Source organism: Archocentrus centrarchus, chromosome 9 (assembly GCF_007364275.1).
Source record: "Archocentrus centrarchus isolate MPI-CPG fArcCen1 chromosome 9, fArcCen1, whole genome shotgun sequence".
In the NCBI taxonomy this organism is placed as follows: Eukaryota; Metazoa; Chordata; class Actinopteri; order Cichliformes; family Cichlidae; genus Archocentrus; species Archocentrus centrarchus.
In genome coordinates this window covers 18,524,890-18,763,386 of record NC_044354.1, presented here as the reverse complement: position 1 = coordinate 18,763,386, position 238,497 = coordinate 18,524,890, and the positions used below count along the sequence as shown (strand labels likewise).

At 40.0% G+C, this 238,497-nt stretch overlaps 5 protein-coding genes and 1 long non-coding RNA gene across 6 annotated transcripts; 3 read left to right on the top strand and 3 right to left on the bottom strand.

Moving 5' to 3' along the window:
- The first annotated feature begins 50,162 nt into the window (after positions 1–50,162).
- Positions 50,163–180,205, top strand: trpm3 (transient receptor potential cation channel, subfamily M, member 3). Its single transcript, XM_030737189.1, has 26 exons — positions 50,163–50,252; positions 102,225–102,304; positions 104,012–104,213; positions 107,611–107,824; positions 109,497–109,621; positions 111,181–111,352; positions 124,721–124,895; positions 125,269–125,392; positions 136,902–136,974; positions 146,805–146,905; positions 147,210–147,344; positions 147,439–147,489; positions 152,175–152,315; positions 154,898–154,927; positions 159,546–159,838; positions 163,064–163,292; positions 165,836–166,039; positions 168,266–168,406; positions 169,514–169,642; positions 170,238–170,489; positions 171,723–171,897; positions 172,339–172,467; positions 174,110–174,260; positions 174,953–175,146; positions 175,285–175,417; positions 175,819–180,205. The coding sequence occupies exons 1-26, from the start codon at positions 50,163–50,165 to the stop codon at positions 177,437–177,439; spliced, it is 5,364 nt and encodes a 1,787-aa protein (XP_030593049.1). The 3' UTR covers positions 177,440–180,205.
- Positions 180,206–194,164: 13,959 nt separating this feature from the next.
- On the top strand, positions 194,165–198,374 carry LOC115785506 (Krueppel-like factor 9). The gene is made up of 2 exons (XM_030737206.1): positions 194,165–194,975; positions 196,366–198,374. Exons 1-2 carry the CDS (start codon positions 194,579–194,581, stop codon positions 196,644–196,646), a joined length of 678 nt encoding a protein of 225 aa, XP_030593066.1. The 5' UTR covers positions 194,165–194,578; the 3' UTR covers positions 196,647–198,374.
- Positions 198,375–200,440: 2,066 nt separating this feature from the next.
- On the bottom strand, positions 200,441–205,755 carry fam219ab (family with sequence similarity 219 member Ab). The gene is made up of 6 exons (XM_030737208.1): positions 205,514–205,755; positions 204,206–204,305; positions 202,547–202,652; positions 201,808–201,888; positions 201,657–201,711; positions 200,441–200,631 (listed from the first exon to the last, which is right to left on the bottom strand). Exons 1-6 carry the CDS (start codon positions 205,589–205,591, stop codon positions 200,473–200,475), a joined length of 579 nt encoding a protein of 192 aa, XP_030593068.1. The 5' UTR covers positions 205,592–205,755; the 3' UTR covers positions 200,441–200,472.
- A 4,021-nt stretch (positions 205,756–209,776) lies between these two features.
- Positions 209,777–216,612, bottom strand: LOC115785512 (uncharacterized). The gene is made up of 3 exons (XR_004020367.1): positions 216,310–216,612; positions 212,569–213,224; positions 209,777–209,989 (listed from the first exon to the last, which is right to left on the bottom strand). It is a non-coding gene; the product is annotated as an uncharacterized LOC115785512 (long non-coding RNA).
- A 2,297-nt stretch (positions 216,613–218,909) lies between these two features.
- Positions 218,910–222,068, bottom strand: LOC115785510 (chymotrypsin-like elastase family member 2A). Its single transcript, XM_030737210.1, has 8 exons — positions 221,939–222,068; positions 221,656–221,744; positions 221,345–221,442; positions 221,020–221,148; positions 220,359–220,495; positions 219,919–220,064; positions 219,528–219,680; positions 218,910–219,418 (listed from the first exon to the last, which is right to left on the bottom strand). Exons 1-8 carry the CDS (start codon positions 221,976–221,978, stop codon positions 219,401–219,403), a joined length of 810 nt encoding a protein of 269 aa, XP_030593070.1. The 5' UTR covers positions 221,979–222,068; the 3' UTR covers positions 218,910–219,400.
- A 3,547-nt stretch (positions 222,069–225,615) lies between these two features.
- On the top strand, positions 225,616–238,255 carry LOC115785505 (beta,beta-carotene 9',10'-oxygenase-like). The gene is made up of 12 exons (XM_030737205.1): positions 225,616–225,660; positions 227,394–227,571; positions 227,815–228,026; positions 229,740–229,855; positions 229,956–230,058; positions 231,898–232,038; positions 234,557–234,717; positions 235,172–235,342; positions 235,821–235,958; positions 236,636–236,818; positions 236,999–237,109; positions 237,756–238,255. Exons 1-12 carry the CDS (start codon positions 225,627–225,629, stop codon positions 237,870–237,872), a joined length of 1,665 nt encoding a protein of 554 aa, XP_030593065.1. The 5' UTR covers positions 225,616–225,626; the 3' UTR covers positions 237,873–238,255.
- Positions 238,256–238,497: the final 242 nt, after the last annotated feature.

Genomic DNA, 238,497 nt, shown 5'->3' with positions numbered 1-238,497 from the left:
AGGATTCTCACCTTGGGGGGGGGGGGGATCAAGAATTCCCACATTTTTCACATCTAGTATGCTGAAAATAAGTTGGTATTTGCAAACTCTGTTCTTCAGGAATAATCTTTTAAATGATTTTCCAAATACTGTAGCTTTTAGTATGCTTAAAAAGAATCTCCATCCAACTGTAGCCTGAAAGTAACCACATCAGAGGAGTACTGTTGACTTTTAATGAGCCTCAGGAGATCACTAACATGAAAAACTGTTAGATGTGCAGTGAAGGCATACAGAATGATACTGTACATTATGAATTGGACATCCACAAGAAGTAACTTGCTGCAGGTGGAGCTGGCGAGAGAAGACAACCCGTGTAACTGTTCACGGATTCAGTGCTCTTGCAGTGATTGTTTCTGTGTGCGCTCGTAATGACAAAAACATTTGAAAACTTAACAGCCTAAAGAAATATGGTTCGGTCCCAACAGAGCGCAGCCCACCATATGGCGGGAATTTGCTTGTCCATAAAATGGTCTGTGACCGTGATGCGCTCCCACACATTTCACACCCTTTTGGAAATGAGCGAGGACAGAGTGGCACAGTTTGCAGGCAAACTGATGCACACTAGGCCAGCAGCTCTCTTTAACACCCAGGCATCTGCCATAAGGAGGAAGAAAAAAAAAAAAAAATCACTGGTGGAATTAAAGCTGCATCTTTCTCATTGTTTCTCACGAGCTATCTCTGCTTTAGGTCAATTCATTCAAACTTTCACACTGATTGTAAGTGCATTTCAAATCAAATCTGCCTTTGTCTCAGCATATTTCAAAAGCTTTGCTTGAGGTGATATTTGTGCTTTTTCTTTTTGTGTTTCTCTGATTATGTTCCAATATCGCAAGGATGGTTCCTTACAGCTGAGTTTTAATTATGTAATAGTGAAGCATTTGAACTGTGCAAAAGCATTTAGAGAAAATGTCAAGGCTAAAAATACAACACTAAAGACTTGTGTGTGCTGGGGTGTGGGTGGTAGCCTTTAGTATTATACTGTATATTGTTTGCATGAGAATGGTTTATCCATGGCAACACATACTGTACATTGTGACATATTAGGTGCTGCTGTTTAAAAAAAAAAAAAAAAAGTTTTCAAATACAAGAAAATGACTACACCTGTATTTTTCGTGCTATACTCTAAAGGTAAAATAATAAAACACACACAAAATGTGAATATAGGAGCAACAGAAACAAACCTGCTTTATTAGGTAAAGAGCGCAGATTCAGTAATGCTGAAACTGTGTGGATGTGTTGAAATTCCTTATTAGTATGCCTTTTTATTTTACAGCTATGACATTTCTTTGCTTTGAGAAACTCTTTGGTTGCTCTTGTTTGCTTTGGCCCGTTATCCATTTGCACAGTGAAGCTCTGTCTGATCAGTTTTGTAGCGTTTGGCTGAACCTGAGCAGAGTTTATAGCCCTTTACACTTCAGGATCCATCCTTCTACTTCTATCAGCAGTCGCATCATCAGTAAACACTAGTGACCCAGTTCCACTGGCAGCCATACATGGCCATGCCATAACATTGCCTCCACCATATGCTTTAGTTCATAAGCTGTTTCTCTCCTTCCCTATGTCTTGTTTCTTCTCATTATTCTGCTACATGTTCATCTTCAACCTTTTCAGCACTTTTCACACTTCCAAATGTATAAGAGGACCGTTATCTCTCAGTGCCCAGCAATTTCACGGCCATGGCATCAAGGCACCATTACCGAAAGGCACTTCTTTGTCTCTGTGACATCAGTGGAAGCTGACAGGATGTCAGTATTTGACATCCTGGGATGAGAACACATTGAAATAAATGTTATTTTATAGGAAACTATATTTATGGCACTCTTTAGACTCCACAAGGCTACATGTACAGTAAGGTACTGTGAAATGTCTCCGCTGGAGTGTAAACTAACACGACTCCTCATTTGAGAAAGAACTGCTACCTCTGAGAACACGTTTGCATGAAAACAATTTGTGTGCGCAGAGACCTCTGCACACGAAGGCTCCCTGAGTCTACACAGGAGCCTTCGTGTATTCAAGGTAAGTTTATTTGGATTCCCCAACTACCACACAGCATCATTTTTTTTTTAGTCTCCCCATTCAGTAGCTTCAGCGGTTCCAGTTGATTCCCTGCTGATGCACAGTGATGGCGGTCCTGAATAATTAAACAATTCTGACATCCATGCAGGGGTCCGTTTCCATGACAACCCCTCTCCCGTTGTCCTCGTAGCCCTGAGGAGTAATGTAAATCTCCTGTCTGCTTAATGTCACAGTAATACCAGCAAACGCAGGTTGGGATCAATGGGAGCTTTTGATTATATGTTTGGCTTCAGTTTCCACTCTTCTTAGTGTTTTTACCCAGGAAAGTCCTGGTGGACAACTTGTGATGACACGAGGTCTGTCACAGAAATAATGGTGGTTTTCAGGTGACACAAGCTGAAGCGTAATGACAGACCACACAGGCACTGAACAAAGATATGTCCGCGTGTAGTAATCCAGGCAGTATAGAAACTTCTGTACATACTGATTAATCCATGCAGAGGTGGGAAGCATCGCTTTAAGGTCACAGAGTGAATATTTTAATGATGCCTGTAATCTTCTCTGACAGTATGTTGACACATCCACACTTCTGAGGGTGGTACACTCTATATCTGCACACAAAGTCTCCTGGTTTCCCCACACACACATTTCTACTCAGACATAGGCAATTACCCTTTAACATCAAATGGTTCATCAGTTCCCAGGACCATTAGACAGTGAATTAACCTTATCTATCTGTAGATGAAGAGGTATGGGTATGACAGTTATAGCCTTGTCCCAGTCTGAGCTATTACTAGAAAATATGCCATGTATTTTCCACGCAGCACGACACTGGCTAATCACGCACTGAGAAATGCAATAAAAAAAGGATTATGATGCAGTTATTCATTGTCAAGAGTGCTTATTCTGTATTTTAATCATTCACTCAGTTAATATGTGGCTCTTTGTTGGGGATACAAATGGTGCCATGAGATGACTAAATGCTAGAACTCAGCATGGGGTTTTTAAAGCCAAACTTCCTAATGCTGACTCTTTGCTGTGTGTTACCTCAGAAAATGAAAGCGCTCCATGTGTGTAACAAAGATTAGAAGATGTTTTTATTTGATTAAATGTATCTGCCCTTCTGTTTAGCTGTAAAAGGAAATTGTGGAAACTGTAAAAGCTCAAACAAATCAGTTCTGTGCCGTTGCTGAGAGCAGCTGACGCTCACTGACAAAATATGATGCCAAAAGTGTTTGGCGTATAATCGCAGTGATGATGATAACAGTGAAAAGGATGATCATGGCTTTAGAAGTTGGTCACTAATTCTTCCTGTGCAACTGGCCTGTTGGGACTATTCAAGCTAAGAGACAAAGGCGAGTTACCAAGCCAAGATAATCACTATTCCTGGTAGCCTCCAGGTTTTGGTATGTTTTGACTGCCCAAACATTAAGTCTCTTGCTCCAGGCTCACACAAATAGATCTGATCCTTTTACCACGCTACTAAAAACCAACTTAAGAGTCAAGGTTTGACTATGAAAATTATGGGTAAAGCTTAATTTATAGTATTGTGTTAAATATCTGTAGAGGCTATGTGTAGATTCTCTGTCATCCAGGTCATGGTGGTCTAAAGTGCTTGAGTTGAAGGCAACTTTTTTTAGGTTCCTGAAGACATTCACCTCTCATTTGAAAGATTTCTTCTTCTTTTGCAGATTCAGATGTTCACTTTTGCACAGAGAAGACAAACGGCTTGTGAGAGGAATAAAGGAGGTCATTTATGTCTAACTAGAACTACCAAAGTTGAACAGACATGGTGGCCTACAACTCCAATTATTAGACACCTATAACATAGTCCTGACATCCCTTCCCAGGCAAGTAAATCAGTGGTGTGACTTTAACAACTCTAATAATGGTAGGGTGTGGCAACAGCCTACAAACATGTCAGCCAGAATGCCTCCTTAAGTCGGATTTCCCACTTGGAAAGTTGGAGAAGCTACACCAACCCTGACTTCTCAATCCAAGGTGGCAACAGTGTGCATAAACAGCAGTGACACTGTAGAACGTTGCGTGTCTCTGACGTGCTAAATGAGCCACAGAGGCTCTATCTATGGATGAATGCTTTACCTTGATAGGGAGCGAAAAAAAAAAGGCCTGCTTTTCAGTGCTTTTCACTTGTCACTCCAAGCTCTGACATCCAAAGGAATAGGAATGCAGCATTAATACCTGGGACTCAGCTTTAAGAAATGAAAAAAAAAACAAAACAAACCCCTTTTTATAGGAGGTGAAACTTCAAGAATCTAAAAGAAGTTGAGTTGCCTTCGGCTCAAGCACTTTAGTCTGTAAAGTGCAACAGCTTAGTTGCGGTTAGTCAAGTGAAACTAAGCTCTTCATGTTGGTCTTGGAGCTAACAAAATCTTTCAGTAATTACATTTACTGAAATGTAGGAAGGAGAGAAGACTGTAGAACCTATAGAGTGCAAATATATTGCCAGAGTTATGAAAAAGAGAGCAACTTCTGTCTGCAGAAGGCTTGCTACTGAATGGTGAGCAAGATGCATGAGGATAAAACCTCACTGAGTTATCATTCTTATGCTAATCAGTATACTGTGTTTGCATAATATAAAACTCCCAAACTCTAATTTTATGTCTTCACACTACTGCACTGGATTTTAAATCAAACAGTTAACATTGAAGCGCAGACTTTCAGCTTTAATTCTTGGGCACTAAAAATCCTGAACAATTACTGCAGTACTTTTGTTACTTCAATCACACGTCAATCTTTATTGTTTGGTTTAAAGTCCACTGTGTCTTTGTCCAAATACTTATGGACCTGACTCCAGCTTAAAAAAAAAGTACCTGATAACCTTTTCATCTGAGCAGCTCAATACGTGACATAACTGAATGCACAGATTGGATTTTGGATTGTGTGACTTTTTCCTTTGTGCCAGCAGAGTCGTGCCCCCAGCCAGGCTCAAAAATATCAACACGCTTAATGATTAGAAATAGATTTTGTGTGTCCTTGGTTGAGACTATTTTCTGCTTTTCAATGTTGCTAGTTGATTGGCTGCAGTGTCCTTGCTCAGTCGCATATGAAACCCCACACAGTATTATTTTTGATTAAAGTCATACTGATATAGAACACATATTGTCTATTTTGTCCATTTTCTTGCTTTGTATCAGTTTTTATTAATAAGAAAGTAATTAAAATAATATGAATAAATCTTTCGTTGAGGATGCAGTGATATTGTTCCCAATAAAGTTAGATCAACATCAAACCGTCAGCTGATGTAAAACACTCTTTAGTATCACAAGTAAAGGTCACAGTGATGAACAGCTTTAAATGTCTGCTTTATTCCCTCACTTTCTTCTCTGACAGTCTTCACTGTTCATCACCCTCCTCCACAAACTCCTCCTCATCGCCCATCTCCTTTTCTACAATTACTGTCTCTTCTTATTTGTGCATTACATGGAGAATTTGTGATAACAAGCTCGTAGGGTAGAACCACCCACTCACTGTTACTCACCGTCAGGTAATTGATTACAAATTGTACGCTGTTATCAGGACCTATTGTCTAAAATGCTACGCCTCTCTTAATTGTTTTATGCACTTGCTTATGCACTCTTTCTTGGATCTGTCTCTTTTTGTCATTTGTTAAAGTGCAAAGCCCAAAGAGGTGATTAGGGAAGTTTGTATGCAGTAGGTGTGCGTGGATGCATGATAAAAACAGTGTAGGAAATGAATGAGGCTCAGATCAGCACCAGTTTGTACCTGATGTGACAGACCACAATTGGATAAGCCATTTTACAATCTCACCGCTGCATTGTTGCAGACAGGCCATGATGGGGAGATGGAATAAAGTAAAGGGATGAGGAGAGATCGGGGACAGCATGAGGATGAGCTCAGAGGAGCAGATCACAGATAATAAAAGTGCAATTAAAGGGGGCGGGGGGGGGGACAAATGAAGAAAAAAGGTGAAGTTTGAAATAAAGAGAGCAAAGTAGGTTAATTAAGCATGGATACCAAGTTATGGGTTATGTCATGCTCATGTTTCCAGACAACAGAGAGCCATCTCAGGGCCCTAAAATGAATAGCTTCTTGACAAGGGCCCCTCGGTCTCGCAAGACAACTCCTCCCCTCTGTTGCTTTGGCATCCAAGTGATCTCTTTATTAATTCATAGAAGAGAGCAGAGCTAAATTAGCACTTGTTAGCCACCTGCTGTTTACTTTTCTTTATTTGCTATCATTAACCCTCCTTCCTTTAAACTGTGCAGTTTGTGTGGCGTGTGTGTGTGTGTGCGCGCGTGTATATGAGGGATGTGAGGTGGGCATCATACCATCCTCACCAGGCAACCTGCCCCTGTGAGATGCTCAAAGGGTCTGAATCACTGGGGGTGACACGCACACACACACACACACACACACACACTGGGTGTCCCACCCTCCAGCCCCTCAGAGTAACTGTGACTCAGGTGCTGTTGTTGATGACGTTCCATCTGCCAGATGCTCATCAGGCCCAGACAGCAGCCAGATCTGCAGGAACAGGTCTTCATTGACACTCCGATTTTAATTATCTTCCAACTTATCACAGGAAGCAAGGGCGCAGACTGATAAGCCAATGAGAAGGAGCAAAGGAGACGTGCCACATCGTTAGAGGAAAAGGGGGATGTCTTTGCCTCATCTTCATCACCTTGAACATTAATTTAATCTTCATGGCTGCCAGATGAGAGCTCTTTTACAGAGAGGTGTTGTACAAGAAGATGACTTTTTTTCCTTCATCTACATCTTCTTTTTGACTTTTCAGACTCAAACACAGGTATGGCTTGCAATAACAGACATTAAAACTGATTGTTACAGTAACAATAACAACAGGAGGACAGGTTTTGGCATTGAGGGTGCCAAACCTGTCCCGATGATTATAGGACATCGCAATCCTTGGACTAGCACTCTTTGTGGACTAGTAGATGTGTTTTAATAGAGACTGACAGTGTCACATACTTATACACACATGCACATGTGGATGAGCTGCGTCATGCCCCATCCTCCAGTACGCCTCCACTAGCAGAGGGATGTCTTGCCCACCTGTGGCTTCTGACTCCAAGAGCCAACCATCCTATCACAGCCACCATTATCTCTCTCCTTGCATTCACCTGGCTTTTCCACTCATCTGCCTGCGCTTTGCACCTTTCTGTTGAAAATTTTTTTTTCTTTAAGACAACAAAAAAAGGACTTTTGCCTCAGAAGAGAATTCAGAAGTTCACGTGAACTAAGGCCAAGAGGAAAACGATTCCCAAAGGAGCTTCAGGGACTTTCAGAGTGGTAAGAAATCAGCCATTTTGAATATGAAAGCTCTCTTGGAGATGATGCTAAGGGTATGAAAATGTAACAAAGAGGCCAATAATAAGATGGAAAGTTTGATGAAATGATGATGGGGGGGGGGTAGTGGAATGAGGACGCAGTGATTTGGCTGTGAATTAGAATCACTGTTGTGTGGGGTGTATTTGTGTGAATATCTATTTATTTATTTTTTTTAGGGTGATGATAAAAATTGCATTGTGTACGCTGCAGTAACAGATCAAGTGCTTGGCTGCTGGTGTGCTAAATAAATGATAGTCTTGTCCCCATATTCCCCCTTTTTCTTGCTTTGCCCCTCCATCTGTTGGCCATTGGACAGTTAAGCAACCATATGCTCTTTATGTATAAATCATCTACATGTTAGTGAAACATGGATTTAGCACATTTCTTCAAAACCAGCCTTTGAGGTATCCTCTGTCCCCTAAAAAAAAAATAGATCACTGTCCTTCACTACTTCTGCCTTAAATCTTTATATTTTATTTATTTGTGTTAGACTAAGAATGCATAATGTAATAATCTGTCCTATATGATGTTTAATTTCTTTCTTCACACATCCAAAGCCTCCTTAGTCTTCCCCTTTTTACTGAGTTTTATCTCTTGGATTTAAAATGACTCAAGATTTGGTCATAACTTGGATGAACATTAAATTTTCTATAAAGTCCAAATTTGTGTATGTGTGTGTTTATGTAAGTGTTAACACACTATGGTATCTTGTCATAGATTCAGTGATTGGCTTATTTGTCTTTAGACAAAGATGAGCCTCATTAGTGTGTGTGTGTGTGTGTGTGTGTGTGTGTGTGTGTGTGTGTGTGTGTGTGTGTGTGTGTGTGTGTGTGTGTGTGTGTGTGTGTGTGCGTGTGTGTGTGTGTGTGCGTGTGGTTTAGATCGGAAGCCAGCCTTGGTAAGAGAGTCAAAGCTACATATACATAGAAACACAAACAAAAATTGCAAATGCATAATTTTGCGAGCATATTGAGGGTATCATGGGTTTGCTGGCTGTCATGTAGACTGTCATCAAACAGCCTGGGAGATGTGTAGGAGTTTCAGCAGCAGTTTGGACAGTTTGGGTGACACTTCTCTCCAGGAGGCTGCGTTTGCTTTTGGCTCATCTATTACAGCTTGACAGCTTGTTGAGTCTTTCCCAACTGAATAACAGACAGCAACAGAAGGGCCGAAACAACAGAAGAACAAATCTGGTTCATGTGTTTTCTTTGGTTTACTGATTTTATTTTTTTGTCTTGTAGTAACACCTGTGTTTCAGTATGGTCACAAATGATAACTCTCTCTCTCTCTCTCTAATAGTCCACCAAAGTTTTATCTGTAAACATGCACCTGGTGAATAAAGCTGAGGTACTTGACAGAAATTCAAAAATTCTGGCTAAGAAAAACACACATATCGTGTGTGAATATTGTGCGTGAATTATTAATGGCATCGGCCTGCTTAAAAATGCATCCCCAACCTTTCTGTTGCACAGAGAGAGGAAAGAGTAATTAGTGTGATGTTATGAGAGGAGACACTGGCTAATTATCAGTGGGGTAAACACAGCCGCCTCCATATTCTTTTTGGAATAAGAGTTTTATTTACAACAGACTGTACAGTTCTGTGGATATACAACAAAACAAACAAACAAAAAACAGCTATGCCAGATTGTTATTTGTTGTCCATAATTTTGAGCACATGAGAATGAGGATCCTGTATTCATTACGCTAGTATTCTCTATTGATTTGCTCAAGTTTGTGGGGCATCCTGCACTCACAGCTGATTAAAGAAAATAAACTATGAAGGATGATGGGGGATGTTGAAGCACACAAAGTTAATGTCTGAATGTTATGAAGACAAATGGAGTCCCCTCCGATGGATCATTTGTTACATACAGTCATGTGAACACTTTCTTTTTCACATGAGGAGAGGAAAAAATCACCTTCAAGCATGAAGATAATTATTATTATTACAGTATTTATTTATTTTTAAGTATTTGGATCTTTGTGAGTCATTTTACTAGTAAATCCACATTCTGCAGTTTGCAGAATGTGTACTCCTGTACATCTAGTACTCTGTGCAAATTAACAAAACATGTAAACAGACTGCATGAACAAAATTCCATCCTTCAGTCAGACAGTAAATCCATAGACATGCGCTGACGTATGCCAGCAACGGGCCCACCCGCTCAATGCGGCGTCTGCAAGCACACGAAACAGACCCACTTCCGCTATTAAGGTCACGTGACATACGGTACAAACCAATTTCTCCTATCTAGTTGTGGTATGGCCCGGGACTCTTGGGGGTCCAGGCGATGCAGACATGCAGTTAGTGGGGTTAGGTTAATTGGTGATTCTAAATTGCCCATAGGTGTGAATGTGAATGTGAATGGTTGTCTGTCTCTCTGTGTTAGCCCTGCGACAGGGTGGCAAACCTGTACAGGGTGTACCCTGCCTCTCGCCCTATGGCAGCTGGGATAGGCTCCAGGAGTGTGCACACTCACTTCAACTTGCTTAGAGTATAAAAAGTGCAGCTCCAACAGATCCGATTAAAAGAGTAAGTCAGTTTTACAAAGAAACCATTTCTGTGACAAAAAGAAGAAAAAACACAAATGTATCATTTTACTTTTTTTTCTTTAGAAAATATTAGGTTTGAAGTCTCCAAAATGGTGGCAAATTATGAGTTCAAAACGAAAAATATTTTAAAAACAGTAAAGTAGAGATAAAATAGTTTGCTTCCTGACAGGGTTTTGGAGCAAATTAATTTCTCCTTATCGAAAGAACAACAAATATCTCACTTTGTTCTTTTTCCACCCAGGAGAAAATGACGAGGAAATCTCACACCAGAAGAGTTCTGACCCCACTGTGCACAGAAATTAAGGTAGGAAAGATACTTCCATTTATCCTGGAATATTTCAAAATTCACAAAGACCCCCCCCCCCCCCCCCCCCCCTCAAAAAAAAAAAAAAAAAAAAAAAAAACCTTGACTACATTATCTGTATACACTTATAGTCAAAAATTACGGCTCACTAAGAAAACTAAGAAATATAAAATTAAACCGATTCAAAATGTTGTGCCATTATTGATCTGTAGAATCATGAATGATTGATGATTCTTAATGGAATATCTACATAGGTATATAGAGGATCATGTTCAGCACTTCAGTGCTCCAGTGGCACACTGCGTTCCCTAATGCAACCTAATCACAATAAAAGTCTAATTAATAATGTTAATGCAGTGCTGTGCTGATTAAAGAAGGGACATAGTTTGCTAGTGAAGGGACTGAAGTGTTTTTATTTCTCTGTTTCTGTTTCTCAGACAACAGACTCTTATCCAGTTGCTCATCAGCAAAAATCAACACAAGAACATAATGACATAACGCCTTGTTAAGAAAGTCTGACCACCAGTAGTTGTTTAGGATGTTACAAACTAAGAGCAATTTTTCTCAGCTAATGGCAACTCCTTCAACCGGCATCTCCCACTTCTCTTTGTGCTCTGCCTGTTTGCACTGTTACATGAATAAAGTAGTACACAGCACTTCATCTCTTAGAACCCTACAGACACTCAAAGCCGTGTTCACACAGTGTTTTCTGCTGTGCTAACACTGTCACTTAGACTTTTAACATTATAAACTTGCATTAGATAACACAATGTGCCATTAAAACACAGGGTTGATAGCTGTTGAACACTGGCCTCTGAATACCTTTATAGATATTCCCAATTCATTATTGTCTTTTAAAATATTAATCAATTTAATATTGTCTCAGAATTTTTATTTTATTTTATTTTTAACAGCTTTAATTTGAAGCCGGTGTGGCTCACAGTTTTGTCTACACACTGGGGTACCAGCATCTTCTAACTTTGCTATTCAATTGTGTATTTTACAATTGCCAGAAAAGTGACTTTTTTCATGGGGACAAACACTGTCGAGAACATTTTGTGCAAACTGATTTCAAATTTTCAGATCTGAAAAAGAGTAAATGGGAGATAATTTGACAGTGAGCAGCAGAGGAATCATTTGTTCTTCAAGCTTAAGTGTTTCAAAGCTAGAACATTTCCTTTAACATGGTCATTACTTCAGCAGCTCTGCCACTATTGCTTAGACACTTTTAATAATTGTATTGATGTCTATGGGAACAGTTATTCTATCATTAACAAAACAAATACGAGAAAGTAAATGTCTTTTTCAAACTCTGGCAATTAGCAGTTGTTTAGGAGATGAGAAACTATCAGCAAAGTGTTCCTTCACACCCTCAGCTAATGGTAGCCCCTCGCAGGGGCACGCTTTGCTCTTTTCTTTATATAACTCGTTAGAGTCTCAGCCTGACACTTAACGCAACCCCGTTAAAAAAGTATTCTGCCACTTTAAGACTTAAAAAGCCTTTCCAACATTTTGCTTGTTTAATGAGGTGACCTCGAACTCACGGGTACATTTCGATAAGGCAAACAACTCTGTTAATTACTTGGTTTTGGGAAATTTTCACATCAGTCTGACACGAGTTGAACTGAACAAGACATCTTGTCCTCTGCATATCTTACTTTTTTGTCACACTTAGTACACTACTTATTTTTGATGTCAAATCTTTTTCATACTGTGTGAGATGATGTGATCACCTTCCACATATGAAAAATGATGTCTTTGTGACTTTGATCAGTAAAGGATTCCTGTACCAGAACCAAGAGAACATACAGAATTTTCCAAGCGACTGGTGTGTAGGAATGTGTTTAAGTGGATGTAATTGTGTACACAGGTGCAGGCACCTATTCGTGGGAAGAATGATTATGTGGTACAGTTACATCAGTACTGCCATGATAGTAACCTTGGCAACGACATGGCAATTTCTAGGTGGATCGCGACGTTAAAAGGAACCCTGACAATGGAGACATACTGCATATACTGAAATTTCCAGTCATTCACATTTCTTCAAGCGGTTTTCAGTTTTTAGTTGTCCCTCCTGGTGAGAGAAAGTTGTAGTCACATAGTTTGGTTTTAGTTGGCGCTTCTAACGAGCAGCACACATGAGGCTCTTTAATCAACCGTATGCATCAAAGGAGTGCCGAAAAACACAGCCGCGAGTCTTCTGGAAAATATCTTTGTCCACAAGCACTTTCCCACACCTTTCGCCTCTTTTTAGGTAGTAAAAATAAACACACATATCACTTGTTTCTTTTGCACTGGAAATGACAACCAAAAACAGTGTGCTGTGCTGTTTCTTTTAATACTTTGTATATTCTGGGTCTTAGCAATAGTGATTTGTAACAATTGAGTGCAAATAAGTCAGGATGTCAGGATACACAATGGTCATAATCAGTGTTGGGGTTTTTACTCAAAAGAAGGTAATGTTGTACACATTACAGCTTACTTTTGAAAAAAGTAACTGTTAATTTCAATGCAAAAAGCAATTTGTTGCAGTGATCCCTGACAAGTCTTGAAATGCACTGCCTTTTAATTACTAGTTAGAAATACAAACATTAGGCTACAGTCTCACACAACAACACAAATCCTTATCTTCATGAGGATCCACAGATCTTTATAATAATTTTAGTGTGAGCAGAAAGCTGATGAAAAGTTGAAAACCAGCTCTACCGGTAGTAGAAATGAACTCTGACTTCTCATCAGTGCTTTTGTTACTAGTGAAGATGGTTACCAGGCTCTGCCTGCTTGTCTGGGGTCAGCACACACTCCGGTTGTACTTCACGCTGGGTTATTCACAAACTTTGTGTTAGCATGCTCTTTGTGCACATCCTTACAAAGACCCAAAGACACTAGAATAAAAATATGATATAAGTAGTTGTGGCAGCCAACTGGTCGCCCAGAGGTTTAGTGTTCAACACCCTCAGTCTAATGGTCAACCACGTTTGATCACAAGGTGACTGCACAGGTCACCTGGCAGGAGGCAACCTGTCTTTAAACAATCTCAGACTAACTCAGACTCACTGAAATCAATCTAAGACAGATTGAAGAACATTTTTAAGTAATTGCTGTCTAATTTATAAATGCTGACCGATTGCCAACACAGGACTTGACCCTGCTAGTTGCCAATTGGTTATATTCTGGTTATATTCTTATCTAAAAACTAGGTTGCTATGTGCCTATGGCATTTTGCAGCTGAATCACCATCACTGCTCCACCTTTTTCCTCATGCCTGAACAGGAACTAAAATCAGTTGATTGTAACAAAAGTGTGCAGGAAAAAGAAGGCATGTTTGATGAACTGCCAATAACTGAAGAACCTTTGTAGTGCAAGTAATGCCATACTTATAACTCTGCGATTACATTATGTTACTTTGCAACTACACTCAACATTAATATGTATTAAGCATAAAAACAAAAACTGACACTTTTTCATTTCATTCTGGCTGCAGACTTAAGGAGGAAGGGCCATCTAGCATAGTTTAAAGAGGGTGATGGATGGGAAGGAGGCTGATGTAAGCTAGGATATACAGACTAGTACAAAATGTACATATATTGTGCCAGGTTTCCTCATACTGTAAAAGGTGAAATCCACAAGTCTCATTTTCAGTTGAATCCAGTATGCTTTACAAATTAGACTTTGGCATGTTTACCTTTCTTTCTTTCTTTTTTTCTTTCTTTCTTTCTTTCTTAAATAGCATTTTAAAAAGTATGTGTGTGCTTTACCTGAGTTTTACATCTTTTCCAGCCATCTTCTTTTCATACATCCTAATAAAACAGGCATTTTCATATCATACAGGACATTTTGCAAAACCTGGAATAGCATTTCCATAAATCAGCAACAAAATGGCCAGCATACATTATGCAGTATGTTTACATTAGCATCTTTTTTTTTTCTTTTTGCCAGAGGTTGCATTCATTGTAAACCACTATGATACAGACAAATCTCAGGTACAAGCTACAGAGAGTCAGAAAGACCATGTAGCACCCTAGAATAGATGTTTAAGTTGTTGGAGTTCAAGGGAGACCAGAGCAGTGATAGATAAATACTGGACTTTGGACTGATCATGACCAAAATGCAGATCAGTTTTGGCTCAGAGATTAAATTATGTGTTAATAAATAAATAAATAAATAAATCAGTTACAAAGCTCCTATCTCACAGAGAAGCAGCTAGCAAAGCAGGCTGGCCCTCGTTTGGTCCATGCACTTCAAATAAGAGTGAGGTAAGAAAAAGACAACAAAGAGCAAATTTTTATACATTCTACTACTTTTATTAAGCAGGGTACTCATTTTTAATTATAAGCCATATGTGTTACCAGCTAGCTACCTAGCTAAGATACTTCTACCAACAGCTGTCTGTGATGGGATTTCATTCTTTCGAAATGATGTGGAAACTGGCGTTAACTGGCTCAATGAAAGTGAATTTTATTTCAGGCATCATGGTTTGCTTTGCAAATAATATTGAACGCTATTAAAAATTCAGCTCCCTTTTTTTTGTAATACTTTATTTACAACTTTTTATTTAACAAAATATAACTTCTCAATGAGTGCAATGAAAAAAGAAATATAACACATTAAGTTTAAAAGACAGAAAAAAAACAACTTACAAACAAGACAAACAGGAAAAACAAACAAACAAAAAAACAAAACAAAAAAACTGTCAGCACATGTAATCAAATGATAAATCATTCCCATAGGACTGAAAAACATACGACATCAGTAGCAGGAACTGCTATAGATTTGAGCCCCTACGTGTTGCTGATTATGCCACATTGTATCAGAAAATGTCTCCAAGTTTTATCAAATCTCCCAGATGTGTTATTATAATCCATTCGCAGCTTTTCCATTTGTGGAATGGACACCATCTCCTTAAGCCAGGATGTGAAGCAGGGTGCATTAGCAGACTTCCAGTTTAAGAGGATGAGTTTTTTAGCAACCACCATTCCTAGTTGTATAGCTCTCTGGGTGTCAAAACAAAGTTTCAAAGTCTCTTTGCAACATCCAAAAATTGCCACATGAGGACTGGGTTTAATTTCACTAGAAAAAGCTTTCGACAGCCATTCGAAAATTGCACTCCAGAAATTATGCAGTTTCGGACCGGACCAAAAAAGATGTGCAAGGGAACCTTCAGCAGAGTCGCATTTGACACTGAAGGAAACATACAGTGCAGTCTTGTTGTAGAGTAATGCAACCTATGTATTACTTTAAACTGGATAAGTCTCAGATGGGAGTTAACCGAGCAGCAATGGATCCAAGACATGGCTTTCTACCATATTTCCGGAGTGATCTCAGAGTTCAAGTCTTTAGCCCAGGCTTCACGTGCAGAGGTTGATGGAACGAATGTTGTTAAATACTCAACAAACTTTGACACCAAGTGTCTGGAGTCTGGAGAGAGAGAGAGAGACAAGCTCATAAAAAGAATGAGTAACTGGTAATGATTGGGAAACAATCCCTTGACATAGTGCCTGACTTGGAGATATCAGAAAAAATGGTCATTTGTAAGGTTAAATTTTGAGCATAACTGAGTGAATGATGCAAATTGATCATTAATATATAAATCCACAAGTGTCCTAATGCCTCTCTCTCTCCAAACAGCAAACCCTGCATCCAACAAACCAGGCTTAAATGAGTGGTTTTTATATATGGGGGCATAAATGCAGACATTGGGAATTTTGTAAGCTATTTTTATCTGGGACAGTATTTTCAAAGAGCTCTGTATGATAAAATTTTGTTTAATTTCTTTGTCTGGTGATAATGGGCCAGAAAACAACAAGGCAGAGAGTGAAGTGCAGAGGCTTCCAAGAGTGGCCACATGGGGCTGTTTTTGTTATTAATGTTCATGGAGTCTTCCTGCTTCCAGTAAGTGAGAGCTCTTAAATTCGCTGCCCAATAATAATGCTTTAAAACTGGGAGACCTCCTTCTCAGATTTATGTAGGTGAGCCTTTGATATCCTATGAGTTTTGTATGCCCACACAAAAGGTAATATTAAAGAGTCAAGCTTCTTAAAAAAGGATGATTTAATATATGTGGGCAAGTTTTGAAAGATATAGAAACCTCGGCAGACTTACCATTCTAATAGCATTAACTCGTCCAATCATTGACAATGGTAATGTTCACCAGAACTCAAGATCTGATTTTAGTTTTTCTACCAATTCCACAGAATTAAGATTAAAGAACTGATTTGGATTCTTGGTCAATTTCAGGCCCAAATATGTGAAAAACTCATTGACTACTTTAAAGGGTAAGTTTTTAAGGAATTCCTCAGGTAGGTAGGTTGTCTGTTAAGGCCATAAATTCGCTTTTTCCCAATTTATAGTATATCCGGAGATATTACTAAACAGATTGACACACTCTAGGAGGCTTGGAACTTTGGAAATTCAGTTCACTTTTGAACTGAAAAGCTTAATTGAATAAAGTGTGTATAAGTTTACAAAGAATGATCAAGGCGTAGTTGAAGTCCAGAGTCTAATATTAAAACAAGTGACTTGTTGCTCTTAATTTTCAGCTAAATATTGTTTCATATTTTTCTTTTGATCTGAAAACAACACATTAGTGTTTCATGCACAGCTTTCAAAAATGATAATTATTGTTGAGGGCATAGTGAGGGTATAGAGATCAATAATATGATTCTATATTAATAATGTTATCTATAAAATGTCAGCTAATAAGTAAAAAATATCTCAGAAAACAAGAGAATATTTTGAAATCTGTTCCTGTTTGTTTGTTTGTTTAAAGCCACCTAAAAGAGAAATTGTTTTCTTGCAACCTTAAAATTGATTGACACATTGTTTAGGCTTTAGATTCGCAGTGACTTTTTGTTGTTTGATAAGACTGAATCAGTGGTATGCTCTAACAAACTATCATGTGCACATTCACATTTCCTTTTTGCTTTTCTGATCAAATATGTCATAACTGGCCAAATATACATCATGTGGCTTTCAATTGATCAAAAATAATAGCGAGGGCTGGCTTTAATGTCCTTTTGGCGTCATTATTTGTTTGACCAGAATGGGTGATGGTGTTTTTTTTTTTTGCTCAAATTATCTCTAGGTCTTCCTCCTGTTTCTGCTCTCCCACTTACTTGTCCCCTCTACCTCCTCTCATCCTTCGGGGGATCTCTGCCTTGCTTTTCAGTTGCTCACTTTCTCAGTACGAGTCTCTATCTCTCGCTCACACACACGTAAATGCTGGTGCGTCCTCCCAGGTGGTGAGTGGTTGCTGAGAGCGACTGTAACAATGTCCCCGGTGTTCAGACACTGTCACCTCCTTTTACTCTTTCTCCCCCGTTTACATCCCTTTATCGCACTTAATCCCTCTCTGCCTGTCTCTCGCAATATATCTATCATTTTATTTCTTGTCCCAGAAAAATTTTGTGTTCTTCTTCTTTTGCCATAATACAGTTAGTGGTATTTTAGACTTGCTATCATGCTGTTTCCCCACTACTGCACCTGAAAAATTGACTCCAATTCTTACCGTCTGTCAGCTCCACAGCATGGCATGTCTTTTAGCACATCTGAAGCCTTTGAGTGAGAAGTGTGAGAGCGGAGGAGGAGGAGGATTATGAAGAAGAAGAAGAAGACCATGAAAGACTTTTTGTTTTATTTGTTGACACTTTTTTACTCTTCTGGTGCAACAAAGATCAGGTAGCAAAACTCATGAACTGTAAGCCATGTGCATAAAGTACACAGAGAGATAGAAGAAGAAGACGAAGAAGAAGAAACTAAAGGGGGACACATACATGCACCTCACACAGTGGTGGAGGAGAGAGTGACATGCTGAATGAAAGATGGGGGAAGCAAGCCGAGCAGGATAGGGAGGGAATGGAGGGTTTTAGTAGCTGTGGGTATTCAAAGCACAGTGTTCACAGTGAGAGAGTGACTTACTGAACAGGGTGTCTGTTTCTGTGCCTCTCAGTCAGCTTTAAACAGCTCTGCACAATGCTCAACAGGAACCCTGCACTCCTGAGACTCTTGCTTGTCTCTTCGTTTTCTTTGTCTGGTAGCCTTTTTTTTTAACCTCTCTCCACCTTCCTTGCTGCCATCTCCTCTTTTCCCCCTTTCTTCCTCTCTCCACTTCTCCTCCTTGTTGTTATTTCATTTCTTTCACCCAGATCTGAATATTATACTCCCTGACCCACTCCTCCTCCCTCCCTCTCTCTCTCCCTCCCTCCCCCCTCTCTTTTCATTGCCTTGTTTCCCTATTTCTCTCTCTCTCTCTCCCTGCGAGGAGAGAAAACAGCATCAACGGCTGAGCCACAGTAACAGCACATGCAACAGGGTGCAGGCAGCACCTTCTGCTTCACCAGCTTCCTCTCTGACTCTCGTTCCCTCCCAGAGGAAAGCCACAGAGAAGAAAAAGAAGAGCACAGGAGTGAAGCCGTGCAGGTGACGATCTGTTGCACAACAGATCAGAAGAATAGAAAAAGTAATATTAACAGGGAGAAAGGAGTCAGAAATTGCATTTGCCCAGTCTTAAGACTTAAGGAAAGGAGGGAGGGAGACAGAGGCTGTTCAGTAGCTAGTTGAGAATGAAGTGGAGATGCCACCTGTGGCACTAGTTTGATGCAAGAACAGCCTCCTCTACTCAGCGTGGCTGCCCTAATTTCCACATCTGTTGACTAAATTTTTAAACACTAATGGCTTCCAAGAAGAAGTGGGCAGAGCGGAGGGAGTTAAGAAGGGAGCGGCCGTTCTCCACCCGGGATGATTCATCTGTTGCATCCGGTACATCTGGGCCAGGGCGTCCCACCACCAGGGGGCGTTTCTCAGAGTCGTGGAAGAGGCTCAGTTCCAGAGGGGGGTCCACCAAGAGGGGGGTGCTCAACTCTCAGCAGCCACCGGTAAGATGTTTCGAGGCCCCCACTACTGGTTCCCCCAAAGATTAATCGATGACCTGGGTGCTGGGAGGGAAATGGGACAGGAAAGGCTGCTGTTAAGTCGTTGGGAGTTAAGCACCTGTGAGGGCTCAGGAGGTAAATGGGGTAAAGGAATTTGGAAGACTAATTCAACCAACAAATTTACCAGTTTATTAGTAGGGACTTGAGAATCAGCATCTTCACTATATTCTTGAGTGATAAAAATAATTTAGTGTGTAAGTAAGACGCTGTTTTTGCCACTGTGTAGTTTTTTTTTTAGCTTTATACTCTTCCATTACCTGTTACCTTGGAAACCAGATGCAGCAGTCAGAATAGCATTATCATATTCATATTTGGTTTGTTGTATACATATACTCTAAACGACACAATCATATAGGATCATTTACTAGTTATGGCTCAAAGCCGCTAGATTTCCTTTTCTAACTTTGATGCCAGTCTCCTGTAGGAGCACCACATTGTAATGTCTACCAAAGACTAATGTGATTAAGGTGCTTGTGTTTCCTGCACATAATTAGCAAAATTTCCAAAGGACCAGTCTGCAAAAATGCATCCAGTGGATATTTAATAGGGACCTACACTAGTGATTCAAACAAATGAAACAACCTACCTCATGTATTGGAACAAACATGCGACCGGCCTGAGGAGAGTACCATTTGCAAGTCTGACATTTTTTGATGCGCAGCTACCAGCTTTATGACTATTAATATGGATATTTCCGTCTTGGTAACGCTTTATAATAACCATCAGTAACTGATGTCAGCAAATATTTATTTTGCAGTGAAATGATAATTAGTTAATATTTATGTGGAAAATCATTTTCCACTATTTTCTTGATGCAATTTGCAGGTGATGTGCATAAATTTGTAAATGGTTTCTAAATACTGGATAGTGAATCTATAAACATTAGTGGGTTTGAAAAAACAGCAGCATTTAGTAATGACAGTGGACTCAGTGATTAAACCTTTTGATACAGAATTTAAATTACATTTGGAAGAATCATTTTTGTCATTTCACTGTTTCTTCACAGGAAACTGTTTAATAAAGCTTAATTATCCATTAACAATTTATTCACAATGGCTACTATAAAGTGTAATCTCCATCTTTAGAGCCACTTTGGAATCTGGCCTATGTGTAATACAATATGGATTAATATGCCCTCATAAGCAGTGGTAACAAAGTGAAATAAACTGGGAGCATTATATTCATAGTAGTAGCATCATATTCATAGTAGTACTGCTGTGTTGTTGTAGTGTGAGGACAACCAATAGATTATTTTACAATCTGTGAATAAACCAGGAGACAGAACTAAACTATTAGCATTTAGGAGATAGTGGAAGTTAAGGGAATGGTCAGAGATGAATCGTTGACTGAATCGTTGGCTCTGTCTTGCTGTTTTCAATCCTCTTCATTTCTTATTTCTGTTTTTCTGCTTGTCTTCTTGCTCCACTTCAAAGTGCCAGGATGCTTGATTACTCTGTCTTATGGCAGCACCTGTCAAGCTGGTGGGAAAAAATTTCTCCATAGTCACTGCAGCAATGATGAAACTTCTGAGTAACATGATTCTGAGAGATGCAGCGTCTCGTCCATGCTCTTATAGATCTTCATTGATGTCTATGGATTTAGATGAGAGTAACTGAATCGATTAGCCCAGCTATCACACTCAGCCAATCTGTGGTGTGATTTGGCAGCAGTACCTGCAGTTGGAGATGTGCAGGATACAGAGATATGCACAGATGGAGATACTAGATCTATTTCCAGTTTTCAGTTGTGCTCCAGTACCCAGTGATATATTGTATTGCACACATCTTTTGATTAAAAAAAAAACTCAAAAGAAATTTCACTTTTTTCAAAATCTTTTTAAGCAATATGGACTTAAAGATAGTGGGCAACAAGACAGATTTGTTACACATGGTCTAGAGATCATCTGAATGTAAAAAATATGTTTTTTAAAAAATTTTTTATTATATAATAGTAACATATTTTGTAACAGCACAGCAATTATCTATTCTCCTGATTGTGCCCCTTATGTATACAACATCAGCTTCTCTTGGTCCTTTGGGATTTGAGTTGCTTGGATATGAACCACTGTCTCATACTATACTGCAACACCACTGCTAGTGTCACATCATTAGTCATCCATAATGGCCAGGTGTGTGTGTGTGTGTATGTTTTTTACTGAGGGGGTGCGCGATCATGTGTGACTAACTAAATGAGTGGGACAGGCAGTGAAGAATAGAAATAGTAAGAGAAAGTCAATGACAGATGGAGAATTACTCACCTGACAGTCCAGTACTTTGCAAATATGCTGAATGTGGGAAAGATTGGAAAATTAGAGGCCGAGGTAGACAAGGGGTGAGAGGTTAAAGAATTTTGAAACCATTTTCAATACTGTTATGGATTTAAGTGTTGCCACTTTGAATCTACAGTAAAAATCTGCGTACAGTAAGTGAAAAGAAAAAAGTCAAGTATAGAAAACAGAAAAAGGCAAACAAGGCAAACCGCTACAAAGGCTTTTTCAAACTAGGGGATGACAACTTCTATCAACTTATGCTAAGAACTTCAGCCAAAGTGCTTTCATAAGCCTGACAAATTTAATGTTCCTACTCAGGTCTTTCAATGTGTTTAAGTTAAAATGACTTATGTTCTTAAGTTATAAACATGTAATAACACATCTTATTCCATATCTTATTAGTAACTAACCAAGTGTTTGGACTGTTACTTTTATCCTTTTATCTTTTTTTTGTATTACCTCTTTTATTTCCTCCCTGTAAAAGTCAATTTGCTATATTTCTCATTACATTACATTTGTGTTTCTTATTACTATGTTATGTATTTCATTATTACCACAAAGCTGACAGGCCAAAGACCACAGTACAGCATTCTTCTTTATGATACTACAAGCTGGATCAGACTCCTTTTTGTTGCCTGCTGTAAATCAAACTTTGGCTGCCTGGTTTAGCATCACGCTGGGTGCAGGGATCGTTTGTGTAGAAATAAGAAGTTAGTACGTGTTGCCTTTGCAGGTGCAGGTGAGAGATTAGATGTTGTGTTTTTAGCAGTAGATATACTGTATGTTTCTGGCATGGGCACAGTTGGTCACATTGTTGTTCTTTTTGCACAACTCTTTTTTAGAATCGTCAAACATTTTTGTCCCATTTTTTGTACAAATGGGACAAATATCCTTTAATAACATCCATCTATCCATTTTTTCCCTCCACTTATCCAGTTCAGGGGCTGGAGGTTATCCCAGCTGTCATAGGGCAAAAGGCAGGGTACACTAACACAGAGAGCCAGACACCCATTCCTGCTCACACTCAAACCTACGGCCAATTTAGAATCACCAATTAACCTAACGAGGAAGTTAGGGAGCCCATGCAAACACAGGAGAACATGGAAACTCCACATAGAAAGACCCCAGCCTGTCAGTGGATTCAAATCCATAAAAATGGCTTACAAAAAATTTGGTTTTCAGTTACTTTATGGGTGGGAATGTAAGGTTGGTATTTAGTAGTTGCAAGACTAACAAACTTACTTTTTTAAATTTGCTGGATTTGTGAATGGCAATAGCTTGATTTAGCTTTCACTTCTGGCAGTGACAAGAAATTGCTGTGTCAATAGAAGTGTAAGGGACCTGTTAGTTGTAATCTATACTCAAGGACTCAAACTCATTATAGATCATGCTCCTCACAAAAAGAAGTATACTCTGAAAAAGTTGACATGTATCCATTTGATAGCAGACAATCACAAGCCTGAAATGTCTTATCAACCTTATGTCTCAGTTTTTCTGCATTTGTCAGTCTGCTGTTATTACAAAGACTGTCATAACACAAAGAAACACTCATAACCATCGTACTTCGACCTAGTATGGAAGGCCATGGGTAATGCCTTGGTCAGTAATAGGGCTATAAAAGTGAAGATGATTCAGCCTCATGCTCGTGTGTAAATGCCTGTCTGAGCAATCACTTTTGTGATGTGATCTTAACCATTTGCAACACAGTGTCAACTGATGTGCAAAATACAGTGAGCCAAAGTCCAAAAATCATGCTACCTTTCCTGATTTTCTTTCTTCTGGGTCTTTACGTATGCTTGTTAGTGGGCCATAAATGCTTATGTTAAATGTATGCCTAAAAAAATCGGTGTGCAGCAGGTTATGTTGTCTGTTCATAGCAGGACCTAACAACAGCTTTTGCTTAGCTGTATAAATTCTCATTATATAATCCCAGAAATCCAGCAGGCACACTACCAGAACCCAGAAACTGCATTAATTAAAGTGCGGTTGCTAATTAATATTATTGATTACACCTGTGCAGTTGCAGCACTGAAACATGTCTGAGCAGTTTCCACCGATGCCTTCCTAAATATAAAGCTGCATATTGAGTATTTATATTTCAGTACCACTGTCATCAACATAGTAATGATAACATATTGCTGTCTGAGAGAAGGAAGGTCCTGGAAGAAGTTGCTGATGTTACTGTTGCTTTTGGTTGCCCTTGGTTGAGCCTCGCCCTTGGTTATGCTGACACCTTAAAGACTGCTACTCCTACTTTTTAATGCATATGTTTGGTGGTTCCACTGGCATAGGCTATATGTGTTCATGTTGGATTTGTTGCGAATGGTTCAAAGTGAGTTCCTTATGTAACTCGCTCATCTCTTCTCTCCTCTTTCACAGACAAAGACTTGGTACAGTTAGAGTTGTTACTTCGTATCTAGTCGAGCTTTTCACAGCCGCTCTGGACAAATTTCACACCAAATTAGGTTTGGAGCAACTGCTTAAATTTTTCTATGCACAAATCTGTAGAGATTAAATGTGTGATAAAGTGTTTGTCTCCATTTGGGTCTTTCTTTACTGCCATGTGAATGCCCTCCAGTTCATGGAGCCATCTGTGGATCATAGAGACCGTCTGCTCAGTAAAGCTGGAGAAGTGCCACATCTCTTTTAAAGGTCCAGGGGGATTTTTTTTTTTTTCAGGTTTCAGTTATGTGTGTGATGTCTGTTGGAATGTAGGTTCTGTGTATTTTAATATGTGAACTATATGAGAATAAGTGAGGAGTCTCCTTTTGAGGATATGGCAATTTGCGATGGGATGGTAGTGTCACAGCCTTGCAGCTTATACCATCTCTGTCATGCTTTGGTTGTAATGAGCCTCATCTCACGCCACAGTGGGACCACACTGTCTGTAAAACAGACATTTTCCCCTCTCTTGATCACTCCTGGCCCTGGAGTATGACATCAAAAGCTCCCATAGCCCATTTGTCTCTTTTAGCTGTTCTGTTAAGACACATTGCTGCCTTTACTATGTGTTTCTTCAGATTTCATTTATGTTAAGAAATTAAAAGAAAAACATTGAAAGTTACATCAAATAGCTTTTTTTAAATGGAAACCTGGCAACTTTGGCCACAGCAGGGAGCCTTTTTAGTGAAAAAGCCCACGAGTCAGCCTTTATTCTGTATGTACTCTGTATATAACCCAGCTTCTAGCAAAGAGAGGAATAATTTTATCACACCGAATTGCTACATAATGTTATTGAGGTTGTAAGTTAAAATTTCCTTTCCTATTTTTTTTTATAACAGAATTTTGAGTGTTGATGAAAAAGAACCAAAAGGATGATCACAGGGCAGTCGTGCTGTTGCCATCAGTGCAACCTAATTTAAAGTACAACTAATTTACATCACTGTAAAAACCTCCTGCTGAGAGATCAACTTCTATTGCGGTTACATTTTTTGTGGTCATTCCTTTAAACCTGCCTTTGACATTTATGCCAATAAATGAATAAAAACAAGTGTTTTTTTTTTTTTTTTTTTTTTTACCTGTTTGTAAGAGAAACAGATGCATTTGACATTCCCATCTCCATCATACTAGTTGACTATTTCAAAAATGGTCTATAAAAAGTTGTATCTGGTAATTTTCTGCTGCAATTCATACTGATATTTCCCTCCAGGCATTTTTGATTATGTTGCTGCAGGCCTCTCTGGGTCTGCCTGTGCTCAACACCGTTTTTGCATAAAAATCCCCCAACAAATAACTTGCATGATGATCTGCTGGGTAAGCTATGTGATCACGACTTGCCCCGGCATCCAGGCCTCCTGGCCTCCAGGCAGAATTCTGATTGCTGGGGGAGGCGACGTGTGCGAGGAATCTGAATTGTGGCAGGAGGTGTGTGCTAGGCAATTAAAGAAAATCCTCCATTCTCTCCATTCATGGACTATGTGTCCTTCACCATGATTGCTAAGAATTTAGAATTAAGAGGCTGTATGAATCTCTATAATTGCCGCACAAAACTGAAAGAGTGGGGCTAGCTGCTTAGCATTAGATGCCTTTACAACAGAAAAGTTTTAAGTGCAACAAATGATATCTGATCACTGGGGGAGGAATCTGAAATAATGCTACTGATTTCTTCAAGTATTAATGACAGAGTTGGAAATTCTACTTTGTTTACTCACTTGCCCCCAAGGTGATAAACAGGTTCTTTTTATATGTTTGTATTTTTTTTATTTTATAAAATATTTTTATAAGAAGTTTAACCATACAATTTTCTAGACCACTGTTTGTATCTGCTTCACTGCTTCATTATATTCTTTTTGGAAAAGAATAAATATTCATCAAACAGCTCCCAGATAACAGTTGTATTTGCTGCAAGGCTAATACAACTGTTAATTAAGTGCAAGGCTTTTTATTTTTCAACATTTCTGCTTCTGCTTGTGTTGGATTCACATTACAAATTGAGTCAAGTATAATAATGCTTCTGAGGCCGAGGTCATAAAGGAGGGAAAAGTTTCCCAGTTCCTATAGAAACAGTGCATTTTTTTTAGAGGAATGGTTCAGAACAAAAGTCTGTGGCTCACAAGCTTGTTTGTTCTTTCTGCTCTGTTGCACAAGCAGTCAAAATGTTAAAAATAATTATAGATGTCAGATGAGTGTTGTTTGCCTCTTCTAGCTATTTTTGCAGTTAAAGACAGACACCTAACAGTGTCTGAGAGAATAGTGCCGTACGGATGATCACCAGTTAAGGAGAACAAAATGCAAATCGCCATCATTTTTTGTGTTTTGTTTTTTTGAAATACTATTTCTCAGTGTAAATATTCAGCAAGTGCATGTGATGAATAAAATGTGAAAGCCATGCAAAAGCTATTTTTTATGACCTTGCAATTTCTTTTGCTGCTGTGGGGATATTAGAGCCCCCTTGTGGCTCCTGCAGAGACAGAAAGAGATTAAGAGACCACTCAGCAGGCAATTATTTGACAGATATTTGCCTGACATTACTTTGAAATTGTGTGAGACCTCAGCTTTATTTGATTGGGAGGCTAACGATAGCTAATTTACTGACATGCGTGGGTAATGTGATGGGTTACTACTTCAAGGTAGTGCTAAGACCAAGTGTGAAGAAGGATGATTTGTACAGATGGTCTGCTAATGGGAATTGCATTTGCATACTATTATTGTCTCAGCACCACTTTATGCTGTTTCTGATCTCTTAACAAGCTTCTTGTTTTTCTAACTTGTGACCTTTCAATATTCAATGCTAACCCGAGCTAGCAGTATTCTTTTTGCAGTATTCTGTTTTTAATAAAAAAAATAGTATTCATATTATATATAGTACTGGGCTCTATGTATCAAGGGGCCAGAAACTTTTGTGGTGTATATTTTTCAAATGCACATTATTTTCATAGTGTCCTTCATTGACGTATAGTAAGCTGAGACCCATGACCTCTTGTAATCCACTGGCCTTTTGTAGTACAACTCATGTTAGTTAAGTCTTTGGAGCTTGAAAAAAGGCGACTGGACTTGTTTTTGCTTCTTGAAGACGTTTCACCTCTCATCCGAAAGGCTTCTTCAGTTCTCAACCAAATGGTGGAGAGACCCAGGTATTTAAACCCCTGTGGGCGTAGTCCCCCTGTGTGCACACATGAACAATAGAGGGTCATAACCACCTCCAGGGGAATACGCCCACAGGGGTTTAAATACCTGGGTCTCTCCACCATTTGGTTGAGAACTGAAGAAGCCTTTCGGATGAGAGGTGAAACGTCTTCAAGAAACAAAAAGAAGTCCAGTCGCCTTTTTTCACGCTCCAGAGACTACTATGACCTGGATGACTGAGAATCTACACAGTCATGTCAGTTAAGAAATTACACTGCAAACGGAAGAAGGAAATGAGGCAGACCATCTGGAGCAAGGCTAGTGGGTGGCAGATGGATAGAGACAGATGTGGGAAATGTGAACACATCAATCCCCACACCGCTCTTAAACTGGGATAGTCTGACAACAAGTAGCTGACTGGGAATTAGCTGTCAAACATCCCCAATTTGGTATAAAAAATTCAAACGCAAAATGTTCATTTGTTGATCAAAGAATTAAAAAAAGAAAAAACAAACAAACAAACCAAAAAACAATCTATTCTTGTAATGCAACAATAGATTTAAATTGAGTAGTCCATCCTGGTCATACTGAATCTGTGCTGTTCCCACTTCCTCCGATAGTCCGATAATCATGTGCACCTGTTTTTTTTTTTGTTTTTTGTTTTTTTAGATTTTTAGAAGTATTTAACAAATGTATGTTAATGCTGCCCTGCAAGAAGTTGGTAATCTGTCCCACCTGTTGCCATATGGTGTACAGTAAGGTTGGCTTTAAAATTGTTTATGACCCATGGGCAATAATCTAAAGAAGAGTTGATCAGTAGTCTAAAAGAAATGTTTCAAATTTATAAAAGTCAATGGCCAGTTTTTTCCAAACGCAAATGCTTCTTCAAACCTTCGTGAGACTCTAACTGAGGGTAACTTAAACATTTTAACCTTTTTAAAAATAATTTAAGTAGTTCACCTAGGATGGCATGTAAACACGATGAATGTCCTGCTCACGCTTCATTCCTGCCCTCGTCATCACCTGCCCAAATAAATAAGCTCTTTGAACACAGATCTTGTGTACTTTTAGTTGTGACGGCATCCTGTGGTGACATTGCACCAGCTGTGTCGCTGCACGTGCAGACGGCACCATAAGATGACATTATGAAGATCTACATAGGCCATATAATGCCAGAGTTGGAGGGGAGAAAGCTCCTGACAGGACCAGGAAAATTGCCAAAAAATGTATTTCTTTTATTTTAGAGTTTCTCTGAATTCAAAGTTTGGAACAACTGAGTAGTTGGTCTATCTCGATAAGTGTCATGCCGTGTCTAAGACCTTCGTTTCACTTTCTTTTAGCACCAGTCATGAGTCATAACAATCCCGAGGCTGGGCTGCTGGCATGCCAACGCAGCTAAGTCCTCAATGTTTTAATCTGCTTAACACACGTTTCAGTGGCAGACCAGTAGTACAAATAAGCTGGTTATTTGATGGCAGGGAAGGTGTGTGTGTGTGTGTGTGTGTGTGTGTGTGGAGGGTGTTGACTGACATCCATAGCAACAGTAGCATGGAAACAGCCTGAAGTATCATGTAGAGTTTGTTTAAGAAGTGAACACTGTGGGAGGTGTCAGATAGTGGGAGAACGTGCTGCGGAGACAAAGCATCTTTTGGGAGGATAAAAGCGGTTATTTGTACGTGATTGTGTTTGTGTGTGTATGTGAGACAGAGGAGGAGAGGGAGTTTGTGACACAGATGGAGCTTTAAGTGCCAGAGGATTGAGTAGGCATAGTAAATTTGAAACATCTCAAAGTGTTTGGTGTTACAAATAAAAGCTAAACATTTAACCACTTTTTAAAATTTTTTTATTATTACTGCCTCTGTGCCTCTGACAGCTGTGGCAGTGTTTTCAGGTTGTCTGTTGTGAATATGTTACATCCGAAATTGCTTGAGTAAATTTCTTCAAGTTCATGTGGACTCAAGGGTTAACTAATTAGGTTTTGGTGGTCAGTGATTGCTATTAACTGACGTGCATCCCATTCTGGGGACACATGGAGCTTCTTCAGGGTCCTTTTAGCAGCAAGCTTCACCACTCATCAGGCATCTTTGTAAGGCATCTGGGCAGTTATTTGGGTCAAGTCCCTATCGAAATGAATAGGGAGAGAACCATAACTTTAATTTCAGTGTTGACTGGGACATAAAATCTCATTTAAAAAAAGTTTCTTGACTTTTAATATGAATGTGTAGAATTATTTATGCCTCAATCTTGACTGTGGAGACAGTCAGTGTCACTGACTCATCCCACCAGAACTCACTTTATGAGTACAGTGAGCCAGTACCTACATATTCACTGCAATAACAAGTCAGGGTTGGTTTATGTTTCTCAGAGGTGGGACAACTGCTGTCATTGACTCAGCATTGATTTGTGTTGCAGACTTCTTCAGTGTAACTTTTTCTCTATAAAAGATGGATGTAGCTTCTGGGTCTGAAAAATGAAGCCAAATGCAAAAGGACCTTAAACACGCAGTCTTTCTAACTGCCAACAGGGGGCGAATACTTGTAAAAAGGAGTCTAGGTGTGCAGAAGTCCATGAAAAACAGACTGGATCTTTTTCTCAGTGTCTTCAAGAAGCATTTTCCTGAGTTTAAGGCCTCGATCATATATTTCAAGTCTTTTTGAACACAACATTGTTCAATTTGAAAATTATGGTGTCCGTTACAGTCAAAAAGAGAGTTAAGTAGGATAGATTTGAGGGCAGGCTTAGCTTGTGATTGACATGTCAGAAGTAAGCATGTAGTGTCCTTCAATTTTTTTTTCCAAAATATTTCTATTGTAAACTTTTACTTTGTAAACACAATCGTGTACAGTCTGAACAAGCTTCTGTAATAATTACATGTTGTGAACATAGAACTATAAGCCCATTTAGGACTAAAAAGAATCCAAATCGGAGATTGGAAACCAAAGTAACAAAATGAATAAGCCAAAATTAGAGCAAAAACTAAAAGCAAAAAACAAAAACGAAACAAAAAACACGACACTGCTTCTCAAAACAACAGAGGTAATTGAGCATTATCAAACAAATTAGATACAAATGTACATGTCTATTCAGCATAACATACTGCAGGTTCCAGCTAATCAAGAGTCCAACAAGCCCTCTGACAAGTCTAAGTTCTTAATAAAATTTATGAAAGGACCCCAAATCTTTTCAAATAGAAATTGTTTAGATTTCCTAATAAATACTGTTCTTTCCAGTGGCAAATTGGACGACATCTGCTTTAACCACTGGATGGCGCTGGGCCTGTTGACATTTTTCCAAGCCAAAGCTATACATTTTTTTTGCAGATAACAGACTTATATCTATAAAGGTACATTCTGTTTTATTAAATTTGTGCTTCTCAGTATATATAGATAGTAGAAAAAATTTAGGATCCAGTGTAATTTGCTTTGACAGAATTTTTTCAATTATATCTCTCACCTCCTTCCAAAATATATTGATTTGACTACATTCCCACATGCAGTGTATTAGAGTCCCTTTAGAACTGCACTTTACACAAAGATCTGGGATGTTATTGTTGTACTTATTTAAATTTACAGGTGCAACATACACGTGCATTAGCCATTTATATTGTAGTATTCTAAGACGGCTATTTAAAGACATTGTGTGGATTGTAGCACAGGCCCTTTCCCATTCCTGTTTACTGATAGCTGATGACAAGTCCGCATTCAAGTTCATGAGTTTATTACTTGAATTCTCTGGTGAGTTAAAGATCAGCACTTTATAAAAGTCAGAAATAATGTCCTTTCTTGATTTGTTCCTATTAATTTTTCTAGTGGTATAAGGGAAGCCTTGTTAAGATTGCTGTGATTTGCTTTGACAAAGCTTCTCAGTTGAAGAAATTTAAAATAATGCTTTTTGTTAAGCCTAAACTTAGATTGTAACTCTCCAAAAGACAATAATATATCAGAATTTGATGGGTAAAGGACACCAATCCTTTTTAATCCTAACAATGCCCATATGTTGAAAGTGCCATCTGCCCTACCTGGAGTAAACGACTGATTGCCCCATATTGGACTAAATTGTGACAAGCTGTTTGGCTCCATGAGGTAGTTTCTAACATCATGCCAGACTTTAATTATTTTAACCCCCTCTGTCGAATGGTAGCTAAAGTAGGGAGAGGCGTAGCCTAGGTCGTCCATTGTTCCACATAAAGCCCAAAATGTTTTTTTTTTTTTTAAGCCAAATAAATATTTTAGGAGGAGGTGGCAGGGGGATACGTTGAAAGAGGTATAGTAACTTTGGTAGTATACTCATTTTCAGGACATTAGTTCTTCCCAATATGGATATAGGCTGTCCAGTTGTTGATTGAAGCAGTTATTGTTTTCATTAAGTGCTCGTAGTTAGATTGGACAACCTGTTCCAGTTCTGGGAAAATCTTAACACCTAGATAGTCAAAATTTGCCACTACCGTATTTTCCGGAGTATAAGTCGCACTTTTTTTCATAGTTTGGCTGGGGGTGCGACCTATACTCCGGAGCGACGTATATGTGACATTTATAACACATGAACCAAAATACTCCAGCCACTTGACATCTCCGTGAACCGGAGCTTTAAGGCAGTCTTGCGTAACCTGTGGGCGCAGTGGATGATGGATGGAGAGCACAGCTTAACGGCAACTGGGAGAATGCGCCACCCAACTTTCCTGGAAGTCATTGGATGGATCAAGAAAACATGGGCTTCAGTGACAACCACACCATCCTGTTGGGATTCAGAAAGGCTGGAATAATTGGAACTGCAGCTGACGACGAGTCTGACTAACGCGACACAGAAGAGGAAGCGGTGCTTCGTCTACGGAGTGTACGGAATTGTTTAGAAGTGACACCGAGGATGAAGAATTCAATGGATTGATGGTTTGGTTAACTTGTTAGTATGTTCTTTATGCTATGGTTATCTGAATAACTTAATGTTACGTTAACATACCGAACATGTGTTCGTTGTGCGTCATGTAGCTGAATGTGTTACGTTAGCATAACGTAGGCGTAACCGTGTTCGTCCTGTTCTTTAATCCATTATTATTTTAAATTGCCGTTCAAGATGGAATTTGTGCTCTGGGTCTCGGATTCTATCAACCCCCCCCCCCCCCCCCAAAAAAGTGCGACTTATAGTCCAGTGCGACCTATATATGTTTTTTTCTTCTTTATTATGCATTTTTTGGCTGGTGCGACCTATACTCCGGAGCGACGTATAGTCCGAAAAATACGGTACTTTAAATTGGATAACCTCCCTGATGGGGTTGGTCCTTTCATCTATTCAATAACAAAATAGAAGATTTGCTATTATTTACTTTGTAGCCTGAGACTCTCCTAAACTCTTGGATCACTTCCATTACTGCCGGGACTGACTCCTTTAAATCTGACAAAAACAAGATGACATCATCCGCAAATAGAGAGCTTTTGTGTTCAGTGGGTCCCACTGCGATCCCTGTAATTTGTGGATAAAGACGAATGGCTGTTGCCAGCGGCTCGATTGCTAATGTGAATAATAAGGGAGAGAGTGGGCATCCCTGGCGACAACCTTTTTTGATTTTAATTGGCTTTGAAAGTATTTTGTTTGATATAATTTCTGCTGTTGGATTATTATATAATATTTAACCCATTTAATAAAGTTACTTCCACAACCCATCCTGTCCAGAATGTTGAAAAGATAAGGCCATTCTACCCTATCAAAAGCCTTTTCCGCGTCCAATGAGAGAAGAGCTGTGTCATTCATTATTTTTTGGACCAAATAATATTCAGAACCCTTCTAATATTGCAGTATCCTTGCCTCTCCCTGATAAACCCATTCTGATCCTTATTTATTATGTATGGCAGTATTTTTTGCAACCATTTTGCCAATAGTTTGCAGATGATTTTGAGATCGGATTTGAGTAAACTAATAGGTCTCAGGTTTTCACACTTATTAGGGGGTTTACCCGGCTTTGGCAGCAGAGTAATTAGAGCCTGATTCATGGAAGGGGGCAGGATACCTTTTTTAAATGATTCTATAAACATGTCTACTAGAGGTGTCAATAATTTGTCCTTAAATTTTTTATAAAGGTCGATGGGGATACCATCAGGTCCTGCTTGCTTACCTGAGCTCATTCCATCAATAGCCCTGTGCTATTTCCTCTTTATTTATTCCTGCATTTAAATCATCCCTACTATCATCTGAAATAACTGGGATATGTAGCCCATTCAAAAACTTGTCTAATTCCATTTGGTTGAAATTTTGTTGGGTGTCATATAATTTCTGATAGTAATCTTTAAAAGTGTTATTAATTTCCCGAGTCCTTCAATTTTGCAGTCAGACTCGTCTCCCTTCACTCTTCATTCCTCTTGTACTATTTCTAAACAGCATCATGGTGATGTCAGAAACTCCCAGCTCAAGGCATCATGACAGAACCTTGCTAACAAACAGATAACCCCATGGTGTCCATTTTTTATATACAGTTTATGGTCATATCATCATGTTCTGCAACAACACTTTTAATACCATTATTCAACTCTGAGGAACAGAATGATAATTTTCTGTATACTACAAGGAGGCAACTGCAAGGCTGTAATTTTGTTGCTGTCACTTTCCTTTTTGGAGGTGTGGTTTTTGTTGGAGCATGTCTCAGGAGGCCTTCTCCCTGGAAACCATTCAGAAGGATGATGTGAATGGTGAACCTTTCGGGCTGGGGAATTGAAAGGGCAAAAATGAACTGTTGCCATGAAAAGGAAAAGGGAGGGAAAAGAATAGCCGGATGACAGGGTTTGATAAGGTTGCATGGCATATTATTGTTGCTGTGGCTGTGATTCCTCCACTCTCCTTGATGAGAAAATGACCACTTTGAACATGATTTGACATTATCTGCATATTTGGAGTGATCATATGTGTGGAAGCTGGCTGATTGAAGGCATATCTCGACCTTAAAAACTCTCATTTCGATTGCAGCAGTTTGACTTGAGTTAAGTCTTTGTGATACAGCCCGCCAAGTTCCTCTGAACTTTAAGTGAGTTTGCCTGCACTGTCTGCTTTTGTCTAGATAAATTGCTATAAATAGAAAACAGGAGCTGACAGATTTTTGTAGATGAAATACCACATCATACACCACCAAGAGCTTCTCATTTTCTTGCAGTCTTCTAAATGCCAAGCAGACAAGAACACATGCATGGGTGACAAAGAAAATATGTGATCAGACCTCATCAAAATTGTAGCTTTAATTGGGCTTTTATTTGTCACTTATTCTTCCTCTCAGATCCCACTGATCTACACATCAATTCATTACCTCCTTTTCTCTGCATTTGATTTCACAGAGACGTGGAGGTGTTATGGCAGTTCAGTAATACTTTCTGCAAAGCTTTTGGATCATCGTTGACATTTACTCTGAAAGAACACTGTGAATTAGACTGAGAAGACCTTTTTCAGTTTCCTTTGTCTATACTTTGTTCACTTTGCCTTTCAGGCTTGTGCAGCAGAGTGGCAGAAGTGAAATAATAGAGAATGCACAGCTTCATGCCAAAGGAGAGAGAAATGAAGCAAAAGAAGCATTCAAATAACAATCTCTAACTGGAACGTGATGCTAAAAATGAGGGTTTCTTACCTACTTCACAAAATGTTAAAAACCTAAAAAAGATGTATGACCTCAATATTACTGAAATAATTAATCAGATGCACTTGTGATTGTTATTAGAGCAGGATAGAGTAAAACACAAGGCATTGTGACTTGCTAAAGCAATATATAGCCTCTTAAAAAAAGAACATGCTTTGAGTCGCTCCTCTTATGGATTTGTCAGATTACTGGCATGGGTCCTGATCAAAGCTTTTTTAAACCCGCCTCTAAGCAGCCTCGCTCTGAATTCCTTCCGCTAATTTATCCTCACTGAGACAGAAGAAGAGAGGAACATAAGTGGAGCGAGAGAGGCAGACAGAAGTGTTGCAGAGATGCTCAGTCATGCCTCGGCAAAAACAGCTTCCATTAGCTCCCAGCTCATATTAGATTATAGTTTTGTTGAATTCTGAAAGAAATTCTAAGTCTTAATTTTTCATTTCCCTTTCTCCTTTCAGAGAAATCATTAGTGTTTTTTTTTTCACTGATGATGGGGCCATGTATTGATTTATTGATTTGATGAACAGGGACAGACATTTGAAATCTCTGCTGGCCTCTCAGTCTATGCAGTGCTGGGAAAAAGTATTTGCCCCCCCCTCCCTCCTGATTTCTTTTTAAAAATTTGTCACACTTACATATTACCATCAAACTACTTTTAACAGCAGACAAAGTTAACCAGAGTAATTACAAGATGCAGTTTTTTAGATGATTTCATTCATTAAGAAAAAAAAAAAAAGCTATCCAAACCCTGTGTGGAAAATTACTGCTAGACCTGCTGAATCAAGAAATCACTTAAATAGAACTTGTCTGACAAAGTAAAGCAGGCTAAAAGATCTCAACAAGAAGCACATTATGCCACAATCTAAAGAAAAAGCTGAGAAACAAAGTCATTGACATCAGTCTGGAAATGGTTACAAAGACATTTCTAAGGCTTTGGGTGAGAGCCGTTATTGACAAATGGAGAAAACCTGGAACAGTGGTGAACCTTCCCAGGATTGGTTAGGAGGTCACAGAAAAACCCAGAAAAACATCTAAAGATTCCTCAGTTAAGGCCCGTGCTCATGATTCAACAATAAGAAAGAGACTGGGCAAAAATGGCATCCATGGGAGAGTTCCAAGGAGAAAACCACTGCTGACCAAAAGGAACACAAAGGCTTGACTCACATTTGCCACAAAACATCTTGATGATACCCAAGACTTGTGGGAAAATATTCTGTGGACTGCCGAAACAAAATATGAAGGTTTTGAAGCATCTTAGACAAAGTTAAACAGGCAATTCACACTTGAAAATCCTTCAGTGTGGCTGAAGTAACACAGTTCAGCAAAGAAGAATGAGCCAAAGTTCCTCGACGCTGATGGGAAAAACTCCAGTAATCACAAATGCTTGATTGCAGTTTGTGGTGCCAAGGGTGGCACAACCACTTATTAGGTTTATTGGGCAATTACTTTTTCACACAGAGCCAGGCAGGTTTGAATTTCTTTTTTCTTCTAATAAATGAAATCATCATTTAAAAACTGCATTTTGTATTTACCCAAATTATCTTTTTTCTAATATTAAACTTAGTTTGATTTTAGTTTGATATTCAGGGTTTCTTCTGGAGTTTGGAGACATTAAAGTGATACCCCTCCTGCAAATGCATAAATGCAAACAAAGCACTTTGATAGAGGTTCAGCTGGTAAATGCAACCTTTAAATCAACTTCAGATATTTTAGGGTAAAATGTGAGTGTAGGTGGTGATTATCAGACCAACTTGAGCCTGGACACTGAGCAGCATCGCAGCTTTGAGTTTGAGTGTGGCAGTTAGAGCTGCTTTATTCCACTTTGTTCTTTTCCCGGACATTTAAAAGTGTTTCTCTGGTTTATTACTACCAAGTAAATGTACAGCACGATCAATCAGTCATCACTGCCCGCTGTGTGTTACACAGTTCATCTTGTTATCAGTGCAGAAGCTAACCATTTAAACATTTACCCAATTTGGACTTTGCTGTGTGATGTGCGCCTCTCCTGATTATCCCTGATGCTTAGCATTATATTTAATAGAAGTGTAATAATTTCCAGTGACATATGCTGGAATACTACCTCCATAATATGCTGCAGGAAGCGTCAGAGTTTAATTGGTTTGATGACATCAGTGAAGTTGAATGGAAAGTATTCAGGGTTCACAAAGCATCCATAAAATGGTTGCCAAATCTAGAATTAGGCAAAACATATAATAGGGAGCTCTGTCTTTTTTATGCAAATGTGGATTATTTTTTATGTAAATTTTGTCATCTTTGATTTAGGATCTGTTGATCTGAAACCCGTGTTGCACCCTCCCTTTGAACTGTGGCTTTGAAGCTATTCCGACTGATGCCGTGAGTCCGGGCTTTGAGGCTGAGTGTATCCTCCAGCGTATCTCCTGGTTTAGCGGTGCTTGTGGCAGTAATGATTGCCATAAAAGCCATTACCAGGGGCCCCGGGCCCACTGGGCTGTGGGTCTAGCTTTATTACTCTGACCCACAGGATGGTAATTACACTATGTCTGTGTTGCTACGGCAACCTGGAGGTTCTCAACAGCTAATGCAAAATCTATGTCAGGGGAGTGTGGCATTTTGTTTTATACACATTGTTGCAGGCAAGTGCTGAGTATTTGTGTGTACATGTGTGTCACCTCTGAGAGTCAAAATGGAGGAAGTTGACCCATTATTTGTAGTGTCCATTATCACTGGTTCCATCCATACAGTTAATGCGTGATTTAAGGACTCGCTGGAAACATTTCAAACAACAAACTACACCAGACGCTCTCAGATTCCTGAACTAAACTCATCCAAACACCCAGAGTGAAAATCTGCTTATATTACAGCTTGTTTTGAATTAGTTTAGTAAACTAAGCCTTCTGCAATATACTGAATAAAATTAAAATATCTGTTACATACAGCCCTGAAAATCTTTCAGGCTGTGAAAGTTTCACCAAAAGTTTCTCAACTTGATTCTAGATTGAGTTAATGAATCAAAAGTCTAGTAAAGCCACAGAGAGTGCTGCAGAATGAGGCTTCAGGTTTAAGACGGCAGTCTATTCCGCAGTATTGGGGTGCAATGAGTGACTGTTCATTATACTGGCTTCTGACACTGAGCCGTGTCTGCATTGCTCTGTTGACTCAGAAGATTAGATCGGCAAGCACTAAGGCTAATCTGGCAGTTATAGATTTCTCTGTGCCTGTATTTGTGTGTGTGTGTGTGTGTGTGTGTGTGTGTGTGTGTGTATGAATGCACTAGTTCTCCTTTGAGCACTGAGCTGACAGATGGGCACTGCACTGATCTGTTGTCTTGAGAGAGTGTGTCACTTTAAAGAGGGAGCGGGACCACCAGATCACCTATGATATGAAAAGATTTTGCAAATGGATCCTTCTCCCTTAGGCTCTCACATGAAGGCAGCTTCCATTTTCCTTCTTATTGCTTTCTGTTCATGAAGTGCGGCAAAAAGAAGGGAGACTTTATGTTTTTGGGCTATCTGTAAATCCCATTCTTGTGACTGATATCTGTGAGGGAATTTCTTCAAATTTGGTGCAAATGTTCCCTCTGGGCTCAAGGATGAACTGATTACATGACATTTCTGACATTCATTCATTTACCAATACTTTTAATTTAGAGCAGCTGTGGCTTAAAAATTACATCAAGTGGTGGTCTAATAAATTTGTTAAGCACTGTAAATGTATAACTAAATAAGGACGTGATGGCATTTTATGAATCAAAGCCTGAAAAAGATTTACTTGGTGTTGTCACAGAATTAGGTGGTGTAATTCCCCCCCCCCCAAAAAAAATATATATATATTTTTTTAAATTAGACAATTAGATAAAGAGTTTATGATTCTTTATAGATAAAATAGTCCAGCAGAAGGCCAGCATTTGACCACAGGTTTCCAATAGTTTTCTTTCTTGTTGGTGATGATGCAATGTCCTTTAAATTGGCCACGATGACTCCACCATAGCCCAGATGACCTCTGAAGTGCAGCAGGTCTTGTTTTTACTCTGAGACATGTCACATGTTGACATTGCATATCTTTCATTCTAAATCTTCCAACATGTCCCTCCAATTCCAGCAACTTTAAATTTATTTAAGTTTAAATACTGTGGTTTGTACTGTCCTGGATGAGAAAAAAAAACTGTGATACAGCTGCAGTTTGCAGTTTTTCTACATTCAACAAGCAGTTGCAAGACCTGTCAGTTTAATCTAGTAGTGACAATTTGCTGAGCCATTATTTAAAAAAAAAGCCTCAAAAATTCCTTTCACTTATACTGTACAAAGTAGATAGTTACACAATATTTCCACCCATCATTGCTAGTACTTTTCTATTTTATTATAATATGCCTTTATGCCCCTAAAAGAGTGAAAGACAGGCACAAGAAAAAGGGGTCGTTAAACACAAATAAAAGCACAAGTAATAACTTTCCCAGCCTATTTTAACGGATTGAAATGGAAAATTTATGATGATAGTTTGAATCCCTTCAGCAGTTTTTATGCATCCATATTATGCAAAAAAGCACAATATATGTGGAATAAGTGTCTCTCTGCCATGCCATCTGTGTTTTCTGTCCATTACCCGTTTTATTCACTCTTTGCCTTTATACTTTCCTCTCTAATTTTGCCTCACAGGGGCTGCAGAAATGTTCTTTGTCACACTTGTCTGCTTCATCGAACACGAAAATCTCCCCCAAATGTACTTTTTGAGAAACTTGAAGCTTACCGCTAGACATTTTAGATCTGGGCTGGAATTCTATGTTTTTCATTGATTTATTGTGGAGTTTTACTGTAACAGTTCTTTGCCATATATTTGGTCTTTGTATACTCACAGCCCTCTGTACACAAATCTGACAGCTTGAACTGCCCAAAAACCTCAAACCAGAACGGCACAAACAAAAGCTGACTTACTTTTATATTGAACTAGTGTTGAAATCAAGACATTATATTGTTCATAGCCCATACTTAATCTAGCTGCTCTGATTTTGGTCAAATTAAAGCCGTGGTGCATAATGAAAACATGGAGGATTTCAGATCAGTCAGATGACGATGATGCCACTGTCCCCAGGGCTAATATAACATTTATTGCTAGGCTGATGCTTTCGATAAACCAAGCATTGAAGAGAGGGTGAAAGCAACACAGAGGTGATCTGTTCTGCATGTGAATGCCCCATACATGTAATTCATCGGTGATACAATATTGTCTTGGACAAAACAAAACATACCTCTGGTATTAAGACTACTAGAGTAAGTAATTTTAAATACTTGGATTTTTGAGTACTTTGTAAAAAAATAAGTGTCATTAATTGGATGTGTATTACACTGTAGTCGGTCAATTAAGAATCGTTAATCAGCATTCAAAACCTCTGACACCTCATAGATGCTTTTTTATATCATCAACATACTGAACATACATCAAGGACAATGCAGTGCTTCCAGCCTAACACATGATCTATAACCAGTAACATTTATAGTAAATTGTTAGCAGCTTTTTTTTTAAAATAAAAGCTATGCATAATAGTCACTTGCAAGGTGGCATGTTGAAGTATTACAAACTGATTCCTACAAACTACAAACCACAGCAGTCTTTGTACATAATTTATCACAAATTATAGGGACAGACTATTCATAATTTGCCATTTTGAGAGCTCTCTGTCGCTTCCTCAGTTCTGTGGCTGTTAGAAAATTTTGCTACAGCTGGAGATACACATATGCACAAATACAATTCCTGATGCACACATACAAATGAAGGCTTTCATGCAATTTGCATACACCTTCACTCTGAACATGCTGCTCACTTTAATTTAATTGCTATATCTCTTGAGAACTCTATTTTAACCTTTACACACATGAAATGACTGCTATGCAAGAAAAAAATCACCTTAGTTGTGTCCGTTTGGTGTATCATGCATTTAAAAGGCTTCTGGGAAGATGGTGTCGCCTTCTTCCTCAGCTTCTTTTTGGTGCTTGTACTGATCATTTAATGGAAGCTTGGTATTGTCTTTTCAGGCGCTTGAGATTATAGACCATTTTTGCTCATGTGTATTTAAAAGTAGTTAAAAGAAAATGTAAAAACTACACATTTAGGTGTTTCTTTTTTTAACTGCAATTTTCCCACTGAAAATATACGCAGTTAGTATATAATTAGATAATACCTTATTTGTATTATTATACATTTATTTGCTTTAGCAATTTGAGCAAACTTTCATAACAATAAAATGATTGTCTTTATTCAATTCAATTCAGTTTTATTCATATAGTGTCAAATCAAACAAAACAAACAGTTGCCTCAAGGTGCTTTATATTGTAAGGTAAAGCCCCTACAATAATACAGAGAAAACCCCAACGATCAGAGGACCTCCTATGAGCAGGCACTTGGCAAGAGTGGGAAGTAAGAAACTTCCTTTTAACAGGAATAAATGTCAGGCTCAGGGAGGGGCAGGCATCTGCCATAACCTGTTGGGGGTGAGGGGAGGGAAACAGGACAAAAGACACACTGTGTGGAAGAGAGCCATTCAACAATAATTAATGATTAAATGCAGAGTGGTGTTTAAACACATAGAGAGTGAAAAGAGGTGGGTAAAGAAGAAACACCAAGGCTGAGTACAGTAATCTCAGTTTTATCTGTAGAAGCAGGAACTTAGAGGTCATCCAGGCCTTCATGGCTTCAAGACATTCCTGCAGTTTAATTAATTGTTGTTTGTCATCTGGCTTCATGGATAGATAAAGCTGGTTGTCATCTGCATAGCAGTGAAAATGTTATTCCTTCTAATAATACTGCCTGAGGCAGTGGTTCTTAAACTTTTTCCGTCATGCCCCTATACTGTGATGAATTCTGAATCTTGACTGAAACTCTTCAGATTAACCATTTCTTTGCAGATGGTCAGTTAGCTGTTTTACAACTACTCTTTCAAGAATTTTTCAGATAAAAGAAAGGTTAGAGATTGGTCTGTAATAACTAAGACAGCTGGGTCAAGTGATGGCTTTTTAAGTAATGGTTTAATTACTGCCAACTTAGGTATTAAGTAACCCATTAATAGAGACAAAATGATCATATTTAAGATTGAAGCATTAATTAATTGTAGGGTATCTTTGAGCGTATGGTAGGAATCGGTTCTAATAGATATGTTAATGGTTTGGAAGAAGTAACTATTGAAGATAACTCGGAAAGATCAACCAGAGAGAGTCTAAATGAATATCAGCAGTACTGAAAGTAGCTATATGTAATGATATATCTGTGAGATGGTAATTGATTATTTTTTCTCTATTGGTTAAAATTTTATTTGTGAAGAAATTCATGAAGTCATTACTAGTTAAGTCAATACTTGGCTCGGGGCAGCACGGTGGCGTGGTGGTTACCATGTAGCGTGGGTTTCCTCTGGGTACTCCAGTTTCCTCCCACAGTCCAACAGTCCAACAGTCCAGTAACTGCAGTCCAAAGACATGCAGTTACTGGGGTTAAGTTAATCAGTCACTCTAAATTGCCCATGGGTGTGATAAATTTGGCAAGTTTTCTGCTCCATCCAAAGTGAGATGGATCCCATCTCTCCTAATAAGACCAGGTTTTCGCCAGAAAGTTTCCCTATTATCTATAAAGCCCATGTCGTTTTTCTGGACACCACTCAGACAGCCAGCAGTTTAAGGAGAACTTGCGGCTAAACATGTCACTCCTGGTCCAATTGGTGAGAGGACCAGAGAAAATGACAGATTCCAACATTGTTCTGGCAAAGTTACACAGTGATTCAGTATTAACTTTAGTGACCTCAGATTGACATAACAGGGTGTCATTGCTGCCGATGTGAATCATTATTTCACGAAATCTACGTTATCCTTAACTACGAATGTTTCACAGTGATAACTGTTTGTAAAAGTTCACCTTCTGAGCTGTCTTTGTGAAAGTTTATATGACAAGATAAATACAGTACAGACACAGTGATGTATATTAAACAATGCATTTAATGTACCGAATGTACTGTAAGATGCAATATCTCAACCATAAACTTAATGATGCTTGTCCCTATTCTGCAATTATGTAGTTGTGAGAGATTTTGTCATTTTACTACATTCTATTATGGGTAATGTCAAATACCACATAAATTATTTCTACTGCAGAGAAAAGAGGATTGGCTCTTGCTGTTCCTCTTTTACTAACTCACAGCATGCAATAATGCGTGCTAAACTATAAGGCTGAATTTATCTTGTGCAAGGACTAAGTTCTTTTGCTCCCGACAGCTCCATTATTAAATGCTCTAGTCCATCTTTTCCCCTCTTCCAAGTCTTCTATTAGCTGCTTTATTCCCATCCAGTTTTGGGTAACCCATTTTGTATTGTATCCCTGGCTGTTGTATCTATTTTATCCCTTCATTCTTACCTTCATTGAAATATTTCTTTTTACCTCTCCTGCTTTCACAACTGTTTTGTTTTTTGCATTTTTGGCCACAGCGGCTTTTATCATCAGTGGAGAGAGACAGGAAATGGGGGAAAGATACAGGGGAAGACACGCAGGCAAATTGGCGACGGGCCGGGACGCGAACCCGCGCCGCCCACACCGCAACGTGGCATATGTATGTGGTCGCCTGCTTCACCACTAAGCCACCCAGGCACCCACAACTGTTACATTAGTGTTAGATGTGTATCTTCTACCAGACATTTAACTCTGAGCCTCAGCTCCAACGCTTACTTGTTACAAGTAAAGCAAAGGCTTCTAGTTTGAGATTCTTTAAATGGTGCTCATAATTCCACAGTGAAACACTTTCTTACAGATCTTACGTAATATAAACTCACTTGCCACTCCTGCCTTCCTTCCATCTTCTCCTACTTATCCAGTTTAGGGTTGCATAATGCAAGCATCTAATCAGTCAGTCACATGGCAGAAACTTAGTGTGGATCCATCCTGTGGTGGTTTAATGGTTTGCAGGATATTTATTTGGTACATTTTGGGCCCATTAGTACCAATTTAGCATCGTTTAAACACCACAGCCACAGATGTTCACATCATGGATGTGCAACTGACAAATCTGCAGCAACTGTGTGATGCTCTCATGTCAATATGGATCAAAATCTCTGAGGAATGTTTCCAGCAGCCTGTTGAACTTATGCCACAAAGAATTAAAGCAGTTCTGAAGGCAAAAGTGGGTCCAACATGATACTAACATGGTGTAACTAATGAAGCAATGTGCTGGACGCCATCCTCTAAATCCTGCAAGTTGCAAGGTGGCGTTTCCATGAACTGGACAACAGACTTGATATAAAATGCGGGTCAGGTATCCAGGTCTACACAGTGAAGCTCGTGCAGAATTACTTTAAAACTGGGTTAGGGTTTTAATGGTCAGCAGGGTGCATCTCCTGTGTATATTCAATAGAAGTTTATAAGAAAATGACTCTACTTCTCACAGGGTGTCCTGGGTTTGTGAGTCACATCCAACCCTTGCTGGACAGTGTTCAGTTGTGCTAAAAGACGCGACAAGGAGTTGCTGTTCCAGTTTCTCCAGTAAGTAAATTTTTATTCAGTAGCCAGAATTAGCATCCTATTTAACATCACATTGAATTTTGGATGCACCTTGCTAATCAAGCAAGTGTTAGCTGTGTTAATAAGTGTTAATATGTGCCTGCTCATAATTTAGCTCACTGTTATGTAAGCTGTGACAAATTTGACTTATTGCTGTGATAAAAGGAATTTAAAGTTTGATGAGTCATTTTAAGAACAAAATGCTAAGCTGCTATTGACATCTAACATTTTACATTACACTTCCAAAGACTCCCCTCATTTTCAGGTAAATTTAATTTGGCAGGTGCTGTCCACAGGCTGACGGATCTAAATAATAAACTGGATCTTTGCTGACCTGAAATAACATTATGCGAAGCTGTGATAAGGCGGTTGCTACATGAACAGCCCCTGCAGGTCATTATTTTTAATCAGTGCCATCTTCTCACTCTGTTACCTCTGGCTTATCAGATAATGTTTATCAACAACCATTAGGACCTGCCAATAACATTTAGCAGTGTTGCTTGAGGCCTAAATGCCAGAGATGAAATATGCTGTGCTGATTTTAGGGATGTGAACACAGATATGTAACACATTTTGAGTGGGCAAATTTCAGTTTAGAAGGGTAATAGCTTATTACTTGTTTTAGAAAGCAAAACCATAGTGGAGTATGAATATTTAAGCAACTGACTGCCCAGAAAACTCAAAGGCTCATGAGTGATGGTGAGTGGAGAGTGGAAAATTTCCCCAAAATGTGGAGAAAAGAGCACATTTTGAGAGCAGTGGTGTGTATGTGAGTGCATGCGTACGTGTGGTTCCATCCCACAGGCTAATAATCATTGCTTCTCTCCAGATGGAGGAGTGTACCCAACTCAGCAGAAGTCTTCCTGCCTCTTCGGGGCAAAGACAGTGGGGGGTAGTAGTGTGTGTGTCTCTGTGTATATTTGTGCACGAGTGTGTGTGTGTGTGTGTGTGTGTGTGTGCATAGGGGTGTCTGACTGTATATAATGTGAAATAGTGAACTGTCACTTATTGAAAATCCTCCAGGGCATGAGCATCACACAGGGAAGAGGGATGGGAAGCCAAATTAGAAGGTTTTAATGCATACCTTCAGTTAATAGTGCCATAGTGTGTGTATATCTTATTTGTGAGTGCAGCAGTACACAACAGTATGCAGTACCATATATAATTTTTTGTGATTATTGACCCAGAACTGAATTGTATTCTTGCATAAACATCATTACTGTTATCAAATGTTGCTTTGAGCTTTGCTCCTTCCCAGCATTGTAGTTTGTAGCTGTATTGCATTTCCAGTTCTAAATAACCAGCCTTGTAAGTAACACTGACACAACGCCTCAGGAAAAAAATGGTGAATTTCCTTAATTTATTCAAGCCGTGCCAGCCCACATGCTAACCTTTTACCTTTCTGTTCCGATTTGGCACAAGTGGGAATTGACAGGATTGATGCTTAACTAAATCGTTCAAGTAATTTAAATAGAAACCTTCTGTGAAAGTTGAAAAAAAAAAAAAGATTTTTGTACAGAATAAAGTCCAATTGTAGACTTTATTCTGTACACTGTTGTATAGTCTACAGGTTTGTCCGAACTTGATTATGGTGGTTTATATGCACACCTCTTCATCCACCTTGAAGCCTCTTGATTCTGTGTATCACCGTGCATTGATTCTAACATTGGGTGTTACCTCTTATTCACAGTGAGCCTGAAAAAAAAATGGATTTAAATACTTTGCTACCTATAAATTTAATGAACTGCAAAAACAAACTATGAAGCTACATTTTTAAAGGTTGTAATTATCTGCTATTGCTCCTTGCACATGCCTTTCTTAGGTTTTGTGTGTCCACCTCTCATGGATTGTTGTATGTATATGGTTTTGTACACGGATCCCTCTTTTTAAAAAAAGTGATCTTGATCTCAGTGAGACAGCTTTTGTAAAGATTTAAAAATAATTATGTTGATAATAACATACAGGAGCTCAAGTGTATTGCCAGTTACATAATGTTTTATAGAAAAAAGTACTACTATAACCATTTTGCAAAGCTATCTCATCCATCTCATTCACTGAGCAAGATTCATTGATATTCATGTCTTTTAAAAACACTTTTTTTACACAATACCAGCAGAGAGGATTTGGGTTTTCAGTGAGTGAGCAGCTCCGGGCTTTGGCTGAATGACAGGTGGAAATGGGCTTCTTTCTCACTCCTGTCACAGCGCAGTCTGACGATGTCAAAAGGGCTACCTGGAGCAGAGATGTCCCTGAGAATAAATGGGTTACAGAACACCCACTCAGTGCTATTACTACCACTGCTTGTGGGTTGTGATGAAATTATTCAATCAGCAGTGTACTCGCATTTACCCGTGCTTGCATATACATAACACCACCTAAATTTACGTACTAAAGCATAGTGATTTAGGCTGGCACATTAATCATACTGTGTTTACAGAGCAGTATCTGATAAAATCGACACTATATTCTGTTATTTCTATATATTAAAAAAAAGCACTGGCATCAGTCTCAACTTGCCTTGAGATAAGTTACCACAGAAAACTCCTCTATCCCACTAAACCTGAAAACGCGAGTGATATTTATTGTTTGCCTTCACAATCTGATACAAGCACTCATTGCTGAAGCACTTAAGTGATTCACAGTAAATTGCTGCCTTTGTCTTGCCAAGTTAAGTTCCCACTGGGAGAAATGAATCACTGTGAGAGAATTAAATCTCGTCTGGTCTTCTCCTGTGCCAGAGCTATAATACCTTTTTTACATTATGATAATTAGTGTAGCCATGCAGAATTAGAGGATGAAACAAACAAGACGCTCTCTGTTGTGTGTGTTGAACAGCTGCCCTCTTTTGGTAGAAGTGTGCACGCTGCCGTTTTCTTAAGAAAGATAAAGCAGATTCAGCTTCCTCCATCCTTAGATGTTTACTAATAAAAAAAAGGCAAGTAGGCTTGCTCTGTTGTAGTAAAGTATCTGATATATTGATAGTGGTTCAGTTGAGTTTGTGGAGTCTATGTGTATATGTTTGAATGCTGGGTTTGAAATAGGTATTGTGCATTAGAAGGTTGCCATCTAGAGGCGGGATGCAGACAGTGCATGGTTCTGCACTGAGCTGTTGTATTCGCTGAACCATTTCGTGAGATGAGATGAAGAAGTGTGTGAAGTGAGAGGGTTAGAGGGGAAAAGACACACTGTGCCTTTCCTCACTACAGCCGCCCTACTCTCTTCCAAACACAAACACACACAAGCGTAAGTACACGCTGACAAATACACACACGTATGGTTGATAGACAGATACCTCAGAGGGCTCAGCAGTCCTTAGGGCAGCCAGTGGTCAGTGACGGTGATACACTTAATGTCAGTGCGTAACTGTCAGGATGAAACACCTACTAACCTTGAGCTGGTGACTCAAGAGAGTCGATAGTCATAACTAAATTTGAAAGCACAAGACATTCTCTACTGCCAGTGATGTATTTCAATCATGTCAGCAACATGCAGTTTAAAAGGAATCGTGACAATGCATAATTCATGTTTTCCCATATCATTTGACCTTTAATTTAGGAGAAGAAATGAAAACCCGTGAGTTCATACTCTGTTTTTCTTTCGTGGTACCTGTAACAGCATTTCCTGCTTTGCTGAGTGCTTTACATTTATGTGAGCTTCATTTTACCCCACGGTTTCCCTTTTTTCAAAAACTTGAATGCGAGGTAGACTGCTCCCTCGCCTTATATAGTCTGTGTCCACATTACAAGATGGAGCTTACTGATTTACCTGCATGTTTGTGCAGAGATTTAAAAGTCTGCTCATCCGAGTTGCACAAGTACTTTCAGAAATTTTGACGCTGATGCAGGTGCATTCATTAATTTGAGGCATTTTTAAACAATGGCAATGTGCAGCACATCGAAGAGGAGGCGTGATGCTTTGTCATCAACACCTCTGAAGCTTTTATTTATTTTTTTTTCACACTTATTCAACCAGTCCAAACCTGTCAATTCTGTTGCAAAGAGAACTGTTAATTTTAGTCACATCTTTAGTTTTGACAAGCTTTTAGGTGTTTTGATTCGTGTACATCAGCAATTAGCGGGAGACAAACAGTCCCAATTGTCTAGAAATAGAAATACAGACCAGCAAAGATGAGGCAAAAATAGATGGCTCATTTTATTTATTTATTTATCTTTGTCAGCGTGCTTCACAAAAGCTGCACTTCCCTGATAAGGTTTGCCATCGTCAATCTGCTTTAGATTGCTGCAGCTCTGTAGACTGGCGATGTGAACCAGTAGCTCTGATACAGTGCAGCTCTTCCTCTGCCCCGAGACAGTGAGAATTATCAATTAGCCTTTAATCAAAGCTGATAAGGTTGTTGTAGTAATAGGAAATATCATACACGTCGTGTAAAATATCTGCAGACATTTATTCCTAAGATGCTGAATTAAAAAACATTAAGCTCTTACAGTTGGGCCTTTTGGTGCAAAGGGCATGATTCACTGTTGTGCATTTGTGGTAACAGAATGTGTAAAATCCAGATATCACATAGTAAGTTTCAAACTTGTTCATACATATTGGACGCATCAGTTGAGAAGTCTCTGGTGCACTAATGCTAGGGATCAATACCTGGTAATGAATTATTTAATGATCCTTTTGAAGATTTTGTTTGTAAGGTTACATTTTTGTAATATCATTAAAAAAAAACATACTTTCTGAAAATGAATAAATTAAATAAACTGCCCTTACAATTAGTATGGAATATAGTATAGTATAGTATAGCTGCAGCACAAGATTCATGCTAATACATCAAAACAAAATGAAATGCATCAAACCCAGAGGGAGGTGTGGTGGGTGTAGGGATGCTGCGAGGCATTTAAAATGAGTTCATGCAATAAGACAGTCACATCAACGGGCCTCTCTTTAGCATTGTTTTAAAACCACTTTAGGGATTTTTGTGCATAAATATAACACATGACATGCAAATTCATAAGTAGGTCGTACTCCTCTCCGCATCCACAGTGCCAAGTTGTTTAGTGTGCTTCCATCTTCAAGCTCCGTCTGAATTCACTCTACAAGGCACAGCTTTGACTTCGCTTCATCCTTTTCCCCTTTGACCACCATACAGTTCCCTCTCTTCCCATTTTCTCCATCTTGCCTTCTCCCTGTGTCTCTCCATCCTTTCTCCCTTTTTTTCCCATGCACAGGACCAGTCTTTTTCTCTTGCATGGCACCCCCTCCTATCTCCATAGTTTCAATTTCATCTTGTTCATCAGTTTTATTGGATCTTCTTTGGTTTTTCTCTTTGTCTCTCTCCCTCTCTCCGTCTCCCTCCTTCTCTCTGACACTCTCTCTCTTCCATTCTCTCTGTTTTCATCTTGGAGACAGTAGTGTGCATGCAGCCTCAAATCTAAGTCACTGCCTGTCAGGCTGCTCCGTTTATGCGCTCTGCGACTCTCTTTTCCTCTCCTCTTTCCTCAGTGCTGTGCTGCACTGCATTCCTCGTCTCTCCTCTGCCCACATCTCCATCTCTCCACATTCTCGTTCTCTTTTTCCTCTTTCTCTACCTGCATCTTTCTCACCCTATGCGCTCTTACCCCTGTTGTGCATTGCCGCGCTCTGCTCCGTTGTTTGGGAAAATACTCTACAGTCTGATTTTTTTCGCGCCAGAGCTGAGTGCACTTCAGCTACTGGTGGAAGAGGAATTAGATGCTCATGGTGCTCCAGGTTTGACTTACCTTGGATTTTTTGGATCTGTGTGAGCTGGAGAGGAGGAGAGGGCAGGAAGGGGGGAGAAAAGGGGCAGAAAGCTGCTCAGGTGAGAGCTTCATGTGCTTGTGGAAGTAAAGGCTTCAAGGTGGTGGTGGTGGTGGTGGTGGTGGTTACGGTGGTTGGGGTTAGTGGCTGATGGTTGTCAAGGGTCATGCCCTGGGACTTGCGTGCTTTTCGGCAGTTGGAGTTGGAGACCCTCTCCCATTTTTGTCCCCCTAGTGGGGCAACATTGATCCTGGTGCCGGGAGAAACTGCCGGGCACCAGTGGCTGAACCGTGAAGAGTGGACACCATGAACCAGCTGGATGCACCACGGCCACTGAACTGGACCATCAGAAAACTGTGCCATGCAGCCTTCCTGCCATCTGTACGCCTGCTAAAGGTAAAAGAACACAAGAGAGAGAGGAGACTGGAAATAAAATTTGAAAAATAGATGCCTAGGGAGATTTTGTTAAATATGTCAAGTAGCCCTCCTGCTATCCTGATGCTTTCCAAAAGAACATAAGTAGAACAAGGTGTGAGGATTCAAAATGAATGCTGGAGAAGCTGCTGTGCTTTCTTTGGTGCATAAATCAGTGGATTGCAATGCAGTCATTAAGAAGTAATAGAGGGGATAATGTTGTTAAAAATGAGAAGTGTGGCAAAGCTGCCAGCGTAACACTCTCACAGGGAAGCTTAAAGGTTTTGGAAGTAGATGGATGTGCAAAGTGGATGCGCAAAGAGTGGAGGATAAAAATGGAGATGGGGGGGAAGCGAGAGCATGATGCTACAGAGGCACACATAGAGAGTGCGATAGAGAAATGGAAGAAGTGTGATGAAAAGAAAATAATAATATTTAATTATTATAAAAAAACATTTAAAAAAAGAGAGAAAGGAAAGACATCAGAGAGGGATCCAGTCTTAAAATAGCAAGAGGGTTACACAGAGGGTGATGGTGGAAGCATGAAATGTCGACATAAAGTGAGTGAGAAAAGGGGATGTGAGAAAGGAAAAGAAAAGGCAGATGACAAACTGAGGAGTTAAGAGAGGATTTGTAGGAATGGGTGAGCGGGAATGTAAAATTGGAGGTGGCAGACGGAAAGAAGTGACAACAGAATACAGTTGCTAAAATGAATTCTGCCATGCACCTTAATGTAAAGAAGTTAGAATTAGCCAGGTTTCTTTGCTTTATTTGTGAATAAGTGTAAATTCATGTGCATCTGAGCATGTGTGTGGTTGCATTTGTGTATGTGTGATTTATAGCCTCTGCAAATCTTCAGTACAGTCTTTATAAAGGTTGCTTACAGACATTTGTAAACCCTATTTTTATGCATTTATGTGCTTTCATAAGCCAGTTACAGGCACTCTGTAAGAAGATCTATTGTTAGAGGTCTTGAATGCCTCTTCTTCGATGTCCTTTGATCTAGCTTTATCAAAGTGTCTCACAGAACAGAATTGCTGTGATGTTGAACCACACAGCCAGTGTCTGGGCTCACATAGGAATTTGCATTTGTATAGCCTAGTTCAATGAGTACCAGCCCTTGATTGAATGTGCATTAGGACTGTTTGTGTGTCGTGTGTGTGTGTTAACATGTGTTGTGGAACTTTACATGAGAGTTTTTTTAGGCAATTTTATTTCAAGAGTGAAACATGAGACTTAAGAAAAAAAAAATGCTCCAAACACGCACAAAGGTTTCAGTGAATTTATACAAATTAGTTCGGTAGAAGAATGTGCTACAGTTCAGTGGTTAACACTTGCAAAAGAGATTTTTAATCTCAAGAGTTTCACCTCTGGATTAGAAAAAAATTATACTTTTTTCCCTTTAGGCTTCATCTGACTGTAATAGAGGATAGTAAATGAGACGTTTTGAATTTTGGGTAATGAATAAGTGATTCCATCTGCTTTCCAGCAATTAATCAAGACATATTTTCATCTTTACAAATATAGACTGTATGTAAAAGATTCAAGTAGCCACCAGGTCTAAAAAGAGAGGCCTATGCAAAAGTCTTTTAAACCTGCATTCTTTCTAATGACCAGCAGGGGCACTATTCTGGCTACAAGAAGAAGTCTGATTGTATAGAAATCTCTGAGGAAATGATTCTACTTCTTACTTGATTTGTGACCTCAGTTAACATTTTCCAGATAAGTTTATGGTCTCAACTGTGAGTTTCAAATCTTTTTGAATACAGCACGATGCTCATTTTGCAAATTCTTGTCCCATTTAGCGTAAAATAATAATAATGCCTTAGTCTTATGTAGTGCTTTTCAAGGTACCCAAAGACTCTTTACAATTTCAAGCACCATTCATTCACACCTCAATCATACTTGGTGGTGATAAGCTTTGTGGTGATGTAGCCACAGCTGCCCTGGGGCAGTCTGACAGAAGCGTGGCTGCCAATTCGCACCTACAGCCCCTCCGACCACCACCAAACAGCAACCACACTCACATTTAGGCAATGTGGGTTAAGTGTCTTGCCGAGGGTAACAATGACAGCATGCGCTCAGACAGGGACTCAAACCAGCGACCCTCCAGTGGTGAGCACCTACCCACTGCGCCACTGCCACCCACAAATAGACGATAAACCTTGGAGTCCTCGGGTTCCCCATCATATTCAGCCGTAAGATCTAATTTCAAACTAAAGATGATGACAGCCAAAATGCCAAACTCAAGGCTTGATATCTGTAATTCATGAACCGATAGTTGATGTCATGGCGACAATGGCTATCTTTAATACAAAGAAGCTCCAATTTTGACAGCATCATTGCCAAAGTGTTTATGTTCACTCAAGAATTACTTCTTAAATATTTTTAAAAATATCTTTCACATTGGATGGATCTTTGCTTCAGGATGACTCCGATAAATAGCGCTGCTTTTTATATGCATTTTTGAGGTTACATTTACAGGCATCGACAGACACAGCTGATCCTTTTGCCTAACCTGTACTTGCACCATGGATGAAGCTATGCTACAGAGGATTATGGTTCTGTCAACTTCTGAAACAGTTTATGTGAATCCTCCTAGGGAGACATCACACTTTCAGTCTGAAATTAACCTCATAACCTGTCATTATTGCTGGAAATTTCTGCTTGACAAGCACTTTCCTTCCAGGCCTCTCTAACTGACCTGCCCCCTGCTGCTAAACGCATACTTAAATGCATGTGTGTGTGACAACAATTTTTATAGACTGTCTCCAAGATGTAATAGACAGATGTGTGGGCATGTTGGTGTTTAATCATAGGTGTGTACTTGCATTTTAGCACATGCTCTTTAAATACATGCACATATTGACATTACAGCAAACAGGTACTAGTGCTGGTATGTGAGTGTATGATGGAACTGCGTGAACTATGTGGTTTGTTCAGAGGGGGATTGACCACAGTGAAGGATTTGCTCTGTGAGGGCCCTTTGGATCTTTTAATATGAAGCTTGCCTCGCATCACATGCAGTTGTGCTCTTTCACTGTGTGACTGTATAAAACCAGAAGTTTTTAAAACAATCAAAACTAATGTTTTCTTGAGGTGTTTAAGTTTAATTTTACAAACACGACTCCCAAAACAAGTCTACATCACATAAGAACTATCACCATACGTGTCTCCTCGAAGCTATCCAGTGATGCAATGTCATGTAATTTCTGCAAACACATACAACAAACCTAACCTGCTGACACACCTCTAGCTTGTGTTTCTTTTATGGTCTGATGTGGAAACGGAGTCAAAACAAAACATGTTGCCCTATGAAAGTTCCTCTTTTATGTGGACTGATATGGAAGCGCTTTATGCCGGATATGGTTTGCAATACAGATTTAATAATATGTTTGTCTCTGTCAGAGCTTTTTGTTTCCCTCTTGAAGCAGTCACGTTTTTGCAACACTGGAAGTGTAAGCCTGGGATTTTGTGTGGACTTGGTAGGATAAAGTGTGAAAAAGGAAAATAATATTAGACAGAATTGGAACTGGGAAATCTTGTTGTGTGTTCTGTGCGGCTTTAATACTCAGTTTGTTTCACACATTTATTCTTTTGCTTTTTATCATAACAGCCTTTCTTATCAGCCACATTTTGATTGTTTGTTTTGACAATATATAAAAAGCTTTTCCCTCTTAGCGTTAAGATAAATTTGTGTCAGATTTCCTCACCCTCGTAGGTTATCAGACAGTGTGTAAGATGTAAAGAAACTGCAGCATACATTAAATAGTGCTCAATTTCTGAGGTTGTCATTTTTTCAGTGGTGATCTCACCCTCGCCTAAATTTTCTGTAGTGTCTTTTTTTCCCGCTTACTTTCATCATCTCTTCTTTTTTTTCTCCCTCTTCCTTTTTTATTCCATTGCTTCCCATAATCATAAAGCATAGATAACACTCCCATCTTATGCAAAATAAATGGAGGGTGGAATGTGCTGCTAAAAAAATAAATATATCCCTCTATTGCTAAAAATAAATCTATTACATAAAAAGGTACAGTGTTGCAGTGCATCTAGTTTGGCTGTGAGAGAGTGACTATGTTAGGGAGTTTGTCTTTTAAACAGTAAAAATAGTATTTAGAATCAAAACAACCTGTTCTTAATGTGCATTTGACACCTACAGCATAGAGTATATATTTAGCCAAGGAAAGAGTACATTCTGTCACCCATAGGTGGCACCACCAATTTTTGTATCTACAGTAAATACATTAAGGGAGATACAATAACTCTAAGCACAAAGATTATTGTGGAACTAACTAATCGTTATCCCTTTTAAATAATCTATATATAAAGCACCCTCTCACTCACACATGCACCCTTTTAGTATAGATGTCTGTATTAAAGAGGTGTGTGTGTGTGTGTGTGTGTGTGTGTGTGTGTGTGTGTGTGTGTGTGTGTGTGTGTGTGTGTGTGTGTGTGTGTGTGTGTGTGTGTGTGTCGGGGGGATATTTTAAAAATCAAATTCCTCTCTTAACTGTGAGACGTTAGAGCCTCTGAAGTGTTTAAACTGAATTTTTACTGACTGATCTGAGTGTTTGCATCAGACTCCCTCAGTATAACACACGTTCTGCCTCATTTACATATCCTGATAAATCATACAGATTGGGACAGCAGGGATTCTTCCAGTTACCAAGCTCTGATTATCTGATTAAAATTTTCATAGTTAATGACAACCGTAATACGTGCAGTATACATCAGGATCTTTGTGTGCATTTCATTGTTACCAGGTTTATGTAAACTGATAAAGTGTGCATAACATGGATTTAAAAGAAAGACAAATTATAATTTACTCTTTATCTTTGTCTCAGTCTGTGCAGATAAACATAAAACCTTTTTTTTTTCCCCATAGATAAAAACTTCATCACAAATCAACAAAAGTTATAAGTGTAGTCAAATTAGTTGACTAAACTAAATATAAAAACGCAAGTATTTCAAGGCTCCCTGTGTGGTGTATACTTCCATTTTTCAGAGCATTGAAGGCCAGATTTTTTCCCAAATTCACCTATTTTTTTCCTCATACTTCCACACATACTGACAGTTCCCAGTGTGTTGAACAAATGCTGCTTGAGTGTTGAATAAAACTGGAGGAAACAGCATGTTGTCACACATGCCTAAGGGAGGGTCCTTTCCCCTTTTTTCTCACTTTTGTTCTTCTGGTGTAAACAGGCCTCAGAGTTGAAGGATGTCTCAAGGCTTGCGCTTGTTTATGTCTCAATTAGTCAGTCAAATGCAGCAGTTGTATGATTTCAATTAAAACATTATCGTCTTAATGAGCCAAAACGAGAACATAAGCTGCCAATTAACACCTCATTCCTTTTATTCAGGCGCACAAAGGCTATATTTCCCATTTGGCATGCTTCCACACAGCATCATAGGAAGTTAAACAAGCTGTTGGTATATTTGTATTTTTAAGCTTTCTAAAATATTTGGATCTTTAAACAAGAAACCAGCTCAAGGAAACAATGTGTTGTCATGCTTTTTTTTTTTTTTTTTTTTTAGATAAATGCATTTGTCCTGAATAAATACAACAGATAGTACACAAGTCTACCTACCAGTCAGCTGCTGAATAATGTATGAGATTTGATGCTAAAAGGACCTGCAGTTTCAGAATAAATGTATAATTTGGCAAACCACCTCCAGCTTTTACTGTTGAAACCCCCCACGTGCTAGTGAACAACACACACACACACACACACACACACACACACACACACACACACACACACACACACACACACACACACACACACACACACACACACACACACACACACACACACACATAAATCTCTTGCTATTCACAGCTCACACTTTGACATTAGCAGTAGAGCTATGGACTTGAAACATTGACCTTTGGCCTGCAAGCATACATGAGGGCATTTATGCCAATGGTGGTGGGCGGGTGGGGGAGCCAATAGGTCATGATATGCTTCATGAACTTTGCATGCGGGGTTAGAAAGTATGTCACTGTACTCAGAAAATTTGTATGCTGTAATTTCTTTGTATACATCGCTAGGTTGGTTTGTGTATCTGTTTCATAGCAGTTAAGTTTCATGCACACCTTATGCAGCTGCAGGTTTATTTTATGCTGCAATCATTCCACAGTATGTAAATATGGAGAGAGAAACCAGCAGAAGGGGAATTGAATTTGCAAAATTACGAATGCAGCAGCATTTCTGTTGGAAAGAATTTGTATTTATTCTTTCTAGTAAATTATTTATTTAGAAAAAGCTGCTTTTTTGCTACCCCTTACCAGGAGTTAGAGCAAAAGATCTACTATATACTGTACCACAACCATATCTGCCCAATAAGTATGAAATTAGAGTCAGCAGCACAACAGCTATGATTCACATAAAGACATGGAACAGGGGAAAATGCAAAAAGTAAGTCTAGCTCTTTGCAAATGAGACAAAGAAATTAAAAAGAATAACTACTGACTCCTCCAAAGCTTACTAAGTAGCATTTTTTTTGTCTCTCTTAGCAATTAATTGGCTCAATGTTGGTCTTGCTTCTGATTTTAGAGGGTATCTCTCTCGAGTGGCAGTAGACACACCCTTTCCCTTGCACCTCAGGGGGAGGGGTGGTCCACTTTCGATCAGGGTTCATCAGATTCTCTTGTTTTACTTTCGGTTTTTATCTCTTTGCCTTCTTTGCCTCCTCCTACAGTGAGACTCTTGATCTCTTGCCTTGTAGAGTTTCCACTGTTTACTCTTGTTTACTCTTTTTCTACCTGGTACAGAAGTCAGGCTTCCAATACTAGGGTAAACAGAAGGGATATCCTCCTCATGTTTATCCTGGCAGACAGATCTAAACACCAGTAGTGTTTGTGTTTTATAGCCACTGCTTTAAGGAATCTGCGTTTACATTATAATGATAAGTTAAAGAAAAAAACTTGATTGTTGCCTGTTGTATGTCCATCTCTTTGCTGCCAAAGTCAAAAACAAATTGGTAAGATGGTGGTACTTTATTGTTTGCTTTAACAATACAGTAAAATGACTGTTTCCAATTACATTAAGTCTTGTGTTGTCGCATTACTGACTGTGATTTTCACTTGGTTGCCCCCCTCAATGGTGTCAGCTGCCAGTATGCAGAAAAATTGCGATAAATCACTTTAACAAGGCGTGCTTGTTTTTATTTGGATTATTGGATATGTCTGTATGCATGAATGTTTGGGGGGTGATTTGCAGTCAATAGTGAGTGTATCAATAGGTCAGCAGTGAATCAATAAATACTCAGTACATTTGCATTTGCTAAGGGTGTTAGGATCATGAAATGGCATGCTGAAGTGTCAGGGCAAGATGGAAAAATGAAACTAAAATTAGAACCTGTATAATCATCTCAGAGCTTCACCCATATTGTTACTCAAGTGTGTGTAATCAATCAAGTGTTGCTCAGGTTGAATTGAAGCCATACAATCAGCACCACTTTCACAGTGCAGTGACATTCAGTCAGATTAGTCCAAGTTTTAAAATCAGCACCATGGACAGCTCAGCGTGTCACACATGAAACACTGCAGGCACACAGTCCAAATCATGGCCACATTTTATTTCATTTTTTTATTCAGTGCAATAAGTGTTATAACTGTTATTCACTACAACCCTGATATTTGCATAAATTCAATCATAACCGTTTTTTTAAATCAATTATGAGCTATTTTGTTGCTTAGTCCCTGAGCCAAACCCCAAAGATAAATGCTCACATTTTCAATTAAATGTTTGGAGTTTGGAGAAATATTACACCTTTATATACAATATAACTGCATTCTTAGTTAGATTTAAATTTCATTGTGTAGAGCAGATGTTGCGTACTAATCTTGGTCTCTCCTTAGTGTGTTTAAAATATAAATAGAATAATGCAGATTGGGACTTTCAGTGTCAGTTTTAATGTGTGTGAGTTACACACATGGCCTTATTAAAGTCTGGACTGATGGTGTCACCTGTTTAAACCTCCGACAAACTCATGGGAACGGACGCGAAAGCATTGCTGTCTGTGCATGTCTGAGCATGTGGTAGTCTATGAATAATTGATACGGCCTTGGTAATTGTGGCGTGTATCTTTGTGTTTAGATGAAAGGCTGAGTCATGTTCGTAAGATTAGAACCTATTATACAGGCTATGCAAGCCTCTGGTTTACTGGGGAATATTAGTGTGCGCTGTTCATTCATTCAGTTCAAAAACTTGATAGAGAATTATTATTTTCCACAGCCAAACTGCCTGGTTGCTGAAATTGAGGTGCCATTTATCATGCAAAGGCAACAGACTGAGAGGATTGAATGTTATTGTTTTCACACTGTGCATATTGCTGATTTGATATTTTTCTCAGCTGCATGCAGTGAGATCTCATGCATAAACAGTTACAGTACTTTGGCCTTTATCATTTTAAGACATCAAATAAAAACAGAAAGTGGTTTTCTTGTTAGTTTTTATTCCTTTGTTTTAGAGTTTCCTGCACATATGGTGAATCTTTGGGGTGAATATCGATCATTGTGAAGCTTTTTCTTGAGCTTTAACAAAATACTAAAACAATTCTTTACACTGTGATACAGTGTGGCCATTATTGTCTGTTCTCAATTGTTGTTGGTGAGCTGGAGCTGCAGTGCGACAGGCGAATGCAATGTAGGTAATAAAACATTTTTATTTGTGAAAAGTGTTAAAAGATAATGTAATTATTTTGATAGGAAGCAAATTTTAACAAAACGCTTTCATCACCAAGAACTGAGTGCTCTCTGACTGTCCTGCCTTTGTGCTGAACATCATCGCGCTCTTCATCTGTTTCTTTCTGTCTGTCCAGTGCTCATTGTTTCTTCCCTACTTCTCCATCTGCCACTCTAGTAAGTATCCTCTCAGACTCTGTCTCTTCAGCTCTACTCACCAAAAAAAGCATCTTGTCATCTTACTTGGCTGCCCTTTTTTCATTATTTCGCTTTATTTTTAAAGATCAGCTGTGTCACAAGGTTCCCTTGACATCACATTTTATTGCACTAGGTATCCTGGGGCAAAATTTTAAAATGTGCAGGAATATTTTAACCAAAACCATTGTATTTTCCCAACTAAACAGTGAATGAAAACAAAATTAAACTAACAACTGTGGCCTCTCATGTAACAGTCTTGAAATTTACTCCACCACTCTTTAATCAGTCATTTTCTCTTAAAAATGCTTGCTCTTTTTTTCCAATATTGCTCCAACCTTCAATACCAAAGGATGCATTGTGTTTGTTAAAGATGTCAGTGGCTTTGAGAAAGCAGGAGCATTTGACGCCCTGGGAATAATAACATCTCAAATAGACTGACAAGCAGATGCATCAATGAAGCATCCACAGTTTCCTGCATGGAGGCAGCTGCTGAATTTAGACAAATGATTGAATACTCAGCATTTACAAATCAATGGCTTCTCATGTACACTATATTGCCAAAAGTATTTGGTCATCTGTCTTCACACACATATGAACTTGAGTGACATCCCATTCTTAATCCATAGGGTTTAATATGATGTTGGCCCACCCTTTGCAGCCATAATACTGTAGCTTCAACTCTTCTGGGAAGGCTTTCCACAAGGTTTAGTGTGTTTATCGGAATTTTTGATCATTCTTCCAGAAGCACATTCATGAGATGAGACACTGATGTTTGACAAGAAAGCCTGGCTTGTAGTCTCCACTCTAATTTATCCTAAAAGTGTTCTATAACGTTGAGGTCAGGAAATTGTCCTAAATGTCTTGGTATGCTGAAGCATCAAGATTTCCTTTTATTGGAACAAAGGGGCCGAGCCCAACTCCTGAAAAACAACCCCACACCATAGTTCCCCCCTCCACCAAATTTTACACATGGCACAATGCAGTCAGACAAGTACTATTCTCCTGGCAACTGCCAAACTCACACTTGTCCATCAGATTGCCAGACAGAGAAGTGTGATTCGTCACTCCAGTGAACATGTCTCCACTGCTCTACAGCCCAGTGGCGATGTGCTTTACACCACTGCTTCTGATGCTTTGCATCGTGCTTGGTAATGTACAGTGAGGCTTGGATGCACTCATAGAAACCCATTCCACGAAGCTCTATACGCTCTGTTCTAGAGCTAATCTGAAGGCCACGTGAAATTTGGAGGTCTGTAGTGATCGACTCTGCCAGAAGTTGGCAACCTCTGCACACTATGCTCCTCAGCATTCACTGACCCCACTCTGCCATTTTACATGGCCTACCACTTTGTGGGTGAGTTGCTGTCATTCCCAATCACTTAGACTTTGTTATAATACCACTAACAATTAACTGCACACTGTCACAACTGGACTTGTTGCACAGGTGGCATCCTATCACGGTACCACGCTGGAATTCAATGAGCTCCTAAGAGCAACAGATTCTTTCACAAATGCTTGTAGAAGCAGTCTGCATGCCTAGGCACTTGGTTTTATACACCTGTGGCCAAGGAACTGCTGAATTCAATGATTTGGATGGATGAGTGAATACTTTTGGCAATATAGTGTATGTGCATAAATTAAAAACCAGAGGGCAGACATTTAGCTCACTTTGGGTACCATAACAAATGTATGTTATGCCAGCAGCTTATAATATGTTAAACGCAGATCTAAGTTACTCTTGCCATATAAAGATAATGATTTTCTTTCATGACTCAAAATATTTAACTGTTCTCATCTACATTAATCTAATTGCACTGAAATTCTTAACAGACTGGCCACGCTTCAAGATTTCTGTATTTTAAAATTTAGATTCAGGTGCTCAGATTTATTCATACTCTGATGCTGTTCTGTTGCCCAGCTGTCCAGCACCCTGCTGCACTGCATAGTGACTGGAAGTGGGACAGGTCATTGGTCATGTTTCATATGCCTGTCTAGACCTCCTTCTGAATTTAGTAATGTTTTAACCATCCAAAGTTGTACTTTTATATGATTCCATGCTCAGGGGGGAATTTTAGCAAGGTTTTGAGTATTCCTCTCTCTGTAAGAATTTTTCTCTCTTTGTGATAACCATTTTTCTGCCCGACTTCCCACTGTCTGCACAGTATTTCCTCTCCCACTTCCTCTCTGTTTTTAGGTTTTTGTCAGCAGCTGCGTCGCTCCCTGTATCCATCCCCCATCAGCACTTTTTCTCCAGCCTGTATGTTGCTCAATGGATTATTTTTGTGTTGCCAATCTTACTCAGGTCATTAGCTGCGAGTGGTGGCATATTAAGTCATGCTAGGGAAACTGAATGCCACCTCCAGAATGATTCCCTGTGTTTCCATTCACGGATCATCACATGAACACAGGGACCCCAAAACAGAAATACACATGGTGCCAAACATTTTGTACACACCAGTACACCCATTCGCTTAACCAAAACAAGCAAACCAGAGAGGTTATTTTGTTTTATAGCTCATATGTGATTAGCCTGCTTTCTGGCTTAGAGTTTTAAGAGAACTTTTTATAGAAGTGCATTCCCTGTCTAGAAGATGGAGGAAATTGATAAGATGACAGTGGAAGCATGAGGGCTTTATTTCCTCAGCTAAAATGAGACCCATATGCACTCATGTGCAAGAATACAAAGACGCATGCTGTATGCACACACGTGCCTGTGAACACGAAGGGTTTGAAGATCAGCTGTAACACTAAGCTTCAATTTTTAAATCTGGTTGAAAAATAGACTCGATTCCTGCATGTCACTTTGAGCCTCGAAGGAATGAATGCCACACATGCACAAACTGTCCTCTCCTTTTTCTGTTTTCTGCTCCAACGTTCCTTCCCTTCATCTCAGCCTTTAACCCTATGGTGCTGTCTCATTTACTCACCATTTCTCCCCCAACCTCTTACTGTCCATCTCTCTAGCTTTTGTCCCCTTTAAATGGAATGAGCAGCTCTAAATCTCATGGCACTGCTAGAGGACAGCACCCTAGGGAGTTCTACCAGCTGCAGTCTACGTCTATGAATGTGCATGTTCTACTATGTCCTTTTCCCAAGTGGATGCCTGGGTACAACTTAACCATCTGTTGAAAATATAGAGAATGGAGGTGGGAATGAGACTGAGACAAAAGGGGGCCAATGTGGAGGTGTAAAAAAAAAAAAAAGAAGGTGGGGAAAGACCAGCTTTATCACAACTGCAAATGGGATTGGTGTGTATATGTGTGTTTTTGTGACAGAGAGAGGGGGACAGTAATTTGGGGTGAAGTTGTGTGTGTAAGAGACATTAGAGGGAGATGTGTGAAAATGAGTGAATATTTGCCTGTGTGTGTGTGTGTGTCTTTGTGTATGGCTGTAAATTGGATACTGGAACATGGAAAATGAAAGTGAACGGCATGGCCACACAGGGCTATTTTTGTCCTCCCATCCATTTCTCAGTCCTCTCTCACACACACCCCCCTCCCTAAACTTTACTCCTCCCTTTTTTCCTCTCTCTGTCATTTCTCTCCTTTCACCCCTTGTCAAATATATGTGACACATCTGTTGTCACATAAGCCTAGTCAAACCACTCCATCCTCAATATCCTAACTTTTAAGGATCAGTCACACTTTCATCTTCAGCTGTTGTCACAGCTCTACCCTGCAGGGATAACTGCCCATTTACATCCAAAAAAGTGGCCGCTCCACTTTGGCTGCCAAAAAAAGAAGTCTAAAATTACCCCTGCACACTGTCTTTTACATGCTCTGCAATTTTGCATTTCAGAGTATGATTTTATGTCTTTTCCCAAATTTGCTATTAAGTCATGTATTCAGTTTTTATTTCTTTTTTCTGTGTTCACACGGCACTGAAGTAACATTGTTGTAAGCCCCCGAGGAGAATTCTTTGGAAAATTCTGCAGTAGTTTCTGCAGGATTTCCCTCCACTTCTTTTCATCTTTTTTCCAATTCCTGCAGCCGACAGCTCAGCTACGGTATATTAATCTGTATCTATAAAAATTAAATTTCTTCCTCTACTACAGTGAGACATCATTTTTTATGCAAGGAGAAATGAGGGTCACTCTGGTTGACCAGATAAGTAGCAGATTAGTGGAGAGATACAGGATAAAATTGGAGGAGTGGGAAGGTTTCACAGCTTCAACAGAAGCTTTTTGGTGTGCAGTTGTTTTGAAAGCTGGTTCCCATGTGGAGACAAAATGCACAGATGCAATACAAAGCATGGGGTTGCCATTTCTGCATGCAGTTCTGTGAAGCCTAAAGATCATTTTATACACCTCTACGTTGCTCTCTACAGCTGTACAGTTCTAGTTTTTTGCTGCATCCTTTTGTTCTTAAATACTTTGTGTAGTGCATACATACAGTATGGATGTTCGAACATTGTGCCTCCCTTTTGAGTGTGCAACAACAGAGGCAGAACATCAAGAGGATTATATATTCTATGAGGACAACTAGAGACTTAAGACTGCTTGCTCTGCCTGCCTTTCAGCATGATCCCAAAAGGCAGAAGGAAAGTAGGATGCATCACTTTCCCAAAGAAACAGAGAGAACAAGAGTGTGGGGTGGGGTGGGGGGGGGGGTGAAGGAAATAGGCAGAAATAAGAGATAACACAATAATAAATAGAAAATAAAGGGAAAAGCCATGCCAGGATAAAGGAATGAATGAGCAGATGGAAAGAGGCACAGAAAATAGAATGCAGGAAGTCTGTGTAACGGTGAATGTGTGCCCGGTGTTCTGTGGGATTGTTGGCAGGTGCTGTGGCCACTGATCACACGAGCCCCAGTCCTGCCAGCAACCTTATGTAATGAAGCTTTATCTCTGCCACTCCATCCACACGGGTGAGAGGTACTGCGGCACAGTGCCATGAAGAAATATCGAGCAGGAGATAATCAGTGAAGAGCATGAATGGGGATTGTCTGTTTAGTTTCTCATTTTTTTCATTCTGATTTTGTCTGGTCACTGGACCTGAACACAGATTTGTTATGGAATCAGACATTTTGTGAACTTTAGCCAGTACTTGGCCCATTCATACAGTCCAGTGCCAGTTATTGAAATGACAATAAGCAGTAAGATGACAGCTCAGGACCCTACAGTCTCCACAAAGCCACTAAACCATGAAATTACACAAAAGGAATCCTCTTATTTTTCATTTTTGTTATGGCAGATACATTTTATTGCCAGTGAAGTTGAGTGACATTCCATTCTTAAACCATAGGGTTTAATATGATGTTGGCCCACCCTTTGCAGCTATAACGGCTTAAACTCTTTTGGGAAGGCTTTCCACAAGGTTTAGGAGTGTGTTTTTGGGAATTTTTGACTATTCTTACAGAAGCACATTTTTGAGGTCAGACACTGATGTTTGACACGAAGGCCTGGCTCGTAGTCTCTGCTCTAAAAGCTGCATGCCAAAGTGAATGCACTGATTCAAGAATTTACATGTGTTTGAGTTGCATAAATCTGTTTTTTTTATGCTTGATCTTAATTTCCTACCAAGTTAATTTCACAATGTTGGAATTACAGCCACGGGATGAGATAAAAATTGGTTATTTTGGGACAATGCCAAGTCTAAATTCACTGCTTTAGTTTAAATGAAGCCTATTAAAGTTAAGGTTTAAGAGCTTTAAATGCCAGTAATACTGGTAGAAATACACACCAATATTGAAGGTGCATTGAGTAGTAAAATAAATATTTTAACTCTAGGATTTATATGATTGAGGTTTTAAGGAAGCATTCATCTCTCGCCTTTTTGCAGCACTTTTTGCTTTAATAATTTTTGCCTATTCTTCATAACTCCAGCCTGGGCCTCCTAAATGAAGTAGGCGGCTCTTTTTATTGGTCATTTTTTTTTGCAAAATAATAGCAAAATGACACATCAGACACCCACTTTTATTGAAGTGCTCGCACAACCTGATGAAGAAAGCTTGGATGAACAATGGTGATAACCATCGTCATGAGGTTTTAGTTTTTTTTTTTTTTTTAAGTCAGCTAATGCAAACAATGCCTGGCTATGTCAAACCTACTTTGCAGTATACATGGGACAAAACATAGACAGTGAACTGACTGGGAAACAAGATGCATAAGTGGCAGTGGTGCAGTGGGTAGGCACTCGCCTTGCAGCTGGAAGGTTACAGGTTCGAGTCCTTGGGCAAGACACTTAAACCACATTGCCTAACGGTAGTGCCGGTCTCTGGCTGCATGACCGCAGATGCTCGTCTCTGGATGAGTGATCTGGAACGATCATTTTGTTGTGTGCCTTGTGCGCACAATGACAATGAGTTGAATCTAACATCTAACATGCATGTGGCACCTTGGAGGGTGGAGCAGGAATCAAAAAATACTGGAGACACACAAGTTGTGGCGTATGAAAATAAAAAAGTAAATAAAAAGAGAGACTTGTGGTGCACAGATAAACAGAACGGGATAGACAGGGAAGCATAGTGCACACAGGGAAAAGAAAAACACTCAGAAACATACAGGAAGCCCCCCCGAAGAAAAAAATCAAAAAACAAAAAAAGACAGAGGAGGATAACACTGACCATCTCACTCAAAACAGCGAGCTGCTGCTTCTGGACATGATAGACATCCTTTACTTATCCAGATCCATACAATGAATTTGTACATGATACAGACTGCCTATAAACGTCAGGTTTACTACTTGTTCTTTTTTGTTGTGGATTCAAACACTATATTTTAATGTCAACAATTCTTACACACAAATTTCAGAACTCCTACTTAAGGTGTAGGTTAAAGGGACAGGAGGATATGCACACATTGCATGGCTGAGCGGAGATGGGTTGAAGCAGAAAAAGATGTCCTTGTTTTCACTTGTCGATCAGGAGAGGCCATATTCAGTTCTGCCACACGCAGCACGTACTGAAGCATGTAGAGCAGCAGCAGTGCACATTGTTCGTCTGCTTCTTGCCATCCCTTTTGGGACTTCATGTATGCTTTTACCCGGGTGCTCATGTTGCCCCATATTTGAGTTTGAGCCATGATATTGACCCTTTTCCTGATGTAGTGAAATTTGCAAGTCCTGCAGAACCAGCTATCTTGTCCTGAAATCTGTGTGTATGTATTATGTGAATATACTTCTCTTTGTGACAACCCCCACGAGCTATTTAGTCACTTGTGTTATTATGTAATCTCTATTTTTCATACCCTTCAGTTATTTCATCTTCTGCCCTTTTGTTTTGTTTCCACCCTTTTCTCTATCACTCTTGAGTTTAAGTCGTTAATAACTTCCTCAGTATGTATACCAGCCATATGCTGGATACTGAACTGACATTTTTGTGTCTTTTTTGCTGATTACCTGTCGGTATTTCTCAATAAGTAATTAAGTTAGGTAATTTGATGAATATATCAGCCATTGGTGATCGTTCGGTCCAGCAAAGGCAATTATTTGGAAGGTTTTATTTTGATAAAAATTAATTATAATTTTTTTTAGTGGTCTGCCTCTGTGCACTGCAATGCATACACACAAATGAAAATCAGCAACTCACTGACTGGACTGAACTTACAATTGAAAAATGTTAACATATTGCTCAACCCTCCTTCTCACCCATGTACAAACCTTGCTTTGCATATTAAACCTGGGCTTTTGGACTGTGTTTCCTGTTGTGATTCCTGCTTTTGAATCTTTTTTTTTTGGGTCACGAGCTGCTACACTGTTAAAGAGGGTCAGGTGTTTAACAGTAGCAGCTGCCAAGAGTGGCAGACAAAGAAAGCCTAGACCTCAGAGAGGCTGTAAATGAGAGTAGCTATTTGGGGAAACCTCACACTCCACAGCTTTTCACCACAGGTGCAGCGAGAGACACACACATGACTCATTTTATGGTCAGACACCAGCTCATAAGTACGCATGAGGATGCAAAGTACACATCCGCTGAGAGATGTGCATACATTAATGTCTATGTGTGTAATTTCGGATGTCAATTGAAAATTGTGTGCATGCATCTACATGCCCAAACATGCATGGGAGCACACACACTCAGCATATCCCATATTTGCATGTTTGTATGGAGACATTGTTCCCTCATGAATTGAATAGATTGATAGAACAGGGTAGATGGGTGAAATGGGAATAGGGGGAAGAAAAGCAATTAAAGTGGCAGTCAAATGGTATTGGTGCAGCAGAGCATTTGATGGAGTCAGTCACTGGCTTAATTACACTTAGACTTTACCATGATGACACACCAGGTATTATGGCACACCAGAATAGCCAGGAACATGTGATGGGATTTCAGTATGAGCTGACCATGGATGTATAAAGAAAAGTCTGCCATTCAACCTTGTTGCTTGTCAGTGGCCACTTGTGTTACTACAGTTTTTGAGTCCAGTATCCACCTACTGTTATGCATCCATGGATGTAATTCTACTGTAGCTCATCTGTTATCAAAATGAAGAAAACTTTAATACCAAAGACTTTTACGGTCATTTGGTCAAGTTTTCAACTTTTTACATCCCCTTTTGTTTAAACCACAAACAGTACGCAACATGAATGCAGCTTCCAGGTCAAAAAAATTAAGTCAATACGGAAGTACCTTAAACCTGCATTCTATCTGAAGACCACCAGATGGCGATAGCTGTGGTTGCAAAAAGGTCTTTCAGTCCTATAGAAGTCTATGGGAGAACAGCTTTCTTTCTTGATCTCTGGTAACACTTTCCTGCTGAGTTTATGGGCTCTGTCATTCATTTTTGGACACACTGAACAAAAAATTCAGTCTATCTTGTAAATCTTGGTCGTACTATGCTTCAAAATGGAGGATTATCTGTGGTATGAAACCATGGGCTCATTGGTTTACACATTGTCTATTACAAGTCATTAGCCAATGAGCGTGTGGTTTCACAGTCAGACCCTGCCGTCCTCATCACATCTGTTCTTTGCTATTTTTTTTTTGCAACCAAGATGGCGATGGTGGTAACGCTCATCTCTAGGTTTCGAAATGGGACTTCAAACCACTGGATGACATCACGGAAGCTACGTCCATATATACCGTATTAGGGGTGGAGAAAAATCTGATTTTTATGTTTTATTTTTTTTGGACACACGGTGACTCTGTATGAAACAGTAGTATACTGAAGGGCAAATTCACTATTTTCCCCACACTGATAACAAGCTGGATGTAATCTGAATATTGAATAACCCATGCCTATCTCATCAGGGACCTCCATATATAAATCGATGAAGTAACAATTTGTGTTTGAAAAAACTTGAGTTGTAGAGTGTAAGGTGCGGACATCAAGTTCAGTGACTCAACTCTAATCCAAAACTGACTTAAGTTTGATCTTTCATTATAGGAATCCTCTTGAGACAGTGCTGCATCGCTTTCAGTGTGGCTTTCTTTTTTTAAGATCTACTCTCATATGTCAAAAGCTTTTGCCTTTAACTGGTGAGCAGTACTGTGTACTTGCCTTTTCAGAACCCTCAGGTTTTTACAGTAGAACTCCAAATAATAACAAATAAAAATTGAACAGCATGCTTCTGGTCTTGCTCTTGACTGGATTGTCTGGGTTGTAACCAGAAGATCCAGCATTCAATATAAAGAATAATTCATGACAATCATGATAATGTCGGGTCAGTTTGATAACAAAGTTGACATTTACTCTCTGGGAAAGTTTGAGATCCATGTTAAAATGCTGTACAATATGGAGCAGATATTGGGGGAAAAAAATATAATGCGCTTTTGTAATCATTATGCAAGATTTGTATGAATGTAAATAATAAAGTAAGAAAAAGTATGTAGCTGCATCTCAAAGTGTCAAATTTCAGCACCTTGAATATGCTTTACTCTGAAATTTCCAGCCTAGGTTTGTACCTTCCATCCCTGTGTGCGCAGTATCCCCCTCTCCCAAGTGCTCCCAATCCATCACATGTCCTTACTTCTCAATTTTTGTGGGCTGACAGCCTGACAGCTGGGGTAAAAAGAAGCCCAAAGAAAGAGAAAGAATATATATGAGTGCTAGAGAGGTTTCTCAACAATGGAAACTGAGGGTTAAAATCAGCCCATTTTCAGGAAGCTGGAGAAGTAGAGAGACTTTGAGGACTGAAGACAGTAATGAGTTGCTGAGAGAATGAGACGATAGGTCAGGAACGCGAAAGGAGTGAAAAGGTCCAATGTAAAGCAGAGAAAAATAGGAAAAGCGCAAGAAAACAATGTGATTAGTAAGAGAGCCTTGGAGCTTGAGAGGACACTGACTAAGAGTGAGAAACCCTGATCCTTTGCCAACCTTTTTTTTTTTTTGCCTTATCAGTGTATTCCAGACATGGGAGAAAAGCATGTACCCGCAATGCGCCGTGGCTGTTGCCCATTCTCCTGGAAAGTGCCCCTAACCTATCAGCTCAGAGGTCGGCTGCCAGTGCCAGTGGCTCTTCAGCTTTGGTGTCCAGAAAGATTTGGGTGCTGAGCTCAGCACAAACATATGCACATATGCACAACAGACATGTATGCCTTAGACTCAACAATCAGCAACCGAAAGTTGAGTTCAGGTCACTATACTGTCTTTGTCTTTGTCTCAGTTGGCAGGCCAGATTAGATGCACGCATGTATCTTTTTGGTTCAGGATAATAATCATCATTTAAATCATATTCAAACCATTTGAGAGCATTGCAGAATTTCCAAGAGAGGAACTGGAGGTTTTCACTCACCCAAAATGGTTCTATCTTGATACTCACAGGCACAAATGGACACTCAGAGAGATAAGTATGCATATGCACCAGCCAGTCGGGATACAGAACCCAGCTGCACTGACTTACAGCCCCTGGCAAGCTGATGAGTGTGCTGTTTAAATGCACACGTTACTTAGTGCCACTACATTTATCACAGGGCCTGTTTAGTGACTTGTAATTTGCAGTGTATGCCCACTTACTTTAAATGTACGCGTGTGTGTGTGTGCGTGTGTGTGTGTGTGTGTGTGTGTGTGCGTGCGTGTGTGTGTGTGTGTGTGTGTGTGTGTGTGTGTGTGCGTGCGTGCGTTTAAACCCTACCCTTTGTATGGGATCAAAAAAGGTTTTAGTAAGTGTGACTTTCACTGATGACTGACATTGATGAGGTAGGTGCAGCCATTTCTCTATTCAGAGGGTGAAAACCAGCAGACTATGTTATGTCATTTCAACTTGACACAGGCGTGAAAAATTAACATAAAAGCCTTTCAAATCATTCTTCTTCCATTTAAAATTAGATATTGTACACGGTATGAGAGCAAGAAATAGACAGAGCGGGGTGTGGATTGACTTCTCTTCAGTGCATGCAAGGCTGCGAATGTGCTGACTTGAAATTCTCCATGGAAATGACATTAAGACGAGATGAGATTCTCTGTTTGCAACAACCAACCAACCAATCAACCAACCAAAAAAAAAAAAAAAAGTTAAGTAAAAGTGATATATCTCATGTGAACAGATACAGGAGGCTGTATTGTGATTGTGATCACATAAAAGCTTTGTTTAACTGATCATATTACTGAAAGTGCTTGCTTGTCGTGGCAGGTGACTCTGTGGTGCAGACTCTATTTGTGGCGAGTGAGTTCTCGATGCCCTCTTGTTTCTGTCCATCTGTTGTGGTTTAACCTGCCTGTGTCACTAATGCAGACCATATGTTCCTGTCTGTTCACAAGGTTCTTACTAAAGCACACCTGCTCGAAGGAGAAACAGCGCATCAGATCATCAAAGCACATCAGGCTCCTTGAGATGACTCTTTGTTGTGATTTGGCGCTACATAAATAAAATTGAGTTGAAATACTGAAATTGAATAGATAACTGCAAACGCTTTCAAATTTAAATATATTCTACAGCATAGACCACATACTTTGAAGTTACAGTTATTTTATTAAAATGTTTCCTCTTTTTAAGCTGCCAGTTCTGGAGCTTTGTTTTTGTCTTCTTGAACATTTGAATGAGTGAGATGAAATGTATAAAGATGACTAATTTGTCACAGCACTTTTTAGAAGAGCCTGCAATGGCTATGATCCCATCCTAACATTATGTGTGTTCATAACATACATGTTTAAATAAATCGTCTTAGACATGTTTTAAAAAGAAAAACACCATTCAGACTCATTCTTCCAACCTTGGGACACAATTTCTCTTGTCAGTGTGGAAAACACCACTTTGCCCTGCGTAATATTTGAACATCACGTACAGGGAGGGAGGCCATTCCAGGTCCTGATAATCCCACTGTACACAAATTGGCTGCAATGCAGCCAGCGAGGGGAGTGGGAGATAGTCTTAAATGAATCTGACTAAATTAGATAAACATTTGTAGCTTCTACACAAAACAGGACGTGGTTTATATTAGTTTTCACAAATACAGTCTGTAGTTGTTGTTATAGGGAAGCCTATTTTTCCCATAAAACACAAACATTCTGCTAATACATGCTGATTTGTCAGTTAAGGATTTATTACTGGACACGTTCCTTTAATGGCATTCACAATTTATAAACATTGACTAGATGTTAAAAGCGTAATTACACTACAGCAGAAGCGTACATACAGTATGTATACTGCTCAAAAAGCAGATCTTTGTGATGGCTACAAGAAACGAGAAAAAAGGTTTCATCAAGAACTTAACTGCTGCACTGCTCAATATATGCAGTGGTTACAATTCAACAATAAGTAGTTACAATTCCCTATTTACAAAATGCTCCTGGCTAACAACAAAGCTATCAGAAACACGGCTGAGCTCTCCCTTCCTTTCCCTAATGGACTTCTATTCAGGCTTCTCATACAAACACTCAGTGCTACTAGCAACTGGCTCTTTGTTGGGTGTAGAGGAGGCAAGGAGAGGGTTGAGATGGCTGTCAGCTGGAGGTTAAGAGGCTGCAGTCCACTCAGTCATCCAATCTGGACTCAGGAACTCACTCCAACCAGTCAATCGCAAGTCTCCACCTGCCTCAGCAAACACACACCTTGAAGGGAGGAGAGAAAAATGCACACACCCACATATACTCTAGTGGGAGGAGCCAAACATTTAAATAAATTGGCACCATGATCCTAGATCATAACACTGTTGACTGACTGACTGCTGCTAGAATACACCTGCTGCTGCTCACTTCATGCCTGAAATCAAAATGGCGAATGCGATAAAGTGGCTCATGGCACTTTCACGTTGCTAAAAAAAAAAAAAAAAAAAAAAAAAAGGAAAAATTGAATATATCTATTCTCTCAGCTGCTTACATCAGAAACTCAATGAAAAATGCAACAAGGAACGTGTTTATTCCATGAAATTTACATTTTCTGACTATAGCACCATAAATTCTGGAATATCTCATGAGTGGCCCCCATGAAACCTGAAGTCGAGAGAGTGGGAGCTGTAGATAATATGAATGAAAGATGGATGGAGGAATTAATAAAGAGTTTTACTGGAGCAGACTGGCTGGTAGTACCCTGCATGCTGGTTGGCAGTCTAGTTCTATAAATGTTTAATTATCAGTGCTACAAGTTTCACAGATTATCATGTGTCATGATGATTGTCCTGTTGAAGAGAGCTAATTGTGTATTATACATGTTGTTTTGTACAAGTGTTATTAGAATTATGACTAAGAAGGCAGGCAGTTAATATAGTTCTCCAGTCAATCTGCCCCTCAGTATTTCTGGTGGTAAATTACAGTGTAGAGTTCATTAAAACTCAATAAAAAGCCTCAGTGGCCATCAGTATCGCTGTATTTGAAAAGTTTGTATCATGTGTGAAATTATGCTAGCACAAATTAAACTCCAGTATAAGTTGACATACATTGGCCTCGGGCAAAAGCATTAATAATTATTAGGTAAAGCATATTTTTGGCTTTTGAAGCATCTCCTAGTTGTCAAGTGCTTCCTCAAAATGGAATCTAGTATCAAATTTGATTTGATTGATAAAATCATGCACGGTGGAAACTGACATCGCATGGTGCTTTGAACTCTGCACAATCACAGGAATACAAAGGTAGATAATTTCTGACATTTGTATGCACAGTTCAGCCCAACTCACTCCAATCAGTGTGCCAAATTTCAAAACTTTTCACCGTAGATTCGACTGATTGAAGAATAAAGACGACGAAGAGGAAATAAGCTTAAAAGGGTAAATAAAGATAGAAGCACTGTGGAGGTCTGTGCAGCTTCTCTGCTCGGCCCCCAATTATAAACTTGTTAACCTAAAATGTCATTTGAAGTAGAAACAAATTTTTGACACAAACTAGGTAAGATCCACTAGACAGCGACAGAAAAAGGGAGTGAATGAATACAATAGAATATCAAGTGCACTTTGATTGCTATGCTGGAGCATGTGTGTGTGATTGTGGGGGCAGTCAGTGCTGATTGCCTGATTATTTAGTAAATGGTGCAGTCCTTTGAGCCTTAGCTGGCCTGACAGTTCATTTCACCGGACCAGCTCGCAGATCAAAACAATGTGCTGATGAAGGGAATGTGTGCCTGTTTTGACTTTTTTTTTTTTTTTTAAAGTTATACATGTAAAAAGAAATAAAATAATGTGCTTTCTTAGTGTCCAAAGTTTTAAACTCACCTGAGTAACTATTATTGACCCATTTATTACACTATGAACTGAGCACTGACACTGTAAGTGCATCTATGGGCTACAAAATGAACTCTGTTTATTAAAACTGTTAAAAAGATTTAGACTCTGATGGTTATTATTGCTTAATTTTTCACTGAATGACATTAATTCATATTAATGTTGCAAGTCTCTACAACCAGAAGTCCATCCCACCATTTTACAGTTACGTTAGCAGTGAGATGCGAGATGAGAAATTATTTATTTGTCGTATACTGGGAAATTATTTTGTTACACCAGTTGAAACAACGACTAACTCATTAACCATTCATTCACTACTGTTAATATTCCTGTTTCTTCGCAACATAAAAACCATTGATGGGTGCAGTAAATAACATTGATAAACTTTTTACAGCACAGCACCATGTCCTGCAAGGAGACATTGGGTCCTGACACCTAGACATAGGCCAAACACACGCAATTTGGCAACACAAATGGGGACCTACAGTATATTTTCCAGCAGTTTTAATGTTTAGTGCTGGTTGAGCTATGTCTCTTTCGGTTATCCCGCTCACTGTTACCCCCCCCGCCCCCTTTCATTTTGCCTCACTAATTAAAAGGAATTTGTATGTTTTCACTGCAGGAGATTTTTCTTGCTGAGGTAATGATTTGTAAATACAGGCCATTTACTGTACCATCCACTACCCCTTTGTCCAATTAGAGGGCTTGACACAAATCCCTGCTGAGCGGGGACAAATGGCAAACAAAGTGGTAATTATCTTCAAAGGCAGTTAAGATGTTGCTGGCGGAGAAATTGTAATTGTTAAGAGAAGATTTATGTGCAACACATATTGAAACTGTGGACCACAAAATCACATGGAAATATATAGCATTCTGCACAGATGATATATGTAGCATTATCACTCTGGTATGTTTTCATTATTGCACCTTTACTGAGGAACATCATACTTGGGTCGGAGTGAGAGGGAAAAGTATAGTTGAAGAGAAAAAAAAAAAAATACTTGTGTGCTTAATGTAACCATCTGATGTTTGAATAAGAATCCATTTGGTCCCCCACAAGCTGAACCCTGTGGACTGGTCATTTATTGAGGATGTGAATGTGTCTGTGTCTGGCAGATGTCCTAGAGTGCCTCATTGGATAAAGACTCAGAAATCATAATGCTAAAAGAAAATAAAGAATAGTCCTAAATATATAGCAAACAGAAATGACATACATGTTTATGCATGTCTGCGTATGTGCGTGTCTGTGTGCGCGTGTGTGCATCATTATATGCAAGCATCACGGTGAGCGTACAAGGTTATTTTGTGCCACGGATTTTGTCCTCATTATCCTGTCATGTCTGCAGTTAAACAAAGCATTGCCCCTGCCCATCCAATTAGACTTAGATTCCCGCAGCACACCAACAATGACACGTGAACAGACACTCCATTAACACTGATATAGATGGATGGGAAGGGACAAGAGATGGGAGAAGGGGGAGATTTTTGCACTTCTTAGCTTTTTTTTTTTTTTCAAAAACCTTCCTTTCAAGGCATCATTAGCTGACATGAAGTCGATTCAAGTTGTGCATTCAGTGAACAATATGAATATCACCACAAGAATTTGGCCTGCTCGACAGTTACATGTCTCACTTGGCTGATTTTCATGTTTGCTTATAATATGTAGCCTACAGGGGAGACACACACCCAAACAGCCAATAATGATACACAGCAGATTTAGCATATTCTATTTGCAGTGCAATTATAAATACTTTATTCAATAAATCTTTGCTCTAGATTAGTTCACTTCCCACTGTCATAATTATCTGTAGGGGATGGCTAAGTTATGTGGATAGATGATTATTGATCTTGTGATCTAGGAGCTTTTAGAGAAATATTGGTGAATTTTCAGGACAGTGATGTAAAGGCTTGCTGCTCAAGCGATATCTTGTGGGAGTGTGAGAGAATTATGAAATCATCTGTACTGTGTTAAACCTGCTACACAAAATTTAAAGAGGGCTAAAGTTTAGATTTTGCTGAGGAAAAAAAATCTGAAGTCTGGTAGTGCTGCTAACTTGCTGCTTGTCTAAGAGCATTACTTTCAGTGATGTGTATTATTTCCTGTAGACAGAATTATAAAACAGCAAACAAATACACATAGATCAGAGGAAACTGCACAAGATCATTAAGTGAATCTCATTTAGAGTTATGACGTTCGTAATGAGTTAGAATGACATAAATTTCAGATAAAATGAGCTTTTAGACTAATCTGATTTTGGGAATGTTATTGCTTTGCTTTAGGAACAAAACTGGGATTGTTAAACATGGAACACCAACTAATATTTAATGTAAATACACAGCGCAGCAGTGGCTAAGGGGAGTTTAGTGTCGTGCAGACCTCAGTTTTTGATGATCTAGTCTGAGTAGATCTTGAAATGGCATCTTTGACATGAAAGTCAGGAGAAATAATACTAGTCATTTTCAACATATTGCATCTCAGCATCCTTAAATGGCCTTAAAGTGTAGGCGGGACAAATCATTTTAATGAGCTTTGCTATTCTTCCTCTTCCCACAGCCTCTCTTAAAGGCCAGGGTTCCTTTTGATTTAGCTGACAGCCTCTTGTTGTGAGTGTGTTTGGGCAAGGCTGAGCACAGGGCAACTGGTCCACTGATTCCCACAGAAAAAGAAAATCCACCTACAATTTAATACCGCGCGCACTGGACTGAGCTTCTGAACCTGCTAATAAAGCTTTGAATGCTGATGTTCTTTAATAAAACATATGTCTTAACAAAAGAGATAAGAAAGAAACCAAAATCGCACTGCACGATCTTTAAATTCAAAATAGGCTTTTGGGGTGGAGCAGGAAGTGCTGGCAATTTGTTCAGGGTGTACCCTCTCTTTCACCCAGAGTGAGTTGAAATAGGCTCAAGCCCCCACCACCCCCAACCCGTGACAAACCTGAATTGGATAAGCAGTTAAAAAATGGATAAGTGGGTAGATGGATTGCTTGAGAGAGAAGTGCCTAAATTAGGTGGACATGAATGCTGGTTGGCTTTTTTTTTTTTAACAGTGCCATTTCTAGTACCATAGTCTAGCCCTTCTAAAACAGAGAGAGAACAATACTCTATTACTAAACATCTTAGCAATAAATAATGGGATCTCTGGGTGTCTGGTTTTGTTTTTCTTGATAACTGTTCATTCTGCCTACTTCAAATGTAGCAGGTGTATTGCCCGAGGAAGTGCAGTGTCAAGTATAAATGAACAGCACTTCTTGTTGTCGGCTTTCCTCTTTTGTTTTTAGATTGATATACTCCTCTTGGGAAACTTGTACTGTACCAACACAAAGGAAACTAGGAAACAAGCCCAGCCATAAATGACATCAAAACATAGAGTCTCTCATACTGTGCTGAAATACAGTGAGTGCACAGAAACTGGGCAGACAACTAAAGTAAAAATATTGTGTTTTTTAAGCACTTATTAATTGATTTTACCTGCCCATGGGTTTCTTGGAGCAGTGTGTGGAGAAGGCTGGAATAACCTGATGTAAATGAGATGAGCAGAAAAGCAAAGAGCAGGCAGAATTTTCTTGACATCACATAAAGGGTGTGTGTTTGTGTGTGAGAGCGTATTCTCATAAGTACTGGAGTGCTTGAGTGTGGTGAGCTAATGTAACCGTAATGCCAAAACAGTTGGTGTGCTCTGTAAAATGTAAATAAAAACAGAATGCAATGATTTGCAAATCTTGTAAACCCATGTTTTAATCACAATAGATCATAGAAAAGATATCAGATGTTTAAACTGAGAAAATGTAGGACAAATATTAGCTCAGTTTGAATTTGATTTCAGCAACATGTCTCAAAATAGTTGGGACAGGGCCATTTTTGCCACTGTGTAGCATCCCCTCTTCATTTAACAGCAGTCTATAAATGTCTGAGAACTGAGCAGAGCAGCTGCTGGACTTTTGCAAGAGGATTGTTTTCAGTTGGTGAAAGGGTTGGACTGCAGGCAGGCCAGTTCAGCACAGGACTCTTCTATTATGAAACCATCCTGTAACAGATGCTGTATGCAGTTTAGCCTTGACTTGCTGAAATATGCAAGGTCTTCCCTGAAAAAAGACACTATCTGGATGGGAGCAGAAGTTGTTCTCAAACCTGTGTATACCTTTCAGCACTGATGATGCCTTTCCAGCTGTGCAAACTGCCAATTCTGTAGGCACCAATACACCCCTATACCACTGAACTGAGTGCTGACAACAAGGTGGATGATCCCTCACTTTTTTGGTCCGAAGGACACAGCGTCCAGGTTTTCCAAAAAGAATTTCAAATTTCGATTCTTCTGACCACAGAACAGTTTTCCGCTTTGGTTCAGTCCATTTTAAATGAGCTTTGGACAGAGAGGACAGTGGCGTTTCTGGATCATGCTCCAGAAGCTCTATCGTGTTTCTTCTTTAACCTGCATTTATAGATGGCACGGTCAACTGTGTTTGCAGACGGTGATTTCTGGAAATTTTCCTGAGCCCCTTCAGGGATTTCCATGTCAGAATCATGTCTGTTTTTAATGTAGTGCCATCTGACAGTCCAAAAATCACAGGCTTCCAGTATTGATTTTTGGTCAAATCCAGATTCTCTGAATCTTTTAATGATATTATGTACTATAGATGATGGGATATTCAAATTCTTTCCAATTTTACTTTGAGGTAAATTATGTTTTAAATTTTCCACACTTTCTAAATGCAGATTTTTTGCAGTTTTCATCTTTACTTCTGAGAAACTCTGCTACTGTAAGATGCTGTTTTTATACCCAATCATGTTACTGACCTGTTACCAAATAACTTAGTTGCAAAATGTTCTTCCAGCTGTTTCTCTTTAGTACGTCTTACTTTTCCAGCCTGTTGTTGCCCTTATCCCAACTGTTTTGAGATGTAAGAGCTGCCATCAAATTCAAAATGTGCTAATGTTTTTTCACGAAATACTAAAATGTCTCTTTTTAAACATTTGTAATGTGTTCTATGTTCTTTTTTAAAACGAAAATATGGGTTTCTGAAATTTGAAAATCGTTGGGACTGAGCTTTTGAACTAGAAATTGTTGAGGTTGTTTGGTACTGCGGGAGGTGGTAGGCTGTCAGCACAGATTTATAGATCGGTCAGTGATCTGCAGTATGTTGTTTAGCTTCCCAAGATTCTCAGAGAGTCGATGAAGGTCTAGTCAAATAGCTGGATACAAAGCTGCTGCCTGAATTCAGACACCTGCCAATCAGCTAATGTCACAAGATTAAAAATAGTACAGGAATCTCCTTGTGACTAATAAAAATGCCCAGGGATTGCAAAGAATTTTTATGCTTTCAGCTATTTATTGCAAGTAATTGTTCTGTAAGAGGTTGCGCATACAACACCCTCAACCTTTGGACAACCACTTTGAACTGCAAAGCTCACCTGGTGGGAAGCAGCTTGTCCTGCACTGACTTGGACTGACTGCAGTCACATCACCATCTAATTTATAAATGCACACAGATCACTAACATGGTTCAATCAATCGGAGCTGGTTGCATTGTGCTTATATTTCTACATAGAGCAAGGTTGCTGAGTGCCTATGTTATGTTGCCGTTAAATTGCAACTATGTCACTATTTGTGGAGGAATATTTGAATTTCTGTTTCAAATCTATCAGATTCTGTATATGCAGATGGCAGCAGATTTGCATGCACAGTTAATTGCTGTATTATCACAAATAGATTGCGTGTAATTGCAAACCTGAGCCCATTCAATCACAAACTGATAGCAGACTGATAGCAGGCTGACTCCATCTTATTGCTGTCGCGACACACACGACTTCAAAGATGCCAACTGACGATGAATGGTTGCAGTCTTTAAAGCAACCAGTTTTAAAGCGACAAGATCACAAGGTCATTGCACACGGTTGCAATAATTTTGTTTGTGCCGCAGTCTCCAACTACTGTTTTCCCTAGTGTGACTGTAGCTGTTCTCCTGCCTTGGCAAATGCAGTCTTGACCCAAAGAAATCTGTCTGCTTCACAATTATTGCTAGAGTTCTGCCAAAGAATATAGTATCACCTGGATATGTAACAGGCATAAAGCTCCCAAGTCATTAATTATGAGCATTCTTCCCCTGGATGACAGCTAGGAGAACAGACATTTCTACTTAGACAATCTAGCTTCAGTTGCATAAGATCTACCCATCAAATCCTGGAGACTCATCTCTCTAAGCCCAGCTCAGCTGCACTGAGCTTCCTCCTCATTAGACACAGTAGTGGTAACGGTTTTAAGTTAGGTCTGAAACTCAGCAGCCTGAGAGGCTCTTTTTTTTTGCTGCAAACAGCACCACCGCAACACACGTTATGTCAGTAGGAGACAATCTTATGCAACATTTTAAGAAATTACGTCAAAGTCATGACTGAACAACAGTTTTCAGGCATTTTTCACTAGCTGTCCTCTGTCAGCCTCACTAGCCTCCTCTCATCTCCTTTCCTGTGCCTGTTGCTCTGGCCCATCTGCTTTACACTGACCACTCCTCAGGGTGCTTCTTGTTTTGGTCTCCTACACATGCTGACAAGGAAACATTTAATTTAAAAATAATTCCCCTCTGTGTTGGCATAAAATGCATCAAAGCTTTTGACAGCAATTGACCAGAATGACAAATCTGCAGACTGGATAAAAAACAAGTCTTTGCTGAGGAATAGGTGTTTGAGAACAGAGGGAGCTATAGCATTGATAAAACCATCATATTTAATGGACTGTGTCATATGTGACACTGTGGTCACTCCGAGCTAAAGGTGGCCTCGGTGTCATAACTACAGACATCCTCACAGCTTTAATTAATCTTGAAAGCATAGCCACAGCTTCCACGACACGAGTGTTGCTAAAATATCAAAACATTTTTTGCCACAGCACAGCTGGCAGGCACACTTAGCTGCTTCTGTGACAACTTATCCAGTCTCCCTGAACACTGCGCGAGGTCATTCTGACCTTCTATCTCACTCCCAGACAACAATGAACACCCTGCTAATGAAGATGTAGACAGGCACACAGACAGATTAAGACATTTTAAAGAGGTTGTTATCAGCTTTCCTTTTGCTTTCGTTATGATTGGGGAAAAAAAAAAAAAGACGTTTTGAAATGAAGTTCCTCGAAAGTCAAAGATGCTTGTGTCTTAGAAGCGGAGTAAAACTCTTTTCTGTTAAACTCTGCCAGCTCTCTGGAAATGGGGAAAAAAAGACATGCAGACAGAGAGAGGCAGGTAATCAGAGAGGTTGAAAGAGTTTGTCTGTGCCGTATGTGCAACCCAGTGAAGCGTGTCCTAAGATATGCAGAGGTTCCACATAAATTGGACAACTGCAGCATGTGGAGGCGTCTGTGAGGCGAGATTATGAGCAAATTATAAAAACTGCATCATTCGTTATCATTTTATGCACCATAATTATGCATTATTTTAATAAATCAGGGCCATTTGCACAAAACTGTATGTTTAAAATTAATTCTGTCCCATAATGCCTTACTGTAAGTCCTGGGTGAGATAAGGGGTAATGTACACTTAGAGAGACAGAGAGAGAGAGACTCAGAAAGGGACAACAGGATTAAGGCTCAGGTCTCAGTAAAGAGCTTTTTGTCATTGTAGCTTTGACCAAACATTCAATACTGAGTCTCCTTGCAAGCAAAAAACAAAGTAGCTCTTATTCACACTTGATTGATTGGCTACAGAAACACTCAGATATTTTACTGTTTTCTGGCCCGTCTATCCAATGTATTACTGAAAATATAACGCATGTGGAAATGAACAGTATGTTTATAAGTGATGTGAAATATGGCTTTTTATTTATTTATTTATTGTGTGTGTGTGTGTGTGTGTGAATATTTTCCACTCTTTAGTACTATTCTATCTTGTCACATCCATGAAGCCAGATGACACACACCAATTAGTTAAATGGCAGGAATGTCTTAAAGACATAAAGGCCTGGATGAGCTTTAATTTCCTGCTTCTAAATTCAGATAAAACTTAAGTTATTGTGCTCGGCCCAGCAAACGTTAGGAAAATGGTGTGAACCAGATACTCTGGGTGACATTAACTTTGCCCCCAGTAACACTGTGAGGAATCTTGGAGTCATTTTTGATCATCATATGATATGACTGCTTTCTTGCATTTGCACAACATCTCTAAAATTAGAAACATCTTGTCTCAGAGTGATGCTGAACAGCTAGTTCATGCATTTATTACTTCTAGGCTGGACTATTGTAATTCATTATTATCAGCTTGTTCTAAAAACTCCCTGAAAAGCCTTCAGTTGATCCAAAATGCTGCAGTGAGAGTGCTGACATATTTCTCCTATATTGGCTTCAAAATTGAATTTAAAATCCTTCTCCTCACATACAAGGTCTTGAATAATCAGGCCCCATCTTATCTCAAAGACTTCATAGTACCATATAACCTCAATACAGCACTTCAGACTGCTCAGATTCTCCATTATTAGTTGTTATTAATCTCTGCTTCTCTTCCACATCATGCCTTTTGTCCTGTCTCCCTCCCCTCACCTCCAGCTGTTAGCGACAGGTGGCTGACCCTCCAGGAGGCTGCTTCTGCTGGAGGTTTCTTCCTGTTAAAAGGGAGTTTTTCCTCCCTACTGTCGCCAAATGCTTGCTTATAGGGGGTCATTTTGATTGTTGCGGTTTTCTCTGTATTATTGTATGGTCTTTACCTTACAATATGAAGTGCCTTGAGGCAACTGTTTGTTGTGATTTGGCGCTATATAAATAAAATGTAATAGAATTTTGAGTACATTTGCAGAAAATAATTAAATTTACTGTAGGTCGTTAAACATTTTGCATTTATTTTGTTTGGACAAAGCTGATTTGTGACAGGCTGTTCACAAAACACTGATAGAGCCGTATTCACCCAGATCTGTCAGCACCATTACTCGTCTGACAGCTAATCCTCAGGCTGATAACAAATACTATGCGCCTTCCATGGGGAAAAAAAGAAAAGATGTCATAGAAATGGAATAATTTGTTAAACTTTGAAGCTTATTGAACAGTAATAATCAACTTGAGCTTGAAAACCGTTGGCCAACATCAAATTTACTAAATACAACTGTTTGAGGAAGTACCAGCTGTGTTTATTGCTGTATTAAGTCTTTAAAAATTTGCAGCTAAGACAAAGCTGGAGCTATAGTGAATCCAGAAGAAAATGATTTTCTACTCATAAAAACATAAAGTGTCAATCTTTGCAGCAAGTTGATATTGATAAGTAGTTCGAAAAAAAAAAAAAGATCTTATGCTTATTTGTATTAATGATAAATATTATTGTTTGTTATTGACTGACCTAGTGCTGTTTTAATAGATTGTGGGCACAGTGTGATGGGAAGCAGTTAAACAAGTTTCTTCTTTTTGTAAGTCATTTCCATATTCCTGTCTGAAGAAAAAGAAATTTGTGGGCAAGTGTGAAAATATCCTTTGGTACTTTTATCCTGTGTATGTGTGTGCTGTTATATACTTAGAGATCACCACTCCACTTCCCAGCTTATGCCTGAGGGGGCTATGGGGTGGGGGTAGAGTGGGGGTGGGGGGTTACAGGAAGCACGAGGAGATTCTTCCTAGTTTTCAGTAACCATGGTAACACCATCCTGCCCTGCTAGGATGTGTGTCAATGGTGCTGAGATGGGCCACAGAGAGATGGGCTAGAGGAAGGGAAAACAGAGAAAGGATGGGAGAATTTAAAGAGAATAACAGGAAGGTGGAGGGCATAAGAGAGGCCAAAACAATCAATAGAAGAAATAAAAAGGAGAAAGTCCTTTCTAATGGGAAATTGTTTGGTTTCTCTCTATAATACTCACTTTACCTTACAATTTCAACATGAATTTCATGGAAGTGAATAGACTGATGCAAGGCACAACAGAGAAATTCTGAGGAAGGAAAGCTGAATTCAGTGACTTGAGTTGTACCTGCAGTTTGTAGCACAAGACTGAAATGCCTCTTCAACCCACATGGACACATCTCACCTCTTTAACCAAAACAGCCCCCTCTCTCTTTTTCTTTGGCAGCAGGGCTGCCACTGACATTATGCGTTTTGGAACGGGGGGGGGGGGGGGGGGGGGGGGGGCTGTGACTTCCGTCCTCTCCTCTCTATATGTGGGTCCACTCTCTGTTTCTGATTAAGTTTAACAATGAGTGAAACAGCTTATTGATCCAAAGCACTGGATAAAAGCTGCAGAACTATGACTCAGTTTGGGTTTTATGATTCAGTTCTTAGCCAATGGACAGTTTTGTTGGTGTAATGGTCAGAAAGGTCTGGCTATAGTTACACAAGTTTTGGTAGCGGTACTGTGTGTTATTTTCTTGTGTCTATGTGTGTGTGTGTGTGTGTGTTTGTGCATTGTGAAATAATGCTGAAGACATGCCAGAAGAGGAAACTTGTCAGCTGTTCCCACCGTGCTGAAAACAACAGGGAGACAGACAGAGAGAAAAAAAAAAGACAGATATTGTGTGTGTGCGTGTGTGAGTCTTCTGTATTTGCGCGAACATGTTTCTGATTGCGATAAATGGATGTATTTGGATAGAGCTGCTCGTTTCTCTATCAGTTCAATAACCAAAAATACATGTTCTAGTTTGCTGAAAGGAATCCATACTGTACTACTCTCGTGTTTCCAAAATGAGATGCTGTGTCGAGGAAATAATTTGTCTTTTGTTGGATGCTTAGACACAGGCATGCTCTTAGAAAGAAGTAATTTCTTTTCTGTTTGTTCCATAACAAAACATTTTCTTCATAGTTCTTTCATTTATAATAGCTTCAGTGTTTCATTAAACCTACAGTATTGATCACACAACTATGTCAAATAAGACAGCCATGCATGATTAGTGTGCTTTCTAATACACTAAAGGAACACTTTGAAAACACATCAGATCTCAATTTGGGGGGGGGGGGGTCATGCTGGATATCCATGCTGATATGGACTGGATAATGTGTTAGCAATGAAAGGATAGCATATCGTTTAATGGAAAAGAAAAATATCAACCTACAGAGGGCTGAATTCAAAGACACCCCACAAGTCAAACTCTTCTCCAGACCCTTTCACATCTGTCACATGTGCTCGGAGTGAACCAGCTCTCATCTGTGAAAACACAGGGTGCCATTGGTGTGCCTGCAAATCCTGTTATTTGATGGCAAATGACAATCAGACTCCACGGTGCTGGGCAGTGAGCACAGGGCTCACTAGAGGACATTGGGCCCTAAGGCCACCCTCATGAAGTGAGGTGGTCATCCTGTTCCTCCTTGCACAAAGGGGCAGATAATGGTCCTGCTGATAGGTTAAGGACCTTCTACAGCTCTGTCTAGCTCTCCTAGAGTAACTTGGAATCTCCTCCATGCTCTTGAGACTGTGCTGGGTGACACGTAAAAAATTTTCTGGCAATGGCACGTAATGATTTGACATCCTGGAGGATTTGAACTACCTGTGCAACCTCTGTATGGTCCAAGTATCTTTTCCCCTCTAGTGCACTTGTTGTTAATTTCATTAACACCAAAGCAGCTGAACCTGATTAACAACCCCCTCTGCTACTTAACTGACTAGATCAATATCCCAGAAGTTTAAGTGACTTGCTATATTCTTCTTCTTGCTATATTTTGATTAAAAAGTGTTCCTTTAATTTTTCGAGCAGTATATGTTCAGCAGTTTTATAATTAATTAATTTTTTCGACTTGTTTTTTTTTTTAAAAGCCTTGTGAAAACTTAACTGTTGCTTTGTAAACAATGAAATTCCCTACAAGCAGATTTTGAGTCTTGTTAGTGAAACTGCATCACTGTTTGATCATTGTGCTGGCTCACAGTATTAATAATGAATCTCTGGGTATATACACTTAACCTAAGAAATCCATGCATTATATATTGCTAAAAGAGGCATGGAAGAGTGGACAGATAGATTCAAAGCCAAATAATATGAGCCTTTCGTGACATCAACAGTTTATTGCAGCTTTTTGTGATTCTGCAGTAGGTTTTCTGTTTTATCCCCTCTCTGTCTCTATCTCTCTCACACACTCCGATCCACAGACACACATATTTTAAACTCTCTGTTGGCTAGAATGTTTTGGTCACATGAGAAGCAATTTCACAGCTGACGGTCTGAAACACCTCAGCACCTGAAACTTCATTACAGCACACTGGCGCTGGTCTTCTGTACGCACATAGACACACACACATAACATGGCACGGTGACGTGCAGCAGCTCGTGTTCTGGTCTTGAATTGTTGCACTTCATAATAATGGCGGTGACACATTGAGTGCCCAGCTCATATTGCCAGTGGTCTGGTAAACAGCATATCAGTTTGTGCAACAGCAAAGGCCACAAAGGAATGACAGGTACAGCATTGTTTGATAGGCAGAGGTACAATTTGAAACTAAATAACATGCAGAGACAGAGAAGAACTGGTCTAAGCACTGGCTGAAGATGTCTGATTGTCGCCCACATCTCAAAATTTAAAATAGGTCATAAAAGTATGTTTTAAAGAACCATGTGGCCATGTACAACAAGCAACTATTCAGATCACCACAGTCAGAATTAAAGACAAGCTATAAAAGCTATTGTGACATCACCTGTTTTTTTTATTTATTTATTTTCTTCCGTAGCCTTAAGTTGAACAGTCACTTTCTTGGTGTTTTGAAGCTCCAAGAAAGTTGATGTGAAATTGGGAAACTCATAATAACAACAATAATAATACTAACCTTTATTTATGAAGTACCTTGGTACTATTAGAGAAGAGCAAACAGCAGAATACTCAGAGGTGAATTCAAACAGAAAGCCAAACGTGAAGGCCGTGCTGAACAAGATACATTTTAAGTAATGCTGACATAGACTTAACATAAAAAAAAAGCAAAACACAAAATGACCATACAATAATAATTACCAATAAAAGAATAAAAGATAGAACAGAGACACTAAGCCTTGATTATATTTTCAGCATCCACGAGTCCGTTAGGGTCCACTTGGGTCTGAATGATGTAAATTTTGTCATCAGACAGTGAGCATGTCTCCTGCGGAGATACATCCATGGACAATTTACGCTACAATATACCAATTGTATATATGCCCCAGAGAGCAGTCTTCAAAGAAGTATAACAGGAATGACTACTTGGCCATCGTTTCTCAGCGGTCAGCCAGAGAATATAATCAAGGCTTAAGACAGTATGAGATATAATCAAACTTCAAGCACTTGTATAAAAAGTTATAAAGTTTCTGTAAGTCTTTTCTCCTCAGAGTGCTCATTCCAGAGTCAAGGGGCCCTGATGGCATAAGCACAATCACCTTAGCTATAACCTAAAACTTTAGAACAATCACAACCACAACAGTCGCCCACTGCTGGCCATTAGAAAGAATGCAGGTTTCAAGGCATGAACACATTGGCTTCGCTTTTTTGACCTTTAGTCTATTGACACAATTAGAAATGTTGACTAATAAACTAGATTTCAAAGCAATGAAAAATGGCCATGAAATTGTAGACCAGTTTAGATGACACTGACATTATGAGCAAATGTAAATTAACACATTTGTTAGACATTGAAAACAATTTGTTTAACTGTTATTAGCAGCTGCTTAACAACCTCTGTGTTAACTTGAACAGATGTTGGTTGGTTGGAAAACGAAAACCTCCACAGCAACAGAAATTTCTGTTAAAGTAAACAGAAAATCAGACCCAATGACTCAAGTAAAACATGATGTTAACCTAGAGTCTGATTGTCAGGTACACATAATGAGACATACTGAGATTCGCCATAATATATGACATAATAGCGGCAAACCAACATGGCACGGGATATGAGAACACAGTGGAAATCTGTATGACACAACAGAAAAAAATATCATGATACAACACGACAACCCAGTGCAGTATAGCATCAGTGAAGTCTGAAACTACAGAGTAAACCTTAGTGCAAACCCATCTGAAAAAGCACAAATAATGCCTTCTTTCTTTCTTTCTTTCTTTCTTTCTTTCTTTCTTTCTTTCTTTCTTTCTTTCTTTCTTTCTTTCTTTCTTTCTTCTCTTCTCTTCTCTTCTCTTCTCTTCTCTTCTCTTCTCTTCTCTTCTCTTCTCGGAGGTTTATGGTCTGCCACCATTTCCTTCAGGCTACACTCGACGCATGTCAGTCAATCCCCAGTTAAATAAAATGACAAGTCATCATTAGACTGACTGCATCTAACCGGCTGCTTGCTGCGCTTGTCATTCACTCTGACTTGTTGCCTTTCACTTGCTCCCTCATCACTCCACTTCTCTGCTGGCTTCCCATTTCTTCTGAGGTAAAGTTTCTCACATTTCTGCCCTCATCTGGACGCAGACATACCAGATAAACTCATGTTTCCTTTCATCTGTCTGTCAGTTTATCCCCCCCAACACACACACACACACACACACACACACACACACACACACACACACACACACACACACACACACACACACACACACACACACACACACACACTTCTGTTTTGCTCATTTGTCACCTTCAACTTTACAGCAATGAGGAGGCATTAGTTCACTTGTAATACATCTAAACACAGCACTGAAACTGTTTATTTAAGAGTTCTAAACAACCTCCTAACTATTACTGACTCAGGGGATTCTGCAATATTAGTACATTTAGACCTCACTGCCGCCTTCGATACAGTGGATCATAGTATCCTCATATCTAGATTAGAGCATTATGTAGGAATCAAAGGAACGACACTTGAGTGGTTTAAATCTTACTTAACCAACAGAACTTTTACAGTTAGAGTGGGGGCTACACCTTCTTTAAAAAGCCTGCTTAGTTGTGGGGTCCCCCAGGGGTCCATTCTTGGCCCACTTCTTTTTTCAATCTACATGCTCCCCTTGGGCTCAGTTTTTAAGAAACATGGCATACAGTATAATTGCTATGCAGATGACTCCCAGATCTACCTGCTGCTGAAATGGGTTCTATAAGTCCATTGAAGGCCTTGTTGAATTGCTTGGAGGATATCAAGACATGGATGGCTTCAAATTTTCTGAACTTGAATGACCAAAAGACAGAGATCATTGTGTTTGGTACTCCTGACCTCCATGATCTCGGCCCCCTAAAGCCTTTCAATAAACCCTTTGCGAGAAATTTAGGAGTGATTTTCGACAGCAATTTGACCTTTGAGAAACACATCAATGCTGTCGTCAAATCGAGTTTCTTTCACCTCCGACTTCTCGGAAAGGTGAAGCCTTTTCTCGCTTTTGGGGCCTTTGAAAGAGCAATCCACATCTTCATCTCATCCCGCCTTGACTATTGCAATAGCCTTTATTCAGGTGTCAATTACTGTTTTGTTGAATACAATTGGTCCAAAACGCAGCGCCACATGTATTGACTGGCACTCATAAATGGGACCATATATCTCCCATTCTGGCTTCCCTACACTGGTTCCCAGTGAGCGTTAGAATCAATTTTAAAACCTTACTACTTGTTTTTAAAGCTTTGCACAATTTAGCACCCTCTTAACTGTCCAACCTGTTACACGTTCCCACTAGATCGTTGAGGTCTACCAAGCTTATGCTCCTTTTGATTCTGAAACTATGGAATACATTGCCCCTTCACATCAAGACCTCCTCAACAGCTGACATTTTTAAAACCCAGTTGAAAACCCACTTTTATACCCTGGCTTTTACTGATTCCTGTTATGTTATTTTAACTATTTTATCTTCTTATCTTAACTGATGTTTGACTTGACTTGACTAAACCTAAATTATCCCCCAACCCAACAAATATCTGCATACTATATTTAAAAAAATAAAATAAAATTCAACTTTCTTATACAGTACAAACACAAAATATACACAGCTGTTATAACTGTGCTAAGATTGCTGTCTGTTCGCTGTACCATTTCTTGCCATTGCTCGGCTTTACTCACCGAGAGTCTCATGTGACATTTTGACCCTCATAACTCACACACATGCTCCCTGACACAATTCAATTTGCAGCACATCCTCACACTTTCTCCCCTCTGTCTTACTGTACACTCTTTATCTTTAACTACCACTGCCTCACCCACCCTCACCTGATGTCTCCCCCATTGCCTACATGTGCTTCCATCTTCTCCTGTCCCTACCTCCTCATCGACTCTCGTGCTGAAATCAGCCCCCTGTCTCCCCGCTTTCCCCCTCTGTCACAGACAGAATGGCCATGCCAGTGTTGATTAGAGCCTGCATGGCCAGATGCTCAACTAGGCTTAGCACAGGCCTGTGGGAAAGAGTACTGCTTATTCTAGCCTCAGGAGATGGATCGAAAATGACGGGACCTAAAACAAGCAGGCATTGTCTTGTTACACTCACATATTCAGCGCACACGCACATGCACACAAGTAATTGCATATAATATAAAGCAGTCAACTCAAGAAGAAAGCAGATACATGGACAAGCACAATGTAAAAGCACAGATTTTCTTCCTATGGATTTTGCATTTAATGCTTTGTACTTCATTGTAAGGTGATTCAGCTGGCGCAGTAAATACCAATGTTAAAGATTTCTTTAACAGTGCAGCAAAGTGCATAAATTACACATGTTCAGTTCCCTGCGATTCATTTAAATATCTTGTTTATCCTTTGTGAAACTGAGGAAACACATTGATGCCTTTGCATTTTTTTCATTGTTCTTTTATCATAAAAAATGAAGCAAATTATTCTAAAAACAAAGTTTAAAATGCTATACAGGACAAACTGTAAATCTGAAAACACCCCGCTGTTTGAATCCTGTTGAGGTGATTTTTGGACCAGGTATTGCTACAGCACTATAAACTGCAAACCCACTGAGACTGAATAAATATAAATGACATTTCAAACTCTGAATTTGCAATAGAATGGACAAATACAGTCATTTATTGTAGCTCAGGTGCGGTGAATACCACTGAGCTTATAATAATAGTGTCACTATCTGTACCAATATCAGTCCCCTGGATCATATTTGGGCATCCTAAACTTCAGCTGATATGTAACGCTGTATGCATCCTTGTCCTCTCTTTAAAAAGCTGTTCTCTTTTGCATTTCTATTTACTGCTTTCACATAAATTCACAACATGATTTCTTTATGTCGTTTTCATGCTGGGAGCAAAGTGCACTTAAGCCTATAACACAGAAAGGCATTAGTAAATGAAATGTTGTGGAGGGTTATTTATATCTTTCTTGAGGGGTATTTAGAGTTTTAATTAAATTTAATATAAATCAGGAATAGTGCACGCTTGAATGAATAAAACACATGCTCCTTTAAGAGTTTTACCGTCTACGCTCTTGTAGGACATCACATAGCCTCAGTGAAATCGATATATTTGATTCGGGTCATTCCATAAATCGGAGTGCAACCTGTCGTAAATCTTCCCTCGGGATGGCAGAAATCCCATTTCAGGTCATTTCAGTGAAGGTCTCCTCAAGGCCATCGACTTTAAGAATCAGAGACAGATAAGTTGTGGCTGATCTGGTATTCAGTACTCAGAAATATTATAGATAATCAACATACATTATGTAAACCCACACTGGAGCTGGAAACCAGTGTATTCAGCAGTCTGCCTAATTTATAGCGCCTTCTACTGAAGGCTCCTGTTATAATTAAAATAGCTGAAATGTGCATAAACATTACGGAAAGACTTCTTAAGGCTTTTGAATAGATTTCTTTGAAAGCAAAGATAGGTAGGAAATACGAGCCAGATTTCAAAGTGTAAAGCGCTTTGTTTTTTCTTTTTTTGTCAGGTGGATAATAAATACAATATGTGCAGTTAGGCGATACAGAAAGCACTGATAGCCTTGTTGTACAGCACCTCAAGTTTGAATGCATTGTATGTAATTAAAATAAATCCCAGTGGCACCTGAGGAATTACAGGATTTAAACAAGTGTTCTGTGTTTACCTTTGGTGTTTTTTAATGTTTGCAGTTTCCCTAAGATATGTTTTAAACTTGTTTCATGGTTCTAATTGGACAGCATAGGGAGCATGATGAAACTGTTGGTAACTGCCTGAGGGGGTGGAAATCCTCAGTCTTGTATTCACAAGTTAATTATTCTTTCTGTCAGATACTATGAGAAGTCAGAGTATTCTCTATAAAAATTCCTGCTTTACTGTGACGATGACAGTATGCAGTGAACAGACAAGAGACAGAGAGAGAAAGGTTGGTTTGAGCTTCTCTGAATTAGCCTTTATGTTGAGCAGTTTTCTACAATAGTGGAAGGAGAGCAGTTGAACAGAGTTGGAGATGCCTTGGAAATACTGGGTATCTTGTGTCTTTTACAATAACATGATGGAAATGATTGGACTTGGGCAGTTTTCGCCCAAGCACTAAACTGGAGATGCTGATCTGAGAAGTACATGTACAGTGTTGGTTTGACGTACCCTTGTAGTTATACAGTAGGTACACATACGGGAGCTGCATAAACCTGAACTACTGACAACCTGGGTCAAAATAATCTCACCTACAGGACCACTGGGAATACGCAAATGCACTCACACATTCACCTGTAAATCAGCTCCATTACTCTGTTGCCATTTTTCTCTCTTGAAGTGCAAAATGTAGAAACAAGTGGAAAGCTCACTTGATGTGTGAATGTGTGGCAGAGAGAAATCGTGTGTGTGTATATAAGTCACCCACACTTATGCTGGCTACCCTCCAGGAAGATATACATGTACCGGTGTCTGCATCAGGCTTGTAAGTGCTCCCTCACTTCACTTCCTCCCTTTGACGAGATTTGGCTTTGGAGGCACTGACCTCATTCTTAAGACAAGTACAAGGTACGTGGATGAGGTCATTAGTTTTGGGGGGCTAGGTCAATTGTTAAGTTACAGTCTAGTGCTGTTTACCAGTGCAGTAACTCTTGATTTCACGGCGTTCATTCTATTTGTGTGATATCTGTGGGTTAGTTAGGGTGTTAATGGTTTTCAGTTAGCCATTGTTGCATAGGTTGAAGCTGGAGAAAGAGGTTCAAACTGATAGGGCCCTATCTTCCCTAACCTGGGCTCCAGGATAGCTTTTTAACTCAGAAATTTGTCAAGCATGGAATTGGCAATTTCCTAGTGCTTTTTTCTTTGGTGCTTAAAAGTGACCATACATCCCCAGATTTCCACAGGAGATGCTCGTCACACGCAATTTATATGACTGTTCAATACAGCTCAACACAACAAAAAGGAAGCAAGCACCACCTCCTGAAGTTCAGCAAATTCATCTGAATTCTTCAGGACACAGACCTGTAAATTAGCAAATTAAAATGATATTAATCATTCAACAAAAACAAGCAAAAAAAACAATCAGTGAACTTGGCCAATCAGCACTAGCTGATATGTCCATCCAGCCGACTAACCCAAAAAGAGAGATTTAGTAGATGAGTGTGTTTGAGATGGGAGTTGAGGCTGGGCTGAATTTGTTTTAACTTTGATGTTATTGTGTTAATTCAGCTCTGACTGTTCTGATTTCTGAGCAACATTAACTCGAGGGACTCTTTTCTGCATACTGACCTTAGAAACTGCTTGCTTTATGTTATGAGCTAACATCCATAGTGCTTCATATCTGTTTAACTGTGAACTAATTCACTGCTACTGCCACTCACACCCAGTGTACTCAGTGGATTTGAGGGGACAGGCCAAATGACTTCGGCTGCCCATTTCATTCATCAGATGGAGAATTTGAATGGAGGGTACCCATCTAGTCCATTAGAGGCTTGTTATTTGGCAAGGCCTTCAAATGCCACTGTGGGCAACAAAACCAGCAGGCATTGATTTTCTGATTTCTTCACAGAGAAGCATGAAATCCTCCAGAGAAAATATGGCAACGGTGCTGTTATTGTCACCAAGTATCTCTGAAAAGGGATTCATTTTGCTGTATTACATGTGAATAATCCCCAGATTTATTCCAGCTGATATTATTACACAGATCAAATAATGTCACCTTCGTATAAACAAAGGAAATGTATTTATTCACTGTGACAAGGAGACATATACACATTAGTTTTGACATTGAAAATCTAGAAAAACTATGTTGATAGAATGGTCAGTGGGACAGGTTTGTTTAATTGGACCCAAACTGCTATATATGTGCTGCCTAAGTATGAGTTTGTTTAAATGTAATCGAAATCATGCATTCACAAATTGTTTGATACACTGTTTTTTTTGTTTTTGTTTGTATGTTTGGGGGAGTGGGGGGGGGGGGGTCTTTTAATATCTGCATACACATAATATCAGGTATAACATTATGGCCTTTGACTGGTGAAGTTAATAACACCCATCTCTTCATCATGGAGCAAGTGAACATTTTGTCCTCAAAGTTGATGTATGAGAAGCAAGAAAAATAAGGATAAGTGTAAGGATTTGAGCGAGTTTGACAAGGGCCAAATTGTGATGGTTAGAACACTGGGTCAGAGCATCCCCAAAACCGCAGCACTTGTGGGGGGTTCCTGGTCTGCAGTGGTCAGTATCTATCAAAAGTCGTCCAGGGAAGGAACAGGGGTGAACCAGCGACAGGGTCATGGGTGGCCAAGGCTCACTGATACATGTAGGGATTGAAGGCTGGTCCGTGTGGTCCAATCCTAGAGATGAGCTACTGTAGCTCAAATAATGCTGGTTCTGATAGAAAGGTGTCAGAATAGACAGTGCATCACAGTTTGTTGCAAATGGGGCTGCATAGCCATGGAAAGTGCCAACAATGGGCACATGAGCATCAGAACTGGAAGAAGGGGGTCTGGCTGGGTGCATGTGTGTCACTTACCTGGGGGGACACCTGGCACCGGGATACTAGAAGGCAAGCCGACAGAGGCATTTGGACAATGTTCTATTGGGAAACCTTGGATTCTGCCATCCATGTGGATGTTACTTTGACATAAGCATTGTTGCAGGCCATGTACACACTTTCATGAAAACAGTATTTCCTGATGGCTGTGACCTCTTTCAGCAGGATGATGTGCCATAACACAAAGCAAAAATGGTTCAGGAATGTTTTGAGGAGCATAACAATGAGTTTGAGGTGTTGACTTGGCTTCCAAATTCTACAGAGCTCAATCCAATCGAATATCTGTGGGATGTGCTGGACAAACAAGTCCAGTCCATCAAGGTCTCACCTCACAACTTACAGGACACAACCAGGACTATTACTACCATCTTGGTGCCAGATACCACAGCACACCTTCAGGAGTCTAGTCGAGTCCATAATACAGTGCATCCATAATAATATATAATTGAGTTGTATATTCTCATCTAAATGCTATGTTGTGTACTTTATGTTTATAGACACACCTCTATATACAGTACAGGAGGCCTACATACTTTTGGCAGTGTGCAGTGTTTCAGTACATTATGATCACTTGTGTATGTTACATGAGGGAACCTTTTTCATATGAGTGTTATCCATCCATCCATCCATCCATCCATCCATCCATCCATCCATCCATCCATCCATCCATCCATCCATCCATCCATCCATCCATCCATCCATCCATCCATCCATCCATCCAGCTTAGGCCAGCAGTCTAAGCAACGATACCCAGACCTCCCTCTCCCTGGCCACCTCCTCCACCTTGTCTGTGGGGACACCAGCCAAGAGATATAATCTTCTGTGCATCCTAGGTATGCCCCAGGGTCTCCTCCTGGTAGGACATACCTGAAACACCTCATTTAGGAGGTGCCCAGGAGGAATCCTGGTCAGATACTTGAACCATCTTAAATGGCTCCTATCAATGTGGAGGACTAGAATGACCTTATCTGTAAGGGAGAACCCAGCCACCCTTTGGAAGAAGCTGCAACCTCATTCTTTCGGTCATATTCTCAGCTCATGGCCATAGAGTGTAGAAATGTAGATAGACTGATAAATCAACAGCTTCACTTTTACGTTTAGCTCTCTTCACCACAATGATTGGTATAGCATCTGCATCACTGCTGACCAGTCTGTCTGTTGATCTCTCGCTCCACTCTCCCCTCACTCATGATCAGTACCCTGAGATACTTAAAGTCCTCCACATAGGGAAAGAACTTGTCCCTGACCTGGAGTGGGCATTTGACTCTTTTCCAGCTGAGGACCATGGCCTCGGGCTTGGAGGTAGTAATTCTCATTACTGCCACTTTACACTTGGCTGCAGACCTCCCCAAGTGTGAGCTGGAGTTCAGCACACGATAAAGCCAACGGAACCACATCATCTGCAAAAAGCAGAGGCCACTGTAGCTGAAAATCTCCACCTTTTGAAATTCTGTCCAAACCCCCCCCCCAAAAAACTTAAACAGAATCAGTAACAGATGGTGGTGACAAAGGCTGCCCTTTGTCACCATATGTGTTATGCACAGAAAATATGTCCTACAAAACTTTGTCCCCTTCTACTGTGTATTGTCTGTTTGCTGCTAAGAGGACAGATTTGGTCTTTTCCACTTTACAGCCCAAAAATGAATCCTAGCATTTTTCTGGTCATGCTTTTGCACTTCACAGTGAGTTCATATCCACTGTAATTGAATACTTAAAACTTGAAACTCATTAAAGCTTAAAGAGCATTCATGATACTATTACTATGCTTTATGCTTATGCTTTAGCAGGTACAGGTGAGTGTCTCAGGTAGTAAATACAATGTATTTACAAACACTGTGTGTCTGTGAACAGTTGTAGCTTTTTACAACTACAGAGTTTGTATACCAGTCAGTTTGCATATTTGTGCATGCGTGTGTGTGTGTGTGTGTGTGTGTGTGTGTGTGTGTGTGTGTGTGTGTGTGTGTGTGTGTGTGTGTGTGTGTGTGTGTGTGAGTGTGTGTGTGTGTGGCACAGATCGAGTGAAAAAGTACAAAATTATGACCTTGCCATCCCTGCTGCTTCTTTTTGGGTGTGTATTTGTCTGTTTCAATTTGCTTTTGGATTATCAGCTGTACAGACACCTTCCCCTGGTACCCAGCAGTGTCTGGATAATTTGGACTCAGGTGCACTCCTCTAAGCATTCTGAATGCATCAAGACACTGAATGCATTAGGATTAGATTTACATCAAAGCGGGAGAACAGCCTTATTTCTGATGATTTTGCTTACATTCACATTTTGCTTTTGCTGTTTGTCTTTACAGTAAGTTGGATTGCCATTTTCTGGGAAAGTACATTCTCTTTCCATGCTGTGTTTTTCCTGCTTGTGCATTGTGCATTATCAAACTTAATTTATTTCAGATTACAGTCTTATGTACCCAGTTTCCCCTGCTGCTCCTGGTAATTAAACCTGGTGTGTATTATCTGCGCTTCTCTTAATCCTTTTTATGAAAACTGGTTGGAAAATGCCCTTGAACTCCAAAAAAAGCACCAGGAAAAGGGCAGGTGAAGGGGAAAAACTCGTGTACAACTCTGTGTGTGTCTGTGTGTTTGTCACTGAGGACAAAATAAGGATGGTAGCAGGCAAGACGAATGTCATATTTCTCCACCTAATAGGCTGTCCTGCCATTCAGACACTCCATTGGGTCTTGATCTCTGACAGAAATGCAGCTAAGGGACACACACACACACATACACACACCCCATCTCCAACTTAAATTTGAAGCTAAAACAGGTAAGGTGCTAGAGAGAAGTGGATGAGCGCACCTGAGAAAGGACACAGACTTTTGAATATCTGAAAGAGGTCAGACACTTTTGTGGCATTTCTCATAAATAGCTAACTAACTGGTTTCTGATGTAGGGTTGCTTTAAAATGTTTTATTGTAGTTCTCAGTTTGCTTTTGGCCTAACAGTGAGGAGAGACTGATTCAAGTGCCCAAGCCTCAAAAATAAATATTACGAACTCTACACTTTATACTGAAAACACACACTTTCAGATTTAATGATTTTTTGTTCTGAGCACTTTTTTGTCTCTATGACAAAAACAAATAAAATAATGTGAATGTGAAAACAGAATTATGTCCCCACAACATGAGTAAAATACCCACCCACACATGCACACGCGTACACACACACACACACACACACACACACACACATTCCAGCAATGATATTAGTCCCCGAGTAGATCAGTTGCCTGTGGACAGAGAGGTTGCCTGATCAGGTTTGCTCTGATCAGGTTATTTTAGTTCCTTCTAGTTTTTTAGGCGGGATCATGTCTCTAACACCACAATCAACACTGACTATGAAGGAAAGGCCACAACAATGCAGCTCAACAAACAATACAGGTGAGTCAACAAATCTGGACACATGTTTCATGCTCTTGTTCTTAAAAACCTCTAAATAGCAGCAGGACCTTTTTTGTCATTGATGCACTTGATGTTTAATTGCGTCAACTTCAAATTTTTTTTCATAATCTCTCTATTCGTGGAGACCCTTATCTATCTCTTTTTGCTGGCAGAAAAACTGAAAACAGTGTCATGTCTTAAAGATAAAGAAGCAGTTTACAGCTTACAGGAGAGTTTTTTAATATCTGTTTTAAATTTTTACATTGATCCTATCTAGTTGTCTAATTTTTGATTAAATATTTGTAAATAAGGCATTAAATGTGGGCACAATAAGCATAAAAACTCAATTAATTATTATGTAATTAGTTGTTTCGTCCTTGAGCTGTTTTGTTTTGAGCTTAAGGTATGAAGACTTTATCTTTTGTGATAGTCATACAAAAATGTGGCCTGATTGTAACTCGTCTTGATTCCTTCATATATTTGATCAGCATCTACTGGCATTCATTTTTTTTTTCAAAAATGTCTTTGAGTTATGTCATTCCTGATGCGTGTAAAATCAAAGTGAACCAAAAGTAGGGAGCAGCGCTGTCTCTTTCTGGCTTTCATCTCTGAAGTGGCAGTAAAAATAAATTCATTGTGAAGCAATGAAGAGGTCTGGAAAGAGCGGAAGATAAAGATTTAAAGCAGCCTGAGAAGAAAAAATTATGGCAATATATTGAATTTTAAAACATTCTCTGTATACATTTCCACCAGTTCACCTGTATGAGCAAATGAGAGCTGAGTCATTCGTGTCCTATAAGAGGAAAAGATAAAGGAAAGGGAGAGAGCGGACAGATTAGGTTGCTGATTGGATATGGTTCTCAATTCAGCTCCCTGCCAGTGCCAATAACAAAGAGGAGACACAATAGTGAGCTGGATGAAAGGATGGAGAGAAGAGGGTGGAGGTGGTGGAAGCTAAGTGTAATGGAGTCAAGAACACTTACAGGCTGTCAGACGCTGCACACTTGCTACACGTCAGGCCTCGGACACACATACGCACAAGAATCAATCCAATATTTTAATATTTTGCTAGACAGCTTGTGTGTGTGTGTGTGTGTGTGTGTGTGTGTGTGTGTGTGTGTGTGTGTGTGTGTGTGTGTGTGTGTGTGTGTTTTCGATTCGTGTGCTCCTCAGTGATAAATCTTAATTACACAATGGAGTGCAGGCCATGTGCCATCTCATCATACCATGTCAAATCTCATAAGCAACACTACATAATACAAAAGAAGAGCAAAAGATGCAACTGTGTGATACAAGGAAACACGTGTATTCTGTATAAAAAGAAAGAAGGAAAATCAGACCTGAAAATGGAAGAGGAAGCGATGGGATCCGGGGGGGAAGAACGTCTTTGTATTGGATCCTCTGGGGTGGACCTACACTGGCCCTTACTTTTAAAAATAAAAACTCACCAACAGCCACTTTTGGGTTGCTGCTGGTGATTTTTCAATCAGCCCAGTCAATATGAACAATAAAAAAAAACACACACACACAAAAAAGTAACAGATCTATTTTGTGCCAGTGGGTAGCTGGCGGATGAATACACAGTTTTTGCATGTCAGAAAGAATGGGGCCGGGGGTGTTGTTGTGGCCCGCTGAGTCATCGTGGCTGGGTGATTTGTAAAAAGCAGCCCCATCAGCCCCCCAGAGTAATGGTTAATCGTGGGAAGTCTGGTGTTAGGGTAAGTGTGGCTGTGTGCAGGCCCGGCCTGATTGTGGACAGTTGCAGTGGGTTTTGGCGTACCTTGGTGTGACAGGGCCAGTCAGGCGGATGGGGCGTGTGTTGTTGTGGGAAAAGCCCTGTACAAGCAGCTCTTTGCTCTGCTGGCTGGGAGAAAAGCTGGAACAGCTCTCCCAGAGTAGAAAAAAAAGCTCTGCTCTTTTGTTTTCGTGGCCGTTCTGCTCCCTCTGCTCTGTGGGTTTGGTTGTCTAATCTGGTTGGCTGAATGACATTCGGTCCTGTTCTGGACTTCTGGTGTCTCCACAAAACCTCATGCAGACACTTCCTGGAATGGCGTTGTCAACCCAGGAAGTGCAACCGTTGAACTGCAAAGTGCTGAGTAGAAAGAATTAAATTTAAATGGCAGAGGGTGGCTTTGCCACATAATCAGAAACAGTAAATATACATGAAACACAAGCTTGGAAGGTTTTACTTCAAAACTTAAAATGCAATTACACATGAAAGCACTACAAAAAAGGAAAACAAAGATATTAATCTCATCTGTCACGGCATTTAAATGTATCTAGTTTGTAATGAATCAATGAGGGGACACTTATGCTGACATTCCTATAATCATCATGTAGTAGCAACATGATAGAAAGCAGACACACAGGCAAATACCATCAGAAAACAGCAATGTTTTGCCTGATAGTGCTGAGGGGGATTTTCAAAGCAAATGTCAAAGAAGATTTAGTTACTTCACCTTGTGACATTTCATGGTGCCTGTTAGCTGTCTTACTTTTATATATTGTAAAAATGCAACATTATTACTTACAGGTCATTGTAAACTCTGTCAGAAACTGTTCAGTGTTATTACAACGCTGTGGATGTGTGTGTGTGTGGAAATATCTACTGTATATAGATGTGTAGCAGCAGAGGAGGTAGAGCAGGCCTTCCACTAATTGCAAGGTCAGGGGATTCGATCCTCAGCTCCTCCAGTCTGCATGACGAAATGCCCTTGAGCAACACACTGAACCAAAAAACTGCTTCTGATACATCCATCAGTGTGTGTGTGTGTGTGTGTGTGTGTGTGTGTGTGTGTGTGTGTGTGTGTGTGTGTGTGTGAGTGTGAGATTTCATTTTATTTAAAAAAAAAAAAACATAATTATGGCTTGTAGTGTAAAGTGATTTGAGTGTTTACTAAGAGGAGAAAAGCATTCTATAAATTAAGTTACTTTAATAATTTCTGTTCCTGTGCTGCATGGGGGGTTCCACTGTGTCTCTGTCATGTCTGCAGCACGATAATTATCTCCAGTCAGACACTCTGTCACTCAGACCTTCAGCACATGTGTCTCACAAAAGCACCACTTCACTGGCTGCATCAAATCACATGCAGAAACATCTACCCACGCATTCTCAAACAAATGTGCACCCATGCATGAAGTAGGAATATACAGTACACGCACTATGCTGGCTACATATGAGTGTCTAAGGCAGGGATGTCAAACTCATTTCATATAGTAGGCCACATACAGTCCACTTTGATCCTAAGTGGGCCAAATCAGTGAAACTACCCATTCTGTCAGTGTAAAGATGTTTAACTAGACATTTAATCCCTATTAATATAGAAAAAGAAATATAATTTCAACAGTGTTTCTCAGTTTTTCTACATGATAAAGAAATTCCGCTGTAGCACTGCAAATGAAAGAAATCTGTCAGCACGAATCAACAAATGTGCAAAATTACAGAAAATGTTCTGGTAGCTCACTGCCCAGATGTAATTCACATTAATTCACAGAAAATGCTGTGGGCATTTTGGCAGTGGGGGGTGTCTTTATCAGTAGTAAAAGCTGTAAAACCTAAGAAAATACATTTAAGTTCAAAATCTATGTCCTTGTTTACATTTTTCAAAGCTGTCCAGTGGGCCAGATTGGAGGCTTTGCCAGGCCAATTCTGGTCCCCAGACCTTATCTTTGACACCGCTGGTCTAAGGACTACACCTCTGACATAATTTATAATGGACTGATTTTTATATATTTCTTTTCTACTCTGCTAAAGCACTCAAAGTGCTTTTTACTACAACCCTCATTCACTCATTCACACACACATTTATGCAGGCACTTTTTTCTAAGTGTAAATGCTTTCTATCTAACATTCATACACATTCACACTCTCATGAATGCATTCGGAGCAACTCGGGGTTCAGCATCTTGCCCAAGGATAATTTGGCACGCAGACTGAAGCAGTCAGGGATCGAACCATCAACCGATTAACGACGACCTGCTCTACCTCCTGAGGCACAGCCACCCTGCTTCAGTGCATTTATCATCTGCTTTTGACTTCCCAGCTCTTCATCTCATCTGGTTTGAGATCTGGCCACTGAATAACATAAAATATTTCTGTCTGAGTGTCAGTGTTTGAATAATGTGTGGACTGCGTGTGTGTGTGTGTTGTGTCCATGTATGCATGTCATTCCAAAGCGCTGTTCTTGAACCAGGTTGAGATGTTTTTCCAAGTATTTTTAAGTCATTTATTCCAAGGTCCTATAGTGTATGCTGTGTTTGCCATCCAACAAAGTGAGACTCTGTGAGTCCTAATGTGAGGCTGTTTTTGCTGTGTTTCGGATGTCACTTCTCCATGCTCAGTTCATAGCTCCTTTATTTGACACTTACTGAGTTCTTCTGTCTTCTTCTTCTTTTTTCTTCTTTTTTGGTTTGGTTTTGTTACAGGCACAGAAATCGTGGATAGAAAGAGCATTCAGCAAGAGAGAATGTGTTCATATCATAGTGAGCGCCAAAGACCCCCATAGGTGAGTATACATGTATGTGTAAGGAAACTAGAGAAATCTCACTGCTTTACATCATTGTGGAGCTTGTTGTTTCACTGTTGACCTTTTAAAACATGCAAAGTACCTCTATTTGCATCCTGGCGAGGCGCTTCACACTAATGAGCCAACATACTGACATTCTAATTTTAAAACACAAGTTGGGATTTTACGGTCCAGGCCAGTTCATGAAGACAGTAACATATACTGTTGTAAAAGAGTACTGGCTTAGTTTGTATCAAAGTATAGTTATGAGGGCTTTGTCTATATAATTTACTAACTGTGAGGCTAATAAAGGCTATCTTATCTTATCTAAAACAGGACTATAACGATAACAGCACTTCAGAGCAATTTAATTTAGTTTTAGAGAGACACATTCACACTTATCTCCACATTCCTTTTCATTTTATCTTGCAATCTCACTGTCACCTTGACATTATCAAAATCATTACAGAACCTAACTTTGTTCATTTTGGGAGACAAACTCAGAGAGTGAAGTCTCCTGCATGTACTATCAGCCATCACACACACACACCCACTCACACACACAGGAAATGCCACAGTTTGTTTGGTACGCAAATTTTGTATTACTAGAGGAAAGCGAGTGAAAGCCAGGAGCAAGAGGAAGGGAAAAAGATGTTCCTTAAGATCAAATCAGCTCATTCTTTTTAGTCAGAGACACTTGTGCTCATGCGTGAGGAAGAGGAAGGCAAAGTACCTTTGGTAAGACATGATGGAAACATGAAGTGATAATCGCAGCCTCCTGCCTCCGTTTCTCCCCGGGCTCCCTCTTCATCCTGTAAGGTTTAAAAGCAGAATTTGAAAGCAGCATTCAGCACTTGTGAATAAGAATGTACTAATGCAGTTGATAAGTGCCATTTTGCTAACTCCTGAGAGGGTGAAGGAAGTAAAAGAGACAGGTTTGAGGAATAGAAAACAAAAAGAGATGGAGCCAGAAACATTTTACGAGAGCCCACAAATCCTTTCGTTCCTCTTGCCACATAACCTGGCCTGATTTACATTTTCCCAGAAATGTAACTAATGGAACAATTGTGATAGGTTCTTTTGATTTTTAATAAGCTGTGTAAACACAGTACAGACTGTAATTGTAGCTGATTTGCTTACAGGGCTGACACAATTGCTCAAATTCCATCAGTGTATACATACACCTTTTTCTTGCTTTTCTATAGGTTTTGACAATCTGTGTGTGGACTTAATTGTCACTAAGTCACTTAACCCTTCTCACTTTCCCATGTTTCTGCAAGAGAGCTGTTGTTCAGTATGTAACAGCTCCAATTCCTGCACAATCACCTCAGTTTCAGCCGTGGAGGCAGAGCAATGCAGGCTCAAGTGAAGTGCAAGTGGCCACTTGTGTGGGCTTTAATATTTGCTCGTCTGTTAATCTATGCAGGACTGTAAATCATGCTCAATAAAGAGATGAAAGTCAGACAGCAAACTATCCCTTCAGCCATGCCCACCTCTTACTGCTAGATACATACTACGGTAGCTCTCGTGCTCGTTTCTCCCTCGACTCTCAGTCACATACAATCTGTCTGTTATTCTCCTTTTTCCCTCTCAGTGCCGCAGAACCTTTGCTCGGGGCTCATACTTCACAATATTTCAATTATTCTCTGAAAAGGATTGTGTGATATACCAGTCTTACATTTGCTCTTACTTTCTCCCCTTGTTCAGGTGCTGTTGTGGCCGTCTAATAGGTCAGCATGTGGGCTTGCCACCAGGCATCTCATCTAGTCAGAATGATAAGGCAGAGCGTTTGGCCAAGAATGACAGCCTGTCGGAGAAGTGGTCAATCAGCAAACACACACAGCTCAGCCCCACTGATGCCTTCGGCACCATTGAGTTCCAGGGAGGAGGACACTCCAACAAAGCCATGGTGACTCTCTTCACACATTCACAGTGTTGCATTTTATTAGTGTTTCCCCCTGAGCTTTATGGAACTGGTCATCATGATTGTTTTGAGCATTAGAGAACCCAAATACAAGCAGCCACCGTTCTGTTGTTGTTTCATGGAGCACCGACCTCAGCCACAGGCGGACTTGCAGCTCGTGTTTTCGTTAAGACTTGCGAATTTTTGGTGACACATACCTGAGTTCAACAATGCAGGAAATCTATTTTGTGTGGCTCTAAGAGTGCATTTGTGTGCTTGCCTGGTCTATGTTAAAGGCCACAGTTAACTTCCGAAGACAAGCAAGAACAGAGTAAAGGTTTTAGATATCCCAAAATACATTCCCAAACAGTACAAGGGAGGGGGCATTAAGCCCGTACACCTCTTTTTAATCTCTGATGGAGGGGCTCCTGAGTGTAAATATAGAAAAATATTAGAATGAATGTTTATCTCTCTAATGCACCCTCAGAAAGCCAACCTACATGCTCTATTATGAAAAAAAAGGCACATAAATTGAGTATAAAGTTAGAGTAGACTGAGCAATTATCATAGAATTTGATATCAGAAGAGGACTGTAAAATCTTCAGTCAGGGGTGAAAGCTGAAAGTGCATAATGTGATCTAAAGATATTCTTTGTAGCTTCAGTAAACAGATGTAGTGTGACAGCACGGAGGCACAGAGGAGGAAACTGTTAGATGTTTGACTAACTAAAATAACTTTTCCTGAATGAAAAATTTTGCCAGGGCTAAAAATGGATGACTATTTGTGGAGCTTTTTTTAAGTTGATATATTTGATACAGAGTCCAAATGCAAAATGAAAATGACATTGTCACGAGGACTCATCAGGGCTCATTGTGTGCCTTATGGAGAAGGACAAAATGTGTCCAATCAGAAGCCTAGGTGATCACCATGGAATCAATCAAATTACTTGATTCATTGTGGAAATATTTCTTTAAAAGACTTAAGTGTAATGAGATTGCAGCAGATTGCATTTTGCCTGATTAATTGATCCATCCCTAATGTGATCTGATGGTACATTTTATTCACACAGTCACAATCTATGATAACTACAGTAAAGAGTCATATCACACTTTACTGCAGCAATTTGGGGAATTCAGATGATTAAACCTAAATTATGTCTGATTTTTTATTTATTTTTTTTTGCCAGTGTTAAATTATTCATCCAGACACATGTCAGGTTGGCTTTCTGAGGGTGCATTAGAGAGATAAACAGATGCTCCATAATGCATGTGGTTCTTCAATCATAGCAAACATCTGTTCAATACATTTTCTAACTTGAGAAATGAAAGCCGTACGCTAAGGCACATATGAAACACTGATCCTTGTTACATGTTTCAGTTTCATAATCTTGCCCATAAAATACACATTTGTTTTAACATAAGATGCCTTCACATCTGTGTGGCTGTGTAGCTCTATATGTAATGCATACAGTTATGGTAAAAAGGAAGTACAGCCTGTCATTTCTAAGGTTTTACATATCCAGACATAATAAAAATAATCTCATCCGTAGCTGGTCTTAAAATGTGGTAAATACAACCTCAGAGGAACTAGAAAACATTACATATTATATTCAGGGGTGGCTGTAGCTCAGTAGGTAGAGCAGGTCACCTACTGATCGGAAGGTCAGCGGTTCGAATCCTGCCTACTCCAGGCTACATGCCAATGTATCCTTGGGCAAGATACTTAACCCCAAGTTGCTCTTCGACCGTTCTGTCGGAGTGTGAATGTTAGTTAATTAAAAAGCACTTAGCTTTGTAAAAATGGAAGTGCTTGTATGAATGGGAGTGCATGGGTGAATGCACAGGTTGTATAAGCACTTTGAGTGCTCATACTGAGTAGAAAAGCGCTATATAAGAGCTAGTTCATTTACCATATTGTGTCATTATTTCTTTAACAAAAGTTAAGCCAAAATGCAGAATCACTTTGTTGAAAACTAAGTACAGCCATGATTTGGTGACTTGTAGCATCACTTTTAGCAACAATAACTTGAAGGAATTTTGGCCCACTCTTCTTCACAATTTTGCTTTAGTTCACTGAAGTTTGCATGCATTCATTTATGCACAGCTCTTATCCCGCCACAGCATTTCAATCAGGTTGAAGTCTGGACGTTGATTGGGCCATTTCAACACCTTGATTCTTTTCTTATTTCTTATGCTATAGATTAGCTGCTGTGCGTCAGATCATTGTTCTGTTTCATGACCAAATTTTGGCCAAGGTTTAGCTGTCAGACAGATGGCCTCACATCTGACTCTAGAATACTTTGGTATACAGAGGAGTTCATGGTCAAGTCAATGAGTCAATGACTGGTGCCCAGATCCTGTGGCTGCAAAACAAGTTCACAGTGCTTGACAGCTGGTGTGGGGTGTTTGTGCTGATATGCTGTTTGTTTTTTACCAAACATGGTGCTGTGAATTATGGCCAAAGATCTCCACTTTGGCTTCATCTGTCCAAAGGACATTGTTCCTGAAGTCTTATGGGTTGTTCAGATGCAACTGTGCAAACCTAAGCTGTGCTGCCATATTGTTTTTAGAGAGAAGAGGCTTTCTTTTGTCCAGGTGTCCAAACAAGCCATACTTGTTCAGTCTTTTTCTAATTGTACTGTCATGCTATGTTACATTTAACATGTTAACTGAGGCCTGTAGAGTCGGAGATGTGGCTCTTTTTTTTTCCTTCTTTTTTTCTAGTTTCTATGAGTTTTGCATAATCTGAGCTTGGAGTGGATTTGCTTTGACAGCCACTCCTGGGAAGATTGGCAACTGTCTTGAATGTTTTCCACATGTGAATAATTTTCCCACTGTACAATGATGGACTTAAAATAGTTTGGAAATGGCCTGATAACCCTCCCCTGATTTATGCTCAGCATTATTGCTGTCTTTCCTCCCTGGCTTTGTGTTAACACATGCCTGAATGTTCCAGACCAGCAAAATGTCAAAACTTCTGCTTTTATAGAGGTGCTCATACTTGCTGATGATCAGTGCATCAAGTGCATTTGATTACCCTCTTAATACCTGAGGAAGCAGGAAACATGTACCGTATTTTCCGGAGTATAAGTGGCACTTTTTTTCATAGTTTGGCTGGGGGTGCGACCTATCCTCCGGAGCAACGTATAGTCCGAAAAATACGGTATTTATTTTTTTTTATACTTTGATTCTGAATTCATTTTTGTTAAATAAATAATGAGACAGTGTAATATGTCATGTTTTGTTGTTCATCTGAGGTTGATTTTACCTAATTTTAAGACCTGCTTTTTAAGTATGTCCTGGTACATACAGTAAAACCTCAGATTTGACAGAGGGTATACCTCCTTTTTATCATGACTTTATGTGTTACTTTGTCTCGCTGACACACTTCCTGCTGTTTGCAGTACGTACGAGTGTCTTATGACACCAAGCCTGACCTGCTACTCCACCTGATGACCAAGGAGTGGCAGCTGGAACTGCCCAAGCTGCTCATCTCAGTCCACGGGGGCCTGCAAAACTTTGAATTGCAGCCCAAACTCAAGCAGGTCTTTGGCAAAGGGCTCATCAAGGCTGCCATGACAACAGGAGCCTGGATATTCACTGGAGGAGTCAACACAGGTAAACTACAGATTTTGATTTATAAGACCAACTTCAAATCTTTCATGTTTTAAAAAAGTTAAATTCACTTAAATAGCTGTTTGAGTGACTGTGTCTGCTGGGTAAAACATATAAAATGTAGACATTTTACTTGTGCAGCCTTGTTCCTTTTTATAGAAATGAAGTGGGCATTTCTAGTAGGAGTATGATGAGTGTGTTCAAGTCTTTATCACAAGTTACCAGCTATTAAATAACCATTTGTCAAGTGTGTCTAGGCTCTAAAGCTGTTCAGCCACTGGATTGCTGTAAAATGGCTTTGAGCACACAATGAAAACATGTCAAGTAGTCTAGACTGCTGAAAGTCAATGAAAGGGTGGCTCATTCAGATCAAGTGTTATTCTTCTTTTATTACTTGAATGAGAGAAGGGCAGAAATTAGGGCCCATCAAAAACGTATTCTTGTCAATCATTCTTATTTTTAGAACCAAGCAATACAACCTTCTACCACAGTAGTGTTCCATATGGATCCAAAACAATAAATAAACAAACAGGGGTGGTAACCCCTGAAATTAACACAGTCACAGTTACAGAGAAGACTGCTTTAGAGAAGCATTCTTATAAGGCTAAGGAAGTCATTCTTATAAGGCTAAGGAAGTCACCTGCTCTTATTGCTGAGTTTTTTCTAGGATGTTGGCCCAGAGCAGAATAAGTCAGGAGCTCAGTCGACTGGATCTTGAATGCTGAGGTTGTAGGGGTGAAAGTGTAAAAAAATCCAGGAAGAAGGTTTCAGAGCTTGATAGCAAAAAGACAACTGGGCAACAGTTTAAGTGGTGAAACAAGATTGGTTGAAATGACTACAGGAAAAGCCCGAGTGTCAGTTGGCAGATTGGCAGCACATGAATTATTCATATATATGCTGTTTCTATGTATACGGAAAGAGGCCTCGGTGAGTGAACTGGAGCTCTATTAAAGCTCTGAACTAGTACACATTACACATCCATATGGTATTTTTTTCTGTGGGGTAAAATTTGTCTTATCAACTTCACTTTGGCTTCAGTAAGAGAGTTATTTTTTTCTTGTATTGTTTTTAGGGAACAAAAAGAGATGCTATTTAAGTATCTTAGATTAAAGTTAGCACACTCAAAATAAGATAAAAGGTGGAACAGTAATGCTTAAATAGAAGTGATAAGAACAGACAGGAAGAAATGATACAACACTGGATGATGTAGAGTGCCCACACTTGAATACAGAAAGGAATAGAAAGTAAGATTTAGTGACAGAATGGGTGCAGGAGGGGAAAAGAGGAAGAGAAAAGAGAGAGCCGCCTAAATAATGGATGGCTGGATTGGAGGGACAGTGTGTGGAGGTGGAAAAAAGAATGAATGTCAGCTGAAGAGATGGGATAAGAGGCCCCAGGTCTGACTGCTGCTCCCCTGAGGACAGCTACTAGAGGCCTGGAGCTACAACCTGGCTGTGTTTAAGGGGTGTGTGTGTGTGTGTGTGTGTGTGTGTGTGTGTGTGTGTGTGTGTGTGTGTGTGTGTGTGTGTGTGTGTGTTCAGATTCTTTTTGTCTATCTTAGCAGGGTATGTAATTATTTGACTGGCCTTGCATTGATGGTGACAAAACATGTTTTTCTCTGTCCTTTTCTAAACACACTGAACATTCATGCACACGTGCCCATGCACACATGCAGGTGTGATTCGCCATGTGGGTGATGCACTGAAAGACCACGCCTCCAAGTCACGGGGGAAGATATGCACCATTGGTATTGCTCCATGGGGCATCGTAGAAAATCAAGAGGACCTTGTTGGCAAAGATGTAAGTCTGTGAAAAAAAGGGTTTACAGAACCTGTAAAGTGTAATTGACAGCTTATTCACTGAGATGCTGAGTAAGCCAATAAACACTCCTTCACAGCGAGTTGGACAGCTGGAAGAACCAAACAAGGCCCATGCTGAGTCAGTGAAATCTCTGGGAATCACTATTATGTTACTGTTAAAATTTCATCAAAATGTCGCACACTCTGTCCCTCTGAATAAGTCAGGCAGAGCCAATTAATGTTGGTGGCTGAAATGAGATGATTAAGTGCCGAGGCTCTTTATTCATGCGTGATTGGTTTTAGCTGTCTATATACGACCAGATGAGTTTATTTCAAAGTGTCAGACAGTGTCCCAGTATAATACATAATCCAAGCTTCTGAGAAACTGAAAAACTCAGTGTAATTTCAGTAGCAGTATAATGAAAGTGATGTTAATAATTATTGGATACATTCCTGCAAATGCGCCATGCACAGCATGAAAGCATTGGCAACTCTTAATTAAAAAAACTGAAAATAAATCAATTTTATTAACTGCATATCCACTGTAGGGTTGCAGTGCAGATGGCTCCAATCCCAGCTGTCACAGGCCAAAAGGTGAGGTTAGGGTCACCGAGCACACATTAACCTAATAAGTGTGTCTTTGGGAGGAAACCAGAGTATCTGGAGAATATCCACACAGTTACACGGACATCATGCCCCAAGCTGACCAGGAGGTCCAACCCATGAATTTTCTTGCTTTGAGGCAACAGTTCTAACAAATGCACCAATGCTTTCAAAGCTTCTTGCACTGTCACCACCACTATTTTTGTAATTATTTATTAAAGAGCAAAAAAACCCCATCTTTAATTAATTTGACAATATGCTTGGTATCCAAGCACTTGAGTAATCCTGTACTTTTGAAAGACTCACGAGGCAGATATATATTTTTTTTAATAACCGTCAAAACTGGAGCAGAACAAATTGGATCCTACCTGTATATCATCCATGATTTCACTGCTAGTATTTTCTCTGAGATAGTCTCTCAGTGCCTGTAACACTCCTTTTGGCTGCTCCCTTATTCACAAGGGGTCACCACAGTGGATGGCTCCACATATTTGATTTGGCAGTTTTTTACGCCAGGTGCCTTTCCTGACACAATCTTCCTACGGATGTCTGTCTTGAACTGGGGATTTTTTGCGGCTGCACTATGGGGCCGTTTTAGTCTCTTGCTGCTTGACAAATGCTTATGCCTTTGAAATTCTGTGGCCCAGTTTGTAACATAGACTAGCCATTAAATATTTCGAGTCTCAAAACACAAGCCAAGCTCATCCCAGATGACATCATTAGGGTTATTTTATTCAGATTTCAAAAAGCTTTGGCAAGTCATGCTCTCTTGAGGTATAAATTCAACTTTAGGTACAACAGCAAAATTTGTGAAAACCTCTTTTAATATAAAACTCTTGAAAACAGGAGCATGCTGTAGTTTTATATTTCCTTCCTGTTAAAATGTGCATGCTTCTTTTGCCAAATTGCCAGGCGCAATGTTTGCATAGCTGTTAAATATTGTCTTCTTTTGGCCAGGTGGTGCGTCCATACCAGACCATGTCCAACCCGATGAGCAAGTTGACGGTTCTTAACAGTCTCCACTCCCACTTCATCCTGGCCGACAATGGCACCACAGGAAAGTATGGTGCTGAGGTCAAACTGCGACGCCAGCTCGAAAAACACATCTCCCTGCAGAAGATCAACACACGTGAGTGAAATTTACTGCATCTTTCAGTCTGAGCCAAACTGACCTATTTACCCTACATTAGTGTTGGTGTTTTTAAATAGTGCAGCCAGTGATAACAGCATCATGAAACTGTAATCCTTGCTTTATCAGCAACACTGCTGTGGGTTAATTGGGTTCACTCTATTTTGTAGACTAAAATTATCATTACCTGCTTTATACTGAACACATGCTGTCAGAAAGTGTATTTTTAGCCAGCTGGATATAACTTCAGGAGCCTTTGAAACTGCCCCTCCCTTCAGGGGCGGTTTATTTTTTCTTTCAAAGCTTCTTGACAGCTTAGATGAACTCTTTCCTCAAATAAATCTGCTTCATAATCTGTTTTTTTCTTCTTTTTGGTGCCTACATCTACCAAACCAGCTGCCAAACACAGACATAGTGTCAAGCACAGAACTACCATACAGTACATGTAGACCGTACACATTACCGTGCACACATGTACATACAGTAATGTATCCTTATAAACCCACTGAGGTAATGAAAAGGCCAATCAGAGAATTTTCTGTTGTTTATTTATTTTTTTCATACTCAAAAGTGCATGCACCCACTGGTTTTACTGTACAAACAACAGTTTATTTATTAGATATTTGTCAGATGAATAATATTGTATTTAAAAATCATAATTTCACTGTATTCTTTACTTCTGTGCAGCTTTCCGTGTCTTCGTTTTAGAAATAGTTGCACCATAAGCACCCTCTGTTCATAAAGGGCGGGCGAGTGTAAATGCTTGTTCATGTGCTCAAACACATAAATGTTCCTTCCTGTGTGTTTTTAAGTTGACATATTTGCCTTTACGCAGTGTGTTCATCCGCCACTGAGTCGTTGTCACATTGAATTTATCTGTTTTCAGTTTTCAAATTATACCTTAGCTTGAAATTGAATGGATTTACATGAGTACAAAATGCTTTTCTCTGTCTTTTTCTATCTCATCCTCCTATTCCCTCTCTCATACACAGACACAAGCAAAACACAATTGCACATAAACCTCTGTGATACCCTTTAAATATATTTCTCAGTAGCCTCTTGCAGTATTGTTTTGATTGAGCCAGGAGCAAACCTGAGTCAGATAAATGTTGTTTGCAGCCAGGGTTTATTTGTTATTACCTTCTTTTGCTGTCAGCGTAAAACCATTTTAAAATAATTTCCTCAGGGTTCGGATGACATGAATGCAAACACTTTAACACCAGTTCTTTTTGTAAAACTCAGGAAGCTGTCAGGAAGTCGGCACATTGACACAGTGTTGAGAGCAAAGCCATGATCCAAATCTTCTCTTTGTCAGCACCAGTTTTATTTGCTGTCAAATGTATCATTGATGTTTCCTGATAGTGAGTTTGTAAGGAAGTGTTAATGTCATTTTCAGTCTTAGAAGAAGTCTTAACACTACCACCATCCCTCCTAATCCTCTAACTTCAAGGATTTAAGAAATATTTCTGGTGTTAAAGGGACAAAGTGGTGCACTCCGTCCATTTGTTCATCATCCAGCCATGTGACCTATGGACTTCCCTTTGTCATCCTATGCCTGGATTAATACAAAAGGGGCTGGGAAGGCAAAGGGACGCCCAGTTGTCATGCAAGCATCTAATATACCATCTCTGATTTAAATCCTTTCTACAGCTGTTAACTTTATTTGGGTCCAAGCTGAGTACTAATATTTATAGGTGATCAGTTATTAGCTATAGGTAGCCATTGACATGCTTTCTATCCATAAACCATAAGCCATAGACTATCTTAGAAAATAATTATTAGTGCCTGAGTTTGCACTGATAACCAGCTTCAGCTTTACTTAAAGTTCAACCTGCTACTCATCCTGGCAACTCCAGATGAAGTCCTCTATCAAAGGAAATCCACAGCCTTAATCAAAGTTTTAGGAAAACCGATACTACACACACACACACACACACACACACACACACACACACACACACACACACACACACACACACACACACACACACACACACACACACACACACTCTACTGAAGGTTTCTTCCTGTTAAAAGGGAGTTTTTCCTTCCCACTGTCACAAAGTGCTTGCTCACAGGGGGTCGCTCGATTGTTGGGGTTTTCTCTAGAATACTGAGGGTCTTTATCTATGGTATAAACCACCTTGAGGCAACTGTTGTTGTGATTTGTTGCTATATACTGTAAAAAACTGATACTGAACTGAACTGAAAAAAAAGATGATAAATGTATAGTGCTGTGAAAAGGTATTTGCCCCTTTTCTAATTTGTTAGTCGTTTGCATATTTGTCACACTTAAATATTTTAGATCATCAAACAAATTTGAATATTCGACAAAGATAACCCGAGTAAATACAAAATGCAATTTTTAAACGATGATTTCATGCATTAAGGGAAAAAGCTATCCAAACCTACCAGGGGCTGTGTGAAAAAGTAACTGCCACACCCGCTTGTTAAATCATTAATTAACTGTGATTAACCACATTTTTTGAAGTAGCCACACCCAGGCCTCATTACTGCCAGACCTGTTGGACCAATAAATCACTTAAATACAACCTGTCTGACAAAGTGAAGTAGGCTAAAAGAGCTCAAAAAGTAACACATCATGCCACGATGTAAAGAAACAGCTGAGAAACAAAGTTATTGACATCCATCTGTTTGGAAAGGGTTACGAAGTCATTTCTAAGGCTTTGAGATTCCAGTGAACCATGGTGGGACAGAGCAGTTACTCGAGACTGTAGGACCACACTGACCAACCTGTGCACCGTCTGGATTGATTACAAGAAAGCCTAATACTCAGTGCCTGGAATGGATCCTGGAATGGCTAGAACTATGCAAGATCATCAGGACCCTAAGCGCCTTCAACAGGAACTCAATTTGAATGTGGAGAACAACGCTAGAGGCCAACTTTAAGCCAATGGCACAAGTTACCATCAAGTGTGGGATTTGCCAAGGAGATGCTCTGTCCTGAACCCCCTCAGCCAGATCATTAACAAGACTGGCTACGGGTACCATCTGTGGACTGAAGAAAACATCAGCCACTTCCTCTACATGGATGACATCAAGCTGTATGCCAGCAGTGAACAAGACATCGATTCACTGATCCACACTGGGATCTACAGCAATGACATCAGGATGTCATTCTGACTGGAGAAGGTAGTCAGAACTGAGGGCATTGCACTACCAGAAGGCGACATTGTAGACATTGAGGATAGCTGCAAGTACCTTGGAATTTGTTTGATGATCTGAAAGATGTAAGTGTGACAAATATGCAAAAAACCCCTAAGAAATCAGGAAGGGGGCAAATACTTTTTCACAGCTATGCTTATTGTCCAGGTTTGGAATTTCACAATTAAACTTTGCAATAAAGGAAGTTTAAGTAATTACCCCACTGGTTAATAGCCACTTGTTGATTGTTTCAGAAATTCTAACAATTGCATATGATTTTTTTTAAAGAAAATCAAGAAAGTGAAGAATGAATATTAAATACATATAAGTCTCTTAGTATGAAAAAAAGCCAGAGTCAAATCCATTTGGTTGTAGAGTGATATACAGACTATTGATGTGTATGTGTGTGTATGCATGTATGTGATGTACTGTATCTTGATGTGTGTGTGCCATTTCTTGATTTGATTACCTGTCCTCGGTCAGTGGAGAACTGCATCAATTTCCCTCACAGCAGGTGCCCTCGAGGGATCCACGTGTGGCCTGAAGTGCTGCCAAAGAAAGAAAGATAAAGAGAGTGAAGAGGGGAAAACAGCGGTTTTATTTAGACGGCCTTCCATGTGGGTTGTAGACCACATGTAACCACCAGATCTTTTTTTTTTTTTCTAAAACAGTCCCAAACACTGCACACGACACAAGATGAAAGAAGTGTGGTAGATAGATATGTGTAATCTCTCCCTGTGGTATTTTGGTGATGTCTGGGCAATCCTGTTGCTAATCCTACTGTGCCTATGTGCGAATTTCTATGCAACAGCTATAACCATGCAACTGCCAGAAATGCTGTAGCAATCAAATTGGCTCCACAATATTATAACATTTTGTTTTTTTTAAATTACAGGAATCAGTGCTTTACAGCAAATCTATGGGTGTTTTTCTCTGACTACAGGTTATACTGCAAACACTGTCTTAACAAAACCAGGTCAATTTGACATACTATTGCCACAACAGGCCATTTGCACATTTAAGTCTAAAACTGCAAAACCACTGGCACATGTCAAAAATCATCATTGGAGTTGTGCAGGTACTACAACTCTTAACAACCACTTTTGGTGGCACAACTTGTGTTTTTCCTCTGCTGAATTTGTTCTCCAGTTTTTACTGTATATTTCATGTTGTGGAACTTGTCACCTCCAGTGTTGGAATGCAGGCAAAAATATAAAAAAGGATATCTCTGGTTGACAGGAAACATGGGTTCAAAGCCTGTAAATATGGTGGATGGAGCCAGCACATTAACACACTAGAGCACAGGTGTCAAACTCATTTTATGTCATGGGCCATGTAGCCCAATTTGATTTTAAGTGGACAAGGCCAGTAAAACCATTACATTGTAAGCAAACACAAGTACAATCAGAAAGCACTAGAGCCAATGCTGAGTGCTGCACTTGGCTGTGTATTCATGGCTTTCTCATAGGTTACCCAGCCAGATGTGGTCTGGCTTGTATAACATGGACAGATATATTTATACAAAGGACAAGGATGGCGCTCAGACAGGGTTTGATGCTTTCCATGTGCACAGAGGGGAAGCATATACCATGTATAAGCTTTCCCTCTGCATGCTGATATATGAAAGTAAACAAATATGCAGTATGTTTTTGAAAAAGCTTTATGTACACACTCCGATTTGCTCACACACTGGAGCATTTCTCCTCCTTTTCATTTCAAAGCATACAATGTCAAACTGCAAGATGAAGAAATCAATAAAGTGACTGGCACCATTCAACACTGTTGATTCAGCCGCTGCACAGCTCTCTTGATATGTCTAAGGCCTTGGTTATAATGCTTTTTAATCACTCCCTCACAGAGAGGAGAGCAGAACGAGTCCGAGAGGAGAGTGGGAAAATGAATACAGAGAAAAAGGATTGAGGGCAGGGAGAAAGGGAAGAAAATTAAATAAAAGCACAGAGGAGGTAAGAAGCAGCTGAGGATGCAGGCAGTGAGACAAGGTGTTTATCTTTGTTTGCTTTGATACAAAATTTGGATAAAAAAGGGGAAAAAGGTGGTGTGATAAAATATCATAACAGGCTTCATCCATTAATATTGGGCAATTTGAGTAAACAGGAGAAATATAAGAGCGCCCTTCATCTTACAGTGTGTGTATGTTACGTTAAAATTGAAAACTGAATGCACACCAAGATAAAAGTTATTAATTTGTGCAAGTTTAAATACTGTCTGTAACAATGAATAAATGGCCTTGAATGTGCCCGCTTTCTTTTCACCTAAATTGAAATAGGTGCATTCATGTAGATACTTCATATAGATAACCTTCACCTGCCCTCCTATAACAGTGATTTAATTAATCACAGCACATGTAAAAGAAATAGTTGGGGGTAATTGAATTCAGAAGCCGTAAGGCTTTGCATTACAGATTAGCCATGACATTGTGACCTCCATCAGCAAACACCAAAGAAATTGTAGTTAGATGGGAAGTCAAAGAGTTTGTACTGCTCTTTGTTCTCTGTACATGCCTGGGCAAACTCTAAGAATATCACCCTGCTAAGTGTATATATGGGTTAGTAACCGATCAAATGAACCACTAATAGGAGGAGAGTCTTGCATGGAGAAGTGTGTAATAATTACACTGTTCAAATATGAATGTTCGAATGTCATTTAAATGTTCACAATTTACTCATTAATTTCTTTTCACAAGCTCTCTGGTCAGTGGTCAGTGAAGTGGTACTGTGGATGTGATAATGCATAGATAATGCATTTTCAGGCATACATATGAGTAAAACTGACCAGAGACAGTGTGGGGACAATTGAAGTCACTGGGGGTAAGGTGTGTTCATGCGTGAATGCACACACAAACATGTCAAAATGATAAACATGAACTGCCAGAGTGTCCAACCCTGTGGTGGAGAGATAACAGCGCCAATAGTGGGTTGGATACAAGACTTGCTCCAGGTATGGTTCCAGGTTGAGGATGTGCATGGATGACGACATGTTATGTGGTGTGGAAAGAATTTGAGTGCATGATCAGTAGTGTGAAATGTAGTAAATGTCTTTTGGAACAGTAGGTGGGTTAAAAACACTGTGGTGGGACAGTCAGAAATGTCATAGTAGATGGTTTATGAACCGTACTGAATTTAGACAAAAAGCTAATTTTACTCATTTTTCTTTTCCCACGCTATATTCAAATAAGGGTATTTGAATTTAATGCTTGAACTATAAACATCCCACATCACTGGGCACAGTTTTTCTGGCATTCCCCCCCTTCAGAAGCCAAGTAGGAAGAATAGGAAATAGGAAGAACCCAAGTTAAATAAAGGTTGGTGCAACAGAATCAATAAACTCGTGTTTGATTATTTTTCTCTGTCCATCAATCAGTTTACTTAACTGCCTATTGAATTTGGTCATGGGGCTGTGGGAGCCTAACCTAGTTGTCATATAGTGAGAAATGGGATGAACTCTGGACAGCTCACCGGTGTCTCACACTAGGGCTAAAACAGAGAGCAAAATTATCATTCATGCAATTTAGATTCCCTAATTAAGCTAATATGTATGCCTTTGGGCTGTGGGAGCAAGTACCCTGAACAGAACCCACACTGGAACGGGGAGCACATGCAAACTTCACACAGAAAGGCCGACCAGCAGATTCACATAGAGGACTTTCTTGATGTGAGACGGCATGGTGGTGCCGTGGTTAGTACTGCACTGCTGTTGGTTAGCAGCGTTTTGTTTTGTTTTGTTTTCCTGTGAAAAATCACATTCAGTCAGTGTTGTTTCACTCCATGTATTTCCCCTGGTTGTCCACACCTACACAAGTGGGGCCTGTCCCACAGTTTGAGAACCATTGCTTTAATAAGACAGGGAGAACAACATCTAATTTCAGAGTCATTTCATCCGTCATTCTCACAGGGTACAGACCCTGTAAGTGGCTATTTATAAAGACATAGACACACTTGGAAGGGCAACACATACACATTCATCTTGAAGAGACAGAAGCATCAGTATCTGTCTTGAATGTATGTGCCTGAGGTGATTTTTGTCTAGATGAATTTCAGCTCCTCTTAAATGCTTCTTGGGGGCACTTGCCTTTAGTTATTTTGATACCTGAAAGCTATCGGATCCATTATTGACTTTATGTGATAATCTGTTCATTGCCTTCAGTAGATACAGGCTGATATTTCATGAACAAATACACGGTGCAAAATATTTTTCAGCAATATAATCAGCACCTAAAAAAAAACAAAACAAGGCTTGTTCTTTTAATGGACCAAGCTGTAGATGTTTAGGTACAAATCAACACACAGGTCAGTGGGGGGCAAAATCTCTTTAACCTCAATTTCCAGCTGTAAATGTGTTTTCTGGTCAATGACATCATTCATGATTGATGGTCTAAGGTTCGCTCTGGCTCAGTAATTCTAATATTTCTGATAAAAACAAAAAGATGAAACCTGATTACATCTGAGTTGCTTCGAGACGCTTGAAGACAACTGCATGTTTGAGAGAAGCGTTGACCTTTTAATGTACCATCTGACATTTTGTTCTATAGCCTGTCGAGTTAGGTTGTCTTCACAGATCTGATGTCCGTTTTTGACGTTTAAGTGTGTAAGTGTGTGTTGATGGTATTTATTTATTTATTGGTTTGTTTTATTGGTCTGGGGTGGTGGCGTGAGGTGAGAAGACAAGGGCCCACATACTGTAGCACACCTCCTCCAGTCGTGCTGATACTAATTTGACACATACAAGGACAAACTCGCAACCGCCGACGCACACACAGACACACGCGGCGGATGAGTCATTGCTGGATCCTTAATTAGGACCATTTAAGCATGTTATGTGTATCTTGCTTACACGCTGCTCTTTACCTCGCTAATTCCTTCAGTTCCTCATTACTTCCTCGTCTTCCAGATTGGATATATATTTAGAAAATTACGGCTTCGGACCACCTCTCTCCTTTTTTGGCTGCTTCTGCTTTCTCACACTTTTTCAGGGTAGCTTCACTCTTGAAAAGTAAGGTGTGGGCAGTGGGTTAAAATTATACATGATATTTGAGAGACATAAGAAGCAAAGAGAGACTGGGGGTTTGACATTTTGTTATTTGATGTATTAGAGTGAGGGAATTGTGCATGAATACAGTCAGTACATTGAGACAGACAGTAAAAAGGGGATAGTGTAAAAAGTGTGTATCGGGCATTGGTTTGAAAGACTTCACTGTTTAACTATCCTGGATATGGAAGTCCAATTGAAAAAAAAAAAAGCATGTAATACTGCTGATATAAAAATTAGATTTAAAAGGGCAAATGTAGCACAAACATCCTGTAGTATGGCTTAATGATTTTTACTTGCTTAATTTGCACTCTCTTGCATTTTATTGCCATTTTAGAAAGTAGGCAGAAGGAAAAACATATTTTAGAAGAGTGTCCAGTGATCTGTTCACACACACCCACACACACAGTATATATATATATATATATATATATATATATATATATATATATATATATATATATATATATATCTTTTGCATCTTTAATGAACATTTGGCAGCTAGTTTTTCAGCTCTCATTTCTAATGTGACTGCACCAACAACAAATCTTTCAGATACCAATGACTTAGTTAACTAGTGTATGTTATGTGTATGTAGTTATCTAAAATTGTATGTTCATCAATTCTGGATAGTATAGCACCATTACAAGTCAGATTAGCCCCAGTCATCAATTCTTCCCCTTGGATCAGTAATCATATCCGTGACCATACAAGAGAGTGCAGAAAAGCTGAACACAGGTGGAAAAATACAAATGTCCATGTTCACTACCTCCACACGAAGGAGTTACTTACCACCCTCAACCAACTCATAAAAGATGTGGGAACATCTTATTTTGCCAGTTTGATTAATAATAATAAAAACAATCCATGGTTCCTGTTTGGCACCATCTGCAGACTCCTCAGTCCACTTTCCATGCCATATCTTCTAATGACTGCAAAGGATTTTTAAATGTCTTTAATGGCAAGATCAAGAGTATCAGGTCACAGTTTTAAGTGTGCACCCCTTCAACCATCCCAAGTCTCTCATCCAGTTCTGTTCTCCAAGTTTAAACTAATTTCCACAACAAATCTCCTTGATTTTGTCTCACTCATGCGCACTTCTTCCTGCCCAGTGGAGATTGCCCCTCCTAAATTAATTAAAGAGGTTCTACCTGCCATCTCTCCCTGGCTTCTCTTACTGTAGATCCAGCTGTTTTAGATAATTACAGACCCATTTCTAAACCCCTTATTTCTAAAATCCTTGAGAAAGTTGTTGCTCATCAGCTGCTTCAGCTACTTGAAGGAAACAATATCTTTGACAAAAGTGGGTCCAACCCGGTACTAGCGAAGTGTACCTAATGAAGTGTCTGGTAAGTGTGCATATTGAAAAAAAAGAAAAAAAAACACCAATAAATACCCTATTTATGGCTGTATTTGATCAAAAAATAAAAGAGAAAGGGAGCAGAAAAACTGTAAATGGAAGGTCAAAAGTCATCCTAAAATGTTCCCTCTCCTTTGGGCTTGTCAGTCAAAAGAGAATTTGTGGATTGACTGTCTGTCTGACTCTGTTTTCATGAGTGTGTGTGTGCTTGTTTGCACACAGGCAGAATTTCCTCCTACCAATTAGCCATGACACAGCTGTGCTTTTCCCTCCTCATCTGCTCCTTGGTGGGTTTCAGTTGAACAATAATGTACTTTAGATGGTGCAGCGTTGCCTCCAAAGCTCAGCAGTCATCAATATCAATGTATGATCTGACACTTGTGTGCAAGCACACGCGCGCACACACACACGCGCACACACACACACACACAGAAATAGGAATAAGAAGATGGAAAAATAAAATACAACATGCAAGTCATTGGTCTGCTCCTCTCTCTGCTCTTTCTGACGTATGGTCATGAGATGTGTTGTGGCATAGTGACGTTGTACCTCTTTGAAGTAGGCAAGGACCCTAAAATATTCTCTTTATGTAACTGTCCCTGTTGTAAGGCCACACAAGGCTGTGTGAGGCAAAGCGTGATGGTGGGTCTGCTTCCGACTGCGTGCTTGTGCTTGTGTGCGAGAGTGTGTGCATACGGCATGTACGCGTGCATTTGTATGTGCCTGTCTGCTTGCTTGTTTGAGAGACAGACCATGCTTTCTCCTCCATGAATTATGCAGACCAGGGTGAGGATGCTGGGCGGGCAGGATCAGGCAGTTACACGGCTTTTGAATTAGAAGGGTCTAAACTGCTGGCATAAAACAGAACTGCATGGAACAGAATGGGAGGGAGAGGATGAGACTGGAGTGGCAATTGAAAGAACTTTAGGAAGAGAGGATGTGAGACACAGAGCAGAGGAAGGTAGGCTTGGAAAGTGGATTGGACTTAGACCACTAAAAGGGGGAAGAATATAAGGGGTTAAAAGAGAATGGGACTCTGGGGTTTACAGGGTTGTTATAATGGTTTACGGGGAATGTTCAATGGTCAAATGTGAAATGGGGAGGAAACTATAAGCCTGGCAGAGAGGAGCAAAAAACAAAGTAGTAAATTCTTCTGAGACTTGGCTTTCAAATGTGCAAATGAAATCTGCAGTTTTTACAATATTCTCCCACACTGCCAAAAGTATTCACTCACCTATCCAAATCATTGAATTCAGGTGTTCCAATCACTACCATGGCCACAGGTGTATAAAACCAAGCACCCAGGCGTGCAGACTGCTTCTACAAACATTTGTGAAAGAATGGGTCACTCTCAGGAGCTCATTGATTTCCACTGTGGTACCCTGACAGGATGCCACCTGTGCAACAGGTCCAGTCGTGAAATTTCCTCTCTACTGAATATTCCACAGTCAACTGTTAGTGGTATTATAACAAAGTGGAAGTGATTGCGAATGGCAGCAACTCAGACATGAGCGTGGTCAGCAGATGCTGAGGCACAGTATAGTATACTGTAGTGTGCAGAAGTTGCCAACTCATTGCTAAGTCAATCACTGCAGACCTCCAAATGTCATGTGGCCTTCAGATTATTTCAAGAATAGAGAGCTTCATGCAATAGGTTTCCATGGCCAATCAGCTGCATCCAAGCCTTACATCACCAAGTGCAATGCAAAGCATTGGAAGCAGTGGTGTAAAGCATTTCACCACCAGACTCTAGAGCAGTGGGAACGTGCTCTTTGAAGTGACACATCACACTTCTCCATCTGGCAGTCCAATGGACAAATCTGGGTTTGGCAGTTGCCAGGAGAACGGTACTTGTCTGACTGCATTGCGCCAAGTGTAAAGTTTGGTGAATGGGGGATTTTGGTGTGAAGTCAAGCTCAGCCCCTTAGTTCCAGTAAAAGGAACTCTTAATGCTTCAGCATACCAAGACATTTTGGACAATTTCATGCTCCCAACTTTTGGAGATGGCCCCTTCTTGTACCAACATGACTGTGCACCAGTGCACAAAGCAAGGACCATAAAGGACGAGCGAGTTTGGTGTGGAAGAACTTGACTGGTGGAGACTGTGAGCGCGTCAGTGTCTGAACTCACAAATGCATTTCTTGAAGAAAAATTCCCATAAACACACTCCTAAACCTTGTGGAATCCCTTCCCAGGAGAGTTGAAGCTGTTATAGCTTTAGAGAGTGGGCCAACATTATATTAATTAATCCTGTGGATTAAGAATGGGATGTCATGCAAAATCATATTTGTTTGAAATCAGACAAGTGAATACTTTTGGCAATATAGTGTAACCCACCTGCAAATTATGAACAATTACCCTGAAAAGCCATGATTAAGATACAAAGAGACATTTTGTGAGAAATTGGAATAAATGACACACACACACACACACACACACACACACACACACACACACACACACACACACACACACACACACACACACACACACACACACACACACTTTGTGTCTCTGTCTTTCTTACTCTCTCCGTGGCAAAGAACACAAAGCACTAAGGAGGATGGATATTTTTGGTTCAGGTGCTTTTTTTTTTAAGCTTCTCTCCCATTATTAGAAAGTGACTTGAAAATAGAGTCATGTGGCATCACAGGTGTCAAATATAGAACAGTTTTTCTAATTATAGATCCAGGTTTGAACAAATAGTGAATCCTATTTATTACTTATGCTTCCCACTTCCTTAACACCCTTCTTCTCTCCCTCTTTACATTTCTGTCCTCTTATGGGGGCTAAGCAGTGCAGCAGAAGCAACCATTTCTACCTTTTTCCTCATCTCTTCTTCCTCTTTTGTGTTTTTCTGCCATAAGATTCTGTGGCAGCCCCTAGAATTGCAGAAAAGTTATGAAAATTGTTTTTCAGACAGTTCCTTGATACCTCTCAATAAGTTTCATGTCTGCATCTTGAATACTCGAGCAACATGGAGGTGTGTTTATGCAGCGAGGAACTGCTGGATTCCTTTCATCTAGCTGAGTTCGAAGCAGCATATGATGTGAATGTCTGCCACATTGCATTTTATAAAGAGTTTGACTGAATTTGTTTATTCAAGCTTCAAAAATCAAAATTGTAACAAATGATGTTTGCACCAAACCTCGCAAGAGTTGTAATATGGATTTTTGGTTTTAAATACTTTGACAGCCAAGCAAAACTGGTAGCAGAGCTGGATAACAAGAAGCGAGGTCTTATCCCGAAATGACTTTCTCCTTCTGCCAGTACCAAATCTGCAAACACTGATGCTATCTGAGGAAGCACAAAGAAAGTGCAGCACGTGTTTTGCCTTAAACAATTATTTCCGGTGCCTGGTAACATTGTTAGCGGTTCCAATGGCTGAGACTTCATTGATGTTATCACCACATTTTTCATATGCTGCTGTTTCCTGGTGGAAAAGTGGCCAAACAGGAAGCGTGATCATACAGTACCAGTCAAAGGTTACCCATGGGTAAGTGTGTCCAAACCTTTGACTGGTACTGTATGTCAAAAATTGTTTTCATGAGTTGACACTAAACTGAATATATATATTGTTGCCTGAAGTTGATGGGGGGGGGACATAATTTAAGTACCACATTAGTGCTTATTGCACTTTAACTATAATTAAACACAATGATGGAGTTGTTATGACATCTGTACCCTGCTGAGCCACTTGGCCCCCTATGGTTCCTTGTAGCTATATCTCTGTATTGTTCTTCCCTGTTTTCACTCTTTATCCCGTTTCTCCTGCTGCCACTTGTTTTCACTTGCAGGTATTGGTCAGGGTGTGCCAGTGGTGGCCTTGATTGTAGAAGGGGGCCCCAATGTGATCTCTATAGTGCTGGAGTACCTCAGGGACACTCCTCCAGTTCCTGTGGTGGTGTGTGATGGCAGCGGCAGAGCCTCCGACATCTTGGCCTTTGGACATAAATATTCAGAGGAGGGAGGGTATGCACTCACATGCACACATTTTACTGCAATGCAAGGACAAACACGAATATCATACCGTGTGAAAAAATGGGATGCACTGTAGACTTCAAGGGATTGTTTTTGATCACAATACCCTGCTATTTTTATGTATGTTTGTATGCAGGCACTTGGGGGGGGGGGGGGGGGGGGGCGGATGAAACTTGCTGATATATTACTTTAATAGCACAGAAAGTGTGAAAATTCACATCTCAGCAAAGACTCAAGAGATTTGTTAGTCAGAGTCCCAGTCAACCTTGGTTTAATCTTCTGGTATAATTTGCCTGTTTTCCTGTCACTCTGACCCTCTTGGTGATACTCTCTTTTCTTTTTCCACACCTCTCTGCCTCTGCAGCATAATTAATGAGTCTCTAAGAGACCAGTTGCTGGTGACCATTCAGAAGACATTCACCTACAGCCGCTCACAGGCCCAACATCTGTTCATCATTCTCATGGAGTGCATGAAGAAGAAGGAACTGGTGAGTCAGTCTTTACAGACACACTCCTTATACATGTGTACACATAAGTTGCGGTAAACACATTTATACACAGTTGCACATAAATAAGAGCAGATAGAGGAAAAGCAAGCTGATGAGCAAAATATACACGAATCATTAAAGCACAGGCGACCTCAGAAACACATTCAGACATTCAGACACACCATTGAACGACTTATAACACAATTACCGCTATTCACTTGTGCTTTGATGTCTCTGCTGTATAAAGAAGCCCAAAAATGAAAGAAATGACTGAAAGCGAACAAAATGGATTTCTCTAATGAAGTTTTTACATTATTAAACTTTTATTGAAGCACTTATTTCTCCATCTTTTATGTATGACATGTAAAGCATGTAATGCTAAGCAGATGTAAATGTATTTAGATGACGATCAGGACCAAATGGCCTTCACATTGAGAATCTGTGCCCCTTCTTCATGCACTCCATGGGAATGAGTGTCTTGTCAAGCAATGTAGTCACACATATCCTTTACTCCTGGGTACGAGTCCCATTCCCTTCGAGAGCAGTCACATGATACATAGCTCTTATTAATGCTGTTAAATAATAAAACAAGGCAGCTGGTATGGTGTAGGGATTTAGTTGTCTTAATTTTTGTTAAATGTTAAAAAAAAAAAATCTTGTTATATGGTTATGGTCTCTTTCTGTGTATGTTGCATTTTGGGAATGCAAGTCCTAAAAAAGTCCACAGTTTAGCGTGAAACAGTGGATGAAAGTTAAAAAAACAAGGTGATGTTTCGGTTAACAGTTCAGTAGCTGCGCATTGTGAGTGCCTCTGCGCATGTGTGCAGCAGTTGGGCTGTTCAATCAGGACAGTTGCACCTCTAGTAATGAAAAGCCGCTTGCATAGCTCACTTCTTTTAGCAAAGGCAGAGAAAGTGTTTTCAGTATTTTGCATACATTGCTATAATATCTCACATACTACACATCTACCATTAATTACTCAGGCTTTGTCTCGAGTTAAACAGAAAGCATTGTAGGCACTACTCATGTCTACAGGAAATACAACTGAACCTAAATAAAAACAATTTTAGGAAATTATATATTAAACTTTTGAGCTCAGGCTTGTTATCTCAGCACCCAGTTATCACCCAGTGACATTGAAGTGGTCTTAATTTAGTTGTATATCATTTTTGTGAGAAAAATGTACAAATGTGTTTTACTACTTTTTTTAAGTCATCACAATTTATTCACATGATGCGTGATGCTCAAAACCTGAAAATTAATGAGGCAAAGGTTTAATTTCTCAAAGAATGTGTGAGCAAAATTCCTTATTCAAATTTGAGTATTTCATTGTTAAAACAATGCATGAATAAACCACAATGTTTTATTAACAAATTGCATTTTTGAAATGCGCCCAAAAGACTGGCTCATAAACAAAAGGATGACCATAGAGGAGTTTAACAAATCAAACAAATCAAAAAGAAAACAGCACGGTGGCGTAGTGGTTAGCACTGCTGCCTCACAGTTAGAATACCATCTGGAAGGCCTGGGTTCGATTCCACCTTGGCCCAGGTCTCTCCCTCTCTCTGTGTGGAGTTTGCATGTTCTCCCCGTGCTTGCGTGGGTTTCCTCCAGGTATTTCCTCCCACATTCCAAAGACATGCACTTACTGGGGTTAGGTTAATTGGCTAATCTAAATTGCCCATAGGTGTGAATGAGAGCATGAATGTGAGTGTGAAAGGTCGTCTGTCCCTCTGTGTTGGCCCTGTTCAGGGTGTACCCTGCCTCTCGCCCTATGACAGCTGGGATAGGCTCCAGCCCCCCCGCGACCCTTAACAGGATGTGCGGAAGCGAATGGCTGGATGGATGGATGGAACATTCCTCTGAAAATGGTCAGGTGTAAGTACTGAGCTGAAAATGAATGAAAAAGCAGCCAATGTCCAAAGATGAACAAGAGCTTGAAAGAGCTTCAGAAACCCAGGAGAACTATTGCTTAAGAAAGTACTTGCAAAGTACAGTAAATTCACAAAATAAGTCTTCATAGAGCACTACATCATAAGATAAAGATGATACAGTGTCATTGAGAGAAACTCAGTAATTTCCTATAAACAAGCACTTTTAGACACATGACAAGGCAAACATTAATATCTCTATCTGTAGGGATTCTATAATTCTGGCATGGCTTGCCATTGAGGTAGGCTAACACTCTACTAAATGAAAGTCAGTTCATAGTGTGCATGCATACATGTAGGGAGTACAAGTGTACCACAACATTGCATCCAATCTACATACACTCATGCACAACCCTCCACTCACTTTACAGGATAATACTACAGTATATTCACTCTGATGCAAAAACAGCTAGCAGCAATACTAACTCATTTGCTACTTGGTTGCTTTTGCCCCAATTTGCTTTAAACATAGTTCACTAGATGTTTTGTAAGGAAGGGAGTATTTGCCACATCAGTGATTTTTGGGACTGCTGGCTGATAGTGGCATTTTGCTTCTAAATTTGTAATCAGTATCATGCACATACCCATTTATAGTGAAAACCCTTAGAATTCTTGAGCTACAATCCAGTATATATTTTGTGCTTCAGTCAGTGTAATAATTGCAATAAGTCAAAACCTATACACATAGTCCATGCACACACATAGTATACTGTACATGTCAGATTCTGCAGGCAGCTCAGCATTGGTCATGGCTATGCAGCGTGTAAGTGGATTGATTACATCCTGAATGGGGTTCCACTGGCTGACTGATGTTCACATTAATGGAGCCTCTGAACACAATACACAAAAGCAGAACAATGAAGTGTGAATCGTTCAGCAGGAGCAACTATAAACACATAGTTTGCAACCATGTGTTTAAGGACAGCCATTATGATCTCTATTTTGCTGAATAAGTTCAAGAATCAATCATCATATCAAACATTATTTTATATATCAGGTGTCATTGCCAGGCCAATAGTTAAAGCTCAAAACCCATGTATTAAAATAAGAAAATAAGAGCACAAAAACAAGTGATAAAATAAAAGAATAACAGAAAATTAGAATAAAAAGATTTTAAGGTAAAAAAAAAACATTATAACAAGAAAGAATTATTTTTTAAAGTATGGATAAAATAAAGTAAGTGAAGTGAATGATGTAAGGAATGTCTATAAACCGCACTAAAAAGCCAGACTAAAGAGGTCGTTGTTGTTTTTAAAGACTTCCAGCTGCTCTCAGGTCTTCTGGCACACTGGCTTGGGGCAAAAAATGCTAAAAGCTGTCTTGCTAAAGATTTTCCTCCTACACTTTAGAACAACTGAAGGACTTGTGCAAGAGGACATTAAGGGTCACACTGCTTCAGACTCTGTGAGCATGTGAGCCACAAATACTGGACCATAAATTTCTTTAAATCAAGTAAAAGAATTTGATAATAATCCAGAAACTGACAGGCAGCCAATATAAGGTCTATAAAAACAGGTGTGAAGTGTTCTGTTCTTAAGCACTCAGACTGCAGAGATTCTGACCTGCAGTCACTTTCTAATAGGTTTTGGGTACAGCAGGAAGCAGAACATTACAGTCCTGTTTGATATACAGGCAGGCATAGGTTTCACTGTGTTTCTTAGAGAAAGAATATTTATGAGCTGATAAAAGGCAGATCAGGAGAGAGACCCTACAAAAGATCTGAGCTATAGACTTGTTGGCTTGGGGTAAGTCCAGGAGAATTCAGCTTTTGGCTTGTTTCACTTTAGAACCTATAACTAAAGGTTCATTTTGGTTCATTTTTATCCAGCTTGAGCTTCAATAAGTTTGGTGACATCTGGACAATAACTGATATAATGCAATATAAACCATAACCGATTGGTCGTGTGCTATCAGGTAATGCAGGGGTGGTGTAATAAACCTTCTGTGTAAACTTGTGTATAATTGATACATCTTTATGCAGGAAAAGCAGAACAGAAAAAAATAGTCATTTTTGACTTGTAACCTTAATGGTGCAATTAAACATTTACTAAGAACATAAAACTTTGATAAAATAGTTTTCTATAGTATTAAAAACTGCGGTCATTGTTGGCCATCTGTAATACAGAGATTGTCAGAGGGAAACTGTTAAACATGGTTTCTGAAAAGGAGAGAAATAAATATGTTGTCTCTCTGCTGTCTGGTGCCTGTCTGTCTCTCTTACTGAGATAAATTTTACCACCCTCCTAACTTACCAAGCTAATGGGCATCACATGAGTTTCCCCTCCACTCACACTCACAGCATGTCTCTGCAGAACGCATTTCAGGCTGCGTTTTTCACCTGCTTTCTTCATGCATATATGACAGAACAGATACTCTCCTATTTCTGTCCAGCTGTCTATACGGGCATCATAATGGCTCATGTTTTACTTGCTGTAAACACTGACCTCAAGTGTATTTTTTACTCTTCAAGCCATTATTTTGTATTTTACAAATACAGTACTAGGACTGTGTTGTGGGTTTTGAACTCTGCCAAACACAATTGACCTGCAGCTCAGTACTATGCCTGAGCTCGTCCAGCTGCTCTCTAACATGCTGCTAATGTGATGCCTCGTGCATAGGCAGTGTGCCAAAAGTTATGTATGAGATTGGAACAGAGAAGATAATTAACTACTGTTATTAGACTGGAAATTGTTCAACTTTGCTCAGGAAATCTCTGAAATTGACATTTTCTTTCACATAAATCTTTCGTGCTTTTTTGCATGTCTTCTGAGAGCAAAGTTATATTTTTTCTGACTCTTACGCATGTGAAGTCTGCAGAACCAGACACACAGAAACTTTTTTTTATTACTATAACTAAGTGCACTAAGGATAAAATGTGGTCTTAAGTTGTGCACAGATTGTGCTCCACAGAATTTGCAGTATCTGTTCATCTTCTGTAAAGGCATCTCATGTTAACATCCAAGTAAGGAGTCACAAAACAAGCTTGGATAGCATGTGCCGACTCCTTCATATTGGAAGCAGTAGCAGGCTAATCCTGAGTGTTTTTACTGGTCTGAAAGGGGCAAGTGTGTAAGAGAAAGAGAGAGAAAATGAGAGTGTGTTTTGCTCTCTCTGTCAGATTGCTTGTGCTTTGATTTTTTGACTCTGTGGCAGAGACAACCGAGTAGAAAAGATCTAGACCGCAGGTGACTGGCTCTGTGTGTGTGTGTGTGTGTGTGTGTGTGTGTGTGTGTGTGTGTGTGTGTGTGTGTGTGTGTGTGTGTGTGTGTGTACTCAAGAGGACTAGCAAAGAGATGCAGGGAGACCAAAGAAAGGCCGTGTCTTCCTTTTCCCCTTATTTTCAGCATGTTGGTTTATTTATGTAGACAGTTTGTGCTTCAGTTATTTCCTTGTTGGCTCTCCTTTGTTTATTATACTTAAGGTTATTTATGCTTTATACTGTATGAAAAGGAAACTAACTTCCCTATTGAATCCACAAATTTTCAAGCCATTTTTGCCACACTGGAATGCAGACAAAGGAGTCTAATTGCGAAGATAATCACTGACTAATATACAGCTGTTTGAGTTAGATATAAAATATGCACTGACTGCACTTACATGTAATTTATTACATACAGTCACAGTCCATTTCGTTAGCTACACCTTGCTAGTACCGGGTTGGACCTTTTGCCTTCAGAGCTGCCTTAATTCTTTATGGCATAGGTTCAACAAGATTCTGGAAACATTCCTGAGATTTTGGTCCATGTTGACATGGTAGTGTCACACAGTTGCTGCAAATTTGCCAGCTGCACGTCCATGATGTGAATCTCCAGTCCCACCACATCCCAAAGACTTTCTATTTGATTGAGGCCTGTAGAGGTTATTTGAGTACAGCAAACTCATTGCCATGTCCAAGAAACCACTTTGACATGATTTGTGCTTTGTGATGAGGTACAGTACCTCTTCGTGCTGGAAGCAGCCCTCAGAAGATGGGCACACTGTGGTCATGGATGGATGGACACCTTCAGTAACAATACTCAGGTTGCCCACATTGTTTAAACAATGTTCAGTGGGCACTAAGATGCCAAAAGTATGCCAAGAAAATATCCCCAACACCATTACACCACCAGGCGGGATCACTGGTTTCAAGTTGTTTATTCCAAATTTCCAAATTTTGACTCTACCATCTGAATGTTGCAGCAGAAATCAAGACTTTTCAGAGCAGGCAGCATTTTTCCAGTGCTCTATTTTCCAATTTTGGTGAGCCCATGTGAACTGTAGCCTCAGTTTCCTGTTCTCAGCTGACAGGAGTAGTATCCAGTGTGGTCTTCTGCTGCTGTAGGCCATCTCCTTCAAAGTTTGACGTGTGTTCCAAGATGCTCTTCAGCATATTGTACCTTGATTGTAACAAGTAGTAATTTGAGTTATTGTTGACTTCCTATCAGCTCAAAGCACTCTCCTCTGACCTCTGACATCAACAAGGCATTTTCACTCGATATTTTCTCTCTTTCCTACCATTTTTTTTAAACCCTAGAGATGGTTGCATGGGAAGATGCGAGTAGATCAGCAGTTTCTGAAATACTCATACCATTCTCTATGGTACCAACAACCATGCCACATTCAAAGTCACTTAAATCACCTTTCTTCCCCATTCTGATACTTGGTTTGAACTTGAGTAAGTTGTCTTGACCATGTCTTCTCCCTAAATACACTGAGCTGCTGCCATGTGATTGGCTAATTAGATATTAGCTTTAATGAGCAGTTGAACAGGTGTACCTAATGATGTTTGCTGGTGAGTTTATAATGCAGTACGTGCAGTGAAATAAGTCCACTTTTTTCATGTGTCTTGATGATGAACACGGATCAAGCAAATGGGGTTAGGTAGGTGGGGGATCCCTAATGTTTATCATTGCAGTGTAGCGGGAAGGGGGGGGGGTCCCCTCAAAATTACCTAATTTATATTTGGTAATTTTGACCTCACTTACACTCTTCAGGCCAAAGCCCCTGTGTAAAGGTGAAATTTATAGCAAGTGATGCTAATGAGCTTAAATCCAAATAGATGACCTAACCTAACAGTGAGCATAGATACCAAAGGCTGCTCTGCACAAGGCCTTTTTAAGTGTCACTGAGTTATTTTGCACTGAACATTTATATATTAATAAGAATTTCATAATCTCTGCCTTTGAAAAAAAATGAGGGTTAAAGCCTATCTGCTGGGTGATTTTCTAGGTGGCTCCTTTATCATAAGACTTGCATATATTTGGGTTCAGTCAGCATTTGTCCATCATTTTAGATGAATTAGGAAGCCTTTTGGGCTTTTATATTAAGCTAACAAGTTGTCATCGGTTACAATCACTGTCCTCTGTTTTCCCTTCTTTGCATCTCTTATGGTATTGACCATTCTGCAGTGACAGTAGAGCAGGAAAACTGTGAGAGGAAACTTATAGCACGACCATAAATAACTGCAGAATACAAATTGGCTCTTACACTGTGCTGAAATGAAACAAGGGTGCATAAACTAGGCAAAAACATAAAATGTTTTCATTTCTTATTTATGTATTGTTTCTCTTGTTGACGAGGGCATGGGGTTCTGTCCAAAACAATGGCAGGGGAAACACTTCTTGTTCCTTTTCTGTTGCTTGATGATAAAGATCCCGCACCTGTGACTTTAGTGACATAAACACATGACAGGACATAGTGCTGAGGCAGCCGTAGACTGACATTGCTTGTTTTCATGGCTTTAATTGAAGGTGCCAGAATGCTGTTCTGGACCATTAACCTCATCATCATAAGTGTCATTTTCTTTATATACTCTATTAGCCATTACATTAAAACCACCTGCGTAATATTGTCTAGATGAACTTTGTGCTGCCAAACATCTCGACCCATAGGCTTATTGACACTGGATAAATTGGGGTCTCATGCGGTGTCTGCCACAAGGATTTTGGCAGCAGATCCTTTGATCCCTGAGGGTTGTGGGATGGGACTTCTGGTTGTGGATCTTGTTCTTAAACATCCCATGGGTGTTTAATCCGACTGGCGTCTGTGGAGTTTGCAGGCCATGTTCCACAAGACATTCCTGAATAATTTTTGCAGTGTGGCGGGGCACATTATCTCATAATGCTGTGGGAGGCTGCTGCCATTAGGCAGTGCTGTAGTCATTTTCTGCAACAATGCTTTGGGCAGCACATGTCACAGAAATATTCACATGAATGATGGGACTCTAGGTTTCATTGCAGATCAACAGGATGATAGGTCTTGACTTTGTGTGTCAGTGGGGTCAGTGTTGCTGATTAGGTTGATTGGTGCCTCCCCACCCTAATGAAAAGGACACTGGGGGTTGGTTGTCACAGTATATCCAAATAAATGTAAAACCAACTCTGTTTCTTTAATTCGGATTAAATATTGAGGAGGAACCACCAGCCCACAATATTCCTCCACACTCCTGACAAGAGATACTAAGGAAGAGTGGGAGGAAAATGAGAGCAAATGAATGACTTAAATGGACCATGAGAGAGATTGGGAGAGAAAGGGTGGGAGGGAACCTGGTAGGGACAGATGGAGGGAAAGGGGAGGGGATGTGGGGAAAAAATGAGACAGGGGAAAATATGGTTTGGGTATATAGCAAATGGGAAATGAGGTACAGCAGAGAGTTTGAGGCAGAAACAGAGGGAGACAATTCCTTGGTTGATTATCAGCAGGGCAGTTTATCAGTTTAAAATTTCATGAGTAGAGAAACTTATTTCCCTCGTCCCTCTGTTTCTCGCTGTACTGAAAGCTATTGGTTTATGGTTTCTCCCAGAAAGAAAGAAATACACATGTAAATAATTTATGCTTAAAATTCACCCAGATGAAACCATTAGCAGAGTTTTTTTCAGACTTGAACTTTTACCATTGTTATTGCGTGAAGCTGCAGAAGATGATTTGGAAACCCGTGATTGTGTGCTTGGTGGGTGTCGGCAGGGTCTTTGCCTGTTAAATGAAGATGAATGTTGTGCAATCAGCTCGGCTCGCTGGAGTATGAAGAACTGTTTTCTGATCCTCAGGGCATGCAGCATAGCACCTCTGAAGTTGCAAGAATCCTGCCTGTTCCTCTTTAATTTCACATATCCGTCGTCAGTTTATCAACACATCTCACTCCTGTCTTCCATTTGCTTCACGAACGCTCTCTTTCCTGCTGCCTTTTCTCTCGATCCCTGCCTCCACTTGTCTCCCTCTTCTTGTCATTAATGCATCTTTTCTTAGTTCCTCTATTCTTATCAAAAGACAGCTACAACCTACAGCAGATGGGCAAATTTATGCCTTGAGTGGATGAAAAATATTGAAACTGTGTCTACCACTGTGCTAAACTTGTTTGCTCCCAGTAAGTACTCAAGAGCATCTTTGAGTGTATGAGGTGAGAAAATTAGACAAGGGGGAAGCTGTTTACCTTTGCTCACACTTATTGATGACTCTCTGCGGGATTGTTGAGATTAAAACAGTCTTGCATTGTCCCAGAGGATATGTAGCTCAGCTTCTGAGCAGTGGAGCCCCTGTGATAGCAGGTAGCTCATATCCGCAGGGTCACCTTGGAGATGTAATTGGACGAGGGATGAAGCAGTGGGCAACGGATGAAGGGGTAGCATTGTGAGAGGCTGTTGTAAGATTAGTGGTTGAAAAAGATGCTGGGTGGGAGAGGGGAGAATAGAAGCTATGGTGAACATTGTCTATGATCATCGTTCATCCAACACATTGTCTTTCATTGTAGTACTGAAGGGAAACAACCGCCTGTGTGTGTGTGTGTGTGTGTGTGTGTGTGTGTGTGTGTGTGTGTGTGTGTGTGTGTGTGTGTGTGTGTGTGTGTGTGTGTGTGTGTGTTCATGCCAGGTAGTGATTGTAGAGGGAATCTTCAACACAGTAATGATAACCACAGGGTATAATGGAAAAAAGCCCAGATTTAGTTGAAATTAGGTGTGCATATGAGCATGCCCTAAGGAGCTGTAGATCTAGCTGCCCTTTCTGTCTTCATTTTTCTTTCTCTTTTTTCAGTATGAGAAGTTATTCCTGTAAATCATGTTGTCAGATGGTCACACCTTTTACATACACAATTTGACCTTTTCAGTCCTCTACATAAGAGCACAGATGAGACTAATCACTCTCTTAAACCCATAGTCATACACGCACACTTGGAAAGACTTTAACATGCCTTCTACAGATGGCTCCCTAAATGTGTTGTCAGTGTCTATTAGAGTGCAGGCGATGAGTTTGGCATTGTAGCAAATGATGCTCAAGCCACTGGCCACGCTATGAAAATTTACACAGGCACACTGTAACACAGGGAAGCAAATGGAATTACACTCTGCACCAACAACTCATTGGTATCAAGATCTCAATTGATACCTTCCCATCTTATTACACTTCTGTTTCACCTCCAGAAAGACCCTTTAATTAAACAGGCATATAACTACCGCATACACATGAGCACGCACACACCTAAAAACTACCCTTATTAGCAATTAACAATGTAACAGTACTGCAAATTATCAATGTGAATTGAATTAGTTGTGTTCATTTAGATAATGTGAAAAAGAGAGCGCAATATGGAGGGGAAAAGAGGAGGGTTAGCCTACAACATTGCAGCATTGCCCAAGGGATGCAGCAGCAGCAAAGACTGCGGATTCCTGGAGCCCCACGAAATGAAGGCATTTGGGGGGGGGGGGGGGGGGGGGGGGGGGGTAGATGGGAAGGGAGATGTGCTGCGGAGAGGGAGGTGGGAGGAGATGGATGGCTGGTTGTAAGGGATTAGAGGAATAGCTCATCAAGCATTCAGAACACGGATTCTCCCATGCTCCCACAAGGTGCCTTTCACACATCCACACATATGAGCATGTGTGCCCACACGTTAACACAGTACGTGTGCATTGATGCTATTTATAACTTCAAAAAATCAAGAAAAGCCACCGCATTTCTCAAATTACCCTCTCAGCTGACTTTCGCTTGCATCCATCGCACCATTTTTTCATTCACACTCATGATAAAAAATGTGCAGCAAATAAAGATCTAAACTGGACAGGCAGGAGAATATTCCCTTTAAGCCTAATCCAAAAAGTGTACAACACAGCAAAAAAAAAAGACCTGAATGTGTTAAGGGAGAAAACCTGCAGTTCATATTCATTTGATCCTCCTCCCTTCACACGTTTTTACTCGTTCTCCTCAGTTGCCTTCTCAGCAAATCCCTTCATTCCCTCCTTCCAGTGAACAAGCTGCTTGTGGAGTTTTCTCTACAAGAGCCAAAAGAGAGGGGTTCTACAGTACATGAGAGGATTTCCTCAGTGCTCCTTTCTTTCCTCCACTGAGCACCTCAGCAGCAATGTTTTTAGTGAAGCAGTTAAATCCAGCAAATAAGAGCGCACAGGATGTGACTGAATTACTTGCTTTATATGCTGTGGGCTTTAATGGATTTGCTCAAACAACAATCGAATGACTCTAAAGTCCCTTTGAAACAGTTTTGCTTGTACAGGAAAAAACAAACTCTCACCTCTCTTACGGACACAATGACTTTTCTATCTTCTTGACTTTTTTCTCTTTGTGTGTGTCATTGTCTGTTCATTTTCTCTCAGATAACAGTTTTCCGGATGGGATCAGAGGGTCATCAAGACATTGACCTTGCCATTCTCACTGCGTTACTCAAAGGTGGGTATGTGCATTCTGTGTCTGTGTGTGTTTGTTGAAGCATAAGTGTACAGTGAATGACTTCAATTTCACTCAGCAAATGTTATTTGGTGGTTCCTGTACATAAAAGGAAGATGATTGTTTCAAAACGCTTTCCTTACATATAACTTCCACATACACTGGTCCCTTTTGTTGCTCAAATCACACAGATTTATGGTGTTAATTTCTGGCTCATAGCGCCAGAATAAAACGCATATATATCTGTTCTTATTTTTCTCCAGAAACTCCATTTAGTACTTTCAGATAATCTGCAGGATTAAAAAGCAAGTTTTATATTATTTTATCAGTTACTTTGATCAGTGGTTCTCAAACTGTTTCCATCATGCCCCACTTAGCTGGATGAAATCTTTTCACGGCCCACAGGAAGCTAGGTCCCCCTTGATAGTGAAGCCAGGTCCAAAAATGCGACATCACAAAAAACGGTAATGGTGGAGAATTTCCCTAGTAGCTAAGCTAACGTACCTGCTAATGTGTGTTAATTTACTTGTGACAATTAATCCAATGTTCAACATTTTGTTCAACCTCACTTTTCTCCAAGGTCGTTCACATCCCACCTGTCATGACCCTGCATGATCCCACAGTTTGAGAAAGACTGCTTTAGATTTAGTGTAGAAGTGAGCAATGGTTGTTGGTGCCGTATGGGCTGCCCTGAGTACAGAGAATGGTCCAAAAAGGAGAAAATATCAGTTCTCTGGGTGAAAATGCCTTGTTGATGTCAGAGGTCAGAGGAGAATGGACAGACTGCTTCCAGCTGACTTGATATAACAATAACTTCAAAGAATCATTGTTCAATCAAGGTATGCAGAAGAACACTTTAGAATGCACAGCACATAACACCTTGAAGCAGGTCACTCCCAGAAGCAGAAGACCACAACGGGTGCCGCTCCTGTCAGCTCAGAACAGGAAACTAAGGCTACAGTTTGCCCAGGCTCCCCAGAATTGGACAATAGAAGATTTGACAACTGTTGCCCGGTCTGATGATTCTTGATTTCTGCTGCAACATTCAGATGGTAGGGTCAGATTTTGGTGTAAAAAAACATGAAAGCATAGATCCATCCTGCCTTGAATCAATAGTTCAGGCTGCTGGTGGTGGGGTAACAGTGTGAGGGCTATTTTCTTGGGCTATTTTAGTACCAAGTGAGCATTTAGAGTGGTTTTGCTCATTTTATTAGTTTTTATTTTTTGTTTCATGCTTAGTTTTAATTTAGTTTTTGTATTAGTTTTAGTTTTTCATACTTTGTCAAGTGGAAGATTCAAGGTGCAGAAAATGTGTCCATGCATCCTTCCACTTCCTGTGTATTAATTAGCCAGCTGTTATTTTTTTCGGTGAAAAGAGTCCATTATGGTTGTCACCTTTCTGAAAAGCTGCGATGCTGGTTCTCTGTTGGAGCTGCTCATACACACTGTGCTGAAATGATATTCACAGTCACCAGATTCCAATCCAATAGAACATCTTTGGGATGTAGTGGAATGAGACAAATCTGCAACAACTGTGTGATGCTGTCATGTAAATATGGACCAAAAACTCTGAGGACTGTTCTCAGCACTTTGTTGAATCTGTGCAACAAAGAATTAAGGCCGTTCTCAAGGCAAAAGCAGTCCAACCTGGTACTAGCACGGTGTAACGAACAAAGTGAGCGGTGAGTGTACATTTAAATATCTAACTGCTTAAGTAATTACTTAAATATAAGAGAGCTGTGGCTCTAGTTTCCAACCAGCTACAGTATTAAAAACCACTACAGGCAAGCTTGGAGTGAGCTCAGCTTTCTCATTTGGTATGCTAATTAAAAACCTGAGATAAAAATAACACCTGTAAAATCATCAATTAGCGCAAACACAGCTGCTCATTACCTCTGTGGCCAGAGACAAATAATTACAGGATGACAGTGACAGTCCCCAGTAAATTATAAAAAGTGCCCTGTCTTTTGTGGCCTCTCTTTTGAAGTATATATTTGTATTTAAGTTGCATTTATGAAATACATTTTCATGAGGTCAATAAGTACTTTATAAAAGTGATAGATCATCAAAGTACAGCTCATGTTGCACAGTCCAAGCCTAAAATATCTTATATTAACACATATAAAAACCTTTATGTGGCATGGTCAGACACAAGGGGTTATAGTCATACCCAAAAGTTTTGGCAGTTACACAAAGTTTGCTTTTCATGTTCTCTCCTGCTTTGGATTTATTTATATATATTTTTTTTAGATATTTTTTTGATATAGTGCAGAACAATCACAAAGATTTCATAAGTTTCAAAAACCTTCATGTGCAAATTAAAAACGTAGTTTGGGCAGTGGTGCCACTGTCAAAACTTCTGGCCACAACAGTATAGTCTCTTTAAAAAGAGAAACAGTGAGTACTCTGAGACTGCAAGTCACACCGCATTATAAAATATCTCACAAATTGTTCCTCAGAGACGAGCTAATGGTGATTTAAAAGCTCATATCCTTGTTGTTTCCTCCTCCATATACCACACCGCAACACATTCTATTTAATCAGCATGGCAACAGACTTGAGGATTGAGACAGTGAAATATACACAAAGACACATTGAAGAACAAACCATTATGACTATCCCCGCCCCATGGGCTGCTGGTCCCTGGTGTGACACTAAAACACTTCAGACCCACTGAATTATGGACTACAAGACTTCTGAAGTTGCCATGGCACTGAGAAGTTTGCATTCGTAGAGTGCATCCCCCCAACAGCCTTTTGCTGCTCTTCATACTGCTGTTGGTAAGTACTCATTAATACTGGCTGTGAATGATTCACAAGTACTGCCATTTTGGAGATGTTCTGAACAGTTGTCTGGGCATAAAAATTTGGAACTTGTAAAAAGTGTTTTCTTTCAACTTCCCATTTCTCCTGCATCCAATATATTGACTATGAATGGTCATAATGCTTTGGCTCATCAATGAACAGTTGTAAAAAGGCTTATAGTCAAGCTGTTTTGTAACAAATTCCTATGCATTTACTAATAAGAGCAATGAATTGGGGTACAATAAAAAATGTCAAGGGTAGAAATAGCAGCTAAACCTTTGCTATTCCCTCTTTTTTGTCTGTGTCCTGCCTTACTTTTTACACACACACACACACACACACACACACACACACACACACACACACACACACACACACACACACACACACACACACACACACACACACACAAGTGTGTTTTGCTATCTTTGTGGGGAATTTCCATTGACTTCCATTCATTTCTACAGCCTAAACCTTACCTTTACCCTTTTCCTAACCCTAACCATCACATACCTAACCCTAACCCTAACCTAAACTCAATTCATACCTTAGCCCTAACTCTGACCCCTGACCCAAAAACAGGGTTTCCCCTTGTGGGGACAAGGTTCCAGTCCCCACAAGGAGCAATTGGTCCCCACAACGTAGTATATGTCAGGAAAATTGTCCCCACAAGGTATTATAAACATACGCACACACACACACACACACACACACACACACACACACACACACATACACACACACACACACACACACAGAGATCCATACTCTCAATTGGTTATTCAGTAGGTTGTATTGATTGTGGTTCCTGTTGCTTCTTCTATGCCTGCAGGAGTTTGCATGCAATTCTCTTCCTGTCTCACACACACACACACACACACACACACACACACTAGAAGCATGTAAGCACAGACATCACACCCTCGTGTATGCATACCAAGGATCAGTGATTCCTGTGGGAGTGCTTAGAAATTCAAAGCATATGATTGACTATCTCAGGAACTGTTCCTCAGAGAGAGATTTCAGTCCACAGACAAGAAGAAAGAGACAAAGTTAAGTTGGGAGAGAGGAAGAGAAAATTGTTTAAAATAATGTACTCTTGGAACAGTGAAGATGGATAATTTCTTTGGTTAATCCATTAATTATATTCATTCCAAATGAATATGTATACATACTCACACACACATACTGTGTGTGTATACACACACACACACACACATATATACATATATATATATATATATATATATATATATATATATATATATATATATATATATATATATATATATATATATATAATATATATATATATATATAATATATATATATATATATATATATATATATATATATATTAGGGCTGGGACTTTAACGCGTTAATTTCGATTAATTAATTACGGGGAAATTAACGCGTTAAAAATTTTAACGCATTTTAATCGCACTTTGCACCGTGGCACGTTTCTCAGTGCACGAGTTCCCGGCATACAGATTATAACGACGCACAATGTCCAAATTAGGGGCCGAATCCTGCGAAGGACCCGGCCCACGTCTTTCGCAGCCCACGAACACCACAAAGGCCGGAAGTGAGCGGCTAGCCTTCATATCAGCTGCCGTCACCTCTGCGTAGCTCATGTCGCCTAGCCACCGTGAGTGCGAAGCACAGCTGTGTAAAAGCAGCTGGTTAAACGGAGAACGAACTTTTTCTCCTTTTTGTGGTTTAATTTTAAGTCTTTAATTCAAAATAAGCTGTTAAAACAAGCATAACACATTTCAACATCAAGGAATACAGCTGAGCTAATGATTAATTTCCAACTATATTAAGTGAGACATTAATGTTGACTAAAACTATCCAGTTACGATGCTTAACTTTAATTTCAGGAGTTTGCTTATCACAGGAGCACTTCCACCCTTCGTTGGTCTGTGTAGTAGACTGGTGGGAAAATAAACAAAATTTTGAAGTTTAAGCTTATGTATATTGATTCATTCATCAACTAAACTTAAATTAATATTTCTCATGTCAAATATTGAAATGCGATTAAAATGCGATTAATTTCGATTAATTAATTACAAAGCTTGTAATTAATTCGATTAATTTTTTTAATCGAGTCCCACCCCTAATATATATATATATATATATATATATATATATATATATATATATATATATATATATATATATATATATATATATATATATATATATATATATCAGGTTAGTATGTTTTATGAGTTGACATCTCTGACTATTAATTTCTCTTCACTTCTCATCTCATCACTTTTTTATAGAAAATTTCAAGAATAACTGAAGGAACGAGTTGAACTCAAATAACAAAAAGGCAAATTAGTAAAAATTAGAGAAATTAAAGAGGAGATACTAACACTAAGAAAAGAGGAAAAAATGCCTTATTATCAGCAGTATGATGGCCATTTTAGATGCAATTCTCATTCTGCTGCTGAGTGAATGAGATGTGTTCAAGACTTTAGTGTAAAATGAAATTGGTCACATCCTGCCTGAGAGCTTTTTAAAACACTGGATTAGACTCCTTCACCAAGGAACTAAGCTAATGCCTGAGGCTAAAAAAAAAAAGACAAAAAAAAAACATCGCAGTCAAGTATACACAAAGTGGAACGAACTGAGCAAGAATGGGAGAGAATATAAGGAGAGAATGTGAGCCTGTGTGAGAAAGATAAAAGGTTAAGAGAAGTGGAAAGAGACATCGCAGCAGGAAAACAACAGCTACACACAGATGGTGCAAGTGTGGTGAGGTGGGAGTAATTGATGGCCTGCTGTCTGGGGTAGTCAATATCCTAAAGATTGGGTACATAAAGTCAGTTGACTGCAGTTCAACCTCCCTGCAGGCAGAGAGAATGAAGTCACAGGCCTTTGATAAAGCAGGACCTCCCTTCTTCTTAATACATACATATCTCCCCTAAAGCTGCTATTAGTGGGCACTGCTTGTTATTAGTGGAACTCACTCCATTAAGCTCTACTAATGCAGCACAAGCCTTCAAGTCAGAGAGAGTGCAGTGTAAAGTGATATTTTGTGATTCTTATTAAAAATTACACCATCTTGTCAAAACCAGGGATAATATTATTGTGCTTTACCTTATAGTTAATTTGTCAAATGGTTAAAAATCTTTTTTTTCCTTACTTTTCTCATTTTGTTTTCTTTGCAGTGTGGTAAATTATTGTTGGGAACAGCAGACTGTGGTCTTGTTTTAGGTCTCATTAGTCAGCAGTGGCTGAAATGTGTTGGTACAAACGTCTACAGCTACAAATAATGTCTCATAGACTGGCTGTCTAGTCAGTTTAAATGCAGTAAGTGTTTGTTTTTAAATACAGTACCATTCAAAAGTTCGGACACACTCAGCCATTCATATATTTACTCTTTTTGTGTGTAAAAGTAACTTGAAAAATTATTTACAAAATATTAGATGACAGAAAACAAGGAGAGAGTGAGAAAGGGAATGACAGGAGTCCCTGATTGCATTCAAACCACAATACAGTTTCATTATGATATTAATTTCAGTCACGGTCACCATTTAGGGCCGGGGTGGGCAACTCCAGGCCTCGAGGGCCGGTGCCCTGCATGTTTTAGATGTGTTCCTGAGCCAACACACCTGAATCACATATAGAAGTCATTAGCAGGACTCTGGAGAACTTGACTGCATACTGAGGAGGTAATTCAACCATTTGATTCAGGTATGTTGGATCAGGGACACATCTAAAACCTGCAGGACACCGGCCCTCGAGGCCTGGGATTGCCCACCCCTGATTTAGGGTATTGTTGAGGAAACTAGCTCAACAGATTTTCACAAATCAGGAAACCTGAATCTTGTAAACAAGGTGTTTTTTCCCCCCATCCAGCATTACACTGAATTAATTTAATCAGCTTAGACTGACACTTTTTTGTTCTTTTTGCAATTATTATTTTTTTTTTTTGGTTTTAATCTTGCATTTGTATACAGTGGAGTTCTTTTATTTTGTCCTCTAGTTATGTTACAGATACACTATATTATATATATATATATATATATATATATATATATATATATATATATATATATATATATATATATATATATATAAATAACACAACCTAGATCTGAATGAATGAAATATTCTCATTGAATACTTTGTTCTGTACAAAGTTGAATGGGCTGACAACAAAATCACACAAAAATCATCAGTGGAAATCAAATTTATTAACCAATGGAGGCCTGGATTTGGAGTCACACACAAATTAAAGTGGAAAAACACACTACAGACGGATCCAACTTTGATGTAATGTCCTTAAAACAAGTCAAAATGAGGCTCAGTATTGTGTGTGGCCTCCACGTGCCTGTATGACCTCCCTACAACGCCTGGGCATGCTCCTGATGAAGTGGTGCCAACTCCTGGACAGTCTGTGGTGCAACGTGACGTTGGTGGATGGAGTGAGATATGATGTCCCAGATGTGCTCAATCGGATTCAGTTCTGGGGAACGGACGTGCCAGTCCATAGCTTCAATGCCTTCATCTTGCAGGAACTGCTGACACACTCCAGCCACATGAGGTCTAGCATTGTCCTGCTTAGGAGGCACCCAAGGCCAACCGCACCAGCATATGGTTTCACAAGGGGTCTGAGGATCTCATCTCGGTACCTAATGGCAGTCATGCTACCCCTGGCGAGCACATGGAGGGCTGTGCGGCCCTCCAAAGAAATGCCACCCCACACCATTACTGACCCACTGCCAAACTGGTCATGCTGAAGGATGTTGCAGGCAACAGATCGCTCTCCACGGCATCTCCAGACTCTGTCATGTCTGTCACAAGTGCTCAGTGTGAACCTGCTTTCATCTGTGAAGAGCACAGGGCGCCAGTGGCGAATTTGCCAAGCGTCCTGCACCGTTTTGGGCTGTGAGCACAACCCCCATCTGTGGACGTTGGGCCCTCATATCATCCTCATGGAGTCGGTTTCTAACCGTTTGTGCAGACACATGCACATTTGTGGCCTGCTGGAGGTCATTTTGCAGGGCTCTGGCAGTGCTCCTCCTGTTCCTCCTTGCACAAAGGCGGAGGTAGCGGTCCTGCTGCTGGGTTGTTGCCCTCCTATGGCCTCCTCCACGTCTCCTGGTGTACTGGCCTGTCTCCTGGTAGCACCTCCAGCCTCTGGACACTACTCTGACAGACACAGCAAACCTTCTTGCCACAGCTCGCATTGATGTGCCATCCTGGATGAGCTGCACTACCTGAGCCACTTGTGTGGGTTGTAGAGTCCGTCTCATGTTACCACGAGTGTGAAAGCACCACCAACATTCAAAAGTGACCAAAACATCAGCCAGAAAGCAAAGTTACTGAGAAGTGGTCTGTGGTCCCCACCTGCAGAACCACTCCTTTATTGAGTGGGTCTTGCTAATTGCCAATAATTTCCACCTGTTGTCTATTCCATTTGCACAACAGCATGTGAAATTGATTGTCAATCAGTGTAGCTTCCTAAGTGGACAGTTTGATTTCACAGAAGTTTGATTTTCTTGGAGTTATATTGTGTTGTTGAAGTGTTCCCTTTATTTTAGATTAGATTAGATTCAACTTTATTGTCATTACACATGTACAATACAAGGCAACGAAATGTAGTTTAGCATCTAACCAGTAGTGCAATAAGCAGTAGTTAAACAGTAATAGAATATAATGAATATGCTTGTGAGTATATTAATGTGAATATATTAGAGGTATTATAGACATACAGTTAAAATATAAAAGATAAGGTGCTATACATATGTATGGACAAATTTATCATTTAAATCTCAATATGAGATAGATGTATTTATGTGCGCATTTAAATACAAAATGTGCTAAATGAGTAAAACTATGATAATATGCAATATACAATTATACAGTGATGTACCATGTAACAAGTGATGTAAATGAATGTAGTGCAGTCAATGTCCAGGATGTAAGTGAATGTTAATGGTGGACAGAGTTCAGTAAGGAGACAGCTCTGGGGAAAAAGCTGTTCCTCAGTCTGGTTGTCCTGGTCCGTAGGCTTCTAAAGCGCCTGGCAGAGGGCAGAGTGACAAAAAGTCTATGAGCAGGGTGATAGGGGTCTTTAAGAATACTGCGAGCACGCCGCAGACAACGCTTCATCTGGATGACCTCAACTGATGGAAGTGAAGTCCCTGTGATCTTCTGGGCCGTTTTCACTACTCGCTGTAGAGTCTTATGGTCTGCGACAGTGCAGTTTCCATACCAGACTGTAATACAGCTGGTCAGGATGCTTTCTATTGCACAGCGATAAAAGTTCACAAGGATGGTCGAAGACAAGTGTTGTCTCCTTAGTGTCCACAAGAAAAAGAGGCGCTGGTGAGCCTTCTTGACCAGGCTAGAAGTGTTTGTGGTCCAGGACAGATCTTCTGTTATGTGTATTCCCAGGAACTTGAAACTGGCGACACATTTTTTTGAGCAGTGTATATAGTTCCATCTACCAGCTCAGGTGATGCATGTATCCAGTATTTATATAGATATATATTAAGAAAAAATTTACTATCTATAGTAATACCTGAGCTGGTAGCTCCACCCGATCCACTGTCCTCAGCCGTCTTTGAATTTGGAGCATTCTGTGTTTGGTATAATGGTGGATCAATTACTCCGCCCTGTGACGCCATTTCAACACTTTTCTACCCACAAACTTGAATTCGTGTCCACACAGAAGGGAAGCGTTTGTAGTTGAAGAAATTAGAGTTGTCGCACTTCAGTAAAATAATTTATCATCATTAACCTGAGCAATCCCACCTCACCACTTAACACATATGCAAAGTCTACAGATTAATATATGAATATAATATCTATTTAAAATAATTCTAAAAATCTGGAGGAATTCCACTATTATACATCTCAGATTTACATTGATCCTGACTGTCAAAGATATAAATGTGGCAGTGGAGACATACAGTGAAAAATGCTGAAGAACAAAGCACAAAAATATATTTTTTATTATTGCCTCCCACCTAAAGTAAAAGTTTTTTATGTCTGACAATCCATACCAGGTGCTAATGCTTCAGCCCCAGACCAGCTGAGTTTGGCCTTGGCGTGGAACAGAGTGGACATTGCACGCAGTCAGATCTTCATCTATGGACAGCAGTGGCCTGTAAGAAGTAGATACAGTATAAACAAAAATACTCATACTGTAATATACTGCAGTATTATTATGTTCACAGGATGTTTGTCCCTGATTTATTCTCACTGGTACAATGGAACGTCCTGTTCAAAAACATTTTTTGTTTCGGCAGTATGCCTCAACTTTGAATTTCACAGTAATTGAACTTGAAATTACTACTATTACTGCTAATAACAATAATAGATGACGCTCAAAGTTGTTTATATAGAAAAAAAAAATCCATGCAGTTGTTGTGTATGGGATGTGGTATCATTATATGTTGTATATGCCTCAGGTTGGTTCGCTGGAGCAGGCGATGCTGGATGCCTTAGTCCTGGACAGAGTTGACTTTGTCAAGCTCCTGATTGAAAATGGAGTCAGCATGCACCGTTTCCTCACTCTTTCCAGGCTGGAGGAGCTCTATAACACGGTAACAACAAGCCTAGAGTGGCGAAAACACACTTTTAAAAAAAAGAAAAAAAAAAGAAAAGAAGCTTATTCCACCAATTTTTTTCTTTCAACAGCGCCATGGACCATCAAACACCCTGTACCACCTCGTCAGAGATGTCAAAAAGGTATGATCATCACTGCCGTCCCATTAGCTCTGTTGCTGTTCTGTATGGGAATGTGGTATATCAAAAAGGACAAGTTTGACTAAATAGAGTTGCAGTTGCTTTTTTTTGTGGTGTGTTGTTATGCTGTTTTCATCACTTCGTATATCTACATTTTGCCCTAGTTGCTGTAAACTGCAAATAGAGGCCAGCAAGCTTTTCTTTTTCAGCTGGAGTTGCGGGCTGCAGTGGCTGTGTAGTGCTGTGCACGACTCTCATCCCTCTCATGATTCCTCAGTTTACTCTTTTCTTTATCAAGGCACACACCACCATGGTAAACAAACACTACATGTATTAAAGATTGTTTTATCCACAGAACTCGGAGCAGTACTGAGCAAAGTGAGACCACAGTGGAAGTGCTGTAAGGCTAAAGAGCTTAGTAGTCCCACTGTTTGTTTTAGTTTGAACTTGTGTTTTATATGGACTATGACTTGATTTCTTGAATAGTGATAGTCAGGTCAAGTCAAATTTATTTGAGTAGCACTGTTCAGACACAAAGTAATTCAGAGAGCTTTACAGGTGGATACAAAGAGGGATACAAAAATACATTTAAAACATATATGTATACATGTCATACACATGATATAATGCAAACAGGACTCTTTTTTGAAGTGTTTTGTATTTAGATGATGCAAAAAGGGAATTTCCTCTTAATATATAATTTTGTCTGCCAAAACATTTCACACAGCGCAATCTACATTATAATTTTGCTTCTACCGCACCTTAAAATTGCTCATAATAAAAGATGACAGCACATATTTTACGTTCGGCACATATCAGACTTTTGAGAGATGATAGAGAGGTCAACAACATTACCATTAGCACGAAGAGATGCTCATTAAATGCAGTGTTACTGATTAATATGATGCCAGTGCTCCTCGGAAAGTGGCTGCAATCGCCCCTCCTTTACCTCTTCCCCTGTCTTTGCACACAACTCTGATCTCATGCTGGTGTAGAAAGCAAGAACACGCAGTGCACAATACCTGCCATCTCACTACACCATTTCAGCAATGTGCAAAATATACACTGTAGTGCATGGCGTGACATTACCATCTCCTTTTTGCAGAGCTGTGTGTAATCGCAATAGTGTCGCTGAGTGTCTGTGTGCCACTGTTCTACCATGGTATGATGCTAATTAGATTTAAATAAGTCTTCATGTCAACTATTTCCCTTCTTTCTCTTTGGTCTTTGAAGGCTGTTAGGCTTTGCTGCTGGCAGTTAACAGTTATTAATTAGATTCAAATTGCTGGCCTTTTGCTAATATTGGCAGTAAGGGTGCATGCACGCTGCTTTCATGTTTCATCTGTAGATCAGGAAAAAGGGAGTGTCATCAAAACTGGCTTCTGTACTACACCTGCTAAATATTAAGTTGATTTGTAGAGTAAATGAACAATGTAGCTTTATGGCAAATGTTTGGCTGCAGTACAGTTTGTGGCTTTAATTTCACATATCAGATAGTGTTGAGAAGGCATCCCAAGGTAACAGTGTGGTTTTTCTCCTCAGTTTGCTTTGCTACTTACGAACTGAGAGCTCAGGAAAATAATACATTAGTAATTTAGAAGGACTCCAACTCATTAGCCAACAGTGGGTTGAGAAATATGGATGTAATACACAGCACATTATACATTTCTGCAATGTCTGAAATGTCAGCAATCACCATCTGAGAAGTTTCCATGGTTTAGGCAAACTTACCTTAGCCAAAGCACTTGGTCTAAACTATAGCGGTAAATGTTATAGGCAGCAAAGACAAATGAAAAGTTTTCAGTTTCTCATTAAGAAGTCAGTTAGGACACAGAGCTAACTACACAAGAATATTAAGAACTGTTGGTCTGTAAGTGCTCAGAGTGTATTCAAAGAGGGTATAAACAAACAGCTATTAGTTTGACCTTTAGCGCCACAGGGAATTAAACGAGGGATCAGCAGCTGTGTAGTTGCTGGTACATGTATATACTACACACTCAACACTAAAGATTTATGAGTATAAGAGAGTGGAGAACAACAAAAGTTATTTATTATTTAAGTTATTTGACAAAATAAGTACATGCCATGACTTTTCCAACATATTTGATCCTCTTTGAAACTTTGCCTTAAGGTAAAGGTGATACAGTCAAACAAACAGTCTTTTAGTGCATCTCCAAAAATTAGAATGTCACTTTTTTTGTAATTCGTAACTCTTGGTAGGAAAAGATGCAAAAGCAGCAGGGATGACGGTAGCCTTGAGAGGATTGCCATGAAAAGTCTATTTAAGGACTTGTGAAGGCTTTACAAGGTGTGGACAGAGGCTGGTGTCAGTGTATCGACAGCTACTACACACAGACATCTTCAGGAAAAGGGGCTACAACTCCTGAACCAGAGATAATATTAGAAGTGTCTTACCTGGCCTAAGGAGAAAAAAAGCTGGACTGCTGCTCAGAATTCAAATGGAGGTAAATTTTGTATTAGATTTAGAAATCAAGGTCAAAGAGTCTGGAGGAAGATTGGAGAGGCACAGCATCCAAGGTGTCTGAGGTCCACTGTGAGGTTTCCGCAGCCTATGATGATTTGTGGTCATCTGCTGGTGTTGGTGGTGGTTGGCCCACTTCATTTTAGGAAGACCAAAGTCAACAGAGCCATCTACCAGGAGATTTTAGAGCACTTCATACTTACATAAGCTCCTTTTCCAACAGTAATTAGCATCTGACTTGAAATAATTTACATTACATGTAATGCATATGGGATATTTTAAAGTTTAGCTGTTTAAATTACATTAAGAAATTACTTTTTTCACAGTATTCCAATTTTTTGAGATGCACTAATAGAGTCCGGTTTACTCTTTGCTATTGAAGGGTTGGTGTCATCATGTCAAGATCTAAAAGCTTTACCAGGCATTCAGCAAATGAATGTGGTAAATAACTACATTGTGGATGCATACAAGTCTAAAACCAGACAGAAAAAGGTCTCTAAATTATTTGAAATAAATCGTTCCACTGGGCAGCCATAGTAAATTTAATTTGTGAGCAGTCAAGAAGCAGCCTCCAAATATTTTGTCACAGGAATTGCAGGTAACTCTTGCAATTTTTATTCAAGTAATTGTAATGGCCCTGTCAAAGTCCAGACCTCAACCTGATTGACATGCTGTGTCAGGACCTTAATAGAGCTGTGCATAAACAAATGCCTGCAAATGTCAATGAACCGAAGCAATGCTGTAATGAAGAGAGCAATGTGAGAGGCTGATAAAAACATACAGAAAACCATTACTTCAAGTTATTGCTGCTAAAAGTGGTTCTACAAGCTATTGAATCATGAAGTGTACTTAGTTTTTCACAGGACTGCACAGAGTCCTGTGAAAACTTCCTCTTTCACATGACTGTATAGTTAAAGGCCTTTTGGAATAATGTTATCTGGACTCATGAAGCAGCCCAGATTTGTATCACATTGAAATGTTTCCGGATGGATTTGAAACAGTGAGCGCAAGAAAACCTTGCAACTGAAAGATTTGTGCCTTTAAAGATGCGTCCAAATTTGCAAGTCACTTCCACTACAGAGGACAATACTAGTTTGTTAGAAAGAAAATATTTGCTTACACATGTTAAAAAAGTCAACAATTTCCAGTGGATTTTTTTTTTCCCCATAACATTACCCATGAAATAGTGATGAGTAGGACACAGAGGATTTTTAGGATGTCACATCTGAAAAACAGTGGAGATAGTGTCAGGGCCAGTGTTAAGTTTGGTGAGGTGTTTCTAAGGAGCAGTGGCTACCAGGATAATTGCTGCAGGGTTGATGTTGAGGGCATGAGAAGGAGTAGCGAGTGTTGACATGGTTACAGTCCTCATGTGATCGAGCTTCTGTTTCAAATGTGAGTCTCCCCCTCCAGCGTTAATAGCCGTCTGTCTATCTTTCCATGCTATTTCCACTCTCTTCCAGGCTAATGAGTCATTTATACTTTCATTCTCTTTTCTTCTCCTCGAGACTGCATTGAACCTCACTGTGAAGATCTCATTATATCCCTAAATGCAAATTATGACAAATAATCCAGTTTTTTACATGCTTTGTAATTGTCCTCAGACATTACACCCTCTAATTCACACAGCACCTGAAATTTAATTCTCTCCTCATTTTCAGCTCCTCTTTTGAATATAAAAGAATAAGTTACAGTTTGGGGCTTTGTGGAGTCACATTCCAGAAAGCTTTACAGAGTAATAAAATCCCTGAAACTCTGATCTTTATTTGTTTATTTTTGCTTACGACTTTGATAAAACAGTTTGACATTCCTACATTTAAATCAAGATGCACATAGTTTGAAAGAATCCGAAATATCAAAAGTCAAACTGAACCACAGTCTGGTCGAGATGACAATTTAATAAAGAGACTGGAAGAGAGATCTTGCTCGAGAGTTTCTGTGTATCTCATTTCTCCTGCTCTTGCTTATCATGCGGTTTACTCACTGACATTGTGTGTTCTTTCCAAGCAAGAGTATCCAGGGTTCAGTTGGATCTACTTCAAGGTGAATCAGATAATCAAGTTTTCTTTCATAGCCAAAAACACTTTGATATGGATTTTGTGCAGTGAGTGTATATGGCTGTGTGATTTGTTTTGTACTCTTGTTTCCCTTCCTTTGTTAATCAGTTGGTGTGGGTCGTTGCCTGTTAACCCTGTTTGGTTTTTAGGGAAACCTGCCCCCGGACTACCGGATCAGCCTCATTGACATTGGACTGGTCATTGAATACCTCATGGGCGGGGCATATCGGTGTAACTACACCAGGAAGAGATTCAGAACTCTATACCATAACCTCTTTGGACCCAAGAGGGTGAGTGAATTAGTCTCACCTGCTTTTTCCTCTAACCATTTAATCAATTTCAGATCTGCTGGCATTAATCTAAGTAGCAGCACCAGTGAATGAGCCTCATTATCAAATTTGCCCTTGCAAGGGCAAGAGGATAATAAGAGCAAATTACAGTATATTTCTTATACCAACATATTTATCAGAGATTGCGCAAAGGTCAGCTCCACTTTGTTGGTGGTAATCAATTAACTTTTAGATGCAGGTTTTGATTATTTTGACCTGACAAGGGGCAGGAAAGGAGACCTACAGCAGGCTTTCAGTGACATACTTTTTTGAAGAAAAGTCAAGAGAAATTTTTAGAAATTTTTTTTTGTATGTCAATTTTATGACGAGTGGATTTGAAGTTTTCAAAAATACCAGAGAACTATTTGACTGAAAATGCAGTACAAAAATAGGTAGGATTAAATAGGACTGAGTAAGTAAAAGTACACTTATACTGCACTTTTTGAACATAATATCAGGAAAACATTGTTACAAGGGTTACAACTGGAAAGAATACCTCTAATCAATCCATCCATCCATCCATACATCCATCCATCCATCCATCCATCCATCCATCCATCCATCCATCCATCCATTCTCTTCTGCTTATCCTTGGAGATATTTACTTTGTATGAGCCTACATGAGTAGGTTCAGTCTGTTTGTCTTCAAAGGACCGCTGTTGGCTGATGTCTAACAACAATGGGATAGCTACATATCTAAGTTTACCTGCCTGAATTACAAATCCAAATAATAAAATTTTAGGGTAATACTTCATAATACGCCCCAGGACTAAGACCGTAAGTTCTGCGTAATTTTCATAATTTTACTTGTAAGTACACATATTTTACAGGGATGTACCCTGTAAGTAAAGTTCTGCGTAATCACTAAGGCCATAAGTACCCTGTAATTCTGTGTAATTAGATGTAATTACAGGGATCAAGGCTGTAAGTTCCCTGTTACAGGGTACTTATGGCCTTAGCCCCAGAAATTATTCAGAACTAAAATTTGCTTACAGGGTACATCCCTGTAAAATACCTATAAGTTAGGTTAAGCCATTACATAATTCAGCCCGCGCCCCGAAAAGTACAGTATACTTATGATGTAGAATTGAGGAAACACTGTTGTTTTTTTCTGGCTAACTTACCCAGATATTATGCAGAAATTAAATTTACAGGGTGCATCCCTGGCTGTAAGGCTGTAAGTACCCTGAAATTACATGTATCTTACAGGGTACTTAGCCTTAGTCCTGGAAATTATGCAGAACTTAACTTTACATAAAGGGTATATCCCTGTATTCACAGGGTAGTTACAGCCTTAGTCGTGGGCTGCATTATGAAGTGTTACCAATTTTAGAAAAAGTCATCATTGTGTAAAAGGATTTATTTTAGGTTTCAACTGAAGAACTGTTGCTAAATATACACATACTCACACAAACTTTCATTTCATGTGTTTAAGATGCTATTTATCAGCAGAGGTTAAATGTTTGAGACCTGTTTCCCCTGTTATTCATTTCCCCATCGAGTAGAATGGGAACACAGCATGGGCTGTCATAAGCCTAATGCAACAAATCATCCATCTGTTGCAGTAGCTCTTCATCATGTGCCGTCATAATCATAAAACTACACACAGTTCATTACAACCCCACCAGTAACTTATCTTGGTGATTAGTACACACAACCAAAGTGACAGAAGTGATCATTAAAGTCATGCTTGATGGTTGTGTTATAAACTGCACATTTTGTACATTATATGATACATTTCACATTCTGTTGTTCTCTCATTGTGCCTCAAAAACCTACACATTGGCACAGTAATAATGAAATTTAAACATGCATAACTGTATAACACATAATACTTCTACTTGATGGTGCACTTTGGTATTTGTATATTCTGTTGTGTGCCTGTGAGTGTGTGTAGATGCATGTGAGCCTTCATGCATCTGTTTATCTTACTGTACGAGACTGCACGGCAGCCACAAAGCACAGGAAAAGGCACTGATAACGCTTGAGCTAAGAAACAGGACAGAGACAGAGCAAGGAGGCAAAACGAAAGAGAGAGAGAGAGAGAGTCACCCTCACTTTAACTGTGATTTTATAGACCAAGTAAATACGCAGCCACATAGTTATGTGCATACACACATAAACACATGTTAAGGAACAAAGCCTTGAAATAGATGTAGATATCAAAATCCCCACAAGAGACATGGGTTATTTTTACCAACTCAGATGATGCCTCATGAATACATAATTCATACATGCCCTGCTTTAATGCAGATACACAGTACTGTACCAGATCTACAAATATAACATCTTTAATACATGTAAACACACAACTATAAGAGATTACTGCCATATATACTGTCAATCAAATGAACAAAAAGTGTTATCCTTCAGTATTGTTTCCATTTTGAAGCATCCATTCAAATCAAAGTCAAGGATTTATTTTATTAAAGAATATTCCTGGCCTTGTGAGTAACTCTGTATTTAAGTCTGTGCTGCCTTGTGCCTATAAAATAAATTGAACAAGGTCTCATTGTATGTTAATGTTTCTTTGTCATTTCTAGCCCAAAGCTCTGAAACTGCTGGGGATGGAGGTGAGTCTTGATCCAATCAAGGTTGTTATTCACCTTCACTGTTCCTAACCTTTATCCCTCAAGTGTCCTCACTGAACTGGCCTACAGTTTACTTATCCAAATAAGTGTTTGTATCAAGGTGTGTGCTGTGTGCCTCACAGTCCATGAAGGGAAGCTCTGGATGTGTATTTAATATATTCTGATGGTAATCTTTATACATCTCTGAGTCAGCTGAACGCTTTTCACATAAACAGCCAATAAAACAAAACAAACTCATTTCAATTTATAGTTTTCTCAGATTTATGAACTTTTAAAAAGCTGGAGACTCATGCTTCAGACAGTTTAAATGCAAATATGGAACATTTCAAAGCAGTCCTGCTGTATTTAACTGAATAAGTGATGGATGGGCTGATCAGATTTACATGGTATGTGGTGTATGCATAACCTTCTTAAAGCCATAGACATACATACATAGACGCCGCATTGAGCGCTGAATCGTACGTCAACGTCGTCGCCATATTGGATGTGACAAACTTAAACACAGAGACGTCTCACTGATGCTGCGTGGAGCTATTTGAACTGGTTTGCAGTCGAAACTGGATTACATGGGATTACCTTTCACAGGTAAGAGTGAACAGTTGTTTTTTTATTTGTATTTGACCATTATAGCATTTTGAAACAGAATTTGCTGACAGTGCAGATAATACTATGTAGTCCACGCATATTACTCTGAAGTCCCGCGGTGAAACCAGCCCACAAGCAATGAAGTCAATCTTACTTTACTAAATTGCCCAAAATAACTACTCTGATTGTTGTTAGGTGCTTGGCTAATTTTTTTTTTTTTGGCTACTATGTATGTTTCCAAATATAAAGGGCTGTGAAAGCAGTGGGAGGTAGCTCTAAAGGAAAGCAGCTTCTGCTACCTGTGATCCGTGCTACTCTGACAGAGCAGGTCAGTCAGGATCAGAGATGGATCTGTTCCTTCAGTCTTCTGTTTCCCAGCTCATCTTCAGAGGGCAGGTGTATCACTAGGCTGCAAGGATTACATAAGTCAGTGCCACACTCTGCTGAAAATATTGAGCATCATGCCCCTGGTTATATTCAAACCTTTTGTCACCCTTTCATCCACCTCCCTTTTCATGCTTTCAGTGTGTGTGTGCATGTACGTGTATGAACACACATGCACACACACTGAAACAGTACTGTCAATATTGAATATGCACTCAAACCTGGTGATGGACTGTGACTATACATTCATCCTTGTTTCTACTAGCACCACTCCCATGTTTTGCCGTTGTCACCTGACGATCTGAGAGCCAGACTCGGTGAAGCCATAGAGCCATGGAGACAGTGGAGAGTCTGTAAAGAGAGACGAGGAATGCAAAGGACAGAGAAAGAAGGGCAAAGATCTGTGTGTGTGGTCTTCTGGAGGATGTCAGGGGGAAGCAGCTGATAAATGAAGAGCTTAACAAGAGGCTCAGTTTATACTCAGGTAAAAAGAAAATTTGCCCCTAACTGTGGAATCTTTGCTAGGGCTTCATTGTTTCAAGATTACTTACTAATTATCCATCCATCCTCTTCCGCTTATCCTGTTCAGGGCTGGAGCCTATCCCAGCTGACATAGGGCAATAGGCAGGGTACACCCTATACAGGTCGCCAGCCTGTCGCAGGGCTAACACAGAGACACAGACAACCATTCACACTTATGTTCAGTTTAGAGTGACCAATTAACCTAACCCTAGTAACTGCATGTCTTTGGACTGTGGGGGTACTCCTCCAGAGTACCCAGAGGAAACCCACGTAGACAAAGGGAGAACATGCAAACTCCACACAGAAAGGCCCGGGCCAAGGTGGAATTGAACCCTAAGTCCTTCTAGATGTTATTCTAGCTGTGAGGCAGTAGTGCTAACCACCACACCACTGTGCTGCCGTTACTTACTAATTAGTCTGTGATATTTGAATTTTCTGATTTTCCTCCTGTCAAAACAGAGCCATGAGTACACCAAAGACCAGAGGGACTTTGTTCTGAAAGCCTGCACCTATCTGAGAGAGTCTTTCCATATTAATCTCCCACATCCACATACATTACAGAGGTATTGTTCATGTAATTTGAAGTCTTTGTTTCTATGAAAGCTGTGCATATTATTTGATCTCATTATGACTACACAGGGTGAAAGGCAAACATAGCTACACCTATCATTAACATTACCATCAATAAATAATGAGAAACAATAGATAAATTAATGTTGGCCATTCCTCTTGTTTTCCTCTCTGATTTTGGCACAAGTCCTACAACTACACAAAAGGAATACAATTAAACAAACTAGACAAAAACATTAAATGTTTTCACCTTCTTCAGTTTTTCCTATTTGTGTGAGGTCAACGTATATGACCCTATGCTTTCAACAGCTGCAGTGACCACCTTTCACAGCACTAACCTCAATAAAACATTTCTCATCCCTGTTTGTTGTTTGTGTGTCTGTGTGTGTGTGTGTTTTTAGGGGTCTGGAATTGCAACCCTTCAGCAGGCCTCTTCCAGGCCATCTTCTGCTGTCTAATGGTGCAGTGCGGTGTGTTTCAAGCACATCAGGTAATGTGGCACTAGAGGATGAGACCGTGTCCCTGTCTGCTTTTGAGATGTCGCTTTCTCCAGCTGCAGAAGAAACTGAAGAGCCTCCATCCACCTTTGCCATCATCCCTGCAGCTGTGTGCGACCGTAGCTACCTACCAACCAGCTTTGGTAGACTTATGGAGAACGCTCTTGTTTACATCTCATTGTTTGTTGTTTGCCAGGTTTTTTAAAAAGCCACATGTGCTGTGGTAGTTTCGTGCCTGATGCTGTACCCGCATCATTTGATCACATTAAAAAAACAAACAAAGGCGGGCTGATGAGTCCTCTTGAGGGTGCAGTAAAGGTGTTCAGATCAGCTTTTTTTATTCGCCAGTCAGCATCAGGCAAGCTGTCAAAGTTTCCTTGATCTCTCTCTCTTGTGATTTGGTGCTATATAAATAAAGACTGATTGATTGATCTTCCAGACCTTCTGTTTGTCTACTGTCATCAGTCTATTTTTGCATTTGTGCTTCTTGTCCCCTTTGTTTTTGTGTAATAATAATAATACATTTAATTTATAAAGCAATTTACAGAAGTTGGAAATAGCTTTTATTTTATTGTATGCAATAAAACATGACTCTATAATTTTAGTATACACTTCTAAAAGAAAATGAAGTAGATCAGTTTCTATCACGGTTCTTATTTGGATTTGCAAACTTTGCTCATTTTTTGTCTGAAAGATTGCCACTATTAGTACTTAAATTGATATAAATCACTGAATATAGTTTTTATTCAGAAAACCTGCAGGTGTTATATCTACATGTCAGGATCTGTTTATTGTAGACAATTATCATCACAGTAACCACTTTAATAACTTTGGTAGCTTTAAATACTCAAAAACAGAAAAATGCATATATTGGTTTGGTGCCAGTACCCTTAACATACATGGCGTATTTAAGCCTGAGCCAACCCAAAGGGATCAGCGAGGAGCCTATTAGAATCACTAGGGGTGTACTTAACATTTATAATTATCACAGAAAATTGCATACGTTGTTTTTGGCGCCTATTAGTTTCTCAATATTTATTACTGCATGTGTGAACCAGACAACTTAAATAACTTCGTAGAAAGGCACTTTATGAAGTTCAGTCCATTTACTTGTATTACTTTGAAAGGCAGATCTTCACATCCAATATGGTGGACGCGCTGACGTATCACAGCAACGGGCCGACCCACTCAGTGCTGCATCTACGTATGTAGGTCTATGGTTAAAGTTTCATCGAGCTTCTTTTGTTTTTGCCGTGTTGGCATTGACTTATTTCCCTCAAAGCCTTTTGATTTTTATGAAAGATGATTTCTCATCCATCCAGTATGTATGTCAGAAATGCTCCTGTTAATACGTGACAGCTGTGATCACTGAAGGTTTAAAATACTGCAGTCGTTTCTAAATGCCACTGAAATTGCTAACTTATACCTTCATCCAGACATTTGTCACTATCTAGAGTTGCAGAATATTTTATTGCTGTGCAATCTTTTTTGTCCAGCTGATCACTGTTGAAGAAATCTTGCAATGAAAGTTATTTTTCAGATGGGTTGAACTGACCAACTGCCAGTTTTCAGTAGTCAAAATGTGAACTTGTGCCATTTAATGGTAACGGCTATGTTTCCAGTAAATTCACCTCTGGCAAGGTTTTTTGCTCATAACTGAAGTGAAATTACATTATAAAGAAGTTAAATCATATTCAAAGATGTGAAGATGTGTTGAAAAGTAGATAAGACAATGCCCACTCTGGGCCCTCTAAACTGCTTTGTATTAAGCACAATGTGTTCCAGCTTGTCTCTTTAAAATGTAACTTTAGGTTTAGGCACCTTGATGTGGCCGAACCAAAATGTTCTTCAGAGGTTTAAGGCATGCAAAAGATTAAAATTTATTAGGTGACACCTGTGATCAGTTATTAGAATCCAAACACTGAACATATATATGTATAATGTTGCTCTGCTGTACTGAAATCATCTGAACAATCTCCTGAGAAATATTTATATAGACGTCTCTGTCTTCCCTTCGAACTCATGCTATCGATCACCAATAGGATGACATGCCGATCCGAAGAGGTCGTCAGAAGACGACGCGTAAACGAGAGGAAGAGGTGGACATTGATTTGGACGACCCAGAAATCAACCACTTCCCTTTCCCTTTCCACGAGCTGATGGTGTGGGCCGTGCTCATGAAACGTCAGAAGATGGCGCTGTTCTTTTGGCAGCATGGTGAAGAGGCCATGGCCAAGGCCTTGGTGGCATGTAAGCTTTGTAAGGCCATGGCACATGAAGCATCTGAGAATGACATGGTGGATGACATCTCCCAGGAACTAAACCACAACTCTCGGTGGGTGAGATGATACATTTTATCATTTTATCCCTGTCTCTCTCTTTCTCACTCTTTTTCCTTCTCTCTCATTGCTGGATTATGTGGCTTTAAACGGGATATTCTGGTATAGTGTTATATATAAATAATGTATATTGTAGTACTTATAAGAGCCGAAACATGGAAACATTTCTGCCATAAATGATTAATGTCTAGTTGAGCTAAGAGTCTAGACAGGAACATCCACCCCGTACTTCAATATATGTAGTTAGATGCAAACACATGCCTTCATTCATGCTAACTGGCCTGTTTCAGACTGGCTCTCATGAGATGTAAGTGACACATGTACAAAAATCTAATAACATGGACACTTTAAGGTGCAACCTGTTGGCACTGGATGGACCATAACATAATGTCCCAGAGGTGTTCTATTGGATTTAAGTCAGGTGAGCGTGGGGACCAGTAAAATGGTATCAGTTCCTTCATCCTGCCTGCATACATACCACATGAGGCTGGGCATTGTCATGCAACAGGGGTAACCCAGGACCCATTACACCAACGTAGGATCTGCCAATGGGTCCAAGGATTTCATCCTGATACCTAATGGCAGCCAGGGTGCTGTTGCTTAGCCTGTAGAGGTTTGTGCGTCCCTTCATGGATATGCTTCCCCAGACCATCACAGACCCACCACTAAACCAGTCTTGCTGAACAATTTTACAGGCAGCATAATGTTCTCCACAGCTTCTCCACGCCCTTTCACGTCTGTCACATGTGTTCAGGGTGAACCTGCTGCTATCTGTGAAAAGCACAGGGTGCCAGTGGTGGACCTGCCAATTCTGGTATTCTATGGCAAACTGACCCTAGCCAAATGCAAAACTAGTGAAAAAACAGTAAGAAAATATGAGGATGGAAAACCATTCCTGTTTTGGGGTTTGTCCCCTGGGATTGGACCCCCCCCAAGAACCTGGACCACCCCCAAGAACCACATAAGACCAGACCTCATAAGCACTGACAAGAAGAGGGACAGCAGGAGCAAAAGGGGGAGAGACGCAGGGAGCTGGCTGGACAGCCCCAACCCCCGGGAACCCCCCAAGCTGGAGTGGCCCACAAATCACACAATCCCTGAATATTGTTGAATACGTTGTAGTGAATATCACCCACATGAGGTGGGGGGCCAATGCACAGTATTGCCAAGCAGCCTGCCCCCGATGTGACTCCCCACTACCATTGTAGTCTGCCTCCAATAGTGATCCTATAGTGATCTGTGTAAATACAGCTATTATAAATATTGTGTGAGAGTGTGCTGTGCATTTAAAGAAGCAAGACAGGTGACAAGACAGGTGAAGCCCAAGGTGAAGACCAAGGCACAAAGGCAGAGCCAACAACCCCACAGCCAACTCCACAGACCTAGCACCCAGAGGAGGTCATTGCCCATTGCAGCCCAGCAGGGGCAAAAGGCAGGCCCAGAGGACCCACCCAGGGATCTCCAGAGGGGCAGAAAACATGGGGCATGGAGGGCACTGATATGTCCACTAACAGGTCCAGTCCCAAGGGTGAGGCAAAAGCAAGTAACTGGAGGGGGCGCTAAGAAATACAACAAGCTGTCCATACATGAGACCTCAGAAACTGCCAAGCAAAGACTTACAGGCATGGCTAATCGCTTGAAGAGGTATAGTAGACTGAACCACCTGTGCACGGCCTGGATTGAGGTGGCTGATGGTTGCTCCGTTTTGTAGTTGGCATCCGTAGACAGTCTTGTTAATGATCTGGCTGAGGGGGGTTCAGGCCCATGCAGAACAACAGTGGGAACAGAGCATCTCCTTGGTAAATCCCACACTTGATGGTGGATTGTGCAGTTGGCTTAAAGTTGCGCTCTAGCGTTGTTCTCCACATCCCCATTGAGATCCTGATGAAAGCTCTTAGGGTCCTGATGATCTTCTACAGGTCTAGGCATTCCAGGATCCATGTGTGGCATTGAGTCATAGGCTTTCTTGTAATCAGTCCAGGCGGTGCACAGGTTAGTCAGTGTGGTCTTACAGTCTCAATTGACTGCTCTATCTACCAGTAGCTGGTGCTTTGCTGCTCTGGTATTTCTGCCAGTTTCTTTCTGGGCCCTGCTCATGTGTTGAGCCATGTGCCTGTTCATCTTAGCCACTATGATGCCTGCCAGGAGCTTCCATGTTGCTCTGAGGCACTCAACTCCAAACTCTCAGGTCAATCTAAGCGGAAATTCAGAGGGGACAGAATATTCTCTATTGCTGCCCCTAGGTTACGGAATAAATTGCCTTTGCACGTTAGCTACATTGTCCATTTTTAAAACTCATATTATAACACATTGATACTCTTTGGCCTTCTACCCAGCACGAGATATTGATTTTACTTGTTTTTATTGTATTTTAGTTGCTTGTATTTGTTTTTATTGGTGTTGTTTTCACTTTTCATCATTTTCAATGTATTTATTCGTGTTTGTGTACACCACTCTATATCTGCTGTGGATGTTTTAAAGTGGTTTATAAATAAAGTTGGTATGGTATACTGTAGTTGGTATTTTGTAGTGTACCCTTATTTTTCAAGGTCCTTAGGAACAAGCTTTTAACTACTGTAGCAAATTTGCTTTTTATCACATAGGTTATTTGAAAAGTCATGAATCCATTCATACAGGACTCGTTTTGTAAATTCCCCAAATGCCAGCAGTGTTTAGTGCCTTCATGTACAACAGGATGGATTCATTTTTTAGTTCAGAATAAATGATTGTGCTGTGTATTTGTGGATATTTATTTTGTGAAAAGAAATGTCCTGATATTAGGGACAAATATGATTCAAAACTGCTGTGTAAGATTTTATTGTCTCGAGTCCCGTTAAAAATTTGATGTAAGGGATGGTATTTACAGGTGTTGTTTTGAACATTTAAGAGAGCAGTACTGTGTTTATGTATTTGTGTTGGCTACGTTATGTTACCCTGTTGCTTGATCTTTCTAGTGTTTTTTCTTTAATTTATCAAAGATATGCTGCATTTAATATTAGCTCTGTAATTCATCTAAACATTCCCCTAATAACCATTTCAAACCCCAGTGTGTGTGTGTTTGTACAAGTGTTTTTATGCCAATCTAATCTCCTCAGACTTGGGGCCAGCTGGCCAGTGATGTTAGGACCAGTTAAATTACATTTTCACTTTTGGACAAAGCTTATTACTGTCTTGGTTCATGACTCAGTGTGCCTGTATACATGCTTTATATATTTTCTCAGAGAGTTTGGCCAGCTGGCTGTGGAGCTCCTAGACCAGTCCTATAAACAGGATGAGCAGATGGCCATGAAGCTGCTGACATACGAGCTGAAGAACTGGAGCAACGCCACCTGCCTGCAACTGGCTGTAGCAGCCAAACATAGAGATTTCATTGCTCACACCTGCAGTCAGATGCTGCTGACCGACATGTGGATGGGGCGTCTGCGCATGCGCAAGAACTCTGGCCTGAAGGTAGTGTAAGTTGGGCAGATGTTTGAGATATCCTGTGGGTAAAGAAAAGTATAAGAGTCTGTGCAAAGCAATGTCCCATTCAAGTGGAAGAGACACATGGTTGTACTGAAATTCTTGAATCCCCTCAGACTGCCTGTAAAGTAATGAGAAACCCTGTCACCTCCCTGAGAAACTGTTGCAGAGGTGCTCCAAATTACTCTGGTGTACCTGCTGAGTGGTTTACAGAGAAGTAAAGGATGTGTAGGGATGTCAAGGAGAGATTACCTGTCAGTCACTCTGAATGTGATACACCCATGTTGGAAGTAAAGCTTGCCTGTAGTTAGCATAGCACAGAAATTATAAATATACAGTAACTTTCATGTAATTTAAAAACAGTATTACCATGATGTAGTTTGTCCCCTGTGCTGACACGCTTATTTTTCAGCTATTAGATGGGTGATCTGTACATAGCTTGGCTACACTTCAGAATTTTTAAACTCTTGAATATCCGTCATTGTAGCTGTGTGCAGTGAAACATAGGAAGCCAATAATGTGGACATAATGTACAAGGATGTAGATAAGTCCTTGTTTCATCTCATGCACGCTCTGTGCATATTTATCCTCACTAAATACAAATGTCTTAAACCAAATGAGTGAAAAATTAACCTAATCCAGAAAGTTCTGTTGATGAGGAATTAAGAAGGTCACGTAAGGAAGACACTAAATTGGCTGTGATGACTCATTCTCCAGGATTTAGAGTGTGTACCGTACTGTGAGAAGTAGACAGGTCACCACTGGCAGTTAAAAACGCTACACTATCTACACCCGCCTCTCAATTTGACAAAGACATTGCATGTAAAATTACTTATCAGACATGGATACATATGTAAAATCTCCAGTTTGGTCGGTTAGTAACTGAAAATTACTAAATATCTGATGTTTAGTGTTGTCAGTCACTTCAGTCTTTCAGAGTGAACAGGGACACTAATTAATAGCAAATTAACATCTCACAGTGAGTTTGTGTACTTAAAAACATTATTTTTTAATGTTTTTAAGTACATTATCAAGATTGCTTGTGATGGTGGGAAGGATGGTTAGCCAGAGAAAAGAGGTTTATTGGACAATAATAAGCTAGACACTGTAAGTGTGGCGAGTGCCTGAACTGTTGGCTGAACTTCTGCCACAGCCTAATTAGTATAAGCCTTCAAAGCCATATTTTAGCTCACAGGGGACAAAAGAGCTGAACTTAATTTAGTCAAAAAACCTTGAAATGGGGTCCCATGTATTTACATTGATGTTCATGCAGTGAACATCCCTTTGAGGCGAGGGAAAGCTTTTAGTGAAGACTGGTGGTTAAGATTTGAGCAGTATTTGCTCATGTGGGTCTCCAAGACATCTGGTGGTAGAGTGATAGGAGGCAGCTGCTCAGTTCAGAGGTTAGAGGTATTTATGCTGAAGAGTTGCCCTGGGATTTGCTGAGGGCTGAGATCACACTCATTCATGCACCGAGCGAGGGGAGTGATGGGTCCGGCTTTCTAGCATCTCGGAGCAAGGGGATACTGCGATTGCTTTAACTATGATTTGGCCTTTGCAGGAGAGCTAGTGAGAGCGAGACAATGCACTCCTGAGGCAAACGCATTGGAGCAGTAAGACGGAAAGGAAACCACAAGTGGAAAAAAACAAGATGCCTCTAGTAGTTTGTGGTATACAGAAAATAACATTGTCAAAATGTCATAATAATCTGTGTGCACAGTTTTTATTTATTTATATCAGAATATGGTTACTGGAAGCTTTCAGTGGACTGTGAGCCGAAAGATCAGTACACTTGTTTTCTTTTTCTTCTTTTTTTTTAATTAATCACTGGGGTTTTAAATGTGCTATATGAACAAATTTTACTTACTTAACTTACACATCAGTAAGTGATGATGTGCTTGCTGATTTTTAACCTGAGACTGATCAGAAGTTCATGTAATCTTAAACCGATTTTTTAACCAGTCCTCGACCAGCTCAAATTTCACTCTTAAATTAGCTAAAGACTGCTGTTCCCAAAGATAAAATAACTCATAAAAATTACTTCATTACTCTGATCTCCATCTTTTTCTCTAATTTTTTACTTCCCACTGTGATTACATTTGACTTGTTCTTCTTTGCCTCTTAGCTGCTGTGTTTACAGCACAGCTGCCTTTTTTTTAATCTGCTCCAGATGCGTGTGTCCCTGTCATCCATCGCGGCAGCACAGGATTCGCGTTGCATGTCTGGACTAATGCTTTTATAACTGACCTCCACAGTTAGAGTAACTGCAGTAAATACCAAAGATTTGTCACTCAGCTAAGTCCAGGTCAGGGCGTGATGGGGAGGTGTTCATGAGATTAAATACTTTATTATGTGACGTTCACATGTGTGTGTCATAGACCAGTTTTGAAGGTTGGTTTATTCCAGACTCTTTGTGTCCTACTTTCCAATGTGCTGCTCATGAAACTATACTATAATACACCTGTGATTACCAGCTCTTCCCCTAACTTCCCTCCACCTCCACTTCGTGTCTCCCTCGTTTCATCAAACAGGTAATCTTAGGGCTGCTGCTGCCACCATCTATCCTGAGTCTGGAATTCAAGAACAAGGACGAGATGTCCTACATGCCCCAGGATCAGGAGGCCTATCTACAGGAGAAAGAGGAGGAGGAGCCTGAAAAACCAGTCAAGGAAAAGGAGGAGGAAGACATGGAGTTCACAGTAAGATCTTACTGTGAGGCGCAGTACAACTCCGTGGTGAGAGAACCCACCTCAGCCCTGCATAGTCAGAATCTATACACATATTCAGACCATACACACACGCACATGCATTCTTCGATTCTAAAATCGCGCCCACCCCTGATACTGTGTCCTTTTGTAAATATCTCTCGTGGGCAAGTTTTAAACAACGTTGGTGCTGTCCACAATGAGATGAAGCTACACACACAGATATATGCACACAGTTCCCCACGCACACATATTCGTTTCCCTATTCTGGCCAGCTGGACCCTTCCTGCCAAAATTGGCCTTTTTGTTTCTCATTGTCTCAGCAAAGACATGATTGTGGAGTTGTAGCGTCTCAGTCTGTCGCCGCTTGTGGGTTCCCTCATGTATCTTTCTCCTTCCGTCTATCTCCTCTTCTGTTTCTCTCTGCCTTCCCCTTTCCCTTCTCTCTCATTCTCAGCCCAGCTCTCTCTTTGCTTCCTTTGTTTCTTTATTTCTTTTTGCTTTCAATCTTTTGTTCCGCAAATCTCCTTCTCTCTCGCTCTCTCTCTCTCTCTCTGGCGCTTTCTCTCTTTTTCCCTTTTTCTCCAAGCTCAGGTCTGATTGAGGTACAGTACTGTATGCTAGCCAATTGCTACTCCTCACTCTCTACCATCAGTGATGGCTTGCTGCAGCATACCACTCAGCATGTCGGCTGTTGAGCATGGGAGGCCCAGGCTTTTGCATTATATAACCATGTCCGCCTGCTGCTGCAGAGCTTAAATCATGCAAAGTCTGAGCACCTTCTCCAAGCTCACAGCAAAAGAGTTGGTCCATCTGCATAGACACAAAAGTACAGAAGGATTAGAACTCGCTCCATTTCAGTCCAGTCAGTTCTAGTGATGATGCCAAGATCCAGTTTGTGTGTTCGAATGAAGGCTGGAATTTGAAAATCAATCAATTTCAATACACAAACTGAATGTGTGGTTGTCACGTGAAGTGACTGAACTGAAGTTGAATGCTTTTCAGCACCACTGTGCGTATTTTCCATCTGCATTGAGCAAGCCAGCAAGCCAGTGCAAACATTCACGAAACGGGTCTTCTTACACTTGCAGTCCTTGAGGCGCTCTGGCGTTAAACAAAGAACCCTGCTGCTAGAGGATGTATTTGTAAAGAGCCCCTTCCTGTTGCCCTGGCTTCTGACTGCGCAAATGCACCTTCAGTTACTTATGAATCACACAGATTCATACATATATACACGGACTGCTACACCACAGAGGGAGATTGTATTTTCGTGATATGATGATCAGATGCTTGACATAGAACACACTGTAATGGATGAAAAAGTTTGTGTGGTAGCTAAAATGCATGTTTAGTGCAGTTAAGGCATGGTGTGATATACACACTGGCGTCTTAATTTGTTCATCCCGAAGGCCCTGTCTGTGTGTGCCTTGGAGAAAACTTTAGCTCTGTATGTTTCACATATTTGGGGGAAAAAATTAGAAATCCTTTAGGTCTTACTAGGAGTGTTCCTTTTCTCCTAATTTCATAGCGGTGGTCTTATCATGAGTGTACCTGCTCAAAGCCCTGGGATCTACACCAACTCCTCATTGCATAGCTGAAATATTTAGACCAGCTTTAAAACTTTTATCATTGCCCAGGTCTGTTATTCTTCTTGACTTAGAATACAATTCCTCTCAGAGGTCTGGTGTTGCTTTGACATTAAGACCATGACCCATAAAAAACAGTGGGCTCCGAACCCTCTCTCATGGATAAGGAAATGTGTCACAGATTGAAGTGAGATATCTATGTCTTATCTTTCCTTTTTTCTGTCTTCTTCCTGTCAGTATCTTGTCTCTTTTCTGCCTCCTAATTGTTGTCTGAGACACAATCCATGAGTGTCCATGTCTGCGTAATATTCTGTTACCAGCCTTCACCCAAACTCCACCTCAAACACACATTTCACATTTTGGAATGTTTGCATTGCTTGTGCTTGCTTCTTTAATTATGGTATTAAAAAAAAAAAAAAAAAGTGCTGTAGCCATAATATAACCCTCTCCCCCTTTTCCCTTTTCTCCTTATTTCTCTGTTTTTCAACTCTTCCTCCTCCATCCCAAATACTTGTCTTCCAATCCATCCTCCCTCTGCACCTCTACGGACTCCTCCTCCCCCACCTTTCCAATCCATCACATTTCCCTCTTCCCACACTCTCCAAACTTTGAATCCTCGCACCTCTCACTCCTTCCTCCCTCGCTCCATGTGGGGTTTGCATTCGCCCAGGCAATGCTGGGTAAAGTAACCACAGAGACATCCAGAAAGAAGGATGTTGAGGAGGTTCAGAACCGCCACCGCCTTATCCCCATGGGACGCAAGATATACGAGTTCTACAATGCTCCAATTGTCAAGTTCTGGTTCCATACGGTCAGTGTCGGTTTCAGCAACACCACCTACATGCTCAGCTTCCTGTTGGCACTGTCATTGCTTACTGTATTTCTGCAACAGCATCAGATGCTTCTACTTTCACGCTGCCTCCATCGTCATTAACCTCCTGTTCCAACATGTCATTACCCAGCCTGACGGTGTGGCAAAGTTAGGTGTGAAGTAGATCAGGAGGCTGATGGAAGCAGCACTGAGAGAAATGTGTAGGAGAGTGAAGGAGGGAAAGGAAATGAATCACACAAGAAGGTTTTGTATTGACAATGTAAATATTGACTAAAGCTTCGGAGCCATCGCCACTGGGTTAACCACTATAATAAATAAATATTAAATTAAGCTTTGGATTTTTTATATTTTAAGAGAACATCTTACATGAAGAATCTGTAACTCTAAATGTATTAGAAGTTTATGTAGTTTGCGTGGTACAGTATCTTCCTGTGAGCATGTGTGCTATGTTTGATACAGGCTGATTTATTGTTTTCCTCACCCAATCTCAGGCTGCCTCAATTTGCTTGCCCAGTGAAAACATCTCTTTAGCACCGGAAGGGATTCCACTGTTTATTTATGCAGAGAAAATATTTTCACTGCACTTTGTTTCATCCTGCTTTCTTCTCTCTGGCTATTCGCTCTCCTCCTCTTCTTCATCTCCCCCACTTCTCCTTTCTGCCCTTCAGGTTAAAGAGAAATATGGTGCCTTTCAATGATTCCAGATGTTTTTTTTCTGAGTCAAGATGGGGCCTTTATTCACTTTACCTGCTTACATTAGTGGAATGCTTGTTTTGCAACTGGAAAAACATACGAGTGTTTTTTTTAAAGCATTCAGGAGACACATAATGGAGGTACCTCGACACCAAATATCTGTTATCAAAGCCCGAAAAGTGTATTAATGAGAGGTGTAATGAGGGTCACTCCTTCACTAAATATGTATTTAATTTGGGAAAAACTCCTTTCACTGAAGCCCTTTTGAGCAAATCTGTTTGCAAAGAGAGAATTGAATTTCGTTTGTGTACAGTTTGCTAATGTGTCTGAAGCGCACAGTTTCATAACCAAACTGATAGGCTGACTTTCCTCTGATGTTGTATCATTATACAGATGGCATATGTGGGCTACCTGATGCTGTTTAACTACATTGTCCTGGTCAAGATGGACCTGTGGCCTTCTCCTCAAGAGTGGATTGTTATCGCTTACATCTTCACCAATGGCATTGAGAAGATGAGAGAGGTACAATAGACTAGAAATGTAGAACTGTATTGACCTCAGACCTGCCTACTGGCCAGCGAAATGAAGACATAAAGTGTCTCCAACGGCTTGTTCAGTGAGTTCAGTGGTGGAGGGAGGAGGCTAAGCATTATGTCCATGTCATCTAACTCTCATAGCAAATAGGGAAAACATAGATAAATCAGAGAAAGAGAGACAAAAGAGAATGGTGAGGAGAATGGTGATGGAAATGCAAGCAGGGCATAGAAATGGGAAAACCAAGAAAGAAAAAGAGTATATAGAATATAAAGGTATGTGGCCATATTATAAGATCATCCTTTGTGACTTTGTTTGTACTGTAAGTATATGAAGAGCATTTATCATTGTGTCAGCTCATTCTGAGCTCTTAGATTCTTCGATAGGTGAACTCATGCTGCCCTCTCTTGGTGGTCGTGATAGAGTGCATTTTTCTCTTCTATAATTTCCATTTTTTTAGGATCACAGTTTATTTTGCCCTTTAGAGTCTGTGTTTAATTAATGCCGCTTTCCATCATTTCTGCATTCTAGCATCCTTATTTTCCTCTCAGTTTCTATTAATTTTCCTCTAATCGCTGTTTAGATCCTGATGTCTGAGCCGGGGAAGTTATTACAAAAGGTGAAGGTGTGGCTTCAGGAATATTGGAACATCACAGACCTCATGGCCATCCTCATATTCTCTGTCGGCATGGTTCTGCGCCTCCAGGAGCCACCGCTCATGAGTTATGGACGGGTGATTTACTGTGTCAACATCATCTATTGGTACATCCGGCTGCTCGACATCTTCGGAGTCAACAAGTACCTGGGTCCCTATGTGATGATGATTGGCAAGATGGTGAGAAGAGGCAGGGGGAGGTCAACTCTGTGTATTTATGTATCCGCCTTTTAATCTGCAATATTTTTCATATTTTCCTTCCATCACCTGGTCTTCATTTCTGTCTGTTTACCTTCTGACTTTGCTCAGCATGAGCTATAATGACAGCAACAGCGTACCGAGTCTGATGATTGCAAAGGTTTAATCTGTAAGTGGTAAACAAGCCCAGGTCTAATAGAGCTTCTGTGCCTTTTGACTTTATTGTTTGATCCTAGAGAGCTCAAGATCAGAGCTGATACAGACATGGAGATGTAGGGGGAGGGGGGGGGGGGGGGGGGGGGGTCGAAGGGCCAATTCTGATGCTCGACCATCGCACCGTGTACCACTAGACACAAAATCTTTGATATGAAAATCAGCAGTTAGTTAGAGCGATTTAAATTAACAATGATTTACTCAAATAATTTGCATGTGTGATAAGCAGGTGTGATGTCAAAGTAGTTCACAGATGTAAACATGTTTCTTTTTTTCTGGCTCAGAATGAGTCACAGGGGACTACATATGTAAGCACAGCCTGTCCGCACACAGTAAAGGCAATGAGTGTGTGTCTTACCTAATTTGGCATAAATCTATCTAATAAAAAAATTTAAATATTGCACTTTAGTTACAGCAAAAACTATGAAACCGTGTTCTTTCCAAATTGTGTTTTTTACCTGTCTTTCTGGAACAGTCTACATAATTTTGATGCTTTATTCTGCCAAAATACACATCTGCATGTATGTGCATTGTGATTTATTTTTTAAATAATAACTTTGATGACAGCTGTAGCTCCAAGTTTGCTTTAACAAAGTGTCTGTATGCAAGATGAGATTCAGCTTTCCAAAAAGACAATGACTAACAGCCTTAATCAAAGAAAATGCACAAAAGCTCAAACAATTAGCCCTAAGGGAGAGTGTCCCCTTCAGCATTGAAAGTGCTCAGAGATTACCCCAAATTAAATGCATTTTAAATATTGGCTTCGGGCTTCATTCCAAAACAAGTTAAATTGAATTTCAGTTGACCAACTTAGGCTGGGAGGAATAGTAATCAAAAAATGCAAATGCAGACCAACTGCTTTTCCAGCTGTGACAGACACTGTTCCCTTCCCATTCCCCCCATTTAGTGTCATTATTTCCAAATATTCTCTTTTTTCTCCATTTTCTCATGCCTTTAACCTCTCGCCTCTCGCCTTCTCCTCTGTCTCTCTCCCTCCGTCAGATGATCGACATGATGTATTTTGTGATCATTATGTTGGTGGTGCTGATGAGTTTTGGGGTGGCGCGTCAGGCCATTCTCAACCCTAATGAAGACCCATCCTGGATGCTAGCCAGGAACATCTTCTTCATGCCTTACTGGATGATCTACGGAGAGGTGTTTGCCGACCAGATTGACCGTAAGTCCGGGGGCCAGAGTGTAAGCTCTTAAATAAAATACGTTTTTGTTAATTCAGGGGAAGAATTTTGAGAAGACAAGGAAGTAGTATGACTGAATACACCAGTCTCAGTGTGAAATTAGATTTTATTTTCACTCATTCCTTCACAGCTTGAACTATTACTTGAAGATGTTTTTTTTTTTTTTGTAACACATACATAATAAAAACCACTTTCCTCCAAGACTAATTGCATCTGCAGTCATGTAGAGAGAGTGACATTCTGACTCAATAAATTATAAATAGACTGTGAGAAGTGTCTAGGAAATGCCCAGAGAGTGAGAGTGCGTTTTGTGTGCTGCTCTGTTTGTTTTTTTGTGTGGTGGTATTTGGTGGTGTGTACAGAATGTGAGGAGTGGCCCAAAGAGAAGAGATCTGAAATAATGTTTTCATTCTTTGTTTCAGATATGCATAGTAGGAAGGTACAGCAAAGGCTGAATGAAAAACTCTGGCTGGTCGAAAATTACTTACGCACTCATGGAACCTGGCGTAATAATGGTCCATCCCACATTGCCCAGTGCAGTCAAAATCCCAGTAAATCTATAGATATAGAACTTAATTTAACCACATCTACCTATCCCACCTCTCCTTCATCATCTTCACATTAATGCCATGTCATGCCCACTGCTGCCACTAGAGGACCACTTGATACAAAAGTGTGCATGCAGCTCCATGCTCTATGGCTGAAGTTGCCCTCATGTGTTGGTATCTTGGGTCAGCTACTGAATATCAGTATTTTCTATAAATAATAGAGCCGATTTTTAAAGAATCTGAAGTGAACGAGCTCCTGATTCCCCAAGACTATCAGTCCTTTCCAAATCTTTCATTGAGATAACTAGTAGCTTGACCTAAGGCCATATCCTGCAAGCAACTTTAGACTCACTAATTTTGCACTGGCTGGCAAATGGTACTGTTACATGGCAGTAGCACTATTCAAATGTCTATGGTCTTTGTTTATGGTCAACTATCACATCAGGAGGAAATATCAAAAGTTTTAAAATTTTGATATTCCTTTGATGTTTCCTACTCTCATGCCGTTACTTGATTTTGAATTCGTTTCATTTGAAGAAGTGATCCTGCCATGATGACTCCATCTGTCACATAAACCATGTCACCCTCCCCTTACGCCGGCTCAGCTTCGCACCGAAGCAATTGCAACATTGGTGAAATATTTCAGCCAATAAATCCAACATTTAACGTGACTGAGCACTAAGGTTTTTATTTACTAATATGACATCATACAGGAATAAAACACAAGCATCCACACATCAACACCAGAACATATTTAATAGCCACCTTTCATCATCTGTAATCTGTTTTTTCAAGTGGTTCAGTTGTCAGAGTTTTTAAATCCAAATTTTTTGAAGGTTCAAAAACAAAAAATGGACAAATTACTTCAGTTCTCTGTCTTTGGGCTGCAATGTGTGAAACAATTGAGCACCAAGCAATGATGAGCATGAGTAGAATGAATCTCAAAAGCAAACAAACCAACAACAAATGCTGAATGTTCCCCAGATAAGCCACAGCAACTGAACCATCACAGATGGAAAAAACATTCTAAATACATCTCAAATGATTCAGAACAGTCAACCATTGCTGAATGAAGCTATGGCTCGCATATGTGACAATATATTTTAAACACTGACGACATGTTTAAATATATTGTAAACGCAAACTGTGGTGACACATGACAAATGTGTTTTTATTTGTGTGTGTGTGTGTGTATTTTGTTATCAAATGCACATCTCTGTACATAAGTCCCTGCCATTATAGTGTCCACTCTTTCCCACCAAAAGAAGCATAACAATAAAAAAAATTATGCTTCTTGTTTGTTTGCAAAATAATTAAATATGCTTTTTTTATACATATATTTTAAGGTCTGCTTGTCTTTATTTGTTGTTATGGTCTTATACTCAATATACAGAATACATTTGAATGTTGGATAGTTTCTTTAATTTGCTTAGATTTGATTTATTAAAATTTTTAGTATTTTTTTTATTATATACAGTATCATCTGTTTGTGTTATGTGTCCGCATGTATTTCAGTTTTGTGTTTTTTGTGCAAAAATGTCTGCTGAAATATTATTAATGATGAATGGACTTCTTTATCTAAAGCCATAATTTACCTTCTGTTAACTTGTGTGTTTGTTTGTGTTTATTTTGTGGTGATGTGCAGCCCCCTGTGGGCAGAACATCACTACAGAGGATGGTGTGGTGGTGGCTCTGCCTCCCTGCAAGACGGGTGCCTGGATTGTCCCAGCGATCATGGCTTGCTATCTGCTGGTGGCCAACATACTTCTGGTCAACCTACTCATTGCTGTGTTCAAGTATGTAAACTCTCCAATAGTTTTACCTTTTGCACTTGAACTAGACACTGCAGTGTTTTAGAGATGCACCGAGGCATGAAACACGGTTATTTTGGGCAGCATGACGATAGAAATTATTTATTCCTGTCCTCTAGCTCTCACAAAAAAGTGTCACAAAGATGAGGATTCATCTTAGCAGTATCTAATTTATAGTTTTTAAGTGGGGGAAAATGACTTTTAAGGCTTTATTGACACTTTCTTTATTCCTGAGATTCAAAAATGACATTAGCTTGTGTTTGGGCACTTATTAGAGGCTGGTAGCTAATTATATTAACACAATGGGATGGTGCTTTTTTCACATGAACATTATCAGACTAATGATCTTTTATTGCTTTTCTGTATAATCAATGAAACAAAAACAGTCATCCTCTTCTCTGCGATAGTGTTCCTACAGAGAGAAAGCACACAATGGAAAACAGTAAACAAAAGGTTTAATCAAATTACACTTTGGAGCAAACAGTTATTTAATTGGATTGTGCATTTGTTTCAGTGCATTATGTTCATACTCTCTCACTGTCTTTGCTCAGTAGTGCCACAGATCTCCTCTTCAAACCTTCTCCGTACCACTGATGACTTGATTCAGTATATTTTAGCTTGCAGCTGATGTAATCTGTCTCGGCTTGTGTGGCATCTCTGTCTGTGACTGTCTGTAGTAATACATTCTTCGAGGTCAAGTCCATCTCCAACCAGGTGTGGAAGTTCCAGCGCTACCAGCTCATTATGACCTTCCATGAACGCCCCGTCCTTCCTCCACCTCTCATCATATTCAGCCACATAACTATGGTTCTCAAGCATCTGTGTTGTCGATGGCGCAAACATGATGACGATGAGAGGGACTATGGACTGAGTGAGTTCCACATATATAATAACAAGCTTTTTATATTATAACTCATTAAGTTTATTCAGTTTTTGTGCTATAAAAGTAAAGTAACTCAAATATTTCTGAGTGGTTTGCATTAACACACTCGATCCTTTGGATCTGCAGAGCTTTTCATCACAGAAGATGAGCTGAAGAAAGTCCATGATTTTGAGGAGCAGTGTATAGAGGAGTACTTCAGAGAGAAAGATGACAGATTCCACTCCTCTAATGATGAGAGAATCAGAGTCACTTCTGAAAGGTCAGACATGGCTACACTGAAAAGTAGTGTCTGTATTAAAACCATCATTCAATAGAAACGCAGCGCATATTTTAATACTCATTTCCATCTTTTCTTTTCTATATAATGGCCAAGAGAGCCCTTCACACTCCAGCTAGAGAAATCAAAGGCAAAGTGAGAGAGCAAACTGACCAATTGGATAACACATGAACTGAAATGCTGTTATCTAGTAGGCGATGCAAAATAGAAGCTACACATTATATAAATGGTTCCAGAGGCACCAAATGACATTGTGCATCTGGGCATAGTGCTCTTCTTGTTTCAAGATTTCTCCACCATTGTCCCCTCTCTGTTCTCCCCTCTGTACTCTCCCCTCATCAGTGCTGTTATGATCTTTTCTCTCCTTCTATCTTCTCTATCAGGGTGGAGAATATGGCAATGCGTTTAGAGGAAGTCAATGAGAGGGAACACTTCATGAAGGCATCACTGCAGACTGTTGATATTCGTCTGGCCCAAATGGAGGAGCTAATTGGACGAATTGCTGTAGCATTGGAGCGCATGACTGGTGTTGAGCGTGGGGAGGTCCAAAAAGCTCGTTCCCGGACTTCATCTGACTGCACAGACTCTGCATACATACTCCGCCAGGCAGAGTGCCCAGAAGCAGCATACATTCTCCGTCAAAGCAGCTTTAACAGCACAGAGGGGAACTGCTACCGCCTACAGGAGGCCCTAGAGGGAACAGCTGAGGGCTCCATGTCCCCTCCTTCGCCCACTGGCATTGCTACACGGACCAGGAGTCACTCATTTTATGTTGGAGCTGGTCGTACTAGTGAACGAGGAAGTAGAGCTGAGCGAGCTGAAAGCTTCTTCAAAGACCGTTCACTCAGTCTCCACAGAGCCAACAGCTCACAATCTGTGTCCTCAGCTGCCGGCCCCAAGGAGTCTAAGCCCCTCCCACTGGCGACGTTGTCGGTCTCCCAGCAGCACCGTCCGTCATCCTGCATTGATATCTATGTCTCAACGTCTGAAGAGGTGGGACCTGCGGAGGTCTTTCTAGATCCTCTCCGTATGGTCCCACCTCTCCAGAGAGACTCCTCACTGCAGTCAGATATAATAGAGACGGTGCTGCCTGGAGGCCGGGATTTCAGCAGCGCTGCCACCAGCGGTTTGGGCGACAGGCACTCGGAGGGCGGAGCAGGCAGCAGCGGAACAGCTGGAGCTATGTTTGATGACAGTGCTGCAGCTGATTTGTCATTATGCTCAGCACATCTTTTACCAGACAGCACTTTACCTCCTTGGGATATGGAACCATCCCCACCTCCTTCAGCAGGGCTGCTTGAACGTTCTAAGAGCAGCCGCTACCTCTCTACGGCAGGCACAGGATTCCTGGATGAGCCTCCTCTTGTCAAGTCACACAGCCTCATGTTCACACCAAGAGGCTCCTATGGTGGAATTGGGGCTGGAGTCCAGGTAAAGGCCGCAGAGTACACCAGCATTACTGACTGCATCGATACACGCTGTGTCTCATCCCCATACGCCCCCGCAGAACGCTCACAGTCACCTGGAGGTTCCACTTCATTCCCATTTGATAAGCCGTCGGACGTTGGTTCCTCTCACCCAGAGAGAGAGGCAGAGCTTAGTCACACAGAGTCTGACCCTGAGGACCCTGATGACCTGGTTCCACCCCCTGATACCCCTCGCCTAGGGGTCCTAGGTGGGCCCAGTGGGGCCCCTCTCTGCTCCCCCTTCTCCAAGCTGGAGCGAGCAAACAGCTGCTCTTCAGACGACTCCCATCCTTCGCTCACGCTGGCCCCTCCGCACCGGAAGAGCCTGTCGGTGAGTGAGAGGATGGAGAGAGGACCAGGTCTGGGGGCAGACAGGGGGCCTGGGCCTGGGGGGCGGGGTCTGGCAGGAACCAGAAACCCCTTCCTCAGGAGCAAGTCTGGAGCAAGGCCTGAAACAGCCAAGACTGACAGCCTCTCAATGAGGAAGCTGGCAGCTCCGTCAGCTTTCCGCAGCTTTGATAGGCAAAACTACACGTGACAAGGATGCGTAAGTGCACTTGCACACTGCTAGGACCAGGGAGGAATATTGTAAGGGCAGAAGGCAAAAGTGAAAGCAGGGTGAAGTTGCCCGTAGATGCTAATCTGGACAAGATCTAAGTTTTTTTGTTTCTTTTTTTCAAATTACATTTAAGATTAGAAAAATTTATTAATAAACAGTATTAAAGGGCATCTTTACCCTGATTAATGGATCTGCAGAGAAGGCTTGGAGATAAAGGGGTCCTACTGTACACCAGTCAAAACAAAGAGCTATGAATCTAGACTAGTTTTTACCTCTTGTAGCTAAGTAACTCTCAGTTTTGGTGTTATGGCAATGGAAGGTGTATTTGTACTGTATGTCTTCCACCCACCACCTTTACTTCAAGTAGACATCTTTCACTGTGTTACATCACATATCAGTCACACTAGTCATACAAAGTATACTGTTACTCCTAGCAGCTTTATATGGTAGACACTGTCAAGCCTGAGAGACCAAGGGAGAGGAGAAAGAAAGAAAAGTCATCCACCTCATTTTGTCATTTTGTCCTAGCATAGAGTCATTACTACTTCAAAACCTTAGCTTCATGCACATTTTCCTCGCATCATGTAATCCTAACTCATGTAATCCCAACCCAGAACGACACTAACATTTCTGACCACTTTGTGAAGGGATCAGAAGTGTGTGGACTTAACTGCACTTCAAATGATATCGCTAATATGATTAAAAAAAAACTTACCTCTGAATACACAAAACATTTATTTCATATTTCAAGGGTACTTTTTTGTTGTTTATTTGTTTATTGTAGCATCAGAGAGGAAATGGCTAAAGCACTCGTGTTTGCCAGAAACAAAGCAGCATTTGAACACACTCCAGTCAAAAAGTCAGCATGTTAACATGCCATTGTGCTAGAGGTACTGTTTTGAGGCATCGTGTAAGCACATGAGAGAGACAGGCGCTACTATAGAAGAACTCTGTGTATGGTTACATTCTCGTGTTTATCTACACACACATAGTTGGTCGGTAAAATCCTACATATCACTCAGAGATAAACGTTAGTTCATACCTGACTGCAGAGAGCTTTTACAAGTGCAATTGCAAAAGACGGGGACAAGGGGGCGTTATGAGCCTGGGCAAACCTGATGTGAACCTTATTTGCCCGCACCTGACACCAAAAATCTTTCCACTTACTGAATCGTAGCTCTCTTGTAGCCCAGCCCTCCTCCTTCAGGTTTTGGCAGTGGCATTATTTTGAAATGACTTTACATCCGCCTATACCTAACAGATCCGTCCTTCATCTATCCAATAACTGTCATTTGTTTTTCTCCTTTTATTATTATTTTTTTTTATTGCATTCAAAGCAGACTGCTGCAAAAAGAGGCTTGTTAAAAAAAAAAAAAGAAGGAGTTGCCCAATAATCAAATAAATTTTTAAAAACACATCCAGATCACAAACAGATCACAATGACATAGCTTAAATTTATTTTTGATTGATTTCTCTTTGGAAAAGCTTCAGAATAAGTTGCCAAGCATACGCGTTCTAGCTGAGGTTTAAGAAAAGCATGCATTCTAAAGTGGCACGAAGGAGGAAACATAAGGTCGTTAATATTAAACGATGAAAGCCAGATCAGTGTTTTAAAAGAGTTCTCATTTTTTTTATTGTAATGAAAGAAGTCTGAAAAAGAAGATGTCTTTTTCTGATAGCTTTGTAAAGACAAAATAAGTTCAATCAATAGAATTCTTACTGATTTTTAATGTTTGTTTTTATATTTTCTCACTCTTTATGATTCAGTTTAATCATGTTGCTTTTATTTTGAGATTGATTCTATTTATTGACATTTTCTTGCTCCTTATTGATAATTACAGTAAATGCCTGTTTGAATTACAAAATTAATATTTATATCTTCTCAGTGATATTTTTGTCGAGTATTTTCTAATTAAGCTTTTAAATTTAATAAAAGATGACCATCTACATGCACTAAATGATGATGTATTATATTATTTATTAAATATAGACTTGTCTGATATACTGTACATTTCAATCATATTTAAAGTATTTAAGGTAGTTTTTATTGTACGTTTTATCAACCAGCTTATGACAATTTTCTAATGTTGACAAGGCAATACGTAGTTGCCAGTATACCAAACTTAGGGTGCCTTTTGGGCATGGATGGAGTATGTGGGGACTGAAGTGATTCATAAATCTGTGATTTTTTTTTTTGTTTTATTTCATCTTTGTCTTCTCTTCTCATAGAGACCAAAAATCAGTGGTTATGTTCTCATAGACATTCGTTGTTCGCTTTGGATACATCTGATGTACAGAGTGGGGGAATTGTTGTTATTTGTATCATTGCTTATATGGACATAGGATAAGAAAAAAACCTACAAACAAAAACAAGTGTGAGGGTATAGCATCAGCAGTGGTTTCAGTAACTGCTCTTGCTAACTTGAATTGGATTCGATCATGCGGTGCAACCCAAATCTAATAATCCGAACATCAAGACTGTTAAAAAACCCCCAGGTGACGTCTCTTAATTTGTCTGAGAGCTACAAAAGACATTACACAACCGTGGTCCTGGGCAGAGCCGCACTCGACATGATCAGTTACCTGATTCTTGGTAGAATCTGGAGACTGTCCCTTTAACCTTGTAATCACAACAGAAGTTGCAGTGACCTCAGTGGCGTGCTGTAGCCAGGTGGCAAATCTAAAAGATGAGATTTTTAATTTTCTTAACACATATGTAAAGGTTAAGATGAAGGTCAGCGCTCAGGGACAACATTACCACAGTGATGCAAGATAGAAAGTTTATCATGGAAAGAAAGAAAAAGAAAGAAAGAAAGAAAGAAAGAAAGAAAGAAAGAAAGAAAGAAAGAAAGAAAGAAAGAAAGAAAGAAAGAAAGAAAGAAAAGTCCAGTATAATCACTGTGCTTTGTGAGTCTAACCCAGAATCTTTTTGATCATAGAAAACCTATATATTTTTGTGTTTACGTCTTCAGAAGTGGCAATACGATGGATGAATGTCTTCATACCTGGTTGACTTGTTCACCCACAGCAGTTTAAAATACCAACATTACAAATAAAAGGGAGGGATGTTTTAGCAGGTTTTGTCCTGCTCTGTCAAACCAAATGGAAGCATGCTGAGTTGTTTCTACTGACCTGTTGTCTACACAACTTTCCAGACAGGATTAAATAAGCAAAGGTCAACTCAGTTTTTTTGCAGGGTCAGTCAGAAAACAGGATGACCTCATTGGAAGGAAATTTTATGCCCTCCCATTTGACCTTATATTCACTTTATTATTATTATTATTATTATTCTTTTAAAGATTCCCTATCATTATACCTTATATATGAGGGAGCATACATGTCCATAACATGTAGAACCTCATTAAGATTTGTACATTATTCTTTATTGTGTTTGCAATGTGCTGATGAGACTGTTGTGGAAGGAGGCACTGATAGGAGGTGAGCATGTGTTCGTATGTTTGTACGTGAGTCGCAAGTGTAGATGACACTAATAACTGGGAGGCATGCCAACACAACACAACCCAACAGAATCTCAGTGTACAGTATTTTTTAAATATTTTACTACACTATCTCTTAAGGTTTTTGGGAATCATGAGCATACGATAATAATCAACAGATTTGCTTCCCTCCTATGAAACCTGTGACTCGTAAGCTTTAGAGTATCACGCACATGTTTTTACTGCAATAACTGCTAATGTTGTTCGACTAAAAGGGACTTGTCCCCTCTACTGGTCACACTTTATTTAATGTCCTTTAAATGCATGCAGTTCTTCCACTCAGCGTGTACAGAGATGATGTGTAATGATGACTGAGAGAAAGCTAGGGAGAGATTATAATATGAAATCAAAGTAGTGAGTATTTGGATGCAAATACAAATCTGTATTCTTCAATGTGAATAGGATCATGTCTGGCATGCATTGTTAAATAAACAATTAAATAGATTGGTAATCTGTGTCTTGTCTGTTTTTACTTCACCTGGATGTTTAAGCAATGAATGACAGCACACTGGTGTGTTCCTTATGCCTGCATTGGACGTACAAGTAATGAAAAAGACAAACAGGGAGATGTTTCTCAGTTTCAAACAAAGAAAAACAGAGAAAGAGAAAAGGGTTTGTCTTTTTTTTTTTTTTAATTGACCTTGGTGGTGTGTTGCAGCCACACAAAATATGTGATATGCAAACTATAGCAGGGTATCTTCTTCTTTCAGCTGCTCCGTTTTGGGGTCACCACGGCGGATCATCTGGATCCATCTCACCCTATCTCTAGCATCAACCATCACTACATCTATGAATCTTCTCTGATGTCTTCCTCTCTTCTTAGCAGCTCCATCTTTAACATCCTTTGCCCAATACATCCACTGTCCCTCCTCTGCACATGTCCAAACATCTCAGCCTTGCCTCTCTAACTTCGTCTCCAAACTGCTCTGCCCGTGCTGTCCCTCTGATATACTCGTTTCTCATCGTGTCCCCCCTGGTTACTCCCAACAATAAGCTTAGCATCAGCTCTGCCACCTCAAGCTCCATCTGCTGTCTCCAAACCATACGTCATAGCAGGTCTCACTACCATCTTGTAAACCTTCATTTCACTTATGCTGCTATCTTTCTGTCATAAATCACCCCTGACACTTTTCTCCACCCACTTCACCCTGCCTACACTCTTTTCTTCACCACGGTTGGTTGCTTTGGATGGTTGACCCCAGGTTTTTAAAATCACCCCTCTTCACTACCTCGTCTCCTTGCATATTCACCTTTAACACATTGAATAAGAGTATAAAAGCCCTATAAAGCACCCCCAAGACAATAGCTTGTGTCTGTGTGTGTTGAGAGGTGAAAGAACAAATGATCCTATGGCCAGTGGGGGTTCCTGATATGGGCGTCAAGATAAAAAGCATTACAAAATTATGTTTACAGTTTTTCAACAACAGCAGCAGCTGTTTTACTGGCGTCCAAAGCAGCAGCGATTTTTCCTGTAACCACTGTTAAAACCTTTACTTTGAAACAGCTGGAGGTCCTTCATCAACCACGTGAAGAAAAGAGAGCTTTGTAGCTGCTGCATCCACTGCTGTTTGTTTCACACAGCAAAAAACTTCAGTACGGAAGTTAAAAAAATACAGATGAATTGTTAGTACGAGAAAAGTATTTCTAATCTGATCACTCAATCAATGGAATAATCGATAGTTGCAACCCTATTTGGCTGTACTGCTTTCACTATACTGTATGAATAATCTCCATCTCATGTAACATTTAGTTGGTGAGGGCTGCCAGAGTCTGGCTGGCTCAGAGGCTGTTCTCGCACACCTTGCAGTTGGATTGTATGTATTGTATTGTATTATATATATTATATTGTATGTTAAAATATTATTAGTATTATTAATATTATTCGTTTTTAAAAAGGAATTCTTGTTGTTTTTTTCTAAACCAGTTTTAATTTTGTTATACTTTACATTTAAAAGAGTTAATGCAAACCAACCCATTTGTGGTATATTTTATTCACTAGCCCAATGAGAATTGATAAGGAATCAAATTGATAAGTGATATCGATAATGGAATAGGAATCGCTAAATTCTTATCAATTCCCATCTCTTTTTATAATACTGTAAATATGGTCATTAATTCACAGTATTTGTGTGAACCTGAATCCTGATGAAGAAATAACACAATCTAGAATCTAGACGGTTTGGACAAATGTTGGTGGATGGCTTAGTGTTGCCCAATTGGGCCAGATTCTACATTATTAATTTTTTTAGTTGGTTGTTATACTTTTAACTTACCCAGTATTACAGCTTGTTTTTTGTTATGTTTGTTTATGGTAATATTTCAATTTCTTCCATGTTTTTTAAGATAAAATTTTAAAAGAAATTCTGATTGTGCGTGTGATGGTGGTGGTGGTGGTGGTGGGGACCTTCTGTTAAAACCTGCCTGTCAGACCATGGCAGAAAGCTACATGCACCACACAGCAGGCAGAGGGCACTCATTACTTCCCAAGTGGAGTAGTGCGGTAGGCGCTGCTGCGGCAATCGCTATGGGGGGGTGCTCGCTCAGGGCGCCAAACAGGCTAGGACCGCCACTGTTCATAGCACCCTCAGTAAAATGCAGTAAAATGCTTAAAGCTTAGCACCTGCAGAAAAATATTTCTGGAGCTCCAGAAACCTCTGTCACCATTAAACAATCTGATGTTACCACATCACATCACATCACATCCACAGAGCACACCAAATGGGTCCCTGCACTCAGACACAAAAGCAAAGGACTTGAGGTAAATAAACACATAATATAAACGCAACTTTAGCTAAGGCATATTCAAGGTAAGACAAATTTCACAAGTGTCAGCATCCTTCACACAATCATTCAGTCCTCATGGTGTTGCAGCATCCTCTTCAGGCGGCGGAGGTTGAATCTCACTGACTTGCTTCCTGATTGTGACCCTCTCATGTGTTTCCATGGTCTTACTGTAGTACGGTAGTAGCAGATAAGTAATATCAATAATAGTGGGGGAGCTTTCAATGAGTGTCTTTTCTCAAAAACAGGGGTCACTGCTTATATAGAGTTTAATCTGTCCCTCAATTAGATGTTTTGTTTTGTTTTTGTTTTTTTTAATGCAAAGAAAACAATTATTTTGGCTTCTACAGGTTTGTAATTGTAATCCAGTCTGAGTCTTGTTGAGGTTGTATTTTGAAACTAGTCAATGTAAAACCTGGAAGGATGTCAAAGATCCTTTGTTTCTTTTAACTGATACGGGGTCAAGGATGTAACATGCTTGCTTACATGTGTCTCTGTGACTGCATTTGATCTTATCTAAGTGCTGCTGGTAACTCTTAAATGAGCATCTGCTTAGGTGGGCTTTCAGTATTCGCTCACAGGCTGTTATTGACACTGAGCATCTGATCTTATCCTCAGTGCCACCCAGATGCCACTTGGGTGGGTGGGGGAGATCACAGGTCTATGCTATAACATACAGTCAGTGGATTTTAAACCCAGCTGCTGTTATTTAAAAGAAAAAAGTTGCCATGGTAACAGCAATTTTTAGATCTATGTTTAAGCATACCTGGTGATGTCACAGTGCTCTGGAATGTAACCACAATTCAAACATTAAACATTCTTAAGATTAAAAGATACCATCATTAAAAAGGCCTTTTTCTGTTGTTGGGATCCTTTGATCTTAAATTCTTTAAGTAGGCCAGAATCTTGAAAACACATACAGAAAATCTCTCCTGGTTTGCACAGTGCAGTCTTGTAAAGCGTAACCAAAGAATTTGATTGCAATTTAGTGTAATATCATCTGGACTTCCTTGATACACAAAGATGCCACGCGGGGTTTTTAGAAAAGCTGCACAGTTCATCAGATCACACCTGGGACGATCTCAGTCACCAGATCCTACGCAAGGTTTGGTGTCCCAGACTGAAATTCAGCAGAACACAGCTGAACAATCCAGCTCTGCAACTGGGAGAAATGCCTCTGTGTTATCGCCAATAAAATCTGATCAAACTCAAGCCAAGTCACTGAGTTTCACTCAGTTGTTCAGTTGCTGTTTTAGAGGCTCGGAACAACTGGATGAAACTCAGGACATAGAAGACCAACCCACCTTTGCGACTGAGCAAAATGTCTCTGAGTTATCAGTGGTAGAATCTGATCCAACTATAGCCGAGTTAGATGATGATCATCCTGAGCCCAGAGCCTTGGAAGAACCGGGAGAAACTCAGAACATGGCGGACCAACCCACCTCTGCGACTGAGGGAAATGTTTCTGAGTTATCAACACTAGAATCTGATCCAACTCTATCCGAGTTAGATTATCATCATCCTGAGCCCAGAGCCTTGGAAGAACCGGGAGAAATTCAGAACATGGCAGACCAACCCACTTCTGCGACTGAGGGAAATGTCTCTGAGTTATCGGCGGTAGAATCTGATCCTCCTCAAGGTGAATTAAATGATGATCATCCTGAGCCCAGAGCCTTGGAAGAACTGGGAGAAACTCAGAAAATGGCAAACCAGTCGACCTCTGCAACTGAGGGAAATGTCTCTGAGTTATCAGCACTAGAATCTGATCCACCTCAAGGTGAGTTAGATGTTCATCATCCTGAGCCCAGAGCCTTGGAAGAACTGGGAGAAACTCAGAACATGGCAGACCAACCCACCTCTGCGACTGAGGGAAATGTCTCTGAGTTATCAGCACTAGAATCTGATCCACCTCAAGGTGAGCTAGATGATCATTATTCTGCGCCCAGAGCCTTGGAAGAACTTGGAGAAACTCAGAACATGGCAGACCAACCCACCTCTGTGACTGAGGGAAATGTCTCTGAGTTATCAGCGGTAGAATCTGATCCTCCTCAAGGTGAATTAAATGATGATCATCCTGAGCCCAGAGCCTTGGAAGAACTGGGAGAAACTCAGAAAATGGCAGACCAACCCACCTCTGCGACTGAGGAAAATTTCTCTGAGTTATCAGCACTAGAATCTGATCCACCTCAAGGTGAGCTAGATGATGATCATCCTGAGCCCAGAGCCTTGGAAGAACTGGGAGAAACTCAGAACATGGCAGACCAACCCACCTCTGCGACTGAGAGAAATGCCTGTGAGACACAGGAGCTCTCTGGGAGTACAACCTTGGCCTCTCGAACAGTTGAAATCCAGAAAAGAAAAGAAGCCCAGAAGCCCGAAACAACTGAACAAACAAAAGGAAAAAACAGAAAGAAGAAGGAAAGTAGAAAGTCAGAAAAAAATAACCATGAGGTCTTCAGATCACAACGGGGAAAATCTCAGGCATCATATTCTATGAAAGATCTGGAAAAGTCCCTGATTAAAATTCAGCAGAAGAGGGCAGACCAACCAACCTCTTCAACTGAGAGAAATGCCTGTGAGACACAGGAGGTCTCTAGAAGTACATCCTCTTTGACAGATGAAATTCAGAAGAGGAAAGAAGAAAAAAGAAAGAAGAAGCAAAAAAGAAGAGAGAAAGAAAATCCTGGCCTCGGGCTTGTTCCCACACATTTGAGAGGAGATATTACAGTCTTCAGTTTTCTAACTGAAACAGAAGCTCCTTAAAAAGTTTATTCTGGAGCCAGAGCCGTTGTCCCGTGTGTTGGCTGAGGATCAGTCTTTATCCTGAGGCCATGGATCAACTGCAGGACTGCAATTCTACAAAAATCTTCAATGGTCTGGCAAAGAAGTGCAGCTCTCATACAGAGATTGTTGGCTCCAGAAGACCTCAGAATAGCTGCTAAAATTTGTATTTAAATTATTGGTAGTAGAAGACCTATTTCAATTGGTTTGTATTCTAAATTTTAAGATGTAGTAAACAGCAATTGCCCCAAGTGAAACCAACCAGTCACGACAGATGGCTGCCCCTCCCTGAGCCTGGTTCTGTCGAAGGTTTCTTCCTGTTAAAGGGGAGTTTTTCCTTCCCACTGTTGCCAAGTGCTTGCTCATAGGGGATCATTAGATTGTTGGGCTCCTCTATAATACTACTGGGACTCTGCAGTATTATAGAGTCTTGGGGAAATTGCTGTTTTAAACTGAATGTACATAAATAAACTTAAAAAAAAACATATGCAAGAGAGAACAGTTTTTTTTTTGTCTCACTCCTCCTGGAGATTGGCCACATGTATTGAAATCTAAGGAAATTTCTTTATATGTACACATTTCTGGTGCAGAAGAACAAATGAAAGTGCACAGGGAACATGTTTTTGAAGGCAAAACGAGGAAGGGGAGAAAAAAAAACCCTAAATAGTTTTGCCATGGTAACCAGAAAAAAGAGGATGGAGCATAGAGCGCTGCTGCTTCTGCTTCTTCAGGATGGAACTTCAGACTACTAAAACATCCTCAGACTTTTAAATATTCCCCCAGCCATGTTTCACTGTGGTTTCACTCTCTCTCTCCTGTTGGTCCCCTTACCTACATTCATTGTGTTTCATCAGTAAAAGAACTGTGAAAATGCTGGTTGAAGAATTCATAGAATTTATCCACTGCTTATCTATGTTACAAAAACACAGGTGGGTCTGCAGAACTCCACTTTTGGAGCCCGCCTGTCATAAAACTTCCTAAAATACAACATGAGGTTACAAAGTCATGTGACCCAAAGATGTTCCTGCATCCAACCACCAAGGTCTCAAGCATATATGAGTATTGGCTATAACAGGCCTTACCTTTACCCCAGTAACCTTAACGTAATCAGTGTTCATGAATTCAGTGTGTGTATGTGTGTGACTCACAGTTCTAGCCAGAAATTGTTTTTCAGCCCAGCGCAAGGGTGTTGCTAGTGCTAATTAGCAAGCTAATGCTAACCCCTAAAAGCTGCTCCAACTTGTTAATTGAGTGCTGGGGCCTACATATGTAACCAGAAAGCACCTCTGAAGCCAAGGCAGTAATCAGTTTTTGTGGACGTGTAGTTACATTTCTCAAGGTGCATGTTAAGTTAGGTTCAGAGAGGATTTTTGGTTATGTACGTAGGGCCGACGCAGAATGCTAAACTAGGCCTTATTAGATCGAGAGTGATAATTTTGGAATATAACCCAGAAGAGTTACACTTATATATCATGCATTTAATGTGTCCAAGAGTGCTGTTTACTTTCACTAATGGGTTTGCAGAAATCATGTAAAAAGCATACCCAATAAAAACATCATCCAGAGGTTTTAAGGATCAGCTGCTAAAAGCATTTTCTATGTTCAAATATCAGTCACCATGTTGTAAGCATAAATTATTACGATTTTAATGCAACAACAGGAAGTGACATCATCTTCCTGGGAACTGTAGTTTCTTCTTGAAGGCCTTTCACAGCTCCACTGGTGCTGAAAAGTAATGTTTGACTATAGCTTTCTGAATTCAAGTAGGGCTGCACCTATCAGCTATTTTAGTAATCGATTATTCTATCGATTATTCCATCAATTAATCAAGTAATCAGATAAATAATTTTTCGTAATAAAAATTCATCTGCACATTTTAACTTCTGTACTGCAGTTTTTCTGTGTGAAACAAACAGCGGTGGATGGAGCAGCTACAAAGTTCTCTTTTCTTCATGTTGCTGATCAGGTGGTTGATTAAGGACCTCCAGCTGTTTCCCAGTAATAGTTGTAGAGTGGTTACAAGAGCAAGCGCTGCTGCTTTGGACGTCTCCTTTCTCTCCACCTGAGCGCACCCTCTCAGTAACGGCTTGCTGTGCGTGTGCAGACGGACTGCACGTAAAACAGCTGCTGCTGTGTTTTTCCAGGGTGGAATTACTGCGCAGCATCTTTCATGACTTACATTTCAGATTTTCTAGAATCCACAGGCTCAAATACATAAACACGCCTCTACTATTATTTGGTTAAATGTCCCTCAGCAAGCTGCTTTTGTTAACCATCAACAAGCTTCTGGCATAATTCTGGCTGGATATTTGATCACTTATCTTGGCAGAATTGTTAGAATCTTCTTTTCTCGTTCTTTTTTCTTTTATAAAGGAATGCAGTTTTAAGGCACTTCCCTGTTGGCATTACTCTTCAGATATGGAATGTCCCTCTGTATGTTTCCTATGGGGATTGACTCATTTTTGGAGCCACCCAATAATAAGAAGTGACTGTTAGAGGAACTACTGTTTTTGAGCTTTCATGTTGGCTTATTTCTCATGTTATTTATTTATTGCCTGCTGTGCACTGGAGTGCATCATTAACGTGTGATGGGGATGAAATGATGAGATCGTTTAAAGTTTCAGATGAAATTGTCTGTGGATGGGCAACTATCCTCTAAAGCTGCTTTCAGCTGCTCCCTGGATGTCCTTTTTGATGCATCCTGGGATTCGTGCCTCCTCCTGAGTAGAGTTCATTTAAATTGGTTGGTTTAAAGCACCTTGAAAAGCCAGGTACATATGCTAGACTGTTGTTTTTTGATTTTTAGCTCAGTTTTTAACTCAGTTCAGCCACACATTCTCCTTGAAAAGTTGATGCAGATGAATGTAAACCCCTTTTTAATGAGGTGGTATCACTCTTTCCTTACCATTAGGCCGCAGCAAGTCAAATTCATCCACTCTTTCAGATACATTGGAGGGCAGCTCTGTGCCCCCCCCCCCTCCCCAGGGGTGCGTCAGTTCGCCATTCTTGTTCACCTTGTATACAAATGACCGTGGGTTCTGAGCCAAATCAGCACATTGTGAAGTTTTCCAATGACACTGTCATTCTCAGTCTGCTCACCAAGGATTCCAGTGACTCCCCCCACAGAGCTGCTGCTAGAGTCGTGGCCTGGTGTGATAAGCATTAACTTCCCATGAACACATGCAAGGCTGTTGAGATGCTGTTGGATCCCAGATCAGTTTTGTGCTCTTGGGGTACTGCCACCATGCCATTCTGTAGCAAGACAGCAGAATAACATTTTTCCTGCACTTCTTGTAGCTCTGGGCCCAATTACTGACCATTTGTGTTCAATATTATTCCGTTGATGCTCAGCAATTCTATGCTGAATAATTATTATTTACATATTACAAATTGCTTATTTACTAGTCTCTAATTAGGTTCATTTGCATAGTTATGCAAAAATATACATATTTTGGATGAAAACAGTCCAAAAGCAGGTCAAACACCCTAAATCACATAAAAGCCAGAAATCTTTTTCAGCCCGGCGCCAATATTGACCAAGGTGAATGTGTAATCTACTGCAGGAGCTGTTTTTTTGCTAACATATTTTATAGCAGGTGCCAAATGCTGCTCAAATCATATGAATTTAACATGAAACTCTCACACGCACATGGTGTGGCTGCAGTGGTGGTGCAGCCACACCTAGGGGGTGCTATAGCTCCCCCTGGAAAAGTCATAGCAACCCCATAGCATCCACAAGAAAATAGCTTGTGTCTATGTGTGTTGAGAAGTGAAAGAACAAATGATCCTTCATAGCCAGTGGGGGTTCCTGATATGGGCGTCAAGATAAAAAGCATTACAAAATTATGTTCACAGTTTTTCAACAACAGCAGCAGCTGTTTTACGTCCAGTCTGTGCACACGCAGCAAGCGCAAAAAAGGCAGAGCCGTTACCGATACTGTGAGCTCGGATGGAGCAAAAGGAAACATTTTTCTGGCGTCCAAAGCAGCAGCACTTTTTCCTGTAACCACTGTTAAAACCTTTACTTTGAAACAGCTGGAGGCCCTTCATCAACCACGTGAAGAAAAGAGAGCTTTGTAGCTCTTGCATCCACTGCTGTTTGTTTCACACAGCAAAAAACTGCGGTATGGAAGTTAAAAAATACAGATGAATGGTACGAGAAAAGTATTTCTAATCCGATCCCTCAATCAATGGAATAATCGATAGTTGCAACCCTATTTGGCTGTACTGCTTTCACTATACTGTATGCATAATCTCCATCTCATGTAACATTTAGTTGGTGAGGGCTGCCAGAGTCTGGCTGGCTCAGAGGCTGTTCTCGCACACCTTGCAGTTGTATTTTATGTTAAAATATTATTAGTATTATTAGTATTACTAGTTTTGAAAGAGGAATTCTTGTTTTTTTCTATACCAGTTTTAATTTTGTTATACTTTACATTTAAGAGTTAATGCAAACCGACCCATTTGTGGTATATTTTATTCACTAACCAAATGAGAATTGATAAGGAATCAAATTGATAAGTGATATCGATAATGGAATAGGAATCGCTAAATTCTTATCAATTCCCATCCCTATTTATAATACTGTAAATATGGTCATTAATTCACAGTATTTGTGTGAACCTGAATCTTGATGAAGAAATAACACAAATATGAATCTAGACGGTTCGGACAAATGTTGGTGGATGGCTTAGTGTTGCCCAATTGGGCCAGATTCTACATTAATTATTTTTTTTAGTTGCTTGTTATACTTTTAACTTACCCAGTATTACTGTTTGTTTTTTTTTTTGTTATGTTTGTTTATAGTAATTTTTCAGTTTCTTCCATGTTTTTTAAGATAAAATTTTAAAAGAAATTCTGATTGTGCCTGTGATGGTGGTGGTGGTGGGGACCTTCTGTTAAAACCTGCCTGTCAGACCATGGCAGAAAGCTACATGCACCACACAGCAGGCAGAGGGCACTCATTACCTCCCAAGTGGAGTAGTGCAGTAGGCGCTGCTGCGGCAATCGCTATGGGGGGGTGCTCGCTCTGGGCCCCAAACAGGCTAGGACCGCCACTGTTCATAGCACCCTCAGTAAAATGCTTAGCCCCCCCTTAGCACCTGCAGAAAAATATTTCTGGAGCCGCCACTGCAGTATGTGAACCATAAAGCACTGAGACACATAAGTTGCTCTATAGATATGGCAACCTATGGGGCTGTCCTTTTTAAAACTTCTTACACTATTAAAAATGAACACATCCTGGAAGTGATCCCACAGTAAATTTGGTCTTCACAAACTTGTTTCAGCTATAATGGAAATACTCAAGTAAACTAGGCTGCATTTATCTTGTGAAAGTGTGCTTCAGTAAATATTGAGTACTGAATACTAATGAATGTGTTTATGTCATTTGCACCACAGCGTGCATGATATCTGTGGTTTATATCAATGTGGTTAATTTATTAGTGCGTTTCACGCATGAACTGCAAAGGTTTTACACGTTTTGCTGTGCCTTTTTCTCCATGCAGCCTGTCTGTATGGATGGAAATGACAGAATACGCCACTCTACCGGGTCTCCTCCAGTCTGCCGGCCTGTAAGCGAAGTAGGGGAGGGGCGGGGTAGCCTATATTAACACAACGGAGCGGGCCAGCAGTGGTGCGTCAGCTCATACTCCGCACGTGGAAGAGAACATTTTGTACTGAGATTATGCGCGCGCCCTCCTCCTCTCAGTTACATCGCACGCACGCGCCCACACTCTTAAAAACAACCTTTACTGCAATCGCCGTACATGTCATCGCAACAACATGACCCAGATGCACCGTGCACTATTGAACTCTTGCACGTTTGTGCAAAAGGAAGCGGGGAGCAGTAACTGCGGCAGCCGAGGAAGCGCCTCCTCTTCCCCAGAAATGTTTACAGCTCTGCTGCAGGAGGAATGGGAGGGTGGCTGCAGAGACTATACTCGTTCGGCCAAGACCCTAGTTTCAACCAGATTTTTTTTTTCCTGGAAATCTGGGGGTTCTGCTAGAGCAGAGTTGGGCGGAGTTCCAGCATGGGGCGATCCTGGAAAAGAGCGAAAAGTCCTTGAAGAGTTTAACTCTGGGGAGCAGAAAGTAGAACTTCGTGTTATTTCTGTTGCAGTGGGCTTGAATCCTACACCCTATAACCCTTGTTTCTCATATTGATTGAACGCGGGACATAAGAATCTGATCTGTTTGGCCACCAGTGAGAAGAAAGAGAAGAAATAAGTTTAAAATGAATGACGTATTTTTGCAGATATTTACGTTGCGAAAAACTACCAACTTAGTATGTATACAATAGTATCAAGGGTCACATCAGCATAAACCGTGTTTGTCACTGGGCAAAGTACAGACCCATATTTTGAGGACTCTGGGTTCTGTCCTACAAAAAAGGAAGGACAAAATCTCCCTGTGTGGGTAAACAAACACAAGACCAAGGAAGAACATGTGTCCAACCCCTGTCTACAAAGTTCATGTCAGCGAAAACTGTCAAGAGCCTGCATTGCTCAACCCCTGCACCCCCTAACCTGAGGATTTTCTAGGAACTTTGACTATGAGTGAACCACCCACTGCACTTTTTTTTTTTTTTTAACTACAGCAGTCTTATTTCATTTTTAAATGGGCTGGCTGCTCTTGCACAAAAATATATCACCTACCTTTCACCTGTTATCTACCTTTTTTTTTTATGTAGATAGTCTAAGTTAACATTTACTTGGACGTACACACCTTTCGTTGTTTCGTTGAATGCACAGGAAAGAAAAACACTTGCTGTTGTCCAAATGAATTTGCAAGATCACAAGAGCTGCAAGAGTTCACTGAAGAGTGCGGCGTTTTAGGGTTGTGTTAATTTAGAACTAATCCATGGCTGTCAAAATGGGACACAAGGCAAGATCTGATATCAGCTAACAGCCCACAGTGGATTGTTTGGTCAGCATAAAATAAAATAAAATAAAATGTCTCTCCCTTCACAATGCAGATTTTTGTGTCATCTTTTAAAGCATGTTGTTTGTCATTGTGTATGATAGGAAATGACAGTTTTTAAGCAGTCAAGGAACATGTAAGGTTTGAATGTTAGAGAAGCAATCGTGAGACTGAAATACATGGTTAATTCCTTTCTCTCCACATTACACAGGTAAAACTAAGTGGAATCACTGATGAATGGATCAGCAAATGCATCACCCAGAAAAGATGGCAGGACCCTGTTTATTAGTTTCAAAACTTTAGATTCAGACAACAAAATTTTCTTAATGCCACCACCACCACTGTTAGTAAACTGGCTGAAACTGCAAAAGCCTTTTGATTAATGCTTTCATTTCATTTATTTAGTGTCCAAAATCATTGAGGGTTGGGCTTTTAAAACAGTGACACAAAGTCTCTGATATTAACATTTTTTAACCACAATTTTCCTACATCTACAATAACAACCTATTTAGACATATTATTTGTTTTACACTCTAACATCCATATTTCCCATTCATATTAAGTCCCTGAAAGTAACATCAGTGTGGCTTTGCCCACCTTTCACCAATCCTAGCCTGGGATTTGTTCTGGGTCTCATCACTCACTCTGGTCAACAGACAGTCCCCCAAAAGCGAGTCACGTTTCTTCTCAGCCAATCACAGCCCAGTTTAATTATGACACCGTGGGATTCCGCGAAATTGTTTCTTGGAGTTGAACTAAGTGCTGCTCTCAGTAAAATAGGACAAGTTGACGCGTGTGTGGGAGTGCACAGAAAGGCGGACACAATACCTCTGTCGGTAAACGCTGTGTTTTTGATTCGTTCGTTAGAAGGATCTAGAGGAAGAAAGAGAAAGGAGGAACCGACGGACAGTTAGGTTTTCCTGAGTGGGGCGTTTATTTATCCGCCCTGCAACCTCAACAAGAAAACGCAATCTGTGCGGAGTAGTCACATTGAAGACGACACGTGTGGATGATTAACCGCATGTTTCCTGGGAGGACTGCCGACTGACTACTGTATCCGTTTTACCGGATAGTTTTTATTCGCCTTTCTAGATACATTGTTTTCTTTTCTCCTCCCGGCTCTGCTTCGGGGCTCGTGATGTCGGAGGTCGATGTCTCTGCAGACTGCGTCCCCAACCGACCACCGGGGCGGACAGAGGACGTACTGAAAGAGAGCCAAGAAAACAGGACTTTACTGATGGTGGCGAGAATTTTACTGGACTTGAACAAATACAATCCCAACGCCGTCAGCGCTGGAGCCAGCAGATGTCTCGGGGGCAGCGAGGCCGGCACGCAGGAGAAGGCGGAGCGGGGGAGTTGGCTGAACGGGGGGGACAGCCGCGGCTCTCCGGTCAACCAAGCCAAACGTCCCCGGAACAAGAATGCCGCGGTGAGACAGCCGTCTTCCGAGAAGAGACACTGCTGCCCCTTTCCTGACTGTGGGAAGATGTACGGGAAGTCGTCCCACCTTAAAGCCCATCTTCGGGTCCATACCGGTGAGTGTGTGTTTGGGGTGGGGGTCTGCTGGGTGCTTAGGTGACACGCCTACGAAACTTCTGGCCTTTTTTTAATTTCTGATGTAAGATTGTTCTGTTATTTGGGTACGGAAAACAAGTTATGATTTCATGGGCAATTTACATTTCAGACTAAGTCTGTGACCCGTGTTGCGTGACCTTAGGGGAGTGACCACGTGTTTGTGCAAAAACAGATTATAGGAAAGGCGGTCTCATGGTCGCCTGTTTGGAGGTGTGACTCAACGGACCATATTGGACCAGCGGCTGGATGAGAGGTGGCGAAGGAAGAGGAGGCGGGTGTCAGGAAAAAAAAAAAAAAAAAAAAGCTGTATTTTAACGTCCTCTGGACACGCGGCTAGAGTGCGAGCTTGGGTAAACACCACGTGCGGACTGCCATATTTGTGAAGCTAGATTGTTGAGTTATAATAAATGACGCTGGAGCGAGCGTGGGACATCACGTCATCCTAATAGAGCCTCTAATAATTTTGCTTCTAGCCGCGGTTCATGCCATCACTCGTCATACATAGAGTACTGGCAGCGAGTAACAGCGTAACAACATCTGCCGACTCAAAGATTGGCTTCTGATTCACATGCAGGTCACTGCGACAGTGTTGTCCTCACATGTTCTTGTACGGAGGTAACCCACACTGCACCACCATTTCCTCATACGTCATCCACCTCCACTCCTCTCGCGTGGGGTTGTAAACAAGAGCTGACATGTGGTTCTGCTCAGCACGTGGAAGAGGGATTGGGGGTAGTGTGCCCTTTTTCACCTCGGGGTTATCTCGACTGACAGCTCAGAAATCGACATGTTGTTCGTAGTAATACTGTTTATACAGGTCCTAGATTTGCTCCAGACCTCCCTCTGTCTTATTTTCACCCTCCTCCTCCTCACACTTGATTAGTCTTGGAAATGTTTGCAATTACTTTAATTATTATTGTTTCTTCTTATTGCAGTAGCTTTTCATCCACTTCGTTTTTTTCTGTTATTCACACTCTCTTACAGGAATACTGGTACTTGTGCAAATGCAAAACAGTTGCCAGAGGAAACTGACTTTGACCTCTGTGGGGTCATTTCTTTATTTGTTTGTTTGTTTCTTTCTTTGTTTTTTTTGGGGGGGCGGGGGGGGGGGGGGGGGGGGGTTTGAATAACTTTTTGTAAATATTTGTTCATACACAGCAAATAGACTGCAGCAAACTCAAAATATGTCTCGTATCAGATTTCACCAGGCAAGAGTTGGCTCTTAAATTGAGCAATCTTAATTGTAACATTGTTGATTTTGCAGTGAGGAAGTAAAGTTTATTAAGAAAATACAGTGGTTTGGATAGATTAATATGATTGCTGTGTAATAAACTGGGTGTGTTTCCTCAGGTGAGCGTCCCTTTGAGTGTACCTGGGCAGGCTGCGGCAAGAAGTTCTCTCGATCGGACGAGCTCACGCGTCACTATCGCACGCACACGGGCGAGAAGCGCTTCAACTGTCCGATGTGTGACAAGTGCTTCATGAGGAGCGACCACCTGAAGAAGCACGCCCGGCGACATCCAGGCTTTCATCCTAGCATGCTCCAGGACTCCAGCGTGGCCAAGAGACGGCGCTGCTCCGTGTCTGTGTCTTCCTCTGATTCTGGAGACCTAAGCCCCACCGGGGTGTGAGACACACCCACATACTGTACATGTACGCATGAAGGTACATGCAGCACATACATACACAAACACAGACACACCCGCATGTGGCATCTGTAACTTTATACAAATCATATCGAGCCAGACAACCAGCCAGACTGCGATTCAGAGTTTACTACACATGTAACAACTGCATACAACACAAACCTGACTGTAATCACACTAGAACTTCTCTTCTTATTCCTTGAGGTGATTCTTATTCATTAAGGGTTATTTCACGGAGGTCCAGTTATTTTGCAATTTGTAATTATTTTATTGTGTGTTGTCAAACTTTTTTTTTTCTAAAACAATCTGCCATCCAAGTGGAATCCACGTAGATATACAGTTTTTCAAAAACACTACATGAGTTCACTTTGCATCGCAGACTTCACTTGCAAATGAAGAGAAGTACAAGAATGCAAGTCTGCAAGTTTGTGACTGATAGCCTAGTGCGCCAATAAGTTCTAGAAATAGTCCTTTAATGAATGTCATTATTGCACACATAGACTTATGCACACTTGAACAGTTGCTTTTCAGCCCAGGATAATGCAAATGTACAACACAGCAGTATTATCATGTAAATAGAGTAAACAAAGTTCAGACTGGTGAGATACTCACTTTAGTGTAGTTACATGTTATTAGAGAGTAATAAGAAAAGCTATAATACAGAGAAATATAGAGCCTGTTTATTTAATTTCACATATTTTGTTATGGACTTCAGGTGTAATCAGGTGTGCTATGAGCTTGTAGGTATAAGCATTGGGTTTCCTGTGTTGAAATGCATATGTTGCAAATATATACATGAATATACCTTTATAGTACCTTAGCAAGCCCATAATACACAAGTGAATCTCAACATTTGTGTTGTTTCTTTGCAGTGCTTGAAAACATGACAGGGTAAAACCTTTTAGAAGATAAAGTGGTAACTTGTTCACTTGCTGTTGAAACACGGGACAAGTGTTCTAACCACAGTGATTTATGTTTAGTAAAAGTGCGTGCCTTTCGATGGTTTGGTGGCAGAGGGGAATTTCTACATTTTCAATACTACCTGAATTAATGTCGTCAGATTCTTTATGTTGCTGTTCATTAATACTTTAAAGCTCAACGACTGTCTATAAATGCCAAGAGTGCCAGTTTTGGTTGGACTGCATTTTATCAGGGAATAATATGATGTGTGGTCACACGACCTAAAATTACACCCCCTGGTGTTGACATGGAAGCACAACATTTTTCACAGCACAGAGTCCTTTTAAAAAAAAAAATCGTATTGTTTGTCCTACCATTTGAGGAGTGCTTTCGTGATTAATTTGAATGTGAGCCAATGAATTCCATCATGTAGCATGTTTGTATGTATTTCTTTGGTACAATGTATGTTTTATTTGTCTGGGAATCTTTTATATTACAGATGGAATGAGAGGTCTTATTAAGTCACTGCAGGAGCCAGATTCATTATTGATGTCATTAGTTTTCTTTCATACTTGTCACACGATGCATTCAAATGTTCAAATACAGTCTGTAGCTTGTAAAATACAAACTATGTACATTTGTGAAGTGAAATGCTATGTTTTCTTTCTTTTCTGGCATTATGATGACTGTGATTGGATGTTGGTGCCTTTCAGGTTGAAGCCGTTACTTCTGATGCTACTGTACTGTAATCAGGGACTGTCAATGCAAATCCCATGCTATTGCAATACACATAGCTATGTAATAATTATTGCTCAAAAGTTTTAACATTAAAATTATACTTTTTTTTTTTCCTTTCTAAAGATTTGCATACTTCTCATTTTTTCACATCTTACACTCTTAGGTCATTATACATTCATTATTATGTAATAAATTATGAATAATATTATTATGAATAACAGGGCAGAACAGGCAGTGTTCCATTTGCATTTAGTTTATTTATTATCTTCATACACTGCACATAACAATAACATTGTTAAATACTGTAATGGAAGTGTTTACAATACAAGAAAATTGTTTAAAAGAAAACCAAAGAAAAACAGTCAAAATCACTTGTGTCTAAATGTAAAAAGAAAAAAAAAAAGCATAACTTCTTTGACAGCAAATGCTCTTCAAATAAAACTAAATCAAGATGGCATGAACACAGACATCGTTTTAATTTCTCTGTACTTAAGGCATACTCTAATTGCAAATAAACAGCTGATTTAGAGGAGAGAGGGTCGTAAATGAAGGACATTAGTGCTCCAAGTCAACGATCCTTGATGTTGCAATTACAAAATGATTTCCATCCTGTTGATCAAAAGAGAAATCGATGCCATCTCACTTATTATTTTGGCATTGTATGCATGCATATGTGTGTGTGTGTGTGTGTGTGTGGTGTGTGTGTGTGTGTGTGTGTGTCAGAAGTCTCTCTAAGGGGTGTACCATAAAGCAAATTCAACATAGCCAGGGTTTTTTTGTGTTAGCTGGCTTAACAAAACCTAAAACCCCATGACAGTGGTCGTTAGCTGCCTTTGTTAACTCGGGCTTCCTGCTTCGGGCTCTGAAGCAGGTTATGCGTTCAGCAATATTTACCACGGGTGAAAAGAGAGCCACCTTTGTAACAATGAAATCTCTGACTTTAAGCTCAGTAACCAATTCAGCTCACTTCGTAGTACACCCCTCTGGTGTGTGAACCTGTGTGTTCTCCTAAGGATCTGTGGCACTAACACAGAAATGGGAAGGAGGGAGTGTCCAGTGATCATCAGGTTCTGTGACACTGAGAAAAGGTAAATAAAAGACCAGGCTGAGAGATCCCTCCAATTCCTTTGGCCTTAATAACACAGGAATCACGTGAGTGTGGTGTTGGAGGGTTGGCGCAAGAAATGATATGTAATCTTCCCTTTTTACACAGTTAATTTTCACTGCTCTGCAGGAAACTGTACACAGGTAAGGGCCACCAAAAAATTAAGAAATAAAATATGCAAAATCAAAACAATGCAACAACGGTAGTGTCTGAGTGTGCACAAAATAATTGGGGTGCAAAAAGCTACTTGCTCATTATTTACCATTCAGGTACTCAATCAGATGCTCTTCATGCAGTTTGTTCCTCAGCTATTCATGTTCATACATTCAGCCCTAAACTCTGATGCCACATCTCTAGCCATTTAGGCAATGAGAGTAAAAGTGTTGAAGGTGGTGTAAATGAGCCTAATGACTTGGCCTGTGCTACATATTAACCCCTTACAGTACAACGGATACAGTATCCTCTGTTTGGAGAATCAAACTTCTACCCCACCTCCCAAATATCTGAACATCAACACATTCAATCATAATGATCCCTCGGGTTAAAAAAATTAAGCATAAAAATAAAAAAATAGAAAAAAAAAAATAGAAAAAAATGCAACTCAGAATTCAGGTAAGCAGAACAGCTGAGTCAGTAATGATAATGTTTCTTATTCTTCAGGGAAACTCAAATCACTTTGGAGCATCAGACAAACCTTTCGTTTCTGCCAGCTTTTATCAGTGTGTTATGTTAGATCATGTTGACTAGGAGAAGAGCTCTCAAACACAAGTGCACGTCCTACCATAGGAGGAAACCACCAGTTTACTAATGTTTTAAATACATAATGATTAATTTCAAACACGTTCGTTCTCCTAGATTTTTAAACCAAGGTTTTTATAAGGTAATTTGAATATTTGCTGTTGTCAATATCATCATAGCACTTACAATATTCTACCAAGGTCTCTCTGTCACCACTCGCATGGTGAAGTAAACTCACAGCAGATAAAGACGGGAGGGCAGGGGAGCTCATGATGTGTGGAAAAGAGCAGGGGAGGGGGAGGGGGGGGGGGGGGGGTCAGAGAGGCAGGGTTACTGTATTTGACAGGTAGTAGAGGAGGTTGCCTGGCAGCACATGCAGGTAGGGTTGACTGATTTGGGTGGGATCAGATCCAGGTCCTCATCATCGGGGATTTCATCTAGGCGGTAACCATCTTTCAGCAGCTGAATGTTCAGATCTTGATTGATTTGCTGAAAATGAGAGGCCCGACAGAAAGATTGATGGGTTAGAGCATCATTTACCAACTTTTTCCCATTTCACAATACATCTTCCACCTCATTGGCTGGTTCATAAGTACACTGCTCATAAAGAAATGACTGTGCAAATTGTGTAATAGTTGGAAACACATGGGTTAGAGGAAAGTAAAATTCCAATTAGCACATGAGGACAGGCGGGTATAATAAAGGGAAAGCAAAAGAAAGGCATGGTTATTGTAAATCAATCGTAAATCATAATTCAGATTAGATTAAGCCAATATACAGTATAGCATAAAAACATTAGGACTGTCCGTGCTCGTGATTTAGACTGGCTTAAAGTTCGAGTGGTAACCATGGCAAAGTGAGATCGGGCACTTTCACAGATGGCTGGAAGCATCATCACTTGAGCGTGATAACTACCGTCCCTGCTGTGATTTTTTTTTTCATTAGAATAATTCCTTTGTTTGCACAAAAAGTCTTTTCATTTGATCTATAAACTGTTCCATGCTCCATCAATGCCACGCACAACACAACACAACACCCAAACTTTGTTGACCCACTGTGTTAGAACTAAGAGAGAAAATAACTGTTAAAAAAATGTAATGTGTATTAGCTATTTGTGACAGCATGTTGGCATTAAGATCTGAGCACTTGTAAAAAACATCCTACAAAACCCACAAGCTTGGACTTGTCACAGACAGGTTATAAGTATGAGAATGCGTCTGCGATTTGCACTTATAATGGCAACAGCGTTACAAACAAGATTTGCAGGAGCAGACATGCAGATATCACATTTCATTTGTATCCAGCTTTGTGTCTAATAGACATTTGTGGGCAGATGTATCTGCAGTGTAATTACGCACTTGCAGGGAAAGCACATGCCTACCGCCAATACCACGGATAGCTTTAAGACCGCCTTGTAAGGCCTAACATTTAGCCTCTTGGTAAGTATGGAAAATGAAGTAAATATGTGGGAAAGAAAAAGATGCACTGATATCTGCTCAAGCACAAGATCTCACCTCGGCCGAAGAGTATCCTGATGATGAGTATCTAGACATGTCAAAATCATCATCACTGAAACAGAAAAACACAGGTTACTATATTAATATCATAAATGTTTGTTTATGTGCTTCTCAAGTTGGAAAAATAGACATATGTTTGCATGTTCACCTGTCTGTATCTAGAGCCACCAAGGGTTTCTCATCTGGGCTCTGGTCTAAAGAGGAATAGCCTTTATTGGGAACTACCAACCTGCATTGAGGGAAAAGAGAGAAAGGGGGCAGGGGGGGGATCAGGAGCAGAAAGTGGGTGTAAGAGAGGAAGAGGCAAAGGAGGGAAAACAGTTTAACAAACAGTGAAAAGTGAGTAAAAACAGGACTGGCAGAGATGTTGAAAGAAATGAAAAGTGGGCCTGGAGGCAGCGTCACAGCTGAATCACTAGAATAAGAGAAGCATGAAAGCGGTATAATTTCTAACTCCAGATATTTTCCAAACCCTACATCAATACAACAATTTTTTTGTACAGCCTTAAACCACATTTTCCCCACACACAGCACGTTTCGAAAGAACAAAATGAGCTGAATTTCTACATTTGTACTGCCACACTTAATTTGTTTCTTAATTTGTATTGTTTTGTTTGTTCACTGTATGTCACTTCACGTTGGATCATTACAGATTTTACAGTATTCCTATACTTAGAGCTGGTACAGTCACATGATTACATCATACTGATGTCTTTCATCAAGCAAATCACAGTGTATGTGGTTTGCTGATTTGCTTGTAAACATTTAGATTCAGTGTATCACTGAGCAGATCATGTTATTTACACTTCCTGGAAGATAAAGGGAGCCAAGAGAAGTCTTTCTCTTTTTTTCTCCACTAACCCAAGATCAGACTGCTCACTTCTTACCGTGTTCTGGCCATGACATTGTTCTTCTTGGGCTGCTGGTTGACCGGACTACCTACAGTGTTGCCATTCTTCAGTGAGCCCTTCCTAGCCAGTTCTCTCTGTTTCTCTGTGCAAGGGACACAGAAACAGGTAAACACATAAAGGTTTAGATTTCAATGATAGAATAATGTTTAGCTAATGGTGGTGCAAGTAATACTTCAGTGAATGTTAGGCACACTTGTGACAATCAGGTGTGATGACCTGATTTAGCTGAATTATAAACTAAGTCAATCTTTACTTTGGGAAGACTGAGATGCTTTTTCTTACTTAACAAGGCAAAGTTTTGGTAAGCTTTGCAGCGGAGTACGAGATGTGACTTCAGGGCAGATCAGTTTCTGCTGACTGAAGAGATTTGCTTCAGCGATCAGCTGACCAGAGAACGCTGATTGTTGCTGTGAGAACTTAGAGGGCTGTTAAATTTGCTTAATATATTACAATTCAGAGCACAAACAATACATTCAGAAACTTTGCAAATGGCATCATAAATTCTAACCTTCCTTTTTCTCCCTGGTTTGTGTATTAAAGTAATGCTACTATTGAAGTAAAATCTAAAACATTAGAACATAAATCCATTTTCTTAACTTTCTTATCAAACTAGTGTTGTAGGGGAGGCTAAGCCCTAGCCCAGCTGACATCACATGAGAGGAAGAGCACACCTTGGACAGTTGCAAGTTCCTCACAGGGCTAATCCAGAGAGACAGACAACGCTGCACACTAACACCTTCTCCTACTGCCAATTTAGAATAACCATTTGATCTATGCAGTCACAGGGAGAACATGCACACTCCACATGGAAAGGCCTGGCTCACCAGTATTTTTGAAACCTGACCCTTCCTGCTGTGAGGTATCTACACCAGGAAATGATGCATCTAATTGTAGCTAATGGCACAGAAAAGAGTTTTAAAGTGACATTTAGATGCATGAGAGAAAACAGATATCGATAATGTTGACATAACTGTAGCTGTGAACATGACATAAACTTCCACAGTAGATGATGGCATAAACCCCGCCCCCCAAAAAAAGAGCTCTGAATTACAGAACAGTTTACTAATTCTTAGATATTTTTGGCTCTGAGTAAATGTATAGTAGCAACAAGTGTAAAAAACAAACAAACAAACAAATAAAAAAAAACCCAAGTACTCCTGCGCACCACTGGACTCTGTCCAAGGTGCTGAAGCGAATCTTTAAGGACTGTGGCTTTTCATGAAAACAAGAGATGAAAGAGGCCAGCGTGAGTATTATTTCCTCCCTTGAGGTCATCACATGGGTTCTGGGAACATGCAATTGATATTTGGCTAAAAATGACAGACTAAATGATTGCTGGATTCTCAACATAATTAACAGAATAATGAATGATGAGAATAATCTGTATCCGCAGCCCTATTAGTAACCACAGTAGTTTTTACTTAGCAACATATCAAGAAAAAATTAATTTCATCCATTCTACTGCCATTCTTCTGCCATTAATTAAAATGCCCCAGTACAGCCATACAGTCTGTATATATGTTCCTTTACTATCTCTGTCTATGCACCAGTTTGTGTTTTACAGGCAATCAAATAATACTCTGACATCCACAGACAGACACTTGGCCTGCAGTAAAAACTGCATCTCTTACTCACCTATTTTCATCTGCAAGGGTGAAGGCTTGTAGTTTATAGTGACAGGCTCCCCCTCTCTGGTGTCTGAGTCTGCCTCTGAAGCTGTGGATGAGGCTGGGTCCTGGACACAAATAGTGAAGGATGTGCAGATATGTGCATTACTGAGGCAGAGATGAATAATGAATGTCATTTTGTAACGCACAATAACACCCACCATACCTAGGCAACAGGAATAAACATTTAATAAAGAGTGAAGGCAAAATACTTATTTGCTCTGGGATCTTGTTGTTCTGTGTGTTGTTCTGGGATCTTTTCAGGACTGCCAGCGCTCCTAAAAATATCTATCTTACAACCACAGAGCAAAGGTAAGCGGCAGAAAAGATTTAAGAAACAATGGCCACACGAGCCATGGTGGTGACTTGAGGTGTGGGGACATCTGGAGACAGCAGGTCAGATTGCTTTAGGTCTAGTCTGGTACCCTTGCGGCCCCGACGGCGGGCAGCAGAGGCCGCCCTGCAGGCTGCAGTAACCCTGGGCCCCGCTACAGGCCACGGAGCGCTCCGCTAAAACGTTGACAGTAATGTTTATCTAAAGACGAAGGTGTAGCCCCTTAACTGGCAAGGGCCCGGTGACGGGCCGTTTGTAGTCCCTTTTATATGGCAGGCTAGACCCTCCCATTTTTATTGACACGTCATTCGGCCAATCATGTAACTGGCTGCACCAAATCACCTGACAAAGCTACGTGACACCCTCTGAGTATTATTGGCTCTGGGAAACCCATTTCTTAACATTATTGGCCGAATGAGGTGTCAGTCAAAATGGGCAGGTCTAGCCTGCCATATAAATGCACTTCATTCGGCACGCGGACCAGACGCAGCCGATTAATAGGCTATGAAATGGGTTTTTCGTCGAAGCCGGAGCAACTTGCTGCATGGATGCTGAGGATGCAGCAGCAGTGTTGGGATGGGATGCTTGTTTTCGCCAGACATGACGGATGCTGCGCAGCAGACCGGACGCTGCTTGCGTTACACCGAGCAACAAAAACGCTTGTTTGTGAGCAAATCCAAGTTCCCTCGAGTATTACATGGCCATTTTAACATTTTACCCCGTGAAAGCAAACGGAAAACTTGCTGAAAATGCTCTAATGGCAATCTATATCAAGCAATATTACACATGGCAGGTGATGGATTTGTCGGGATCTCAATTTATGAATGGCAGGCCTCAAACAGTACACAAGTATCCCGCAGTTATAATTTCGCTTTAAAAAGAAAAACAGACAAATTCCTGCCGGTCATTTCCAGCAGATAACATACTATTTATCGGACTTACCAGCGGCTGCATCTCAGCCTGCATCTCCGCCTCCTGTACAGCACTCGGCACTTGAAATCTATCTATTTCTTCCATCATTTTGGCAACGCGCCTCTTCGCTCCCTTCTCCTACAAACTAAACGATGGTAACGCGTCGTTCCGACGAGTTCCTGCCGAGATTGTAAGCGGTCTCAGATTTCTAACAATATTTGTAGTTTTCCGGTGGAGAACTACATCCCAGCAAGCAGTATGTCGGCGATGGTGTGACCAGTGGGATGACGGTGACTCCACCACCCACTTCCGGGTATGGCATCCCAAGATAGGGTGCGGGGACCCAAGAGGGCCTTCTAAAGAGGGTTAGTATGTTCCCCAACAAATTGTGCAATCATATTGAAGGATCATGCGAGGGACTTCCTACACAATATTTGCCTATTTGTGAAGTTATTTGTTCTCATTTCTCCCTCTTCTTATTATACATTCAGTTTTTGCTAGAAATAGATATGCTTAAGCACAACTTGCTTGAGTTTAACTATTAGCACTTTTCCTTCTTTAATAAGTCTACTGGGCCACTTTTCAATAATTAAATACTTTCATTTTTAATCCAGTGAATTTATGGCTATTTTTACAGAATTAATATTTACATATATTCGAACAGCTGCCATTTAAATGGAGGTGGAGTTGGATGTCAGTATGTAGTGTAAAGAGTAAAGAGGTTACCCTGCAAGAGTAGAAGAAAAAAAATCAGAAAGGTTTTCCAAAATGACGAGGCTTGTCTTCATTTACAAACAAAAATGAGCAGGAGACAGCTGGACACTGGTCTTGTGGAATTTCTGACTGCACTGCAGTTTAGAAAACCTTCCAAAATGTTTATGTTTCCTACTCAAATGGAAAAATGCACATCTGGAGCTTGAAAAATGAAACTGTGAAATGTGGGGAAAAAGTTCTTTGTCTTAAAACACAAAAACAACCTCTTTTGAACGATAGAAAGAGGAAAACATGTTCAGAGTGAACAGCTCATGCCCCCAAACATACCACAATTAAGGTGTGGTTCTGTTAATGCTTGAGCATTTGTGAGTGGAACTAAAAGAACTTACATATTATTATTATTTCCCCATTCACTGAGTATGTAAATATGTACAGGAATTCTGTGCATTAGGATTCATCCAAATACATCTCATTTCACTGTATGATGATTCATCCATTCATAAATCATAACGCTACACACAAAGCTACCAAAGAGCTTTTCATGGTAAAGAGGTAAAATATCCTTTCAATGACTGTAGCAAATGCCTGAGCTCATTCTAACTGAGTTGCATTTCATTTACTGGGGACCAGACTAAACGTGCTTTTCTTGCTTCTGTACACCACCACAGAGGATTTTAAATGAAAGAAACAAAATGTAATTAAAATCCAGATTTTCAGCTTTAACAAAAGTATTGCAATAAGTGTTTAGGAATTACAGCAATTTTTTGTTTAATATAGTAAACATGCTTGTTTGTCCATCTTGCTGCCTTCTGTTATGCCAGCACAGTCTGAATCACATAGTATCTGAAAAGCATGCTTTATTGTGTTGAGATCAGGTGACTGACTTGGCATTGAAGAATATGCCATTTCTTTGCTTTGAGAAACTCTTGGGTTGCTTTTGCAGTGTGCTTTGGGTTGTTATCCATTTGCACTGTGAAGTGCAGTCCAGACTCCTTTAGATGCTTTCATGCACAGTCTAATCTGACCTTCCTGTTCTTGAGGGTAACCAGTGGTTTGCACCTTGTGGTAAATTATCTGTATTTACATTCATGAAGACGTCTTTTGATTGTAAACTTTGATGGTGATATGTCTACCCTTTGGAGAGTGTTCTTGACCTGGTTAGATGTTGTGAAGGGTTTTTCTTAACTAAGGAAAGAATTTGATATCATCCACTTTAGTTATCTTCTGTGGTCTTCCAGGTCTTTTGGTGTTGCTGAGCAGTACTTCTTTTTAAGAATATTTTTGCAATCTCTCTGAAAAGTTTATTTAATTTAAATCTAATGACTCCTTCTTCACTTGCATTGACATCTCTTTGGACCTCATATCCAGAGTTCCAGTGAAAAGCTATGAAATCCAAGTGCAACACTTGGAATCAACTCTGGATCTTTATTTCAGGGTCTTTACCTTACAATATAAAGCACCTTGAGGTGACTGTTTGTTGTGATTTGGCACTATATAAATAAAATTGAATTGAATTGATCTTTTATCTGCCTAATTTGCCATGGAAAAATAAGAGATCAGGCCTCACCTGGCCATGAAACTGCTTGTAAGTCATTGTCCAACTACGACTGAGCCTGATGGTTTTGGTTCCTAAACAGTTAGTTTTGCTAAATCCCTTGAATTAAAGCTAAAAGTCTGCATGTCAGTTGCATATTGATTTGAAATCCACTGTGGTGGTGTATAGAGACAAAATTCAAAATACTGCATAACATATATAAGTGTAAAAATATCCAGGAAAATCTTACCTCACGTGAGTACTTCACAGTTCTTAGAACACAAATATATACAAATATATAATATATACTTTTGTAAGGTTTACTGCTACAAAAAATTAATAATATTAATAAGTGCCCTTTATACTATGGATTAGTAAATTAATTACAAACTAAGCCTTCTATTTTTAATTATAGTGTTTTTCCTCTGTGCTTTTAACTGTTACTGGATAACAACACATTTTGACAAGAAGAACAGTTACTCACATCACACAATGTTCAATAGCCTATACTAAGAGAAACAATCAAATCATCTTTATGGAGCCCATAAATTAGATATTCTCAGTAAAATAACCTCAAGTTAACGATGGCTTGCCAGCAGACTTTGTCACTCGTTCTCAGTAAAAGTCACTGACACGTCTGACTGCGTATTGTCCTTACCTGGAAATACCAGCAGAGAGCAGCAATGGTACGCTCTGCTGCACAGTAATAGAGAAGGATCCTGGCAGAAATCAGCCGCTGTGCAGTCAAAAGCGGGCAGTTCCGGCTTGAGGAAGCCCACATTAAAGGCTGAGCCAGCAGGTGGCAGTCTAAATCTACAGAATACAGGGCCACAAGCTACACGGACGATGAATGACAATGAGATGTATGCAGGGTCAAGTGGGTCATAGCGTTTTATTCTGATAAATCCAAGCGGTTTGAGGTTCATCTTAGCTAATCTGCTTATCTGTCAAAGCTCTCTAGCTTTGACCAACAAAGGTGCTGTTAAATTTTGAGGCACACAATGAAAAAAAAGGCATAATAGAAAATTAATGAAATGATGAAAATTTATATATGTGTGCGATTTTTATTTTTCTTGCTCTCTTGTTCCTCTTGAGCTCATATACACTCACCCCTGTTCCATTGTGTTTGCCGTTTCTTGCATACTGATGCTATGCCTATCAACACCATTATATTAGGTTGTTTCACGCTATAATTAGACCTCTTTTGACAGAGTAAACATTCCTATTGACTAAATTGAACTAAATTGCTACCATTTCAATATCAATGCTGCACAGTTGTCAAAGTCTATTTAATGGTTGTATGTCTCTGTGCATTTAATGGTGTTGAGTGACTTTATCAGGGTCCTGGCATGAAGTTCCGATTAGGTGTGATTAGAAGTTTGTCATAAATTATTCATGCACAAGAACACCGAGACAACACACACACACACACACACACACACACACCGCTCACTTTACTGCATGAATTCATACTTTGAACCACCTGAAAGGCTTTATTTAAAGCCACTAAATTAATGATAGATTACATAAGATTCTGAGCTCAAGAAAGAACCCCCAAATAATTTTTGGCCGTGTAGCATCCAAATTATAGATTAACATTTGATCCTTCAGTGATTGCTTCGCAGCACACAGAGACACACACATTTAGACATAGCCACTAGCAATGACTCAGTGTGGCCTGATGTGGGTTACGCAATCCCTCCAGCAGTGCAGATGGAGTTGCAGATTACTGGACCCTCATATATTTATTAGTAATCTCTCTGTCTCTGATATTTGCAGCGATCATTATATAACACCATGTTGAGTTCAGCGACCCTCTTCCATCTGAACTACCGCTGGAAGATGGAGGAAATTTGCTGCTGTGTGACGCAGCATGATGAGAGTGATGCAGAGTTCAGTGGCTGTCTTTAATCTCAACCCGATGAACTCTCAGTAAACATCAAAACTGAGATTAATGAATCAATGCAAGTAGGACGGTCAGGAGATGAATGACTGGCTGGATGCTTATTGAATGTCTTTGTTTATTGATAATAAGTGTGGTCAGTTATAGCGGTGAACTCCTTCAGTAGTCTTGAAGAGAAAAATCACATTTGAAAACCAGGGAACATTAGTGCAGTGGTTCATACGCTGTGTGAGTCAGACTGTGCTGACCTTCACATCCAAGCAGCACACTGTGGGGTAGATCGCTGGATCTTTTCTGGCCAGTTTGCCGAACTTTGGCATTCGTCTCGTCAGATGGGAAACAAATAAGGGAAAGTCTGCCAAAGAGACAGAGATAGAGAGAGAAGCTGGCAGGCAGATAAATAGGAGTGGAGCAGATAAACACTACGCATCTGATGAGCGGCTTCAAATCATCAGCCCATCTGTCTCACATGTGCTATAAACCAATGTATTTACACATGTGCACACATGTAATTACAGCTTTTGTTCCTCAAGTGCAAACTAATCGGACATGCAGCCGATATATACGTAGAGGTTTAATCTCATCTCACAAGAACTGGCAAATCCACAACTCCTTTTAATCTTGTTAGCTGTTCACCTCTAAAGAAACGAAATCAGCGAAAATCAAATGTCTTCTTTTTATGTTGCATTTAAGATATAAAAACACCGTGAATTATTATCATTCTAATAAAAACTCAGCATCCAGTGTTACATATGTAACAAAAAAAGTACATATTATTGAATTATTATTGTTACAAAGGATCTAATAATGTCTTTGTTGTGTATTGAAAATGTGGAAGGTGGATCTGCCCCTGATTATTTTATATATAGTTGGCTTAATCTACAATAATTTAGCCTATTAAATAGTCTCACGTCTCTTTATGAATTCTTCAGAGCAGAAGCTTTGGATAAAATGGCATGATTACAGTACTTAGGTAAGGATACATAGTTATTTCCATCACTGCCCTTTTGTGTACTACAGCCAAACAGAGAAAAAAATGACTGAAATAAATGAAACACTGTGTAATGATGTTAATTGTCACTCACGCAGACACACACAAACCATTATAATGATGCTGGATTGTGGTTACAAGTCAAGAATTACACATTTGTAGTTCACTAGCAACAGGATGTAGGTCACTGCTGAGGTCAGAGTGTTCCGCATTGATTGCTTCAGTGCAGGAGGCTGAAGTCAATTGTTATTTTAATTCAAGCACTAATGTTTAAATAATTTGGAGGGGAAATGATTGTAATACACACCAAAAGGGCATAGCAACACTGATTGCAAACCACATTAGTTAGAAACACGAGTAAATGATTTTATTGTTGGTACAAAGTAAACTGCGAATGTAACATGGCGTAGAGGACAATAGCAATTATATGTGACGCTGCAGCAAATTATTATTTTAAAGATCAGCTATTCTTTTGAATGTTCTTTGACTAATCATTTAGTCCATTAAAAACAGACCCAATGCCAAAGATGACTTCAGCCCATTGTCTGGCAAACATAAAAACAAATCTGCTTATTTCACAATGATACTGAATGACTCTATTGTTTTTTTTTTTTGTCCATACAGTATATCCATTTGCTTAAGTGCTTATCCAATTCAGAGTCATGGCAGGGGTTGTTTGAGCCTATCTCAGCAGTAATAGGGCAAGATGGTACACACTGGACAGGTTACCATTCTATCACAGGGTCAACAGAGAAAGTCATTTACACTGACATTCACACTTACGGACAATTTGGAATCACTAATTAGAAATACATATCTTTGAAAGCCAGAGGAAGCTGCAGTGCCAACTTCAGGGTTCAGTGACTAGAAATGTAAAAATCTTCACACATAATAAGCTCCATTTTAATTGTAAAGTATATGATTTACAAATATTTCTTAGATTGATTTAATTATCACTGACTAATCAATTCAACAGTGTGGTCATTTCAGCACATATTACTGCCTATTATTACATTAAGTTGCACAGATAGATTCTGGGATGTTTGCATGTTCTCCCTGTGTGGGTTCTCTTCAGGACCCTATGGCAGCTGGGATAGGCTCAAAACCCCCCTCTATATATATATATATATATATATATATATATATATATATATATATATATATATATATATATATATATATATATATATATATATATATATATATAAGAAATTGAAATTCACCTGAGATTTTATTTCTAAAACAAAATAAAAACATTTAAACAGAGCCCTCTCAATATTTTAAATAATATCTGTTACATGTATACACATGTGCATTTATGATTTGTCATTTTGATAGTCAATCTGGGGCCTCTTGTCTCTCTTCCATCCTCAACATAATCTTGATCACACAGTTAAGAGCCGGAGAACATTCAGTGCAATAAACACAATATTCACTTCTGTTCTGGAAGTCATGTGAAGTGATGACAGCTGCTTATAAGCATCTTATTCAGTCTTTAGAGAAACCCACAGAATAAAAGAGAGGCACACCAGGACACGAGTAACACATTTTACTGTTGCATTTAATCCCGTGGGAGTTGGATCAGTGGAAACAGAGACTCGTGTGTCAAATAGGGAGACTATCAAACAGGGCCCTCAAGCCTTCTTTTCTGTCAACAACACATCAAAGGATCCCCTTTCCTATCCTTCCCCTGCACTTCATCATCCCCACCAAATATAAACCCAACTTTATCTCTGTCTGTCTTGACTGACACACTTCCTCCAGCAACACCTTTCTTCTTTCTGCCTTCTTTGGGTTTTTAGTGTCTACCTGTCGTGTTTTTGCCACTCTGTTGCTGCCATCATTAGTGCTGCTGCTAGGGAAAAAAAAAAAAAAAACCCCAGCTGCTTTTGCTTTTTCTCTTTATTGCTACATTTTTTTGTGTGTGTGACTTTTCGACCAACCTTGTCACCTCAGTTCTTCCTTCCCAGTTAACTTTGTTGTTTGTCCTCCACATCCACTCTGTTGCCTCAGATGACGGGTTGAAAAGGAATGGAGCACAGGAGGAGATCATGGTGTGTCTGCGCTGAGCAAACCAAACTGACTGACAGATGGACAGTCCCAGCGACACACAGCGGAGATAAGAGGATTGGGCCCGCTTGTTGTTGTTGGTCTTGCCACAACTCTTAATGCAGTTAGCTTACTCTGAGCTTCACTGACTGGCACAGTCAAGAAGCAGCGATGTAAACAGTGATTTATGTAACACAAAAGGAAATAGTGAGGAAATATAATGGCATATATGTAGTTCAAGTTTTGAACTCCATTAGAGTTCATATCTGTGGGTCTTGATTATGCTGTAGTCAGCATATACTTCTGTTCATCCTTCTTCTGCTCCAGCTTTGCTGTGAAAACAGGCACTTTCTCTTGGTGTGAAGGCACCTGGCAGGCCTTGTAGAGGATGACAAAGAGGATGATGATGAGGAAGCCTACCACAGAGTTACAAACAATGGCCACAATGGTCCATATAGACAGGCCATTTCTCAGTTCGTGCTCCATGGTAGAAGAGACAGCGGTCTCTGGGATCCCTCCGGTGGTCAGACTTCAGAGGTCGGTGTGAGGTCTGCAAAAAGAGGCATGTTAGCTATCTCAACTCCACAGGTTATCCCTGAAAAGAAAGAAAATGCATAACTTGAAGACAATGAATCCATACTTCATGCATATGTGCCAGTACACACACAAGCTGCAGCATGCTACAGTTAACCTGCCTGTCACATGAGCACGCTGCTTCCATGAATGAGGTCAGCTCAGTAAAGATGATTTCATTTGACAACTTAGTCTGTAGGCCAAGATGCTTTATCCCTCCAGGTGCTATATATGGAACAACCTACATATGTACATTACTTGTAAGTGTAAGTTTTACTATCCAAGCTTTTTTTTTTTTTTTATGTTGAAAAGTCTTATTTCAGTGTTAAATAAGGGGTATTACATAATATTTTTAATAAAGCTACACAATGGAGTATTTCTTAGTAATACTAATGTACAAGAAAAGTGTCTGACAGATGCAGAGAAAACTCATTCTAGAACCACTGTTACAGCTAATAATCAGTGTGTTACAGGAGAGCATTACGGGACAAGAAAGTGTCTTTGTGTGTCACTACATCCTTTTGTATCTGTTTCCTTTATACTGGCAGAGAGCAACGACGTTATTAAACTGATAAAGAAGTTGCGGGTAAGCATTTTTTCTTGCTGAATTATTTTGAATGAGTTTTAGCATTAATGTGTTTTCATGAGGAATGTGTGGGAATACAGTTGCCAGTTTTGCAGCTGATATTAAATGGGTCACTGAGGTGTACTGGTGTGTGCGTGAGAGAGAGAGTGAGCGAGACTGGCAGAGAAAAAGGGAGAGAGAGAAGGCAGTTCAAGCATGAGATGGAGGGTGTGAATATTTTCCCTCTCAGAGTTTAACAGATAAAAACTTGAGCTCATCTCCCCACTTCTATACCTCTCTCCCTTCCCTCTAATGCATTTCTAATGAGACCACATATTTCCTCTTCTCCCCAACTGAGGGCAATACCACAACAGTCCAAGCCTACTGTTGAGAACTCATTTCAAAGTTATCCTTCCCTTTATAGGCATTTTATGACCAAGCCAAATAAAGACGGATAGCTACAAGATACAGTAGATGACAGTGATACATTTGATCTGCTCTCCAACACACAAAGCTGGTTTCTCTTTGCACCAGATGGGTCCCTCTCAGGATGCTGGTGGGGTTACTGTGGGGAAAATTATCCTCATAATCACTAACTGGGACAACTGTCAATAAAACTGCCTGCGCAGTTTTGCAGGATATTTCCAAAATATCCTGAGGAAGTGTTTTGTTTTTTTTTCCTCGACGTTCACACTGTGACTACTGAGTGTACATTTTCAGTTGGAACAAAAGGGAGGAATTTGTAGGCTATTAGATGACAGCAGAATGTGACGGGAAAGAATCTGCATGTGTGTGCTAGAGAGAGGAAAACAAAATCAAATGAGTGTGAGCAATATATTAGACCAGAGCACTGCATGCTTATATTAATTTCAGACAATCGCTGGTGCATATAACAAGAGGAGCCATACTGTTATTCATTATCACTAATATAACACACTTTCATAATTCATACTTCCCAGAGAAGGTAATTGTGGTCGGTCTCTTACTAAATACAAGGATAATTTGTTCTCATTAGCAAGATGAATACATTATAGTAATAATGCTGAAAGAAAGCAAAGGCATTCAAAAGTAAAAGAAATATATCCCAAGGTATTGATAGGCCGTGACCTTTAGTTTCTTAAATGGTACTGCAGTACAAAGAGACAGATATCTGTAATGGATGACTTTAGAAACACTGAACACACTTTGTTGCTACATCTTCACATGCATTTTGAACGTCTGCCGCACAAATAAAAAAAAGCATAAACAAGTTTGAAACATTGCTGCCTTCTCTCCGTCTGAACTTAAGACAGACTGAGATAAAGTGGGAAACTGTTCTCTGGTCCAGCCAATCAAAATTTCAGAATTCTTGAAAAAGACGGCTCACCCAGCCTATTCTCAGAACACAAAACAAAAGTGAGAAATTGTGACGAGGCTGCATCAGTGCACATGGTGTGGGTAACTTGGCCATCTGAAAGCCCCATTAAGTTTTCAATATATACACAGGTTTTGGAGCAACATATTTTGCCATGCAAACAGGCTGTTTTCATGGGAAAGCATTGCTTATTTCAGCAAGACAATAGCAAACCACATTCAGCATTGCTCAGTTGTCCAAGAGTCTTGATGTTAAGCTAGGCTGCCCATATCGAGACCTGTAAACCACTGAAAAAGTTTGAGGTTTTATTAAGGTAAACAAAATAAGTCAAATGAGACATCTAACTTTAAGCATTTGAATTTCAATATCAAGCAAGAATGTGAAAACAGCTGGCTTTCAAAAATTGATCTGGTAGCCTCTCAAAGTACTTACACAAGAGGTGATGCAACACAGTGATAAACATGGCAAACAAAACTTTGAAATTCTTTTTTAAAATAATGGACTCTGAGCTCCAGGCTAAAGAGGAGAAGGACCCGGGCCTATTCCGCCAGAGGCATGTTTACAAGTCCAGTGGCCCAGCTTTTTAAAAACATGTTGCATCATCAAATTCAAAATGATCACATACTTTTTGAATAGTAATTACATTTGTAAATTTCAAAATTTTAATGTTTTTTTTTTTACTTTTTAAAATAAAATATAGGACTGAAAGATATTTTTTACAGATTACACAAAACAGGATTGCACACAAACACACGCAGATAACTATAGTATGCGATATTATGCAGGGGCTCTGGCACTGTAAAGGCTTTAGGTCTAAAACTAGAGTCATGCAACAGTTAAATACAGCTTGCAGCTTGTGTGTACTCTGAATGCTGTCACATGGTGACATAAAGGCCTTTTGTGGTCAAATGCAAATAATCTAATGTAAATCTATGAAAATACGACATGCGCGTTTGTTTACAGGAGGAAATACGAGGGCAGTGCATGCAGAAACACAAACACGCACAGACCACATGGAAAACAGAAGATTACTTACGCATAATGCAACACCTGGCAGCAGACTAGCAGAATGAGTGAACCCCCCACCCCCACCCATTGGGGCAGAAGTGCCACAAAACACAAACATTTCATACAACGGCCTACCTAATAATCCCCAGGAAAACCTCGCGTCCATGCATTTCTTCTCTTGGCGTGCACCCCAAGTGCAAAAAAAGGGTCATGAGAAATGACTTCCAGATAAACACCAATCTGCACCAAGTTTACCGCGCCGTTGGTAAAAGGGGGAACTTTTGCCTCGAAGTAGGTCACCAAACTGACAGACCGAGGGGCGTAGCTCAGCGGCGAGCACCGTGGGCCCGGTCAGTAGCGGACTTTCAGACTTGTAATCAAGTCGGTTAGTGACTACTGACAGGCGCGGGGCGACAGAGCGGAGATGCTGCTGTCATTGTGGCTGCTCATCATCCCCGCCTATCCCTCCCCTCCCATCCCTGAGCCTGTTACTACAGACTATTTATAAAAACGCTCCTGGAACATCCCATCACCCCCCTCCACACACACACACACACACACAGCACCACCACCTCGGTGAATCCTACGGGCAAAGCGTCTGCACAGCGCAAGAGGTTCTAGCAACACCAGCCCAAACAATCAACAAAAGGACCTTGCAGGGCAATGAAAGAGATCTGGACTGATAGAAGGAAAGAACCTGGAATGTAGCTGAACTTTGCAAACTCATTTTCGTCACACCTTTATACCCTTTTATACGCGGATATTCTCTATATGCTCATGTTTTATAGATATATATTATACTATAAGTGGAAGAAATGGATGGATGGAAATAAGCTGTGTGATACTTGCCATACATTTAAAAATAATCTTCTGACACAATCTGAGACTATTATTAAATTAAATGTATTCATTTTAAAAGCACACGCAGATTAATGGTATACCTGCATGACAATATTCTAATATTAATATTATTTATTGTACTTGGTTTAAAACCAGGAAGAACTGCAGTCAGTACCGTCTTCTCTGTTTTAGTGCCGTTAAAAATAAATCGCACAAAGCTGAATAGAAGCCACACAGACCTTAAACTCGTTGCCTCCATTTTTCCCTCATTGGTATTCAGAGCAACAGCAGGGTGTCCCTGGGGGATTCTGCTCTATTCTCTCGGTCTCCCTCTCATCCCTGGTATGTGTGTAAATACTTGTCCATCTTTCTTCATGAGGACCAGTTTTGGAGTGAAGGACATCTTTGAAGAGTTAGGACATTTTGGCCTATCAAGGTCGATTATGCTGGGGTTGGGGTGATTATTTTGGTAATAGTCACAGTTATGGATAAGGGTAAGGAGCAACAGGAATGTCACTGTGCGTCCTCACAAAGACTGAAAACCATGCATGTGTGTGTGTGTGTGTGTGTGTGTGTGAAAGATGGGAGTGGGGCTATCCTGACCCGGAGTTCAGACAGACACAAAGGAATCTTTTGTGGCCCAATGCTTACTCCCACTACTGGCTCCACAGAGACGTTTTTCAGAGGAACAAATCCAGACTGCAGTAGTTTAATCAGTGGCTCATACACTTCTGTACATTTAAGCTATATTTCAAGTACTGAACAGGGGATGGCAGTGTAATAACTGCCAGAGGATCTATTGATTTGATAAATGGCATTAAAATGGAATTAAATACAGCGGTAAATGTGTGAAAGATGTAATTAATCCTGAAACATCACATGCTACCTGTCAGTGTACCGCATGTTTAAATGTTTTTATTAATCAGTCATAATTTATCGCCTTCATCTTGTTATTAAATTATTAGTCAATTAATGTCATGGCATGTATTGCTTTCTATACCTGATGTGATGCTGTGACACTCTTCAGTTACATTAGCAGGATTATTACAATAATTCATAATAATTACTTTTGTAATAGAGCATTTGGTAGTTTACTGCATTTAAAAGAAAACCCTGAATACATTTAGAGTTGCCCTACCAGGTATAGTTTTAAGGATCTCTAAATTAGTCAGGAAGCAGCCTACATGGGACCATAGAAGAAATAATTAGAATGGATCACAGGCTGATACTTCATAAGTAAGCCCCATAAGAAGTGTGATTCATTACATCAGAGATGAGATCAAATAGAGCCTGAGAATCATGGACATGCAGCGAAACAGTTTCTCCATGTCTCTACTTTCTGTTCTCTCTACACACACTCTTTCTCTCTCTCTCTCTCTCTCTCTCTCTCTCTCTCTCTCTCTCTCTCTCACACACACACACACACACACACACACACACGCACACACACACAAAATCATTATTACCCGCTCTTGCAGGACGTGTCATGTCTCATGAATGCATCACAGACGCTCACATTACCTCCATTAACCTGTCAAAGCTTATAAGTGTGTGCGTGTCCATGTGTTTCTCGCCGATGTGACAGAGAGAGAGAGAAAAAGTGTGAAAGTGAATGAAGTAGAAAAGACAGTAGTGAGAGGCAATTAAATTTGTTTTTAATCCAGCCCCCCCCCCCCCCCTTCCCTCCCAATCCCACCCTTCTCTCATTACTGTTTCCATCATCTCATCACAGCATAAACAAAAGACAGAATCTTAAACTTTTTCATTCTGGCCGTCTTCATTTTCAGACCACTGCTTTAATGAGGAAATTCCCAGCAGAGTATCGTGGTCCCCTCTGTTGAGAATACGGAATCGAGTGACAAACCAGGACAGGTTCATGCAGGGCTAATAGATTCTTTTTTTTTTCTTCTTCACAACATACATCAGTCACTTGCACTCAGTATGAAAGTTCTTATTTGAAATATCATTGGGCCTTTTTTTTCCTGAAATATTTGCCTGGTTATTGTGAGCTATTTGAGGGAAATGTCTTGTAGTTGTTGTGTTTGTGCATGGCAGAAACAATGGCTATGCTGCACAGAACTCTGCTTTTGAAAGCTGTCAGAACCAATTTAACCTATTAAGAGTGTATGAGGACACCTGCTGGACGACTGGTGACATTGTTTCCATTTCTAGCAAACCTTTGAGGACAGGGTCAAATCATTTGCTGCCCAGTTGTTGTTGTTGTTGTTGTTGTTGTTAGTATTCTTTATTTTTTCATTTGGATGTAAGTTTTTCAGACCTGAGTTTGCACTAATGTAATGGGTATTGAAACAATAACAAGCAAAATAGATGCAGTTTGCTGTTTTTTTTGTTTGTTTGTTTTACTTTTATTGACATGCCATCTTCCTTAGTTGTTCATCATAACCTGCAAGAAAGAATAAGTCATTACTTGACACATGAAATGAAGAAACAGCATTAGAACAGGAGACGTTCCTTCACAAGGAGCTTGGATTCTGTTTGTGTGTCTACTTTACCTGGTCAATCCAATCATTGAAAGCAGAGACTCTGGTGAAGACGGTGGGTTTCTTCACAAAGTTGCAGCCAAGGCCAGAGACAAAGCTTGCAATACCGTGAACCTCCCAGACACCCTCAGCGTTCTGACAGTTCAGAGGCCCACCAGAGTCACCCTGGACAAAGACAGAGAAGAGAAAATCTAAAGATTTATGGATTTTATTAAATGATTTTCAAAAATTAAAAAAAGTTGCAATCAGCATCATTGTTTTAGCAGTTGTGGTTGAAATAAAAAAAAAGTCATAGTATTGCTAAAAAAATACTTATAAATGAATACTTGTGTAGTTCAAAATTGCTGAAAATGTGATTGAAAACAACTCTACTCGTGTATACAAACACACAGTGCAAACCTACGTTGCATCCAGCCACAACTCCATCCCCACCGGCACACACCATGGTGGTCCTTACAGCGATACCCCACCAGTCAGGTTGGGAGCAGGTGGCATAGTCTGCCACAGGCATCAAAGCTTGCTGCAGCTTATCAGCTATGGGGCCTCCGGCTAAAACACACAGGCAGAGTCTACATCATCCACATACACTAGCCTGCTGTCAAAGCTGATTTACAGCATTTCCTCAAGCGCCAAATTCACTGTCTGACCCAAATTTTCAATTTAAGAATAATCCTCCCCCAGAAAGTTCCAGCTAAAAATCTCATGCATGTCATTTTCATCTGAACTTTGGAGGTTTCCCTGGGTTACCCCAATCAGATGCACTCACTCACAGCTGGTTGCAAATCCAAGCATCCCACTCACACACCGTAAAGGACAAGAGAATTTTTTTAAACAGTGACTTACTGTACAGCCTTCCCCACCCAGTGATGTAGCAGGGGTAGAGGTTGGAGAGGACAGTGCCAGCTGGGGGGATACATGCCAACTGCACCTGGTCGCTCAAAGTCACAGACTCTGATAGTTTGATCAGGGCGATGTCATTACTGCGAGAGAGAGAGAGAGAGAGAGAGAGAGAGAGAGAGAGACAGAGAGACTGCATGAGTCGATTGTACTGACAAGCAATTTAAAATCATCAGATAATGGGAAGGAGTAAAATCTGTATTCTTGCATTCTTTCTCTTTGCTATTATGTCTAAAAATACTGAATAATTAATGTACTCAATTTATAATCTTACCTCTTTAAATTCTATTACAGAAGAAGTCTACTTGTTTTTGTTCTATCTTTTTTTAAAAATTAAAAAATTAACCAATATAACAGTATCTTTAAATGAAGTCACTCTATTTTGTTTAACTTTAATCAGCAGATTAAATAAATGAATATGAATGAAATGATTAAAGTTTGAGACATTCCTAATTGACATGATTTGGACTGATGCATATAAATGGAATTCAAGCTTTGTTCCCCTTCACTGTATTGGTATTGATACACTTTTACAGAGGAGATTATGATGTACTGTATGTAGGAAACTCTCATCACTCTTAATACTATAAGGTGGTGGTTCTATTACCCGAAGGCCACAAAGATGGGGTTCCATTTCTCATGGACAATAATCTTCTCAGGCAGGACAGCCTGGGAGCCGGCCTCTTCCTCGACCAGGTTGTATTTGCCCACAAACACCCTGTAGGAGAACTGAGTGCTGTGGGAGAGAACAGGATGTCAAGGCCAGAGTCTGCTAGGCAGAGAAGCAAATAGCTGAATGGTACGATGATTGGTTGAATTGAATTCCCACAAGACTTAATGTGGGGTTCGGGGGCTGGAATTTAATTTGTAGACATGTGCACTGGTTGTTGTGTTTCTGTGTTTGTGTCTTTGTATTCCTCTGCTGCTCATACTTAATGCAGTGAGCAGCAGTCATGACCCAGTTGGCAGCAATCAGCGATCCCCCGCAAGTGTGTCTCCACGCACCGTCCTTCTCATACTGCAGGGAGATCTGGAGGTGAAGAAAGGACAGTAAAAAGGAGTAAGCAGCAGGTTGTTGATGACTAGATGGACTGCGTACTCTGCAGATTTAATTCAAAAGCCCTTTTTTTAATTAAAGGATTTCCAATAGCCACTGGGTATGACAACAAATAACCAGATGCTCCACCCGTTAGGTTTGCCAGTAAGTACAAAAAAACGAACAGGTGTGTACATATTAGCCTACCTGCCAGGGCCAGCTGTGAGGCCTGGCATCGACTCCGTTGACCACACGGGACGTCAGAGGAGGAATGGGTGGTTTGCCACACCCAAGGGCTGGAAGAAGAGACAGAAGTGAGTTTTACAGACATGAGAAAAACGTTTAAATGGCATCATTTTTCTTTTTGATAAAGGATTGCAGGGGGCAAGCTCCCTGTGTGGTAATAAGCAGGCACGTCTCCTCACTTACATTACTTGCAAACCCGCAGAAACAATTACACACAGAATTAGAAAATGCCAGATGTTCTTACCGCCAGCAATGAGCACTGAGGCCAGCACAATGGGGATCATGTTGATTGATGCTTCTGCTGAGGGACAAGAGGACACACGTTCTCTTTTAAACTTTCCACCACAGGCACCGCCTGCTCTGAATGCAATAACATGTACTGCTATTGGTTTGCAGTGGCCTCTCAGGGATGAAGAGGAACCAATGGCAAAGAGGGTCAGTGTGTCTGCTCGGGCGACGGATCACACAGGTGGGTTTTCAAGAACATTTCCCATGACCTTCCCGTAGGATAATAGAACACGTGCAATGTATAGAAGCCATGCGTAGCATGTGTGTGTTCACATCCATACAAGGGAAGTATGTTTAAGTCTATAAATACTGAAGGCACATTCACCTCCATATAATTATCATGATCCTGCATTTCAATTCACCTTTACACTTTCTGTGATTCAAGCATTTCCCCACAAACCTGGAATTCAGTGCTTGCATAACACTATGGGAAGCCAACATCTGGCACTAGCCTGTTTTCTCAGAAATGTAACATAAAAAAAAATAAAAAATCAAATTAGGAAGTGTGAGTAAGGTAAAGGACGACAAAGTGACAGATGTTGCCATTGCAGAAATTATTGATAGCTGCATTACAATCTTTTCTTACACCATAAACAGTTCTGCTGTGAATTCTGCAGCGTCAGAAATGTGAGACGCTTTGACCACACGAATAAGCAAATATGTCACCTCAGCATATTTCATGTTGGAACATTCTTGGCATTTCTATGCCGTATATCAGCTGTTGTGGAGTTAAATGTACTGATGAAAACACTGACCCAGCTTGTCATAATGACTCGAATGAATGAATAGAACCTGAATACGTTATGAGACTTGGAGGACACAGACGCAACTTCTGAGATATGAAAGTGTCAGAGTGTGCAGGTCTGAGGTGACTCAGCGTGCAGATGCTGTAAATCTGCTGAAGAAGGTTTGGGTAATATTATGTAGCACAATAAAAGTGTGGTGGTTACTACCAGTTTGCAGCAAACTAAATGCGGTCGAAAAAGTGTTGAGAAATAGAATCCGAGCGCAAAATGCTTAAATGCAGTGATGTTGATGTTCAGATCAAGAGAACCTGAAATAGATTCAGAAGTGATTTAGGCTGCAGGAGTTTTGTCTTACATCGGTGACCTCTTTAAAGAAACACCGTGCTGTAATCAAAAGTGTCACACTACTTCAAATGGCAGACTGGACTTCTTGCTCATGAATCATTTAGTTTCCCAGCTCACCACTAGATGGGACAATTTATCTGCTTAGACACCAAACGGAGTTATATTATTCCCCCCCCCCCAAAAAAAAAAAAAAAAAACAAGCAGAAATTCATGCTACACTTGACTATATATGCTTTTGTAATGTGAGTCATTTAGAAAAAACAACTTCTATTAAGCGGGTTGCAAAATCTGAAAAGGAGCTCAAACAAGACTTGGAGACTGACAGTGAGAGTAAGGCATGTTTGTTCTGCACTGAAAACAACTTTAACATGAAAATGTACAACTCATAACAACACTTGAATCTACAAAACAGTTTTGTTTTAAAGTTTGGTCACAGACACTCATTTAGAGTTTACAAGGGAAGCAAATTCTTTATGGGATGAAAAACAACAACAAACCCCCCCCAAAACACTTGAAAGACAACTACTGCAACAAAACAAGCTTAGACAGCCCCAGCTTATGCTTCTCTACAGCTATCATATGTATTTATATATATAATTAATTCCAGTCTAATTAAAATCACTCTTCTAATTAAAAAAAAAAAAAAACTGTTGTACTTATTACAAGCCAGTGTCCAGAGTAGATGGCTCCTGCTCCCCCATTTTCTGATTAAACCTCTTGTATTCATTAATTTGATAGTGGCAAGATAATGAAATGAGGTGCATGTTGAGCTGATACGGCCACACAGAACAGAAATACGGGATAACAAAAATGCTTGAACAATAATGTCGTTTTTGTACGGAAACATATAGACCTGACCTGAGATCTTACCCCACCTTTTTCTTCCGTTGAAAACCTGTAATCACCCAAATATGCTCCCTACCACTTATATGTGTTTACATGAAGTCAGAGGTAGCCTGTCATGTTCTGAGACGAGGCTCACTAGTTTTATGGCTGAGCGAAGCATTTACCGAAACCCCCGACCCCGACCCCCACCCCCACCCACCCACTACTGGGGCTTTGTAACAGATACAGTTCAGACTGCTTTCACCATCACAACTGCAGCTGAACTCTGAACGACACCAAGTGCACGGTTTATGGTTGGTTTATATCACATTGGGGCGGGAAACACTGTACTGGCCATTGCCATTTTCAAGTGGTGCAAACAAGAGAAATTTTGCAGTAATTTATAAATACTATTGTGGCATGGTGGGGCTTTTGGCTGCAGCCAACTGTGCGGTTTTTAATAGTTTTTCCATTGCATACCTCTGTTATTGGAATGTTGTATGACTGTGTGTGTCTTTTGGCTTGTAGTAATAGTTTAGGCCACTCTGAACCCACTAATTTCCCCATTGTTTAGCTTTTTGCCTTTAAAAAAATATACACAGCTGTACTTTCCAGTGGCTGCCTTATTTGCCATAGGAGGCAGTGCGTTTTGAGCCAGAGGGCTAAAGTAAATCTGTCGGCTGTCTGCTGCTGATTTGCTTTTATCTTTCACACTGATGTTACCAGAAAGCCCTTCCCTGCTTTCTCTCTCTTTTTCTTCTTCTTTTTTTTTTTTTTTTTTTTTTGATTGTTGCATGTTTATTTCATTCTGGTGTTTTGTTTACTGTGGTTTTAAAATTCATTACTACATAACTGTGCTTTAATACTCCCAGGTTGGGAAACGGTAATTTAATTAATTCTCATGAGTGCATCATGACCCAACTGGTCTACTTACAGGTCTTGCACATACTTGCCTTTTTCTCATTTTCAGTGGAAAAGAATTGAGAGGAGTAGTGGGAATTGGTGCAGTCTGTGTTAAGCTCTGTTTACAGCTTTCATATGTTCTTTACTTAATTTTGTATTTGTGTCCAGTATGTTTATGTGCCAATAGTTTACACTTACTAAGTTTTTCTACTTAGGCGCAATTACCACTGGAATCACACTTGTGTATAAACATTGCCTTTGTTTGTATACATATATTCTCACAGTTGACATAGGTCAATTGCAAACTCTATTTTCATCCATCCACATGAAAGAGGTAACAAGCAGTTTAACCTACTGCTGCATATTATAACATTTACAATAATTACAGGCATTTTTTGTAATTTGATTTAGTACAAATACACAGGAACCTTGACTGCACTGTGAAACATGCAATGCGTGAAGCTGTGCAATGCAGATCAGGATCATATAAAAGCAGTGTGAGGTTTATGTATGAAAGAGGAACAAAGATTAGCGCAGCTGCAGGTATTATCAAAAACAGCATCATAAAATTGCAAGACTCTATCATTTAATTTAATTTATTTGCTTGTAAACAGATAAATATTGAAAATGTTTTTTTGTTTGTTTGCTAAACTTAAGCTATCATGGTGATGGCTATGTCTTGCTTTTTTTTTTTTTTAATTGGTTAATGATCTGCTAGTGCTGTAGTCTGCTAGTATTATATTGCAACAAGGGTCCAAGGGTCAAAGGTTTTTCTCCTGAACTGCATAAATCCTGTTTCTCTGCTCAAACACAGACCAACAAGCCATGTCCAAGACCACGGAGCCCCAAACACGCAGCTGTGAGTAGAAACCTCTTTCAGATTTGTAGCCAGATGATGCGCACATACTCATAAGAAGATTGAAATGGGACTGAACCTGTTCTTTTCCCGATATTTTATTGCATTATAAAATATGTAATAGCTCTGTGTTTAGTAACTGGTGAATTGAGCTCACTCCATCCTGTTTCTACATAAACACTAAAACCTAGAAGCCTCTGCAAGAGGCTGCTTTTGGTTTCAGCTGACAAAGAACAAGACTAAGTAAATCAAAATCTCAAGTACAATTAAAAAAAAATGCTTCGAGATATGTGGCACTATTATACTTTGGTGCATCCCCTTTAAAAAGAGAGGTAGTTTGATAGCATCAGTTGTTAAAAAAAAAAATAAATAAAAAAAAATAAAAAAGCTCATTCTTTACAGTTACACACAAAATATAGGTGTGCATTTAGATAATGCAGTTTCTCCTGCTCGTCATAATGTTGCATTTCTAAATCGGAGTTGCAAGTTCCAAAAAGACGTGTTGGCATTTTGTATTGTTCCTGCTCCAAGGACTCCTGCTGAATCAGAGCTGGGAAAAGAATATGCACAATGTCTCATTAACAGCTTTTAGTCATTCTCAGCTGTTAACTCAAAGACCGGCTGACAGGCCCCTACACAGTTAAAAATGAAAAGAACATAAATTAAAAAGATGCGCGGGATTATAGCAGCAAATTCTAACGAGGTCATTCATTTGTATCCTGACATACTGTTGGTGCTAGAAGGAAAACAATTCATTAAAGAAATAGCTGTTGCAAATAAACTACTGTTGCTCTAGTGATTACCCAAAAATGAAATATATATATACATATATATATATATATTACAAAAAAGCAATACCTGAAGCTATTATCCACAGTAATTCTGGGCTTGTCAGTGCTGCTGTTTTGTTTTCAAGAAACTTAATTCTGAATGTAGCAGTAGGAAGCTCAGAAAATAGCATCCTAAAAATGACAGCACGCACTTAGGCGTCATTTGCAATGCTGCTGTAATCACATTCGAACCTCACCGAATCAACATAGTAAGAGATTGTTAAAGCCTACTGTGGTTATACCTCTATTACACAGTCCCATTTTTTATTGCCTGTTGTATTTGTGTCTTAGGAATGAGCAGAAGTCTCGCTCTGCTGATTTGTTGCAATAACGTGGTCAGAAAAAATGTGATATTGTACGCTAAGCTCAGCGTGGTGCCCCCTACTGAACCTCAATGATTTGCTTTTGCTAATCACGTCACTCTCATATATATTTTACAGTCCACATTATGAGGAGAGATATGAGATAATGAACAGGAATGGGTTATTGAATAACAGATAAGACAGGCAGTGCAGGTGTCATTCGTAGTGCATGACCCCCAGAGAGCCATGTTTTCATACTAGCAGGAGCTGTTAAAGCCCAAACTGTCTCCTATTGCAGATAATGTTTGTTTCACAAAACCACTTTCCTTCACATGTAGAGTTTATATGTTTCATTTGAGGATAACCAAACACCCAAAGAGTCAACAAAGGACATACTGGATTTAGTTGTTTGCACAATTATGTCACAATAAATTTTAAGGTTTGTTATTTTGTCACATCCAAGGCACCCTGTTAATATTATCACGTGGTTTGTGTGTAGGATCTATCCTCACAGTTCTTCCTCACAGTCCATAGCAACATACTACCCCTCATCAACCGACATGTGTATAATATAGTGTTGAGTGATTCTCCTCTCCACTCTCAGTATCGAGTAGGCAGCGATGTCCGCAGGCCAGTGGACTCGAATGCTTGGCACCTCTGGTCTGCTCTGGGGAGGAAACCCCCGATCCCATCCCTACTACCATAAAGGGAACTATTCCAGCTTGGATCAATGGGAGCTTTCTGAGAAATGGTCCTGGGAAATTTGAATTTGGAACAGACAGGTATTTGAGGATTACTGTGAAAAACTTTATTTGCACTGAACTTTGCTCGCACAGTAAACTGTAAACACATCCCTGTAGAAAGAAACTGTGGTTTTCCCCGTCAGTGTTTATTCAACAAGGTACTGATTCCTCCAATGCCAAATATTTTTCACTCTCTACAGTCCCATAGTGCTCACATCATTCCCTCTGCTTTGTCTTACACAAATATTCTGCAGAGAAATTAATTCTCTTTTTCTCCCTCAGATACACACATTGGTTTGATGGCATGGCCATGATGCACAGGTTCCACATCTGTGAGGGCAATGTCACTTACAGCAGCCGCTTCCTTAGAAGTGACTCATTTATCCAAAATTCAGAGAAGAATCGCATCGTGGTTTCAGAGTTTGGGACATTAGCCATGCCTGATCCCTGCAAGAACATCTTTGCTCGTTTCTTGTCACGCTTTCAGACTCCTAGTATGTGTGTCTTCTTTACACATTGCAGATTCCCATGTGTACTCAGCTTCTGTACAACACTGTGTACCACTAGCTGGCCCAGCTGTCTTGGCTAATTATAGATCAATCTCCAACCTTCCTTTTGTCTCAAAAATTCTTGAAAGAGTAGTTGCAAACCCGCTAACTGATCATCTGTAGAGAAATGCTTTATTCATCACAGTGCGGAAACTGGTGAAGGTTACAAATGATCTTCTTAAGGCCTCTGACAGTGGACTCATCTCTGTGCTTGTCCAGCTAGACCTCAGTGCAGTGCTCAATATGTTTGACCATAATATTTTATTCACAGGGTTTGGTGTTAGGATCAATTTTATTTACATTTTACATGCTTCCTATAGGTAGTATTATTAGAAGGCATGGCATACTTTTTTCATTGCTATGCAGATGATACCCAGCTTTATCTATCCATAAAACCAGAAGACACACACCAATTAGTAAAAGTGCAGGAATGTCTTAAAGACATAAAGACCCAGTTGACCTCCAATTTCCTGCTTTTAAATTCAGATGAAATTGAGATTATTGTGTTTGGCCCTAAAAATCTAAGAAACATGGTGTCTAACCAGATACTTTCTCTGGATGGCATTACTATGGCCTCCAGTAAGACTGAGGAATCTTGGAGTCATTTTTGACCAGGATATGTCCTTCAATGCACATATTAAACAAATATGTAGGACTGCTTTCTTGCATTTGCACAATAAGTCTAAAATGAGAAACATTCTGTCTCAGAGTGATACTGAAAAATGCATTTATTGCTTCCAGACTGGAATATTGTAATTCATTATTATCAGCTTGTCCTAAAAGCTTTCTGAAAAGCCTTCAGCTTTCAGGCCCCTCTTCTGTGGAACCAGCTTGCAGTTTGGATTTGGGAGACAGACACCCTCTCTACTTTTAAAATTAGTCTTAAAACTTTCCTTTATGATAAAGCTTATAGTTAGGGCTGGATCAGGTGACCGTGAACCCTCCTTTAGTCACGCTGCAATAGGCCTAGGCTGCTGTGTTTATTCTTCACTCACTTCTTTTAAGTCTCTTTGTATTTATACCCAACTCTACATTTAATCATAAATTATTATTAATCCCTGGCTTTCTTCCACAGTGTGTCTTTTATCCTGTCTCCTTCCCCTCACCCCCAACCAGTAGCAGCAGATGGCTGCAGCAGATGGCCTGATTCTGCCGGAGGTTTCTTCCTGTTAAAAGGGAGTTTTTCCTTCCCACTGTCGCCAAGTGCTTGCTCATAGGGGCTTTGTATTGATTGTTGGGGTTTTCTCTTTATTATTGTAGGCTCTTTACCTAATAGTATAAAGTGGCTTGAGGCAACTGATGTTGTGATTTGGTGCTATATAAATAAAACTGACTTGAGTTGAATTGGAAATACAGTGTTAAACCATTTATTAGATCAGGTTACCAGTCTAGAGTAAAAATCAAACAAAAATCTGAGAAGAAAAGTGTATATGGACATTTTCTTTAGTGCTCAGCGTCTTGCAAAATGCTTTTTCAGACAAATGAGAGCTGGTGCATTACATTATATTTTCAACTGAGGTAAAGAGAGCACACGTCAATATTTGTGAGTTTGGACCTCTTGTGTATACTGTAAGGGAATGTGGATCAAAAGAATGCCATAAAGTGTTCTGCTAAAGAGCTACATTTGATATGTTCCATCTTCTATATATGTGTGAACAGAGGCAACAGATAATGCCAATGTGAACTTTGTCAAGTACAAGGGGGACTATTACGTGAGTACAGAAACCAACTACATGAGGAGAGTAGATCCACAAAGCCTGGAGACAAAGGAAAAAGTGAGTCAGTGGTATTATTAGAAATATTTGTGTCTTGATGAGTGACTAAGATGTTCTAGCTTTTATAATGATCAAAATGGTTATTTTATTTCTATGTAAGGTGGACTGGAGTCAGTATATTGCTGTCAACTCAGCTACAGCTCATCCACACTATGACCGCGAAGGTGCCGTGTACAACATGGGCAATTCACACAGCAGAAGAGGTAACCCGTCTTTGCTCTTTTCTTCTCAGCTGTTCACCATGTTCAGCCATGATTAGAATTTATATGATGTTCAGGAGCAGGACCACACCCCAAAAAGTCACATTCCTGTGATGTGTCTACAGCTGCCTACTTGCCCAACACACGTTTGTTCTCTTCCAACAGCAGCCCCCAAACCCACTCCTGTCTGTAGGCTCCCTGTGGCTTCTATATACCAGGCATTAATTGGATATTCTCTGGTGACAACTTTACAAACCCTTTTAAAGCCCTACTGACAACCACAAAATGCCATATCACGTCCATTTTCTCAACAAATTTTTTCCTCTGAGTTCCTCAGTGCAACACTTGGCACCATCAGGTTTCAGGGTTCTTGCCATCAAGATACTCAAGGTCTCCTCCTCCAAAACTTTCTTCTTACCCCTTCCTGCAGCAAACATCAACTGCTCCCCTTTAGGGGGTCACTTTGATTCCACCCCATGCATCATTCCTCTGGGCCACTCATTCATTTTTCACTTGCTCTCACTTGCATCATCCACACCCTTGCTTCTTTTTACAATCACTCTTGACAGCTTGTGTGGCTCCCACAATATTCTCATGTCAACTTAAATAGCATCTTCTTTTGGGATCTAATGTCCCACAAATGCAAGAGCTCCACATAGATTTTTCTTTTTTGCTGGTTTTGCTCGGTAATATGGAAAAAGGTGATTCTATGCTAAATGGCCTTATAGGTTCAGTCCACATCGCTCTAATTTTACCTTGACTTCAGTTTTTGAAATCTACTACTCAGTAGCACTGGAGTTCTTCTCTGGGGCCGCGAATGGAAAGAGATCTATTCTCACGCCTTCTGACAACTGTAGTTGACATATTAATCAAAGGTCAAAGCAGCTTTCACCTTTATGCTTTGTCTAACCTTGCTACATTCAGAACCTCGTCTCATTTCCAGTTTCAACCTACTTTTTCCAATTTTCGACATTGCTTCTTCTTTTTCCGTGCCAGTCTGTCCCTGTCAGTTGAAATGTGTACAGTAAAGGTTTATCTCAGCTGCATCTTCATTATCTGCATCATTACCTCAGCGTCAAATGTGTCTTTAAAGCACTCGCTGTCTCTAATTAACTTTTGATGTCCACTTCATCTTCATCACACTTAGTTCACAACAACCACCAGGCACGTACACTTAAATCCATTCGATCCAGGCCAGCATCTATGTGTAACAGACCATTGCTTGCTTTTTCAGTTAAGGAGAGTTAAACTGTCACAATAATAAATACAGGCAGTGGTTTGTTAAAGTTGCATCTGAGCAATTAGTGCAGTTCAATTTTGTAATTCTCAGCACACTTCCCCTTCTAGTCTTCTTACTGTCCCCACAGTTCAGACACAATGCCAACTTGTCATCACTTTCCCCAGAATTTGCCATTTTTTTCTTATTCTGTAATTCTTTCCTTATTGGAATAACCACATCTGCTTCCCCTCTCCTCCCAGACCACCTAATCATGGGTCTCTGGTCTTCCCAAATCTACCAGTTGCTCATGCTCATGCTCTTTATGGATCTGGCAGGTCCAGGACCTACCACTGATCCTCATAGAGGCCTTCAGCCTTGTTGATTCCTTTTCATCTGTCATCTTCATTATGTATAACTGCCAATATTTTCATACTGAAGATGACAGATGAATGAAGCATTGGCATTTGGAGTGGTACTCGCTTGTGAATTGTCTGTATGCCCACTAAACATGTTTAAGGATATTTATAGTTCTGTTCTCAGGTTTGTCTCTATGTATCTTTGCATGTTAGTGCTTTAAAATAAAGTCAGCCTAACAACACAAGGCGCTTTTGGACACTCTCTAGGATTCTTCTACAACATCATCCGTGTGCCTCCTCCCGAGGAGAAGGCAGCAATGCAGGACTCAGCTGACCTGACTGGAGCCAAAGTGATCTGCTCCATCCCTGCAGCTGATCCTAGGAAACCTTCCTATTTTCACAGCTTTGGTGAGAAACACATTACAGCATAACAAAGAGCCCCCCCCCCCCCCCCTTTTTTTAAGTTGTCTGCATGCTGGATGTGAACTGAAGCAAAATTAATGAATTCTGGGAGAGGTTTTGCTTTTTCCCTGCACTGGCAGGGTGAATCTACTTCACTGAAACTTTTTAATGCTCTTATTAATCACTGATTTTAATTCCAGCCTCGCACTTCTTTTTGTCATTCACAGCTCCTTTGTCTTTCCTTTTAGCTCTCTATATCTCTCTCCTCTTTTTAATTATGCCTCTAACTTACACAAAAATTTTCACGCTTTTCTCAGCTAAGTATTTACTGTAGTTTCTTCCCTGGCTTAATCTGACAGGACTCTTAACAAGATAGACATAATTTGTATTTTAATGCTTTGATGTTTTGTTGTCTGAATGTAATTCAGTTTTTGCTTGTCTATACACTCACTGGCCCCTTAGATTCAACAAGGTGCTGGAAACATTCCTCAGAGATTTCAGTCCATATTGACATGATAGCATCACACAGTTTTGTCCAGATTTGTCTCCCATTCCATGACATCCTGATGAAGGTGCTCTGTTCAGATCTGGTGACTGTGGAGGCCATTTGAGTATAGTGAACTTACTTTCATGTTCAAAAAAATAGTTTGAGATGATCTGAGTTTTGTGAAAGCAACCATCGGATGGATGCACTGCGGCCATAATGGGATGGATATGGTCAACAACAATATGTCAGGTAGGCTGTGGTGTTTAAATAATGCTCAGTTGGTACTAAGGGAGCCAAAGTGTGGCTCAAAATATCCCAACACCATTATCCCACCAGCAGCCTGAATCATGCTTTCATTGCTGTTTACACCAAATTCTGACCCTCCTGTTCAAATGTTGCAGCAGAGATCAAGATTCATCAGAACAGGCAATGTTTTTCCAAACTTCTATTGTCCGATTTTGGTGACCCTGTGCAAATTGTAGCCTCATCCTCCTGTTCTTAGTTGACAGGAGCTTAGCTAATGAATGGCTGTCTTGCCTTCCTATCAACTGGAAGCAGTCTGGAGGCATTTTTGCCCAGAGAAAGGCTGCTCTCTGGATATTTTCTCTTTTTTGAGCAATTGTCTGTAAAGCCATGCGATGGTTGTGTGGGAATGTCCCAGCAGATGAGAGGTTTCTGAAACACTCAAACCAGCCTGTCTGAGGATTGTACCAGCCTGTCAATTCTGATGCTTGCTTCGAACTTCAGCAGGTTGTCTTGACCATGTCTAAATAAGTTGCTGCATGTTATTGGCTGATGAGCTAACATGCAGTTGAACAGGTGTACCTAACAAATTTGGATTGAGTGTAGATATCTATAAAAGATCTATAAGACTATTGATAACCATTTATGGAATGTTTAATTAGCATCTGCTGGGAGAGCTAATACTCGTAACCCTGGATTTGAGTAAAGTCAATATCATAAAAAGCTTAGCATGTAATATGAAGGTTGTAGCTGTGAAGGAAGCTTTAGCAGACTTTATTAACAAGTTAAACTGACCATGAGACGGCTGAGGTAGAACAGGTCATCTACTAATCAGAAGGTCGGTAATTCAATCCCTGGCTTGTCCAGTCTGTGTACCAAAGGCAAGATACTGAACCCTGAGTTGCTCCTGATGTGTTCATGTGTGAATGTCAGATAGAAAGCATGTAGATGCAGAAAAAGAACCAGTCCATTTACCATGACTGGACTTTACCAGTCAGCTGAAGCAAGCAGTTGACAAACAAGCCACTGCTAATTGAGCTTATGCGAATGAAGGCTTCATTCTTTGGTTTGTCTAACCCAGTCTTGCCCCACTTGGCAAGACTTGCAGCAGTATACAATACTGCAGCAGTAGTTCCCTGATTATATCAGTCTATATTATCAGCAGACCACCCTTGTCCTGCCAGACTTACAGGCACCAAGAAATCCCACAAGTGAGGGGAACAGTGTGCAGCCATCCAGACTACATACTACATCTCTCAGCAGCGTAGATGGGTGTTTATATTTAGCGTTGGCTTTATGTGTTTATGTGCAAAAACAAATGTCTTGCGGTTTATGGCTGGAAACTAGTATTCTGTTTACATACAGATATGTACTGATAGGTGATAAATGAAAGGATGGTGAACAAATTTTGCATCATAATTTTTTGACAAAAATGAGGGGGTGCCCTTTAAAAGAATGGTGTTCCGTCACACCAATGGTGCACCAGAGAGGAGCATTCAAATTACTCGAGGTCGGTTTTGAAAGTTTTTCCTTTAATTCGTCACCCATCCATAAATCACTACTGAAATGATGTGAGCGTTACACTCTTGTCTCAACATAGTTCCCTCCACACTGCGCTAATTAGTTACACTACGTCTTTAACCGCAGTGGAATTCATAATTGGAACATGGCACGGCAGGTCTATCGTACACAAGTGTAAAAATAATATTTATGATGTGTAACAAGTCCCTCACATCTTTTTAATGCATCCATTGCTTACTTTGTGTGCCTCTCTCTCTCTCTCTCTCTCTCTAGTCATGTCGGAGAACTATATTGTGTTTGTTGAGCAGCCAATCAAGATAGACCTGCTGAAGTTCATGCTGTACAAAATACAGGGGAAGAGCTTTCACAAAGTCATGACCTGGGAGCCTCAGCATGGAATAATCTTCCATCTGGTCAACAGGCACACCGGAATGGTGACATATATAACATATATTTACTGTATGCAATCTAGTGTCAAACAGGAAGCTTGCAAACACAACCAGCTGCTGAGGAGTTGGAACAAACAAACAAAAAAAGAAAAAGAAAAAAAAGGAAAGCTGCAAGCTGATCTCTTCATGCACTATTACATTTTTTTCATATTTATTTTGATGAAACCACACTCTGATGGTGTAGCTTTCCTCATACGTTGTTGCTCTCAATTTTTTCATCTCATTACACAGCATACCCATTAAACATATAATAACAAACTTTCAAAATGATAAGGTGCAACTCAATAATATTCATGCCAAGCAGGGAGCTTGTCTTCAAAATGTAAAAAACAGCACATCACCTCCTTTATGTTTGCACAAAACCCTTTTTAACTTTGTCTTATTTTCTTAACATTATATGATTCTGAGTGTTCACTGGTTGATGTTATCGGTCTGACAGGCGAGTGAAGTGAAGTACTGTACAGCACCAATGTTTACGCTGCATCAGATCAACGCTTTTGAGGACAGCGGGTTCTTGATTATGGACATGTGCTGTGGGGACGATGGTGAGCTCATTGGGGAGTTCACGCTGGAGAACCTCCGAAGAAATGCAGGAGAGGAAATGGATGAGGTAAATGCTTTCGGTTTCTTAGTTTGTTGTTAGTGAACAGCTCAGGTTGAAATGCTGGCTTTTACGAAATGACAACACAAGTGACTTCCACATAATGGTGTTTCTGTATCCATCATTGTTCAGCTAGCATATTGTTTTGCATTCATAACATTACCCTCCACCAACCCTGAAACCTAAAATATGAATCAGCAAGGATTTGTGGCGGATTTGTCTGTTTCTTAGGCATAGACTGTTCAATTGCCTCTGATGTTCTCTTATTTTTTTTCTTCTTCTTGCCTGTCAGTTTGCAAAGAAATACGTTTTGAGAATATATGTGATTTCAAATGTGGTGGAGTGTATTACTTTCATCAAAACACAGGAACATGATTTTGTGACAGTATTTTGTATCTGTTTGGGTGCGATTGTTCCCGAGGTTGCATCGCACCCTTTATTCAAAGGAGCTACACAGACAGTTTTTCACGATGATTTCTTTTGGCAGTTTTACAACTCACTGTGCAGAAATCTCCCAAGAAGATATGTCCTACCTCTGACCGTGGATGAACGAACTCCTTTAGATCAAAATCTTATCACTTTACATAACTGTAAAGCCACAGCGAGGAAGACAAAACATGGAGAGGTAGGATCCAATGGTGTGCACAGTGCAATGCATTTTCTGCATTTAGTAGTAATATGTTTAACTGTACATCACTGGTTGTACTGGAATCTGGTGCAGAATGAGGCCTATAATGATGATAATACAAACAATTTACTCCCACAATTTCTATGCAATTATCCACCATGATGAAAGTTACTTTCTGCAAGAGAGTTACAGCAAATAAAAATGATGTATCCACTATTCAAGTGAATAATTAGAGTTTAAAGGCTTACGTATAGCTCACACACACTCACTCTCCACTTTCTTACAGCTGAGTAAAGCTGAAAGAAAAATGTGATCTTTTAGTTGTCATGACTACCCGTGTGACATCGTCCTCTGTTGTTGTTCTGAGAATGCATGCGGCAACTGAAAAACACCTGTGAAAGTGCTCCTGTGACCGGAGTCACAGAAAAAACTGAGAAAAACATTTCTTGGTCATTGCACGTGAAGCTACATTTATTTCAAAAGTAAAATTAAACAAAATTCATTTATTCCTAACTAACAAATGCTCTGGCCCTCATGCGGGAATCCATTCATTTACCTGTCATAGAGAACAATGCTCTACTGATTTTCAGTACTTATGGAAATCATATTTGTTAATGTGTCTCAAATTTTGGCTGAAACGCTGCACCGATCTGAGCAACATCCTGATCCTGCAGGTTTACGTGACCCACGAGGAGCTTCACAATGATGAGCTGCTGCAGTTCGGTGGCCTTGAGTTCCCTCAGATCAATTATCACCAGTACAATGGCAGACCTTACCGCTACTTCTACTCCTGTGGCTTTGGACACGTCTTCGGTGACTCCCTGCTCAAGATGGATGTCCACACCAAGGAGCTTAAGGTTCTCTATCAGTCAAAGAGTACACTTAAAGAAACCTCATTGTTAACTGGGCCGGGTATTACCACATCAAAGCTATTTCTACTTCTGTTTCTTTATCATTGTGAGGGCAGCACTAGGCTGTGAGCTGGTTTTCTAACATGAAACAGTTCAGAGTATGTTTATGTGATCTTCCCCGTCTAGGCGTGGCGTTATCCCGGCTTGTACCCGTCTGAGCCTGTCTTCGTTGCTTCGCCTAAAGCTACTGAGGAAGATGATGGAGTTGTCTTGTCTGTCATCATCACACCCAGAGAAGTAATTGAAACAATTTTCTCTGGGATATATTCACATTTTATGTTATCTGTGTGCCACTGTTACAGATCACCGTATAAGGGCCAGATGTCACGTGCTTTATGACATTTTGGGTCGCGTGTGGCCCACACAACATTTAACTGTGCCATAAAGTTAGCCATAAGTGCCCAAAGTAGTCTAGATTACACCAAAATGTGTCTGCTACCTGAGTCCACACTGGGATGCCTTTATAACTGTGAGTCATTTACTTTCACAAAGTGTTTTGTTTGTATTGTAATGCTTACTCTGAATTTCCTTAATCTCGCCCCTGGCAATACTACACTTAACACTTTTAAACAATAAACGCTAAACTGAAAAAGCCATCCTGGAAACTAACTGGAACTAAACTGAATTGGAAAAAAACAAATAAAAACTAATGAAAAATATAAACAAAAATCTGTTGTATATGATGATTTATAGAGAAAAAAATACACATTATAACAAACAGACTTTATTATGCTTTCATTGCAACCTGAGCAGACATATTTTTACTATGCACGGAGAAGACAAATGCTGTGGTACTCTCAATATCATTATAGTGAGGAGAGTTCTGTGACCTTTTTTTTTTTTTTTCAATAACATAATCTATCTCCTCTGTATCTGTTTCCAGGAGAAAAGTACTTTCCTGCTTGTTCTGGATGCCAAGACCTTCTCTGAGCTGGGCAGAGCAGAGGTCCCTGTCAATATCCCATATGGGACCCATGGTGTGTTTAACGAGATGGGCTAGATTTGCCACTCTTTGCAACTCTGTGGCAAATTGCTGAAATTGAACCCACAACCAGCCACTTTATCCACAAAATAGAAAATCTCTGTTGATGTCATTCCCTGTAAAACTCCTGAACTGTAAAAAAGACAGAAAGAAATAAGAGCTTGGAAAAACTGCAGACTCATGCTATTTGTTTGTGCCTCCTTGATGGGAATGGGTGCATGTCCTCACCGTGTGCTGCCATTACAGTTAGAAAGATGGCAATCTTTTGGAGACTAACAAGACAGAAAGCCCAGCATGGTATCGGAACACTGATATAGTTTGTCCTCTACGTGTCCTCATGATCTCTTGTAAGAATCTGAAATACTGCTTTCCTTTCAGTGCATACATTAAAATAAAATATGTTTCCCCTTCTGTTTTTTTTTTTTTTTTAGTTAAAGTGTTTTTGCTTCATCATACCACTGGAAATGCTATACTCCCAGGGAGAACAGAACAGCACTTAGGATACATAAAAATGCATCAGAGGAAATTCAATTTCTGTCAAAGTAATGTGATAGAAATGGACAACGTCTGAAATGCCTGGAAAACAAATGGAACTAACTGGTCGATGGCCTCCAGAGACTCTACCAGAGGTCACATCAGAAAT

What these genes read in the sequence shown, in the direction of transcription:
- LOC115785505 (XM_030737205.1), top strand. Translation starts at nt 225,627, where the DNA reads ATGTCCAAGACCACGGAGCCCCAAACACGCAGCT. An exon ending in TTTGAATTTGGAACAGACAG is followed by an intron (nt 227,572 to 227,814) that starts GTATTTGAGGAT and finishes TTTCTCCCTCAG; the next exon opens with ATACACACATTGGTTTGATG. An exon ending in TCAACAGGCACACCGGAATG is followed by an intron (nt 234,718 to 235,171) that starts GTGACATATATA and finishes TCGGTCTGACAG; the next exon opens with GCGAGTGAAGTGAAGTACTG.
- LOC115785510 (XM_030737210.1), bottom strand. Translation starts at nt 221,978, where the DNA reads ATGATCCCCATTGTGCTGGCCTCAGTGCTCATTGCTGGCG. An exon ending in CCCATCTTTGTGGCCTTCGG is followed by an intron (nt 220,496 to 221,019) that starts GTAATAGAACCA and finishes TCTCTCTCGCAG; the next exon opens with TAATGACATCGCCCTGATCA. An exon ending in GAGTTGTGGCTGGATGCAAC is followed by an intron (nt 219,681 to 219,918) that starts GTAGGTTTGCAC and finishes GTCTTTGTCCAG; the next exon opens with GGTGACTCTGGTGGGCCTCT.
- LOC115785506 (XM_030737206.1), top strand. Translation starts at nt 194,579, where the DNA reads ATGTCGGAGGTCGATGTCTCTGCAGACTGCGTCCCCAACCGACCACCG. An exon ending in CCATCTTCGGGTCCATACCG is followed by an intron (nt 194,976 to 196,365) that starts GTGAGTGTGTGT and finishes GTGTTTCCTCAG; the next exon opens with GTGAGCGTCCCTTTGAGTGT.
- fam219ab (XM_030737208.1), bottom strand. Translation starts at nt 205,591, where the DNA reads ATGATGGAAGAAATAGATAGATTTCAAGTGCCGAGTGCTGTACAGGAG. An exon ending in AGGCTGAGATGCAGCCGCTG is followed by an intron (nt 204,306 to 205,513) that starts GTAAGTCCGATA and finishes ATTTGTGTCCAG; the next exon opens with GACCCAGCCTCATCCACAGC. An exon ending in GTGGCTCTAGATACAGACAG is followed by an intron (nt 201,712 to 201,807) that starts GTGAACATGCAA and finishes TTTCTGTTTCAG; the next exon opens with TGATGATGATTTTGACATGT.
- trpm3 (XM_030737189.1), top strand. Translation starts at nt 50,163, where the DNA reads ATGAACCAGCTGGATGCACCACGGCCACTGAACTGGACCATCAGAAAA. An exon ending in GAACTAAACCACAACTCTCG is followed by an intron (nt 159,839 to 163,063) that starts GTGGGTGAGATG and finishes ATATTTTCTCAG; the next exon opens with AGAGTTTGGCCAGCTGGCTG. An exon ending in CTACTCATTGCTGTGTTCAA is followed by an intron (nt 174,261 to 174,952) that starts GTATGTAAACTC and finishes GACTGTCTGTAG; the next exon opens with TAATACATTCTTCGAGGTCA.